Source organism: Pristis pectinata, chromosome 20 (assembly GCF_009764475.1).
Source record: "Pristis pectinata isolate sPriPec2 chromosome 20, sPriPec2.1.pri, whole genome shotgun sequence".
Classification (NCBI taxonomy): Eukaryota; Metazoa; Chordata; class Chondrichthyes; order Rhinopristiformes; family Pristidae; genus Pristis; species Pristis pectinata.
Genome location: NC_067424.1, coordinates 34,145,034 through 34,390,065, shown reverse-complemented (window position 1 = coordinate 34,390,065; position 245,032 = coordinate 34,145,034). Strand labels below are relative to the sequence as shown.

Here is a 245,032-nt window from a genome sequence, read left to right as displayed (position 1 = left end):
TAATTGCTCCTGAACAATTCTAGAGCTAGATGAATGTCCCAAAAATTGGAGTTTGAATTCAGGATAATGGACAGAAATTCAACCCACAGCAGAGGAGATGGAACAGAACCATGGGGACAGGAAGCAAGTGCCTATTCACAGTTCTGACCCTTCACAGTAAAGGTAGTGTGAGGAACCAGCCTGCCTTGTATCTTAACAGTGATGTAATGCTGATAAACATGAATGATCTATAAGACAGTGGACAACAAATTACATATGTTGTACTTCTGACAAAGGGCTTGTTAAGTACAGGATTATTTACATAAAACTGTAAGTTCAGGGGCCAATACATCCACCAGCAACTCCATAACACCAGCTGCAAACCCTTCAGTAATATGGTGATCTGTGTGAAGAGATGGCGTGGTCAAGGACCTTGGGACGGCAAGTCTGCTAATAAAATGGAATGGTTTATTTCACTTTTTATGTACAGATTGTATATGATGTTTTCTTTAATTCAAATCAATGCTTCAAATATGATTTAGTGCGGTACAGACAGTTTGAAATGTAAATCCCTTTGGTGTAAGTGACACTGCAGATGATAACCTGAATAGTTAACCTACATACATACATCTGCTCATACCTGTTTTAGCATCATAACCACCAAGTCATACCCACCGATGCATATCCACTGAGTCACAGGCATTCACTCACCCCCAACCATACACAACAACTATCAATTCATACCTACGTATTTCAAACTCACAGAACCATACATAAATCCACACCAGCAAATACTGCGTCATACAAATTCTCTCATGTATACTCTCAATGTCACCCTCTCCCACACAGCTATCCACATAGTAAACCACTCACTGACATGTACCATCAATTCACACTAACACATGATCACACTTGCATTCATTAATTTAATTCCATTCATCTGCTCACCTTTATTCCTAAAGAGATAAATATTAAATGGCGTGAACATTAAAAATTTAAATCTTTCAGATATCAGTGCAAGTGTATAATGTGCAGAGCAGAGAGTGGCATTTACAGCACATCCGATGTAATACTTTGAAGAAGTTCCAGAGTAAGTTCATTGCATACAACAACAAGGGAATAATTGAAAAAAAACTGAGGTTTCTTCAAGACCAATTGCTTTTAAGGGCATTAAAAAAGTAGCAGCCTTTACACATACTTGCTGATATATACAGAAACATTCAGTCAGACTTGGAAAGGTGGAGATGGTTGCGACCCAAAGTTATTCCAATGCAGGTAACTATGCACTATGACAATCACTTGATGCTGGTCTTGCAACGTGTCATGTCAAAGGGATTGTACCCTCCATTGCTTCTGTACAAATTGTGACTCCACATCATTTCTATGCAATCATCTTTTTTGTGGGATGGCGGTGATAGACAGCCATTGAGTGGATGTATTCGTGGATCTCGTGGATGCTTCTCACTCAATTTGAATATTTGCCTGAGGAAAAGGAAATGTTATTAGAAGGATGGAACAGTGAATGCAACCACTTATGTATTGTATCTATTGTGCGGATTTCTTGCTGTATATACCATTTGTATGCTGCTTCCCCATGAATAATCCTTATGCACACAAACTCATTTCCTGTGAATACTCCTTCACTACATACATTATTTCACCATCGTTAAACTTCTTCCCAAGGGCACTCCTCCTCCATGTATAGTTGTTCCCTTGCACTATTCCTTCCCTACACCTACCTTCCTCTGCTCATGTATTCTTCTGCACACCCAATCCTGAATATTCTCTGCCTGCACATTTGTTTTCAGAAGCACTGTTTCCTTAGAACAGTCAATCTCATGTACCCTCCATCCCATGTGCACTTCCCTTATTCCATAGTCCTTGTATGCATCCATTCTTTCTGCCATTTATGTACATTTTTCGTCCTATTATTATCATTTCCTTTAGAAAAATCTTTTCTTATGTTTACACCACAATGCATCCTTTTTATGTACATAAGATTATCTGTGTGCTTCTAATGTACACTTGGTCTCATGAACTCCTCATATACACTTCTCTCATGTACTCCCCTTTTCACAGACTTCTCACCCACCATCTTTGTCATGAACACTTCACTCACTGTATTCCCATTCATATCCTCCATGTGCTCCTCTTCTCACACATATCACAAGATCACAAGACAAAGGAGCAGAAGTAGGCTATTTGGCCCATCGAGTCTGCTCTGCCACTTCACCATGAGCTAAACTATTCTCCCATCTAGCCCCAATTCCTGGCCTTTTCCCCATATCCCTTGATACCCTGACTAATTAGATACCTATCAATCACCTCCTTAAACACCCCCAGTGATCGGGCCTCCAAAGCTGTATGTGGCAACGAATCCCATAAGTCCACGACCCTCTGGCTAAAGAAATTTCTCCTCATCTCTGTTCTAAATGGGGATTTAAGACTGTGCCCTCTTGTTCTGGACTCACCCACCAAGGGAAACAACTTCGCCACATCTACTCTGTCCAGTCCTTTCAACATTCAAAATGTTTCTATGAGGCTCTCTCTCTCTCTCTCTCTCTCTCTCTCTCTCTCTCTCTCTCTCTCTCTCTCTCTCTCTCTCTCTCTCTCTCTCTCTCTCTCTCTCTCTCTCTCTCTCTCTCTCTCTCTCTCTATATATATATATATATATGCACTCATTTCCTCTCCTCATTTATTTCCCTTTTCATGAACACAGACTCATGTATACTCCCTCCCATTTGTTCCTCATACATTCCTGTTCTCACAGCACTCCTTGTGTAGAGTCATGGGGCCGTACAGCACAGAACTGGCCCTTCAGCTCACCATGTCCAGGATGACCATTTTTTCCCATCTACACTAATCCTATTTGCCCGCGTTAGGACCGTATCCTTCTGTACCTTGCCTATTTAAGTGTCTAAATGCACCTGCCTTCTCATGTCTATTCTTCCCCTGTATTCCTAAAACCCCTTGTCATTTGCAATTGCATGAACATTCCCCACTATAGGCACGTCTTGTCATGTTTACTCTGATGTGCTATCATAGAAACAGCACAGACCCAGGTGCTGGAACCCACTGACCATCAGCCTCCCATTTTCAACCTACCGTAGGCAGGGTCGGGCGAGGAAGCCCCTTAAATATTGTAAATATGGCATTAGGGTAGCACCCCAGGGAGCCACACGGTGCAGCATTGGTGCTGTGTTTTTATATATAGGAAGGTAACACTAGTGATTGATCTGTACACGAATGTAAAGGTTTGCATTGTTTTATTGTTGTATATAGTTTGTTTTTTTATGATGAATAAAGTTTATTTTGGAATAAAAAACCTAACGTAACCCATTTTATTCTCCCCTAACATAAAATAGTGAAAAGGATGAATTATAAACTAGTAGGCAGACGCAAGAGACTGCAGGTCCTGGAATCTGAAGCAGGAAAAAAACAATCATTTGTGGAGCAGAGGAGGAGGAACAGCGGAACAGCCGTCGAGCAGCGGAGGAACTCTGCTGTTCAAGCAGCATCTGTGGGGAGAGGGAAGGAAATGTCAACATTTTGGATTGAAAACCCTGCATCAGGACTGAGAGTGGAGAAGGGATGTAGCTGTTATGAAGAGGACTGGCGAGAGACAGGAGCCAGTAGGTGGTTGGTGGATCGAGGAAAGATGGTGGGCAGGTGGAGCCAGGTGGGGGAGAGGGAGGGGTGGGGTTGGGAGACAGAGGCAGGTGGGTGATAGGTGGAAGCAGACAAGGAAAAAATAGAACCAGGTGCTGGGAGGTGGAGACAGAGGCTGCAGGATGATCAGTGGGGATACAAAGGCTACGTATGCAGGAATGTGATAAGTAAGGAGGGGAATAGGGAAAGATGAAATAGTAAATAAATTAGTATTTTTAGTTTAAAAAATGTAAAAGATAAACCACCTTCTAGAATAGTGTTTACTTTGAAAAATGAGGAACATGGACAGGCAATCTTCCACAGAAGTGTTACCACATTATGTACAATATTGCAAATTTCAACGTTAAGTTCCTTCCTGTTCCCTATTGGTATATAAAGTGGAGTCAATGCCCTTCTCCTGTATCCTCCTCTGCATGTATATTCCTGTTTATATTAACCTGCTCCCCATGTATTTGCAGCACATAAACAGACTCTTCAAGTGCTGGTGCTAATATTCCTCACAAATCTTTGCTCCTTCCGACTACAACCTTTCAGCATATTTCCATATTGCTTCTTCTCTCGTCTGCTTTACTTCCTTATGATCGGATTCACATTATTTGCCTCAGCCTTGTCCTGCAGTAGTGAGTTTCATATTCCAGCCACTTTCCAAGCTAATACATTTCTCTTTATTTCCTGGTGTATATATTAGTTGATTGGTGGCCCCTGAATTTGGATATCCCCATAAAAAACATTTTCCTTGGGTATCTGTCCTCTTCAACCCAATCATAGTTTTGAAGACCTTTTTCAGTTCTCCAGTAACTCATAAACAAAATACTAATGATGCTGGTAATCTGAAATAAAGCAGAAAATGCTGAAAATACTCAGTAGATCAGGTAGCATCTGTGGAGAGAGAAACAAAGTTAATATTTCAGGTCAATGAGCTTTCACCAGAACTGGGAACAAGCTGATACTCTATTTTTAGCCAGCATTAGTTCTGGCGTAAATCCTTGTAAACTTTCTTTATGGACTTTCTCCAATGCTACCATGTCCTCTCTGCAGTACGGAGACCAGAACTGTTCACAGAAGAGCGTCGTCTGACTATTTTACATCAGCTTATTATAGGTAAATACAGTGTTGAATTCCAGCCAACTAAAAATCAATCCTAGTGCTTTGTTGACATTTGATTACTTTTGGTGACCTGTGATTCAGCTTTTAATGATTTATTTGTTTGTCATATTGGGTTCCAATGCTCTTAACTGTCATTTTCTGAGGTGCAGGTGATGTGTTTAACTTACAAAATTGCATCACCTAGAATCCATTTATTTTAAAGGTCACTTGCTTCTTACTTCCCTCAAGTGCAATCTTTGACAGAAAGTTTGCTGCAGCCACCTTCTTGTGTATTCTATTCATTGTATACATTTCTTACCATGTAACTATTTACAACTCTATTCCTCTTCTCCATAAATACTGTTTCCTATGTACACAAATTTCCTGTGAATACTCCTTCACTCCATAACTGATTTCACCCATATTTACTCATTACTGTGTACATTGTTTCTCAGGTGTACTCCTGTGTGTATATTCATGCCCCTTGCATTGTGCTTCACATACAGTACATTTACCTTCCCATGTGCATGCTTGCAGTATGAGCTATCTGCAAATTTGGATGTTAAGTTGAATCAATGGTTTCAATATTAATTCTTGTGGAACACCATTTTCTACCTTCATCTAAGCTGAAAAGCCACTGTTTACCCTCTACTCTTTCTATGTATAGTCAATGAGCTTTCAGTCTGTTTTTTGCTCCATAATTTCCCTGACTTTTATCACAAATTCACATGTGGTACCTTGCCAAAGGCCCTTTGAAAAGATGGTTGCAGTGTGTTGTCCACCGCTGCATCAAAAAAATTCTGTTAGGGGACTGAGGCTTTCAAAGCATTCATGGCTTTTTTTTCCCCCCCTATATTAACACTTCTTCCAAATTCCAGAACCTTGCCCATCACAGATGTAAATCTGGTCCAGTTCTTGGGTCTATGTAAGAACAATGCGAATAGTTTAAGCTCATCTTCTAATGAACTTTGTGGCCTTATCATCATGTACCCACCTTCTCATTTGCATTCCTTTGATCCACTCGTACATCCCCCTAGTGTGTGCATTTCAGGGATGCATACAACACTATAATTAAATATACTCCTCCTGATGAATACTACTTCCAATGGCCTCTCCCTTTGACATTCACTCCTCTTCATTTACATACCTCTTCATGTACATCTCCTGAGACACACTCCTCCCCATGTACACTCTCCCTGGGATATACTCATCCAACGTACACACTCCCAGGTATACACTTTGCCTGTAGTACACACCTCATTTACACTACTCTTGATGCCCACTCCTCCTGTTATTCACTTCTGTTCATGTGCATGCCTCCACATTTACAGACTCCCCCATGTACACCCTCTGACGCACACTTCTCCTCATGTATTTTCCTGATCTATACTCTTTCTCATGCCTCCTCGTCTTGACGTACATTTCTGATGTACACGCTGTCACATCCACACTCCTCATCTTCAGTCTCATGTAGCCAGTCGCCTTTATCCATCGTAACCTGTCCCCCCTTCCACATATCCACACTCCCTCCTGTGCATATTCCCTCTCCATCCACTCCTCATGCTCTCCCACTCATAAACCCTGCTGCCTTTATTGACACCTCCTCTCATTCCAATCTTTTCAGAATCAATACTCCTCATGGACAGCAGTCTTCTGATATACACATCCTTCCTGTGCATACGTACACAAGCAGTCCTGATTATGTGTGACCCATGCTGTGTGCGCTCCTTGCCCTCTGCACTTCACTGTAATTCAGCTGAATTTCACCTGGGTGCAATGGTGAAAGTGAGGATCTTCCCTTAAGAGATTCGAGGGACAACCACAATTAGTGGAGACCAAGTCGCTTTTGATCCCCAATGTCCATCTGATCTTTGCAATTAACCTGGACATGCCCAGTGCCCTCATTAATTAAGGTGGAGTACCCACTCAATGCTTTCTTCACTTACCCATCCATTAGAATTGTTCACCCAGCTTTCAAGCTTGGTATCAATAAAATTTTTCATGGCAGTCCCAATTTCTTCAACGAGACTTGGCATCTGCTTCATAGTTTGCCTTCCCAATGAAGTCGAGATCTTCAGCAGATTTTGTTCAACTGCAAGTTCCTTCTCATTGGACCAGTTTTGGAAGATTTTGTTCACTGTGTTGGAAAATAGCTCACATGCCTTTAGAGTAAGAGGGAGAGAGGGAGGTCACTTAAAAAATGGCTCTGTACCTTTACTTTCCTTTCCCAGTTCTATTTCCCTGAATGCCACTCAACCAATAGCCATCTTTATCCAGCTCTAACCTCAGAATACTGTCACCTTGTTCAACCCCATTAACCTTCAGAGGTATTTGACCTTCCTCCTATTCTGACCTCTTGTGTGTCAAGTGGCAGCTCTGCCTTCAGCTGCTAAGGTCCTGAACTCTGAAATTCCTTCTGTCATCTCTGGCCCCTTTGCATTTGAGCAGAAGATTGTGGATTCAAGTCTCATTCAAGAGACTTTAGCATTAAAGTCCACACTGACATCCCAGGGCTGTGCTGAAAATAACAACCAAGGCCTTATAGCTAATCAACAACTTTTGAAGTGTAGTCATTGTAGTAATGTAGGAAATATGGAGGCCAATTTTCCCTCATAAAGACCCAAAAATAACAACATTATAATGCACAGATAATCTGTTTCAGTGATGTTTACTGTCTGTCATTGGGAATATGTTAGAAGCTATTATTAAGGACATTGTAGCAGGGTACTTCGAAAAATTCAAGATAATCAGGCAATGTCAGCATGAATTTGTGAAAGGAAAATCATGTTGGACCAATTTATTAAAGTTGTTTGAAGAAATAACATGTGCTATAGATGAAGGTAGATGCAGTATACTCAGATTTCCAGAAGGCATTTAAATAAGATGCAGAAAATGGAAGTTCATGGTGTAGGTGAATACTTTGTTGGGTCTAGAGGATTGGCTGGCAAACAGGAAATAAAGGGTAGAAATTGATGGATCTTTTTCTGGTAGGCTTGATGTAATTAGTGATGTGCCAGAAAGATCAATGCTTGAATTTTTACAATATAGATAAATGACTTGGTGAAGGCACGGTATGGTTGCTAAATTTGCTGATAATGCAAAGGTAGGTAAGAAAGTAAGTTGTGAGGGGACATATGAGGGCTACAAATGGATATATAGATATTAAATGAATGGGTAAAGATCTGGAAATTGGAGTGCAATGTGGAAAAGTATGGAATTGTCCATTTTGGTAGGAAAAATGAAAAAGAAACATATTATCTAAATAGTGAGAGATTGTAGAGCTCTGTGATGTAGAGGGATCTGAGTGTCCATTTGTAAAGGTTAGTGTGCAGGTTCAGCAAGTAATTAGGAAAGCCAGTAGAATGTTATTGCTTACTATGAGGGAATTGAATTCAAAAGAAGACAGGTTATGCTTTATTTAAAAGGGGCATTAGTGTGACCACATCTGGAGTTATACTGTGCATATTATATGGAAGGATTTGTCAGAAGCAATTCCAAAGAAAGTTTACTAGATTCAAACTGGAAAGGACAGGTTGTCTTATGAGGAAAGGTTAGAAAGAATCAACTTGTTTCATTGGTGTTTAGAAGCTTGAAAGGGGTTTTGATGGAAGCATGCAAGATCCTATGAAATCTTGACAGGGTGGATGTGCATAGGATATTTCCTCCTGTGGGGAAATCTAGAACCAGATATTGTGTTTAAAAATAAAGAGTCACTCACAAAAACTGAGAAGAGACAATACTTTTTTTTAGGTTTGCAAGTCTTTAGAACTTTGTTCCTTAAATGGCAGTCTTTGAATATTTTTAAGGCAGAAGGAGATCGATACTAGAGAGGGAAGGGGGTGAAAGATTACTGAGGGTAGATAAAGAATGCAGGGATTAGCCACGATTGTATGAATGGCAGAGCTGGCTTGAGGGGCCAAGTAACCCAATCCTGCTCCTAATTCGTACATTTAATATGTTAGTGTGGTTAAGTGATTAATATTGGCTAAGACTTGGGGAGAACTCATTCAGATAGCCTTCTTTGACTAACAGTGTGAAATCCTTAACCACCTGTGAGGGCAGACTAAAACCAACACCACTGACGGGCCAGCAGTGCATTGGAATGAGATATAAACAGACTGACCAGACTGACACTTGCCAACCAGAGAACTGGCTGGTATCTTGCTCACTCCATACCCTCCACATGCTCAGAAAGTCTTCAAAGGCATGGAAAGACATTTTACACTCCACCTTAACTCAACTGTAGTATTTCTGACATGGATTACATTGTGATTTCCCTGTCATATAATCACCCAAAATATTTTTGCTTGGAGAAAGTATTAACATGGCTGATGGATAAGTTCATCGGCCTACCTGGTCCGTTGCATGGCTTGCTGCCAGTGTCTGAAATTCATTTGTGAAGGAGTTCAAATGCTCCTTGTCTATCAGATCTCCAATCTCCCGTAGTCTATGAGCTACGGATTTGATTGCTTGATGTTCTAGAACACAGAAGAATCATCAGATGAAAATCAAAATAACTGCAAAGGCTTTAAATCTAAAATAAAATTGAAAGTGCTAGAAATACTCAGCAGGTCAGGCAGCATCTGTGGAGAGAGAAGCAGAGTTGACACGGAGTAAGGCATTTGGCAAGGTCCCGCATGATAGTCTGGTGAAGAAGGTTAAGGAACATGGGATCCAAGGTGAGATGGCTAATTGGCTTGGTGATAGGAGGTAGAGGGTAGTGGTAGGAGGACATTTCTCTGGTTGGAAGTCTATGATTAGAACAGGGATCAATGCTGAGAGCTTTGCTCTTTGTGATATATATTAACTTGGATGTAAATGTAGGAGGTATGGTTAGTAAGTTTACGGATGACAGGAAAGTAGGTGGTGTTGCCGCAGCAAGGAATGTTGTCTAAAGCTACAGCGGTTTATAGGTCAGATGGAAAGTTGGGTGGGAATTGGCAGATGGAATTTAATACCAACAATTGCAAGGTAATGCACTTTGGGAAGTCAAATAGGTGTAGGACACACAGTAAATGGTAGGGCACTAAGGAATGGTGATGAACAGAGAGACTAAGGGGTCCACAGTTCCCTGAAAGTAGCAACACAGGTTGATTGGGTGGTGAAGAATGCATATAGTACGCTTGCTTTCATAAGTCAGGGCATAGAATCTAAGATTTGAGACATTATGTTCCAACTTTATAAAACACTGGTTAGGCTTTACTTGGAATATTGTGTGCAGTTCTGGCCAGCACACTGCAGGAAGGATGTGATTGCATTGGTGAGGGTACAGAGGAGGTTCACCAGGATGTTGCTTTGATTGGAGGACTTTAGTTAGCAGGAGAGATTGGATAGGATGGGTTTGTTCTCCCCGGAGCAAAGAAGGCTGAGGGATGATCTGATAGGGGTATATATGATTAGGAGAGGCATATTTGGGGTAAATTGTCAAAATCTTTTTCCCATGGTAGGGGTATCAAAAGAGGAAGGCAAAGGATTAAGATGAGAGGAGGATCTGAAGGGGATCTGAAGGGTAAGTTTTTTACCCAGAGAGTGGTTCATATCTAGAGTGTGCTGCCAGTGGATGTGATGGAATCAGATACAATTACTGTGTTTAAGAAGTATTTAGACAAACACTTAATAGGCAAGGCATAGAGGGATACGGTTTTAATGCAGGCAGTGGGATTTGTGGAATTGGGCAAAATGGTTGGCATTGACATGGTAGGCCAAAGGGTCCATTTCTATGCTATATGACTCACATCTACTGTGATGAAGTGCTTTGAGAGGTTGGTCATGGCTAGAATTAACTCCTGCCTGAGCAAGGACCTGGACCTGCTGCAGTTTGCCCACCACCACAACAGGTCTATAGTGGATGAAGTCTCACTGGCTCTTCACTCAGCTTTGGGACACCTAGACAACAGCAATACATGCATCAGGCTGCTGTTCATCGACTACAGCTCAGTGTTCAACACCATCATCTCCTCAGTATTAATCAACAAGCTTCAAAATCTGAGCCTCTGTTCTTCCCTCTGCAACTGGATCCTTGACTTCCTTATTGGGAGACCACAGTCAGTGTGGATCGGTAATAACATCTCCTCCTCACTGACAATCAACACAGGCGCCCCTCAAGGATGTGTGTTTAGTCCACTGCCCTACTCTCTCTACACTCATGACTATGTGGATAGGCACAGTTCAAATGCCATCTATAAATTCGCCGACGACACCACTGTTGTTGGCAGAATCTCAGATGTCGACAAGGAGGCGTACAGGAGTGAGACAGATTGGCTGGTCATGCAGTGTCGCAACAACAATCTCGCACTCAACATCAGCAAGACCAAGGAATTGATTGTGGACTTCAGGAAGGGGAAGTCGGGAGAACACACACCAGTCCTCACTGACGGGTCAGCGGTGGAAAGGGTGAGCAGCTTCAAGTTCCTGGGCATCAACATCTCAGAAGATCTATCCTAGGCCCAACACATTGATGCAATCACAAAGAAGGCACACCAGCAGCTCTACTTCATTAGGAGTTTGAGGAGATTTGGTGTGTCACCAAAGACTCTTGCAAATTTCTACAGATGTACGGTGGAGAGCATTCTGACTGGTTGCATCACCGCCTGGTATGGAGGCTCCAATGCGCAGGATCGAAAGAGGCGGCAGAGGGTTGTAGACTCAGCCAGCTCCATCACGGGCACAACCCTCATGAGCTCTACCTCGTTATTCCTCTTTTGCATTATTTCATTTGTTTTTTTTGTAACTTATAGTAATTTTTATGTCTTGCACTGTACCATCGCTGCTGCAAAACAACAAATTTCAGGACATATGTCAGTGATAATAAACCTGATTCTGACTCGCTAACTGTATCTCAGGTTGATGAGTTGGGCCATTTCACAGACATTACCTTTCTTTTCTTCATTCTTCTTCCTTCTCTGTAACTTCAATGTTTGGTTTCTAACATTTCCAGGCTAATGAAAACTCATCCTCCTGAAATGTAAACACCGTCTCCTGCTGCTTGACACAGATGCTTCTTGACCTACTGAGTATTTCCAGCACTTGCTGTGTTTTTGCCCGATTCTTCATACTGTGTATATGCCCAGTTATCTATGCATTTGTACAGTGAAACTCTGTTAATCCAGCATGCTCAGGACGTTGGTGGCGTGGGACCAGCAGATTTTCCAGACTACTGGATGTTATTCCTATTACAGTGTTCTTTTAATTCACTTTTTTTGATATAAGATGTTACATAGTTGAATAATAAATTTTACAATGAACACAGTAAGTTTTAAGGGAGCTGAGGGAACGAGGCCCCAGTACGCTTCAAGGGAGTGTGGGAAACAGAACCTGGTGAGTTTCAAGAGAGCATGGGAACCGAGGCCTCCGCAGGTTAAATAGAGCACGGCAGTCGGCCAGTTGGCGAACCGTCGGGATTTCAGAATAGGGAGTGGATCATTGGAGTTTTACTGTATGAGTTGTAATGGTCTCTACTTTTGCATTACTATTGATGCTCTCTTTCCTTTTTATATTTTTAAGTTTTCATATATATCCCTGTCCTCCATCAAGAGGTCCTTGCCTTCGACTAAATTTATGATCATCAAACTTACAGCTGCTTACGCAGATATACAAATATGCAGAAACGGGAAACTGGTAAAATTATGGGATAAAGTATTGGGCACAATTATAAGGTACAGTATGGAGTATAACTACAGGTGCAGTTTTGGTACAACCATAAGGTAGAATATTGGGCAGAATGATGGGTACGATATTGAGCATGGTTGATGATTGGGCATCACTATGAAATGGAACTACTGGGTAGAGAGTACTGGCGAAACTTTTGGGTACAGTATTGGGCATAGCTATGGAGTGGAATATTGGACATAACTAATGGATAGAGTATTGGGCACCAGTATTGAGTAGTGTATTGGGCATAACAGTGAGTTAGAATAAGATTTCTTTATTAGTCACGTGTACATCGAAACACACAGTGAAATGCATCTTTTGCATAGAGTGTTCTGGGGGCAGCCCGCAAGTGTCGCCACGCTTCCAGCGCCAACATAGCACGCCCACAACTTCCTAACCCGTACATCTTTGGAATGTGGGAGGAAACCGGAGCACCCGGAGGAAACCCACACAGTCACGGGGAGAACATACAAACTCTTTACAGACAGCGGCCGGAATTGAATATTAGGCATAACAACAGGGCAGAGTATTGGGTATGTCAAAGACAACCATTGGGCATACCTACAGGGTAGAATATAGGGCATAAAATGGAGTAGAGTATTGGGTGCAAATATGGGATAGAGTATTGAGCATTAATTTGGGTATGGGCGAGAGAGTAAACTACAGGGTAGATGAGGAGCATAACTATAGGCTAGAGCATTGGGCATAAATACAGGGCAGAACATTGGGCATAATTGTAGAGTAGAGTATTAGGCATTTCTAAAGAGTAGAGAATTAGGCAGTTCCACACCATAATTTACCTTCATCACATTCCGATCCAGTCTGAAGGCATCGAAAGCCAACTGTAGGAACATCATCATCATCTTCTTTTATTCCCAGCAGAATATTCACCAGGTATTCAGTCTGTTCATTAAATGACTTAGTCGCTGCCATTAGGAGAAGGAGATTTCTGGTATGTTATTGTAACCGACACTTCTTCTTTGTAATGTGGCTTTACACACGTAGTCACTCTATAATCTCATGAGTGCTCCCAGCCACTCCCAGTTCCTGGGGGACAATGTTCAATACTTTCACTTTCGGGGTAAACTGGCATCCAGGAACTGTTGTAACATGCATTAAAATGCTGGAGTGGTTTAACTTTTAGCACACCAGTTGTCAGAATGACTGTGCGTGTTTTATTATCATTGTGGAACTTTGGAATGTAAATGACTGTACATATATTGTTCTGAATAGGAAAATGTTATTAGTTATTTAGAAATATTTCACAACCTCAGAATGCCCCCGGGTACTTTACAGCCAATGAATATGTTTTTTATATTTAAAAAATATACTTTATTCATAATAAAAAAATATATACATAGGAAGAAACAGTGCAAAAAAACTTCTACATTCGTGTTCATTACATTCAGTAGTGTAAGAAAAAAAACACAAACAAAAATAGCAGCATTGCCACTCACTTGGCTTCCTGAGGTGATACGCCTTTCGTTGTTCAAGGGGCTTCCCCACCCATCTCTGCCCCTCCACGTGTGGTAGCAGAAGGAGCCCAGACTGTGGTCCTTCCCCACAGAGCCTTAGCATTGGCTGCACTGAGTTTCAGTGCGGCCCTCAGCACGTAGTCCTGCAGCCGGGACTGTGCCAGTCAGCAGCATTCCCCTACGGACATCTCGCTGTGCTGGAAGACCTAGAAGTTTTGGGCAGACCAAAGGGCGTCTTTCACCACGTTGATGACATTCCAGCAGCAGTTGATGACAGTCTTGGTGTGTGTCCCTGGGAACAGCCCATAGATCAGAGAGTCCTCTGTTACGCAGCTGCTGGGGATGAACCAGGACATGGACTCTTGCATCCATCTCTACAGCCTCATTGCAAATCCACAGTCTCCAAAGAGGTGGGTGACTATCTCTTCCCCACCGCAGCTGTTCTGAGGGCAGCGTGTGTTGGGAATGATATGTCATATGTGCAGGAAGGATCTGACTGAGGGCCCCTTTCACTGCCAGCCAAGCAAGGTCTCGGTGCTTGTTGGTGAGATCTGGCGATGAGGTGTTCTGCCAGATGGTTTCAACAGTCTGCTCAGGGAACCACCCCACCATATCCATAGTATGGTGTCCCACAGTATCTGCAGGATGCTCGGTGCTGACCACTGCCTGATGGACTTGTGGTCAAATGTGTTTGCTTGGAAGAACTCTTCCACACAGGACAGGTAGTGCGGCAACATCCAGCTGACTGGGACGTTGTGCGGTAATGGGGCCAGGCCTATCTTCCGCAACACTAGGGACAGGTAGAACCTTAGTACGTAGTGACACTTGGTGCCCATTTACTTTGGATCCACACACCGCCCGATAGAGCCACATGTGAAGGTGGTCATCAGGATGAGGGCAACGTTGGATACCCTTATGCCCCCATTCTCTGGGGACTTGTGTAACGTGACCCGTCGGACTAGCTCTATCTCAGACCCCCAGATAAACTGGAAGATGTCCCGGGTGCTTACCAAGGCAGAGGAGTGGGGAACAGGCCATACCTGTGCCAAGTACAGCAGCCCTGAGAGCACATTGCACCCAATGACCAAGTTCTTCCCAGTTATTGACAGAGAATGCCATTTCCACAGAACCAATTTTTGTTTGACCTTCCCAATCTGCTCCAGCCAATTCTTGTTACACGCCTAAATGCCTCTGAACCAGATCCCCAGCACATTCAGGTCGTCGGACCTGACGGTGAAGGGGACGTTGGATCAGTTGGGCCAGTTACCAAAGAGCATGGCCTCGCTTTTCCTGCAGTTGACTCTGGTCCCCGATGCCAACTCGAACTGGCTGCAGATGCTGATCAATCTGCAAAGTGACGATGGATCTGAGCAGAAGATGGCGACTTCGTCCATGTAGAGGGAGGTTTTGATGTGTGTGCCTCCATTGCCTGGCAACGTCAACCTCTTTTATGCTCTCGTCCTTCCTGATGGATTCGGCAAAGAGATCTATGCAGCCCACAAGCAAGAAGGGGGAGAGTGGACAACCCTGCCTGACTCCAGACTTGATGAGGAAACTATCCGTCTCCCACCCATTGAATTGGACTGCACTGTGGAGATCTGGGTAGAGCAATTGGATCCAATCTCTGACTCCCTCCCCAAAACCCATTTTGGAGAGCACGTCCGACATGTACGTGTGGGATGTCCTGTTGAAGGCCTTCTCCTGGTCCAAGCTGACCAGGCTGACCTGGCAAGAAGATCTCTGACGCAAGGCTGTCAGAACATTTCCTGCCTGGTACAGCACAGGTTTGGTTTGGATGGATCACCTGTCCCAGAACAGACTTGACCTGGTTGGCAATGGCCTTGGACAGGATCTTATAGTCCACATTCAACAGTGAAATGGGTCTCCAATTCCTGATGTCCTCCCTCTCCCCTTTCTGCTTGTTGATGAGGGTAATGATGCCCTTCCTCATGGAGTCTGACATGCTGCCAGCCAGAAGCACAGCGTTATACACTTCCAGCAGGTCCAGGCCCATCCAGTCCCACAGAGCCAAGTACAACTCTGCCGGTAAGCCGTCACTTCCAGGAGTTCATTCGTGCCAAGGGAACAGATGGAGTCAGTCGGCTCCTCCAGGGTCAGTGGCTGATCCAGACTCTCCCGCTTGCTGTTGTCTAACACTTCTGTGATAGAGGACAGGAAGTTCTGGGAGACTGTGCTGTCTGTGGTCTTTCTGTCATACAGACTGGCATAAAAGGATCTGCTGATCCTCACTATGTCTGTCTGTGAGGATGTTACTGAGCCATCATCTTCCTTAAGGCTGTGGATCACAGAGCTCCCCCATGAACCTTTCGGAAGAAGAAGCACGAGCACATCTCATCCTGCTCCACAAAGCGGATCCTGGATCAGAAGATGATCTTGGAAGATTCAGAGGGAAAGGATGCAGCTTGCCAGCTCTTCATCTCCCGGAGTTCCTCTCTCACATCCAACCCCCTCGACTGCAGAAGAAGTTGCTGCAGGTCTGTCTGGAGTTGGCACAATTCCCTCGGACTCTGTCTTGCTTTCTGAACACCTTTGAGGATGAAGAATCTCTTCATGTTCTCCTTGGTTGTCTCCCACTGGTGAATCGGAGAGTCAAAGTGGGGCTTCACGGTTCTCGAACCTGTGTAATCCCTCGTTAGTTCTTCAATGTTCTCTGGGGTCAGCAACTTGACGTTCAACTTCCACGTCCCCCTGCCTGCCTTCTAGTCGTCCTGTAGGTGACAGGAGGCTCAAAGGAGGCAGTGGTCAGAGAAGAACACCGGCGTGACGTCAGTGGATCTGACTGTGACTGCCTTCAACATGAAGAGGAAGTCTTTCCAGGACTGCACTGAGCTGCCTGGTCTGGTCCAAGAGTTTTGCAGAGGTGCTGAAGGCATTGCACAACTTTACATCTTTAACTGTTTCCCTCAGGAGCCTGGAGCTGCTGTCCAGTCTCCTGTCAGCACTGCCGGATTGTTCAGCCGCGTCGATGATACAGTTGAAGTCACCGGCCAGAATGACTGTTAGGGATGTCGCCAGCGGTGGTGGGAGCTGCTGGAGGACAGCTCACCACTCGCTCAGCACGGGCGAGGTGTACACATTGATCAGCCGGAGCTGAGTGTTACGGTACTTTACGTCTGCCGCAAGGAGCCGCCCACCCACCACCTCTTTGACTTCAGTGATTGGGAAGTTGACCCCCCCCCTGCCCCACTGCTGCTGGATGCAGGACTATCATTGCCCCCTGACCACGTAGACGATCCCTGGGACCACCAGCGCGATCACCTCCGATAGATGTGGCAGTCCACACTCCTGTAGAATAGTCACATCTGCCTTGACCTTGGCAAGGTATTGCGAGGCGTTAACACATTGCACGGTGCTCTTCACACTGTGCATGTCTAGAGATGCCAGTTTTAGCTCCATGGTTATTTGAGTTCAGGGATCACAAATACTGTCCATTGTCAATCAGCCTGAGCCCTCATGCCCACAGCCTTGGTGGACGGTCTCATTGTTTTTGGGCATAGATCAGGAGAGGTTGCAGGCATCTGTCTGTGGCATTGCCCTTCTCTTCCCATTACCTTCACTCTCAGAAGCCTGTTGTCTCTTGGGTGGCGTCTTCTGAGACTTCTTTTCACCACCTGCCATTCCCCTTCCTGTCCCCCCGCCTGCCCCTCTTCCATTGACTCTTCCTCTTGAGGAGGGGCCTGGGGGCTTGCTGCTGGGCTTCTCCTCAGTCCTGGCCTCAGTTTCTGCTTGGGGCCTCTGCACTGGTAGGGGGCACACCAACATTCCTCTGGGGGTTGTTGGTGCCAGCTCCCCCTCTCATTGCCTGTGCACAGGTACAGGCACGTCTTGGGCAGGCCTCGTAGAGACGTCCTGCCTCCCCACATGGTGCAACTTTTGCTTTCCTTGGTCTGGTGGCCTTCCTGCCTGCAGTTCTTGCTGATGACTGCACTGCATTGGGCCACCACACATCTAGGTTTGTTGCAGTTACGACACAGTCTGGGTTGTCCTGCACATACCATGTACCCACGGTTCCCTCTAATGGCGAACATTGAGGGAGGGTGGATGGTGGCTCCATTCACGTCCACCCTTAGCTTGACCTTCACCTGGCACTTGCTGGTCCAGATCCCAAACAGGTCCTTGATGTCGACGCAGTTTCCTGCTCCCTCGATGTAACGAACCAGGAAGGTGAGGACATCCACAACAGGCACGTGTGGGTTAAACATGTGCACCGTTATCTCACGCTCCTTCTGGGTGGGGAGGGTGAAGAGTGCCTGCATCTTCAACAGTGACAGCGGAGCTTCGTTCCCCTTCTCCCGAGAGTCCTGTAGCATCTTCTACCGTCCCACCGGGCACTTGAAGGTAACGTCAAAGTACCCTTTACCAGGGAAGTCCGGAGGCAGTAGATGTCCTTCACCTCAAACTTGCAGCACTCCAGCAGGACCTTCTTGGTGAAGAGGTCCCTGGTGAAGGGGTTCCCCTCACTGAGGTCATTCACTGCCACCCTGACAGTGTTGCAAATCCCTGTCCTCCTCCCAAGACACTCATCGCTGCAGCCATCCTGATGGAGCTGGTTGGTTATGTGCTGGAGAGAGGTGTTAGATTTGTTTCCCAACCAGCATTAGGATCCACCCCTACGTCAGCAGGTTAAGCTATCATCAGGCAGCCACCTGATCACGAAGAGTCACCGTTGTCTTCCTCCTTCATCTTCAATGTTTGAGTTCGCCCACGAATACATCTCATTGATCAGCCTCCGCGATTACCATCCTGGGAGAGCGGTGGGCAGTGACCACCAACTCTCTCCTGCCAAGTACGTATACTTGACAGCCAATGAAGAACTAGTGAAACGTGATCACCATTGTAATGCAGGCAACACTCTACTCAGTTTCTACTCTCCAAACTTACACAAGTAGCGACCTGTTTTAGTGATGTTGACTGAGTGATAGATATTTGCCAGGCACCTAGGATATTGCCCCTGCTCTTAAAATGTGCCGTAGGATCTTTTATGTCAACAGGAGAAAGCAAAGTCAAGGTCAAGTTTATTGCACAGGTTTGTGTCTGCACAGCTGCAATGAAAAGCTTATTTGCAGCAGGATCACAGGCATACAGCATCGGAGGCACAATGTTTACAAGATAAACATAAATTATACAAGAAAGGGCACAACTGGAACAAGAGAAACCAAAGTCTAAAAGTGCTCATAGTGTTGCGGTACTGAGGGAGTGATTCGGGTTGTGGAGGTTGGTTCAAGAACCAAATGGTTGAAAGTAGCTGTTCTTGAACTTGGTGGTGTAGGACTTCAGGCTTCTGTACCTCCTGCCCGATGGTAGCTGCGAGAAGATGGCATGGCCTGGGTGGTGGGTATCTTTGATGATAGATGCTGCCTTCTTGGGGCAGTGCCTCATGTCCATACTTCCAAAGGCAGGGAGTGATGTGTCATGGATGTATTGGGCTGAGTTCACTACTCTCTGCAGCTTGTTGCATCCATGTGCATTCAAATCGCCATACCAGACCATAATGCAACCAGTCAGGAGATTTCCAACAGTACATCTGTAGAACTTTGTTAGTGTTCGGTGACATGCTGAACATCCTTAACCTTCTAAGAAAGTAAAGATGCTGGCACACCTTCCTTGTGATTGCATCTGTGTGCTGGGCCCAGGAGAGGTCATCTGATGTGTTACCGCCCAGGAATTTAAAGTTGCTGACCCTCTCCACCACTGATCCACCAATGTAGGCTGGCACATACTCGCCCTCCTGCCCCTTCCTGAAGCCAACAATCAGTTTTTTAGTTTTGCTGACATTCAGCAAGAGGTTGTTGTTGCAGCACCACTCAACCTGGTGTCCTTTCTCGCCCCTGTACGCGGACTCACCACCACCTGTTATTCGTCCAACAACAGTGGTGTCGTCAGCATTTGCTTTAACGTATTTGTGTATAATTATGACACAGAACACCTTAATTCTGGATTAAAGTATCAGCTTATTCCTTTGAGCTCAGGTCTCAAGTGTGTGACTATAGTAGAAATCAAGGTATAATATGGGAAGCTCGAGTTAAAGTCAAGGATTAGCCATAACATTGCATGATGGAGCAGGCCTTTGGGGCTGAATGGTCTACTCGTGCTCCTTTTTATTATGTTGTTAAGTAATCTAGCAGTCCATGATTGGCTGGGGCCCTCACCCAGGACTGTTCTAGTTCCTCTAGTTCCTCAAACTAATTTCCTCCTCATGCATCCATTAAAGGAGATGTTCGACTTTCACTGGGGTGGATTCTAAAGCCTTTGGTATCACAAGGATGATATGGGGCCTTGTTTCACTTTAATTGGTCCCTTTGATTAACAGTTCCTGGACTTGCTGCAGGCTCTCTTCGGGCTGAATAGAATCTTGTCCAAAACTGTTTTTCCGATAAAATGCACACATACTGAGTAAAGGGTGAAGCTGCTAGATATCTGGCTCACCTCAACTCAATCCAGATTGGATATATTCCTGAGTTTCCAATATGTCATCTCCCATTGCCCAATCAAGAAGGATTTTCTTCACACCTCCCATACTTTTATACATAATAAACTAATGTGCTCAAAGTGAGAACAAAGATGTCGAGTCCTTGGTAGCATGTTCACCTTTGTTATCAGAAATTTGTGGGTTTGATGTCAGTCTAGACAATCAATCTCATGATGTTTATAATGCAGCCTGGAGGGAGAGCTGTTTCAAGGATAAGTTGGAAGATCTTCTAGTCCTGCCTTGTATTCATCACTCGACCAACATTAATAAACACAAACTATCACAGAGCTCTTTGTGGGATCTTACTGGGTACAAATTGTCAGCCATGTTTCGTATACTACAGCAGAATCTTTCAAAAGGACTTCACATTTTGTGAAGCATTTTGTGTCATCCGGACCCATGAAAGGCGCTACAGTAAAACTCTGATAATCCGCCATCCAACAACTTGGAAATCCTGATTGTTTGGCATCCGCCTCACTGGGATCCTGGTTCACTTCACTCTCTTCCACTCACTGGGGTCCCTGTTCCTAGGCTCCCTTTGCTCGCTGGGGTCACGGGTCCCACTCTCACTTTCGACTCACGGATCCCCAGTTCCCACACTCCCTTCCACTTATTGGGGCCCAGATTCCCGCTTCTTTTCCACTCGCTAGGTCCTAAGTTTCCATGTTCTCTATAATGTCATCTGGTTCTGTTTCTCATTCTCCCTTGCAATTCACTAGGTACTGTTTCTTTCTATCTGGTTCACTGGACAATTTATTATTCAACTATGTAACACCTGAAAAGAAGTGAATTAAAAGTCTGCCAGAGTATCAACAAAGAAAAACATCCAATAGTCTGGAAAATCTGCTAATCTGGCACCACCAAAACCATGTAGATACCACGGCCAAGAAAGCTCATCAACGCCTCTACTTCCTCAGGAGGCTAAAGAAATTTGGCATGTCCCCTTTGACACTTGCCAACTTTTATCGATGCACCATAGAAAACATCCTATCTGGATGCATCACTGCTTGGTATGGCAACTGCTCTGCCCCGGACTGCAAGAAACTGCAGAGAGTTGTGGACACAGCCCAGCCCACCACAGAAATCAGCCTCCCCTCCATGGACTCTGTTTGTACCTCTCGCTGCCTTGGTGAAGCAGCTAGCATAATCAAAGACCCCACCCACCTGGGTCATTCTCTCTTCTCCCCTCTCCCATCAGGCAGAAGATACAGGAGCCTGAGGGAACGTACCACCAGGCTCAAGGACAGCTTCTATCCCACTGTTATAAGACTGTTGAATGGTTCCCTTATATGATGAGATGGACTCTTGACCTCACAATCTACCTTGTTATGACCTTGCACCTTATTGTCTACCTGCACTGAACTTCCCTGTAGCTGTGACACTTTACTCCATATTCTGTTATTGTTTTTACTCTGTACTACCTCAAATGCACTGTGTAATGAATTGATCTGTATGAACGGTATGCAAGACAAGTTTTTCACTGTACCTTGGTACAAGTGACAATAATAAACCGATACCAATAATTAAAATCCCAAGTGTGCTGGATTAACAGAGTTTTATTGTAATTTGCTATCTAGTAATCTGTTTCAAAGTCTCAAATAATGGGTCCTGTATAACACCTCACCGTATTAATTGTCTGTAGCTAGGTAAGTCTTTTTCCAAAATGACAAAATTTCTCCAGAACCTAGTTAAACCACCATCTCCACACCTCCTGCTGGCTGTTATTGTTTGCTTTCTCTCACTGAACCTAATTTGGAACCAACACCATTTTTACATGGATCCTGTGGGTTTTTACTCCCTGATTTGTCAGGCATGTTGGACATTGTCAAGTGCCCAAAAAAAATCCATGTAGACTACATCTACTGCACTGCCCTCATCAACACTCCTGTCCTTGTTACTTCCTCTAAAATTTCAATCAAGTTAATCAGGCCTCTCACTGCCCTGCTTAACAATCTAAACTGGGTGATTGAGGTTCCCCAAGGTTTCTGTGCACCTTCATATTTCGCCTCTTGTGCATCCTTGATTTCCTTGTCTTCAACAGCCAAGGCCCAAAGCTCTGGAGTTCCTCCCCGATTCTCTCCACCTGGCTATCTTCTTTTAAGTCACTCCTTAAAATTACATCTTTGATCAAGCTTTTGGTTACCTCCAAGTAACTCCATGTGACCCACCTGAACTTTAAGGTATCTTTTCATGGGTTAAAAGTGTCATATAAATGCAGATTCTTGTTATTCTCATTGTTATTATTGATGAAACATGCTATCCCTCTACAGCCTATGGAAATCTTTTATGCTTCTCTTCTTATCCTTGATTTTGGGCAGTTTACTGTCTTAGAATACAAGGTGAGGGGCTTGAAATTCACCCGACCACATTAAACCAGCTAAAACCCACAGGCAAAAAAAACCACAGTCAGTGCAGCCCTTCAGCCCACCAAGACCACACTGACTATTGCACCCATCTACACTAACACTATTAAGTCCATGGCCTCTGTGCTTCGGCAAATCAAGTGTTTGTCAAGCTGCTTCTTAAATTAGAAAGAAAATGTAATAAAAACAAAAAATGCTGGAGAAATTTTGCAGGTCAGGGAGCAGAGAGAGAAAAGGGTTACTGTTTTAGATTGATGGCCTTCTACTCACTTTATCGGAAAATTTCCAGTGCTGATGAAGGGCCATTAATCTGAAATGTTAACTCTGTTTCTCTCTCCTCAGACACTGTTGAATATCCCCCAAATTTCCTGTTTTTATTTTATGATATTGTATTCTATTAATATAGTTATGGTGAGGAAAATCAAAACAAAATTGCACGTGCTGGGAATCTAAAATAAAAATAGAAAATGCTAGAAATATTCATTAGATCAGGATGCATCAATGGGAAGAGAAACGGAGTTAATGCTTCAGGTTGAAGACCCTTTGTCAGAACCGGTTTACTCTTTTAACAACTTTATAAAACTTGTCTTTTATCCAACCGTCTCATTAACGAATCTTCTGTTTTGCACAGGTTCCGTCTGTCAGTATGACTACTTCGTTAAAACCAAAGTGGTTTCGACATGAATTTTATCTCAGTAATTTGTTACCAAGGAGAAAGAAATCCTTTCAATATAACTCCTGATAAGAGTTTTTGTTTTATTTCCTTTGGTAAATGAAAGCTTCTCCTGATAGATATTGGCAGCTAAATTACCCGACTGGAAGGTTCCAGATAGGAGATGCAACAGTTTTGGTAAGTCCTAAATCACTAAGATCAGAGCTTAATGGCCAAAGTGTTTGCACGGCAATAGACTGAACATAATAACATAACCACACTGAGCAGAAGATAGGGTGGATGTGGGGACAGGATTCGGCCACAGTGACACAAGCAGGGAGATGAAGACATTAATATTGGCAATTTATTATTCTTCTGAATTATCTTTAAGGTGAAACCATCACCTTATTTGTTCTCTCAGCTGGATACCAAAGGTCCCAGAGCACTAGTAAAAGCTGCGCAGGTAAGTTTATTCCTCAGCCGGGAATGAAGATTATCTGGTCACAACCTCAGTTATTTTTTATGCAGCTCGCTGTGGACAAATGAGCAGCTGTGTTTCTGATGTTAAAAATATCAGGTGCAATTTTTGCCCGTGAGGTGCTTTGAGATGTTGTGCAAGTTCTTTCTTGTTAATGGTTAGTCAGAGATGAAGAATGTGGTCATGCTGTTTAGCTATGTCAGGATAAAGTTATGTTTCAGCTGTCGTTTGAATCAGCAGGAGAGTTGCTCCAAATAGACTGATCCTGAGGTCAAATGACCTGTTTTTTTCCTTTTTCTTTCTACCTGAGCAGGGTGTCAGGTGAGTTACAGGAAAATGACTCCAATGCAAATCTGAACACCTGATTAAAGTGGTTCAACCTTTATCCTGATTACGTGTCTCCTCTCTTTAACTAATCAACAAACCAGTTTCAAGGTGAACTGTGTTCTCACACTGGACGGTATGCCGTCCTTTGTAATCTAAATGCACCACAAGGTGAAGTGCTCAGGCATACTAAAACCAGTCTTTCTACAGACAAGGGAAAGAGGTCTGTCCTCTTACAGTGACGCAGGTAAGCAGTGAGGACATAATTCCTTATTTCAAATGTTTCTTCAGTATTCATTTATAGGATTTGAGCATTGCTGGCAAAAGATGCTGATGAAGCAGTTGTTGGGGAGGAAGTTCAAGGGTTTAGACCCAGTTACATCGAAGGATGAGTGATAAACTTCCAAAGCAAATGGTGAATGGCTTACAGGGGAACAGGTAAGTGATGGTTGCCCCTGTGCTTGAAGCCTTCCTTTTTGTAACTTACAGATAATGACACAGATAGAGACCATTCAGCCCATCGGCTTCATGCCAGCTCTCAGCAGATATAGAGGTTGTGGTTTTGGGAGCTATTGTCAGAGTAGTCTAGGTGAGTAACTGCAATGCAATATGTAGTAATGTGTACCAGGGAGAAGGGAGTGAATGTTTATGGTGGTGGATGGGGTGATAATACTTTGTATTAGATGGTGCTTTTGATGTTGTTGGAGCCTCATGCATCCAGGCAAGTGGAGGGTATATTCACTCATGACTTGTGCCTTGTTTGAGATGGAACGGTTTGGGGTGTCAGGAGGTCAGCAACTTGCTGCAGGATACCCAGCCTTTTGGCTTGGACTTGCGGTCACGGTATTTTTGTGATTGGGACAGACCTGGACTGCTTCATTGACTGAGGGATTGCAAATGGAACAGAACATTGTATGATCATTGGCAAATGTCTGTATTTTATGATGGAAGGAAGAAAAATGAGAAAGCTGGTGGGTAGCTAAACCCAGGGCATTGCAAAGAGGATCTGCTAAAGTGATATCCAAGTCTGAGGTGATTGATCATCACCAAGCACAATGACCTATTTTGGGCCAGGTATGACTCCAGCAAGTAGAATTCTCTTCCCTGTGATTTTCATTGTCCTCAGATTTATCAGAGTGCTTGGATGCAACACTCAGTTGAATGTTGTCTTGATGTCAAGGTCGGTCACTCTTACCTCAAATTTAAAATTTAGCTCCTCTGCCAATGTTTGGACAAGGTACTGATGAGTCTTAGAACTAAATGTCAATGGTTGAACCAAAAATGAATATTGGCAACCTGTTTTTTGTTAAGTAAGTGCCAACAGTTACTTCCAGCAATTTCTTTGCTAATGACTGAGATGGGACTGACGCAGCAGTAATTAGCTGGATTGGATTTGTCCTGCTATTTGTGGGCAGGGCTTACCTGGCAGTCCTCTAAATTGTCAGGGAGATGCCCGTGTCATGACTGTACAGCTTGGCAACAGATACAACTAGTTTTTGAGTGCAAGACTTCAGTGTTGCAGCCTGGATGTTGTCTGGTCCCACAGGCTCTGCTGTATCCAGTGCTCCCATCCATTTCTTTATAACTTGACGAGTGAATCAATTCGATTGGAGACTGGCTTCTGTGATGGTGGGAACATCAGAAGGACACTGAGGTGAATCATCCACACAGAACTTCTTGCCTGAACAGAGCTGCAAATACCTCATTCAACAACTTTGGTGTTGAGAGTGGGGATGTTTTACCTGCCACCTCCTGCTAGCTTTAAATTGTCCACCAGCATTTACCACCATCTGTGGCTGGACTGCAGAGCTTTGATCTGATCCATTAGCTTTGGAATCACTATCTCTGCTGATCTTGCTGTTTAGCACATGGTATTGCTGTGTTGCAGCTTCAGCAGGTTGGCATGGTAGAGGTATGGTTGATGCTGCTCCTGGCGCACCCTTCTGAGGAACCCACTACACCAAGGTGGAACTTGGTGGTAACTGTAAAAGTGTGGCAGAATGTGAGTTTTCAGGTTTGGGTTGAATGCAGTTCTGCTGCTTCTGAAAGCCCATGGTGCTTCATGGATGTCCAATTTTGAGCCACCAACGCTGATCTAAGTTTGTTTAGTTCAGCCTGCTGATGGTGCCACAAAACACCTTGGAAGGTACCCTTGGTGTAATTATAGGACCTTGTTTCTACTAGGACTGTGGGGTGGTCACTCCTATTAATGCTGGTGTGCTCATAGATCACAGTTGGAAGCTTTGTTCTTCAAGTGGTGCTCGTGAGTCAATCTTGGTGATCGGCATTGAAATTGCCTATTCAAAGTATATTCTGTGCCCACTTTACTCCTCCAGCAGTTGTTTAGCTTGAGGGAATACTGATTCATCAGCTGAGGGAGGATAGTAGGTGGTAATCAGATGGGGATTTCCTTACCCATGTTTGACCTGTTTCCATGAGGGTCTGGAGACATGCACCCAGGACTACTCCCTCCCACCTGCATACCACTGTGTTGCCACTTTGGGCGGGTTTGTTCTGTCAGAGGGACTGAACATATTCAGGGGTTGTGGCGCAGGAGTTTGGCACATTGTAAGGTAAGATTCTGTGAGTTTGACTATTGCTTAACTTGTCTGTTGGATTGCTCTCCTAATTAAGACACCAGTCCTCAAATATCTGTGAGGATATCTTGGCTGCGTTTGAATCCAGTGCTGGATAGTCTGTCGGTTTTATTTTTCTTTTGTTTTAACATAGCAGTTTTGATGCAACTTGAATGGCTTGCTACTCTACTTCAAAGGGCAACTGCATGTTAAAGGCATTGTTGGTCGCATATCACAGAGATGCCAGACGAGTTAAGAACAGCGGATTTCCTTACCTGTCGAAGATTTTTTTTATAATGTCAATTCACTTTTTCAAAAATAAAATCAGGTTATTTAATTAGCTGCATTTAAATTTCACAGCTGTCATGGTGGGATTTGAACTCCATGTCCCAGGATCAAAAAGGGAATCAGACAGGCACTTGGGAGAATATAACTTTCAGAGCAATGGGAAAAGAGAAGGGGAAATGGACATCTCTACCCATAGCTAACATGGACTTGGTGGGCTGAATAGCCTCCTTCTTTGCCTTAACAATTCTATGATTAAATGAATTTTATTGTAAAGTTACCAATATGACTTCTATTTGATACTCCACTATTCTTCGGTGACAGTGCCTTCAACCTTTTCCAACCGAAGCTCTGAAACTGCCCCTCCAACATTTAGGTTGCCTGCCTTACTGCAATGGGTGATTTGTTCATGTTTGATTGCTTACCAACGTGTTAAATCCGAATGGATTCACTGGTGTCAATTTCCTATTAACTGCTAGTTCGATCCTCAAAGGCAGAGCCCTGCAAGGCATCAAGTCCTTGCACATAAATGCCTTCAAATTTGGTGAGCTAGAGACCAAGCAAACTCTGCCCATCAAACAGCTGCAAAAATACTCAACAAACCATAAGATATAGGCCATTTGGCCCATTTAGTCTGCTCTGCCATTCGATCATGGCTGTTTTTTTATCAACCCCATTCTCCTGCCTTCCTCCTGTAAACCTTTGACAGCTAGGATTTTCAGGTGGATTCCCCCGACTGAGTGCTGGAGGACTGTAGCAATGTTGCACTTTTCTGCTGCATTGCATGAAGAATCCAGTATTGAAATACAATCTGAAAGAGACTGGCAAATAACAGCTGTGAGTTTGGGACTTCAGGTATGCAGATATCCCAAAGAATTGCCGGGTAGAAATGCTGGAAGTTCAACGTGGAGCTGTCACATTTCCTCACTACATCTGAGCCAATTCTTTTGTGCTTCAGTGAAGAATTCTTATTTGATTATACTTCCCAGTGTGTTAAAGCAGCCTTATAAATGCAAATTTTTATTGCTGATAAACTGCTATAAATCTGGTTAATTAAAAGTAGAATTTTTACAGAGATTCAGGTAATAGAGCTGCTGTCTCACAGAGACATGGGTTCAGTCCTGACCTTGGGTCCTCTCTACATGGGGTTTGCACATTCTCCTTGTGACCGCGTGGGTTTCCCCAGGGTGCTCAGGTTTCCTCCCACGTCCTAAAGACGGGTGAGTTGGTAGGTTAATTGGCCTTAGTAAATTGCCCTTAGTGTGTGGGTGAGTGGTCGAATCTGGGGGGAGTTGATGAGAGATGATGGAAGATTAAATAAAAGTTAAAGATCTACATTAATGGCCAAGAGATCCGTCCTATTTAAATGGAAGGATCCCATACCTCCCACCACACTTCAATGGTTTTCTCAAACTTTCTCAGACATGTTTTCTCAAACATGTTTAAACTTAGAAAAAATTAGGAGTGGTACTGTTGATCCTTCACTTAAATTTGAGGAAATTTGGAGTCCATTTATTCCATATGATGCAAGCAGACCTTTTTTGAATTCCTTTCAATAACCTATTTGAATATAGAGGAGCAGAGCTAACGACATAATAATGCTTTATTAACCGAAGAAATAACAGTCCAGCTTTTTTTTTTGAAATTTTTGGTTTGCTTTTATTATTTTTTTAAATTTTGGAGTTCTCTTTTCATATAATCAAATTTCTTATCAAATTCTTTTGTTTCATGTTCACTTAGTAAGAGATTGGGAGGTTCAGATTATATATTTTGTATATGTCGGTTGTTACTATTGTAATCCCGATCTCTTCACACCGTGTGTATAATCTCTATTGTTATGTGTATTAATTTGAAATTTAATAAAAAGATTGAAAAAGAAGGAAAAGTTAAAGATCAGTGATTGATGGTCAATGCTGGAACAGTTAGCTGTAGGGCCTTTTCTTGTGCTGTATCTCTCTATAACTCCCTGACTAAAATGTGATGAAACCAAAATAGATAACAGGTATTAAAAAAAAGGACAAACATTTGGGGGAAAAAAGGGGAATCTGAAAAGGAATAAGTATGGAAAGAGGAATGAAATTCGTGTAGAGGTCTTCCAAAGGGCAGATAAGCCAAATGCATGTAAAGTTTCATGAATGAATGTTTGAATGAATTAATGAATGAACATGCTTTTTTTTTTACAGAGTGCATCTCCAAAACTAAAGCAATGGAGCCACTGCCTGAAGCTCGTGTCACCAGCCACCGTGGTTGCTCAGATAATGTTCTGAATGTGAACTTGAGCATACTCAAGCCCAGAAGAGTGGTCGAGGTCTACATCAAACGCAGCTTAAGTCTAAGAGAAGGTGATGCCATCAGCAAGAAGATGAAGTGGAGATCTCTTCCAGAAAATGTCTCACCAAGAAGCATGAACTGCAAGGAGGGTCCTGGCCTGAGTGACCCAGGAAAACTTTGCAGAGGTCAAGACAAGCAACAAAATGAGACAGAGAGTCAAAAGCATGGAGATAAGGTGATGCCTTCAAGCAACAACTCTTTGAACGTTGAGTCAGGTGTGGAGAAGGGAGCCAGCAAGGGCAGGAGCAAGGATGGGAAAAAAGGGAAAAAGTCTCAAACGTTCTTTGGAAAAGTTTTCAGTTTCCTATGGAAAATGAAAGGTGATGAGAAGAAAGGTGATGGACATAAAAGATTGAAAGATTCTCCCCTGGCCGAACACCCTCCAGAACACAATGGACAACAGTACCTTGCCAACAACCAGGAGCCATCAGGAGAGCTGCCCATTATTCACAAGAAAAGAAATAGCCTTAGGAGAGTTTTCTCTTTAAAGAGAAATAATTCTGAATCTAAAGACATTGGATTGGGTGGTCCAGGAGCCAGTAAGAGTAAGGATGTCCGTCCCAGTCAGCTGGATCTCAAAGGCGGATGCAGGCCAAGACAAAATAAAACAGGTAGGACTTCGCAGCATGACAGTTGAGAAAATATTCTGCAACAAAGCAACATGTTGTTACAGAAGCATGGGCAGGAATTCACATTTTTGAAGGGTTTCACCAGATCTCCTTGATGTTATGGGGTGAGCGTGTGCCCCTGTGTCCATTTTCAAATGGTTTCATTAGATTATCAGAAAAAAACTGCAGATGCTGAAAATCTGAAATAAAGAGAGAGAATGCTGGAAATACAGAATGGGCCAGGCAGCATTTGTGGAGAGCGAAATGGGTTTAATGTTTCAGTGACTTTTCATCAGAAAAGCTCTGATAAAGGCTCATCGACCTGTCAGAAAAGCTCTGATAAAGGCTCATCGACCTGAAACGTTAACCCCATTTCTCTCTTCATAGATGTCGCTTGACATGCTGGGTATTTCCAGCACTTTCTGTTCTTGTTTTCCCAGCTCCTTGCGCACACACACCCATTTCATTATTAGCGCCTTTATTTTTACTCAAATGACACATCAAGCCCTTTTGAAAGTAAACCCGCCCAGAAAAAATCTGCAGTAGCAAATTCCACAGGTTCACCATCCTCCAAATGAAAAAGAGTCCTCCTCATCACAGCACCTTGTCTCATAATCTGAGACAGAGACACTGCATTTCAGATGCCTCAACCAGTAAGGAAACTTACTCCCACATTCAGTCTATCTAGTCCTGTAAAAATTTTGTAACTTTCAATGAAATTCCCCATCATTCTTCTAAAATATAGTGAACATAGGCCTAGTTGACCAAATCTCCCCTTGTATGTCAGTCCTCATACTCACTATAACCCACCCTCTTCCAAACTTGTGGAAATCCATTTACTAAGAACCTACCCTGACCTTGCCTTATCAGAGATATTGCCTTTGTCCTATTCATCTCAACGGGTTTTCTCTCTTTTCCCGGTTCTGATGAAGGGTCTTTAACCTCAAGCATTAACTCTGTTTATCTTTCTACGGATGCTGCCTGACCTGTTGAGTGTTTCCAGCATTTTATGTTCTTTCATTTCAAATTTCCAGCATTGCAGTTTTTCTCGATTATCATTTACAATTGTGTCCCTTTCTTCTTGAATTTCCCAACATGGGAAACGCCTTCTCTCAACCTCCTTATATTAAATAATATATTAAATAACATATCCAAGTCATCCTTAAATTTTGTATATCAAGAGATCATAAGCCTACTTTTATGAGAGCTCTCGTCAAAATGTAACCATCTATGCCATGTTGTTTTGCTGTAGTTCTTACTTTTTCTTTATTGTTGAAATTACTGATACTTTGAACTCAGCTTTGTAGTGGTTCTTGTTCACTCCCACCCTTGTGGTAGCCCGTGCTGAATTTTTACATAGAACATAGAACATTACAGCACAGTACAGGCCCTTCGGCCCACAATGTTGTGCCGACATTTTATCCTGCTCTAATATCTATCTAACCCTTTCCTCCCATATAGCCCTCCATTTCTCTATCATTCATGTGTCTATCTAAGAGCCTCTTAAATGTCCCTAATGTATCTGACCCCATAACCTCTGCCGGCAGTGTGTTCCACGCACCCACCACTCTCTGTGTAAAAAAACTTATCTCTGACATCCCCCTTATACCTTCCTCCAATCACCTTAAAATTATGCCCCCTCGTGTTAGCCATTTTCGCCCTGGGAAAAGAGTCTCTGACTGTCCATTAGGGTTTTTCTACCCTAGTGTGTGGTGATTGCCATATAGGATAGGAAAGACTGGCTGTTACAAACCTGAGCCTGTGCTCAATACCCTCTTAAGATCAGGGATATCACTCATTTTCATAAGTCAACCAAACATTTGGCAGTGGGTGAATCACACTATTTCATAACCTGCATTCATCACCACATAAACCAAGGCTATGGCAATGCAACTATCTGCAATTCAGAACGGATCCACATCAAGCATCACCAATTCAACATTTGTCACTGTGGATGAACATTTTTATTAACGCTAAGTCAATCCCCAAATCTCCTCTAAAAATCCAGTTATGTAGTTGTTCACACCACAACTACATCAGTTATTGTATAACGTGAAAGTTGAATTTCTTTAAATTTCTCCCAATTAATTGTCACCTGTTCTTGTCATAGGGTCATAGAGCAATACAGCAAGGATACAGGCCCTTCGGCCCAACCAGTCCATGCCGACCACGGTGCCCACCCGGCTAGTCCCAGTATCCTGCATTCTGTCCATATCCCTCCAAGTCCTGCCCTTCCATGTACCTGTCCAAGTGCTTCTTAAATGATACTGTTGTACCACTTCTTCTGGCAGCTCGTTCCATATACTCACCACCCTCTGCGTGAAAAAGTTGCCCCTCAGGTCCCTTTTAATCTTTCCTCTCTCACCCTAAATCTACGCCCCCTAGTCTTGGACTCCCCTACCCTGGAAAAAGACTGTTACCATCCACTTAACTATGCCTCTCATAATTTTAAATATTTCTATAAGGTCATCCCTAATTCTCCTACGTCCCAAGGAATAAAGACCTAGCCTGGCCAACTTCTCCCTATAATTTAGGCCCTCTAATGCTGGCAACATCCTCGTAAATCTTTTCTGCACTCTTTCCAGTTTAACCACGTCTTTCCAATAAGAGGGTGACCAAAACTGTACACAATAATCCAAGCGTAGCCTCACCGACAACTTAATCAACTACAACAAAATGTCCAAACTCCCATACTCAATGCCCTAACTGATGAAGGCCAGCATGCTAAACGCCTCTTACACCACCCTGTTTTCCTGTGATGCCTGTATGCACTTGTACTCCAAGGTCCCTCTGTTCCATTACACTCCCTAGTGCCCTACCATTGATAGTATAAGTGCTACACTGGTTTGACTTTCCAAAGTGCATCACCTCACACTACCCTCTATTGAAATCAATTTGCCACTCCTCGGCCCACTTCCCAAACTGATCAAGATCCCCCTGTAGCCTACGATAACCTTCTTCCCACTCTTAATTTCGTGTAATCCACAAATTTACTAATCATGCCTTGTGCGTTTGTATCCAAATCATTTATATAAATAACGAATAGCAAGGGTCCCAACATGGACCCCTGTGGCACACCATTAGTCACCTGCCTCCATTCCGAGAAACAACCTTCAACCACCACCCTCTGCTTCCTACCTCCGAGCCAATTTTGTGTCTAGCTAACTAGCTCTCCCTGGATTCCATGGGACCTAATTTTCCAGACCAGCCTACCATGCAGGACCTTGTTGAAGGCCTTGCTAAATTCTAAATAAATAACACCCGCTGCCCTATACTCATCTACCTTTTTGGTTGCTTATTCAAAAAAAATTCTAAATGATTCATCAAGCACGACTTCCCATGCACAAAGCCATGCTGGCCTCCTCCTAATCAGACTCTATCCAAATGCTGGTAGATCCTGTCCCTCAGAATTCCCTCCAGTAACTTCCCCATTACAGATGTCAGGCCGACTGGTCTGTAGTTCCCCTGCTTGTCCTTGCTACCCTTTTTAAACAACGGAACAACATTAACTACCTTCCAGTCTTCGGGAACTTCACCAGTGGCTAACGATGAAGCAAATATCTCCGCAAGGGTCTCCGCAATTTCCTCTCTAGCCTCCCACAAAGTCCGTGGGTGCACTCGGTCAGGCCCTGGGGATTTATCCATCTTAATGCGCTGTAAGCCTGCAAATACCTCCTCCCTGGTAATATGAATGTCCTCCAAAACATCTCCACTTGTTTCCCTCATCTCCTGAGCAAAATTGTGTGATGTTCTTGGGCTTATTGTGAAGGAAGTCAACCTGTTAGTCAATTGTGGTTCAAAGGTGGGTTTTAATCAGCAACAGAACAGCATCTACACAGCTGTCCAGATGCACACACCACAGTGGGACTGCAGCAGCGGTTATCACTCTCTTATGTCTTTCCTCCAGATATAAAAAAAATCTATTTTACTAAACCAGTTGCTTTCAATTACTGGATTGACAGTAAAACCCCTTCTTTGTTATAGTGGTCTACCAGCTCAGTCTATGGTCTCATGACATTTCACCCAGTTAGTTTAACCATTTGGGCAACTTGTAAGGACTTATAGATAAAGTAATTGATGTGCTGCTTTCCAGTGAAAATAACACATCCCTCTTTTTCACTCAGGAGGCACAACAAATGTTCTCATACTAATGGCATTCAATGCAAAGTAACCACAGGTTTCAGTACTAAGCACTCCTGTAGATCCACATTCCAAAGATGTACAGGTTAGGAAGTTGAGGGTGTGCTATGTTGGCGCCAGAAGCGTGGCAACACTTGCGGGCTGCCCCCAGAACACTCTACGCAAAAAATGCATTTCACTGTGTTATCTTAACCTGCATCTCCAAGTAATTTCAGTCACAAGGAACAAACCTATGTAAAGTTAATGAAACGAATGTGTGACCTTTGTGTGTTCCAGAACGAGACTCTTACTATCTGTATGAGCAGGTGTCCGAGGAAGCTGAGCGGATTGTGCGGACTTTGGAGTCCAGTGAGGGACGTGAAGATAAACTAAAAAGCAGAAGAAGAGCAGAAGTATTAGAAACACAGTGCATGGTGAAGTCAGGTGAGTGTGTGACACCATGGCAATCATCAACACATGCCCAATACGCTAATGGCTATATTAAACAATTGACCTTCAGAACTGATTGATAATTTTTACTTGAGTGGAACCTCGGGGAAAGCCTTTCTCTGCATGGTATATTACAACCAGCTACTTTATAAACAAGTTACAGTTCAGTTGCACATAGCAACGTAAGTCACCAAACTTAAATGCAAATGATATTTGAACAGCGTGATGGGCTCTGAACTTAAATAACCGCTTTTGTCACCAAACTTAACTGTAGTAATGTTTGAGCAGTGTGATTGGTACCAAGCACTCTTTGTTCAACACTGTAAACTCCTCTAAAGTCACCACTGCAATATTGGAGCTCCTCCAATTCTGGCCTCTTGTTCAGCCTTGATTTCAATTGTTCCGTCATTAATGGCTCTGCCTTCAGTTGCTATGGCAAGCTCTGGAGTTCCTCCATCCTTAACCGTCTGCCTCTCCAGCTCGCTTTTGTCCTTTTAAAAACTCCTTTGAAACTTATCCCTTTGACCAAGCTCTTTGTCATTTGTCCAAGGCTCAGTATCAAATGTTGTTTGATCATTCTCCTCTGAATCACCTTTGTGTGCATGCTATTTTGTTGGCGCTATATAAGCAAAAGTCCTTGTGGCATAGTTTCTATTATATTAGTGACTTCAAGCTTAGTTGTCTTCTTGTTTGTGGGTCCACTGTCCTCCTGGTAGAGGATCTTGTTTCTAAAAAAATTATTCACCTAAAACCCTGTTTTAAATTACCTTCTGCCCTTGGAAATCCTCTGAAAGGTGAAGGGATCTTCTTTCTCTATTAGTACAATGCCTTGAATTCTTCAGTGGCAGTAGGTATTTGTCAATAACACAGGAGGATCTCTTGGTTTCAGGTGGTGATGCAGGATGAACCTCTGGGCAATACATGGGTGATGAAAGTGGGTGCACCAGACTTAGAGGAAACTTTTGGTGATTTTCATGAGAAGGTCCTGATATGAATCTCCAACATGCCCCGTGTAACATTTAGCTGAGGTGAAATCTTTTGGGCTAAAATTATATGTTGCTTTTATTCCAATTGCCTCCCTTCCCTGAAGGGACTCCTTGGTGCCAGGGGCAAGGCTTCATGGCTTTTGCCCATTCTTGGTAATTCAACCAAGGCAGCCTTCACTTTCAGCACCCACAGTGTAATCAGGTGAATCCCTTCTCTTCCCCCATTTGTAACTGTACACGTACACTTCTGGTGGGCTGGTCCAACCCAGTGTCCACTGAGGCAAATGGCACTTCCCTGACAGCTCCCCCACTGAGATGGACTAAGGGAAACAACTGGCCATTAAGCCAGAGCACTCACTGATGCGTGGCTCAACTGTTTGTGAGGCATTAGATGAGGAAAGGGGTGCAAGTCTTCTATAGATACTACAAAAGTTAGCAGCCATCCAATCTCCAGTCCCTAGCCACGTGGAAGTAATTTGACCAGTCCCTCCCTCTTGCACAAAGCTGTTCCTGTTTATCAGCATTCATGAGTCTCTTGCAACCACAGACTGCAGCCCTGATAACAATCTGTTTATTATTCATCGTCATGTATAATAGCTGCTGGTTATGTATAGATGTTTGTTCTCTAATACCACATTTACTGCCATGTCCCACACCCAAGATTTGAACATAAAGTAGTGGGGAGTGTTGCAATGCCAGAGACGCTCACTTGCAAATAATTTGTTGAACTTAGCACTGACTGCCCTTCCAGACATAGATAAAGGTAGAAGTATAATTAGCATTTCTCAAAGGAGATTAAGGAAGTGCCCAATGCTTATCGTAAAAAGATAAGAACCACACTTGGAGTATTGTGTGCAATTCTGGTGGCCCCTTTACAGGAAGGATGTGGAAACTTTGGAAAGGGCACAGAAAAGGATTACGAGGATGCTGCTTGGATTAGAGGGTATGAGCTTTAAGGAGTAGTTGGAGGAACCTAGGTTGTTTTCTCTGGTGCGCCAGAGGCTGAGGGGAAACCTGATAGAAGTTAATAAAATTCTAAAGGGCATAGATAAGGTAGACAGTTAATATTTTTCCCAGGGTAGAAATGTCAAATACCAGAGGACATACATTTATGGTGAGGGGGGGGGGAAGATTAAGGGAGATATGTGGAGATATGTGGAGCTAGTTTTTTACACAGAAAGTAGTAGGTGCCTGGAACAGGCTGCCAGGGGTAATGGTGCAAACAGATCTGATGGTGGAATTTAAGAGGCTTTTAGATAGATGCATGAATATGCAGGGAATGGAGGGATATGGATCACATACAGGCAGAAGAGATTTAGTTTAATTTGGCATCATGTTCAGCACAGACATCGTGGGCCGAAGAGCCTGTTCCTGTGCTGTACTGTTCTACGTTCTAAGAATTATAAGCAGGCCATCCTGCCTTTTGATTCTGCTCTGCCATTCATCAGGATTATGACTGATCCACTGCCTGTCTGTTTTGAATGAACACAGTGACTGAGCTTCCACAGCTCCATGGGCTAGAGAATTCCAAAAGTCCACCACCCTCTGAGTGAAGAAACTTCTCCTCATCTCAGCAGCCTACCTCATGTTCTCAAATTGTGCCCCCTCATCCTAGAATCCTCAGTCAGGGGAAATGTCCTCCTTGCATCCAGCGCATGGAGCCCTGTAGTAATGTTGTATGTTTCAACAAGATCATCTTTCATTCTTCTCATCTCTAGAGAATATTGATCTAGTCTTCTCAATCTTTCCTCATATGGCAAACCCACCATCCCTGGAACCAGTCTAATGAACCTTTGCTGCACTCCCTCTACAACAAGTACATCATTCTTTATACAAGGAGATAAAACTGTACACAAAACTCCTGGTGCCATCTCACTAATGCCCTGTAAAGCTGCTGAAATCAAAACCTTCTCATAATGAAGGTCTCATAATATTCCACGTACCCTCCTAATTGCCTGGTGAGCCTGCAAGATGGCCGTCAGTGACTTGTGTACAAGGTCCCTTTGAACTCCAATACTACCCAGTCCCTTACCATTTAACAAATACTCTGCTTTTCCATTTCTTGATGGCTTTGCATTTCTCTCCCTTATATTCCTTAGGCCATATCCTTGGCCACTCACTCAGCTTGTCCTCTTGAAACCTCTTTACATCCTTCTCCATACTTACAACCTCACCTAGTTTATTCCTGTCAGCAAACAGAATGTGAATAGCTGGGGCCCAAGCACCAATCCCTGCAGTACCCCACTAGTCACAACCTGTCAGCCTGACAAGATTGATAGTTCAAATTATTCCATCATTAGCACATTGCTATCATGCAAACATACTACACATTTCCCAAATTACAATAGTTACTTCATTGATTGTGAATGGTGTCACATTATTTCAAGTTCTAAGGCCTGTCACTCAGTATATACAAGAAAAAGATTTTTAGATATTAAGGGAATCAAGGGACGTGAGGTTAGTGCGGGAAAGTAGTGCTGAGTTAGATGGTCACCTATGATCTTATTGAATGGCAGAGCGGACAGGAGGTCTCCAATATCTTATTTCTTATGTTTTTAAGTTCCTTATCCTACTTTTGTCCAGTGCTGGTTATGTTTATCAGATTGTAACCCTTATTGGTACAGCAAATTGTGAAACCAATACAATAGGCTAACATTCCAACAATCCCCACCTGACCCTTCAGAGCCTTGATAGAAAAAGAATGAGAGACCCTGAGATTGGGAGCTTTTGTACTTGTCATTAGATGCTCTGGGACACAAACTGAATGCAGCACAGGAGAGGATCAAAGAGATCTGGGTTTCTGAACTGGCCCTGATCTCTCGATGACAGATTCCTCCTGAATGGTACTAACAATACTCCACATTGTTTTCTCAACAGCAGATGACAGCATATGGAAAATCATTGAAATACTCCAAAATATTGGCGATCATGTTGACTCAGAGGTAAGAAGTGTGAAATATTTTTTGTTCACTTTCTAGAGAAGGGCATAGGCGGTAATGCTAAGGTTTGTGGCCCTTTGTTTCCTTCTGGAGAGTGGTAGTGAGCCTTCTAGAAGAAACAACACAATCATTTGATGAAGTTGCTATTACTACACAGTTGGAGAAGCCATCGAGTTTTGGTGTGTTATTTGTAGGAGAGGGTGTTCCCAAACACCAACTGCCCTTGAATTTCTCGGTGGCAGATTTCATGGTAATGAAATCTGTATTTAGAGTTGGTATTTCAGGTAATTAAATTCAGCCATCCATTAGTACAGTAAAACTCCGTTAATCCAGCACGCTTGAGACTTTGCTAGTACAGGACTGGAAGATTTTCTGGGCTATTGTATGTTATTGAAATTAATACTCCAGCACACTTTTAATTCACTTTTTCAAGATGTTACCCATTATAGTCGTATAATAAAATCTCCAGTGAACCCATAAGTTTCAAGGGAGTGCGGGAAACAAAGCCATAGAACATAAAACAGTACAGCACAGGAACAGGACCTTCAACCCATGATGTCTGTGCCGACCACTTAAGATAATCCCATCTTCCTGCACATGGTCTATATCCTGCCATTCTTTGCCTGTCTAAATGCCTTTTAAATTTTGCTTTCGTACCTGCTTCCATCATCTCCCCTGGCAACACATTCCAGGAATCTACTACTCTCTGTTGTAAAAAAAATTTGCACCGCACATCTCCTTTAAACTTTCCCCCTCTCACTTTAATGCTATGCTCTCTAGTATTTGACATTTCTACCCTGGGAAAAAGACTCTTATCTACCCTATCTCTGCCTCTCATAATTTTACATACTTCTGTCAGGTCGCCCCTCAGCTTCCAACACTCCAGAGAAAACAATCCAAGTTTGTCCAGTCTCTTCTTATAGCTAATACTCTCTAATCCAGGCAACATCCTTGTGAACCTCTTCTGCACCCTTTCCTGAGCTTCCACATCCTTCCTGTAATGTGGCACACAATACTCCAAATGCGGTCTAACCAAAGTTTTATACAGCTGCAACATGACCTCCCAACTTTTATACTCAGTGCCCCAACTGATAATGGCAAGTATATTGTACGCCTTCCTTACCACCTTATCTACTTGTGTTGCCACTTTCAGGGAGCTATGGACCCTAAGATCCCTCTGTACATCACTGCTCCTAAGGGTCCAGCCATTGATTGTACTTTTTCCTCTTACATTTGACCTCCCAAAGTCCAACGCCCCACACTTGTCCAGATAAACCCCATCTGCCATTTCTCCACCCACATTTCCAACTGATCTGTATCCTGCTGTATCCTTTGACAACTTTCCTCACTATCCATGACTCCACCAATTTTTTTTTAGTTATCTGCAAATTTACTAATCAGCCCACCTACATTTTCATCCAAATCATTTATATATATATCACAAACAACAGAGGTCCTGCATTGATCTCTGTGGAACAGCACTGGCTACAGACCTCCTGTCAGATTAACACCCCTCCACCTCTACTTGCTGTCTTCTACGGCCATCCAATTTTGAATCCAATCTACCAAGTCTCTGTGGATCCCATGTGCCATATTCTTCTGGATCAACTTAAGATGAGGGACCTTGACAGCTTCAAGGGAACTCAATAATCGGGGCCCTGGTGAATTTAAAGGGACGCTGGATCCCAGGACCCCAGTGAGTTTAAAGGGAGCGCAGCCTGGGCATGTGAAAAGGAATGCAGAATTGTGGCCCCAGTGTGTTAAAGGGAGTGCAGGATTCAGTACCTGGTAAGCCAGATGCCAAACCATCTGGATTTCCAAACAATGAGGCAGCAGGTTATTGGCATTTTATGTGTTAACCTGATACACCTGAATACTGGAGGATTCCCAGGCTGAAAGGAGACTTCTTTTTGGTAAAAAAATCAATTGCTTTGAAATTGGTTTTTTTACATAGTGATGTGTTTATAAAGGCAGTTTGCATTATACACGTGGATGTAGGAACATGGGGAGGAAAAAATAAACATGTAACAAAGAAACACTGGCACGAATTTTATATTTTGTAAGGTCCTTGGCAAAGTAAGGTTTCATTACTTTTCATAAGGTGTCAAGACAGAGGGTGGTGGTTGAAGGGACTTATTCGGGCTGGAGGCCTGTGAGTAGTGGTGTTCCACAGGGATCCGTACTAAGACCTCTGCTGTTTGTGATGTACATAAATGACCTGGATGATTATGTTGATGGGTGGATTATTAAGTTTGCAGACGATACCAAGATTGCTGGAGTTGTGAATAGTGTAGAAGACTGGCGACGGATACAGTGTGATATAGATCAGTTGCAGATGTGGGCAGAGAAATGGCAGATGGAGTTTAACCCGGATAAATGTGAGGTGTTGCACCTTGGTAGGACTAATGTCAAGAGGCAGTACACTCTTAAGGGCAAGACCCTTAACAGTGTTGAAGAGCAGAGACACCTTGGGGTGCAAGTCCATGGCTCATTGAAAGTGGCTACACAGGTTGATAGGGTGGTTAAGAAGGCTTATGGAATGCTTGTTTTTACTAATCGAGGTATTGAGTATAGGAGTCAAGAAGTTATGATGCATCTCTATAGAATTCTGGTTAGGCCACATTTAGAGTATTGCATGCAATTCTGGTCACCTCACTATAGGAAGGATGATGAAGCTTTGAGAGGGTGCAGAGGAGGTTTACTAGGATACTGCTTGGATTAGAGGGCATGAGCTGTCAGGAGAGGCTGGACAAACTTGGGATCTTTTCTCTGGAGTGGCAGAGGCTGAGCGGTGATCTGTTGGAAGTGTATAAAATTATGAGGGGCATAGAAAGGGTGGACAAGCAATATCTTTTCCCATTACTAAGTGATACAATACCAGAGGGCATGCATTTAAGGTGAGAGGGGGTAGGTTCAGAAGAGACGTGAGGGGTGCCTTTTTTACTGAGAGAGTGGTGGATGCCTGGAATGTGTTGCCTGATAGGGTGTTGGAGGCAAATTCATTGGGGGCTTTTAAGAGGGGCTTGGATGGACACACGAATGAGAGGAAAATGGAGGGATATGGGCAGTCTGTAGGTAGGAGGGAATAGCTATGTCAGCACAACATTGTGGGCCGAAGGGCCTGTTCTGTGCTGTACTGTTCTATATTCTATGGAAGGAAATGTGTGTAGTGAAAGAATTTGTCCAACAGGCTAAGCATCTTCTATTTGCATGCAATCTTTTTTGTAAATATATAATTCAGCAGTGATGAAGCTTTCACTAATATTGAAATCTACAAATTCTACTTTAGTTATTGCTTGAAATGCACCATCCTGAAATTCAGTCTTATTCATTTCCTGGGATGTATCTATTGCCGATGAGATCAGATTTATAGTGCATTCTCAATTGTCCCTGAGGAGAAGGTACTGAGCTGCTTTCATGAGCAAATGCAGCTACTGTTGTGAAGGTATTCCCTGAGTGTTGTTAAGTAGGCGACTCCACAATTTTGTCTTGATAGCAATGAAGGAAAGATAATATACTTACAAGACAGTATTTATGTGACCTTGGTTGGTGAACTTTTAAGAGGTGGCATTCCCTTGTGCCTGCTGTCCTTGGCCTTTATGGTAGTTGAGGTCACAGGTTTTCCAGATGAGCTTGCAAGAACCCTCGATGAATTGCTCAGTGCACCTTCTAAATGTTACGCACTGCAGCCACGGTGTGCCGCTGGTGGAGGCAAGAAATATTGCAGGTGGTGGAGGGGAAGCCAGAGAAGTGCCATAGTTTGTCCTGGATGGTGTCAAGGTTCTTGAGTGTTGCTGGAGCCACACACAGTTAGACCTGTGGAGAGAAATCTATTGCATTCTTAAGTTGCACCACGTAGATGGTAAATGATGAGCTATATGCGAACTAGAAATTTCATTGCACCCTGGTGTTTATAATGATAAACTAATCTAAACTAATCTAATCAAAAGGTCTTGGGGAGTTAGAACGTGGCTCCTTTGCTGCAGATTACCTTGCTTTGACCTGCTCTTGTGTTAGAGCATTTATACCGTTCAATTTTTACACTCCTGGACAATAGTGACTCCCTCTCCCCACCCCTGCCCCCCAGGATTTGGCCAGTGATAAGATAAGATATCTTCATTTGTCACATGTACACACAGTGAAGTACATCTTTTGTGTAGAGTGTTCTGGGGGCAGCCCGCAAGTGTCGCCATGCTTCCGGCGCCAACAGAGCATGCCCACAACTTACTAACCCGTACGTCTTTGGAATGTGGGAGGAAACCGGAGCACCCGGAGGAAACCCATGCAGACACGGTGAGAACGTACAAACTCCTTACAGACAGTGGCCAGAATTGAACCCGGGTCGCTGGCACTGTAATAGTGTTACGCTAACCGCTACACTACCATGCCTAGAAGACAATAACTGGAATGCCATCGAACGTCAAAAGTAGGTGTCAGCCTCTCTTGTTGGGATGACAATTGCTTGACACTCGTGTGGCACAAATGTGAATGGCCAGTGACCAATCAGAGCCTGAACCTTGTGAAGACCTTGCTGCACTTGGACATGATCTGCTTTAGAATCTGTGAGCTTGCAAATAGCACTAAACACTGTCCAACATTCAGCAACATCTCCACTTCAAACTTATGTAGGGATAATTAACAAGGAAATAGCTGAAGGAGGCTGGGCTTGGGGAATTCCTGCAACAATGTCTCGGGGCTGAGAAGCTCGCCTCTTAACAACCAAAACCATGCTCATTTGTGCAAGATGTGAAGCTAATCTGTGTAGCACATTCCCCCTAATTCCCATCAGCTTAAAGCAAAACACTTCAAATGCTGGGAAGTCTGAAATAAAAACAGAAAGTAGTGGAAATACTCAGCAAATTAGTCAGCATCTGTGGAGAGGGAAGAAGATTTAACATTCTTTCATCAGAACTGAGAGTTTAGAAATAAACAAGTTTTCATTGGGGAAAGGTCAGAGTGAATGGAAGAGAAATCCAGTGATGGAGAGGAGAGATTGAATGATGTGTTTTAATGCCATTAACTCAAGTTTTATTAAAACTTTTTGATGCAAAACACAGTCAAATGCTGACGAAGTCACTCTCACCTTACCGTTAAAAACAACACCTACATCCAAGTGTAAAACAAGTTTGTAATAAAGCTTGGACCAAAGTAGACCTGGAGGAAGCCAAACTGGGCATTGGTGAGTAGGTTGTTGGTCAGTAGGTGCTGGCCACGAGTTCACTTCCCACCATAGCATCTGGGGTATTTAAGTTCTGGAATTTAAAAAAAAAATTGCTGGTCGTTTTTCTGGTCACTATCAAACTACTATATTGTTGTAAAAGTCCATGCTGTTCATTAAAACTAGATTCCTTTTAAATTTGTAACAGACTAAACGGGAGACAAATAATATGGACTAATAAACTTATAGACTTTTAACTTTTAGTTGGTTTATTAACATTTAATTATTTGACCATCAAAGTTGACACCAAGTAAATGGAAAATTGAATTAATTGAATATATGGAACAAGATTTAATTGAGATAGCAGAACAAGTGATAGATTGTAGCGGCAACGCTTAGGGGTTCGCAGAGATCAACGAACTCCAGAAACCACATTTGCAATAAGTGATTGCATCTTGAGGATCTTTATCTCGGATTTGCTGAGCTGATTTCTGACTAAAAATACAGTGGCATGCAAGTTTGGGCACCCCTGGTCAAAATTTCTGTCACTGTGAATAGCTAAACGATTAAAAGATGACCTGATTTCCAAAAGGCATAAAGTTAAAGATGACACATTTCTTTAATATTTTAAGCAAGATTACTTTTTTATTTCCATCTTTTACAGTTTCAAAATAACAAAAAAGGAAAAGGGCCCGAAGCAAAAGTTTGGGCACCCTGCATGGTCAGTACTTAGTAACACCCCTTTGGCAAGTATCACAGCTTGTAAATGCTTTCTGCAGCCAGCTGAGTCTTTCAATTCTTGTTTGGGGGATTTTCGCCCATTCTTCCTTGCAAAAGCCTTTGAGTTCTGTGAGATTCTTGGGCCGTCTTGCATGCACTGCTCTTTTGAGGTCTGTCTACAGAATTTTGATGATGTTTAGGTCAGGGGACTGTGAGGGCCATGGCAAAACCTTCAGCTTGTGCCTCTTGAGGTAGTCCATTGTGGATTTTGAGGTGTGTTTAGGATCGTTATCCTGTTGTAGAAGCCATCCTCTTTTCATCTTCAGCTTTTTTACAGACAGTGTGATGTTTGCTTCCAGAATTTGCTGGTATTTAATTGAATTCATTCTTTCCTCTACCAATGAAATGTTCCCTGTGCCACTGGCTGCAACACAAGCCCAAATCATGATCAATCCAGCCCCGGGCTTAACAGTTGGAGAGGTGTTCTTTTCATGAAATTCTGCACCCTTTTTTCTCCAAACATATCTTTGCTCATTGCAGCCAAAAAGTTCTATTTTAACTTCATCAGTCCACAGGACTTGTTTCCAAAATGCAAACAAGTCCTTTGCAAACTTTGATGTTCTTTGATGTTCCTTTGCAAACTTCTGACACTGAAGTTTGTGGTGAGAATGCAGGAAAGTCTGGTGATGGATGAGTCTAGGACTTTGTCTGAGGGACTGCACTCACAGTTGAGATGCTGTGCCCTGATCATCTGTGAAGCCCATTTATACGTAAAGTTAGAAAATGCTGGAAACACTCAGCAGGTTAAGCAGCATCAGAGGAAAGAGAAACAGAGTTAATGTTTCAGGTCAAAGACCCTTCATCAGAACGTGCCAGCTCCTGATTTCTCTCTGCAACAACACAGGCTCATTTAAACCTGCCTTGGCCCACAGTTCCACTTTATCCTATGTGGTGCTGCAATTGTTTATGTCTTCCCTTCCTTTGAAACTTCGCAAAGTTCAACAGCTCTTGAATTCTAACACTCCCAAGCATCCTCCTCCCACTTCTCTTTCCTCTGACCTCATCTCTCTCCCCAGTTCCACCTTCTGCCATGTTTCCACTTTCCCTTCTGTTCTTCCTCTCTCTGACCCCAAATGATCAGTCTTCAGTAGATGCCTTAGCCTCAACCCCTATGTTCCCTTACAGGTGCTGCCTGACCTGCTGAATGATCCAGCTTATGAACAAGCAAGACCAAGAGGGCAGATGTTTGAAATAGTACTCCAGGTCTCATTGCTTTTTATTCGTCCACTGATGTCCATGAGTAGGATATGTTAATATGGTTATGATGTAGTAACTTATTAGCCAAAAGCTTTCTGTCATGTCGGCATTGGTTTTGTTGTGTGAATCAATCGCAGTGGGGATTATTGATGAAGGTCAACTTGGCAGCAATTCACTAAGCCTCTGAGTGCTGAGTTAAATCTTACTTGTACTTTGCAGCTTCAAGGAAATTCCCAACTTTGCACTTTCTTCACAAACATTAGCTACGATGCCTTCAAGGAACTGGCAGACCAATATGTCCAAAAAGAGGTGAAGAACAAGGGACCACAGGAGAACCCTGAGTTTGTCAAGCTGGCATTTACACTTGATTTTACTGCAAAGGTTGCAGGGATCTGTGACCACCAGATCAAGCGGATCACGGGCTTTGGGAGCCAGTACCTCCAGGATACATGTTGGCAGATGCTCAGTTTCATTGAACAGGTGGGTAGAAAGTTGAGTTTACCCTTCACGTGAGCCTGCTCCTTTATACATGGACACAGGCCTGTTTCTGTGCTGTATGGTTCTGTGACCTCTACTCCCTAAGCACTCTTGTATGGGTCAAGTCTCTTCTTAAGTGCATCAACGCTTCAACATTCCGTCTAAAATCAAATCCTCCAGAATTCTAGATTTGGTAGTCCATTTACTAGTAGTCACCAGTGATAGTGACCATCTTATCCTTTGACCCATTGTTCTGGACACACCCAAGTGTGGAAACAGTTGCTCAGCACCTGCCCTCTTGAGCTCCTTCATCATTTTAAAAACCTCTTCCAGGGTTCTTGAGTCTCTTCAGCCTTGGTCTTTTCTATTTCCCCTGTTAGTTGCATCCTTATAAATCTTTCCGTTACTCCCTCCAATCCTGCAAACTTTTCTTTGTAGTGCGGAGATCAAGGTTCCATCTATGTTCAACAGTACCTTCCTGCTTTTGTATTCTATTTCTCTAGGTGTGAACCCTAGTAGTTTACTTGCACTGCTGGCTACTTTTAGTGATTTCTATATGCTTGTTCCCAGATCTCCAGATTGCTTTGCTACTGTTAAGGTAGCAGTTCGCTGTCTTGCAATTACAATTGTCCCCTGGAACATACCAAAATGTTGTTTAACTGCCAACTGTCAATAAATGATATTCTAATTGTATTAGGTGAAATGCGAAATTTATTCAGTTTCTGTCTCATGTTCTGCTCATTGTTTAAAAACATGGAATAAAGAGCAAGCCTCCTTGTAATGACAGACACTGTTGCCACACATCAGAGAGATACCCCACTGAGCACATCTGCTAGCCACCGGAGTACTGTTCTTTGGCAGTATATCTATTTTTCATTAGACCCACCAATGTTTCCCAGTACAGATCTTCATGGAATACCCATTATTGTACAGCAACAGCCTTCCCTTTCCCATCTTACTGACATCCTGCCCAAGTCATAATTCTGTTTTATCACCAGCTTGTGAACAGGCAAGACCAAGAGGGCAGATGTTTGAAATAATACTCCTAGTCTCATTGCTGTTTATTAGCCCATTGATATCCATGAGTAGGATGTGTTAATATGGATATGATGTTACAACTTATTAGCCAAAAGCTTTTAGTAATGTAGGGATTGGTTTTGTTGCTTTCTTGATTCCTAGAATGAGTGGATCGTTGGTAAAGCCAGGGTCTGGTGTCCATTGTGTTTGACCCAATAACCTGGTGCCGAGCTTCCATCCTGAACCAGCAGTGCCATTTGGTGCCATTAAATGGTTTGCTCGATCACTTCAGTGGGCAGGTTGGATTTAGTGGCATTGGTAGGGGCTGGAGTCATGTTAAAACACACCTGGTAAAAGATAGGAATAAATTAGTTGAGATTTTGAAATAATCTGGTAGTTTTTACAGACACCAGCTCTTTAGAACCAACTTTATGAAGCCTAATTTGGACCACAGAATTGAAAGTTTAACTCATTTTTTCTGGAGTAAAACCTAACTGAACAGTTTTACCCATTTTGTTCATTATTCTCTAACTTTTCAGGAAGAAACAGCAAACAGTGCAGAACAACCTCCAAGTCCAGACTGAAGATGAAGAATGACTGGACAATTTAATGGACAATTAGTGGACAACTTTACTTCCTGGAGGAGGCTACACTTCCCGAATCTCTAGAGTGATGCAGGCTGAACAGAACATGAGAACAAACTCACCTGGCCATAATAACCTTACCTGATAGACAATGTGACCACTGCCATGGCTCAAGACTCTGCTGCTTGGTTGCTGCGAGAATGATCTTTGGATTGTTTTGTTCTGATTTTACAATGAGTCATTTGTTAGGCACTTCCCCACCCAACATGGAGCCTTCTTAGGGTTGGGAGACAGTTCTATAATGCTATCTCTAACCCACACCAACCTACCTTTAAACATTATCATATTGGTGTTTATGGCAAATTGTCCACCTTCTCAAGGTAGTGGTTGAACATTCCCATTTTGCAGAGAGTTCCCTGTAATCAGCCATCCATCAGGTAACTTGGCAGAGTGAGACAACTGAAGAGCTTGCAGTCAGTGCAGCTGTTAGAGTTGGGGAGAGCAAGGGAATGGGGACTGTGACCAGCTTGTACTTTAACACTATGGCAAGATTTGGATATGGAAACTGACCCTTGTACAGGTCGACCAGGCAAGTGATTATACTTCCTTAAAAAAAATAGGATCACATCTGTCATCAGTTGATTTCCACAAAAAACTTTCACTTCCATCAAAAGTGTTTATAATTGTGTGTGTATTGTCTGAATTTGTTTAATGTATTTTCTGTGGCTTTTATATTGTATTATTGTACAATATCAGAGGTGTTATGAGTATTGGTGTGATTTTGAGTCTTTCCGTGCAGTGACGTGTAAGGTAGGCTAGTGATAAATGTGATTGGTCTAAAATGAAGAGACGGCCCTTTTATGGGGTTGAGATTCACTGAATGTGGGTGAGAACAGAAGGTGGAATATGTGTCGGACAACGGGGAGGGGTGCGGGAGGCATGGGTTGAAGAGCTGGAATTGAAACCATGACTGGAAGGGCTTGACACTTTGGAAGGCCTCTGTGGAAAAAGTACCTGGGTTAAAACTGCAGGAGACTATTTGTATTGAGCATCAATGTTAGGACGTTTTATTGGACCCATTCATGCCCCTTTTTAATGGGGGCAAATTGCACACAAAAGCCACAGGATGATTTTCAATTCAATAGCGACCATTGGAAGGTGTCCTGTTTACCCCTGAAGTTCCCTTTAGCACAGTTGATGTTGGCTTGGCATCATTTGCAAAGCTAATGATGTCTTGGGTTGCCTGACGTATGTTTCCTGCTCTACTGGCAGAAACTGAAGCTTCTGGAGGGAACCTATGACTTTCATTGTTAAATATTAAAGTAAACCATCATGCGAGGATTGGGAATTAAAGGGTCTAGTCTATCACCTTGCTGTCCTGCACATAACATCTCCCAGCCTCACTTTCCAATGGCCAACAGTTGTTCAGACAAAAGTGGGAATTAGTGCTGCGAAAGTGCCGATTCCAGTTTCTAGGTATCTTCCATCAAAAGAGATTTATGAATGGAAACAGTGCATCTAATTCTGCTAATTACTGGCCATGTCTTTTAATCTCACTGCCAATGGAACGGTCTCTAGAACACTAAGTCTGGAAACAGAAATAATGTTGAAATTCTACTCTGGATTTATGGTAACCTGCTGGTCAAGTGAAATGGAACTGTAAGTTTTGAACAGAATAAATGGAGAAGTAGAAATTAAAATTTCTGAGTAGACAAGAGACTGCAGATACTGGAATCTGGAGCAAAAGGCAAACTGCTGAAGGAACTCAGTGAGTCAAGCAGCATCTGTGGAGGCAAAGGAATGATTGACGTTTCGGGTTGAGACCCTGCATCAGGACTGGTTCTTCCCCACACATGGTGATGTATTCTTCTGTGGGATACATGGTTGCTGGGAGTTCCAGTATTTATTACCTGTCCCTTGTTGGTCTTAAGAAGGTGGTGGGGAGCTGGCTTCTCGAACTGCCAGAGTCCTTGTGGTGAAGATTGGTGTGTGACCTGGAGGTGGTGATATTGCCAGGTACCTGTTGTCCTTGTCCTCCAGACTGTTGAACTCATGGTTTAGTGATTAGAAACCTCAATGACACTGCAATGCTTCTTTTAGATGGCACAATCTGCAGTCAAGGAATGTTCAGCTAGTGAATGGGGCATCAACAAAGCACTGGTCTAGAGTCCAAGGCAGTCCATTAGCTGCACTGCACCAACAGCAACAGTGTAGATCACCACTACCCTTATCTTTAAAGCTAGAGAAAGTTGCTGGATGGATCACAGGAGCTGGTGACTATGCTATCAGTGCTGCATTAAGTATCTGCCAAGTTGAGGGCTTCATTAATTGTCTACGTGTAGATATCATATTTCCACCTGCAGGATATGAGTACAGGAGACACTGAGGGTAAAACTTCATCTGGAACAATTTAGGCCAGGACTCAGTACTGCAGAAGAAACTTGTACCCAAACTCATGTTGACAGATAGAAACTTACCCAGCTATAGGCAAGAACAGTAAGTTTGTTTTTGTCCTACAATAGGTTCATTGCAATGAACTGAAAATCCTTCATCCACTATTTCTAATCAATAACAATGTTAGCTAACAATTTTAGAAAGTTGTTTGATATGTTTCATAGCAGCTCACACCATTTTGCAAGAATGGTTTTCATTCCAAGCACCTAACAGGATATTTAACAAAACAAACATATCTATGCAGCAAATGCTCACATCAAGGGAAAGTGCATTTTCTTTAACCATATGGGGCAGTTCTGTGACCCAGTCCTTGGCACACTAGGAGCTCTCCAGTACATCAGTCAGACAGAGAGCAAGACGTTCAATCAATCTCCATTACTTGGCCGTTTGTACAACTTCCATTGCAAGGCAACTGATGCAACATCCATGCTCTGGAAGTCCACAAAATCGGTCATATATAGACAGCAGTAAGATTCTGTGGTCTACTGTGGAAAGAGGGGTGGGTGGTTGTGTTACCAGAGTACCCGACCGGTGTGAGGGTTAAAATTAACCCATCTTTTCTTCCAGTGACAGCCTGCAGATCACTCCTCCCTCTCACAGGGAAGACCAATGTGTCCAGTGTGAGTCTATGAATCAGTTTCAACCCTCACACTAATGGGGGGTTCAATTGAATTGTGTTTGTGTTTTAAACAAATCCCACAGACTCCACCACAGCTGAATCTCCAGCCACCTGCAGGAAACTGATGACGCCTCCTTCCAGTAAAGGTGCAGGGCTGAACCAATCTGTTTTCCTGTGTGCGGTCCTGCCTAAATGATAATCAGATATACAGGAAATGCATTAACAGAACGGCCACCAGTGCTTCAAGCAATTTTGATGAAGAAACAAGTGCTGCATTGAGAAATTTGTTTGTGGTTTTCTGCAGGCACACAGCTGCAGCTTGCAGAACACATGAATGACGTCAATCATTGCCCGAGGCCACAAACTGTCATTTGCTTTGAATGATCACTGATTGTTAATTGCAGACAGGAGACCAGATCTGAACATCAGGAACAGGCTCTGCACCTGTCCTCGGTAAAGGGCTCATTGGTTAGCCACAGGAATGTTGGGGATTCATATGGAGAAAATTGAGGCATCAAAAAGCCATGGCTTGCAGAGGTGAATGTGGCTAAGGTCCACTGCAGTTAGTGAGACAGTCGCACAGGAACATCTCACCAAGGTACTGTATTCTTTCAACATCAAGAGTGGTCCATCACCTCCCCGTTATTACCACCCTGCTTGGGTTCAGAGCCCATGGAGCAGGGTCCGCATTTCCTTTGCCACGGAAGAGGAATCATTGGGCCCATCATGTCTATGCTTCTCACAGAGCAATCCCATTCTTCCTACCTCACCACTAATTCTCCCTGTAATGTATTCTCTGCATATTCCCATCATTTCTAACATCCACACTGCATTAGGGGCAACTTACAATGGCCAATTAACCCACGTCTTTTAGTCTTGGAGTCATGGAGGTGTATAGCACGGAAACAGGCCCTTCAGCGCAACTGGTCCATACTGACCAAGATTCCCATCTAAGCTAGTCCTATTTGCCTGTGTTTGGCCCAAATCCCTCTAAACCTTTCCTATCCATGTACCTGTCCAAGTACCTTTTAAATGGTGTTAATGTACCTGCCTCAACTATTTCCTCTGGCTGCTCATTCCAGATATAGGCCACTCTCTGGGTGAAAAAGTTGCCCCTCAGCTTCCTAATAACTTTCTCCCCTTAAACCTGTGCCCTCTAGTTCTTGATTCCCCAACTCTGGGAAAAAGACTGTGTGCATTCACCCTATCTATGCCCCTCATGATTTTAATTTTATTGAGATAAAGGAAGCCCATGCAGTCACATGGAGATGTGCCAACTCCACACAGACAGCACCGATGGTCAGTATTGAACTTGGGTCTCTGGAGTTGTGAGGTGGCACTCTATTAGCTGCACCACTTTGTGGGTGCTCAAAAGGCTATGAGCTGAGCCCTGACACTTACAGACGGGGCCTCTGGTCAATGCCTTACACCTCACTCACTGCCTGGGCTATCTACTCTGCCTGCTCCTGCTCCTTCTCACCTGCTCCCTCCTCATTCTCCAGCTGGAGATCCTCAGGCAGAGGACGAGTCATCGGCCAGGTCGTGGAATATATAGCTGAGGATCTTGATGGCAGTTTCCAATGGGCTTGGTGGTCCTGAGGTTGTCATTAGAGTCAGAGAGTTATACAGCATGGAAACAGGCCCTTCAGTCCAACTCGTCCATGCTGACCAAGCTGTCTACTTGAGCTAGTCCCATTTCCTCACGTTTGGCCCATGTCCCTCTAAACCTTTCCTATCCATGTACTTGTCTAAACGTCATTTAAATATGGTAATTATACCTGCTTCTACCACTTCCTCTGGCAGCTCATTCCAAATACACACCACCAAAAGTTGCCCCTCAGTTCCCTTTTATATCTTTTCTCACTCACCTTAAATCTACTCCCTACCCTGGGGAAAAGACTGTGAGCCTTCATCATATCTATGCCCCTCCTGATTTTATAAAACTCTATAAGGTCACCCCTTGGCCTCCTACGCTACAGGGGGAAAAAGTCCCAGCCTATCCAGTGCAAGCCCTTTTCTGCACCCTTTCCAACTTAATGACATCTTTCCTATACCCAGGCCAGCAGAACTGCACACAGTCACTGCAGGGTCCAGGATGTGTCGAAATAATTCAACAATTATGTAAGACTTAAGTGCAAGTCTGAAGTCTTTCCACCTTCTACCAGCCACAAGTCGGGAGTGTGATGGAACACTCCCCACTTACCTGGGCGAGTGCAGCTCCCGCAACACCCAACAAAAGCAGCCATTTAATTGGAACCACATTAATTACCATAAATGTTCATTAGAACATAGACAGGAACAGGCTCTTCGGCCCACAATGTTGTGCTGAACCAGTTACATTAGTAATAAAATGCCCAACTAAACTAATCCCTTCTGCCGACACAGTGTCCGTATCCTACCACTTCCCTCGCATTCATGTGCCTATCTAAGAGCCTCTTGAACACCCCTATCGTATCTGCCTCCACCACCACCCCAGGTAGCACATTCCAGGCACCCACCACTCTCTGTGTAAAAAAAGCTTGCCCTGCATATCTCCTTTGAACTTTCCCGCTCTCACTTGAAATGCATGCTCTCTGGTATTCAACCCTGGGGAAAAAGTACTGGCTGTCTACTCTACCTATGTCTCTCATAATCTTATAAACCACTATCAGATCTCCCTTCAGCCTCCGCCATTCCAGAGAAAACAACCCAAGTTTATCCACCTCTCCTTATAGCACATGCCCTCTAATCCAGGCAGCATCTTGGTAAACCTCTTCTGCACCCTCTCCAAAGCCTCCACATCCTTCCTATAATGGGGCGATCAGAACTGAATGCAGTACTCCAGGTGCCACCTAACCAAAGTTTTATAAAGCTGCAACATAACTTCCTGAGTCATGAACTCAGTGCCTCAACTAATGAAGACAAGCATGCCATATGCCTTCTTTACCACCCTCTCAACCTGTGTAGCCACTTTCAGGGAGCTATGAACTTGACCCCAAGATCCTTCTGCTCATCAACACTGTTAAGGGTCTTGCTGTTAATAGTGTACTGTCTTTTTACATCTGATCTCCCAAGGTGCAACACTTCACATTTGGCCAGGTTGAACTCCATCTGCCATTTCTCCACCCATATCTGTGACTGATTTATATCCTGCTCTATCTTTTGCCGGTCTTCTACGCCATCCACACACCACCAATCTAAGTATCATCCGCAAATTTACTAACCCACCCATGTGCATTTTCATCCAGGTAATTTCTATACATCAGAAACAGCAGAGGTACCAGTACAGATCCCTGAGGAACACCACTAGTCACAGACCTCCAGCTAGAATGAGTCCCATCGACCATTGCCCTCTGTCTTCTACGGAAAGCCAGTTCTGAATCCAAACGGCCGATTCACCTTGGATCCCATGCATCTTAACCTTCTGGATGAGCCTCCCATGAGGGACCTTGTCAAATGCCTTACTAGAATCCATGTAGACAACATCCAGACTGTACCCTCATCACCTCGTCAAAAAACTCTATCAAGTTAGTAAGGCACGACTCGCCCTGCACAAAGTCATGCTGACTGTCCCTAATTAGGCCATGATTTCCAAATGCTCATAAATCCTATCCCCAAGAACCCTTTCCAGTAACTTCCCTACCACTGACGTGAGACTCAACGGTCTATAGTTAGCAGGATTATCCCTGTTTCCCTTCTTGAATAATGGAAAATTACTATCTACTCACCAGCCCTCCAGGACCTCACCTGTGGTTAGAGAGGACATGAAGATATTGGTCAAGGCCCCAGCAATCTCATCTCTTGCCTCTCTCAATAGACTGGGGTATATCCCATCAGGCCCTGGGGACTTATCCACCTTAATGCTCTTTAAGAGACCTGACACTACCTTCTCCTTTATCTTGAAATGCCCTAGTATATTAACATGCTCTACACTGATCTCTCTATCCTCCGCATCCTTCTCCTTGGTAAGTACTGATGCAAAGTACTCATTAAGGACCTCATCCACATCCTCTGCTTCCAAACACATGTTCCCTCCTTTATCCTTGAGTTGTCCTACCCACTCCTTAGTTATCCTCTTGCTCTTGACATATGTATAGAATGCCTTGGGATTCTCTTTAATCCTACTTGCCAAGGACCCCTCCTGGCTTTCCTAATTCCCTTCTAAAGTTCCTTTCTGGCTTCTTTATAATTCTCAAGTGCTCTGTTTGATCCTAACTTCCTAAGCTTTACATATTTTTCCTTTCTCTTCTTGACTAAATTCACCACCTCTCTCGACATCCAAGATTCTCTTACCTCGCCATCCTTGTCCTTCCTTCTTACTGAAACGTACATGTCCTGTACTCTGTGCAGTTGGTCTTTAAACACCCTCCACATGTGGACTTGCCCAAAAACAGCCGTCCCCAGTTAATTCTCCCTAGTTCCTGCCTTATGCTCCCATTATTTGCCCTGCTCCAATTTAATACTCTCCCGCAAGGTCCACAATTATCCCTATCTATAGCTATCTTAAAACTTAAGGAGTCGTGGTCACTCTTCCCTAACTGTTCTCCCACTGAAAGGTCGGTCACCTGGCCAGGCTTGTCACCCAACACCAGGTCTATTACGGCCCATCCTCTCATTGGACTATCTACATATTGATTTAAGAAACCCTCCTGGATGCACCTAACAAATTCTGCCCCCATCTAAACCTCTTACACTAAGGAAGTCCCAGTTTATATTAGAGAGGTTGAAGTCCCCCACAACAACAACCCTATTAGTTTTACACCTTTCCTGAATCTGCCTGCGTGTCTGATCCTCAATGTCCCGGTGGTTATTGGGGGGGTCTGTAGTATAATCCTGTCAGAGTGATTGCACCTTTCTTATTTTTGAGTTCTACTCCACATTCCCTCCAGAGTGGCTCTGGTGTGTACCGTCTATAAAATGCACTGCAGGTACTACACCACCAGCACCTCCACACCCTCTACCAGCAAGGGCACGAGGGCATCAGGTGCTTGGGAATACTGCCGCCTGCTGGTTTCCCTCCAAGTTGCATGCCATCTTGACCTGGAAATATATCACAGGTCCCTTCATTGTCATTGGTTTCAAACCCAGAGCTCACTGCTCAACAGCACTGTGGAATTACCTTCACTAGAAGGACTGCAATGGTTCAAGGTGACCACTCAACAGCAATGCCAAAACCTTGAAGAACAAATAAACAAAAAAGAGCTGGGCGCAGACTGGAGGAACAACACCTCATATTCTGCCTGGGTGGTGTACGACCCAATGGTATGAACGTTAAGTTTTCCAGTTTTACGTAACCCTTCCCTCCGGTGGGTTGTTTCCCCTCCTTCCCCCCCCCAATCCTCCTCCGTTCTTCTCATTTTTGCTCCCTTTCCCTTAACTCCGCCTCCCCCCGTCCCTTATCACCATCTTTGTCCCCTTACCCCCACCCCCGGTTCAATCCACCCATCACCCGTTACACACACACGGTTCACCAAGAGACTCCCTCCCCTCCCCACCCCATCTGGTTCTGGTTCCACCCTGCCATTCACCTCTCCCCTAATGGTTCCCTTTCTCACCTCCTTTACTTCTGAGAGTCCAGCACCGGTAGCCCTTCGTGTTCCTGCTTATCTCTCTCCAGCAGCTGTCTCCAACCTTCACCCTCCCCTCACCTGACCTTGCTCCAACTGCCTCTCCATATATTTTCCCCTCTCACTCTCTGTCTGCCTCCATCTATCATTCACCTGCCACTGTCTCCCAACTCCACCCCCTCCCTTCCCCTACCTGGGCACAACCTGCCTGTCATCTTACACCCCTCCTCAGTCCACCAATCACTTCAGACCACTCCCCTTCTCTTCTTTATGTTGGCCATCTCACCTCTCCACTCTCAGTCCTGATGCAGGGTTTCAACCCAAAACGTCAACAATTCCTTTCCGCCCACAGATGCTGCTCGACCCACTGAGTTCCTCCAGTGGATTACTTATTGCTCCATATAAACAAAACAAAACTGGGTTTAAACCAACAAGAAAACATGATGATGTCATCAACAGCTTATCTACACAGCAACCCTGACCTCACCTTATCAGTGGTATCCCCTTTGTCCTATCCATTCCTCCCAAACCCACATAAAACTAACTTGGCTTCTCTCCTTCCCAGTTCTGACAAAGGGTCTCCAACCTAAAACATCAACTCTGTCACTCTATCTGCAGATGCTGCCTGACCTGCTAAGTGCTTCCAGCATTTTTTGGTTTTCTTTCAGATTTCTAGCATCTGCAGCTTTTTGATTTTTCTCACAGGTCCTTGTTGGGTGAGGTAATCTTTCTCTCTGTTGCTGGTCTAAACTCAACAAGTTCTGTGATTCTCCTCCTGCTTTAATCTCCTCACTGCCTCTGTCATCCTCTTTCTTTAAATTCTCAACCAGCTCCCTGAGTCCTTCACGAGTTTAGATTATTCACCAGCACACATTGTCTCACTGGTTGAAATTAGCAACCAGCTCCCTTATGCTCTTGAAGTGTTCCAGTTAGCAGGGCAACAATTTAGACCAGGTAGAGAATGAGAGAACTATTTGAGAGTTTGATCCACTGAGCAAATGAGAGAGAAGGCCAGGTATTAAAACAGGTTAGAAGTTTAAAGGGGTAAATAATTGGATGGTAAATATTTAATTCTGTTCTCGTGCAGGGACAGCTGTGTGCTGACTCACAACAGTGGTCACAGAGTCATCGACAGATACAGCACAGAAACAGGCCCTTTGGCCCACTAAGTTACACTGACCATTAACCACCCATTTACACTAACCCTACATTAACACCATTTTTAATTCTCTCCACTTCCTCATAAACTCCTGTCAGATTCCACCATTCACCAACACCTACAGTGGCCAATTAACCTACCAATTGGGATGTGGCAGGAAACCGGAGCATCCGGATCAAACCCATGCGGTCACAGAAAGAACATGCAAACTCCACACGTACAGCAGCAGAGGCCAGGATTGAACCCAGGTCTCTGGTGCAGTGAGGTAGCAATTTTACTCGCTGTGTCACTGTGCTGCCCCAAAAATATACGGTTTAGAAGACTGTATCTAAAATTGAAAACCTCAACAAAATTATCATCTTGATAAAAACTACACAAAAGTAGTTGAACAACGTTCAAAGATGGATGAGCAAGAACAAACTTGATAGGGAACACGATAGAGAAATGGGGGGGAGCTATGTGGGAGGGAAGGGTTAGATCGATCTTAGAGCAGGATAAAATATCGGCACAACATTGTGGGCCGAAGGGCCTGTACTGCGCTGTAGTGTTCTATGTTCCGAGCTGAGTATGTACACCAGCAAGAGGACAGGAGAGCTGGTCAACAGATCAAACCAGCGAGAGATTAAGAGAGCTAGTTGATAGTTTAAACCAGTAAGAGAATGGAAGAACTACAAGTTAATTTAAACCAGTGAAGAAATTAGATATTTGGTTGATAACTTAAAACGGTGAGGGGATGAGGGAGCTAGTTGCTAATTTAAACCAATGAGACAATAAGGGAGCTGATGGATAACCTAAACCAGAAAGAGAATGAGGGAGTTGGTTGATAATTTAAACCAGTAAGGGAATTAGCAAACTGGGTGATTATTTCCCCCATGTATTATTCTGTAACCTGTTCTTTCTCACTTTATGACAATCTCCCCCCCCCCAAATTTTCCAGCCATCCACTTACATTGGGGGCAACTTACAACGGCCAATTAACCTACCAACCTGCATGTCTTTGGGATGTGGGAGGCAATCAGAGCACCCAGGGGAAATCCATACAGTCAGAAAGAACATGCAAACTCCACACAGACAGCACTAGTTGTCAGGATTGTATCTGGGTCACTGGAGAGGTGAAGCAGTGGCTCTACCAGCTGCCCTTACTTAATTTAAACCAGTAAGGGAATGAAACAACCGGTTGATAATTTACACCCGTGTGGCAATTAGTGAGCTGGTTTATAAATTCAAATTAGTGAGGGAATGAGAGAGTTAGTTAACAGTCTAAAGTAGAAAGGCAATGAGAGGGCTTATGCCTAATTGAAACCAGTAAGAGAATGAGAGAGCCAGTCGATAATTTATACTAATTTAAGAATGAGGGAGTTGGGTAGAACTGTCCCACAGTCTGAGTCATTGCCAGGATGAAATCTGTTTAAGGTCAATTCCAGTGAAAAAGAAATATTTAAAGTTAAAGAATAGCTTCGCAAAGGAACTGAAAGCAGAAAAGACCTCCTATGAAGACAGAGGTGTATAGGTGCATGAAATGTGTTACAGTTAAGGATTAAAGCTGCAGCAGTATAGTGAGACATGCCTGCCACAGAGGGGCAGCAAAACATTTGGAAATGCCTGGTACAGAGGGTAATGATTTGTGCCTTTAAATGTGTGCACAAGTCTTTATTCAGCTCAAGCAGATACAACATGGGAGAATCTCTCTGAACTCAAAGTACATTTGTAAGAAAAATGGAGGGTCATGGGCTGTGTAGGAGGGAAGGGTTAGATTGATCATAGAGTAGGTTATATAGGTCGGCACAACATCGTGGGCCGAAGGGCCTGTACTGTGCTTATACTGTTCTATGTTCGAAATTGAGTTTTTATACTCATTATCTACAAAGATAGCAGCAGGTGATTAAATGCAAATTTAATAGTTACAATTGCATCATGCACTTCAATATTTTGGGTGTGTACAAATGGCTCCTGAGAATTACATCCTTACAAGGGGAGCACACCTTAACTGACAGGAGAAACTCTGAACATTCAAACGCCTTTGTTGAAGCAAGATAGTTCACCTTCATATTCTAAAAGCTTTTTAGGACAAAATGCACGATCATGGCCATATTTGTTAAGTAGAAAAAGAGTCAGTCTAGTACCTACACTGATCTCATTCTGGGTTGGAGACACACCCCATATATCTGTTGTGTTCCCCTATCTGTGTTACAATGGTGCAAAGCTCAGGAGGTTTCACTTATAATGGCTGGTTCCAGTGCTCTGAGTTTTATCCAGTGTATTGATTGCCTTTGTACAAATACCTGATAAGAGATTATCTCGTCAATTTCCAAAATTTACCTATTGAGGGCCACACCCTGTGAGCTGATAGCCTGGGCTTTTCTAGTCAGTGGTGTTTGGTTAAGCAGCTGTCCTCGTGATTTCAAAACCAATGACTGCTTGTAGGTTACATTCAGAAGCCCTGTGTAAGGGGTCAGCAATACACACAGATTCACCTGAAACAAGGAACAAAAAGACATCTGGACCTGACTGCCACAAGTGCCATAAGGAGCATCGATACACATGGATAGGTCAGGAAATTTGGGAGGGACTGGAGGAACTAATGTAGGTTGAGAGATTTAGGGGTGGTCTGGTGTTACTCAAGAGGCACTGATAAAGGTCTGGATTGGACAGCATGTCTAATGAGGATAGGTTGAGTGAGCTGGGGCTTTTCTCTTTGGAGAGAAGGAGGATGAGAGGAGACTTGATAAAGGTGTACAAGATGATAAGAGGGGCATAGATTGAATGGGCAGTCAGAGACTTTTTCCCAGGGTGACAATGGCTAACACGAGAGGGCATAATTTTAAGGTGATTGGAGCAAGATATAAGGGGGATGTCAGGGGTAAGTTTTTTACACAGAGAGTGGTGGGTGTGTGGAACACACTGCCCGCAGAGGTTGTGGGGGCAGATACATTACGGACATCTAAGAAACTCTTAGATAGACACTTGAATGATAGAGAAATGGAGGGCTATGTGGGAGGGAAGGGTTAGAAAGATCTTAGAGCGGGTTAAAATGTCGGCACAACATCATGGGCCTAAGGGCCTGTACTGTGCTGTAGTGTTCTATGTTCTAGATGCTGGAGTGAGTCTGGACATCTGGGATGGTCAGGAATTACTCGAGAGCCACCAGGAGTCTGGAAGCAGTGGTGGGCTGGAGGTCCTGCAGAGCATCTATAGATAAAGCGTCTGAAAGCATTGAGGTGGGTCTGGAGGTCCTGTAAAGATTGTAGTGGATGACTCGTTCTCCTGCCTCTGGTCTGTTCCCTCTCACCGTGCTCTCCTCCCTCTGGTCTGTTCCCACTCGCCGTGCTCTCCTCCCTCTGGTCTGTTCCCTCTCGCCGTGCTCTCCTCCCTCTGGTCTGTTCCCTCTCGCCGTGCTCTCCTCCCTCTGGTCTGTTCCCTCTCGCCGTGCTCTCCTCCCTCTGGTCTGTTCCCTCTCGCCGTGCTCTCCTCCCTCTGGTCTGTTCCCTCTCGCCGTGCTCTCCTCCCTCTGGTCTGTTCCCTCTCGCCGTGCTCTCCTCCCTCTGGTCTGTTCCCTCTCGCCGTGCTCTCCTCCCTCTGGTCTGTTCCCTCTCGCCGTGCTCTCCTCCCTCTGGTCTGTTCCCTCTCGCCGTGCTCTCCTCCCTCTGGTCTGTTCCCTCTCGCCGTGCTCTCCTCCCTCTGGTCTGTTCCCTCTCGCCGTGCTCTCCTCCCTCTGGACTGTTATTGTCACAGTGCTCTCCTTTCCCCCCTGTTCCCCTCTTACTCTCCCTGCCAGATCATCAGCTTTAAACTTGTTCTCTTCAGTGTGGACTTGGTGATAAATTCTCTGTCACTGGTGCTTCACAATTTAGTCATATAACTTCAGAAAATCCTTCTGGTGATGTGAGCCCACCTCTTCCAGCCATCACATTGTGGTGTTTTGCCTTCTGAACCGTCTGCTCCTTCCTGCTGGCAGGTTATGGTACTGCAGATATGAAGCACCTTGCAATTCTGTGTGTGACTGTAGCAGTGAATATAGCCAAGCTATTTGCTTACAGGAAATCAGGGACATATAGATGGCTGGGAATGGAGCAGTGCAGAGGTTCAGAGGTTATAGAGAAAGGAAAGAGCAATCCATGGTGGGACTTGAGCAGAAGGATGAAAATATTTAAATTCTATCATTACAAGTCATAAAGACCAACTATTTTCCTTTGGATCTTTCAAATTTCAAATTTGATGGGACATTTCAGTGATGTATGACTGTTGTTACAGTCTAATTAAATCTGTGCTTTGCTCACAATTAATTTTTTGATCACACAGTTCCACTTACAGGTTCCAATGATGTGGAAAGCAGGCAATGTGTTTTTGGACCAAGTGGTATTGAAATGATCAACAGTGAGGGACGTGAAATAGGACCTGCACTGAAAGATGCAGAACTTCACCCATAGCAAAATCCATTTATTTTTCTTGATTGATTCCAGGGTTTTGTCCTTTGTCTTCACTTTTCCATCTGGATGTTCATTTTAAATGTTGAAGTACTTTTGAAAATGTCATGTAGGAAACACAGGAGCCCAATTATGCAAGGTAAGGTCCATAAACAGCAATTCAACAGAAAACCAGCTACTGTTTCCCTTGAGCTATGCAATCTTATATATCCAGCTGAGAGGACAAAGAGGGCCCCTGTTTAAGGTTACATCTGAAAGAAGCCATCTCTGACCACATAGCACTCACTCTGTAATGCACGACAGTGTGAACCTAGATTTTGTGTCAGTGCAAGTGCAGTAGCACTGAGCAACAGCATTCAGTCATACATTGACGCTGGAATCTCAGTGAAACACTCTGAAATTTCTGTACTATTTTCCTTTTCCTATGAACAAAAGTCAACTTTATGTTAAGAGATCTTGTTACTCTGAATTTTTTTCCCAGGGCGAAAATGGCAACACAGAAAGATATAAGGGGGATGTCAGAGGTAAATTTTTTTACACAGAGAGTGGTGGGTGCGTGGAACGCACTGCCGGCAGAGGTGGTTGGGGCAGATACATTAGGGACACTTAAGAGACTCCTAGATAGCCATATGAATGATAGAGAAATGGAAGGCTATGTGGGACAGATCTTAGAGCAGAATAAAATGTCGGCACAACATCATGAGCCAAAGGGCCTGTACTGTGCTGTAATGTTCTATGTTCTATGAATTTAGAATGCATTTGGTGTGGGCTGTTTTGAACTACAAAAAGGTGAAGAACTCATCTGTGCATAGATTATAAGATCATAACACCATAAGATATAGGAGCAGAATTAGGCCATTCAGCCCAACGAGTCTGCTCTGCCATTCAATCATAGCTGATTTTTTTTCAACCCTATTGTCCCGCCTTCTCCCCATAACCGTTAACTCCATTACCAATCAAGAACCTATCCATTTCTGCCTTAAATACACCCAATGACTTGCCCTCCACAGCCCTCTGTGGCAATGGATTTCACAGATACACCACCCCCTGGCTTGCCTCCTCACATCTCAGTTCTAAAGGGACGTCCCATTATTCTGAGAGGCTGTGCCTTCGGATCCTAGACTCTCCTACTAATGGACGCATCCTCTCCATGTCCACTCTGTCCAGGCCTTTCGGTATCCGTTAGATTTCAATGAGATCCCTCCCCCCCCCCCCCCACCCCCATCCATCTGAACTCCATTGAGTACAGGCCCAGAGCCATCAAACGCTCCTCAGATGTTAAGCCTTTCATTCCAGGGATCATTCTTGTGAACCTCCTCTGGACCCTCTCCAGGGCCAGCACATCCTTCCTTACATATGGGGACCAAAATTGCTCACAATATTCCAAGTGTAGTCTGACCAATGCCTTATAAAGCCTCAGCAGTACGTCCTTGCTTTTATATTCCAGTCCTCTCGAAATGAATGCTAACATTGCATTTTCCTTCTTTACTATTGACTCAACCTGCAAATTAACCTTGAGGGAATCCTGAATTAGGACTCCCAAGTCCCTTTGCACCTCTGATTTCTGAATTTTCTCCTTATTTAGAAAATAGTCTATACTTTATTCTTCCTACCAAAGTGCATAACCTCACACTTCCCAGTGATCGAAGAGCCATTATTTGAGAAGCATTTGTAAGGTCACCAAAACTGGGGTTGAATATACAGGAATGCTTCGGAAAGATGGGTAGGATGAAGAAGTGGAGTTGGAGGGAAGGTTGATGAAAAGACAAAGAAGGATAATATTGGGACACTAATGGGAAAGGTTCTTGGACAGAGGCTCATGAAGCAGTATCAATTTGAGCAGAAATGAGGAAGAAGGAGTGGCAAGAAGCACAGGTCGAGGTGTCTGCAGGTATCTGAGTGCCCAAAAAACAAGTGTGAAAAGTCAGGCTAGTAAGAGTGATTTGCCAGGATGCCGAGACAAAGCTCTTAATATCTGGACAATTCCAATATTTTCAGGAAAACAATGCAAAGGGATAAACAAGTAGTTTTAAAGTTGTCAACCTGTAACTGGTGGGGTGCCCCAGGTGTTCAGCTCTCAATATTAAAGACATGATACGACTGACTATATTGTATCCAAGTTTGCTGACTGTACAAGTATGGGAAAATAAGATGGCAAATGGAGAAAAGTGAAGGGAGATGTGAGGTTATCCACTTTAATAGAAGAAGTGAAACAGAATATGGTTTAAATGAGACCACTGAATGCACAACTCTCAGATATTTGGGTGTACAAGAATCAGAAATTTGAAAGTACAGCAATATTAAAATGTATATGGAACAGTGGACTTTATTACAGAGGAGGTGGAGAAAAGAGTAAGGAAGACATGATACAATTGTCCAGATCTTTGGTGAAACCACACCTGGACATTACATTTTGATCTCCTTACTTAAAGAAGGACACACTTGCCTTTGTGTGAAAGTTCGCTGCAGGGGGTTGATTTATGAGGGAAGGTTTAGCAGGATGTACCTTTAAGGAATGAGAGCTGACCTCATTGAAACACATAAGATTATGGGGGGGGGGGCTTTATTGGGTAGATGTTGAGAAGATGTCTCCCCTTGTGTGTGTGTGTGTGTGTGTGTGTGTGTGTGTGTGTGTGTGTGTGTGTGTGTGTGTGTGTGTGTGTGTAGGGGTGGGGGGTGGGGGCGGGGTTAGAGGTAGGGTTGAGACTGCGATGAAGAGGAATTCCTTTTCCCGGAGGGTTGTGAATTCTTGGAATTCTCTACCCCAGGATTATGGATCCTATCATCAAATAGATTCAGTTACAGTAAAGGCCAACATTCCCAATTACTTGCTGTAACCGGAGACACAAAACATTCTGCAGATGCTGGAATCTGGAGCAACACACAAAAAGTGCTGGAGGACCTCAGCAGGTCAGGCAGCATCCATGGAGGGGAATAAACTGTCGACGTTTCGGGCTGAGACCCTTCATCAGGACTGGAAAGAAAGAGGGCAGAAGCCAGAATAAGAAGGTGGGGGGAGGGGGTGGAGCACACGCAGGCAGGGGACGGGTGAGTTCAGGTGAGAGGTGAGTCCAGGTGAGAGGGGGAAGGTAGGTGGGTGGGGGAGGGGGAGAAGATGTAATAAGCTGAGAGGTGATGGGTAGAAGAGGCAAATGGCTGAAGAAGAAGGAATCCGGTCGGAGAGGGTAGTGGACCATGGAATACTGCCACATTGAGGCCAGATGTAGGTTGCAGGAACAACACCTCATATTCCGCCTTGGGAGTCTCCAACCTGATGGCCTCAACATTGATTTCTTTAACTTCCGGTAACCCCACCCCTTTTTCCGCCCCCCCACCCCCCCAACTCCTTCGTCCTCCCTTATTCCTGCGGCTCCCTTCCCCCACCTTGATGACCTGCCCATCTCCTCTCCTCCCCTCCCCCATCCTTTATTCCCTGGTCCACTGCCCTCTCCGACTGGACTCCTTCCTCTTCAGCCCTTTGCCTCTTCTACCTGTCAGCTCTCAGCTTATTACATCTTCTCCCCCTCCCCAACCCACCTGCCTTCCCCCCTCTCACCTGGACTCACCCGTCCCCTGCCTGTGTGTGCTCCTCCCCCTCCCCCCACCTTCTTATTCTGGCTTCTGCCCTCTTCCTTTCCAGTCCTGATGAAGGGTCTCAGCCTGAAACGTCAACTGTTTACTTCCCTCCATAGATGCTGCCTGACCTGCTGAGTTCCTTCAGCAGTTTTTGTGTATTACTTGCTGTAACCGCATGCTAATGTTTTGGAGTTTCATATAACTTTCTGTATTAACTCTCCATTTAAATAATAGTTTTTCTGCTTTTCCTGAAAAAGTGGTTAACCTCACATTCCCCACATCATACACCACCTGTCAAATGTTTGTAACCTTGTGTAATCCATCCATATCCACTGGAGACTCTTTGCATCCTTGTCACCGCTTGCTTTCATTATCTTCGTATGTTCATCAAATCTGACAACAATGCACATGGTCCCTTCATCTAAACCGTGAACATAGTTTATAAATAGTTGAGGCCCAGCATTGATCCTTGTGGAAATGTACTAGTTACAGCTTGCCAACCTGAAAATGACCCATGTATCCTAACTCTGTTTTCTGTTAGTTAGCCAATCCTCTACCCATGACAATAAACTCTTCTCACCCACCAATGCCATGAGTTCTTAGCACCAATCCACCAATCTGTTGCCCATGTGAACCCCCAAGGCCCAAACTTAAACTGCAATCACTTCATGATCGTTTTTCTATGTGAGCAAGCGAACTACTAGCCTGAAATTTCCTGAATTCAAAACAATTCCATTTTTAATCAATTTAGTTGTTAAATGGTCATCCACACGCTTCCCATTTTTTTTTAAACATTACTTGCTTATGTGTCGCACCTGATCTCTCCTCCCTCGGGCTAGTTAGTGCACAAAGATATAATCCATCCGAAGAACAGCTTTTATACTTCAAGTCTGACTAATTTTTAGTAATGATGATTCATTTTCTATCCCTTTTTATATTGTCCCTGATAAACATTGATGCAATTCAATATTTCTGCCAGCTTACTATTGACTATTTTGATTCAGAATGTACTCTGGGGGGATTTCAGTGCCCAAACCACACTGGCTTGGTAGCGTCATCACTGACCAACGTTGGCTGAGTTCTGCAAGATATAGTTGTCAGACAGCAAGTGACCTCACCCTCACTAAAATATCATATTGTCCGTGACAGCACTGGACAGGATGACCATGGCAGACACCCTGTGGACACGATGCTCAGTTTTCACATTGGAGACAATTTCATTCGTGTGATGGGTGTTGTCCCTGTGCTAAATGAACAGATTCAAAGGGGTTAAGCAGGCACATGGGATGCCACCACCTGCAGGTTCCTCTCCAAGCTGCTCAACGTCCAGATTTGGAAATATATTGCTGCTTTCTCATCATCACTGGGTCTGAATCCTGGTGAAGATACCCCCCCCCCCCAACATATTTGTGGGGGTATCTTCACCAGAAGGACTGAAACTGTTCACCACTGCCATCTCAAGGACTGTTAGAGTTATAGCAAATGCTGGCCTTGCCAACAATGCCCTGATCCCAAAAAAATCAATGACTAAAGAAAATCTTTTCAGTTCCAAAAGCAAAAATGCTGCAGAAAGAACTGATTTGGGCATTCATCACCATTCCTACATCACCAGTAGGCCCATAACCTGGGAGCATCTTCATTACATGGACTCCAGCAGTTCAAGAAGGCAACTCACCACCATTACCATCTCCTTGACGATGAGGAATGGACAGTAGATGCTGGTCTTACCATCAATGTCCACGCCCTCAAATAAACAAACGATTTCTGACTAATGTACAACTAAAACCTGACTTAGATATTTATTGATGCTCAGAAAGAACAACAATGAAGAGTTAGTCTGTAAGTGTCTGGTTTTGTTTCAGATGCATAAAATAGTTGTGCTTGAGTCTGCTTATTTGACTTTGCATTATTAATGGCCTGTTCACATCACAATGCAGCAAGTAATTCTGAATGTCACTTTAAATGTCAACAAATGACCTGACGAAATTGCAGATTATCCTTTTGATAAGCGATTAACAGAGCGTGAGAGCATGATTGAAGTGTTATTGCATTCTTCAAAAAGATTGGACTTTTGTTTACTGCACCATTAATCTCACAGTTGCCAAGATTAGGTTTGTTCACATAGAACAATGTAAAGACTATTTTCATCTTTAATTGCCGACCAAGATGTCTATCTGAGCTAATCCCATTTAGCCCATATCCTTCTAATCCTTTTCTATCCATGTACCTGTCCAAATGTTTTTTTTTAACATTGTAACTGTGCCCACCTTTAGACCTTCCTCTGGCAGCTCATTCCATACACCCACCACCGTCTGTATGAAAAAGTTTCCCCTCGGGTCCCTTTTAAACCTTTCCCCTCTCACCTTAAATCTACGTCCTCTAGTTTTAGACTCCCCTACCCTGGGAGAAAGACTGTGACCATCCACTTTATCTACACCCCTCATGATTTTATATACCTGTATATGGTCACCCCTCAGCCTCCTACACGCCAGGGAAAAAGTCCCAACGTACCCAGTCTCTCCTTATAACTCAAGCCCTCCAGTACCAGTAACATCCTCGTGAATCTTTTCTGCACTCTTTCCAGCTTAATGACATCCTTCCCATAGCCAGGTGACCAGAACTGCACACAATATTTCTTGTACAGTTGTAAAATGACGTCCCAACTCCTGTACTGACCAATTAAGGCAAGCACCTCAAACGCCACCTTCACCAGCCTGTCTACCTGTGACTCCAGTTTCAGCCAATTGTGTACTTGTACCCCTAGGTCTCTCTGTTCCAGAACATTCTCAGGACCCAATCATTCATTGAGTAAGTTCTGGCCACATTTATTTCTCATTCCTAATTGTCCTTGAGGAGATCGTTATGAGCCTCCTCCTTGCAGTTCTTCTGATGAAGGTACACCCACTGTGCTGTTGGGCAGCAAGTTCCAGGATTTGGACCCAGCAAAGATGAAAGACTAGCAACACATTTCCAAATCATGGTGAGTAATTTGGAGTGAAGCCTGTGGGTAGTGCGATAGAGGTTGCAGGTTTGAGAGGTTTTGTAGGAGAAGCCTGGGAGAAGAACTGCAGTGCATTTTGTGAATGGTATACATTGCAGCCGCTGTGCATCAGTCGTGGAGGGAATGCATGTTTGGGTGGGTTTCCCCTGGGTGTTCCAGTATTTCACATCTGTCTTCCTTCTGTCTCATCGAAAGAAAATCTACACTTCCTGCAGGAGTAACATGCAGGCTGCCCTTCCATGAGACAGCAGTAGGTATTTTAAGAGATGATGCACTTCTTCCCTTATTAACCTTGGGCTTGTGTGTGCTCCTAATGCATGGACTCGAGATACCATCCTGAATGCTCCTTCTCCACTTCGAGTGTTCGTGGGCCAAAGGTTCTCAGAAATCAGCAGGAATGTTGCACTTTCTTGAGGAGGTATTGGGCACATCCTTGAATCCTTGAGAACTATCCCGTTTGTTACCACTCACTAAAGTTAAAACCTAAGGAAAATCTCAGGTGTGTGTGTGTGTGTGTGTGTGTGTGTGTGTGTGTGTGTGTGTGTGTGTGTGTGTGTGTGTGTGTGTGTGTTTTTGAGAGGGACGTCTGCAATTATAAATATATATAAAATATTATGACAGCGATTGCACAAAAAATGCATCACTAAAATCATAAATTTATGGCACAGAACATAGCCATTTGTCTCGGTGCATGCTGCTGGACAGCAACCCTGTTGGTGTGCATAGTATATCACTTCACTCACCCTCTCTGCACCCTTCCCTTCATTGACCTTTTCCTCAGTGCTCGCCTGCTGAAGACATCCGTCCGTCGCAGTACTCTCCTTCACTCACTCATCCCTCTCGCGTCCCTCCCTCATCACTCCTCCATCCCGCTCAGCAACCTCCCCTTCCTTTCCATTCCCACCCCACCCTGGTCTCTGCCCTCCTCTCCCCCTCAGTCCCGCTCGTCTTCACCCACCCTCCCTTACCAGCTGCTTGCACGCTCCCAGAGTGAGGATGAAGGAGAGGGACCCAAGGAGGGGTTAGTGAAGGGGCAGCCGAGAAGAGGGGGAGGCAATTAGGGGAGAGGGTACTGAAGGGGGCAGGGGATAAGGGTGGGGGTAAGGGAGGGGGCAGAGGAGGAGGGTGTAGACAGGGGCGTGGTGTTTCTTTCCATACATGTACATGAGAGTTGTCAGAGTGAGCACACGTGTGCATGTGCATCTGCATGTGTGCATGCTCCAAGTCTCTGCAGCAGAGCCTGCTCTCTAATCTATCAAGACTGTGTGGCAGCTGGTGTGCAGAAGCTGTCTCACATTGAAGAAAGCAGTGGCAGGCACCTTCCACTCCTCAGGGCTGGAGTGGAAGCAAGTCATCCTATATCCAGAAGGGCTGCTTAAGGACTGAATATGCAAATGCAAAAAAGTAGAGTATATTTACAATGGCATGAATTTTGCGATTTAATTTTGTTTCAGTTGAAGGTGTGCATCAGTGTTTGGCAAAATTATGTAGTTTTGGTAAGTAATACAGCACAGAAACTGGCCCTTTGGCCCAACTCATCCATCAGGAGGCTAAAGAAATTTGGTTTGTCCCCTTTGACTCTCACCAACTTTTACCGATGCACCATAGAAAGCATCCTATCTGGATGCATCATGGCTTGGTACAGCAACTGCTCTGCCCAGGACCACAAGAAGCTGCAGAGAGCTGTGGACACAGCCCAGTGCATCACGGACACCAGTCTCCCCTCCTCGGACCCTGTCTTTACCTCTCGTTGTCTTGGTGAAGCAGCCGGCATAATCAAAGACCCCACCCACCCGGGTCATTCTCTCTTCTCTCCTCTTCCACCGGGTAGGAGATACAGGAGCCTGAGGGCACGTACCACAAGACTTAAGGACAGCTTCTACCCCACTGTGATAAGACTATTGAACGGTTCCCTTATACAATGAGATGGTCTATGACCTCACGATCTACCTTGTTGTGATCTCGCACCTTATTGCACTGCACTTTCTCTGTAGCTGTGACACTTTACTCTGTACTGTTATTGTTTTCACCTGTACTACATCAATGAACTCCGTACTAACTCAATGTAACTGCACTGTGTAATGAATTGACCTGTACGATCGGTTTGTAAGACAAGCTTTTCACTGTACCTCGGTACAAGTGACAATAATAAACCTAAACCAATACCAAAACCATGCTGACCCAGATGCCCATCTAAGCCAGTCCTATGTGCCCACGTTTGGCCCATATCCTGACTGGTATTAATAAATTATTAGTAAATTCTTCAACACAAGAATTACATCAACTTTCTATCTGTATCAAGCACAATTAAGTCAAAATTAATAAAAATAACAATTGCAGTCTAGATCAGGCTCGACAAACTATTCTCCTTCATGTAATTGTAAACACCTTTTGTCTCACACCCGTTTCCTCTTGCCCTTTTACTTTACCAGCCTCTCTCCCTACTGTCATCACACCACTGGCCAGCGCATCCCAGAGACAAACGGAATTGGTCAGTGACCTCCTTGGGAACGTTGAATGCCACGTGCACCATCCTGAAAGCAAACTGTATGGTTCCACGAATTCTGCATGATTGACGTCTATTGCCGGCTTGAAGTTTTGTCTGTGGAGAAAAGTAAATCGATTTTCTAGATAGGCTGTCAGAGATTTTTATATCATTTTGTGATTGGAAAATCAAGCCCTGAATATATATGACCACGGTCCCAGTTTGGAAGCTGCTAAGTCCTCAACCTTTGCTCAGTCAACAAAGTTATCATTACTTATTCAGTTAGACACCATAAATCCAGTCAAACACGGTGTGCGTCAGTGCAAGGCTTGGGATCTTCTTTTGTGTGGTTGACTTGAAACATCAAATTGAGTTTAAGGTTAGTTAACAAGTCTAGCAAACTAGAGGAGAGGAAATAAATTTCTATAATGTTTCATGAAAGTTATATGGAGGCAAGAGTGCTGCAAGTGGCCCCTGGTCAATCAAGGCTTCCACAGTTACATTTTGCAGAAATCCTCTTTTCGGTATTTGTGCATTGTATGGGGCAGTGACACTGGCCAGTGAGGATCCAGACTGGAGCCTTAATACTTGATGCAGCAAGCCAGAGCTAATTTCGTTTTCATTCTTGGCAGAGTATATCCATCTTGTTTCAATTTCTGTATAGTACTAGTGGGCAGGGTCTATTTGTCATTTCTCAGTCTCTGTAACAGTACTTGTGGGTGGGCTCTATGTACATCGTTTCAATCTCTGTACAGTACTTGTGGGTAGGATCTGTCTGATCTGTTACAGTCTCTGTACAGTATTTGTGGATGGGTGTATCTGACCAGTTACAATCTCTGTACAGTATTTGTGGATGGATGTATCTGACCAGTTACAATCTCTGTACAGTATTTGTGGATGGGTGTATCTGACCAGTTACAATCTCTGTACAGTATTTGTGGATGGATGTATCTGACCAGTTACAATCTCTGTACAGTATTTGTGGATGGGTGTATTTGACCAGTTACAACCTCTGTACAGTATTTGTGGATGGATGTATCTGACCAGTTACAATCTCTGTACAGTATTTGTGGATAGGTGTATCTGATCAGTTACAATCTCTGTACAGTATTTGTGCACAGGGTTCATCTCTTCTGTTTTGATCTTACATGAACACAACAAAATGTGCTCGGGAGCAGGCCACCTGGCCCCTGTCATTGAATACAATCATGAGTGATCTGCCTTAGGCTTCAATTCTTCTGCTGTATCCCTTATTCAGAGCCCTCAACTCCTCAATCTTTCGAAAGTTTATCTCCGTCTTCTTCAAATACCTCCGCTGATCTAGCCCTCACAATTCTCTGGGATAGAGAGTTCCAGAGATTCACCACCCTCTGTGAGAAGAAATCCCTACACACCTCAGTTTTCAGTGACTAGCCCCTTATCTTGTAACTATGTCCCCTCTCCCATCAGTGTAAATGTCTTACATTTACCTTCTCATGCCCCCCCCCCCCCTTGGATATTATAAGATCACCCCTCATGCTTCTAAGCTCCAAGGATACTGATATAATTCTTTTAGACACTTGTGAAAGGACAACCCTCTCATCCCATGAATTAGTCAAGTGAATCTCTTATCAACTGCCTCCAGTGCTAATATATCTTTTCTCAAATAAAGGGACCACAGTGCACAGTATTCCAGGTGTGGCCTCACCAACGTCCTGCATAATTGTAACAATACTCCCCTATTTCTAACTCCAACCCCCGCTATAAAGGCCAACATGCCATCTGTCCTTCTAACCACTTGCTTCATCTGCCTGCTAACATCTTGCAAGTTATACACAAGAACACCTAGATTCATCTGTACTTCACTCATTTGCAATCCCCTCCCCCACTTGTTTTTGTCTCCCACCCCTTTTGTTTACCCTTATTCCTGTGGCCCCCCTCACCCCTTCTCTTTCCCCTCCCCCGCCCTCATGACCTGCCCATCTATTCCCCACCTCCTTCCCTTTATTCCATGGTCTACAGCCCTCTCCTACTGGATTCCTCCTTCTTCAGCCCTTCGCCTATTCCACCTGTCACCTCTCAGCTTCTCACATCACTCCCTTTCATCCCCACCCACCTACCTTCCCCCTCTCTCCTCTCACCTGCCAGCCTGTGCTCCTCCCCGTCTCCCAACCTTCTTATTCTGGCTTCTGCCCTCTTCCTTTCCAGTCCTGATGAAGGGTCTTGACCTGAAAAGTCGACTGTTTATTTCCCTCCATGGATGCTGCCTGACCTGCTGAGTTCCTCCAGCATTTTGTGTGTTTCTCCAGATTCCAGCATCTGCAGAATCTCTTGTGTCTGCAATTTTTCTCTATTGGGATAATCCTGTACCCTTTGATTCCTCTTGCTAAAGTGCATGACCTCACATTATCCCACATTAAATTCCATTTACCAATTTTCTTCCAACTCTATCTATAACTTGTTGCAGAATTCAAATATCCTCATTGCAACAGGCCTTTCCGTCTATTTCTGTATCATCGGCAAACTTAGATATCCTACACTACTCCCTCTCTTCCAGGTCATTAATGTAAATAGTAGATCACAAGAATGATCCTAGGAATGAAAGGCTTAACCTATGAGGAGCATTTGATGTCTCTGGGCCTGTACTCGATGGAGTTCAGAAGGATAAGGAGGGATCTCATTGAAACCTACCAGATACTTGAAGGCCTGGATAGAGTGGACGTGGAGAGGATTATTCCGTCAGTAGAAGAGTCTAGAATCAGAGGGCACAGCCTCAAAATAAAGGGACGTCCCATTAAAACTGAGATGGGAAAATCCTTCAGCCAGAGGGTGGTGAAACTGTAGAATTCGTGCCACAGAGGGCAGTGGAGGCCAAGTCACTGGGTGTATTGAAGGCAGAGATTGATAGGTTCTTGATTGGTAAAGGGGGTTAAGGGTTACGGGGAGAAGACGGGGAATGGGATTGGAAAAAAAAATAAGCCGTGATTAAATGGTGGAGCAGACTTGATGGGCCGAATGGCCTAATTCTGCTCCTATATCTTATGGTCTACATAAATTAGGGCCAAAAGCTTTGAGGCTAGCTACAGTCTTCCTGCCTGAAAAAGTCCCTTTTATTCCAACTCTCTGTCTTCCACCTGATAAACAGTCTTCAATTCAGAATAACACACTTCCCCCAATACTATGAGCTCTTATTTTGTGCACCAGCCTTTTACGTGGACCTATATCAAATGCCTTCTGTAAATCCAAATACACTACATCTACAAGATCCCCTCTGTCAATGCTGCTTGTTCCATCTTGAAGAACACTAGCAAATTTTTCAAACATGACTTATTTTTCATAAAACCATGTTGAGTTGGTTTGAGTACATTAAGCTTCTCTAAATTACTGTTTATTCCTTCATTATAGATCCCAGCATCTTGCTAACAGCAGACATTCAACTAACAGACCAATAGTTACCTGCTTTTTGTCTCCTTCCCATCTTGAACAAGGGATCCACATTTGAGATTTTCTAAGTCGCTGGTACCTTCCTGGAACTCAATAATGAGGTTTGACAAAGTTTTAACCAATGACTCCACTGTCTCTGCAGTCAATCCTTTTAAAACCCTTGGGTGAGGGCCATCAGTCTGCTTTTGATCCCACGAGCTTTTCCAAAGTCTTGTCCTTCGTGATAGTAAGTGTTACAAGTTCTTCCCTGCTATTTGAAACTAGCATTTGAAAATATTTGTGGTGACTTTCACCACATAGATTGATGCAAATTATTTGTTTATCTTATCTACCATTCCTTGTTACCTGTTCTTAATTCCCCCATTTCACCCTTTACCTAGCTACTCTTTGTTTTAATATTATTTGTCATTTTTTCCTCTTAATGAATTTTCTCCCTCCTTGCTAACTTTTTAGTCTTTCACTGCCAGTTCCTGAAAATTTCCCAGTCCTCTTGTCTACCACGGGTCCTTGCCACTTTGTAAGCTCTAGTTTTTGATTTAATATTTTTCTTGAATTCCTTTGTTAACCATGGATCTTTCACATGGAATCTCTCCTTCTGCTGAATATTATGAACTTGCTGCCTATCCACTGATCTATCACTTAACCTATTTACCAAATCCACTCTAGACAACTCTACCTTTATTGGGCTTCCCCTTTTCCTATCTTCAGTCCTGACCCGAGACATTGACCGCCTGCTTTTCTCCATGGATGCTGCCTGGCCTGCTGTGTTCCTCCAGCATCATCATGTTTTTCAACACTACCTTTGTATTGCTCTTATTTAAGTTGAAGACACAGGTTTTGGACCCGCGCTGTTCACCCTCAAACTGTATCTGGAATTCTACCAACTTCTGATCATTATTTCCTAGGGAACCCTCAACTACAAGATCTCTTATTAATCCTTGCTCATTACACATGACCATATCTAAACTAGCCTGTTCATTGGCAGATTCTGTAACATATTGCTTGCAGAAATGGTCTCAGACGCACTCCACAAATTCCTTTTTGATGGTACCTTTGCCAGTTTGGGTAGTTCAATCAAAATGCAGATTAAAATCTCCCATGATAATGCAGTTCCCTTTATATTTCCCCATTTATGCTTTGCCTATTGAGAAGCAACACGTTGGGAGTCTGTAGTCTACTTCCAACTGTGTCATCTTTCCCCTGCTATTCATTATTTCCACCCAAACTGACTGCACATCACTATTCACTGCATCTGTATCACTACTCATCCCTGCAGTCACACCTTCCTACCTCTTCGCCTTTCCCATTTTGCCTATTCTTTTGGAATATTGAATATCTTGGAATATTGAGTTCCTGGCCCTGGTCACCTTGCAACCATGTCTCTAATAGCTGTTAGATTAAACTCATTTTTTAATTATTTGTGCTGGCAACTCACCTAGCTCGTTACGAATGCTATGTGCATCCCAGCAGCAGCCTTTCCACACACATTCCATGCCTTTACTTCCCGTAGGCTTTGCCGAGCTGGGGAGTCAGCCAACATCTATTGGCGGGGAGATGGAGAGAGGGCAGTTGCGCTGAACTCCTTGGCATTTCACAAAATGGACTGGAGACTTGCAGTGAAGGCAAGTTCTAAGAGTGGGAGGCCCGGGACCTGAGGGTTGGGATGAGTAGAAAATGAGCCAGAGGTCTGAGACAAGGAACACACTTCATGTTAAAAGAGCAGAAGGGAATGTTTCTTGAGCACACATTCAGCTTCATTTGAACAATGTAGGAAACCGTGCAGGAGGGTTGGACTGAGGGTGGGATGGAAAATTAAGGTGACAGGTGGCTGGGTGCTCTGAGTCACATCTACAGTTTGAATGAAGTCTTTCCCCAAAGCAGTCACCAACCTGTTGTTCATCTTCCCAATGCAGAGGTGGCCATATTATAAATGTGATACAAATGTATAATACATTTATTTTTGTAAGTATATTAAATTGAACGATGTAGAAGTTATCTAAAGGTTTACCTGGAAATATTTGTTAGTAGGCGAATAAAAAAGCAAAAAAAAAACTGCAGAGCTGGTCATTAAAATAAAGCATAAAAGTCTGGAAATATTCAACATCTGTGGCAAGAGAAACCTACTGTTAGAAGGTGTACCTAATCTCACTTCAATCCCTCTTAACTGGAAAGGTTTTACTGCAATGTTTTATTCTCCGCTCTTTTTTAACCAGCTAGGACTCTTTATTGTTACAGGATGAACGAGTCTGGAATCGATGTGGCTGCTGCCACCAAGAACCTCCTCACTTTGTATAGTGACATGAACACAGAAGAGAAAGTTGGCTTTTACAACTCTTGGGCAGAGGACTATGAAAAGGTAGTGTCTGTACACTTTCACTTGACTGGGGGCTAAGAACCACTCCATCCAACTGGTAACATGGTCACTGTTTCCATGGCATCTCTATGCATCTTTTACGCCTCATTTACATTTTTGTACAAACGTTAATGATAAACAAAATGCTCTGCTTTTGCGGTCTTTACCCTAGTTTTTCCAATTGACTTGTAATGTTACCAATGTTCATTTCTCTACCCGCTCCGTGCAGTCATATAGAATCATAAAGTTGTTGCCAAGCAGAAGGGGGCCATTCAGCCTATTGAATTTGTACTAGCACTCCAGAAAAGCATTCCACATCTTTAAGTGTGGCTATGTATTAGAAAAGTCTCCAGTGTTGATTCGGTGAATGGCAGTAGGCAGACTATTCATAGATAGAACATAGAACAGTACAGCACAGGAACAGGCCCTTCAGCCCATGATGTAGTGCCGAACTAATTAAACTTGTAAGTAAATGCCTAGCTAAACTAATCCCTTCTGCCTACACAAGGTCAATATTCCTCCATTCTCTGCATGTTCATGGGCCTATCTAAGAGCCTCTTAAACACCTCCATCATATTTGCCTCCACTACCAAACCTGCAGTCCATTCCAGGCACCCACCACTCTGTGTAAAAAAAACTTGCCCCACACATCTCCTTTGAACTTACCGCCCTCACCTTAAACGCACATCCTCTGGACATTTTGATCCTTGGAAAATGCTACCAGCTGTCTACTCTATCTGTGCCTCTCATAATCTGAAACTTCTATCAGGTCTCCCCTCAGCCTCTGCCACTCCAGAGGAAACAACCCGTTTGTCCAACCTCTCCTCAGAGTATATGCCCTCTAATCCAGGCAGCACCCTGGTAAACCTCTTCTGCAGCCTCTCCAAAGCCTCTACATCCTTCCTATAATGGGGCGACCAGAATTGTATGTAATACTCCAGATGCGGCCTAACCAGAGTTTTATAAAGCTGCAACATAACTTCTTGGCTCTTGAACTCAATGCCTCGACTAATAAAGGCAAGCATGCCACACGCTGCCTTTACCACCCTATCAACCTGTGCAGCCACCTTCGGGGAGAAATTCATTTGCATCTGCAATATTACCATGGCTTCCAGGCTCCCCGATCCATACTCCAGTTTACACCTTTCCCCCAACACCCAAAGCTGCAACGTACACATTGCACAGGGTAAAACGCTTCGATCATCAGACCACATGAACAAAATCTCTTTTTGTCTACAGTATATGAGTGTGATGGAGTACAACGCCCCCAAGTTCAGTGTGGAGACCATAGCTTCTGTGTATTCAGAAGATCGAAGCAGTGCACTGGTTCTCGATGTGCCCTGTGGAACAGGGATGGTGGCTGAAGGAGTAAGAGATGATGAAACTCTAATTAAATGTGACAGAAATAATGAAATGAAACAGTGCAATCTGTGCCCATGACTGTGTGCTAGTGAAGTGGTCCCAGAATTAATCTGTTTCTCAGTGTAGGTGTGGGTAGAGATAATTAAATTGACAATACTCTCTCACCAAAGAGATTTTTTCGTAAATTTGAAGGAGCAAAATTTTTAAAATATCTGCATTTTCAGAATGTATCATCCATTTCCCAGGGAAGTTAGAGGTCAGCGAGGTGATGAGGAACTGGATGGGAAATCAGAAACTCTGAAACTAACACAGAGAATATCAGAAATACTCAGCCGGTCAGACAGCAACTGTGGAGAAAGATACAGAATTAATGTTTTAGATCTTTCATCAGAACTGTGGGAAGTTGGAAATCAAACTTGTTTTAAGTTGCAGTGAAGGGGAGGGATGGAGAGAGCAAAGAACGTGATACGGTGGGGGTCAAGAGAGACTGAATGGTACAAGGAGTGGTGGTTCCTGCTGGGAGAGGGTGGGGGAGGCTCGTTAATCACAATGTCCAGTTGCAATGTTTCTTTCAACTGCCAACTAACCAAATCACAGCTGATCTACCTGAGGGAGATGTAAATGGGAGAATGAAAACAGGAGAGAGAAAGAGAGCAAGCAAACAATGACGGAATTGTGTCATACGCTGGAGAAGGAAAACCTTGCCGATGCTGGAACTCCGAAATAAAAACAGAACCTGCTGCAAACATTCATCAGTGCAGGCAGCATCTGTGGGAAGAGACAGGAGTAGGGAGGCCAAACTGGGTGGGGATAGCAAGCTTCTTTAGCTCAATTACTCTAATAAACCATTTAAATTTTAACAACAATTCAACAATTTCTATAGTAACCTTCTCTGGCACCAGAATCAGATTTAATGAGTTCACTTTCCCAACTTGCTATGGTGGGATATGAACTCACAGTATCAGGTGAATTCAATATCACAGCCATAGGTCGACCCACTGCACGGAGGTCATCTGCAAGGCTGGGCCCCAGACACAGGGAGAACTCTCCTGAAGTGTGTTGTAGAGGTTGCTGTTGGGTTATGAAAACCCGAGGCCATTTTTAGGTACTGAGGGAGGTTGATGGATCTTGTGAGTACCTGACGGAAAGAGAGAAGCCAATGACATGCGAGAGATAGCAATGCTACACCTCTTCTCAAAGCTGCTTTCAGTTGTAAAATCTGAAAGTCAAGACAGCATGGTCTGATGACAGGTCATTGATCTGAAACATTGACTGTTTTTCTTTTCACAGATGCTGTCTGGCCTTCTGAGAATTTCCAGCATTTTCAGTTTTTATATCAGATTCCAAGTAATGCTTCAGTACTCCTAGTTGGTTGCAATGGTGCAAGTGCATAAACATGACCAAAATCTGGAACTCAGAGACATGAGACATTTTTAACACTTTATATGGAGCTTATTCAAATACCACAGGGAGAAGTGTACTGGATAATCAGAGGGTTAGTGGACAACATAAAATATGGAGAAATCTGGTTTCTTTAGTTGCAGAAACTGGGCTTTAAGAACTTCCATGGAATGGATGGCAGTGAAAAAATGCTGAAGATATCTGAATCCAAAGGGCTGTACCAAAAGCTGACACATTGCCTGGTAACTGGAGAGAAACAACTGCCCATACAAGAAGGTAAATAGCTGATATTTATCGCTGATAGTCGGTGACCAGTGGTGACCTTGATTAGATGTAAATCCAGGAAATGTGCATGTTTATTCTGTAGAACAATCTTGCAGAGATCCTCTAATGATCAAGGAATGAGATCTTCAATCTAACTTATCAGGCTTCAGGGAAAACATTAGGACAGATAAGTCACTAGGGCCAGACGGGATATATCCAAGGTTATTACGGGAAGCGAGGGAAGAGATTGCTGCGCCTTTGGGGACGACCTTTGCGTCCTCACTGGCCATGGGAGTAGTGCCATATGATTGGAGGGTGGCAAATGTTCCTTTGTTTAAGAAAGGGAGTAGGGATAACCCTGGGAATTACAGACCAGTGAGTCTTACTTCAGTGCTGGGAAAGTTACTGGAGAAGATTCTTAGAGACAGGATTTATGGGCATTTGGAGAAGCATAGGCTGATTAGGGACAGTCAGCATGACTTTGTGAGGGGCAGGTCGTGCCTCACCAGCCTGACTGAATTCTTTGAGGATGTGACAAAGCACATTGATGAAGGTAGAGCAGTGGATGTGGTGTACATGGATTTTAGTAAGGCGTTTGATAAGGTTCCTCATTGAAGGCTCATTCAGAAAGTCAGAAGATATGGGATCCAGTGAAACTTGGCTGTGTGGATTCAGAATTGGCTCGCTCATAGAAGACAGAGGGTGGTGGTAGATGGAGCACATTCTGCCTGGAGGTCAGTGACCAGTGGTGTTCTGCAGGGATCTGTTCTGGGACCCCTGCTCATTGTGATTTTTATAAACGACTTGGATGAGGATGTGGAAGGGTGGGTTAGTAAGTTTGCTGATGATACAAAGGTTGGTGGTGTTGTGGATAGCGTAGAAGGCTGCTGTAGATTACAACAGGATATTGATAGAATGCAGACTTGGGCTGAGAAATGGCAGATGGAGTTCAACCCGGAAAAGTGTGAAGTGATACACTCTGTGAGATTGAATTTGAAGGCATAATACAAGGTTAATGGCAGGACTCTTAGCAGTGTGGAGGAACAAAGGGATCTTGGGATCCATGTCCATAGATCCCTCAAAGTTGCTGCGCAGGTCATTAGGGTTGTTAAGAAGGCATATGGTGTGTTGGCCTTCATTAGTTGGGATACTGAATTCAAGAGCTGCAAGGTAATGTTGCAGCTCTATAGAACTCTGGTTAGACCACACTTGGAGTATTGTGTTCAGTTCTAGTTGCATCATTATAGGAAGGATGTGGAAGCTTTAGAGAGGATGCAGAGGAGATTTACCAGGATGCTGCCTGGATTGGAGAGCATGTCTTATGAGGAAAGGTTGAGCGAGCTAGGGCTTTTCTCTTTGGAGAGAAGGAGGATGAGCAGTGACATGTTAGAGGTGTACAAGATGATAAGAGGCATAGATCGAGTGGACAGTCAGAGACTTTTTCCCAGGGCGACAATGGCTAACACGAGAGGGCATAATTTTAAGGTGATTGGAGGAAGATATAAGGGGGATGTCAGGGGTATGTTTTTTTTACACAGAGAGTGGTGGGTGCGTGGAACGCACTGCCAGCAGAGGTTGTGGGGGCAGATACATTAGGGACATTTAAGAGACCCTTAGATAGCCACATGAATGATAGAGAAATGGAGGGCTATGTGGGAGGGAGGGGTTATATAGATATTAGAGCAGGATAAAATGTTTGCACAACATTGTGGGCCAAAGGGCCTGTATTGTGCTGTAATGTTCTATGTTCTATATTCTATATTCCTACCAACTCCTCCCAGACTTTACCACTTACCACTTACAGTGGTCAATCATCCTGCATGTCTTTGGGATGTGAGAAGAAGCCAGAGCACCAAGAGGAAAACCCACATGGTCACAGGGAGAACATTCAAGCTCCATACAGACAGCACCCGAGGTCAGGATTGAGCCTGGGTCCCTGGAACTGTGGCTTGGCAGTGCTACAAACTCTGCCACTGTGCTGCCCAATTCATGCTAATGCTGTTTTGTGAGACTTCAATTGCAAGATTCACAGAACAAATTTTCATTTCCCATGTCTAATGCTGTGCTGAAACAGGTATTGATGATCACAGTGTAATGTTCTTTCCTGAGGTGCAGTGAGTTCTCACTGTTGACAGCATGTAGACCAGAGGATACTATCTTTGAAGCCACCATTTAAAGGGATATAGCGTAAAACAAGCAACACTTCTCCCAGTACTGGAGACTGTCGACAATGAATGAATGATGCTGCACCAACTGGAGAGGAGTGGGAGAGGGCCTCCAAGGGGTATGAGGGGCCTGGAGAGGCAGGTGAGCGACAGCGCCTGTAGGAGGCAGGGTCTTTGTGCAATGGAAACACAGTCATCCTCCAGAGTCACAGGCAGAAAGTTGCCAGGGAGGCCTCTGTTTGGAAAGGAGTGCAGTCTTAGAATGCCTACACCCTGTGGGGAAGCATGCAAAACAGGCAAGTACCACTGCCCACCCTGCCTGCTCCTGGGGGCTGAAGCAAAAGTAGGTGAAACCTTATCTCTTCAGCTGTTGAGCTTGGGTGACTTTAACAGCAAACAGATGAGACAGGGACCAGCGGCAAGAGGTCTGAGGGTAGGAATCTGAAAGTGAACATAACACCCATCTTCACAGGCAAAGCTGTTTCCCAATCTTCCCAAACTTTTGTATTTAAAGGTTCACCTTTGTGGTTGAATCTGAAGTTTTACAAGGTCAGAGTTCAGTGAGTACAAAGAACACGGCTTGAATGCTGATGCTTTATTAGGTAGAAGAGTTCTGGGAAAACGGGGCTGATGAAACCTGGTTGAACTATGAGTAAACCAGAACAGTCATTGATCCCAGCAGGAAGGTTACAAATCTCACGGCAGGCAAACATTGCATGATGACCCCCCCCCCCCCCGCCCCCCTACTGACGGCATCTGAGGGTGTTTACAGTGGAAAAAGAGTGCCAGAGAGGATACAGGTTGTGCTCAAGACTGAGGAGACAAACATTTTGACAAGTGCTAAAGCAACCCCAAAGTACCTGCTGTCAGAGCAGGGTCACCTCACACTGAATTTTCTGCAGATATCCAATGTCAGAGGCAGGTCGCTCAACAATGAGTTGTATTGCAGGTTCTCACAGCTCAAGAACAGCTACTTCCCTTCAACCATTCGGTTCTTGAACCAACCGGCAAAACCCTAATCACTACAGTTTAGCAACACTATGACCACATTGCACTAAAATGGACCTTTTTTTTGTTCTAATTGTGTTTTCTTGAAAAAAAATTGTGTACAATTCATATTTATGTTTTTCTTGTGGATGCTGCTTATCTGATGCCATGTGCCTGTGATGCTGCTGCAAGTAAGATTTTCATTGCACCTATGTGTTCGTGTACCAGTGCAGATGACAATAAACTTGACTTTGACTTTCAAATCATGCAGAGCTGTACCGCAGGGAACCACTGTTACAGCAGGGAGCCATCACACTGAGCTGTACTGGTGTATTCGATTGAAGTGAATTTTGAAGAGCATGTGCATTTCTTTCAGAGTTTTGCGAATGATTCTCTGTCCTGTTTGCATCTGTTTTGTTACATGTCTGTTGTTGTCGGATTGTCCTTCTGCAGGTACCTACGACTTAGTGATGATTGTTGGTGGACTGGCCCGGCAACATCTCCCATGGGATATCCTTCCAGAAATGCTGAGAGTCACCAAAACAGGTCAGCAGAAAGGTCCCACAAATAAAGAGGTATGACTAGAGCAACTGCTAGAAGGAGCAGACACCAAAATAGAAACCATAGGGTGACAAAGCCAGGAAACATTTAAACGTTAAAGCTAAACTGCAGGGTAATGATGTTACAGCAGAGTCACCCCACACTGACCCATACTGTAGGGACCCGGTGTTGCAGCAGATTCACCCCACACTGACCCATACTGTAGGGATCCAGTGTTACAGCAGAGTCACCCCACACTGACCCATACTCCAGTGACCAAGGGTTAAAGCAGCATCACTCAGCACTGAGCTGCATAGCAAGAACCTACTGTGGAATTATTTTAGTCAGCCAGACTGTATGGCCACACAGTACATCTTTTCCCCTGGAAAGCCTGATACCATTGTTTGTTTTAACTGGAACTGCTGATCTTTCTTTCAGGTGGGCTTATCTGTTTCACACTGAGGGCTGAGGAGAGCGACCACAGAAGTAAACTGCTCGCTTCAGTCCAAGAGTTGCTGAAGAAGGGGCTGTGGGAGGAAGTTGTGGAGCGATATGTCGAGAAGTGGCAGAAGGACATGCTGCCCACAGGGTTGGCCGAAGAATACACTGATGGCACCGTGGCTGTCTACAGGAAGAAGTAACCCTGTGACTTATGACAGGATTACACAAGAGAGAGGGCACTGACAAAAATACGCCCATTCAGCCCAGCTGTTCCCTGCCAGCATTTATCTTCTACTTCTATCTCCTCCACAATCTCCTCATCTAAATCCATCACTGTTCCCCTTGTCCCTCACAAACTAGGCCCTTCACTGTGTCATTCAATTCCACCTCTCTCTGGGGTAGTAAATTCTACATTCCACTACCCTCCTAAGAAAGAAATTTCTTCTCAATCAATTTCCCATTGAATTTCTTGGTTACTGTATTACATGGAATGCCTTCTGTTGTGCTCTTGCTTACAAGTAGAATCAATTTCTCTGCACCCTCTCTCTGAATTTCAAAGACCTCTATTAGGTCACCCCTCAGCCTCCTTTTCCTGAGAGGAAAGACAGCCTGTTCTGTTCATCCCCATCAACCTATCCCTTGAGACCTTTAATACTGAATCCAGAATGCAGTCAGTGACTGAGCCACAGATGTCAGAGATAGAGAATCTAAGGATTCACCAGATTGTCTAACTGACCTATCCCTAATTTTAAGATTGTGACCACTAATTCCTGTTTCCTCGGCCGTAGGAAACATTCTCTTTGCACCTACCCTGTTGAGGCCCCTGAGAACTTTGTGTATTTCATTCAGGCCATGCCTCATTCTTCCAAACTTTAGAGAACAGGGGCCTAGGCTGCTCGATCTCTCCTTGTACAACACGCCCACCCTCCCAGGAACCAGTCTAGTTAACCTTCACTGAACTCCCTCTATAGGAAGTATAGCCTTTTTTTTTAAGATGAGGTTCCAAAATTGTGCACAGCACACCAAGTTTGCTCTCACCAAGATCCCATATAATGTGGCAAGACATCTCTACTCTTGTGCTCAAGTCCTCCTGCTGAAAAGGCCAACAGATCACCTGCCTTCCTAATTACCAGCTGCAACTGAGTGTTAGCTTTCAATGACTTGCAGACAATGACTCCCTCGTCCTTTTGAACATCAACATTTCTCAATCTCTTCCTATTTAAAAAATACTCAACATTTCTGTTTATTTTCCCCACCAAAATAGATAACCTCATATCTTTCTACATTGTGTTCCATCTGCCATATTGTTGCCCATTCATGCAGCTTCTCTTCATCCCCTTGAAGTCTTTATGCACCCTCATCACTACTCACATCCCCAGTTAGTTTCAAGCCATCAGCAAACTTGGAAATGTTACACAGAGAATTACAGCACGGAAACAGGCCCTTCAACCCAACTCGACTATGCCCACCAATGTGTCTTCCTGAGCTAGGTCCTTTTTGCAATGTCATGGATATTGATTATAAACAGTTGGTGCTCAAGATCTAATTCTGACAGCACCTCCACTAGTCACAGCCTGGCAACAAGAGAAGAACCAGTCAATCAATCGATGTTAGTACATTACCCCAACGTTCCAGCCTTGTTCACTAACCTCCTGTGTGGAACCTTGTTAAGAGCCTTCTGAGAATCTGAATCCAACATGTGACCTGGCTTCCCCTCATCTACTCAGACATAACCTCCAAGAACCCCAATGGATGAGTCAAACATGATTTCTCTTTCATAAGTCCATGTTGATTTTGATTATTATTTTCTAAGTGCCTTCACAACACATTCTTAATTCTGGGTTCCACCATTTTCCCTACTACCAATGTCAGGCCATCAGGTTAGTAGTTCCTTATTTTCTCTGTCTCTCCTTTCTAAATAGCAGAGTCACGTTTGCTTCCTCCCAATCTATAGGAAACATTTCAGAATCAATAGAAATTTTCAAGGTGATAACCAAAGCACTCACTATCTCTGTAGCCACACCCTTCAAAATGTTGGGATGTAGATCATCAGGTCCTTGGGATTTATTAGTTTTCAGACTCATTAAACTCTCTGGTAGCATTTCTTTACTAATGCTTATTTTGTTTTTAATTTCCTCATCTTCATCTGATAGTCCAGTACTTCTGTGAGTTTTATTTATATTTTTATCTGTGGAGGCAGACACAAAAGTATTTGTTTAATTTCTCTACCATTTCCCTTTCTCCTGATACAAATTCTCCCTTCTTTGTAAAGACCCACATTTGCCCTTGTTGTTTCTTTTCCTTTCAACGCATTCTAAGCACGGTAGCGTAGCGGTTAGCGCGACGCTATTACAGCGCCAGCGATCGGGGTTCGATTCCCGTCGCTGTCTGTAAGGAATTTGTACATTCTCCCATGTCTGTGTGGGTTTCCTCCGGGTGCTCCGGTTTCCTCCCACATTGCAAAGACGTACGGGTAGGTTAATTTGGGTGTAAAATGGGCAGCGCGGACTCATTGGGCCGAAAGGGCCTGTTACCACGCTGTAAATAAAATTTAAAAAAAAAATTTTTTTAATTTAATAGAAGCTTAGTTTCTGTTATTATGTTTCTCAATTGTTTACTCTCATAATCTATTTTTCCTTTCCTCACCAATTGCATGGTTATACTTTGGTGAATTCTGACATGTTCTTAATCCTCAGACTTCTTGCTTTTCCGGGCAACTTTAGTTCCTGTGATAGCACCTCCATGATAGAGGACAGGAAGTTCTGGGAGGCTGTGCTGTCTGTGGTCTTACTGTCATACAGACTGGCATAGAAGGATCTGTAGATCCTCACTATGTCTGCCTGTGAAAATGTTACTGAATCATCCTCTTTCTTAAGGCTGTGGATCACAGAGCTTCCCCTGTGAACCTTTTGGAAGAAGTGTGAGCACGTCTCATCCTGCTCCAGGCATTTTCCTTCAATTTAGTACTATCTATAATTTCTCTGGTACTCCATGGTTGGATCACTTTTCCTGTTGTGTTTGAGTGCCTTAAAAGGAAGGTGTATTTGTTGCAAATCATGTACTATTTCTTTAGTTGCTAGCCATTTAATGTAGTTTCCCAATCTTTTCCAACCAACCTACCCCTTATACCTTCATAGTTTGCCTTGTTTAGGTTGAACATCACTTTCAAACCTAATAAAAAATTACAGTCATTCTTTCCTTGGGGCCTTGTCACAGTGAACCTCTTTAACAGTTTGTCTTTATTTCTGGAGATGGAGAAGATACAACCCTGGACTGGTGTAAGGAATTCATCTTAGTTCACGTGCTGAAGGATATAACACGGCTCTTGTGTTTCATGTAGGCCATTCTGTAGGCTCTGGGGTGTCCTATTTAACTCCTTTCTCACTGCACAATACTCAATCTAAGTGAGTCCATTTTCATGTCATTTCCTCAACGTGCTGATCTAGAAATCCATCTTGTATACGTTCCAGGAATTTACTTCCTGCACTGTTGGTGCTAACTTGATTTGTCCAGTCTATATGTAGAATAAAGTACCCATTGTTTACTGTCTTGCCGGTTCTACCCAGCTCTAATTTCCTGTTTTATTACATGCCCTACATCACAACCATTGTTCAGAGACCAACTCCCACCATGTCTTCTGTCCCCTACTGTTTCTTAGCTCCATCCAAACCCATTTTAATTCTGTATCACAAACTGCCCGGTCAGGATCATTCACTATTCACCATTTGTGCAGCCACTTTGTTAAGAACCTTAGAATGCACGTTATCTGGTCTTAGGGATTTGTTGTGTTTTGGTCCCTTTAATTTCTTCAGTATTTCCTCTCTTGTAATGACTAGGAAACTGCAGGAGGGTAGAAATTCCACTGTCAGTTCCATGAGGAGTTTGGTGTTACAGCAAAGTTAGCAGACTGCCAACAATCGGCCATGTGGAACTTCAGGGCTTCCCTGCTCATGCACTTGTCTGGGGTCCAAACGTCTTGACAGCTATGGAGTTAAATTGTTGCCACTTCCCAGGACAATTTGAGCCACAAGGTTCCCACCTTTTGATGACATTACACACCACTGGTATGCACATAGACTTCTCACACTTTAATGACATCACATGCTAGAAGCATTCACTCGAGATGAACAGGTCAGTTAAACTATCGAAAGCTTCCATTTCCTGAGATATATGGCTGGCAGTGCAGTTCCAAACTCCTGCAGAATTTTACCAAGATTCCTTCTGTAACTTAATGCAGTTTGTCTTTACTTCTGGAGATGCAGCACAAACCACCCTGGACTGAGGTAAAGAGTTCACCTTTGTGCATGTGCTGGTGGATATAACACAGCTCTTGTGTTATAGGCCATTCTGGAGGCTGGCAGTGGAGTGTCCAACCCCTTGCAGTTTCCTAGTTATTACAAGAGAGAAAATATTGAAGGGGCCAGGAAATCCCTCAGCCCAGATAAGGTGTATTCTAAGGTCCACAGGTTTACTCTGGGTATCAAAAATACATAACCACCAAGTTTGTCCATACCAAGCAAGGTTATTTAATTCTAACACCAGTTTTTTCCTCCTGAAACAGCAACACCTGATAACCCGATCAGTCTCATATTGCTCCTTGTGGGGCCTTGCTGTGTGCCAGTTGTGTCCCATATTGCAACCATGACTATAATTCAAAAGCACTTAACTGCGCACAAAGTTCTTTTGGATGTTCAAGATCATCATTCTTTAGTGATAATGTTGTATTGTGAGGTAGGCACCTAGCCATTAGAGATTCTGCAGAACGTAACCTTGATCTTTATTCCGTTTAATAAGTTTTTATTGCCTCTATCATTATCTTGGAACTTAGCTCTTAATTCTTTTTATTGTAACGTACTCTGCCAGCCCATTAAAAATGTACAAATCAGCTCAGCTGAAATTATCAAAGCACCTAGTTTGAATGTTCTGCACGAGAATGTCTCAGCACAATTGATAACAATGCTGGGATAAATGACCTGCCCAGGAACATAAAAACACCTCCCAAATCAATGTCATTTCTTAGATGAATTTTGCATTCATATATCATACTGGTTCCAGACAACCAATGCCTTACTTAGCTCCTGCTTAGAATGCTAATGATCCCTCCTAGCAGCACTTATTCTTGTGAACTGCAGTCACTCTTGTAATGCAGTGTGACAGCTCATTTGTTCACAGAACCATCCCACAAAGCAAGAAATGAGGTCCACTGGATCTTTAACATGCCCTTGTTGTCATTCTATGGATCAACAACATAATAAAAGGCATTTCATAGTTGATAGCAGATACTTCAATGTTAACATTAAAACAACAGATCAAATTCAGACTGATAGATGGCACTGCCTTAGTGCTTTGAAGTGTTTTTGAACTTATGGTCTTTGGAGTTGGAGGGGAAGCACAAGAACTGCACCTTTACTGACATTGCTACAAGACTCACAGACTCATGTCCAGGACCAACTTTGGTTTGAAACAACAATCAGTAATGACAGCTCTTATAAATTATTATTAGAAATCCAGGAAAAAAATCCAGTGTAGGATACCACTAGTGTTAAAGAGAACAGGAGAAGATGATATGAATGGTGAATAAAGAAAGGATGCATTTATAGGGCACCACTTCGAACAAAAAGCAGAGGGGTGGAAGTAGGCCTGTTCATTCATTCAGTAAGATCATGGCTTATTTGATCCTGGGCTCATCCACATTCCTACTGTTCCCAGTAAACCTCAAATCCCTTAAAGGCTAAAAATCTAGTTGAACATTCCACGTTCCAAGCCTACACTGGTAACGCCCCCCCCAACTCTTTCTCTGCTACATTGACGACTGCATTGGGGCTGCTTCCTGCACCCGTGCTGAGCTCATGAATTTCATCAACTTTGACTCCAACTTCCACCCTGCCCTCAGATTCACTTGGTCCATCTCCGACACCTCTCTCCCCTTTCTGGATCAGTCTCCATCTCCAGAGACAGATTAACCACAGACATCTCCTACAAACCCACTGACTCCCACAGTTACCTTGACTACATCTCTTCCCACCCAGTCACTTGCAAGGACGTCATCCCCTTCTCCCAGTTCCCCCGCCTCCGCCGCATCTGTTCCCATGATGAGGCTTTCCTTTCTAGGACATCAGAGGTATCCTCCTTTTTCAGTAACTGTGGTTTCCCTTCCATCACCATCAATGCTGCCCTTGCTTGTATCTCCTCCAATTCCCACAGTCTACCCTCATCCCCTCCCCCCGCCAACATAACATGGACAGGGTTCCCCTTGTCCTCACCTACCACTCCACAACCCTCCATATCCAGCACATCATTCTCCACAACTTCCGCCACCTCCAACAGGATCCCACCACCAGGCACATCTTCCCCTCACCCCCTCCCTCCACTTTCTGAAGGGACGGCTCTCTCCGTGACTCCCTTGTCCACTCGTCCCTCCCCACCAATAACCCCCCTGGCACTTATGCCTGCAACTGCACCAAGTGCTGCACCTGTCACTACACCTCCTCCCTCACCATCATTCAGGGTCCCAGACAATCCTTTCAGTGAGTCTGAGGGTGTCATTTATTGCATCTGGTGCGGCCTCCTCTACATTGGTGAGACCCGGCACAGATTGGGCGACCGCTTCGTCGAACACCTTCACTCTGTCCACTGCAACGGCCAGGACCTCCCGGTGACCACCCACTTCAATTCCACACCCCACTCCCACACTGACATGTCGGTCCATGGCCTCCTCTACTGCCACGTTGAGGCCAAGCGCAGGTTGGAGGAACAACACCTCATATTCCGCCTTGGGAGTCCCCAACCTGACTGCCTCAACATCAATTTCTCCAACTTCTGGTAACCCCACCCCTTCTTTTACTTCCCCCACCCCCCCCAACTCCTTTGTCTTCCCTTATTCCTGTGGCTCCCTTCCCCCACCTTGATGACCTGCCCATCTCCTCCCCTCCCCTCCCCCATCCTTTATTCCATAGTCCACTACCCTCTCCGACCGGATTCCTTCTTCTTCAGCCCTTTGCCTCTTCTACCTGTCACCTCTCAGCTTATTATATCTTCTCCCCCTCCCCCACCCACCTACCTTCCCCCTCTCACCTGAACTCACCTCTCCCTTGCCTGTGTGTGCTCCTCCCCCTCCCCCCACCTTCTTATTCTGACTTCTGCCCTCTTCCTCTCCAGTCCTGATGAAGGGTCTCGGCCCGAAACGGCGACTGTTTATTTCCCTTCACGGATGCTGCCTGACCTGCTGAGTTCCTCCAGCACTTTCTGTGTACTGCTCCAGATTCCAGCATCTGCGGAGTTTCTTGTGTCTCTGTGAAGACTAAAAATCTACCACTCAGCCTTAATATTTTCACTGATTCAATATTCACAGGTCTCTAAGGCAGAGAATTCCAAAGATTCACAACCCTCCGGGAGAATGGATCCCTCCTCATCTCGGTCTCAATGGGTGACTTTATTTTGAAACTGTGCCCTGGCTCCTCAAGCCTGCCCCGCCATTCAATGTAATCTGTCCCACGTCTCAATTCCTCCTCTCTGCCAATTCTACGTTGCTCTCAATTCATTCAAATGTCTATCTACCTCCACTATAAATACCCTCAGTGATCCAGCCTCCACAACCCTCCAGGGTAGAGTATTCCAGAGGCTCACCACCCTCTGAGATGAGATTCCCACCCACCTCAGTTTTAAATGACTGGCCCCTTGTAACTATATCCCTTTGTTCGAGACTCTCCTACTAATGGAAACATCTCAACTTCTACCTTGTCATGGCCCCTTAAAGTCAATTATACTTCAATAAGATTACCCCTCATTCTTCTAAATGCTAAAAGAATACTTTTTAAGCCATTCGTGACAGGACAAGTCTCCCATCTCAGGAACTAACCTAGTGAATCTCTTCTGGACTTCTTAAATAAGGAGGTCAAAACTGTACACAGTACTCCAGGTGTGTCTCACCAACACTGAGTACAATTGCTCTACTTCATTTGGAGTTTAATGAGAGTTGGTATACCACCAAAGACTCATGCAAATTTCTACAGATGTACGGTGGAGGACATTCTGACTGGCTGCATCACCGCCCGGTATGGAGGCTCCAATGTGCAGGATTGAAAGAGGCTGCAGAGGGTTGTAGACTCAGCCAGCTCCATCATGGGCCCGACCCTCCCCATCATCGAGGACATCTTCAAGAGGCGGTGTCTCAAGAAGGTGGCATGCATCATTAAGGACCCTCACCATCCGGGACACGCCCTCTTCATGTTACTACCATCGGGGAGGAGGTACAGGAGCCTGAAGACCCACACTCACTCTGCCACCAGATTTCTGGATGGTCCATGAACACCACCTTTTGCACTATTTATTTATTTTTGTAACTTACAGTAATTTTTATGACTTGCACTGTACTGCTGCCGCAAAACTACAAATTATACTGGCCACTTCTGCATGCTAACCTTTTGTGTTTCATGCGCAAGAACATGTAGATCTCTCTGTATTTCACTCATTTGCAATCTCTCTCTATTTGGTTAATAGTCTGCATATTGATTCCTCCTACCCAGGTGCATAACTCCACACTTTCTCGCATTAACATTTAAGGTCCTTTTGCCCATCCACTCAACCTACTTCCTGTGGCAGAATTCAAAAATCCTCACTGCAACATGCCCTTCCTTCTCTCTACAACAGTGTAAATAAAAAAAACCCACCCCAGACGTCACTGCTAACTGTATCAGTATTCACTTAATGGGGTCAGAGATCTTGTTATACCTTCCAGCTCACAAGAACAAAATTTACTGAAGTAAACACACAATCACAACAGGCACGGATAAAAACACAGGCTCCGTCAATCGCACTGAGGGCCAATGTCCAATGATCAGTGACTGGACTTTAATGCATAGGAGCCCCAACTGTTGCTTCAGTTATTGCATCTTGCATTGTGGATAGGGGTAGGTCAGAGATATTAGGGTAAGGGAAGTGAGGGGTGGGGGAAGGAGAGGTGAAGCGTGGAAGGTGGGAGGAGAGGGGAAGAGAGATAGGAAAGGGCAAAGAGGGGAAGGGGTGTGGATAGGGAAAGGGGAGAGAGGGTAGGAGGGATAGGGAGGGGAAGGGAGGGGGAGGGAAGGTGGAATGATGCATCCCTGCTTCCTCCAAGGAACAAAGCCCAGATTTGACTCTAATTGAAAGCCGGGGCTCGATTTGATTAATTGCATCTCTCTCTATCCCCCCAACTTCCTTGCTGTGTTGCTTGCCTCCCTTCCCCCTACACTCCGCACCCCTCCTTTCACCTCACCTACCTAACCCACCCCTTCCTCCATTACACCTTCCCCCCCACCACCACCATATCCCCTCCCTTTCCCATTCTGACCTACCCCATCTCTCAACCTTTCCCTCTCATCCTTCACCCACCCCCCCCAACAAACCTGCTCTCTGCCCTCCCCTCTCCCTCCAATCTCACCACTCTCCTCCTCCCCCCAGCAGACATTTAAAAACTGTACAGATTGCTTTAAGTAATTAAAACATATTTTACAATTTTTAACAAATTAAAACACGCAGGAGATAATTAAAAACACCAAAAGAAAATAAATTAAAATTAAATACCTTTCTTCCGCCGCTCCTCCCCCTAGTCTCCAAGCTCCTGTGAATGCTGACTCTGATCCTATGCCAGACCAGCTTTGCATTGGGTCAGGGGTGCATTCCCTAGTGCTGAGGACAGACTGGTTATGCCATTGGACCACACCTGGAACCCAGCGACGGTGTGGAGTGATAGATGATGTGACAGCACTCGTTAGTCAGTTAGGAAGCACAGGGGTTATTTCCCAGGAGCTGGTGAGAACAACGGGCTTGTCAGAATTGCCAGCAGGGCACAGAATGAACTGGCCCTGTACCCCACACCCGCACTATTTCCAGCTCGTTCACACTGCAGCAGAACCACTTCACAAACTTACTGCTGCATCACTGAACAATAAGCACCTGAGAATGAAAATTGTGAAAAGTAAACAGAAATGTTTGCTGACCAACACCACTACAGCAGTCCAAGACAAACACATTTAGTTACAGATTAGGTAACAAACTCATTAATAAATAAATGAATTAGACACACAGTAATGCTTAGAAATTGAAAGACACCCGTTTTGGAATAAGTAGGCAGAGTGGATTGGTTGTTGGTCAGGAGAGGACTGGCAGTCAGGAATAGGGATTGGTAATTCAATGAGGGGGTGGTGGTAGTGGGCAACTGGTAATCAAGGAAGGTTTAAATAGGATGGGGAGGGGTGGGGATCATTGGTCAGAAGAACACAGGACCAACAGCTGGGCCAGAGCAAGGATTTTTTAATATTTCTAAAACTGGCTTTATTCATAATAAAAGAACACAAAGGAAGAAACAGAGCAAAACTTTTACATTCATGGTCAGTTCATGCAGTAGTGTGAACTTTTTTTAAAAAAGGAAAAAAAGAAAAAAACCATAGCACCGTTGCCACTTATGTGGCCCCTGGGGTGATATGCCCTTTCATTATTCCAGGGGCTTCCCCAACCAACTCAGCCCCTCCGTGTGTGGTCGAGGAAGGGCCCTAGACTGTAGCCCTTCCCCACGGCAGCCCTGAGAGCATATTGTACCTGATGACCAAGCTCTTCCCACTCATTGACAGAGAATGCCATTTCCACAGACCCAATTTTTGTTTGACCTTCCCAATCTGCTCCAGCCAATTCTTGTTACACGCCTCAGAACCAGATCCCCAGCACCTTCAGGTCGTCGGACCTGACGGTGAAGGGGACGTTGGATCAGTCGGTCCAGTTACCAAAGAGCATGGCCTCACTCTTCCTGCAGTTGACTCTGGTCCCCGATGCCAACTCGAACTGGTCGCAGATGCTGATCAATTTGCAAAGTGACGATGGATCTGAGCAGAAGATGGCAACTTCGTCCATGTAGAGGGAGGTTTTGACTTGTGTGCCTCCTGCCTGGCAATGTCACCCCTTTTATGCTCTCGTCCTTCTGATGGATTCGGCAAAGAGATCTATGCAGCCCACAAACAAGACAGGGGAGAGTGGACAACCCTGCCTGACTCCAGACTTGATGGGGAAACTATCCGTCTCCCACCCATTGAATTAGACTGCACTGTGGAGATCTGGGTAGAGCAATTGGATCCAATCTCTGACTCCCTCCCCAAAGCCCATTTTGGAGAGCACGTCCGGCATGTACGTGTGGGATATCCTGTTGAAAGCCTTCTCCTAGTCCAAGCTGACCAGGCAGGCATCCACCTCTCAGTCCTGCACGTAGGCGATGGTATCCCTGAGCAGCGCAAGGCTGTCAGAAATTTTCCTGCCTGGTACAGCACAGGTTTGGTCCAGGTGGATCACCTGTCCCAGAGCAGACTTGACCTGGTTGGCAATGGCCTCAAATAGGATCTTATAGTCCATATTCAACAGTGAAATGGGTCTCCAACTCCTGATGTCCTCCCTCTCCATCTTCTGCTTGTTGATGAGGGTAATGATGCCCTTCCTCATGGAGTCTGACATGCTGCCAGCCAGAAGCACAGCGTTATACACTTCCAGCAGGTCTGGGCTCATCCAGTCCCACAGAGCCGAGTACAACTCTGCCGGTAAGCCGTCACTTCCAGGAGTTTATTCGTGCCAAGGGAACAGATGGAGTCAGTCGGCTCCTCCAGGGACAATGGCTGATCTTGACTCTCCCACTTGCTGTCATCTAGCACCTCCATGATAGACGAGGGTAAGTTCTGGGAGGCTGTGCTCTCTGTGGTCTTTCTGTCATACAGACCAGCACAGAAGGATCTGCAGGTCCTCAGGAGCAAGCACAGTAGTGTAATGGTTAGCGTAACGCTACTACAGCACCAGCGACCTGGGTTCAATTCCAGCTGCTGTCTGTAAGGAGTTTGTATGTTCTCCCCATGTCTGTGTGCATTTCTTCTGGGTGCTCCGGTTTCCTCCCACATTCCAAAGACGTACAGGTTAGGAAGTTGTGGGCATGCTAATGTTGGCGCCGGAAGCGTGGCGACACTTGCGGGCTGCCCCCAGAACATCCTATGCAAAAGATGCATTTCAATCTGTGTTTCGATGTACATGTGACTAATAAAGAAATCGTACCTTTTCAGTATGTCTGTCTGTGAGGATGTTACTGAGCCATCCTCTTCCTTAAGGCTGTGGATCACAGAGCTCCCCATGAACCTTTCGGAAGAAGTGTGAGCACATTTCATCCTGCTCCACAAATTGGACCCTGGATTGGAAGATGATCTTGGAGGATTCCGAGGGAAAGAGCCCAGCTTGCCGGGTCTTCTCCTGTCAGAGTTCCTCTTTCACATCCACCCCCCTCAACTGCAGAAGGAGAAGTTGCTGCAGGTCTGTCTGGAGTTGGCACAGTTCCCTTGAACTCTGTCTTGCTTTCTGAACACCTTTGAGGATGAAGAACCTCTTCATGTTCTCCTTGGTTGCCTCCCACTGGTGAATTGGAGAGTCAAAGTGGGGCTTCACGGTTCTCCAGCCTGTGTAATCCCTCGTTAGTTCTTCAATGTTCTCTTGGGTCAGCAACTTGACGTTCAACTTCCACGTCCCCCTGCCTGCCTTCTGGTCATCCTGTAGGTGACAGGAGGCTCAAAGGAGGCAATGGTCAGAGAAGAACACCGGCGTGACGTCGGTGGATCTGACCATGAGTGCCTTCGATATGAAGAGGAGGTCTATCCCGGACCTTACTGAGCTGCCTGGTCTGGTCCAAGAGTTTTGCAGAGGTGCTGAAAGCGTCGCACAACTTTACATCTTTAACTGTTTTCCTCAGGAGCCTGGAGCTGCTGTCCAGTCTCCTGTCAGCACTGCCGGATTGTCCAGCCACATTGATGATGCAGTTGAATTCACCGGCCAGAATGACTGGTAGGGATGTTGCCAGCAGCGGTGGGAGCTGCTGGAGGACAGCTCACCACTCGCTCAGCGTGAGCAAGGTGCACAAATTGATTAGCTGGAGCAGAGTGTTACGGTACTTTACGTCTGCCACAAGGAGCCGCCCACCCCACCGCCTCTTTGACTTCAGTGATTGAGAAGTTGCCCCCCCCTGCAGCAGAATCCCCAGGCCGCATGCGGGACTATCATTGCCCCCTGACCATGTAGACAATCCCTGGGACCACCAGCGCGATCACCTCCGATAGATGTGGCAGTCCACACTCCTGTAGAATAGTCACATCTGCCTTGACCTTGACAAGGTATTGTAAGGCAATACCTAGCAGCAGGCCTAATAGTACAGCTACAGATTAAAAAATATAACATTGCGGCAATCACCGAGTCATCGCTTAATGATGGATGTGATTGGGAGCTGAATGTCCAAGGCTACACAGTGTATAGGAAAGATAGGCGGGTAGGCAGAGGGGGTGGTGTGGCCCTGATGGTTAGCAATGATATAAAATCAATTGAAAGAAGGGACATAGGGTCAGAAGAAGTAGAATCCTTATGGGTTGATTTAAGAAATGGCAAGGGTAAAAGGAGCCTAACAGCAGTTAGATGTAGGCCCCCTAACAGCAGCCGGGATGTGGACTACAAGTTACAGTTGGAAGTAGAAAAAGCGTGTCAGAGAGACAATGTCAAGATAATTATGGGGGATTTTAATATGAAGGTGGATTGGGAAAGCCAGGAAGGCAGTGGATCTCAGGAGAGAGAGTCTGTGGAATGTCTACGGGATGGCTTTTTGGAGCAGCTTGTTAATGAGCCCACCAGGAGATCGGCTGTTTTGGATTGGGTGCTGTGTAATGAACCTGAGATGATTAGGGATCTAAAGGTAAAGGAACCATTAGGAAGTAGTGATCATAATATGATTGAGTTCAGTTTCAAATTTGAAAAGGAGAAGCTGATATCAGGTATATCAATATTTCAGTGGAGCAAAGGAAATTACAGTGGCATGAGAGAGGAACTGCCTCAAATTGATTGGAAATGTAAGCTAGTTGGAGGGACGGCAGAGCAGAAATGGATGGAATTTCACAAGAAATAAAGAAAGTGCAGGACAGATATATTCCAAGAAAAAAGGTTATGAATGGAAAAAAGGCACAAATGTGGCTAACAAGAGAGGTGAAGGCTAAAATAAAAGCAAAAGGGAGGGCATATAAGAAAGCAAAAATTAATGGGAAAACAGAAGGCTGGGAAACTTAAAAACTTACAGAAAAAAACTAAGAAGGTCATTAGGAAGGAAAAGATGAATTATGAAAGGAAGTTGGCAGACAATATACAAAAGGATACTAAGAGTTTTTTAAAAATATATGAAGAGTAAAAGAGAGACACGGGTAGATATAGGACCAATTGAAAACGGTGCGGGAGAGATTATAATGGATAACAAAGAGATGGCAGAGGAACTAAATGAGTATTTTACATCTGTCTTCACTATGGAAGACATCAGCAATATACCGGATAGTCAGGGGTCTCAGGGGATAGAACTGAGTTCAGACAAAATTACTAGAGAGAAGGTGCTCGGGAAGCTAAGTGAACTAAGGACAGATAAGTCTCCCGGACCGGATGAAGTGCACCCTCGGGTTCTGAAGGAGGTGGCTTTAGAGATTGCGGAGGCATCGGTGATAATTTTCCAGGCGTCAATAGACTCTGGCATGCTTCTGGAGGACTGGAAGGTTGCAAATGTAGATCCACTGTATAAGAAGGGTGGGAGCCAGCATAAGGGAAATTACAGACCTATTAGTCTGACATCAGTGGTTGGAAAGTTATTGGAATCGATCCTCAAGGACGAGGTTATGGAATACCTAGAGATGCAATGACAAGATAGGTCTAAGCCAGCATGGTTTCATGAAGGGAAGATCCTGCCTGACCAACCTACTGGAGTTTTTTGAGGAGATCTCAAGTAGGATGGATAAGGGAGAGGCTGTGGATGTTGTGTATTTGGATTTTCGAAAGGCCTTCGACAAGGTGCAGCGCAGGAGGCTGCTAAATAAGATGAGAGCCCATGGAATTACAGGTAGGATATTAGAATGGGTGGAGCATTGGCTGATAGGCAGAAAGAAAGGGTGGGAATAAAGGGATCCTGTTCTGGATGGCTGCCGGTTACCAGTGGTGTTCCACAAGGGTCGGTGTTGGGGCCGCTTCTTTTTACACTGTGTATCGATGATGTAGACTATGGAGTAAATGGTTTTGTGGCTAAGTTTGCAGATGACACCAAGATAGGTGGAGGAGTAGGGAGTATTGAAGAAACAGGAAGGTTGCAGAGAGACTTAGACAGTTTGGGAGCATGGGCAAAGAAATGGCAGATGAGATTCAATGTTGAGAAATGTGCCGTTGTACACTTTGGAAGAAGAAATAAACGGACAGATTATTGTCTAGATGGGGAGAAAATTCAAAGTACAGAAGTGCAAAGGGACTTGGAGGTCCTTGTGCAGGTTACCCTAAAGGTTAACCACCAGGTTGGATTGGCGGTAAGAAAAGAGAATGCTATGTTGGCATTCATTTCGAGAGGTATAATGTATAACCTCTCAAAACGAATGCCATCAACACATCCTAATGTGTTGATGAGACTCTATGGGGCACTGGTGAGACCTCATTTGGAGTACTGTGTGCAGTTTTGGGCCCCTTATCTTAGGAAAGATGTACTGATGTTGGAGAGGGTTCAGAGAAGATTTACGAGGATGAGTCCCGGAATGAAAGGTCTGACATACGATGGTACTCATTGGAGTACAGAAGAATGAGAGGGCACCTCATAGAAACATTTCAAATGTTGAAAGGACTGGACAGAGTAGATGTGGCTAAGTTGTCTCCCTTGGTGGGTGAGTCCAGGACAAGACGGCACAGTCTTGGAATTAGAGGGTATCCATTTAGAATAGAAATGAGAAGAAATTTCTTTAGCCAGAGGGTCATGGATTTATGGAATTCATTGCCATGTACAGCTGTGGAGGCCTGATCATTGGGGGTGTTTAAGGAGAAGATTTATAGGTATCTAATTAGTCAGCTTGTCAAGGGATATGGGGAAAAGGCCGGGAATTGGGGCTAGATGGGAATAGTTTAGCTCATGGTGAGGTAGCGGAGCAGACTCGATGGGCCAAATGGCCTACTTCTGCTCCTTTGTCTTGTCTTGTGAAGGCGTTAACACATCGCATGGTGCTCTTCACACTGTGCACGTTTACAGATGCCAGTTTTATCTTCATGGTTATTGAAGTTCAATGTTCACATATACAATCCATTGCCAATCAGCCTGAGCCCTCATACCCACAGCCTTGGTGAACTGCCTCACTGTGTTTGGGCTCAGGTACTGGGAATGGTCTCCCCCAGGATGTGGGGTCCCCTGTGGTGATGCTGGTGGTGTCGGTGGGAGGAGATCAGTCTATGTTCCTGTTCTGATCTCTGGCTCTGATTGTTCTGCACCCTCCATCTCTTGGTGCTGGGGTGTGTCGGGCACTGTGCTGGTCCCGGTCTCCCAGAGCTGGGGGGGAATCGGCAAGTTGAATTCTTGCCTCGCCCGTCTTTGTCTGTAGGCTCCCCTCCTCTCTGTCCCCTCCATTTAGACTCTTTCTCTGCCTGTGTCGCTGTTTTCCATATTTACTTCATCCTCTGCTGAGAAGTGGTTGCTAGCGTCCATCCATTGCATTGCCTTTTTTTCCCCCGTTACTTTTACTCAGTAGCCTGAGGTCTCTTGGGTGGTGTCTCCTGAGACTTCTTCCTTTTCACAACCTGCCACTCCTCTTCTTGTCCCTCTGCCCTCCCCTCTTCCATTGAACTCCTTGGGGAGAGGTCTGGGGGCTTTTTGCTGGTGTTTGGGAGCTCGAGGTGGTTGGCCTTTCCTCAGTCCTGGCCTCAAGTCTCTGCTGGGGCCTCTGCACTGGTGGGGGGGGGTGCATCAGCATTCTTCTGGGGGTTGTTGGTGCCAGCTCCCCCCCTCATTGCCTGTGCATAGGTACAGGCACGTCTTGGGCAGGCCTTGTAGAGACGTCCTGCCTCCCCACACAGGTTGTAACTTTTGCTTTCCCTGTAGTCCTTGGTCTGGTGGCCTTCCTGCCTGCAAGTTCTTGCCGATGACTGCACTGCATTGGGCCGCCATATGTCCAGGTTTGTTGCAGTTACGACACAGTCTGGGTTGTCCTCGGGTAGATGGATGTACCCGCGGTTCCCTCTAATGGTGAACACTGAGGGAGGGTGGATGATGGCTCCATTAACGCCCACCCTTAGCTTGACCTTCACCTGGCACTTGCTGGTCCAGATCCCAAACAGGTCCTTGACATCAACACAACTTCCTGCTCCCTCGACGTAACAAGCCAGGAAGGTGAGGACATCCACAACGGGCATGTGTGGGTTAAACACGTGCACCGTTATCTCACGCTCCTTCTGGGTGGGGAGGGTGAAGAGTGCCTGCATCTTCAACAGTGACAGTGGAACTTCGTTCCCCTTCTCCCGAAAGCCCTGTAGCATCTTCTACCGTCCCACCGGGGACTTGAAGGTAACGTCAAAGTACCCGTTACCTGGGAAGTCCGGAGGCAGTAGATGTCCTTCACCTCGAACTTGCAGCACTCCAGCAGGACCTTCTTGATGAAGAAGTCCCTGGTGAAGGGGTTCCCCTCGCTGAGGTCATTCACTGCCACCCTGACAGTGATGCAAATCCCTGTCCTCCTCCCAAGACACTCATTGCTGCAGCCATCCTGATGGAGCTGGTTGGTTATAGCAGGTTATGTGTTGGAGAGAGGTGTTAGATTTGTTTCCCAACCAGCATTAGGATCGACCCCTCTCATCAGCCAGCCACTTAATGGCGAAGAGTCCCTGTTACCCTCCTTCTTCTTCAAAGTTCATGCTCGCAGAGATCACCCATGAATCCGCCACGTAGATCAGCCTCCGTGTTTCCCGTCCCAGGAGATCGGTGGCAGTGATCACTGACTCTCCCCTGCCAGAGGAAGGATGGGGTGTTCCCAGAGGTAGGGAGAGGGAGCTGAGGGAAATCCAGGTGAGTATGGCATTAAAGGCACACACTGAAGTGGGACCCAGTCCTAGTGTCCCCTTTAAGTAAAAAGGAACGTGGCCTCACAAGCACTGCGGACGGCACAGATAATGGACAGCGCGGACCACGCTTATGGGAATGGTAATTTCTGAAGGAATGTCCGGACATGCGTTACAAGTCACTGGATGCACCTGCACACTCCTCGGCTCCTCCCTGTATCAGGAGGAGCCAGAAGGAAACTCGCGGACTTTGATCCAGTCGCATTAAGATTCCAATTTTCCTTTAGGTTTTCATTATTAGAATTGAAATGGTAAGCCTCCAAAAGTATTGGTATTGGTTTATTATTGTCACTTATACCAAGGTACAGTGAAAAACTTGTCTCACAAACCGATCTTACGGGTCAATTCATTACACAGTGCAGTTACATCAAGTTAGTATGGAGTGCATTGATGTAGTACAGGTAAAAAAACTAACAGTACAGAGTAAAGTGTCACAGCTACAGAGAAAGTGCAGTGCAATAAGGTGCAAGGTCACAACAAGGTAGATCATGAGGTCATAGTCCATCTCATTGTATAAGGGAACTGTTCAATAGTCTTACCACAGTGGGATAGAAGCTGTCCTTAAGTCTGGTGGTACGTGCCCTCAGGCTCCTGTATCTTCTACCCGATGGAAGAGTAGAGAAGAGAGAACGTCCCAGGTGGTGGTGGGGTGGGGGGGGAGGTCTTTGATTATGCTGGCTGCTTCACCAAGACAATGAGAGGTAAAGACAGAGTCCAAGGAGGGGAGGCTATGTCCACAACTCTCTGCAGCTTCTTGCGGTCTTGGGCAGAGCAGTTGCCATACCAAGCCGTGATACATCCTGATAGGATGCTTTCTATGGTGCATCGTTTTGCATCCCTTGATCCAGTTTCTGGGCATAAGTACATGCGCGACAAATCAGATGAATCGTTACCAAAAGAACGATTTAACCAAAAAATCAGACAAAGTCAAAAAACAAACAAATTATCATTAAAGGGAATAGTTTACTACTGACATAAAAAAAATCAGAATTAGGATAAGTCGACCAAGGAATCATTCAATAAATAGTGAAATGGCAAGAATGTTAAATAACTTCCCTCAACACTTACAGAGCTAATTGACATTGTAGGCATGGCAGGCTATCCAAATAAACTGACATAGCGATGGGCTACACACCGAGCTAGGAATAACAACACATAGTCGGTGGGTTGAACTCAAGACTGGTTTATTCGAATCTTGCCGTGCTGGCTTTTAAGCAGTTAAGTTTCCGCGCTCGACGTACGGCGATGACGTCAGAGGTGCGCCAACCGAACCTCTTCCCGCGCGCTGGCTTTCTCCCCTCGCTGTCGAAGAAGAAGGCCCAGCACTATTTTGTGGCTGGCCTGTCTGCTGATGTGCGCGCTGACTTCGGAGCCGGTTCGCTTGCGTCAAAGGTGGGTCGCCGCACTGAAAACATTTAAGATGGAAGAGGGAGTGGTAGGTGATAAATTCATTAAAACTAGAGATAATAAAATTGTTAGATTAAGTGAACACATGATAATAGGGTAATTAAGTGAAGGGATAGCAGAGATACCATTACATATGGGGAAAAAATGAACTATAATAATGCCAAAGGACTGGCAGACAGCTGATGTGATTCTTACATATAAATAGGGAAATAGCACGATCCTTAGGAACCACACACCCATCAGCTGAGCATCAATTCATAACAGAATCCTTAATCACTAACTTTTCTAGAAATAGTTACCAGGATTCCAAAAGGAAAGGTCATGCAGGACCAATGTGACGGAATTCTTTGAGGAATAAGCAGAAAAAGATCAAGAAGAGTATTGCAGTGGGTGTAACATGCATGGATTTATGAAAAGCTTTTGGTAAGGTACTGAGAGGCTGAGTGAGAATATGTAGTCAGGACACACACCCATACAAACATTCTCTCTCTCTAGCAGTTCCTTGAGATCAATGTTGACTTGTTTCCACTCACATTTTATGGCTTCTGAAATGGATGATGGGGCCAATGTGGGAACTGGAGACACTTTCACAGTCGGGGAGAGAGTTGCCTGACAGGGCAGGTGGTCAGGCAGACCAGGAGTTTTGTGCCAGGTCTGAAGTCTTGATCTAACATACTCTTTTACTCAATCAACTAAAGACTGTGCTGGTGCATTGAATGTGGATGTTTTCTTTGGGTTCAAGGCCCACTCTGGAGCTAAATTTAAGTGTTATATGGAAGAAGTGATGCACATGTCACCTGCCTGATGAAACACTAATCTGAAGCTGCACTTGCTTTACTTGGTAGATGTAACGATCCCATGGCACTCCAAATGTCCTTAGCCATTGTGTGTCCTTCCCTCTACATCAGCTACAAGAGTTTATCAGGTCATTATCACATTGTTTTAAGTGAGAGCCTGCTCTGTATGAAACGTCTGCAGTATTCATGCAACTGCATACAGCAAGGATGATACTTCCAAAGTCAAAGTCGAGTTCACTGTCATATGCACAAGTATGTGTATGCACAGGTGCAATGAAAAAACCTACTTGCAGCAGTATCACAGGCACATTGCATCATGTAAGCAGTATTCACAAGAAAAAACATAAATTAAACATTATACACAATTTTTACAAGAAAGAACACAATTAGAACAAAAAAAAACAAAGTTCACTTTATTGCAAAGTGGTCATGGTGTTAGTAAACTGTACTGATTAGGGTTGTGCCGGTTGGTTCAAGAACCGAATGGCTGAAGGGAAGTAACTGTTCTTGAACCTGGAGGTGTGGGACTTCAGGTTTCTGTACCTTCTGCCCAATGGTAGCTGAGAGAAGATGGCATAGACCGGATGGTGGGCATCTTTGATGATGGCATAGACCGGATGGTGGGCACCTTTGATGATGGGTGTTGCCTTCTTGAGATAGCACTTTATGCAGATACTACCAATGATGGGGAGGGATGTGCCCATGGTGTACCAATTGTACGCAGTTGGCTCAAAAGTGCTTTGGAGTGCAAAGGAAAAGGTACTGAGTGTAATTCATTCTTTCTGAAGCTGAATAGCATTGATGCCATGATTACAAGGGATAGGAGGATATAGTTTGGTGAAGAGTTGTGTAAGGAGCATAAAACCAGCAAGAACTTGTTAAACAATGCCCTGTTTCTGTGGTGTTATATTTTGCAATATATTTATCAGAAAAGGCCCACAGTTTCTGGTCTGGGTAATGATGGAATGGGAGCATTTGCTGTAATTAATATCAGTGGGTGGAGGTCTGCAAGTAACATAAATCATCAGCTTCTGGAGTGATGAAGATGGCAAACGGGAAATGGAATTAGATGATGCTGGCTGGAGAAATAATCTCAGAAATCTATCATGTGAAACGCAAGTATCAGTGGATGATTACAAAGAAGTGCATTCACATGGGTTAGGCAATAAGGAAATACCCCCAATCTTTTGTTGTGGTTCTTGAACAGCTTCCTTAAATATTTACATGGAATAAGCAGCTGTGAATTAGACACTGCCACCTTAATAATTACAATTAGCAAGGGTTAGTTACTTTCTCAAGTCAAGAGTTTAGAAAATAACACAAGCTATGAATCAATGCTAATACAATGGTGTTATTGTGAACAGATCCAAAAGGAAGTGAGGTGACCAATCCTTCAGGTGCAGTACAAAGGTTCACTTGGAGCAGTGCAGTTGGTATTCATCGTGTGTAATGAGCTGTGTCTCTCTCTCTGTCTCTTTCCTTCAAGCTCGTTCCAGTTCTTTATCAATTTTACCTGTTACAAAGTCCTTTTTCCTTCATCAAATTAAACTTTTCATCAAATTCCTTTTTGGGATTTATTTGATCCTTTTCTCTTTCTTAAAATTTGTCAGAGGTAGAAACTGCCTTTTAACTTTGGGGAGTTCATTTTAAATTTAATTTTAAACACCTTTTGCTTTTACGACCTCTCACTTTGCTCCTGCTTGGAAATGTCCATCTCCGGCCAGCCTGTGGCTCAGTTCAGTGTGTGGGACTATGTGGTGTTTATTGTCATGCTGCTCGTGTCTGTGTTCATCGGAGTCTATCATGCAGTTAAGGCCAGAGCCCAGCAGTCCAACAGCCAGTTCTTGCTGGGAGGCAGGCAGATGAGGGCAGTGCCCGTTGCCATGTCACTTACTGCCAGCTTCATGTCGGCAGTTACGGTGATTGGGACACCGGCAGAGGTTTATCGCTATGGGGCCATCTTCTTGATCTTCTGCATCAGCTACTCAATAGTCGCCATCGTCAGCGCTGAAATCTTCCTGCCCATCTTTTACAGACTCAACATCACCAGCACCTATGAGGTAGGTCCTCCAAAAAATTCAGGCTCTTGAAACTCCTATCCAAACCTTTGTTACCTCTAACTTCGATTATTTCAGTGCTCTCCTAGTTATTATACCTCCTGGAACTGTCTTTAATCTTGAACTCATCCAAGACTTTGTTGCCTGTATCCTAAATCACACAAAGCCTGCTTTGTTTATGCGTCACTGCTATTCTTGCTGAGTTGCTCTGTTTCAAAATTCACACCCTTGATTTCAGATTCCTCTCTGGTCTCACCACTCCCTGGTTCTGCAAATTTCTGCAAAAACTTTTCTCCTCCACTCCAACATTTTTAAAGTTGTTTTTTATATCACACCTGTCAGTATCTTAGCACATGCCATATGAAAGTCTTTTCCCATATAGTCATTGTTATAACTTATTATGACACAGAGGTCCTTTGGCCCTTCCTATCAATGCTAGCCTCCAAAACAGCAATCTCATCTGTTCCATTGTCTTTTACTTATTCTCTCTCAGATGCCGATCAACTCTCCTCTGATTCGTTTCCCATTTACCTAAGCTAACGGGTACATTACAGAGCCAATTAGACCGAGCAGCACATCTTTGGGTCGTGGCAGGAGACTGGAGCACCAGGGAAACCCATGCAGTCACAGGGAGAACATGCAAACTCAATGTAGACAGCACCCAATGTCAGGATCAAACCCAGGGCCCTGGAGTTCTGAAACAGAAGCACTGACTGTGGCACTGTCGTGCCACTTCTGCTGTTACTGTTGCAACGTAGAAGACAAAGCAACCAAGTTGCAAATGCATGCAAGATCAAATCATTAAAGAAGTCATGACGGGCATAGATAGGGTGGACAAGCAATATCTTTTTCCCATTATTGAGCCATCCAATACCAGAGGGCATGCATTTAAGGTGAGAGGGGGTAGGTTCAGAACTGACGTCAGGGGCACTTTTTTTTACTCAGAGTGGCGGATGCCTGGAATGAGTTGCCTGATAGGGTGGTGGAGGCAAATTCTTTGGGGGCTTTTTAGAGGGGCTTGGATGGGCACATGAATGAGAGTAATATGGAGGAATTTGGGATTTCTGCAGGTAGAAGGGATTAGCTATGTCAGCACAACATTGTGGGCCAAAGGGCATGTTCTGTGCTGTACTGTTCTAAGTTGATAGTGAAGATGTAGGAAAAGCAATTTCTGGTTTTTTTTGGATGAATAAACCAAGATAATGTGACTAGCAAGGTCAGTGATGAATCCCCATTCCTCCTGCCTTTGAGGTTGTGGTGCTGGGACTTGAGTTAAAGATGGTCCCACATTGTTGTTAGGTAAGGATTCTGACCCAGTGATGATTACGAAATAGTGATACTATACAAGACTATGTGTGTCTTTTTGAAATTATATAGGGCCTTGTTGACACTGCACCTGGACTATTGTATACAGTTTTGCTCTCCTCACCAAAAAACGATTTACATGCTACGGAGAGAGTGCAGCAAAGATTTACCAGACTGGTTCCTGAGGTGGCGAAGAATGATTGAGTAGACTAATCTAGAACTTAGAAGACTGAGGGGTTAACTAAAATTAGTATTTTTAAACCTGGATACTTAAGCAGTATTTATGTAATTAAAACTCACTTATACTTCAAGCAACATAACGTAAAACCTTTTACAGTGAGCCCTGTTTTTGGTACATGACAACTTTGTTAAACCAATTGATTCCAGTCGGGAAGGAGTCAATGTAGGTTCTAATTGGATGTAAGTAGTTGAAAAGTACAAAGTTCTTAGATTGCTCGACAAGATAGGCATGGGAGGATGATTCCCCTGGCTGATGTCCAGAAATTGGAGTCATTATCTCAAAATGAGGGGGAAGCTGAAATGACAAGAAATTCCTTTACTTGGAGGATGGTGAATCCATGGAATTCCTATGCTGACAGGCTGTGGAGTCTCCGTCATTCAAAACAGAAATTGATGGGTTTCTGGGTATTAAGGAAACCAAGGGATATGGGGAAAGGGGGCGGTGTACATGTACCTGTCTACATTAGTGGTGCTGAGGTCAAGAGGGTTGAGAGCTTCAAGTTCCTGGGAGTGAACATCACCAACAGCCTGTCCAGGTCAAATCACGTAGATGCCACAGCCTAGAAAGCTCACCAGTGCCTCTACTTCCTCAGGAGGCTAAAGAAATTTGGTTTGTCCCCTTTGACTCTCACCAACTTTTACTGATGCACCATAGAAAGCATCCTATCTAGATGTATCACGGCTTGGTACAGCAACTGCTCTGCCCAGGACCGCAAGAAACTGCAGAGAGTTGTGGACACAGCCCAGCGCATCACAGACACCAGCCTCCCCTCCTTGGACTCTGTCTTTACCTCTCGCTGTCTTGGTGAAGCAGCCAGCATAATCAAAGACCCCACCCACCCGGGACATTCTCTCTTCTCTCCTCTTCCATCGGGTAGAAGATACAGGAGCCAGAGGGCACGTACCACCAGACTTAAGGACAGCTTCTACCCCACTGTGATAAGACTATTGAACAGTTCCCTTATACAATGAGATGGACTATGACCTCACGATCTACCTTGTTGTGACCTTGCACCTTATTGCACTGCACTTTCTCTGTAGCTGTGACACTTTACTCTGTACTGTTACTATTTTTACCTGTACTACATCAATGCACTCTGTACTAACTCAATGTAACTGCACTGTGTAATGAATTGACCTGTACGATTGGTTTGTAAGACAAGTTTTTCACTGTACCTCGGTACGTGACAATAATAAACCAATACCAATAGGGAAGGAAAACAGTGCTGAGGTGGAAGATGTTGTTCAATGGCAGAGAAAACTCAAGGTGTTGAATGTCAAACTCCTGCTCATATTTCTTGTGTTCTTATACGTTTCCAAGTCAGAATGGTTCTGAGATGAAGGGGAATTTGCAAGTGCTGGAGAGGCTACACCCCTGATACCAATGTGCTTCTAATGGGTAGAAGTTGTGTGTTTTTCCACTAAGAAGCCCGGGTCTAAATGTTGTTCTAGTCTTGCTGAATGTCCATCATTATCTCTAGTGCAGTGAATAGACGTAAGCACCACGTGATCATCCCCTTGTTCTGATTTTATGGTACAAGGAAGATTATTGATAAGGAACTGAACAAAGTCTGAGGACAAAGACCATTTCCGACAAGTGTCAGTCTAATCATCACCCTTTGGCATCAATGCCATTACCTTCACTGAATTCCTCACCATCTGCATCCTGAAGGTCCCTACTAACCAGCAATTTAACTGGACCACGTACATATGAACTGTGGCTACAAAAGTGGGTCGGAGGATGGTTGAGGAGTGACTTACCTCCTGAGATCCTAAAGCCATTCTACCATCTACTAGTCTACCAGTGATGGAATATTTTCCACTTGTCCTGGACCATAACACTCACAAAATTTGTCATCACTTAGGACAAAACATCCTATCCAACACCCTAAATATTCCCTCTCTCCATCACTAGTACATTGTAGCAGCAGGGCTATCATCTAGATGCAGTTTAGCAACTCACCACCAGTCTCCTTCAACACACCTCCTAAACCCCAGACTGAGGATACAGACTTGAAAAATTCCTGCAAAAATGTTCTGGAGCTGAACTCATTTGTCTCCAGCAACACACTATCTTCCCCTATGACTCCAAACCCTGAAGAGATTCTCCTCTGCTTCCCAGTGATGACTATTTTACCACAGTTTCATGGTGCCACAATCAAGTGAATGCTGTCCTTATATCAAACACAGTCACTCTAAACCAACATGCCTTTTTTCCAAGGTTTTTTTTTTTGCAGTCTGGAGCTGAATATCCCCAATTTAACCCAACCCAAGTATCAGTGAGTAGATTATTAGTGAATGGTTGAATGCTGCAATAACATTGTCTCAATACCCTGCAGAGTTCTAGACTATGGGCGCATGGGTTTAGGATGAGAGGGGAAAGATTTAAAAGGGACCTGAGGGACAACTTTTTCATGCAGAGGGTGTGAGTATATGGAACGAGCTGCCAGAGGAAGTGGGTGACGCAGGTACAATAGTATCATTTAAGAAGCACTTGGATAGGTACATGGAGGGGGCAGGGCTTGGATACGGCCAAATGCAGGAAATTGGGACTAGCTGGGTGGGCACCATGGTTGGCATGAACTGGTTGGGCCGAAGGGCCTGTATCCGTGCTGTATTGCTCTATGACTCTATGACTATTGGTGAGTCACTGCGATGATAGCATTGTCTCAAATACCCTGCAGAGTTCCAAATCTCCGTAACTTATGAAGTGGCTTCTGATTTCACTCCTAAATAACCAGGCTCTGTTTCTCGGTTCTTTCCTCTGGTTCTGGCATCTCCAGCAAGAGAAAGTTGAAAGAGTCTGGCAGGAGGGTTGCTCCAGCTGTTAGCACCCCCACTCATTCTAGCAATGAAGAAATTCTCCTATCCTCACATGATGGCAATTGTAGTGAGCAATTTCATCAGTGACTGAATCCCTGGATCCAGAGATTCAGTCACTAATGTGGTGGGGTCAGTGATGATGGTTCTGTGAAGGAGAACGTGAGGTGTGAACGTTTTTTTCACCTGGGCTCCCTCAGCTGAATATTGGCGACCAAGGTTGTGTGAAGATCTGTCTGCACTGGGGACAATGGCTCCAAATGAAACGAGTCTCTCTGAGAGTCTTTGAGACACATTGTGTACATATCCTTGTGCAAGTCCCTTGGTCACAAGTGCTCCACAAGCAGGCACATCGCATGAAGCAGCAGAACCTCGGCCCCAGCCCACCCTTCCTCCCCTATCTGGTTTCATTCTTCACCCTTCTCCACCTATATCCCCTCACCTGGCTCCATCTGTCAATCACCCCTCCTCACCTTTATCTACCTATCACTTGCAGCTCTTGCCTCATCCCTCCCACTCATCTCTTTACACTGGCCATCTCCCCTCTATCTTTCAGTCCAGATGAAGGTCTTTCGACCCAAAACATAGACTGTCCATTTCCTTCCATAGACGGGGAGTTCCTCCGTCTTTTGCTCTGGATCCTTACCTCCAGGATCCATCTCCTGGTTAGCGGTTAAGTCTGGCAGTGAGAACTCCCTCAGGATGAAGGTGTCACGTGTCACATTGAAATTCTTCTGATGATTGACAACCACTTTTCTTTTAAGATGGAGGGTAGTGGAAACCACTTAGGTTGCTGAAAGGGTACTGGTGTATTAACGAGAGCCCTTACGGGCACGGTGCAGACAACGGCTGCCTTGCTCACGTGGGACGCCAGCCCAGTGCCCGAGATGTAATCAGGGGGTGAAGTCGATGAATTCACCCCTCTGGGAATGTAGTGCTGGGGCAACCTCTGATGCTGGGGTGAGCAGCAAATTGAGAAGCAAGGCAGAAAGACCTTCTGCCGGATCGCAGAAAGATCCTGTAATGAGGAAGTTGAGAGTCAACATGACCACGTCCACCACAGAGGGAGCAGATCAGGCACAAGAGCGTGGCCAAAGGTCTTCATGCAGAATGGCACCAACCTCAGTGATGACAAGCCTGCCAATAGATCAAAATGTCACTGAAGACTCTGTGGGAGTAGGTTCTTTGCACATGAGAAGTCTTTGCCTCTTACCAAAAAGTTCCTCACCCAGCCTGCATGGCTGGTCATTGCCATGCCAACACCTCAACTACAGAGCACTGCCAGTGCAGCCATCACTGAGTCACTCATTGAATGAATATCTCAGCAGATGAATGCTGGAGGAAATATCCCCTGTAGTTTAAGAATGCCCTGTGTACTGTGTAAACAGCCCATGCACAGTTCTGAAGCTTCAGCCTGATCTCCTGATGTCAGCAAAATGTCTCTTTAGATTGATATAAATTGCTGCCAAGTAATGCAATGTACTCTGAGTGGTACAGTTTAATGACACTCATTGTCTGTAACCTAGAGCTCCAGGTTATTCCAAGAAGAAAGTGCATTGCACAATAGTGAAATAATTACGTGCTCATCTGATACCAGAGACACGTCAGATTGCTAACATAAATAGTGCAGCAAAGTGCCAAGCTCGATTTCCCAATACTGAATTTCACCTGAAAATGATCACCAATGAAATATGCCCCGGATTAATTGCTTTTTTGTGCACTTTCCACATGCTTATGGACAGGAATCACATCTATATGTTAATCGGAACATAGAGTTATAGAGCAATACAGCACGGATACAGGCCCTTCGGCCCAACCAGTTCATGCCGACCACGGTGCCCACCCAGCTAGTCCCAATTTCCTGCATTCGGCCCGTATCCAAGCCCTCCCCCTCCATGTACCTATCCAAGTGCTTCTTAAATGATACTATTGTACCTGCCTCACCCACTTCCTCTGGCAGCTCATTCCATATACTCACACCCTCTGCATGAAAAAGTTGTCCCTCAGGTCCCTTTTAAATCTTTCCCCTCTCATCCTAAACCTATGCGCCCTTGTCTTGGACTCTCCTGCCCTGGGGAAAAGTCTGTTACCGTCCACTTTATCTATGCCCCTCATAATTTTAAACACTTCTATAAGGTCGCCCCTAATATAGGAAAAAGAAACAGGAGTAGGCTATTCAACCCCTCGTACGTGGTCCAGTATTTAATAAGGTCACGGTGTCACATTCCTGCACTAACCACATACCCTCTATTTCCCTTATATGTTTCAATTGTACATATAAACTAATAAAGAAATCTTATCTTATTTCAATGTACATGTGACTAATAAATCTTATTTTATCCAAACATCTATTCATCCCTACCTTGAATATATTCAGCAACCGAGTCTCCACAGCCCTAGAGAATTTCCAAGATTAAGTACACTCTGGTTGAAGAAATTTCCTCTTGCAGTCCTGAATGATTGACCTCTTATCTTGAGACTGTGATCCCTGATTCTAGCTACTGTCGCCAGGGAAATGTTTTCTCTGAATCCATCCTGTCAATCTCAATCACAATGATTTTCTTTCAATGAGATCACTGGCTTTTATTAGTTAGGACATTGAATACAAGAGTAGGAGATCGTGCTCAAACTTCATAAAACATTGGTCAAACCTCACCTGGACTACTGTGTGCAGTTCCAGTCACCACACTATAGGAACGGTGTGATAGCGCTGGAGAGGGTACAGAGGACATTCACCAGGATGATGCCTGGGATGGAGCGTTTCAGTTATGAGGAGAGACTGGAGATGCTGGGTCTGTTTTCCCTGGAGCAGAGGAAGTTAAGAGGGGACACGATTGAGGTGTATAAAATTGAGATATAGATAGGATCGACTGCAGGAAATCTTTCCCCATATCAGAGGTAGATAAAACCAGCGGACGTAGATTTAGGGAAAGAGGTAAGAGGTTTAGAAGGGATCTGAGGGGGACCTTTCTCACCCAGGGAGTGGTGAGTACCTGGAACACACTGCCGGGGAGAGTGATGGAAGCAGAGTCCCTGACAGCATTTATGAAATGTCCAGACAAGCACTTGAATCACTGGGCATGCAAGGCTTGGACCAAGTGCTGGGATTAATATGGATGGATGCACACTGGTCAGCATGGATGCCGTGGGCCGAATGGCCTGTTTCTGTGCTGCATGAACTTCTGCCTCTTTTCCCACTGAACTCCAAAGAACGTTGGCCCATTCTGCTTCATCTCCCCTCAGAGGACAGACTAACCATCCCAGGAATCTGGTGAGACTCTGATGCACTCCCTCTATCGCAAGTATATCCTCCCCTAGGTAGGGAGACCAGACACATACACAATCTTCAGTTCTGATGAAGGGTCTCAGACCTGAAATATTAGCTCTGTCCACAGATGCTTCCTGATCTGCTAAGTGTTTTCACCATTTTCTGTTTTTATTTCAGATTTCCAGCATCTGCAGTTTTTTTTTAAGGATTTACACAATATTCAGGGTGAGGTCTTGATGGGGCCATAGATAATTGCAGCACCATGTCTCCACTCATGCACTCAAACCCCCTTGCAATAAAGGCTGACATACAATCTGCCTTCCTGATTGCTTGCTGCAACTGCATGTCAATTGTTAGTGATTTGTGTACAAGGACATCCTGATCCCTCTGAACACCAATACCTTTCGATCTCTTCAAGTCGAGCACCATGCTGACTTGGAAGTACTTCTCTGTTGCTTCCTCACTGCTGTATCCAATTCATGGAACAATCTACCCAATAGCACTATAGGAGTAGCTACTCCAGAAGCTAGCTCACTCACCACTTGTTCAAGGGTGGCACAATGGTGCAGCAGCTAGCACTGCCATCTCACACCTCCAGAGACACGGGTTCGATCCTGACCTTGGATGCTGTCTGTGTGGAGCTTGCATACTCTCCCTGTGACTGCGCGAGTTTCCCCTGGCTGTTCCAGCTCCTTCCATATGCCACGTGGTTAAAAGCCTCCCTTCACAGAAGGTCAGTCATTCCAAAGTTGATGTCATGTGACGTGTCACGTCAAAGTTGATGATGCAGCTTTACGAAACTCTGGTTAGACCACACTTGCAGTACTGTGTCCAGTTCTGGTCGCCTCATTATAGGAAGGATGTGGAGGCGTTGGAAAGGGTGCAGAGGAGATTTACCAGGATGCTGCCTGGATTAGAGAGTATGGATTATGAGGAGAGACTAAAGGAGCTAGGGCTGTTCTCATTGGAGAGGAGGAGGATGAGGGGAGACATGATAGAGGTATACAAGATATTGAGAGGAATAGATAGAGTGGACAGCCAGCGCCTCTTTCCCAGGGCGCCAATGTTCAAAACAAGAGGACATGGCTTTAAGGTATTGGGTGGGAAGTTCAAGGGTGATGTCAGAGGGACGGTTTTCACCCAGAGAGTGGTTGGTGCATGGAATGCGCTGCCTGGGGTGGTGGTGGAGGCTGATACATTGGACAACTTCAAGAGATTGTTAGATAAGCATATGGAGGAATTTAACAGAGGGATATGTGGGAGGAAGGGGTTAGATAGTCATTGGTGCGGTTTGAAGAGCGGCACAACATGGTGGGCTGAAGGGCCTGTATTTTGCCGTATTTTTCTATGGTTCTATGGTGACGGGAGAAAAAAATGAGGACAGGTGGCCACAAGCTTTGTCAAAGAGATAAATGTAAAGCAGGAAGCAGAGCTGTTAGTGGTGAAGCAATTAAAATCAAGAGGCCAGAATTGGAGGAGCATTTTCCTCTCCAAGTTCTGTCTGAAGCAGATTTTAGAGATGGAGAAGGTAAGGTCATGGCTCTATTGTAGAATGTCTCATGTAACCACTTACCCACACTGCACCTGCCCTTTAACCTGCTTGATATGCCCTTTGGCCCATCATGTCTGTGCCGACCATCAAGTATGTATCGATACTGATCCCATTTACCAGCACTTGGTCTGTAGCCTGCTGAGCATGATTAGCGTCACATAAACACTGCCATCGCACAATGAGCCAACCGTGCAAACTGGCCAACAGCAAGACATTGGCCTGACATTCAAGGAGTGCAGGTTAATCACATGTTGCAATGCACAAGCCTGCGTGGGTTTCCTCTGGGTGCTCTGGTTTCCTCCCACATTTCAAAGACGTATGGGTTAGGAAGTTGTGGGCAATGCTATGTTGGTGCCGGAAGCGTGGCGACACTTGCGGGCTGCCCCCAGAACACTCTACGCAAAAGGTGTATTTATTTCACTGTGTATACATGTGACTAATAAAGAGATCTATTTTTGTGTCAATCAAATGTGGCTCACTAAATGCTTTTTTTATCCCCAGTATTTAGGGATGAGATACAACAAGACAGCTCGGTACATTGGGACCTTTCTCTACATCATTCTAACAGTGAGTACCATGTCTGACCCTCCCATTATAGTCTAGTCCATATACTTCCAAGGCACGACATTTCTAATTATTTTTTGTTTACTTTTTGGGATCAAGGCAATGTTGTGAAAACCAGCATTATATCCTTTGAGAAGGTGGTGGTGAGCTGTCTCCTTGAACAGCTGCAGACTTCCTAGTGAAGTGGCGTTGGAGTGCGGAGCAAATCCAAGTTTCAACCAGCGAGCAAAAAGGACCTTGGATATTTTTCCAAGCCAGGATGGTGCGCAATTTGGAAGAGGACCTGTAGGCAGTGGTGTTTCCAAGCACCAGCTATTCTTGTCCTTTTTGATGGCAGAGGGAGTAGGCGTAGGAGGTACTGTTGAAAACTGGAGTGTATTTTGCAGATGGAGCACACTGCAGACACTGTGCATCATTAGCGGAGGAGACAGACAAAGGCTGGTTGATGGAGAACCATTCAAGTGGACTGTTTTGTTCTGGATAGTGTGGAGCTTCTTGACAATTGTTGGTACTGAACTTACCCGGGCAAGTGGAGGGTATTCCACCACACTTCTGACTTGCGTCTTGTACATGGTGCAAAGGCCTTGGGGTGTCAGGAGGTGAGTCACTCAGCACAGGATACCCGGCTTCTGACCTGCTCTTGTAGTCATGGAATGTATGTGGCTAGTTCTGTTGAGAACATAAGAGCGTAGGAAATAGGAGCAGGAGGAGGCCATCTGGCCCATCGAGCCTGCTCCACCATTCAATAAGATCATGGCTGATCTGGCCGTGGACTCAGATCCACCTACCTGCCTTTTGCTCAGAACCCTTAATTCCCCTATTATGCAGAAAATCTATCTGTGTCTTAAATATACTTAATGAGGTAGCCTCTACTGCTTCCCTGGGCAGAGAATTCCACAGATGCACTACTCTCTGGGAAAGGCAGTCCTAAATCTATTCGCCTGGATCTTAAGGCTAGTCTAGTTCTAGCCTCACCTACCAGTGGAAACCATCTTCCTGCCTCTATCTTATCTATCCCTTTCATAATTTGATATGTTTCTATAAGATCCCCTCTCATTGAGGCTCTGGTCAGGAGGTTGATAGTGAGCGACTCGCCCACTAAATATCAGGGGTAGGTAGTTAGACTTTCTCTTGATAAGATGATCTTTGCCTACCACATTAGGAGCATGAATGATACTTGCCACTTCACAGCCCATGCTGAGTGTTGTCTAGATTTTATTTCATACAGGGATAGGCTGCTCCATATGCTGAGATGTGAATAGCATTGAACATTGTGCAACATCCCCACTTCTTTTCATGGAAGGAAGATCATTGATGAAGCAGCAGAAAGTGGTTGAGCCTTGGACACTACCCTGAGGCAGACACTGCAGTGAGGTCCTGAGGCTGGGAATGATTTGACCAACAACCACAACCATCTTCCTTTCTGCATGGTTATGACTCCAACCATTGGGGTGTTTTTCCCTCAATACTCAATGATTTTAGTTTCACCAGGGCACTGGATTTGTCCTGCTTTTTGTGAACAGGATGTACCTGGGCAACTTACCACATGGTTGGTAAATGCCAGTATTGTAAGTGTACTGGAAACACTTGGATAGAGGCATGGCTAGTTCTGCACCATAGGTCTCCAGTAATACAGCTAGGATGTTGTCTGATCTCACAGCCTTTGCTGTGTCCGGAACCCTCTGCAATTTCCTGATAACACGTTGGGTGAATTGAGTTGGCTTAAGTCCTCCTTTTGTGATGGTGGAGATCTCAGGAAGAAGCCAAGGCTGATCATGTATTTACCACTACTGACTGAACATGGTTGTGAATGCTTCAGCACTCACATGGTGGGCCCCATCTGGTTAAGGACAGTGACGTCCTTGGAACCTCCTCCTTCTGCCCATTAGCTGCTTCATTGTCAACTATCTTTCATGACTGGATGTGGTGGACTGCAGAGCTTTGATTTAATCTGTTGGTTGTGAGGTTGCTTTGTTCATCCTGTTTTTGCCTTTTAGCATGCATGTAGCCCTGATTTGCAATTTCACCAGGCTGACACCTCAGCTTTAGGTATGTCTGCTGCTCCACACTCTGAAACAGGGTTGAAACAGGAAGGAACTTAAGGAAGGGCTGAGGAGAGCGAGAAGGGGACATGAAAAGGCTTTGGCAAGTAGGGTTAAGGAGAATCCCAAGGCTTTTTTCTCGTACGTAAAAAGCAGAAGAATGGCTAGGGTAAAGGTAGGTCCGATTAAAGACAAAGGTGGGAGGATGTGCCTGGAAGCTGTGGAAGTGGGTGAGGTTCTCAATGAATACTTCTCTTCAGTATTCACCAAGGAGAGGGGTCTTGATGATGCTGAGAACAGTGTAGGTGAGGGTAGTGTTCTAGAGTATGTAGATATTAAGAGAGAGGATGTGTTGAAGCTGTTAGAAAATATTAGGACAGATAAGTCCCCGGGGCCTGACGGAATATTCCCCAGGCTGCTTCGTGAGGCGAGGGAGGAGATTGCTGAACTGTTGGTTAGGATCTTTGAGTCCTCGTTGTCAGTGGGGATGGTACCGGAGGATTGGAGGGTGGCGAATGTTGTCCCCTTATTCAAAAAAGGTAGTAGGGATAGTCCAGGGAATTACAGGCTGGTGAGCCTTACATCTGTGGTGGGTAAGCTGTTGGAAAGGATTCTGAGAGATAGGATCTATGAGCATTTAGAGAATCATGGACTGATTAGGGACAGCCAGCATGGCTTTGTGAAGGGAAGATCTTGCCTCACAAGCCTGATAGGGTTCTTTGAGGAGGTGACCAGGAAGATTGATGAGGGTAGTGTAGTTGATGTGTTCTACATGGATCTTAGTAAGGCGTTTGACAAGGTTCCGCATGGTAGGCTTCTTCAGAAGGTCAGAGGCCAAGGGATCCAGGGAAGCTTGGCCGTGTGGATTCAAAATTGGCTTGCCTGTAGAAAGCAGAGGGTTGTGGTGGAGGGAGTGCATTCAGATTGGAGGGCTGTGACTAGTGGTGTCCCACAAGGATCGGTTCTGGGACCTCTACTTTTTGTGATATTTATTAATGACTTGGATGAGGGGGTGGAAGGGTGGGTTAGCAAGTTTGCAGATGACACAAAGATTGGTGGTGTTGTCGAAGCTTGCAGAGGGATATTGATAGGATGCAGAGCTGGGCTGACAAGTGGCAGATGGAGTTCAATCCGGAGAAGTGTGAGGTAGTACACTTTGGAAGGACAAATTCCAAGGCGGAGTACAAGGTAAATGGCAGGATTCTGGGCAGTGTAGAGGAGCAGAGGGATCTGGGGGTTCATATCCACAGATCACTGAAAGTTGCCTCGCAGGTGGATAGGGTAGTTAAGAAAGCTTATGGGATGTTAGCTTTCATAAGTCGGGGGATCGAGTTTAAGAGCCGTGAAGTGATGATGCAGCTTTACAAAACTCTGGTTAGGCCACACTTAGAGTACTGTGTCCAGTTCTGGTCGCCTCATTATAGGAAGGATGTGGAGGCATTGGAAAAGGTGCAGAGGAGATTTACCAGGATGCTGCCTGGATTAGAGAGTATTGATTATGAGGAGAGACTAAAGGAGCTAGGGCTGTTTTCATTGGAGAGGAGGAGGAGGAGGGGAGACATGATAGAGGTATACAAGATATTGAGAGGAATAGATAGAGTGGACAGCCAGCGCCTCTTTCCCAGGGCACCAATGCTCAATACAAGAGGACATGGCTTTAAGGTATTGGGTGGGAAGTTCAAGGGAGATGTCAGAGGGAGGTTTTTCACCCAGAGAGTGGTTGGTGCATGGAATGCGCTGCCTGGGGTGGTGGTGGAGGCTGATACATTGGACAACTTCAAGAGATTGTTAGATAAGCATATGGAGGAACTTAAGTTAGAGGGATATGTGGGAGGAGAGGGTTAGATAGTTTTAGGTGTGGTTTAAAGGGCAGCATAACATGGCGAGCCGAAGGGCCTGTATTGTGCTGTATTGTTCTATGGATCACCCGACTTGATAGTAATGGCAGAATACGTCAGGAGGTGAGGTTGTGGTGAAACACATTTCTGCTTCGTGAGGTGCTCAGTTGTGAGCTGCCAGGTTTGTTATCCTACTAAGCACGATTCCAGTGCCACACAACACAATGGAGGGTGTCCTTGGTGTGGAGATGAGACTTCCTCCCCACAAGGACTGTAGAGTGGTCAATCTACCAATGCCATTGTGGTCAGATGCATCTGTCACAGGTAGATTTGTGCGGACAAGATCAAGTATGTTCACATTACCTGCCACAGATCTAGCCTGGAGTCTATGTCCTTCTGGACACGGCCAGCAATGGTGCTACCTAGCCTGTCTTGGTGATGATATTGAAGCTCATCAGCTCGACTACATTGTGTGCCCTTGATAACTTCAGTGCTTCTTCCAAGTGACAAGCTCATCAACTGAGGGAGGATGGTAGGTGGTATTTAGGAGGAAGTTTCCTTGCCCATGTTTGACCTGATGCCATGAGGCATCTGGAAACTGTTATGAACTCCCAGGGCTAATGTCTCCCACCTGTATACCATTGCATCACTATCTTAAATGGCTCTGTCCTGCCACTGGGTCAGGGTGTGTCCAGGAATTGTGATATCTGTCAGGTAATGGTTCTGTATGTATGACTATATCTGGCTGCTGCTTGTTTAATCTGTGGACAGCTCTCCCAAATTAGGCACCACTGCCCAGGTGTTTGTAGGATGGCTTTGCAAGGTCATCTCCACAGCTTTACTGTGTCTGAATTCCATGCCAGGTGGAGTGCCCAGTTTTATTCTTCCTCTGATTGGGATGGAGGAGGGAATGTTCCAGAGCTGCCTCTCACACTTGATAGCCCATGGTCATTCAAAAGAACCAGGCACTTGGGTAAGGTAACAAGAGAAAGAGGCAAACAGAGTGGTTGCCTTCCAAAGAGCAAGTGGGGGGAAAACTGGAGGATTGTGACCAACTCCTCATGTTTCATTCAGAGCTCCTACCTTCACATTGAACCCATGTCACAATCTACAGAGGCCTTGTGAACTCAATAAAGTGGATGAAGCCACTGATTTAATATCAAATACAATTACTGGAGAAAATATTGATTAATGATACCAGATGTCTTGTTTCAGGTGCTGTACACTGGCATTGTCATTTATGCCCCAGCATTAGCATTGAATCAGAGTAAGTACAGATTTATGGTTAAAATATGTAAGCGTTCCAAACACATCTATTAACCAAGTAATCAAGCCACACCATACTCTGCTTTCAATTGCTCCCACCTTTCGAGTTAATGCCCTGTAAGGGGCTGAGGAAAAAAGGCAATATTCCTCCAACCCAAACAAACAAGAGAATATTCCCCTACCTTCAGACAGTATAGGTAGGTGGTGCAAGCAGTTAGAACATTATCATTCGTCTCTGGCAGCAGCTCCTCAGTGTCACTGCTGCCGTGAACATCAACAGCCTCCAGACTGTTGTATCTTGTAGTCTTCCTGTGAGGAAAGTGGGAATTGGAAAAGAGACAAGAAATTTATAGTAACATCAAATGAGGGAAAATATGTTCTCAGAAACTTAATGAGGGATACTGACTCCCACCACTCACAGCGCCACAGATAGTAGAGCCACTGCCTCACAGCTCCAGTGACCTGGTTCAATTCTACCCTCTGCAGCTGCATGTTTTCCTGGGACTGCATGGGTTTCCGAAGATGTCCGGGCTGGTAGGTTAGTTGACCGTGTGGTTAGTTGACCAGGTAGAAACTGTGGGGAGTTGCTGGGAATATGGGGAGAATAAAACGGGATTGGTGTAAATGGTCAGTGCGGATTCCCTGTGACTCTATGGCTCCATTCCCACAGCGTGCACTCCCTCCCCTCTCTGCCATCGCTCCCGTGTCAGCGGACTGCTCCTCTCGCCAGGTCCTACAGCCACAAGGTCCAAGCCGGCCACATGCAGCCCTCGGCGGTCGGCGGGCGGTCACATGACCGAGCCCTCACTTGAGATGACGACATCACTCTTCATTGTCTTTACGAGCGATTGCCATGGAAACGATTAGAGATGTTTCTCTTTCGGAGAGGGGCGTGGCCTCACACCACCCGTCATCCAATAAAGGACAGAGCTGAGAGACGTCACGGGGATTCCCTGTCACTGAGCTGGGAGGAAGCGGGAAAAATTGAACTTAAAATAAATCAGGGCCAACCTCTATTTCACTGTTTATCCCAAGTTCCTACGTCTTTTGGGTTGGTACCCAATTATGTGGGCAATATTAATCAGGGTCACTAACCGGGGGTCCGAGGCTGGTACTTTGGTCAGCTGGAAGCCCCCAGTTTCAGGGTGGGGTCGCCGGATTCCAGCTGCCAGCAGTGCGGGGAGTGAACGGCGAGCGGGCAACCGGACAGCGCCTGGCTGGTAACTATCTGATGGGAAGGCAGGACAAGCAGCGTCAGTTACCCCAAATAATCGGGTGTGTACTGTGTGCTGAAGTAGGACTCACGTTATTCGGGTTGTTTCGGAGCCAGGTACACAACATGTGTGCACTGCTGGAGAACTCTTCCCCTCCTTCATCACAGATTCAATAGCACCACTCACGATTAACTACTTCTGTTACGATGTCAATACATTCATCTTATAACACCTGGAACGCTCAACCTCACACTACACTGACTGCACTCATGACAGATCGTAATCCAAAACCTATCTACAGTAAAGTTAGCTAAACCTCCTAGTTAGCCATTCACATTCTTCTGCGTTTTTATGTGGGGCAACTGTAGGTATACTCTATCATCTTGTTACTTGTTGACACATGGGCTATCAGTTTATTAGCTGTACATTCCTCATCTCCCAAATCCTACTCCTGTAACTGGAACTAAAATGTTATCTTCTGTGGTTCTTTATCATATTTCATTTGGTTATGCTCCTATGAAGTGGTTTTGCTATGTTAAATATGTTGTATAAATGCAAATTGTTGTCTTACTATTCTCAACCTTTACTAGAAAGGAATCTTTCCCCTCTCCAATATGGATGTTAATTATCTATATTGGAGCAGGTAAAAGTTCCTTTCCAGTAAAGGAATCAACATTCCTTCTTTATTCCCCCTTGGCCATGATGAGATTTTTTTCCCACCTTGTTTAATTTTTATCTCCAGTGTATTTCAACACTGTTAAATTCCAGTGTCAATGTGCTTATTCTTTTGAATAATTAACATGTGCATGACCTTGCAGAGTTCTGTCTTCATTCCTCAAATCTTGCTGTACGGTTATTTCAGCAGTCCTTGCTTCCCTTGTTATCGATGCCAGTTCAATCAAACGATGAGATCTGCAAGCACCCATTTTAAGACAGTTCTGCCCACAATGCTGTCCGTCCTACATTAACTAATGATGTAAACACTATATTTATATCCTCACGAAAGAAAAACGTTGTGGACACTGGAACCAGAAATAAAAACAGAAATGACAGGACAAGCAGCACTGGAGAAGGAAGGAACAGTTAATAATTTGGGTTGATGGCTTTTCATCAGAATTTGTGTCTCAGCTCTGGGTCTATATTGTTCTCCTCCCCTAATGTTCAGCCTGCCTCTCTTTTGACATGTCCATGTGTTCCTTTATCTTTCATTCTGCTCCTCATGCCTGGATATCTCTCCAGCTTTCTTTCTCTTTGCCTGTGGGTCTCCATCCATCTCTGCAAATTTCTCAGATTCCCTCATTTTGCTTCCCTGATTCTTCTGCTATCTTCACCGGCTTTGGTTCTCTCATTGTCTCCAACTTACTGTTTGCCCCTGGGATTATGGTCATTTTAACCTGTTAGTATAATTAATTTTACAAAGTGAAAAGATCACTGTAGAAAAATAGATTCATTCCTTGCACTAAGTTGGAATAACTTTTATTTTTATCAGTAACTGGATTTGATCTCTGGGGAGTTCTCGTCGCAACAGGGCTTGTCTGCACCTTTTACTGTACTTTGGTAAGTTTAAATCCTGTTAGGTTTAAGCATGTTTGGTGCAAGTGTGTTCTTTGCATGGTGGTGCAGGTGGGCAACCATTGTATTGCTGATACGTGTTGACACACCTCGCTATTTTTGTGCAAGTATCATTGGTCCTTAGGAACAAAAAAATAGGGATATGTGTGTTCTGACACTAATGTGTTAATAATGATGGATCAGTGCAGGCACGCTGGTGTAAATTTAAAGGTATACATGCACGTTGTATTAGTAGAGGCGTGTGTTTGTATAAAGGGTGGGTACATTGGTAGTGCCATGTTGGTGAGGATGTACCAGAGGTGGATTTGTGGAGAAACGTTGGTACAGAAGTGATTGTGTAAATGCATCTATGTTTACTCTGGCTGAAATCCAATCGTGGAGGTATAATGAAGGAGGTCTGATTAGAGGGATGTCAGTAGATGTGTATTGGTGTGGATATGTTTTGGAGATATATTGGGGTGTGTGATGTGCATACTTGGTGGAGTTTTGTGTTGGGGGAATGTTGATAGATGTTTGTTTTGGGGTGTGTTATTGAGAGCGAGTTGTTAGATGTGTGTTGGATATATTAGTGTGGTGTGTGTTGGTAGGGGTGGGTTGTTAAGTGTTGGCAGGGTTAAGTGTCAGGAGTGTACTGGTGGGACATGTACTCGTTTGGGTGTACATTGTGGATGCGTTGGAGAGAATCTGTTGGTTGGGGTGGGTTAATAGGAGTTAGGTAATGGGGTTGATTTAAATGGCATGGAGCCCAGTGACAGTCATCTGCTGGATGGGAAAGAGGGGTCTTAGCAGGTATGAACTTTTTAAAGCCTCAGTCCTATGGACATAGTGAGCTGGGTTCTTGTCAATTTGTGTGCAGGGAATTGAATAATTGCACTGTTCTTGTATATTATGAAATTGAAACCAATTACTGGTTGAACATACTTCTAACGGAGTTGTAATCTTCTCTCAGGATTTGGGGTCAGTGGCTGTGAAGGTTGTCCAGGGCTGGGGGGGGGGGGGGGGGTATCAGATCCATTTGGAATCCTGGGTGGTAGGTGGGTGATTGTTGGAGAGTTAGATACTCAAATTATGTAAAGAGGACCTGCCTTATTCAAAAGCCGCTGTGTCAGCCGCTCATAGGTGTCATCCAGATGTGCGTGGCATGTCACTGGATATTACTGCATATATTTGAGTCTATACATTACACATCAGGCACATGAAAGATTGCAGAACAAATATCCCAAGCTCTGCAATCTTTGTGGTGACTTCCCAATTTACTTTATAGAAATTGGATCACATAGCACACAAAAATGTAGCACCGTATGATCCCGTACTTCTCGCTGCTTTGGTAAAGCAGCCAGCATAAACAAAGACCCCACCCACCCTGGACGTTCTTCCACTTCCCCCCCCCCCAACAAATTGGGCAGAAAATACAAAAGCCTGAATGCACATCCCACCAGGCTCAAGGACAGCTTCTATCCAGCTGTTATGAGACTATTGAATTGTTCCCTGGTACGATAATCTACCTCATTATGACCTTGCACCTTATTGTCTGCCTGCACTACACTTTCTCCATAACTGTAATACTTCATTCTGTTATTGTTTTACCCTGTACTACCTGAATGCACTGTTGTAATGAATTGATCTGTATGAACGGTATGCAAGACAAGTTTTTCACTGTATCTCAGTACAAGTGACAATAATAGACTAATTTACCAATCTCTGGGAATCTGTGTCCCAGTTACATTATATAAAATTTCCTTTGTCTTCTTTCCCCAATCATTAAAGTATTTCAATTTCCCATTAACTTCTGTCAGTAACTATTCATTACTTATTATTTTACATTACATAGACAACATTGGCATTGTTTTTTTGACAATCCCTTAACTGTGTTTTGCCTTGTTTTCCATTTTCATAATTAATGATGCAACCCAAGTCATTGAAGCCAAGTTGATAAAGTCTAAATTTTAACAGATGATTCCCCAGATGTGTGTGGCAGCCTTCTGCTGTATTGACCTTGGCAGTCAACCCCATGTTAGCATCATCTGGATGTGTCAGGGACCCCATCTCACATGCCAGTCTCCCGCTGCAGTTGATGGCGGTCAACTGAGCTGGTATGAATTCTGTTGGCCTCTCCAGACCCTCTTATGGAACCACCTGAGCACTTTGCTTCTTCCCAAGCTGTTCCGAACAATCGGCCTCTAGAAGTCCCAATTGGCCAGCAGCTGTCTCCCACATGACTGTGGTGAAACATGCCATCTTTCATGTAGTTCAACTTGTGCCCTGGGAACCAATCTACTGTACAGAATATCCTCAGGAATATGACTGTCATCCATCCAATGAATATGGCCAGTCCACCTCAAACACTGTTGGCTTACTAATGAATATACAGTGACAGACTTGGCAAACTCCAGAACATCTACAGAGGAGACCTTGTCCCAGAAGGAGATGCCTCGGATGTATCTGAGGCGGTGAGGGTGAAAACCGTTAAGCCTTTTCGTATTTCTCATATTCTCTAACCTCTTATGGTATCAAAGGAAGCCATTTGGCCCATTGAGCCCATGCCAGCTCTCAGAGCAGCACCAGAAGTCAGGATCAAACTTGAGTTCCTGGAGCTGTGAAGCAGCAGCACCACCACCTGCCGCACCCCTCTGCCGCCCAGTCCTGCATGTGTTGTTCAGGCAATAAACTCACTAGGCTCAGTAAACTCACTAATTGTATCACATTATTACCACCAAAACACTGAAAAATGGTTGCATTTGATTATAAATCAGCAACTTACAAAGATGTGTGCATGCCAACACACACACACAGACATTACTTAGGATGAATGCTGTGGGCATTTCTGAGTCTCATTGTGGTTTTTTTTCTCTCTTTTAGCAATTTTTCTCTTTTTCTCTCTTTAAAGCTGTTTGTTGCCTTGCATCTGCTAGAAAGACTGACAAAAGCAACAGTTTTACAGAACAGCTTAAAGAGAAAGTTAATTTAACCAAGGGTCCATTGGGTTTTTCAATGCCTAAACCAGTAAAATGCCCTAATCAGCCAATGCTCTTCCAACTTCCACCTTTAGGGGGAGCATTAGTCCCCGATCCCAACACAATCTGATCCTTCTGCAAGGGATCTGCTAACTCCGTACAATTAGCTTCTTGGCCAAGTACATACAAACGTTCAAACCAGGGTAGGAGTAGGCCACTCAGCCCTTCTAGCCTGCTTTGCCATTCAATAAGACCATGGCTGATCTGATTGTAACCTAAACTCTCCATCCCTATCTACCTGTAACTTAAAGATATTCAAAGGTTTTGCATCCACCACCCTTTGAGGAAGGGAGTTTCAGAGAGAAAAAAATTCTCCCCATCCCAGTGTTGAATGGGAAATCTCTTGAGGACCCTTGGTTTTAGATTCTCCCACAAGAGGAAGCATTCTGTCCACATTTACTCTGTCAATGCACCTCTGGATTTTGCACATTTCAATCAAGCTTCCTCTCACTCTCTTCTAATCTCTAGCAGTTACCAACCCAGCGTGTCCAACCTTTCCTCATAAGCCAACCAACCCATTCCAGGTATTAGTCTCTTGAACCATTTCCAACATATTAACAACCTTCCTTTAATAAGACCAATACTGTTCACAGTACTCCAGATGGAGCCTCACAAGTGCCTATGTAACCAAAGTACATAAGTTCAATCACCAGACTGTGGTGCAGATAAAATCATCCTCTGCTGCGTCAGCCTGGATAACTCCGGTGCCTATTATGATAAGGACCCAGCCCTCCAGCTTGGTTGGTCTCTGGCACCAAAAGGGCCCATTACCTGTCTGTGAGGACAACTTTTCTGGCTGACGTTATCCAAGAATACAAAAGGGAAATTTAATACTTAACTACGTGACTAACAGACTTAATTGGTGTTACTAAGTGTGCAATGTGTATTTTGGATTGTCTGCATTATTAAGAAGGCTGAGAAATGTCTTAGTCAGCCAGGAATGTTGGCATCAATGCAATGCATGTAGGTGTACGTGCCCAGTGAGCTTTGAGCTGTGTTTGATATGTGTGTGTGCATTATGCAGTGGTAAATATATCTTAACGTCTCAATTGCATTTGCTTAAAGGCTGCATTTGTGAGTTATAGTTACACAGGTCATGGTGCTTACAGAGCGAGTGAAGTCAGGAATTCCTTCCTGCACTGCTCCCAAGTTTGGTGGGGGGGGGGGGGGGGTGGTGTGGATGGTATGGGGAAGGCAAAACTTACTTCTAATAGTGACTTCTCCTGTTACCTCTTCATTCGGATTTGGGAACCCTTCTAAGTCTGGTATCTTTTCCCTGTCCTCCAGTGCGGAGATCATGAGTTCAAGCTCTGAGGCATCCAAAAGGATGTGAGGGTCCATGTCAGTGAAGCAGAAGACGTGCTTCCTCTCATAAAGTTCACCTACGGGTGCCCTAGTTCAGTGCCCTGATTTACCGACTGAGCACGTCTGTCGATAAGCACTTGAATGGGTTGGCAGGTGCATGGATTAAAAGCAAAAAGCACCAGCAACTGTGCACTAAGCAGAGAAATGTAATCAACATTTTAACTGGGATCACATTTGAAGAGTGTGAACCTGCTGCCCTGTGTGAATCAGTGCAGGTTAATCAAACAGTGCGGGTTAGTCACAGTCACTGAGAGATACAACAGGGACACGGGGCCTTTGGCCCACCGAGTCTGCAGCACAGGAATGCAGTAAAGTAGGAGCAGAAATATGCCACTCGGCCCTTCGAGCCTCCCCCACCATTCAGTATGATAATGGCCGATCCAACCTAGGCCTCAACTCCTTCTCTGTGCCAGATCCCTGTAGACCTCAATCCCCCGAATTACCTCTCTCTACTTTAAATACTTCTAATAAATTAATCCCCACCACTCACTGGGGCAGAGAATTCCAGAAGTTACTGACCATAAGCACCCTTTAACACTGATCCTACCCTAACCCATTTTATTATCCCCACTTTCACATCAACTCCTCCTGCCCCAGATTCTATGACACAAATTAAAGTGGTCAGTTAACCTACCAGCCCATTTGTCATAGATGTGGGGAAGGAAACCCAGGGGAAACCCATGCAGTCACAGGGAGAACATGCAAACTCCACACAGATAGCACCCAAGGTTGGGATTGAACCCGGGGTCACTGGAGCTGTGAGGCATCACCAGCAGCCACACCCCACAGGTGATGAAATAAATAACCCACCTCTGTCATTTGCACAGAACCTACATCTAAACAATGTAATGTAACAAGTTTTAATTTCTTCCTTTGCAATCATACTGAGGAATCTGCATTGCAAAAATTCACCTGTGGCTAAATCACACCATCCACAATTTTGCTTGGTTTGGATGTAAAGTTACAAGAATGGGAAAGCTTTGCCAGTAATAATCCATGACTATTAAAGGAACACAAACACAATGATATGTAAGTTGTTCTCTATAGAAACACAAGCCATCTGTGCACATTACATTCTCTATAAGATGAAATAAAGTTGACCAACATGTACTTTTTGCTCAAGTTCCAGATTCAGCAGGTGCCTTGCTGACTATATCTTGTGTTTATAGGGAGGCCTGAAAGCTGTGGTATGGACTGATGTATTCCAGATGCTGATAATGATCTCTGGCTTCTTGGCTGTGATAATCCGAGGTTCGGTTGTCCAAGGAGGATTTGAACGCATCTGGAATATCTCCTATCATGGAGGGAGACTCAACTTCTGGGAGTAAGACTCCACTAATGATCTTTGGGTGTTGGGGGAATAAAATAGTGGGAAAGGAGAGATGTTTGGAACAGGAATTAAATTGAGAGAGACGGTTTCTGTAATCTTGATCCACCCGAGTGTGAAAGAGTTAGGGATAAACAATGCCACGCCTGCACTCCACATATATACGTGGGACTGAGCTACAGACACACAATTCCCAAAGGAACGGGAATACAATTCCCTGAACCGGAAAAACAAGGGACAGGGACAGCACATTCACTGAGATTAACACAGGCGTTTCATTGATTTGGGGACAGTCAATTCACGGAGTGAGGGACAGGGTGTTGACTGAGCCACTGGTTGCACCCATCAATCACCTCCTTAAGAGGTGCAGGCACAGCCTCAATCAGCATGAGTTTTTTTCACCCACAAAATCAGGCCTCAGGGATATGGGTTAGTTCTGGCTGGTTGTTTGAATGATAATAAACAGATCAGGGCTCAAACTTTGCAATCTGCACTGAGTCAGACAGGTGTGAGTTAATTGTGCACAATGTTCCACACACCCATTTTCTAGTGCTATCCAATTTAGATCCTGCATAATTCCTACCAGCCACATACCAGACTTGCCCAAATATTGGTGGTTCAGCTTGCTCGGAAAGGACCAGCTGAGACAAAACATCAGGAATACATTTAAAATATTAAACAGCTTAGAAAAAATATTACCCTAGAATTCTGATCAAACCAAACCCTGACAATAGTGTAAGAGTTGATTGGGGAAATGTTGGGTACGTCAGGGAGTTCCTCTTGAAACAGAGTGATAAATAAATTCAAAGGAGTCTCAGTACCTGATATACAATGTACGGCTGCTGCACCTACCATCTCTTACCCTAATACGAAGTATCTCCAAGGCTGGGAAGTCTAAATTGTGACCTGGGGTAAAATTCGGTTAAATAACTTCAAGGCATTTTGTGCAAGAGAGCTTACTCTCCTCCTGCCATTGAAGAGAGTGGGCATTGTGGAGATGTTCACAGAGATCAGAATGGAGTTGGGGAGGATTGAGAATCCAGATGTGGGAGATGGATTGAAGAGCTGCTTGAGATCTGAGGTAGGAGAAGTTGGAAAGCAGATCAAGACCTTGGGACGGGATGGGGCTGGTGTTGGTGGTGAGGGTGTTGGTGGTGATAGCATTGGAAACGGGTACATTCGAGAGTGGATTGAGCCCTGCAGGTGAGACAGTTGGAAAGAGTATTGAGACCTGGGGATGGGTTGGAGAGAGGATTGAGACCCTGGTGGGAGGGGTTGATCGAGACCCTGGAGGGGAGGTTGATTGAGACCTGGGGATGGGTCAGGGAGAAAATTGAGGCCCTGGATGAAGGATTGATAAGAGTCCTGTGGTGGAATGTGTAGGGAGGGGATTGAGACCTGGGTCGGGTGGGGACAGTGGTTGAGGACTTTAGCATTTGGGAGATAGGGTTCATGGTAAGCAATCCCTTAAGAGAATTGAAGTGGTGGCAATGATTTCAGTCTGAAGGCTCCTGAGGGATGGCTCAGTGGTGCAGCTAGTAGAGCCGCTGACTTACAGCTCCAACGACCTGGATTCAATCCCACTCTCCAGTGCTGTCTGTGTGGAGTTCACACCTTTATCCTGTAACCATGTTGGTTTTCTCCGGGTGTCCTGGTTTCCTCCCACATCCCAAAGATGTGCAGGTTGGTATGTTCATCCGCCGTTGTAAGTTGCCCCTCGTGTAGGTGAGTGGTAGAATCTAGGGGCAGTTAATGGGAATGTGGGAAAAATAACAAATGGGATTTGTATAGGATTAGTATAAGTGGGTATTTGATGGTCAGAGGAGACTCAGTTGACTCTATGATCCCAACCTGAACTTGCCTCTATTGGACCAGGTTCGAGCATCCCTGGTCTAAAACAAATCCAAATAATAGCTCCTCACCACTGTGCCTTTGTCTCTTCATAGCTTTGACCCAGATCCCTTAAGACGCCACACATTCTGGACAATTGTGGTTGGTGGGAGTTTTATGTGGACGGCAATCTATGGTATCAATCAATCTCAGGTCCAGCGGTACATTGCCTGCAAAAGCATGTGTGAGGCCAAACTGTAAGTAGCATCTCAGCACCTGCCTGGATCCATTGAATTCAGCCGAAATATCGGATATATTGCATGTCACCAGGCAGAATCCCCAACCATTCCCGCCCCCTATCCACAATACTGTGCTGGAGGTGTGCAAAACACCAACCCCTTAACTGAATGCTTCTGTGTGACTTCCATAGGAAGTTAAGGGATAGGTCAGGATTTACTATTGTGGTTGATCCACACACTTGTAAATCAGGACTCATTCTTGTGATAAATCACACAACACACATTAAGATTATTCTGGGATTTTTTTTACTGATGCAAGTGATCAGGCAAGGGAGCCTTTCATCAGTTCTCCATCCATGCTGTGTTTGAGTCTTTGTTTCTCTCATTACACAACCTGTTTAGAAATGTTTGTCTGTACGTAGCCCTTTGTTGTGTGCATGGCATGAGGTGGGTAATAGAGGGATAGGTGAAAGGCTAAATTCTCTCTGAGAAATGGCGGTTTGAGCTCTGAAGTTGGTGTCTTCAGCACTGAATATGAATTGCACAAGGTGTTCTCCCCGGGGTCCCTCAATAAGCCTTATTGTTATATATTGTGATCGAATGAGCAACATATCCCCAGCGTTTGCGAGATATTCATCTTCTATCCATTTGAAGCTGCCATTTCTCAGGCAGACTGTTTGAATTCTTACAGATCTCTCTACCTAAACATGGTTGGCCTCTGGCTGACAGCCGTGTGTGCGGTGCTGAGTGGACTGACCATGTACTCCATTTACCACCAGTGCGACCCATTGACAGCAAAGCAAGTCAGAGCACCAGACCAGGTAAGTCTGCAGAAATGGGGTCGAGCCAGTTTATCTTCACTGCTCTGTGAGAAATTGGACGTGTTTACACCAGTTACCGAATGAAAGAAGGAGCAAGGGAAGAAACAAAGTTGATTTGCAATCACCCTCCATAGAAATATAGATGGTAAATTGGAAACTAATTTCTAATGTCCAAAACACCCACCTTCCTTATGCAAATCAAGGTCCTAATGCACATTTCAGGACCTGGTCCAAATCCATCCTTCACTGGGCAGAACTCATTCTGTTCAGTTGACCTGAATCGCAGAGTCATACAGCACGGAAACAGGCCCTTTGGCCCAACACATCCATGCTAACCAGGATGTTTACCTAAGCTAATCCCATTTGCTTGCCTTCAGTCCATCTCCCTCTAAACCTTTCCATGTGCCTGTCCAAGAACCTTTTAAATATTGTAACTGTACCTGCCTCTACCACTTATTCTAGCAGTTCATTCCATATACCCACCACCGTCTGTGTGGAAAAACTTGCCCCTCTGATCCCCAACTTGCTCCTGAGATCCCATCTGCAAAGCTTAACCTAGTTCTTTTCCTCCTGTGGAACTTGGAGGAATAATAGTTTGACCAAACTCTGTGCATAATGTCGGCAAAAGCTTGCCTACCAGTCTATCCTACTTCACCTCCAACTTTTCCCAATCTAGAACATACATGTGAGCCAGAATACTTTCAGAGCCAGCAAAATTCCAAGAATATGCAAACTGGGATAGACAATATTTCCTATGATATTTAGTATCACCAAGGACAGGCAGAGTCCTCTGAAGATGTGCTTTACTGCACTGTCTCTGATAATGATATGTTCTCGTGTTTTAGTTGCTCCCGTATCTGGTGATGGATTTTCTAGGAGACTATCCTGGTGTACCAGGACTTTTTGTTGCAGCTGCATACAGTGGGACACTGAGGTAAGTCAGTCTCCATCAATGGTCTTCAGTTTCAATGTTCTGATTCCTCCGGTATCGACACACTGATTCCTGCCCATTGATCTGTCTCTGGTGTTCTGCCCTGTATCCTGGCACTGATTCTTTTCCATTGATCACTCCAGTACAGTCTCCTCCAGCATCAATGCACTGGCTGCTGTCACAGTGGAGGATATCCTCAAACCTAATTTCAACTTGTCAGAGAAGAAACTGACTTGGATCACAAGGGGACTCAGTAAGTGAGATATTAAGGCTGTTAATAACGTACAGAATTGATTTGATCCACTTTCTTGTCAATTTTCTTAACCAAGGACATCTCATTTCTTCACTTATCTCCCTCCACTTTCGAAACATGTGCTCTTAAACTCATCTACTTGTCATTTCCCAATGACCACAATTGCACTTTCTGCTTTTGATGTGATCTACGTGATGTACTTAAAGTTCTTAAAGCCCTCTTTTTTATTTTTGCACCACCTCCACATAAACATCTTATTGGAGATGTACCAGTGGGAAGCTAAGCATTAGCTGAGTGAGATTTATTGGTGAACATGTTAATCGTAATCCATCACTGGTGAATCAGTTTGGAATGTAAAGTCTGGGGCTGTTCTGTCACGATGGATATAGAAGGCTGTATTATGTGCCAGAAGCAGTCATAATAATGAGAAATGAACAAATAAAAGAAAGATTTGCATTTATATAGACCCTCAGAACATCCTAAACAGCTTTACTGCCAATGAAACAAAGAAGCCAATGAAGGGAAGCAGAGTAGCACAGTTAGTAGACCCGCTGTCTCACAGTGCCAGAGACCTGGGTTCAGTCCTGACCTTGGGTGCTCCCTGGTGGAGTTTGCACATTGTCCCTGTGACTGTAGGGGTTTCCTCCGGGTGCTCCAGTTTCCTCCCACATCCCAAAGCCATGCTGGTTTGTAGGTTAATTGGCCAATGTAAATTATCCCTGGCATGTAGGTGAGTGATAGAATTCAGAGAGATTGATGGGAATGCGCAGAAAACAAAAGTTGGGATTGGTGTCAGATCGGCGTAGATCGGTGTAAATCAGTGCTCGATGGTCAGTGTGGTTTTGTTGGGCTGAAGGTCCCGTTTCCGCTCTGTGTGACTCTATAAATCTAATCACTGTTGTAATGTAGGAAACGCCACAGACAGTTTGTGCACAGCAAGCTCCCACAAACAGCAGTGTGAAAATAACCAGCTAATCTGTTTAACGGTGAAGTTAAGAGAAACATGTTGTCTGGGATACTGGCAATAATATTCCTGCTTTTCCTCACAGCAGTGCCATCACATTTTGTCCAGTTTCCCAAAAGAGCAAATTGGACCACTGTTTTACTTCTCATTCAACATATAGCACTGCTGACAGAGCAGCATTCCCTCCCTGCTGCACTGGAGTGGGCTGTACTCAAGGAAAGCTGCTGCCCCACAGCTCCAGCAACCTGGGTTCAGCGAATGGGTTGCAGGGAAATCAGGAGAGGGGGAACGGGGTTGCTCAGTTGGGAGCTGGCATGGACTCGATGGCTGAATAGCCTCCATCTGTGCTGTTATAAGTATGAAAATGTTGATATTTCCCTCATTATTAGCAGAATCAGATTTATTATCACTGCCTTATGACGTGAAATTTGTTGTTTTGCGGCAGCAGTACACTGCAAAGACATAACATTACTATATAGTACAAGGTAAATAAATAGTGAAAAAAAATAATGAGGTAGTGTTTATGGATTCATGCACTGTTCAGTAGTGAGGAGGAGATGTTACCACTGCTCCATGCTGACTGTGGTCTCCTGATGAGGAATTCAAGAGTCATTTTGTAGGGTTAGCTGATTATGTGTTGCTTACATGTGAAAATGGTTCTTCTTTCCTGAGGCTGGGAAGAGGTCACCTGAAGTTGTTTCTTGCTGCCCATAACATGATGCACAAAACATTTCTCCCAGTGTGTTTATGACCATATCATTCCAGGCTGGTGTCTGTGATTTTGAGATTGTCTCATCCTGTTATCTCACTGCTGTTTATGAGAACCTATTAAAACTGCACATCAATGCTCCTTAGGGGGTCCTGCCACTTACTGTATACTTTCTTCTTGCATTTGACCCCACAATGCACAACACCTCAGATAAACTCCACCTGCCATTTCTCTGTCCACACTTCCAATTGCTCTATATCCCGCAATAACCTTCCTCACACTCTATAACTCCACCAATTTTTGTGTCATCTGCAAACTTACAACTTAACTGTAGTATTCCAACATGACAGCAGTGAGTCTACTTCAAATAACTTAATCAGCCATGGAAGACATAAGGATGTCCTAAATGTACATTCATTCTTTCTTTTCCAACTCACTTATTCACCACTCTTGATTAATTGTGATCCTGCAAGAACTCAAGACTCAAAAATGGTGTTAATTAATATTGATTACTTATTTAGTTTGTGCTTGGATCACCTTAAAGCATTCATTTATTTGACTCTTTCTGGAAAGGCTGCATATGGTGGCAATGGTAATCCCAGACAGAGTGGAGGTGATTGGCTATTTGTCAATCAAGCCCAGTGACACATTGATCTTTAGCGCAAAATTTATGCATGACTATCCTCCATTAACTGCACTTTTCTGCAAAACTTTTACTTTTAGTGGGAGATGCTGCTTTAAATTTTGTAATAAGCTCCATTTACTTTGCTGTCTTAGATTTTTTTTCCCTGAGTAAAATTACTTAGTTTGTTGTGAGCCCAGCCATACAGTCTGCCGACTTCCAACCTTCCAACTTATTGGTCAATACAGTGTAGTCTGTAGGCCCTCTATTCTGGAAAACTTAATGAATGTGCAAATGCATAACTTAAATGATTAGTAGTACAAAATTAAGTGGCTGGTCATCATCCAATGGGATAGATTTCCTCCCAATGTGGCATAGAAAATTAGAGAGCCAAGCAGGGCTGTCAACATATCCTCATGCTCACTCCTTCCATTCCGTCTGACCTGGTAGGGAAGGCAACACTCAATCCTCTGTTCTTAGGGGCCGTGTGCACAGTGGTGATAATAAATGCGGAGACAAGCCAGCACACCCAGTCATACCTTCTCTGAGGAGATGGGACCCAGTCACGGACAACTTGCTTCCCCTGAACGGGTGAGTGGAGCAGTACAACTGTCTATCACAGGGGTGCTGTACGGTCCTTCAGTCTGCCTGTAGAGTTGCCACTCTCTCCTTGCTGTGCTACACCAAGTGTGCTGCAACTCTCCTGGTCTTCTCTGGAAGCAGCAAAGGCATGTCCTTTATCTTAGCCATCCTGCATTGAGCTTGCCCCACAAAGTAAATGAGACGATGGGACAAGGCTCGGGGGCTGAAATCCCACTGACAGTGCAGCCTTCCAGTTCAAAATCCCTGTCCTTTACATTTGATTTTTGGATCCTAACAGTGGATTTTGTGCCATTATTTTTCTAAGAACATTGGTAAATTAGTCATTGGTTTATTATTGTCACATGTACTGAGGTCAGGTGAAAAACTTTGTTTTGCATGCCATCCATACAGATCATTTCATTATATCAGTGCATTGAGGTAGTACGAGGGAAAACAATAACAGAATGCAGAATAAAGTGTTGTAGTTACAGAGAAAGTGCAATGCAGGCAGACAATTAGGTGCAAGGCCATAACAAGATAGATTGTGAGGTCAAAAGTCTGCTTTATCATACTAGGGCACTGTTCAATAGTCTTATAACAACAGGATAGAAGCTGTCCCTGAGCCTGGTGGTATGTGCTTTCAGGCTTTTGTATCTTCTGCGTGATGGAAGGTGGGAGAAGAGCAAATGAGTGGTCTTAAGGCTGGATCTACTAGGGTAATACATTTCTATACCAGTTGTTTGTATACTTCTGTAGGTCTTATGTTTGGAGTCATCTGCATTGGAATGGCTGCATTATCCTCCTTAATGGGAAGTGTGCTCCAGGTAGGACTCACCTACATTACAGAGGTCTTTACGCTTTTCTGCTGATGAATTTTGGTGTTCACAATCATGAGCATTGTTAGTCCTGGTGAATGGTCCACCCTTTCATTTCAGGCAAGAAGTGTCAGTGTCAGGCTGAGGACTCACAATCACTCCACCCTCTAACAATACATCTTTGTAACCTACTGCATCAATTTGCTCTTTTATTGCTCACTCCACCCATTCCTATGCCTCTGGTTATTTGCTTTGACTGTGATCCATTAAAATCATACAGCACAGAAACAGGCCCATCAACCCAATGAGATCATCTATTTACACTAATCCCACATTAATCCCATCTTTTCCCTCCCCACATTCCCATCAACTCCCCCCAGTTCTACCTCTCCCCTTTACACTAGGAATAACTTGTAGTGGCCAATTAACCTACCAACCCTTTGGGATGTGGGAGGAAATCAGACAACCTGGAGGAAACCCACAAGGTCACAGGGAGAACGTGCAAATTCCACACAGACAGCACCAGCGGTCAGGATTGAACCCAGGTCACTGGAGCTGTGAGGCAGCAGTTCTACTAGCTGTGTCACTAGTAAAGGAATTAAGAAACCAACAGTACAATGAAACTTTAAATGTGGGAGTTAGGAAGCTTTCATCTCATCTGTCCTGGATCCTCATGGGATAGGAACTTTCCCCAGATGATCAGTGTTTCTGAGCTTGAGGTACAGCTGGGTGGGAAGGGTGAGGGCATCCTGCTTTGTACATTCCAGAGATGTTTATCCTACAGCCACAGAGAATTCAGGATAATAAATGAATGGCCATATGAAAAGGCAGGAAGCTTCAGGATGGGATAACAACCTCAAGTTGATAGACAGTATTGGGTTGACAGTACATTGAAAGAATACATTCCACAGCAGGACAGCGTGGGTAAGAGGGCTACACAGGGAGCAATGAAGGGGATTCCATAATCAGGAAAACAGAGAGGCATTTCATTAACCATAAATGCTAGTCCCACAAGGTCTATAACCTTCCTTGTACTTAAAAGGATGTGGCAGAAAGGGTGCAGTGGGAGAAACATATGAAGGCAGAAGTTGTGATTCTTGTTTGAACCAACAAAATGGGTACAGCAGGAGTTGAGACCCTCTGGTCAGAAATTCAGGAGTTGAGGAGGAAGTTTAAAAAAAATTGGACCTTAATGGTAGTAATCTACAGATTATTCCCAGTGCCATACATCAACCAGAGTAGAGATGGGAAGGTAAAGGGAGATTAATGTACAGCGAGGGACAGGCCAGAATGGAGGGCTTGTGATTCTAGAGGCACTGTTACCAGTTCAGGAGCAGGAATTTCATGCTGAAGATGTACAAGTTGCAACTCAATGTCCTCGTCAACTGGTTTGCTGGGTTGGGTAGGAACCCACTAAACTCAATGAGCAGGGAGATGGCCACAGAACGTAGCAGTAGAACAGAGGAATACGGTGCAGGGTGGGAAGGTAGGAAGTAGTCCTGTATTACCTGGGAACAAACTAAGGGAGAATACAAGAAAGGCAACAAAAGGTTTGGAAAGCACGTTCGTAGATGATCAGAATGTGAGTAGCCCACAGATGCTCCCACAGTTACCTTGACTACACCTCTTCCCACCCTGTCACTTGCAAGGATGCTCTCCCCTTCTCCCAGTCCCTCCACCGCACCTGTTCCCATGATAAGGCTTTCCATTCCAGGACATCAGACATGTCCTCTCTTTTTTCCTCAGTAAACGGGGCTTCCCTCACACCACCATCAATGCAGCCCCCACCCACATCTCCTCCATTTCCCGTATGTCTGCCCTCACCCCATCTCCCCCAACGTAACGGGGACAGGGTTTCCATTGTCCTGCCACCCCATGAGCCTCCACATCCAACACATCATTCTGCCACCTCCAACGGGATCCCACCACCAGGCACATCTTCCCCTCTCCCCCTGCACTCTCTGCTTTCCACAGGGATCGCTCTCTCCATGACTCCCTTGTCAGTTCGTCCCTCCCCGCTGATGACCCTCCTGGCAAATGTGCAAAGTGCTACACCTGTCCCTACACCTCCTCCCTCACCACCACATTCAGGGCCCTAGACAGTCCTTCCAGGTGAGGCACTGCTTCACCTGTGAATCCATGGGTGTCATTTATTGCATCTGGCGCTCCCAGTGTGGCCTCCTCTACATCAGTGAGACCTAATGCGGATTAAGTGACCACTTCGTCGAGCACCTTTGCTCCGTCCACCACAACAGCCAGGATCTCCCGGTGGCCACCCACTTCAATTCCACATCCCATTCCCACACTGACACATCTATCCATGGCCTCCTCTACTGCCACGTTGAGGCCACACACAGGTTGGAGGAACAACACCTCGTATTCTACTTTGGTAGTCTCCAACCTGACGGCCTCAACATCAATTTCTTGAACTTCCAATAACCCCACCCCTCCTTTTTTTCCTCCCCCCCTTTGTTTTTCCCTCATTCCTGTGGCCCCCTCACCCTTCTCGTTCCCCTCCCCCCACCCTCATGACCTGTCCATCTATTCCCCACCTCCTTCCCTTTATTCCACAGTCCACTGCCCTCTCCTACCGGATTCCTCCTCCTACAGTCCTTTGCCTCTTCCACCTATCACCTCTCAGCTCCTTACGTCACTCCCTTTCACCCCCTCCCCCACCCTCCCCCACCCACCTACCTTCCCCCTCGTACCTGGACTCACCTATCCCCTGCCAGCTTGTGCTCCTCCTCCTCCCCTGACCACCTTATTCTGGCTTCTGCCCTCTTCCCTTCCAGTCCTGGATGAAGGGTCTCAACTCGAAACACCGGCAGTTTATTTCCCTCCATAGATGCTGCCTGACCTGCTGAGTTCCTCCAGCATTTTGTGTGTGTTGCTCCAGATTCCAGCATCTGCAGAATCTCTTGTGTCTGTGGATACAAGTAGCCACTTGGAAATATTATGTAGAGACAGTAAATAAAACGTGGCTCAAATGAAAGCAAGACCGGGTACTTAATATTCCTGAAAAGATGGGGAAGGGGAAATGATTAAGCTGAATCTTATGATGGTGGAGAGAGAGGATGCCTGTAGAGGGTTAAGGATGGAATCCAACTGGTTGAGTTAAGAAGCAGGAAGGGCATGGCCGTGCCACTGGGAATATTCTAGGAGACATCAAATAATGAGAAGGAGATGGAGAAGCAAATCTGCAAGAAAATTACAGAAATGTGCAAGGACTGGAGAGTGTAACGTTGGGAGAGTGGAAGGAAGGGAATTTCTAAAATGCTTCAAAGAGAATTTCCTTGATCATGTTTTGGTGCACTGAACAAAGAATTGTTGTTAGCCCTGGTTCCAGGGAGTGAAGTGGACTCAGTGTCAGTGGGAGGACACTTGGGGGGGGGGGGGGGGGGGGGGGGGGGGGGGGGGAATGATCATTGTATCATAAGGTTTAGGTTAGTAATGGAGAATAACAAGGAGCAAGCTAAAATATAACTTCTTCATTGGAAGAGGACTAACTTCAATGGGATGGGAGGGGACCTGGCCAAGCTAAAGTGGAGCCAAAGGCTGGCGGCTGAAACTATCTGACAATGGGATAACCTTAAAGACGTGTTTCAGATCCAGATTGGGTATATCAACACGTAGCTAATAGATGACATAATGCACGGAACCTCGGCATTTTATCACATCTGCCTGGAGCCTGTGGCTAATTCCAATCTACTTCTCGATTTGTGAAGGGAATAGCCAAAGAGATATTTTAAAAAATCCATTCTCTGACCCACAAGGAAATCAAGAATATCAAAGAAAGCTTCCCAGTTCAGAAATTTCAATCTGACAAATATCCTGGATTATTTCATCACAATTCAGGAGAGTGAAATTTGGTTAACCATCATATGGAAATTTTCTTAAAGTTCACTGACTCCTGACTGCTCCTGCACTTGTTATTCACAATAAAGCTAAATGTGAGTAATTATGACATTTCCCGACCTTACTTGTCCACAGACTGATCCCCATGTTAAGAAGGAGCCAAAAGAAAAATCTGCTCTCGGTATCTGTTCACTGGTATCACCGAGAGCCTTTGAAGTATGTCCCACGTGAAATACAAATGTAATAGCTCTGCACCTCTTCCTGTTTTCCAGGCTGCCCTCACTATTTTTGGGATTATTGGAGGTCCGCTGCTTGGATTCTTTCTGTTAGGCATGCTGTTCCCTTGGGCCAATTCAGTTGTAAGTACCTCAGAGAAACCTGGGTTCCAAGGTGCCTCTTCTTTCCAATATCAACTTGCTTTAAATCTTCTACATGAATCACTTGAACTTAGAATGACTTGTGGCATTCTGGCTAAATGATCTGGCCAATGGTCTGGCTATTGGAGCCTCAAAAGACTTGAAAGAATGCTGCATTTACTGGGGATCACACACTTCCATCCAGGCTCAATGGCTTTGCTGGTCATACCTGCTGGCCTTCAATATTACGGGGAGGAGGATGGCAGGAGGCAGGGGCAGATAGGGAATTTTCTGGGAGAACTTTCCCACATTAACTTGATAGAGGAGTGATGGCTCCAGTTCCCCAAGGGCCTCGTGAAGATCTGATGGATCCTGAGCCACACAGGAGGGCCTGAACATTTTGTTCATAACAATCAATATAATAGCTCGCAGAATTTTTATGCCTCCAGTTCTTTCCAGGCTGTGGATATAACAGTTGTTAGCTCAAATGAGATACAGAAGCTCTTTATTCAAGGATAGCAGAGTTTCCCCTCCTGCTTGGGTGCTGAGCGGCAGGCAGGGCCAGCAAGCAGGAAGGATTTCCAAAGATGTATAGAGCAAGTGGTGGTACATGTATCACACTGAGGGTCTGGAGAAGAACCTGATATCGTCATGAACTTGAAGGGAGATCATTCCCTCGATGTGCATCTTGTCTGTGACCATGACCAGAAAGTGATGGTGGTCAATGCCAAATTCCCAGCAATCTCCTCAGGACACAACTGTTCTGTGCCCAATAGTTGCAAGTCAGACAAAAGTGCCAAGAGCTATCCCCTGAGTACCTGGTTCCTCACACTCTCCTGGCACTTGTACAGAAGAGGAGAAGGTGGACAATAACCTGCAATTTAATCCAACGTCTAACCAACATCCTGAGCTTCTACTGCCTGCCCCAGTACAACTTTGCAGCAGTGTGCCTCAACAAAAAAAAACCATTGGTCTGCTGAACACCAATATTTAATGGACATTTCCCAATGCTGGGCATTCCTAGAACCCTGTGTCACTAAATAAGGGAGAGCAGAAGTGTGACCCCCAGTGTTTATCCCTCAACCAACATCATTAAACAGGTTGTTTGGGCAATATTACATTGTTTTTTCCTGGGAGCTTGCTGGTCACAAGTTATCTACCAAGTTACCCACATTCCAGTAAGTAATACTTGCTAACATTCTAAAATGTTTCATTGGCTACAAAGCCACTTTGAAACATCATAGAGTTGTGAAAAGCATGAATACTCATCCCTTGTATCTTTTTATATTGATCTGATACAATTTTCCCCTGGATGGAGTGAGAAAGCCTCCAACTCTAGCAAGCCCACAATATTTCCAAAGCTCAATTCACTATAGTTTGCACTGTGGATTTTGTGTGGGTTGAGGTTGAATTGGGATTTATTCTGGGGACGTTGGCAATAAGCCAAAAAAATCAGAAGCTCAGTTCTAAAGAGCAGCAAATGGGACCAGGCTGCTAGGTTTGGTGCTTTGTTACAGGGATAGGCTAGGGCCAGTGGCCTGAGCTTGGCCACTATTCAGGACAGATGACTAGCCTAACCTTTGTCCCTCAGGCAGGATCTTTGGCCCCCTCTTATTTCTCATTCACTCACTGCCCATCACATCTGAAAACAATTTCCACACATTCAGGTTTCCATTCTGTTCATTTTTACTATATACGAGATCTCTGGTAGGACCACCATTAATTGCCCATTCCTGAGAATCTGTGGTGAGCCCCTCCTTGAATCACCCCATCACAGGAGGCTTTACCTCAGCACTATTCCCTCCACCTTTTCTCAATTGTCAGACTGCTACTTAGATATCTGGGTTTGGATAAGTAGTAGGAAGATCTTGGTCCCCATCACAGTCTCTGTTCTCTCCCCATGGACTCCGTCCCTCTCCCTGATATCTGACTGAAAATGAATCCGATCACTTCCAGCCTTGGTGTTATATTTGGCCCCAAGATGAGCTTCTGACTACATATCTGTGCCATCACTGCGCCCTCCTATATACAACTCAGTAACATTTCCTTACTCTTTTATACTGGCCGTCTCTTCTCTTTAAATGCTGATGCAGGATTTCACCCCAAAACATTAATAATTCCTGTCCCCCCCAACAGATGCTGCTCGACCCACTGGCTTCCTCCAGCAGATTGTTTGTTGCTCCAGATTCCAGCACCTTCAGCCTCTTGTGTCTCCATTTCCGTCTCGTATCATTTACCATTGCCACCTCTTCATTGCCTCTGGACTTGGTTACTCCAAAGCACTCTTGGCTCCTGTCCTCTTTATAAATCTGCTTAACATAGGAGCTTGTGGCCTTTGTTCTAGCATGCCCTAAGACCTGATCATCCATCAGTCCTATGCTTACTGACCTTCACAGGTAGCCTACCCTCGATGAAAATCTTGATATTAAAATTCTCTGCCTTGTTCAAAGTCCCTCCCATAGTTTTACTCTTCTCTACCACCTCCTCCAGCCTCATAAACCGTAATGATCTTAGTCCTCCTCTAACTCTGGTCTCTTAACCATTCCGAGTTGGGAACACATCATCGGTCCTTCATTGTTGCTGGGTCTAAATCCTGGAACTCCTTGCCCAACACCAACAGTACTGTGGGAGTATCTTCATCAGGAGTAGTACAGTGGTTCAAGAAAGTGTCTCACACCAACTTCTCAAGGGCAATCAGGGATGGGCAATAAATGCTTGGCTTGCCCGTGACTCCCACATCCTGAGAATGAAGAAAAAAAAGTTAATTCCTCTCTTCTTGATGACTTCAGATGTCAAGGTTGTAAGTTCCAGAATTCCCTCCTCCTACTTCCATTTCTTCTTTTTAAGAGATGAGATATCTTTATTAGTCACATGTACATCAAAACACAGTGAAATACATCTTTTTTGCGTAGAGTGTTCTGGGGACAGCCCACAAGTGTCGCCACACTTCCAGCGCCAACACGACATGCCCACAACTTCCTAACCCGTACGTCTTTGGAATGTGGGAGGAAACCGGAGCACCCGAAGGAAACCCGTGCAGACACGGGGAGAACGTACAAACTCCTTACAGACAGCGGCTAGAACTGAACCTGGGTTGCTGGCACTGTAAGAGTGTTACGCTAACTGCCACACTACAGTGCCTGTCCCTTAAAATCCATCTCTTGACTAATCCGATGATGATCTGTCCTAAAATCTCCTTGTGTGGCTCAGCTCTAAATGTTCATTGACGTTGCTCCTGGGAAAAGCTTCAGCATGCTTAAAGGAGCTATCCAAATGGAAATCGTTATTGTTGCATTTTATTGCAGGGTGCAATATCTGGCCTCGTTGTCAGCTTCGTACTGACACTGTGGGTTGGAATCGGTGGGCAGATCTATCCCCCGCTACCTGAGAAAACGGTGCCTTTGCCCCTCAGCATCGAGGGATGCCTGTTCAACGTTACTACGCCCACAGAGCCTGTCACTGAAAGCACCTGGAGGACAACGAGCCACGTTACGGAGCCGGACTTCAGGTAATATCAAACTTGAATCGATCGAGGCAAGAACTTAGGTCTTCAGATTTTGACTTTCCTGTTGAAATGGTATTCTATTTTCCATCTTCTTTTCCCTTTGGTTAAGTATTCCAACCCTTCTCATGGACAGAAGTCAGCCTATTAACTGCATTTACTCTGAAACTAACAGGTAGAAGGGTTTTGGATATAGGAATCACCCCAGTTTCCTATTTCCCTGTGCTTTTCAAGCCTGATGCTGGGGACAATTGGGCACGTGCCTTTCCTCTCACCAACCCAGCTTCCGCTGGAGTGGGTACTCAGTACTGGTACTGAAGTAACTTGTTCCAGTGTGAGTGCCAACTCCAACTGCCTTTCACCCCCGGCGGTAGATCTCCCAAAATGGGTAAGGTTGATTTCAGATCTGCTGGTTTTAGATGCCAGACCTTGGATCAATACCTGTGCCTACTGCTTCACATCCCAGCACATGGTTTCAGATCCTGGACCATGGATAGGCACCGGTACCTGCAGGTTCAACATCCTACACTGGGCATTACTGGAGTTGGATTTGAACCAAAGTTCAGTAATTTGGAAGAAGATTGTGTACAAATTACTCTCCGTAATCCCATTTATTACATTTATTGTTTACTCACATTTCCTACACAGTCTTTGCCAACTAAGTTCTTTGCCATAGTTGAATCCAACTCACTTCTTTGATTTCAGGCCAGAAATTGCAAACACATGGTATTCACTCTCCTACCTCTACCTGAGCCCATTAGCAACCATGATCGCCTTGATTCTTGGGCTCATCATCAGCTTGCTGACAGGTTGGTGCATTCGATACAAGCAACCCTTTAATTTAAAGCAGCACGACAAAATTTTAATCTCCGTTTGAGTGCATTTAAAAAAAACAACAAACTAGCCGGGAGCCTCGTGCTGACAAAGAAATCTGTATTTGCACCAGATCGCTATCCTGAATATGAATGAGCTTGGAGCTCCCTACTACTTGAAGTAAGTGCCCATTCCAGACAGAATGATCTTGGAATGTGGCACATTGCATCAATGGCAAGGATGGATCTCTGTATTGTGTGTCAGATACCCATTAGCACAGGAGTGGGCTGGGAACTCGAAACAGACCCCAATTCTTATGGAAACAGGCTTGGGGTTGCATCGTCACTCCGAGATGATTCATTTTGGAATTTTACACATTGCACCAGATTTTTAAGGAAATGTGCTGGAGATTCACTTTGCATGAATTTCCCATCACCATCCTGACAGGAATGAGTTTAAGTCCCACATTTGGCATCGCGTTTCCTTCCCTATGGGAATAACATTGATATTCCATATTTTCTAAGTCCTAGGGAAGGAAAGGGGGTTGGGGGGGGGGGAAGCAGGTTTAGAGAGAATTTGACACAAGTTTACAAGATCAGGACTGGTTTAGACTGGGTAAGTAGAAAGAAACTATTCCCATGAGTGAATGGTTCAAAGAATAGGGACACAGATTTAAAACAATCAGTAAAATTCATAAGAGATTACGTGGGAAAGCTTTTCTTTTTACACGGTAAGTGGTAATGATCTGGAACTCACTGCCTGTAGGAGAAAAACAGACTCAGCCAAGGCCTACAACTGGGAATAGGAAGGGAACTTGCAATCTGTTACACAGACGAGCAGGTGAATGGGATCAACTAATTGGTCTATAAAGAGCTGGCAAGGAGAGATGGGCCAACAGTGCTGTAAAGCTTCGATTATTTTGATTCCAGTTGAGCCATTCTTTCAAGAAATCATTGATGAAACCAACCAGAGAAAGAGTTGTCACTCAGTACAGAAGAATGCATGTTTATTTTAATTTGTGCATATTGAAGCTGATTGAGTTTTGTAAGATCATTTTGGTAAAGGTAGTTTTCTCTCAATATTGCCTCAATAAGGCACCAATTTCATTTTAAAAAAATCAGCATTTTCCTTCCCTGTACCACTTGTTGTCACACTGACATAGTAAAAGTGAACCACAATTATTTGTATGAAGTTCTTTCCATTAAGATAATGCCCCTTTAAAGGCTTAAAAAAAAAGCCTTGGTTCAGATAACTTTCCAAAGCTGTGCTTTTCTGTGACAAAATAGCTCATCCATTTTATCATGGAGAGGAACTGTTTATTGCCCTGATCAGCACAGCTCCGTTCTCTATTCACCGTGAGCTTTAGGGACAGATGCTGTTTCTCACAGTAGACTGATGCACTCTGAATCTTGTAACTGATTCTCACAGGAAGAGGCAAGAACGAGGTGGATAAGAAGCTGCTGATCACAAAGAAGGATCTGGTGTGCTGCTTCTGGTTGGCCAACCCGGGTGATCACCCTGAGGTACTCAAAGGACATGGGGTTAAATTGTGCTTTCCATTTTCTTGGGGAGTTAAAGGCTATACTGGATGTTCTCCAGTGTCCAAAGACCCTGGTTTCACCGAGTCTCTAAATGCCTGGAGTTGACTTTTACCTCAATGTATAGTAGTTTAACCTAGGGAAGGAAGGGGTGGAGTGGCTGGGAGGTTGTAACACAAACTCTTTATTATGGGAACTGGACACTATAAGCTAACTCACATTGCCACAGATTGAAGTTGACAGTGGCCAAGTACGAGGAACTTAAATGCCAGCTTAGGCCAATTCTGCTGCATTCATGCTCCCACAATCAACATTCAGTTAAATGTTTATCCGAACTTAGATCATAACATTAAAGGGGCAAGAATAGGCTATTCAGCCCCTCCAGTCTGCTGTACAATTCGACCTTCTGCCTCAACACCATTTTCCTGCTCTAACCCCACTTCCCTCAATTCCTCCAATATCCAGGGATCTACTGAATGCAGGGTACAGAATTCCAAAGATGCAAATTTCTCCTCGGTGCAGACCTGATGACCTATCCTTATCTCGAGACTATGACCTTTGGTTCTAGATTCCTCAGCAAAAAGAAACATTCTCCCCATACCTATCTTGTTGAACCTCAAAGAATTTCATACGTTTCAATAAGGCCACCTTCTTCTAACTAGCTGACTCAATCTCCTCGTATGACAGACTCACCATGCACTCTGGTGCATCTTTGCTGCACTCCCTCTGTGGTAAATATATTCTTTTTCAGGGAAGGAGATAAAGATTGTACACAATACTCTGGGTATAAACCTGGCACAGCCTTGTATTTGTGGTAATACGTCTTCACTCTTCTACTCAAGTATTCTTCCAATAAAACCCAACATACCAATTGTCTTCCTAATTGCCTGCTGCATTTGTATGATGGCTTTCAGTGACGTGTACAAAGCCACCCAGGTCCCTTTGAACATTTCCCTGTCTATCACCATTTAAAATAAGTGAGAATCAAATAAACTGCAGATGCTGGAAATCTAATATAAAAACAAAAAATGCTGGAAACGCTCAGCAGGTCGGGTCACATCTGTGGGAAGAGAAACAGAGTTAATGTTTCAGGTCAAAGACCCTTCAGCAGAACTGGGAACAGAATCTTGTTAAACTATGGGGGGGTGGGGGGTTGTGGAAGGAGGGGGAATGGCTCTGATGGGGTAAAACCAGGGGGATAAGCTGTAAAAAGTGTCTGTTAATGATAGAATGGAAAAAGTTAGAGAATGAGAACATAGACAAGAGAACAGATTTTAAAAAATGGACACACTTTCCTCAGGGTCCCTTTACAACAGGATTATTAATCAAATTTCTTTCACTGCACAATACTAGATCTGAGGTTGCCTGTACCGTAGTTGGGTCCTCAACATACTGATCTAGAAACATCTCATATTGGCCCCAGAAATTCATTCTCTAATTGTCCATACTAATTTGATAAGCACAATCTAACTGAAGATTAGTCTTTTCAATGATCACTGTAATACACTAGTTGCATGCACCTTTAATTTCTTCATTTATACAGTGGGTACTATCACAACCAGTATTCAGGGGCCCCATAAACAGTTCCCACCAATGATGTCTAGCCCCTTTTCTCAGCTCCACTCAAACAAAATCTAATTCTATCCCGCAATCTCCTGAGCCAAGATCCTGCTTAACAACTGTACTGATGTAATGCTTGTTAACTATGCTACCCCAGCTCCTTTTTGCCAGGCTTCCATAAATGTCAAATACCCCGGAGTATTTAGTGCCCCACTTTGGTCACCCTACAGCCATGCTTCTGTAATGTTAGATTGTGACCATTTACAATAGTTGTGTCATTAATTCATTCGCCTCAATGCAGATGCAGCATGCACTGAGAATGTAAGGCCTTGAACTTTCACCTTTTGTCACAGTGCCAGAGGGAACCCAAGGTGTCTGACAGCCACTTCCGCTGTTCTCTGCCTCTCCGAGCAGCCCCCCCCCCCATTCTCCCTGCCTCTCCGAGCCCCCCCCCCCCATTCTCCCTGCCTCTGCCTGCCCCTCTCTCTCTCCCACACATCATTTTCCTTTCCCAGACGAGCATGTGTTTCATCATTATCTGCTCTCAAGGCCGTGGCCAGTACCCTTGTACTTTCTGAAAACATTCCCACACTCCAAGCTAACACCATTTTGTTTTGCAACCACCATTTAGTGTTACACAGTTTTGCACATACCAAAGAGGAATCAAATATGACTTGTGGCAAATTTAACCCTTTCCTTACAGTTAATGGTAGGGCTCTGGAAGTGCTGTAGAACGGAGAGACCAAGGGGTGCAAGTACATAGTTCCTTGAAAGTGTCAACACAGGTAACCAAGATGGTGAAGGTGGCTTCGGGCACACTTGTCTTTATTGGTCAGGATACTGAGCACAGGAGTTGAGATGTCATGATACAGCTGTACAAGTCATTGGTAAGGCCACAGATGAAGTGGTCACCCTGCTATAGGAAGGATGTCACTAAACTTGAAAAGCGGTAAAAGAACTCATGCGGATGTTGTCGGGACTGGAGGGTTTGAGTTATAAGGAAAGGCTGGGTAGGCTGGGACTTTTCTCCCTGGAGTGCAGGAGAGTGACGGGTGAACTTAAAGAGGTTTATGAAAGTATGAGGGGCATAAGATAAGGTTAAATGATTGCTGTCTCTTCTCCAGGATAGGGGAAAGGTTTGGAGGGCATAGGTTTAAGGTGGGAGGGGGAAGATTTAAATGGGACCAGACAAGCAACTTTGGGTGGTTGGGTATATGGAACAAGTTGCCAGAGGAAGTAGTAAGAGGCAGGTACAACTATGACATTTGGACAGGGACCTGGATAAGAAAAGTTTAGTGGGATATGGGCCAAATGCAGGCAAATGGGACAAGCTCAGTTAGGCAACTTGGTCGGCAAAGTTATCCACATTGTTAACAAGAATAGAATATTATTTAAACGACAAGCTAAAATATTCTTCAAACTGTGAGGAATTAGTAGTTCTTGATTTTTGGAGTTATCTCAGTGTGTTGGTTCATGAAACACAGCTAATGTGCAGATGCAGCAACACAGACGATGCTGGAGGAAATGCAGAGAGCAGTTATGAAGATAGTTTTTTGTTGGTCTTTAGTGCAGAGCTTGTAGAATTCAGGAAAAGGATAATTGTTGCAATTATACTGGGCTTTGAGAGCTAGAGCACTTCATGCAGATTTGGCCCTTGCACATAAGGTAGGATGGAGTTACTGTAGTTTCACTGGATTCATTCCTGAGATTATCCTCTGATGAGAGATTGATGAATAAGAAGCGATCTCATTCAATTATATAAGACTCTGATGAACTGTCTTTGACTGGAAATGTTAATTCTCACTCAGTTGCTGTCTAACATCCAATATATTTAGTCTTCCTTTGAGATTTTAGAAAGCATTGGCAGGGTAGATAGTGAGAAGCTATTTTCTCTGGCTAAAGAATGTAAAGCTGTTGACATAGTCCTGGGATACAAAGTCAGCCATGTGGAACTGAGATGAGGAGAAATTTCTTTAATCGGAAGCTTGTGAATTGTTTGAAGTATTCAGCCCAGTGGGCTCTGAATCCTCAGATCTTGACAATATTCATGGCTAAGATCCATAGACTTTTCGAAACTAAATCCTAAAATATGGGGATTGAGCATGAAAGTAGACCCAAGAGATAATAAGATCATGGCTGATCCTGACTGGTGGTGTATGCTCTTGAAGCTGTCTGATCTTAGGACATAGAACAGCACAGGAAGAGGCCTTTCAGCCCACGATGTTGTGCTGAACTAATTGGTTTAATAATGCCTAATTAAACTAATCCCTTCTGCCTGCAAATGGTCCATATCCCTTTATACCCTGCATATTCTGCTGCTCATCCAAGAGCCTTTTAAACACCTCTATCGTATCTGCCTCCACCACCACCCTTGTCAGCACTCTCCAGGAACCCACCACCCTGCGGTATTTTTTTTAAAAGCTTTCCCCACATAACTTTCCCCCTCTCTCCTTAATGCATGCCCTCTAGTATTAGACATTTCGACCCTGGGGAAAAAGATACCGGCTGTCTACTTCATCTCTGACCCTCATAATCTTATAAACTTCTATCAGATCTCCCCTCAGCCTCTGCCGCTCCAGAGAAAACAACCCAAGTTTGTCCAACCTCTCCTCATAGCACATGCCATCTAATCATCCAAGGCAGAATCCTGGTAAACCTCTCCAGCACCCTCTCCAAAGCTTCCAGATCCTTCCTGTAATGGGACAACCAAAATTAAATGCAATACTCCAAATGCAGCCTAACCAGAGGTTTATAAATCTCCAACGTAACTTCCTGACTCTTGAACTCAGTGCCTCGATTAATAAAGGCAAGCATGCCACACACCACCTTTACCACCCTATCAACCTGTGCAGCCACTTTCAGGGAGCTATGGACTTGGACCCCAAGATCCCTCTGTACATCAACACTGTCAAGGGTCCTGCCATTAACTGTGTCCTGTCGCTTTACATTTGAAAACGTCTTCCTTCATGTTCTTCGAGCATGATGATGGTTTGCTGGTGCAGCACTGCCACCTGCAGGCGGCTTGTGATACTGCAGAACTTCCCATGTTTTGAACTGCCATTGAAAATTTTCCTAGGAGTTCTCAAATGGCTGCCATAACTTCAGGGGATGATGCGTGGGAGTCCCAGAGGTAGCACATGAACTGGGTTTTTGTTTGAAGTGATTGTTGAGAGAGGAACCTCAAAATTCCCAGCGATGCATATGTGGGAGGGTGGATTTCCAAATGCATGAATAAATGGAAATGGTGCTTCTAATTATCTAGCCTACCTGTGTTGGTTTGTCATCTTGCTGATTCAGCCTGTTCTCTTTCCATGCCCCCAGGATAAGGACATCAAGGTGATGACAGACGAGGTAGAAGATAAGGGCCAGGAAAATCCCACCTTCAGTCATCAAGAGGTCAACTGTCCAGAGAAACAGGATCCCAGCCTATCCACAACATATTTATAGGCAACATATGTACCACCTTCAGCACAGTAATATTGTATTAAGTAGTTTCCAAGTGCTGGGGATTTTATTCACTCTCACAAGTGTGTTGAGTGATATGTCTATCAGATTGGTTCATAGGGGTGTCCATTGGAAGTTCTGTCTCCCTCCTGACACACCCCCAGTTTCTGAAATGCAATGTGGAGTTTTCCACTGCATTTGTCTGAAATCCCAGCAGGAGCAGCTCTGAAGAATTTTGTGGCATTTAACTTTAACCACTCACATGCCTGAGAGTGAGAAATCAACAAAGACATTTTGCACACAAACACTAGAGGAGAATTAACTTTAGCTGTCAGCTTTAAGCACATTCACAGCAACAGGTGTTATTTGCACTCAATTCCACACTTCCATTTTCATCCACTTCAATGCATCATGTGAAGGTGAATTCAACCAATGGCTGCGCACATTCATGCATTAGTGCTGGCACTCAAAGATGAATTACTCCCCTAGTATTGTCTAACATACCCCCAGATCTTAACCCCTGGTTAATATGGTTTGACCAGAGGCACATATCTTAGTCTTTAAGTTTTTCGCTCATGCACTGAGATGCCAAATTAAAAACATTATTAAAGGAATAAATAGTTAATTATATACTCTATTAGATTCTATTATATTGGAGCCCTTCACAAAATAACAGTGCATGGGCACATTCAGCACAAACCAGGCACAAAGCTGTTCATAGTTGAGCAAGTTTCCAGAGGTATGTTTTGCACAATTTAGTTTGCACATCACCACAACTTAAAATCCATCATGAAGAGCACAATCAGGCAATATTTTAAAGTGTAATTTTTTTTTAATTTAAAGAAAAAATTTTGGTAAATTTGAGTGGAAATATTTCAGTTTGGTTAATATGTTAGAAAGGGTTTATTATATAAATAAACATATTAATCAATCTGTGCAAGTCACCTGACTTTGGATTACTGTAAATGATTTCTAAAATCTACACAGAACAGATTCCACCCACACCCAAGATCCCAGATCCGAGACCCCATCCAGAATCTACGCCAGACCAAACAACACTCCTACCAACCCTGACTCTACTCCATACCCAAACCTGATCAGTGTGTGATGGAGACCTGCTTTTCCCCGTATCCTTTACCCTGTTGTTGACGCTCATTATTGGCTGATTTTGTTTTCTTCTCTCTGCCAACTTGGAGAGGATGTTGTGACCATATCAGATCTCACAACAGCTCTCCTCTCAGTATAAAATTGGTATTTCCATGGAATTGGTCAAGTGCTTTCTCCTATTTCAGCAAAGCATCAAACATAATTAAGGAAACGAAGGGCACATAACCACCCAAACCTTCTGCTTTCTTAATATTTTACTGAAAAGGTTACAAAAAAAAAATTCACAGGCAGAACTGCCAATGAGCATTAAGATCAAATTCCCAATGACTCTTACCTAAGTATCTATTTATTGGTGCATTAACCACATCTGGATTCCCAATTAGCCACATGTGGCACATAACATGTATATAGCACAAAATGGATGAAATGAATAATTTAATATGGACATTACATGAGTTGCCATTTTATGATTCTCCTTGATAAGTCACAACTATATTTTCCCACAATCACACTCAGTGTAAAATTAAATCTTGGAACAGTTTGTTCACTTGTTAAATGGTGATTCAGGGCAGTGCAGCCCAATCCAACCTAGTCTCATTGATGGCTTTAAACTCCCTGACTGACTGGAGGTAAAGTCAGTCATAGATTTACAACTCAACATCCTTTGAAGCAAAAAAAACTTTAAAACAACCATGTCACTAAACAGCAGTTACTCACCGATTGTCAAAGGTTTGAGTGGGGCAGAGAGCAAAACCCAGTGACGTCTTTGTGCCCAGCAGAAGGATTGAACATTGAAGCAGAAAGCCACCTGGAGGAGCAGTAAATCTGAAGTCAGGTCACTACTAAGGCCATCTTCAAGAGGCGGTGCCTCAAGAAGGCGGCATCCATCGCCAAGGACCCTCACCATCCGGGACATGCCCTCTTCTTGTTACTACCATTGGGGAGGAGGTACAGGAGCCTGAAGACCTACACTCAGTGATTCAGAAACAGCTTCTCCCCTCCACCATCAGATTTCTGAATGGTCCATGAACATTAACTCATTATTCCTTTTTTGTTGCACTATAAATTTATTTTTGCAATTTATAGTAATTTTATGTCTTTGCACTGTACTGCTGCCACAAAACAACACATTTCATGACATATAAGACAGTGATAATAAACCTTATTCTGAAGGCCTCTGCTCCCAGCTAGTTGCAAACAGATTATAAAGTGCATTCCTGTAGTTTATAATGTTAACTTTGTGTAAAAATAAATCATAAAGATTTACTTTTTTTTTAATATAGTAATCTTTATCCACAGTAAGGGTTGAAAAGCATCACTGAGCTAAGTAAATAACTTAAAGGGGCCCCACCTGAGTTAGGTTCACAGTCCAGGCTCATCCTGAGAATCCAAATTATTCCCAACCAAAGTTCCTGCCCTGGAGGTGCTTCTCATCTATGACAATAGCAACAGACAGGGAGTACAAGGACTGACCGAGTTCAAAGATCTACTAATCAGAGGATGAGGTTAGCTCAGTGAGAGTGATCGTGGGACGTCACTTACACCGGTTTTCCTGAGAAATGCCAGTGTTTTCCAACAAAACTGAAATGTGATGGAGCTGGGGTTTCCCCATTTTATTTCTCTGAAATAATCCCTTCAGAAGCAGCTCTGAAGAATTTCGTGGCATTTAACTTTAACCACTCTGATGCCTGGGAGTCAAAAGTCGACAAAGATATTTTGTGCATCAATATTGGAGGAGAATTAACTTTGTTGTCAACTTTGAGCACATGAGACAACAGGAGTCATTATGTGCACTCAACTCCACACTTTTACTTTCACCCACTTCAATGCATCATGCAAAGTTGAATTCAACCAATGGCTGTACCATTTGCACATTGTCAGGAACACCAGACTCCTGCGTCACCCTGCACGACTGTGGAGCTCCCAAACTGCCTGAGAGGTCCTTGGGTTCTGTTAATCCAACTACGGTTCAACATGGGGTGTTCCTCCCTGTCAGGTTTTCGAACTTAAGCAGGGAAAACGCTCTTCACCACAGCCTTTTGAGCTCACCGTTAGCATGCTCTTAAGTAGGTAGTGTTTTAGTTGGGAGTCATACACCAAGGGATTAATTACATAGCAATATTCACTACATAATCCAATAGCAGTTACTAAGAATTGTTGCCAGTGAGAAAATGGTGTAAGGGAAGGACAGAAAGCATCCTTCATCTTGAAAGCTTCAGCTAATGGCATCTTAGCAGAACTCTAAACACAGCCGTCTCCACCTCTGGTTTCCAAGTCAGGCTCTGGGAAGGTAAGATGCTAGTTATGGTACATCCTGAGGTACACCCTGCCTCCTGGGGTACACCACGGGGTAGGTACACCCTGCTTCCTGGGGTACACAATGGGGTAAGTACACCCTGCTTCCTGGGGTACACAATGGGATGGGTCCACCCTGCTTCCAGAGGTACACTATGTGGTACACCATAGGGTACACTGTGCTTTCTTGGGTACACCAAAGGGTACATTATGGGGTACAACATACTACTGCCATACACCATGGGGTACCTCATGCTAGCTGGGCTGTGGATAAGAGATGGGGAAAGCCCAGTGACCACATGAGTCAGTCAAGTCAATCACAATGTGCCAGTACAATTGTCAGGAGTTGTCTGAGCTGGATATACCCAGGCCAAGATGTAAAGGGGGTCATGGCCCACATTGTTTAATCAAAGAAGAGCCATTTAGGGTACCTGTCTGTCTGGGATCAGTGCATTAATGGGTGAGGTAGTTGGAATAGTGAAGGACAAAAAGCATTTACAAATCCCTCAAAACTGGGTATTTGACCCAGTGTGGAAGGGAGACAAAGGAATGGCCACTGTAGTCCCTGAGGTAGAACTAATGCTAATTGCCTTGGCTTAACACCTTGATCGGCTCAAGAAGATTAAGACCAAGAAGATGACCAAGAAGATGACTATTGCTGCCCAAAGCCAATACTGAGACATCTCCCTGCTCACCCTTTGGGTACTGATTCAACATGACCAATTATTACATCTATTATGGGTCATGTGTCTGTTTTGTGGGGTTATATTATGATAATTACAGTAATTCCTTTATGAACCCATGAACTGTGTTCTATTCCTTAACCCTTCTTGTGATCTCTGATCCCAGGACAAAGTTAAAATCCTACAGGAATGGCAGCGATGAGATTCACAGGAAAAGGAAGAGGAGCTCATATAGTCTTAGGAAACAATAAAAACTGCAGATGCTGGAAATCCAAAACAAAAACTGAAAATGCTAGAAACACTCAGCAGGTCAGGCAGCGTCTAGAGTGAGAAACAGTTAACGTTTCTGGTCTCGCTGCTGAGGGGTCGCCACCCAACCTGAAATGTTAACGGTTTCTCCTTCCACAGAGCCTGTATTTTCCCGTATTTTCTGATTTTGTCTCATACAGTCTTGTAAACCGACTGGTGGAAAGAGAAAGTGTTGTGGATGTCACCAGTGTAAACATTGCTTCAAGTCACCTCCTGAGTTCAGAGGTGGGGTTTTGCTGAAAAGCTCTCAAGAGAGGGGAATCCACGTTAGGTTAATGAGTTCCTGGGGGGAGTGGTCAGTTTAGATACAGCCCGGAAACAGGCCCTTCGGCCCAGCGTTAAAACTTGCTCAGAGTTGGGAGACAGTGTGCATGAATCAAAAGGGTGAAACCAGAGGCATCTCACAAGGAAAAATGGGTAAATTGTTTGGAGGATAAGTTTGATAAAGCTGAGGTAATAGATGCAACATTTACAGCCTGTAGTGTGATGTGGTAGGAGTTTCAAATGTGTGCCTAATAAAGCAGTGAAATCTCAAGGTAGAGAAAGGCCGAGACAAACTGGACTGTAGAAATTTGTGTGCCCTGGGTCCAAGTGAAAAGAACAAGGAATGTCAGGGGTAGGTGACTGCAAAAAGAATGTGGCTAGGCTGGGAATCTTGGATTCCTTACATACTCGGTTACATTGCGAGGAGAGAGCTGCAGGAAAGATTAGAACTGACCTTGGAACAGACTGAACAGCTCATCAAGTTACAGCGAGCTGGCCCTTAGGAGAAATTATCTGGTTCCAGACCATCACCTCTCCCAAGGCAGACCAGGCTCCTGCCTGCCAGAAATCTGAACAGCCTCAAATGCAAAGTCAACAGTGAGTGACGGTAAACATCCACCTCCAGAGTGGGAGCAGGAGACCCAACTCTTGCTGGGACAATGTGAATGGGATTTCCTTGTGCAGAGGCAGTAACACATCTAAGCCAATAGCAGTGTCTCACCCAAGGCAATAGCAACAGACGGTGAGGGGTCAAGATGTGGCGGTCCTTAACACCCCGGTACCACCATCACCAGCACCCCACCACCTCACAACAAACCTGGTTCAGGCTTTTAAAGATGAACAGGGAACAGTAGCAGGGGACACTGACCCCCTCTTGCCTGTGTGGTCCTCAGATCTAAAGCAAGCCAGGGAGTCCAACAGTAGACATTGAAACAGCTTTGGACAAGGTACTGCGAATGTGGAGTACTGAATTTCATTGAGTGGAAATCAGCACGGTAGTGTAGTGGTTAGCGTAACGATTTACAGCGCCAGCGACCAGGGTTCAATTCCCGCCGCTGTCTGTAAGGAGTTTGTACGTTCTCCCCGTGTCTGCGTGGGTTTCCTCCGGGTGCTCTGGTTTCCTCCCACATTCCAAAGACATACAGGTTAGGAAGTTGTGGGCATGCTATGTTGGCGCCGGAAGCGTGGCAACATTTGCGGGCTGCCCCCCCCCCCCCAGAACACCCTACGCAAAAAGATGCATTTCACTGTGTGTTTCGATGTACATGTGACTAATAAAGATCTCATCATCAAAGAGGAGGGCACTGACAAAATATCAGTAGGTGGAGATGGCAGAGGTAGTGAATAGGATGAAAACTGATGGGCAGAATGTACTGAGAAGACAGGCTATGTCTGGATAATTTGCCAGGGTTAAATGGTTTACATCCCAGATTGCTGAAGGATATGGGGGTGGGAAGAACTGAAAGACTTGGCATCATCTTCAAAAGTTCTCGACATACAGGAAAGGTACCAAAGGGATGGAAGGTGGCAAATGTGACATCCTATGTTGAAGAAAGGGAGCAAGGACGTTACTTGCAATTACAAGCTGGTCAGGTTAATAAGGTTCTTCAATCAATAATCAGGGGAAAACAGTGACAGGCACTTGAAGCAGTTCGGAGTTATTCACAGTGAATCAGCATGGATTTGTAAAAGATGTTTGATCAACTGAGTTGAACTTTTTGATCAATAACTATGAAAAGAATGTAATGGGTGTTGCGTATATGGATCTTAGGAAAGTTTTCGTCAAGCACTTTCTTAAGTGTCAACAGAGGTGTACAAGGTTAATTTAGTTTTAGATGAAGTAGACAAAGAAAAGTTGTTCCGATTAGCTGGTGGTACAAGGATTGCGGGATGCAGATTTAAGATCTCAGATAAGAGAAATAGGGTTGTTGTGAGGAAGAACTTTTTACACAGCGACTGGCAATGATCTGGGATAGGTGGTACAATGGCTTCCCCCCACCTCCCCACCCCCCACTTGCAGCATTACAAACTTCTCGTCTCCTGCAGCACAAAGCAAGATGCTGGAGGAGCTCAGCGGGTCAGGCAGCATCTGTGGAGGGAAATGGACAGTTGATGTGTTGAATCCAGACCCTTCATCTGGACTGAAACATGGAGAGAGGGGAGAGAGACAGTATAAAAAGGTGGAGGGGAAGGGGTGGTGCAAGAGCTGGCGGTAGGTGGATCCAGGTGAGGAGGGTGACAGGCAGATGGAGGAGGGGAGGGTGGGAATAGCGACAGAAACTGGGAGGTGTTTTGTCTTCTTCCCAGTTCTGATGAAGGATCTCTGACCTGAAACATTAGCTCTGTTTCTCTTCCCACAGATGCAGCCTGACTGGCTGAGTATTTCCAGCATCTTCTGCTATTGTTCTGGCTGTACACAAGGATGCTGGAATTGGAGCCAAGTATTTCAAGATAAAGTTGAATAGGCCCTTGAGGGAAATTAAAACATACAAGACTGCAGGGTAGACCAGTGAAGTGGGATGGACTGGATTGTTCTCCAGAGAACGGGCATGAATTTGATGGGCTGAATAGACTTGTGTGCTGAAATGACTCCATGACTCTAGGTTCTGCAGGAGATTTGCTTCCAGCTGTCCATGACTGGCACATTCTAACATCCAGGGATGGGTATTGAGGGATACACTAAAGTCTGGTCCTTTTCCTAAACTGCAAACTTCTATTATTCAATAAAATATTGTTACATCAGATCATCAGGACAGATGAAGGGTATCAACATGAAACATTGACTGCTTATTTCCCTCCATAGATGCTGCCTGACTTGCTGAGTTCCTCCAGCATTTTGTGTGTGTTTCTCCTATTTGCCTGCATTTGGCCCATATCCCTCTAAACCTTTCCTATCCAAGTAGTTGTCCAAGAACCTGTTAAATGTTGTTAATTACAATACTGACCACCCTCTGGGTGGAAATGTTGCCTGTCAGGTTCCTATTAAATCTCTCCCCTCTCACCTTAAACCTATGCCCTCTAGTTCTTGATCCCCCAACCCTGGGGAAAGGACCGTGTGCACTCACTCTATCTATGCTCCTCATGATTTTAGTTAATGGGAACATGGGGAGAATAAAAATGGAATCAGCGTAAATGGGTGCTTGTTGGTTGGCACAGACTTGGTGGGCCGAAGGGCCTGTTTCTGTGCTGTAAGTCTCTCTGACATGTAAATGTATTTGCAACTTTTCCAGGTTGAGAGTTTAGAGGAGATTTGACTTCAGTAACACTCGTCACAACCCAGCAAAAGCCTGAATCGTATGAAGACATTTTTAAATCTACAGGTATTTGGATGGATGGTGTCAGAAGGGACTACAGTGTGAATCTGTGAGTGTCAGGATAACCTCAGCTCAGTGAATGCTACAAACTTCAATTGTTCCAAGATAGTAACCTTTGGATTTGCCTCACATAGCTGTTCACTACCTAGTTGGAAGCTGGATGGGTTTGGTCACCGCTTCTGAAGGTTATGGATTACCACTGGTGGCTCCCCCAAGTAATAATAAATAGGTTCAACGTTGAACTGGTTTCACTTTCTAATATTAGGCAAATATATATCCAAAGCCCCAAAGTCCCTCTGCTTTGAGAACTTGTTTTGAACACATCCAAGTAACGTTCCTGCCGGCTGTTCCTGTTTCTTCCGACGGAGCATCCTTGACTCATGCAGAACAAGTAGTGAATTGCAAGAAGACTTACAGTAAAGTTGTGTTGTGTTACCTGCTCAATTTATTTGTTCCACCCACCTGGGAATTTCAGCACTTATAATCTTTCATAATTATTGAGATACCACATTAACCTGCTGGGTGGCGTGGAAACGTCGAAGAGAAACACTGGTGTTTACCCATTTAAATAGAGCAAGTTTGGGTCATCCACACACGTGCTGCCGAACACAGAAGTCCCAACCTTGCTCATTATTAGTGGAGCCACATTTTTTGACACATTTTGCCTTGGAGTCCCCGTAGTCTTGCCTCCCGATTACATCCAGCAGAGGATTCGTGGCCCATGGATTTCATTGAGATTGTAGGGTTGTGGGGAAGAAATATAAAGGTTAGATCCTTCTTCAAATTATTTGTGTTTAATATTTTAACTAATTGAAAATGCCTTTAAATGTTTTAGATGACCTTATTTCTATTGCTTCTACTCTTTAAAATCCTTTAATATTTAATTTTTAGTGATTTTTTAATGTTTCTGATTGACCAAAAGACTTTTAGCACAAATTGTTTCGACAGTCAGTAAAGCTTGAGTGAAGGCAAAGTTCCTCCAGCTGCCAAAGCTGACAGCACAGTTTTGGGGTCAAGGCTTCTCCATTACATTGTTTGAGGTCCTCAGAGTCTTGTCATTGGACTCAATGACACTTCTGAGGAAATAAACCTCCTGCATTGGACTAGTTTGGGTCTTCCACATTTGACTACATGATAACGACGCAAGGACAAAACAAAGAGAAGTAGAAATAGGCCATTTGCCCCCTTGTGCTTGCTTCCCCATTCGAGAACACTGTGACTGAATTTTCACTTCAGCTCACTTTCCTGCACTAACCCCTTGATTCCCTTAATATCAAAAAATGTATCCATCACTACCTTGAATACACTCGGAGACTGAGGCGCCACAACCCTCTTGGGTAGAGAATTCCAAAGATCGGCTCTAAAGTGGTTGATGAAACTTCTTGTCTCAGTGTCGATTGGCTGACCCCTTATTTTGAAACTCTGATCCTTGGTTCTAGACTCCCAAGGCAGGAGAAACATCATCCCTGCACCTACCAGACAAGCTCCAGAAGAATTCAGTGCAATTACTTCTCATTCTTTTAATATTTCAGGCCGATGGTATCTAGATTTTAAGGGGATCAGAGGGTATGGAGTTAGTGAGTGCAGAAAAGAGGCACAGAGGTAAAATCCAACCATGACATCTTGGAATGGCGGAACAGGAAATGAGGGGACTAATGGCTTCCTCCTGCTTCTAGCTCCTTCGTCCTCATTATGTATCCAAACAAATTTTGGGTCTCGTCCAATGTAGTCAGTCTTCCTGATTCAACAAGCCCTCCTATCCAGGAGTCAATCTGATGAACCTGTGTATCTATGGACTCAAAGCCACTTAAACAGGGAAATGCCAGTGAATCTGGAATCACAGCATTTATCCACAAAGTCCAGATTTTTCCCCACACAAACTTTCCTGGATCAGGCCACAACGTAGGATGGGCCAACATTAACCCTTGGCCAGCATCCACTCAGTGCCAGCGATACAAGCCAAACGTAAATGCCAGGAAAGGTAACTTATTGCTTGTCACAGTGAAAACAATCATAGCCCTTGCAGAGTGAGGTTAGAATAACTTTGTTTAGGTTGGTATAGGTGACCACAGATCGTTGCAAGATAGCCACCAAGTGTTTATTATTCAAACAAAACAAAGTGTTGCAGTTAAATTTATATATTTGATATCAATGGTTTAAAGTATGAGTATTTTCCCAGTGGGTTGTTATTGGCTGATAATGTGTTTCTATACTGAGGGGTTTACTGTTCTGTGCATTAGTTCCATTAGGTTGCAATGTGACTGTCCCCTAAGTAACAGTAAAGGGTTCAACGTTGAACTGGTTTCCCTTTCTAATACTGGGCAAATAAATATCCAAAGCCCCAAAGTCCTTCTGCTTTAGGAACTTGTTTTTAAAGACATCCAAGCGACGTACCTGCCAGGTGCTCCTGTTTCCTCCCACATCCCAAGGACATGACGGGAGATTAATTGCCCCTTAGTGCAGGTAAATGGCAAAAGAAACAAGGAGAGCCAAGGGCCATTCGACAGAGAGTAGGTTACAGGAATTAAGAGGAGGGGGAATGGGACCGATGGGAATGCTCTGCTGGGAGCTGGCATGGACTTGATGGGCCCTAATAGCCTCCTTTTATGTCATGGAGTCATAGAGCATGGAAGCAGGCCCTTCAGCCCACCGTCTATGCTGACCATTGTTCACCCATTTACACTACTTCTACGTTAATCCCATTTTATTCTCCCCGCGTTCCCATCGAAGTCCTCCAGCTTCTACCACTCCCCTGCACACTGGGGGCTGAAGGGGACGTGATGGGGTTGGGTGGACCAGCAGTCAGGTTGCCTAAGGACACGGACAGTGGGGGGGGGGGGGGGCGGGGGTGAAAAAAGAGGTGGGAGCCATGATGGAGGTCGCCACTTGGCAGTGGACGTTTGGGAGCCGATAGCCTCCTCGATCTCCACATCACGGGCCAGGGACGGGTGAATCCACTTTATCGGGCAGCCTCCAGTTGAGGCCTGCCTCGACGCGAGTGGTCCACTCCATACAAAGACCCCAAATGCACAGCTGGACTTTAGCCGAGTCTCGTCAAAAGATGTGATGTATGGTGTTTGACGTCCCTGCACTTCCTCGCAAGAAAATAGGAGCAGGAGTGGACCCCTCGGCCCCTCAAGCCTGCTCCACCATTCAATATGATCATGGTTGATCTGCCCCAGGCCTCACCTCCTCCTCTGTGCCAGATCCCCATCGCCCTCAATCCCCTGACTCTTCAAAAATGTATCTACCTCCACTTTGGACTCTGACCTCATGATCTACCTTGTTGTGACCTTGCACCTTATTGCACAGCACTTTCTCTGTAGCTGTGACACTTTACTCTGTACTGTTATTGTCTTTACCTGTACTACATCAATGCACTTTGTACTAACTCAGTGTAACTGCACTATGTAATGAATTGACCTGTACGATCGGTATGCAAGGCAGGTTTTTCACTGTACCTTGCTACAAGTGACCATAATAAACCAATACCATACTTTCAGTGATCATCCCCTACAACCTGGGGCAAAGAATTTCAGAGATTCACTAACCTCTGGGTGAAGAAATTTCTAATTTTAAGCTTGAAGCTACATCGTGACCATCTCGATCACTGAGGGCCTTGGTGGAGCACCATTCCTATCCCCCAACCCCTTACCACTTAACTCACCTCCAAACCCCTTCACCCTGGCCCAATCTTGCTCACTGATACCCACCCACCCCATCCCCCTTCCCAACCACTAACCTCACTCACTCGCCACGCAAATACGTTTGGACAGGCTGTAACAAATCTCCTGCGCTGTGTCATCAGCACATCATAACTTTTGGTTAGATGCTACACAAACCCCTTTATGCTGCTTAAATGAATTTCTGGGTCAACACCTTTCTCTTTATTGTTTTAGTCACGGCAGGGCAGGGCACAGAACTCCGTTACACACACTTCTCCAGAAATAGCTGTGCCGGTCAAGTGCCAGATTCATGTGACAGTCACGGTTGCCCTTGGTGACAGTGCAGTTTGCCAAAAGCACGTGGACTGTGGCAGGGTGAGAGTGTCAGGCAGTGTCTGGGAGGTTTACCGAAAGATCCCGTTCGGAAGAGATAGGAGTTAAGAGCTCCAGCTGTTGTATGTTCAGAACAACAGGGTCTCAAATGAAGACGTTTTCTTTGAGGCAGGGGCATTTGTCAAGAAGGGAGTTAGGTCCTGTGCTGTCAGAGAGTAAATGTCCAACAAGGGCACAACTGGAGCCCAGCAACTAAGCTTAGCTAAGTGTCATAGTACACTGCAGATGCTGGAAATCTGAAATAAAGCAGAGAATGCTCAGCACTACAACGTGTTACCATGGCTACCAGGGATTCACCAGAGTTAACCCACAATATTTGGAATGCGCAAGAAGCAAAAACTAGTTCAGACAGTTTCACTCCTGGAAGCCGTGTCTAAAATGAATGCTCTGTTTTACTTCGACGCCCCTTGATCTGATGCGTAATTAGTTTGAGCCAGTTGTAAAATACAGCCAACAATTGCAAATCCCTGCCCATGATGCTGAGCATTGAAAGTAAGTGAGCAAACATTTGTGTTGACAGTAGGATTATAAAGACTGTGCAGGACCTGGAGGTGGGGGTTCCTGAAAGAGTCACTGCAGCCTGCACCAGTGTGGGAGGGCACATCTGCCACGGAGACCACGGACAGAACTGCCATCCTGAGCCCAGACAGGCTACTGAGGACTGGCAGGTTGTCAGGGGAGTGGATGTGGGTGAGAGATGGGGTAACATCTGCCCGGCTGGCAGTCAGGGGCTCAAGAATGCCACCCAATGCTGGAAAAAGGAGTTGCTTGTTGAACTCAATGACGAGTGAATGGCCCAGTGCACTGATGGGATGGGACAGGACGGCTACTTTGCTGGACGTGTTTATGATAGACCCAACACAGTTCAGGAAAGTGGGTTCCACCAGTTATCCACCTCTGCCTTCAGCAAGACAAGCAAAACCCACTGACCAGGCGGTCCACAGGGCAAGCAACTGAACAGGGCAAACTGGTGGCATTGTATACGGTGGCACAGTGGTGTAACCAGGGCAGTAGGGCCAGAAACCCAGGCCCAATCCCGACCCGCGGCGCTGTCTACGCGGAGTTTGCATGTTCTCTCTGTCACCGCGTGGCTTCCAAAAGGCATGCAGGTTGATTGGCTGCTGTAAGTTGCCACCAGTTTGTAGGTGAGTGGCAGAATCTGGGAAGGTCTGCTGGGAGCGTGGGGAGAATAAAATGGGATTAGTTTAGAGGGGTGTTTGATGGCTAGCATGGGCTCAGTGGGCTGAAGGGCCTGTTGGCTCTATGATTGGCAAAAGTGATAACAAAAACTCCAGGTAAATGCAGTGGTCCTTTACTCATTACCCCAGTTAACTATCAAGTCATCCATCACATCTCGTAATATTCCCTTCACCCAAGAACTTAATCAGTCCTCTTTTAAAGGATTGAAAATCCACATGTACAGCTCAGAAGTCCTCTGTGTAAAAAAATGCAAGAACAACTCGATTTGGGAAAAGATTAAAAGGACTGAGTGAAAGGTTTTGTTAAAAAAGATTCTAAGAATACCAGAGAGAGGGAGATCTGTGGAGCAGTTCCCAAGAGTCGTCAGGGAGTCCCAGGCAGGCTGGTTTGAGAAAGGGAAGCCTGTAAAGAGATGGGATTCATTAGGCTGAATACAGAGAAGCTGCTCAGAACAAAGATGTATAAACACAAGGCGCCACTAATAAAGGAAATGAGGGGCATTTCCTTTACAGGGGAAAAGATGAGCCTAAAGTCACTGCTAAATGAAACGTTACTGTATGTAAGAGCAGCTGCTGCCTGCACAGTGCGGGCTGGAATGGAGGCTTATGGTGAAGGAAGCAGTAAGTAGGAGAGGGGATGCTCGTGTTATGTATAAACACCACACAGAAGAAGTGAACATAGTGACTTATTCTAATGCTGTAAATAGTAGATAAATTGCGGGTATTTTGAGTTTAATCAGTCTCAAAATGGCAAGACTTTGAATATGTTCATGGCATGTATTACAACTTTGAAGGAACGGGATTAAAAAACTATGGGAAACTGATAGAACAAATGGAGAGAGATAATTTCAAGGATTACAGGGTGGAGTCCAGAAATTAGAAATCAGGAATGAAGCTCAGAATCGCAAGGGTATTTGATGTTTGGGATTATCATTCACAAACAAGTGATGTTAGGTCAATTGTTGATCTGAGATCTCTAAATGATAGATTTTAATTAACCATGGTATGAGGGGAAATGGGACAATGATGGTACACAAGCTAAGGCACAGAACAGCTTAATTTCAATCACTGACAGAACATCAATCATCAACATCATCCTTGGCAGAGGAGGAGGAGGAGGAGGATGTTCCATCGTGCATCCCATAGTCAAAGGCCGTGTTTAGTGGTTGGCAGTCCTCCCTACATTTCTCTCAGAGTTGCTGGACAGTGAGGAGCATGTCCAGTTTGTCTCTGGATGGATGGAATCCACATTGAGGAGACCCCTGCGATGACATTCCCTGTGCTGAAGAGCAAAGAAACCTCTCTGTAGTTACCACCATTGGACTTTTCACCTTGTTCACAATTAAGAAAGCTCTGTGATCCTCTGGAATACACTCTTCTTCCCCGATGTGGGCCATGAGACTGTGGATTTGTGAGTGAAGGTCTTCACCTCTGAGTTTAAGGATTTCAGCAGGGATACTGTCAGCTCCAAGGGCTTTGTTATCTTTGAGATGGGATCTGGCCTCATGACTTCTTGTCGGTCTGGGTGTTGGTAAGGCTGGGTAATAATTCAACCCAGAATGACTAACATTCCAGAACAAAAGTCACCAGAACCTCAGTCGTTGAGCTGCAATACACAGACAACACTTGTATCTGTACCCTCAGTCTGAAAATTCCCTGCGGACAACTTGTGAGCATAATTTAATTAGGATTCCTACAGTTGTAGTAAAAGGAAGGATCTATATTCTGAAATCCCAAAGGCTTATCCCCACAACGCCCACCCAGACTTGGCCTCACTCCTGGACACTGGGACATGGTGTATGGGGACTCCATGGCCTCAGTCCCCATGACCCAGTAGCCGGCCCATGGTACACTGACCTTAGAGCACACCTTTTACAGCTGTAGGACCAAGGTACTCAGAGTGGAATGATATAGCCAGCCCTACTCTGCTCTCCAACAGGATTTCTGTCTGTCTCTCTTGCCTTGTTCACCCTCTGTGGTGTCTCATTCTCTTCGTCTTTGACAACATTTTGACCAAAACCTGTCTCCACAGCAACGCCTCCTTCCTTAGCGCATGTCTCGGCTCCAACTCATCCCATGTGGATTCCGACGGAAGTTCTGCCCTTCACAATTCCGACCACCCAGGATCACAGGTTTGTGTAAACTGTTCAACTTCTCTCTAGGCACTACTCTCTTCGCATCCTCGGATCCACTCTCGATGTCACACGCTGGAACGTGCATCATCTCGACCTCCCTCTGCAACAATACCGACTCTATCTCAAAGCCACCATGGTCCGCAGTTCCACTTTATTCTTTGCTCTGTCCTTTCAGATGTCAAAAATCATAAGCTCCAACAACTCTTGCCTTCCAATATCCCTCTGGATCTTTCTCCCCCTTCACTTTCCTCAGACCCCATCTCTCCCCCAATCCCACCCAGGTACAATAACAAACATTCAAAACATTTAAAAAAAACACTTGGACAGGTACATGGATAGGAGAGGTTCAGAGGGAGAAACAAAGGACTGCAGATCCTGGAATCTAGATGAAAAACACTCTGATGCTGGAGGAATCCTAGAGAAGGGTCCTAACCCGAAATGTTGACCGTCTGCTTTTCTCCACAGGCCTGCTGAGTTCCTCCAGCATCATTGTGTTTTTCAAGGTTCAGAGGGACATGGGCAAATGGTACTGGCTTTGATTGGCATCTTGGTCAGCATGGACAAGTTGGGCTGAAGGGCCTGTTCCCATGCTGTATTAATGACTCTAACACCCCCTACCATGCTTTCATCACCCCTTCTGATCTTTCCCTCTCTGACCCCTCTCAGTGGAGGCTTCACCTTCACCCCCTCCTACGCCCCCAGTTCTGACACAGCGTCTTCACCTGAAACGATCTCTCTGTTTCTCTTCCCACAGATGCAGCCTGACCTGCGGAGCGTTTCCAGCATTTTCTGTTCTTATTTTAGAGCTCCAGCAGCTGTAGTGTCTGATTTCCTTTTAGGTTTGAGGGTTGCATGGTGAGTAGACAGAAGATGAAGTGTTGCTCGTTGACCCCTACTTCCTTGGAAAAGTGCAATGGGTCAGAGTGGGAGTGGGAGAGAGAATTAAAGTGACAGGCGACTGTAAACTCAGGGCTGCCCTTTTGGACTTGCATTTCAAGAGCACTGCAATGCTACTGAGACAGCTTTGAATATTGTTTGGACTATTGTAATGGACTGACGAGATGAGTAAATAGATAACTATGAGGTGAGCAGTTTGGCCAATTCCCTGCCATTACTTACTAAAAATATCAGGAATACTTTCATAAGATTATATCTTACTTCTCACAGTGTCAAATCACTGCCCTGATGAAGTATTGGAAAACTAATGTTAGCCTGCTCTGTCCTTTCCCATCTGGTAAATATTTGTTTTTTTATATTGCATTTCTTTCTCTCCGAGTAACCTTGTTTTCGCAGAAAGTACAAATGAACTGAAACCTAGTGTTTACATTGTGAAGGTGATTTAACCAACAGCGAAAAGTTTCAACCCAGGTACGCCACTCCCTATAGTCGTAGTGGTGAAACTCTAATCCCAGGGCCCACCCTCCTGATTACGTCGAACCAGTTCTGGTCTGGCTGCTCCCTCCTGCTCTCTCTCTCATACAGCCTCAGGGGAATGAGAACAATGAAAAACCCCGGAAATGACAGCAAGGCAGGACTCATTATTTTCCACTAGTGAGAGTGGGTGCCACTTAATCTCTAGGTGCATCAACATTCAGCAACTTTAACACTTCACAGAATCATAAAGCTAGACAACAGAGGATTGTGTGAAATTTTACTCAGTTTGCAATTAAGGTAGGTCCTGTGTGCAATTTGTTTTCACTTCCAACCATGGCCAGTATGTTGACCGATGTAATCACAATAAGCAGTTCATTGCAGTGGCTACAAAGGGCAGAGTCTTTTGGAGTTAGGCTTTTATATTTAGAAGCTCAGTGACTTGGGAAGTTCGGTGATGCTGCCTGTGAATCTTTTTCTGGCTCATTCAATACAGTTACTAGATTTGGAAGGAGCAGGAGGGGGTTGGGAAATGGTTCAGAGGGTGTGCTAAACAGGCTTATTGAAAGCTTTAAAAGCCAGTTCATGAAGCAATAATGCCTGTAGTTTCTAATGTTCCCATCCACACTGCTGGAATAATATTGGGCCTTACACTCTCACACTGCAGGTTCGTAGTGGTTCTTTTCGGTATTCAATGTCACCACTCAGTTAAAAATTAACGGGCAAAGCAGATCACAGGAACTTTGGACTGCAGATAGACCTATCATTAAAGGGAAAGGTGATACTTTTATGAAAATAATTGTGTGTGTGAATGTAGGTCCAGTGGTTTGAAGTCTGGAAATTTAAACATTCCCTTAAGACTTTGGAGGAACTTTTCTCTTTGAAACCTTCGGAGCATGTGAACGGCACAGCGGGTAGAGCCGCTGCCTCACAGCGCCAGAGACCCGGGTTCATTCCTGACCTCTGGTGCTGTCTGTGTGGAGTTTGCATGTTCTCCCTTCAGTGCACGGGTTTCTCACAGGTGCTCTGCTTTCCTTCCATGTCCCAAACATGTACAGATTGGTAGGTTCATTGGCCACTGTAAATTGTAGGTGAGTGGTAGAATCTTGGGGGGGGGGGGTTAGTTGCTGGGAAGGTGGGGAGAATAAAAAATGTGATTAATGTAGGGTAAGTATAAATGGGTGGTTGATGGAAGCACAGACTTTCTATGTGTCTTGTAAACACATTCAATTTCATCCAGTAAACTATAGATCAATTTACAACCGTGTCATGAGAGCACTTAAATATTTAATCACTGAAACACTTTTGTTGGAGAATTTAAGCTCATTACTTGGTATAATCCTTTGGCAGTTTGCTCATACCCAACCAGACTGATGATGGTCACACAACAGCTCACATGCTGGCCCTAGTGCCGACTTTTTGGTTTCTTGTATGTGTATTACAAGTGGTGTTTTTGGTAACAGGTTGGACTTGCTCATAGGCACACACCCAGAGCAAGTCACAACGTGATTAAAGTTAGAAAAATGTGAGTTACTGTGATTGCATCAAACTGTATCGTAGAACTCACAAAATATTTTAAGCTAATTGATCATCTATTCATATAAAACAGTGGATTAACTTTACACATTGTAGAAAGGTCACTGTGTATTTTCTGCAGGCTACACTGCAGATTTTTTTAGCTTCAGGATCTGTTAATGGCTTCAATGCTAAACCTTTTGGTAATCCTTTGATTTTTCTGCTTCTTTCTGTGCATGGTGTTACTTGCAGTCCATTGGATGCAGAACAGGAAAGTCTACTTTGCACTTGAGAAAAGAAATTTTAATCAAATTTGCTGCTTTAGCTAATTGTTCTATCAAAGAGAGCAAGTGATGGACAGGGCTCCTTGATTGCTTTGTTGCTGGTTAGAACTGATTCTTAAAAGAACTATTTTGTAAATAAATGCAAATCCTAATGTTGGAAAATAGCTGCTGCAGTTTCTTAGAAGCATACTAATTAACCCTTTCTTACTAGAACATAGAACAGTACAGCACAGTAACAGGCCTTGCGGCCCATGATCTTTGTGCCGACCATGATGCCAAATGAATCTAATCCCATCTGCCTACACATGATCCACGTCCCTTCATGTTCATGTTTCTGTCTAAATGCCTCTTAAATGCCACTATTGTGTCTGCTTCCACTACCACTCCTGGCAGCACATTCAAGGCACCTACACCTCTCTGTGTAAAAAATAACTTCCCCCTCTCACCTTAAAGCCACGTCCCCTAGTATTTGACATTTCTACCCTGGGAAGGAGCTGCAACATGACTTCCTGACCCTCATACTCAATGCCCCAACCGATGAAGGCAAGCATGGCACATGCCTTCTCCACCTGTGGTGCTACCTTCAAGGAGCTGTGGACTTGGTCCCCAAGATCCTTCTGTACATCAGTGCTCTTAAGGGTCCTGCCATTTGCTGTGTACACCCCCCCTTATATTTGACCTCCCAAAGGGCAGCACCTCACGCTTGTCTGGATTAAATTCCATCTGCTATTTCTCTGCCCATATCTGTAACTGATTTATATCCTGCTGTATCCTTTGACAACCAAAACTCCACCAATTTTTGTTTTGTCTGCAAACTTACTAATCAGCCAATCTATCTTTTCATGGTCACAGACCTCCAGTCAGAATAACATCCCTCCACCTCTACCCTCTGTGTTCTATGGCCAAGCCAATTCTGAATCCAATCTTCCTAGTCACCATGGATCCCATGCATCTTATTCTGGATCAGTCTACCACGCGGGACCTTGTCAAATGCCTCACTAAAATCCACGTAGACAACATCCACTGCCCTACCCTCGTCGATAAGTTTCATCGCCTGCTCAAAAAACTCAGTCAAGTTTGTAAGACGTGACATGCCCCACACAAGCTATGCTGACTATCCCTAATAAGGCCATGTTTTTCCAAATGTGAGTAAACCCTATCCCTAAGAATCCTCTCCAAGAGCTTCCCTAGCACTGATGTGAGGCTCACCACCCTATAATTTCCTGGATTATTCCTTCTTAAATAAAGGAACAGCATTGGCTACCCCCCAGTCCTCCAGTTATTGCAAAATCCTGGATCTAAAATGGCTGGTTCCCTTATTTGTTCCTCTACATACTAATCCTGAATACACTGCACGAATACCTCCTCCAGACTATTACCGCTGATCTGGTTTGCCATTCTATATCTAGATCAAGGTTCCTCCTTGACTATTCCATCTCCGCTGTTAAAGGTCTATCTTCTCCGCTGCCTTTCCTTCATCCTTTGTTTCTGGGGCTCCCTCTCTGCCTAATATCTTTTCTAAAAGTTAATGATTCTGGAATATTTAATTCCCAACCTTGGTGCCTGCAACTATGTCTCAGTAACGGCTGCTTTCTGTGAAGGGTATTTCGAATGAAGGGTCTCGACCCGAAACATCAACTGTTTTCCCTCCACAGATGCTGCCTGACCCAGAGTTCTTGCAGCAGTTTGTTTCTTACTCCCAGTAATGGCTACTAGATCATACACCTTTATATTTGTTCTTGCCATTGATTCATCCACCACTCATCATGCACTCAGATGAGGAGCCTTCAGTTTAGTCTTTGTACCACTTCTCGCTGCTGTAACTCTAATTGTATATTTGTACTCTGTCCCATCCCAACGTACTCCGGTCACTATCACCCACTTTGCTCCCCTTCTGCATCACTCCATTATTCAGTTAACAACATAACTTGGAGCAGAAATAACCACATTTAATTGCCAGCTGAATGTTGCCAGTATTATTACTGAAGGAGTAGATGATTTACCCAAATAGATAAGATTTCTTTATTAGTCATATGTACATCGAAACAACACAGTGAAACTTATCCTTTGCGTAGAGTGTTTCTGGGGCAGCCCGCAAGTGTCGCCACGCTTCCGGCGCCACATAGGCGTGCCACAACTTCCTAACCCCCATGCCTTTGGAATGTGGGAGGAAACCGGAGCACCCGGAGGAAACCCACGCAGAGACGGGGAGAATGTACAAACCCACGCAGACATGGGAGAACGTAACAAACTCCTTACAGACAGCAGTGGGATCTGAACCCAGGTCGCTGGTGCTGTAATAGCATCGCGCTAACCGCTACACTATCATGCCTGCCTAGTAGATGGGGGTTGGGGGCAGTATGTGGGGTAGCTGGCAAGAATGCACAGACCACTTCTCCTGGGTCCACCTTAAAACTGTGAGTCTCTGTTGCCAACAACTCGACTCTCTCCTCTCTCCTCCCCACAATCTCCTGAAACATACAGATGATCTGGTATCAGATTCGGGTTTGAACAGGTGAACAGCCTCTTGAGGCCAAGATTAGCGCAACCCCACTAATCCGGCCACATCTGATGATGCAAATGACCAACTTTGCCACGTCCTCCTGCTCATCAGCTTTGGCCTGTTGGATGTAATTGCAACTGGCTTCCAACCAAAGCACAGGTACCATTAGCTGGAATTATAAACCCCAATTATTACTGCAACCCAAATATCCTTATGCCTCGGGATTTTCAAGATGGTTTTTACAATTATCTCTGCATGGTAGTGGATAAACCGTCTGTTAGGGTTAATTGTTACCATTTTAAATCCAGTTTGCAGTGTAAGATACCAGTCATAGAAACAAACACAGGTACAGAACAAATGCTGGTGATAATGTAACAGACAGGAAATGACAACTGTCGCATGCACTGCACTAGGAAACTGAAGAAAGGCGCACTTATATAGTTAAAAAAAAATCAGTTAATCATCCCAACATCAGTTCCATGGCAACAGTTGTTTAGCAACTTGGTTTAGGCCATCAAAGTAGTTAAGGTGTTAATTATTAATTCGGGGATATGCAAAGTTAAGCATGGCATGCTGCTTGCAAGAGAACACCTCAGACATCTATTAAATATTCTGTCACTTCTAAAGATTGACAAAATCATATTAGCTCATCAATAATGAACACAGCAATTCAATACCAATTCCTTCAATATTCAGTTCAATAATATGAGAAAGAAGCAGGATGGATAGGATTCTAACTATGTTAATATACAGAGATTGTGGTACTTAGAGTCAGAGAGATGTGTTCAAGTTGCACTCCAGAGGCTCCAGCACATATAACCTCAACTGACAGTGCTGTGCAGTGGAATGGCTATACCACACTATCAAGGGTAGATTCATAAATAAGGCATAAAAGGAGGGTATTTGACCCATTATAGCTGCATTGACCAATGAAAGAGCTAATTAATAATCCCAGTCCTCTAGTCTTTCCCCACAAACCAGTAACATTTCCTTTTCAGCTACTTAACCCCATTAAAGGTTGTTATTGAATCTGTTCAGTTTCAGGCAATGCATTCAACAATTCTATGAAAAAGCATTTTATTGTTGTGTGTTTCTGTTATTTTACTAATTTCCTTAAACCTCAATCCTCTAGTTACCAATCCTTCTAACACTAGAACCAGCTTCAGCAACATTTATCCTACAAAACTCCTCCACATTTTGAACGTACCCGGATCCTTTCTTCCAAGGAGAAAAATCCCCCATTCCCAGTCCCACTAGGTAACTAAAATCTTTCACCCCTGTTCCAACAAATCTCATATGAACTCCTTCTGAAGCTTTACATCCTTCCTAAAATCTTGTGCCTTCCGTATTTCTCTGCATTGAGGATTGTCTGCCCTGTGTCCAGCAGAGTGAACAAAGTTTCTTGTGGGGTCCCTGTAGGTTCTGGCCAAGGGCCTGAATACCTGTATTTAGGGGAGTTATTGGGTTAAAGGCCTCAAAGGGAAGAGAGGCAAGTTCCAAATCGAGGTTGCAGTGATGTAGTGGGGGTGGCCAGAGGTCAAGAGAGGCCTGGAGGGGTTCGGGGGAGGATCACGGTTATGGGTTGCCCTGGCGAGAGGGGGAGAGGGCGTTGTACAGCGCAGAAGCAGGTCCTTCTGCCGAAACTCGTCCATGCTGACCAAGATTCCCATCTAAGCTCGTTCCATTTGCCCGCGTTTGGCCCAGATCCCTCTAAATCTTTTCAATCAATGTACCTGTCCAAGTGTATACTAAGTGTTGTCATTGTACCTGCCTCTACCACTTCCTCTTCCATATACCCACAACCCTCTGCGAGAAGAAGTTGCCTTTCATGTCTTCATGATCTTATACACCCCAATAAGTTCACCCCTCAGTCTCCTATGAATAAAGTCCTAGCCCATCCAACCTCTCCCTATAACTCAGGGCATCAAGTCCTGGCAACGTTTTCGTAAATGGGGTGGGTTCGGGTGAAGATTTGTTCAGGTCTCAGGGTGATGGAAATAGGTAAGAGTTTGGGCTGGGGATTGGCTGGTGGGACGGATAGTCCGGCAGGGTGGAGGTTGGCATCCTTGGATGTGTAGTAGGGTTGGGGTCCTCAGGGGATGTGGAGGGGAGTGGGGAAAGCAACAGGTTGGTGGGGGTTTTACAGGTGGCAGGTTGATGCGGGAGACTTGGGTAGAAGACAGTGATTAGGAGGGGAAGAGGTCAGGCAGCAGGTTGGTTGTCAGGGCAAAAGGATGCAACCTGGATTGGTGCAAAGCCACAAAGCCTCTGTGACTGCTGGGTTCATCACCTAAAGAGGACTCACCCAAGGGGGCTCCCAGCACAGGACACTACCCACTCCAACACATCAATAACACTGAAGACCTTGCATGCATTGGAGGGCTTCCTTCTGCATGAGTCACTCGTGCTGCCCACGGATCCAAAATCCATGTGGACTTTGTGGGAATATACTGGGAGTGCACGGTTTTCCTTTGTGAATGACTTATCATTGGAATTGAGTTGTTCAGTGCACATAAATGCTGTGTGTGATCTGGTGTCAGGCAACAATCCTTCTCCTTGTTCAATACTTTCAACTGAGGGGGAAGGTGGGTTTGGCAACTCAGGATTGCTATAACACTAGGGGAAGGGCACCGGATGAAATTGATAAGTGGAAACGTAATGAGCTAGGATTTTCTATCATGGCAATAATTCAACTGTATGGAAGAAAGTTACCTGAAGGTTGAAAGAAGAATATCCTGTGACACAGATGCCACGTTGTTGCACGTTAATTATGCAGTAATTGTACAAGCCAAATGCCACTCTTGAGTTCCCTCAGCAGCTTGGGTTTCCCCTGTCTTTGTACCAAGCAGATGGGAAGGGAGCTCTCTGGTATGATATTAACTATGACCAATTAGCAGTGCAATTTGCTTTGTCCACTTTGCTGACAGCAATACCCTTCAGTGAATATCATCCCCAGAATCTGCTACAGATTCTCACAAACCACATAATTTTGTTTTTGTGCTTTATTTGTTTGTTCCCCTGGCAATTGTTTTTTCCCCCCGGCAATCATTACCCCCCCCCCCCCCCCGAGGATTTCCCTTTGCCTTTTATAAAGGGTGTCAGTGCTTAGTGCTGCTACCTCATAGGTCCAGAGACCAGGTTCGATCCTGACGTCAGGTGCTGTCCATGACTCCAGGATGCTCTGGTTTCCTCCCACATCCCAATGAGGTGCTGGTAGCTTAATTGGCTACTACAAACTACCCCTTGGAGTAGGATAGTGGCAAAAAGAATCAAAGAGCAGCTGATGGATATGTGCGCGAATAGGTTATAGGGGTACAAAGAAATAAGGAGACTGGGAATGGACTGATGGGATTGCTCCCCTGGAGCAGGTATGGACACAATGGGCTGAACAGCCTCCTTCTGTGTGTGAGAAGTGCAAGATCTGATTGTCGATGAAAATAAAAGGAACTGAATTCTCCACCAAGTAGTGAGATCACCGTGAAGGTCTCCCCATTCTCAAGTCACTGACAGCTCTCTGGAACTTACTGTGTCCAAGTGGCACTTTGCAAAGCGCCACTGGCACACGTTCCATCCACGTTGCTTTGCCAAAAGGATCATTTGCCAGCACATCACAGAATCAGAGAGTGGTTACACAGCACAGAAAGAGGCCATTCACCCCATCATGCCCACACCTGCTCTCTGACCAGAGCGACTCTCTAGTTCCATTCCCCCTGCCCTCTCACTGCTCCTATCCTCATAACCTTGCACATTTTTCTTCACCATACCTTTATCCAATTCCCTCTTCAAGGCCCCAGTGGGATCTGCCTCCACCACCTGGGCAGGCAGTACATCCCAGAATCCCACCAAAAAACGCATTACTGAGCTCTCACGTTACTTTTAATCCTTTTCCCCTTTATACCTTTAAACTTTCACCCTTGATCCCTTCACCAGAACCTGCCACTGTCCACACTCTCCACTTCATACACCTCCATCAGATCTGCCCTCAAGAATTTTCTTTAAACAGTTTCAGCTTCTTTTAATCTATCCCTGTAACTGGAGTCCTTCATCCCAGGGACCGTTCTCGTAAATCTTTCCTGGACCCCCCTATAATGCCTTTACCTCCTTTCCATAATGTGGCGACCAGAACTGAACGCAGCATTTACTCCAGCTGAGGCGGGACCGGTGCTCTGTCAAGGTTCAGCGGACCCTCCCTACCGTCCCACTCTACGGACAAGGCTCCGAACTGTTCGTGGCTTATTAACCGTTACCTCCCCGCGATGTCAGCTAATGCACAAATAGGAATCGCATCAATGAATCGCACCCTTTTCACACCTTATTTTAAAGGTTAGGAACAAAGCACCAAAAGTAACGAGTGTTGACAAGTCAGTTTAACAGACCGTTTCTGACCCCAAGGTTGAACCTACGAGAAAGTTAGGAGATCCATCCCTGTCAACTCAGTAGTCAGGTTGCCCCAACCCTCGGGGGAGAAACTAACCCCCACTGACCAAGTCGACCGGGAGGTGAAACTGTCCTCCTCCACCAACCATTCGGCGGGAGCTGAGAGATTTCTATCCGAAGTTACATCTAAACTTGCTTCTAAACATCTAAAATAGCTAGCCCAAAAGAATGAAGCGATTTTGGAAAGTAAAATGGAGGAGCCCAAACAAAGTATACTAAAGACATAAAAAAACTAGAAAGTCCTTTCTTACTTGGCCTTGGCGTTTGCAAACATTATCCGGTGTCTCACTAACCCGAAAGATAAGCAAGGAGATTTTTGTTTGAACGGAAATGCATTCAAAGGGCAATTGAAAATAACTAAGACAAAAACAGCTTGACACCTGCTTTGAAATACCTCAGTGTCTCCTCCCGAACAGTGATACCATGCAGCGGGGATCTCGCCCCAACATCAGCCACTGGAACAGTGCCTGGAGTTAACCCGTGAACTCAGTCACTGCTACGGGACAATAGCCATTGGTGGAGGCAGAGAGACCGAGCCCCGGGTCTACAATTCGGAAGTCTCCATTCCCAGGCTACTTTCTGTAGGATATTGGCCATCCTCTGGAGTTTAGGGAAGATTTTTTTCTCTCTGTCCTGCCCGGCCCCGGCAAGAATAAGGTCAGGTGAGCCCTTCAAAAGTTTAGGCGGATGAAGCAATTGAACGGAACAGGAGCCGTGGTGTGGGGAAGCTGGATTTGCTGAATGTTTAGGAAGTGCGGCGCCGCAGTTTGTGCGGTTGCGTTCACAGGTCAGGACTCGCTGCAAAATCAAAGCCCCCCCCCCCAAAAAAGCTGCCGGACGCATTTATCCACCGCCATAGAAAGTTACCAAGCTGGGAAAGTCTCCCCTCCCGGCCGCTGTGTTGGGGTGGGAAGCAGACACTGTTCTGGGCCGGTGACCCGGCAAAACTCCACCAGCCACTGAAGGACTGTAGTGCGGTTCTGATTAACTGCGGCGGCACCTCCAGGTCTTGGCCGGGTGTCCGGCTGACATGTTTGATGAACTCACGGAACTTAACACTTCGTTGGAAAGCGAGAACCGCACCGCTTTTATTGCAAAAGGAACTTTACCCAGACCCGGTTTGCTGGGGAGAGAGGTGGGAGCCGAGCTAACGGTGCCCGGGTATTACTCACCAGAAGGTAGCAGTTTGGGATGTTAGTCCAGAGTTGCAGAGCCGTTCGCGCAGTTCACTGACCTTTTTACATCAACAGGAACGGCTGGTAGCACTCAGCAGGTTAGGCAGCGTGTGTGGAGGAGGAAACAATGAACGTTTCCGCTCGGAGACCCTTTATCAGAACTGGGAAAGAGAGGTAAAAGGAGTAATTTAAAGTTTCAGAGAGGAGTGGACAGGACAATGAAATATCTGTGATGAGGTGAGACCATGTCAAATGGGTTAATGGAGAAGTTAGAGGGTGATTATGCTTCGTTGTCTGGGTAGTGTGTTGCCAGGAGCAAGGCTTTCTTTATATTTTAAGGTTTATTATTGTGACAAATGAGGACATCAAGAAATTAATTATTTTGGGCAGTTTTGGTATCCAGCAAGCAATAATGATGTGGCGTTGCAGGTAGACAGTGGTGAAGCAGCTGTTTGGCACACTGACCTTTATTCAGGGCATTGAGTATAAGGGTTGGGATGTTATGTTGCAGTTGTACAACGTGTTGGTGACGCCGCACCTGGAGTATTGTGTACAGTTTGTGTTAGCCTGTTATAGGAAAGATGTCATTAAGCTGGAAAGGGTGCAAAGAAGATTTACGAGGAATTGAGGGCCTGAGTTAAAGGGAGACATTAGGCAGGTTAGGACTTTATTCCTTGGAGTGTAGGGGACTGAGGGGTGACCTTACAGAGGTGTATAAAATCCTGAGGGGTACAGAAGGGGTGAATGTAATCAATCTTCTGTGTTACAGTCTTGAGTTGTAGTTCCCTATGGAAGCCAATAGTTTTTATTCATTGAACACAGAATTGGGGCAGAAGGGCAGAAAAAAAAAACCAAATCTCACTAACATGGTATTGAGCAAGTTTGGGAGCCATTTGATTACTCCATTACCAAGTTATTTTTAGAGCAGTCACACTGGGTTTGAAGTTGGGTAGTTGTCAACTAAAGATGTTCGGTGAAGTGGGGAAAATAGATGCTGCTTTGTATTGAAAATATTGCAAATGAAAAGAATTAAATTAAGAAAATAACAATCATGCAATTAAATAAACCATTAAAGCTGCCAGGTTAATTTACAGCTGAGTGAATAATTTAAGTTAATAACTTCAAGATTTGAAAAAGCATTGAATAATAGCATTGCAAAACTGGGAAGACAAGGATATGTAAAAAAAAAGGTAAAGTTCAATTAGGGTAACAAACTGAAGATAAGTATCTGAAAAGAGAACAGAGAAGAATTTTAAAGTTTCTTAGAACATGGCTGGGCCATATTGCCTGCAATCCCTGTGCTTTGTGGGAGTTTCCATACCCCTCCTGTAGGATTCTCTGGGTGGTTGAGCTCAAGGTTAGGATTTCTGAATGTGGGGCAGCTGTAATCACTGTAAAGCTGTGAGTTTCCTGGATCATCTGTTCAATGAGGTGATCAACTCATAACCAGAGGAATCTTCAGACAGTGAGTGGGTGATCATCTAGAAGGACAGGAAGAGAAAGGAAGTCATGAGCATTAGAGTGGTGGGGGTGGATACACTCTGAAGGTGTGCAGTCATGGGTTGTGGGGAGGTAGACAACAGAGAAAGTAGAAATGCAGTTGTCAGTGGTGATCCCATAGTTAGGGGGCTAGACAGGCATTTCTACAATAAGTCCTGCATGGTGCATTGTCTCCCTGCTACCAGGGTAAGGAACATCACAGAGAGAGTGCAGGACATTTTGTAAGGGAGTTTAGAGTGAATCAGTGGTCCTGACTCATGTCAGAACCAATGAAATAGAAAGGCAACTACTAAGGTCCTACTCTGATTTTTGGGAGCCAGGGAGAAGTTTAAAGAGTAGGACCATGAAGGTAACAATCTCTGGATTACTCTTAGTGCCAAGTGCAACTGAAAGTAGAAAGCAGAAGATATGGCAAATTAATGTGTGGCTAAAGAAATGGTATTGCAAAGAGAGCTTCAGATTCTCAGTGATGGAAGTAGTGCTGGAACAAAAAAAAGAGGCAAGTTGTATGTCAACAGGACTGGGACCAAGTCCTAGCAAGTAGCTGCACTAGAATAGTTGGTGAAGGTTTAAACTGAATTGGGAATGCACAAAATGTAGTGAATAAGGTTGGTGAGCTTTTAGTGCAAGTAGATACGTGGAAGTATGACGTAGTGACAATAACTGAAGTGTCACTGAGGGGACAAGGACAAATCCACTTGACCTACGTGGTTGGGATTCAAAAGAAAGTGGTCACTACTTGGGTTATTCTATAGGCCATCAAATAGTGAAAAGTGAAAGAGAAGAATGTTTGTAGGAAAATTGCAAGAACTTAGAATGGTGATACTGGAGGGACATTGATCACCTCAAATAATGATTAGGATAATGTTAGAATAAAGGAAAAAGATAAGGAGGAAGTCCTCACATGTGTTCAGGAGAACGTCCTTGATCATTTGGTTTCCAGCCCCAGTGATGAAGTCGTTACCAGATCTGGTTTCTGGGGGAAAAAGGTGGGCCAAGGGGACAAGTGTCAGTGGAAGAACATTTGAGGAACAGTAATCATTGTATCATAAGCTTTAGACTGGTAATGGAGAAGAGCAATGAGCAACCAAATTTTGAACATGTTAATTGGAGAGGACTTACTTCAATGGAAGGAGAGGGGATCTGGCCAGGATAATGTGGACTTGGAGATCAGCAGTAGAACTGTAATGGAATAGAACACCTTTAAAGATTTGCAGCATCTACAGGCTGGGTCATTCCCATAAGGAGGAAAGGTATCAGGAACAAAATGACAACAGAAGGAGAGAATATGCAGAAACAAAAATTGTGAATGTAAGATGCATGGCAGGTGCTTGAAAACCAGACTAAATGTAGAAAAGTAAAATAGGAGGTGAAAAAGAAAGTAAGATGGCCAAATAGGGAACGTGAGAATGGAATGGTGGTTAACATAAAAAGGAGTCTAAAAGTCTTCTAAAGGCATGTGAATATTTTGGGTAGGAAGCTGTAGGATGGGGCTGATTAGGGGCCAAGAAGGGTAATGTATAAATTAAGAAATAGGACAAGGCTAGAATACGTAATGAATAATTTCTATCAGTCTTTACCAAGGTAGGAAATATTGCCGCTATTGCAAGAGCAGTGAGGTAGTGAAGATAATGGTTGAGGAGAAAATTGTTAAGGAGGAGATACTAGAAAGGATGATTCATCAAACAGTAAATGGTCGAGATGTGGTGCATCCTGTTGAAGGAAGTGGAAATGAAGAATGCAGAAGATCTTGGTATAATCTATCATGTGGTATTTTGTTACATGTACTTTGATTGTCCATGTACACATTATAAACCACTTTATACTTATACAATTTCTCTGTTACTTCACCAAAGAGTGTCATTAGTTCACCAACAGTGATTTTTTTTCCCCTTCAATAAACCTGTACTGACTTTCATTTATCCCCCATACTTTCTCAAACAACAATCCTTCCCTGGATTGCTATTTCTGAAAGTTTAACCATTACTAATGTTGGGTAATGGTTGAATTGTAGTTGACATCTTTTATGAACATCATTGCAATTCCCTCAATCTCAGCCAGCACTTCCACATCAAAAAAATGTTGGGTGGCTTGTGATGAGGGCTTCTGTAGTTTCCACCCTGTTCATTCAGAAACCAGACTGCATCCTATTGACAGCACGAGTTTCTTTTGCTCTTAAACAACATTTAACTACCTCCTCCATCAATCTCTACCCTAACCAATGATGCCAGGATCCAGCATCCTCTACTTTAAAGCAGTCACCAGAACTTCGGCCCTTTGCCTCCATAGGAGGATCTTCTCTTTAGTCCTTCATTGCCCCCCCACCCCCCATAATTTTTGGTATTTAACTGCTTATCAAAAAAATGGATGTTTCCTTTTACAATCATGTGTAAGTAATTATCAATTCTTTGTATTTTACAGGAATAAATTAAGAAAACTACAAATTACCAACCACCGTGCACAGAAGCAGCAAAAAGATGCAGTCCAAACACTGGTCTCTTGCATTTTACCTTCTGTTCATCCTGTGCAATGTCCTCTTGGTCATTGATGTTAATGCAATGATGAGAAATGTTTCTACCACTACTGATTCTAATGGCAACATCAGCACTTCACATGAAAGTCTTAAAGCTACTACTAATAATAGTTCCATGGTAAGAGGGTCCAATGAGTCGGAGCCAATATTCGTCCCTCAATCCAATCAGAACACAACAAGTAACAGCACGACCACCTTGGCCTCTGGGACTACAGTTGCCATGTCAACGTCTGGGCCTGATAGTTCTCGGGCATCTGTGACACCGACAGTTCCTGTTCAAACAACAGCACTGTCCAATGTTTCAAGCCACAGCACAACCAAGTCATCAGCAACTCCAACACTTAATTCAACAGCTACAGACAGCCAAGTTACTACAATAGCAACATCTGTACCGAAGCCCACACAGACGGAAGCCACTGTAACGAGCAGAAAGTCGAGCAACACCGCTGTCACACAGCCTACCACTGACTCATTGTACTCAATCATAACCACTGCAACTTCAGGTAAGGTCTCATTTCTGACGGAAGCACAATGAAATCAAATTTTCAAAAGGACAAATTGTCACATTTCAGGAGACACAAGAGACTGTAGATGCTGGTGTCAGGTACTGATGCAGGGTTTCAACCCGAAACATCGGCAATTACTTTCCTCCCACAGATGCTGCTCGACCCGCTGAGTTCTTCCAGCAGATTGTTTGTTGCATCATACTTCAGGACTTTTGATAATTTTTGTAAAACCATGAATCCATTTAAGATAAACAGACCTAAGGGCATTTCGAACAAAACACATGGAAGAAGGTAACTTAATCATTTTAAATATCATCTCCAATCCCTCTTCTGGTGTTCTGCATAAATAAAAGCATTTGAAACTGGTGCTATATCTGCTAGCTATTGATGTTACGACTAAGATTAGTAATTGAGTATGTAACTCACTCAAAATGTAACTTAATCCTGCCTTCTGTTCTTTTATCCCAACAGATGGTGGGGATCAAGACTTTAGAAGTACCATTTCAGAGAACACAGTCATGTATTTATGTTTGTTTGTGTGGTTATAAATCCATGCCCCAGGTATTATTCACAGTGAACAATCCCCAAGTCAAAGTTTCTCCAATTCCATTCTCTTGCACATCTCTGATTTCCTTTGTCCCACCACTGGTGACTGAGTAGCCTGTTATCAAATACCTTGGTTAGACTTACTGCTTAGGTTACATCCTAAGAATAGTTTTGTTCTGGCTGAGATACTATAAGGAGATGGGAGAGAGAAGGAGGGATCCTGGTTAGGCAGGTCTGGCTTTGACTTGAATGTTGGAGACAGATCCAGCATTAATTCCAAGGTGTTGTGAAGGATGTAATGCTGATCCAGACCAGTTTCTGGAGAGTGGGCAGTGAATCAAATTGATCCCTGGGTTTTGGTCTAAGCAGCTGAATCCAGGTGTGTGATCCAGATGTCATATCTGGAAGTATTCAGGTCTTTACTGCATCTATACATCTCTCTCACTCTCACACACTCTCGTTCTCTCTCACTCATTTGCTCAGTTATGACCCTGCAGAACTCCGGCCTTTGAGTAGGTTGAAACATGAAGCCAAATGCTAATTTCCCTGTCAACTGTGTTTTTTTAAAATTGAGAATTGTTTTTTTTTCATGAGTGAATTATGATAAGGACCATGTCAGGAAAATTTGACTCGGCATTTCCTGTCATTTGCTAGTCTTGTGATCTGAATTACATTTTCACACCAGGAACACGAGGAACAAGGAAAGACGTGATTCATATGAACTCCCCATGCAGCATAAATTCTGGAGTCTTGCAGGAAACGGATTGTTCTGGGGGCAACTGACACTTAGCACAATGGAACAGCAACTAAAATGGTCACTGGTCACTCGCTGGTTAACAGGGTCTCACCTCTGAGGCATCTGCAAAATTATTAAAATCCTTAACAAAATTCTGGACAACCTGCATTATGAATAGTCTCCTAACATCACCCCAATTTTCAAGTGAGCTCTGACATTCTCTTCCCCACCCCCTCCCATCAGTGTGCACCCTTCTATCGACCTTCGACTCCCCTCAGCCAAATCTCCCAGACATTCAACAATTTTGCTAATGCAATGCACACACACATTTGCACACCCACACCTGTGGGCCAATATCTCTGATCTCTCTTCATGTCACATCCATCCCTCCAACACAGGAATTATTTTGGTGTCACAGATCCCACTCACACTCTTTATCTCCCAACTGGAATAGTGCTAATGCTCTCAATTCCTCTAAGAATAAAGGCTGCTACTTCTCTGATCCACTTGGGACCTCCACCCAAGACCATTAGCCCTTTGCCCTCCCAGGGTGTCAAGTCTCAGCCAGCCTCTTATGAGTAGGGCTCTGGTCCTCAGTGGCAATTAAATGTTGATGCGGTGAAACAACGAGTAAAACCAGTGATGATTTTTGTGTCTACGTTGGAATTTCTTGGCCTTTTAGTCTAAAGGTTTGTTTTAGTCATGAATGCTGAACTTTGCTGTTGGCTCGGTATCAATTCCTTTGTAAGGGCTGATTTTTAATAGCATTAGATTCTTTCATCAGCGAACTTGCTGCTGGGTCACAGCCCAGAGAAGGATCATGTAACAACAGAACATCAGGTTTACTTTCATTGGGGCAAGTCAAATAAATCAGTTGTTATCATGGTGGACCTTTGGATCACACGGAATTCTTAGGGTGCCTTCTGTAGCAGGTGGCTATCGGTAAGATCGGAGGTGGAGAGAGTGAGTTGCCTCATTTTTTACTTCAGTGTAGTTACAGTAATTGGAAACAGTTAATCACCTTTAATTAATGTATTAATTTCTTTGCCTGTTAACTGATAGGCCTTTATTTAATAGTGTGGGTGTTTCTTTGACCTGGTGCTCTGGAGATTGAATATCAGAGTCCTGCCTGTTATTCTCAGAGTTAGACAGCACAGAAACAGGCCCTTTGGCCCAACAGGTCCATGCTGACCAAGGTGCCAACCTGAGCTACTCCCATTTGCCTGTGTTTGGCCCATATCCCTCTGAACCTTCCCTATCCATGAACCTGTCTAAATGTCTTTTAAACATTGTAATTGTACCCACCTTTACCACTTTCTCTGACAGCTCATTCCACATACCCACCACCCTCTGTGTAGAAAGACTTACTCCTCAGGTCCCCTTTAAATCTTTCTCATTTCATCTTGAACCTATGCCCTCTAGTTTTAGATTCCACAACCTTAGGGAAAAGACTGTGACCAATCACCTTACCTATGCCCCACATGATTTTATAAACCTCCTATAAGGTCACCCCTCAGCCTCCTTCACTCCAGGGAAAACAGTCTCAGCCTACCCAGTCTCTCCTTCAGTCTTGGCAACATCCTCATGAATTTTTTCTGCACCCTCTCTAGCTTAATCGCATCCTTTCTACAGCATGGCAGCCAGAACTGCACACAGTATTCCAGCTGCAGTCTCACCAATGTCCTGTACAGCTGTAGTATGATGTTCCAACTCATGGACTCAGTGCCCCGACCAATGAAGGCAAGCATGCCATACATTTTCTTCACCTTTTCTACCTGTGTGGCCAAATTAGACAAAGTGGTGAGATTCCTGTCACAGGAGACACTGAGATTCCTGCATCTGTACATTTCACCTGTCTACTCTTGCAACTCTTCAAGTTGACTACCTGTTGCAGGATGCACTGTGAAGAGGGTCTGGATGGAAGGGCTGATGCAGCAGAACCCCAACTGCTCCATGTGAAAAAGAGTCACAAGAGACTGCAGATGCTGGGATCTGAAGCAAAAAACAAACCGCTAGATGAACCAGCGGGTCGGGTAGCATCTGTGGAGGCAAAGTGATAGTCGACGTTTCGGGTCAAGACCCTGCATCAGGACAGAGTGTAAAGGGGAGATGGCCAGTATAAAGAGGTGTGGGGAAGGGGTGAGGCTGGAGCTGGCAAGCGATAGGTGGATCCAGGTGAAGAGGGGTTGATGGGCAGATGGAGCCAGGTGGGGGAGGGAAGGGTGGAGATAGTGACAGAGGGTGGGTGGTGATAAGTGGAGACAAAGGGCTACAGAATCTAATCAGAGTCACATAAAATTTATTGTTTTGTAGGACCAATACAGTGCAAGACATAAAGACATAAAAATTACTTTAAGTTACTAAAATAAATAGTGCAAAAGAGGAATAACAAGATAGTGTTCATGGACCATTCAGAAATCTGATGGCGGAAGGGAAGAAGCTGTTCCTGAAACATTGAGTTTCCTGAAACAGTGATGACTGGAACCAGATAAGGGACTGTGAATACTTTGCCGAAGCGATATGTGATTTGATGCATGTTGTAGTGGTAATGGAAAAAAAATTGGTTAATTTGCATGAAGTGTAATTTTATCTTTTTTTCCAGGCTCAGTTTTGCCTCTGAAAAAGGAAGAAGTAATTCTGACTATCTGCTTGAGCACCGTTCTTGCCGTGGTCATTTTAACTATTGTGATGTATAATGTAAACAAGTGCAAACGAAGGAGGGCACAGTATTCACACCATCCTCTCTATGCCAACTCACATGAGGATCCAGGTGTGTACATTAACCGATGTCTAATCTATGTAAATTAAGATTTCTTTATTAATCACATATACGTCGAAACACAGTGAAATGCATCTTTTGCGTAGAATGTTTTGGGGATAGCCCGCAAGTGTCGCCATGCATCCGGAACATTCAACTCCTTACAGAGAGCGGCCGGAATTGAACCCGGGTCGTTGGTGCTGTAACAGCATTATGCTAACCGCTACACTACCGTGCCTGAATTAGAAGTAGATATGTTCAGTTTTGTTTATAGTACTAGACAATCCGAGCTAAGAAAATGCTGGAAACACCCAGCAGATTGAACAGCACTTATGGAAAGAGAAACAGGTCACATTTCAGACCCCAGAACTCTTTGTCAGAACCTGCCTTACCTGCTGAGTGTGTCAGGCATTTTCTGTTGTTACTTCAGATTTCCAGCATCTGATTTTTAGTTTTGAAAATGAAATGCTTTTGGTCAGGCTTTACATAAAATCAAGCTTATTATTTGTTCCAATTCTGGTCTTTACCCAAAATCTGCTGTCATGTTCCAATAAAGCAATAGTTACTGTAAGCTCACCAAAACATGGCATCTTTTACTCTACATGTTTGGTCACCATCCACCAGGATTCTCCACCAGGAGCTGGTCATTGATCTTTAGTACTGCACTGCAAACAATCAGGAGGATTGGTTGTCAGGACATAACTTTAAAAAACATTGTATTTTATCTTTGAAAACTTTTGATAAATAAAAATATTGGAAAATGGTTCAAAAAGAAAACAGTGAGTGGCAGAGTCAAGACCCATTAAATCATGTAACAAAGAGGGAATTTTAAATTGAAAATCAAAAAACAACTGCAGAAATCTAAAATAAAACTGAAATTTTAATCTGCCTTCCACAAAACAGGTGGGTTTATTGAGAGTGGAAGATGAAAAATGTATAAATCTGAAACGGGAACCTAACCTATCTGGACCCACTACTTCTATTTTAATGAACATGTGTCAAAGGGAAGATGGCCAACCTGTTCCTGGGAGGCAGTTAGGCCATATCTACCATTATTTGCAACAGGATATACTGGGCTAACATTTCAAAATACAGTAAAACTCCAATTATTTGGCAAGCTCAGACTTTAGTGCTGGACAATTGGATGTTCTTGGATGTTACACAGTATTATAATTAATTTTCCATGAACCAGGTAAGTTCAAAGGGAGCGAGGGAACCAGCGCCCCAGTGAGTGGGAAAGGAGTATGGAGTCGTGGTCCTGGTGAGCCAGAGGGAGTGCTTACCTGGTGAGCCAGATGCCAAACCATTGATATTTTCGAGTAGTTGAAGAGCAGATAAGTGGAGTTTTACTGTATAATTTATCCAAAGTACATCATCATTTCATGGAACTGTTATAGCTTTAGACCAAACTTCACTCAAGTAATTATAGCATCTTTACTACAGTAATAAAATATAGAACAGTTGTTACGTACTGAAAGATTGTAAATCTGTTATAGAAGGTGCTTTGTTCATTACTTGAGGTAATAGTTCTGTAAAAATATGCAATCTTTCATGAAATCCTCTCAGGGTAAACCTTCACAACTAGATTTGCTCTGTTGCAAGATTTGTCACTTTCAACTGGGTCAGTTCACTCACTCACTGGTGAACTGCCAGCAACCCAACCATTCCAGAGACGGGAGTTATTTCAAGGTCATGGTTCATTTAAATTGAACGAGGGAACCATGCGCGACACACAAGTGCATTGATGTAGCTGATTGGATCTAGGCCAACACTGGGGGATCCAGAGGCTGCTACACCACAAAGAGGGGAAGTAGGAAAGGGTAGGAAAAAGGATTGGGGAGCACAACTGTGAAGAGGGTAGAGCTTAGAGGTCCAGATTCCTTGCTGCTCTCAGACCTACAAAATTAATTAGTAGTTTTCTAGGACTTAAGCAGTGTAAACTGGAATTTATCAATGACTGGTAATGTGCATGTGCAGTCCAGTTTTAGTCTTGGAAAAAAACCAATGACCTTTGTACCCTTAGGGATCCAGATTACACATTTAGAGAGGCCAGCTGCCTGAAGCAGCCAGTTGCCTAGGCTACGCAGTCACCAAACCTCCAGGAATTAAAGATTAATCTCCAAGCAAGGCTGTAAGCTAGTCTGGGGAAAAATTGCATTTTAAAAAATAAATACCATTTTCATTTTTTGACTGGTTTTATTTTGTAATTATATGAAAAAAAAATCAGGTGAATAAAGAACTTTGGACTGTATGGTTGGAGATCACATGATGAAAGTGGCAGTATCTGATCTTTAGCATCAGTAGCCACCCTATTTTGAGAAAGTTACAGTGCTTTTAACATTAATTTCAGAAAGCTAAATTTGACACTGGTATTTCTTGCATGTAACACAGGTTCTGATGCGGTAATATCTATTTTTTTTTCTCATACAGGTTTTCCAAACGACACCTTAGTAATTTCAGGAGGTCTTTACGATGAATCGCGTGTGTATAATCCCAACATGACTGTTCTTGAAGAAGATGATGATCTTCATGTTGATTATCCTGCATTTACCTCCAAGTATAGCCAATTCAAACTGGAATTTTTACCAGAGGAAAGGGAGGTGTCAGGTCAAGGACCTTCATTCGCCACATTCCAACCAGAAACATAATATTACAAACTTGTATGTTAACTCTGCTGTTTATCCTATATTTCGCCAGTTTCAACAACAATGGAATAAATGAACAAAAGGTAGCTTTTCATATTTTGTGCCTATGTTGTTTTAATAGAACTTTCAAATTATCCATCCAGCTGTGTGCAAGTCCCAGAATATTTACTTATGTCAGGTGACAATGAAAATAAATGTGAAAATCCTTTTAAGACAACAAATGTGATGGAAATGAAGGTGATTGCAAAACATATTCAGTTGGCAAAATGGAAATTCTCCAGAACTTAAAAAAAAGGCTGAAGATTGGGAACAGTTTTTGTCCTCGTGCTATGCTATTTAGTTAAATAAATCTTTGAGGAAATGATTTGCCTCTTGTTTGCTGAAGTGTTCTGTGTGCACTGTCTAGCAAATATATTCGTGATATTGCAAAAGCACACACTGAAGAAAGTGTCAATGCTTGTACAACATGCCTGTATTGTAAATAATATAAAGTCTTATAGTCAGAAGTATTTGTGTTTGATGTACATGTATGTAACGTTATGTTATAATCCTTGTAGTTCAGTTGCCTTGGGAATGATCTTCCAATTCTTGACTTCCCTGGATTTTAAAGGGTGAGATGACAAAGTCTTCCACCTTTCATTGCAAATTTCATGATGAGCATAATCACGTGTAGACGTTCCTTAATCATTCCAAAGTATCAAAACATTCATTTCCTGGAAATTCAATCAATATATCCCAAATCTATTTGTATTTTCAATAGTCTTTATTGGATATGTTGAATTGCCTGAAAACAAGTCTAATCAGTGAAATTCTTTCAGCTGTGTGCTTGTGCATTTATATTTGTCCTAAAGCTGTCTTACGGTTACCAGTCAGAATGAGAAATTGTCACTTGGTTGCTTGAAACATCTGTTTGTGACTGGATGTTTCCTGTGCTAGCTAGAGCGCTCTGGTGCTTTTGGGCATAGAGGAGGGGCTTAACTTAGGGGCAGACACCATTTGCACAGAGGACATGGTAATAATTGCCTTTGAAAAATAAATTGTCTTAAAATAAGGATTAATTTATTCTCCAACTCTAAGCCGATCCATCCCGTTATGAGTCCAAGTTAACTGTATTTGTGGCGTGCTTAAGTACAGACTTAATGTCTTGAAGACAATGATATTAATTATGACAGGTTCCATGGGTGCCAGGTAATGAAGTTATTATAAAGGAAATCAATGCTACTAAAATAAATTTGTAATTATATATTTCCACACAATGTTTAAATGTGTCTGAGATCGGAAATCCTATTACAATCAATTTTAGAGTTAAATAGTTTTATTTTTGTAAGTAATTTTATACCCGAACATGTTAGTAGGTTTCTCCTAAATACTTGTTAAAGGTAAAAAAAATCACTCAATCTAACACCTTTTCATATCAGTAACTTTCTACAATTTATCTTTAGCAGCTGATGTGTTTGTCCCAATGTACCAAAATATCACCTAACTCTGCAATAAAAGAGCGAATAAACTATTTCAAGTATCTCCCTGTGTTGCATGTATTTATTTTGTTATATTTAACAAAGGCATGTCACTGTTTAAATTAAAATATATTGGTGGCAGATTTCAACTGCAAAGTATCCATTGTTGGTGCCAAATTGCTTCCAGCTTGGAATATCATGCATCTTTTTAATGCTAATCAATTCCTTTGCCATTATGGGAAGAGTATTAGTGCCTACTTGACAGCCGAGTAGCCAGAATGTGAGGTCAATCAATGTGAAATACTGATTTGACACTAGTGATGCTGAACTGAAGCCCAATATTGCCCAATCTGGTTGATCAAATGTCCAGCAGGAAGGATCCCCACTCTTGCTATTTGAAGGGATCATTAAATACTTGCAAGCTTGATTTTTCATTGATTTTCATTGAAAGGTGCTTCATCTCAAGTCATACTTGGTGCATCCTCCACCAGAGGCTCCAAATTCTGCAGAACACCCTTTGAAAATTGCTGCTGGACTTCTCTATCCTCCTTGATGTGGAATTCAGTCTACCCACAAGACTCTTCTTGTCAGATGCCCAATTTAAGTTCCCATTTGAGTCTTCTCAAAACTAAAATCTGCTAAAGAGTTGCAAATGGATTTAACACAGTGCAATCAGCAAAGATCTCTGCTTCTAACTTAATAATGGAAAGAAGATTAGGGCTAGACTTTGTCTTGAGGAATTTTTGCAATGATGATCTGGGGATGGTATGGTTGACCTCTAGCTATTTTCTTTTATGTTGGCATGATTCCAGTCAGTATAGTGTTTTCCCCATGATACCTATTGACTTCACTGTTAGTAGGGCTCTTTGATACTACCCCTAATCAAATATTGCCTTAACATTAAAGACTCATTTTCACCACACTTCTGGAATTCAGCTCTTTCGTCTGTATTTAACCAAGGTTGTGATGAGAGCTTGAGCTGAGTGGTCTGATTTATCTGGGCTTCAGTGAGCAAGTGTTTGGAAAGTAAGTGCAGCTTGATAGTATCATCAACAATACCTCATGTAACTTTACTGACATAAACTGATTTGGTGATAATACTCAAATTGGATGGAAAATACCTGGGCAATTTTCTACATTGTTGGATCTATGATAATGTTGTAACTATGCTGGGTAGAGATGCAATTAATTCTGGTAAGGAGGATTGCGTTGGACTTCAAGAGGACTTAGAAAAGCTAAGGAATGGGGAGGCAGAAGGCAGATGAAATTTAATGCTGAGAATTACAAAGTGACACACCTCAGTAAAAATGAGGAGAGGCAATATAAGGGTAGAATTCTAAAGAGAGTATTGGAAGCGACAGATCTGGCTGCACATGTGCTGAAATCAAAGGTAGAAGGGCAGTTTGAGAAAGTAGTTAAAAAGTCATGGGATCCTATCTGTGAAGTGTAAAAACAAGTAAGCTATATTGAAGTGCTGTAAAACATTGCTTTGGTTGCAATGGGAGTATTGTGGTCAATTTATGACAATGCACATGTGAAAGTGTTATAGAAGGTGCTGAAAAGAGTTACTAGAATGGCCCTTACTAGAATGGTTACCAGATGAGGGATTTGGATATTCACATGAATAAACCAGAGAAGCCTTGTCTTAGAGCCAGGAAGGTTGAAAATTGATTTGATAGAAATATTCAAAATCAGTAAGGTTTTAGATAGACTGAAAGAGCAGAAACTAATTCCAGTGGTGGAAGGGTTGCAAAACAGAGGACATAGGTTTAAGTGGATTGGTAAAAGAATCAAAGATAATATAAGAAAAAAAAACATTTTCATGCAAGTACTTATGATCTAGAGTTTGCCGACTTAAGGTATGGTTTTGTAGAATGAGTCATGCCTTTCAAAAGCAATTTGTTAAATATTTAAAGAAGCAAAAATAATGCATGACTGTGGGTAAAGAGCCAGACAATGGGATTGCTCCTACAAGAAGCCAGTATTGACTTAGTTTGTTGAATGACCTTCTCTGCTGTACTAATTTTGTTTCCCTAGAAATTTAATAATAATTTTTTTTCAGCGTGACACAGTAGGAAATTAATGTTGTCCAGAGTGGAACATATTACTGTTTCTTTGTCTGCATTGCACCAGTTTGGAAATTCACTCAGAAGCTTTGACAAATATATGTAGGTGATTATGTACTTTCCCTGTGCAATAGTTATCTGGAACATTACTGGGAGAAATTGTATCACATTCCACATTACAGCAGTTTTTGTTCAGTTACTGGAGAATCCAGTTTTCACAGTGCTGTTGCTGTGCAGTGTGATTTAAAATGAACTCACGTATTTCACTATAACTTTTGCAGATGGACTGCTGAATCTGAAAACTGTTCTTGATGAACCAGTGACTTGGGTGAGGTCCATTGTCATTTCCATACTTAAAACTTCCTTACCTTGGGAGCTTCAGTGATGGTCTTCTTGAGAGTGCTGCATGAGCTTGAGCTGCAGACCAGCAGGGATAGCGCAGAAATGACTGGGACCCTGATAGAGGAAGATCAGAAGGGCTCAAATCTGCAGATTTTATTTTCATACAGTACAGAGGGAGTCACACTCCTATCTCAATTTCTCTGGGGAGCAATATCTCTGAAGGCTGTCTTCAGTATCAGAGATCAGGAACTGAAATATATGACTTTCTTTCTAGAACACCAGCCATGCACCTGTTACAGGACTGCTCTGTCTGTGATATTAATATCTACCTGAATGTCCTCATTTCCAGTAGTGGTTGTGGCTGATGTATGCTATAACTCAGATTTCTGTTCAACATAGCATTAGAGGGCCAAGCTTGCTGTCTAGCCAAGAAAATGAGATTTTTTTCTTACTTCTTCTTTAGCAGAGAACATGTGGATGAGTGGGTGAAAGTACTTGTCAGCATCATGGCATTTAACAATGCTTGTGTGATGATAAACTGCAGTCTTATATGCTTCCCTTTGGGCCTCAAAGCTCTTCAATGTATTGCAAAGGATATTTCTTGAATGCTCAAGTTATAGCTGAATCACCTCATGGTAATGCCTGGCATCCAGAAAACCACCCATCAACCATTACCCTTTGTTTCCTGCCAATGAGACAAATTTGGATTCATTTTGCACATCTATCTCAGTTAACAACTGTAGACATCATTACATGCTTGTTCCAAACAAAGACAAAAATGCTTAATTCCAGAGATGAGATTAGAGTGAATATTCTTGATATGAAGTCAGTATCTGAACAGCCTTCATGGAACCCTGGTAAAATTGTTGTCAATTAAATTACAGAAAAGCTAGCTAGTGTTGGTTTATACTAAGCACAATGAAAGATGCTTGTGATTCTTGGAGATCAATTGTCTTAGCCTTTTGACATTGTTGCAGAACTTCATTTGGACAGTTTCCTAGGCTCAGTCTTTCAGCTGCTTTCTTGGTAGCTTACTCTTAACCTCGGATTTTGGGTCCTACTAAAGTCTGAAGTAGAGGAGCGAACACCAATGGTCACTAACATGTCATTGCACCAGGGTTTCTTGTCATGTATATTTCTTCAATTACATTTTCAATTGACTTTTGAAAGGTCCTTTGGAATGCAAAGCCATTACTCACGGGTGGTGTGTTCATAACAACCCTCTATGAATTACTTACTTCTTTTGCCAATTAATTCAAATTCATGGTTATTGACATATTCTCAAGGAAATAATTTGTTTTTTTTACTTGCCTTATTAAAAACACTTTCTATTTTTCCTGCTCTGAGGAGAATAATGACAGTTTTTTCAAAATGTTCATAAAAGCAATACCTCAGCCCTGGTATCATCCTGATAAACCCAAAGTTCTGCACAGTGCAAATAGGCTGATGCCTAATTACTAATTCTTATGGATTTAGCATGACCTCTCTGTTTTTGTATTCAATCATTCTATCTACCTTAACTTCTTTATCAGCTTGCATTCCCAGGTCCCTTGGCTCTTGTCCCTGCTCAAAATAGTATCACAGATAGTTAAAGCCCTACTTAAGTTGTAGGATAAACTTTAAAAAATTGCAGCTGAGTTCTGGACAAGGCAGAAAAAATTGCAGCAGAGTTTACTTTTAATAATTGAGGCAATTTATAAAAGTTAGTAGGCCTATTTATTTCCAGGGAGCAACAGCTTAAAATATACAAGTATCTTTTATAAATTTTAAGCACTTAAATCATACCATTAAATCACATATGTGGAGTGTAACTATTGTTTTATTTTCAATGTATATTCCTTATTGCACTGCAGATTAGTGCTGCAATCCAGGAAGGTGATTACTTTGGTTCCCAAGGACTGCTGCAGAAACAGATAAGTCTGGAGTATGGGAATGGGTGGACAAACTGCAATCCCCGGAGGGGCTGAGAATGAGGCCAAAGACTCTGGAAGTAGCCAAGATGGAGATCAGAGACCTTTATACGGGAGCAGGTCAGATGATCTAGCCCATAGTGGTAAAATTATTATTGCCAAATCTGCAATTTCTACAATATCAAACCTTAGATATAACCTTACATATAGTACTATTTCGCAACTTTGTTTCACCTAATGCATTGCTTCACACTTACCCACATTAAAATGTACCTGCCATAGATCTGTACTTTCACAAGCTGATCTCCTTCTCTAGTCTTCAACCATATTTTTATATTGTGTTGCCAAGCTTTGAATGATACACAAATGTCAAAACTGTAGTCCTTTAACTGAATTCAGAGTTACTTAAATATAACAAGAAAATATACAAAGGGATCTCAGTCTTATTTCTCACCAATCAAAAAATCATCCATGCACCACTACTGTTTTCTAACCCTCAGCCAATGACATGACCAAGTTACCACTGCCCCAATGAAACCATCTGCATCTATTTTCTGAATAAATTTGTTATATGGTATGAAGTTTACACTGATTATCAACAGTGCTACCACCAACTAACCTTCTCTGTTACTTTTTTGAATAACGTTTTTATTGTTGAGTGGAAAGAGAGAGACTGAACTCCGGTAGACATCTTTGGAATCATAATGACATATGTATATTTTACAAGTAAAATAATAGAAAAAAGTTTGAATTTTTAATATTTATTAACATCAGTAATATCTTGGTACAGCATAAACAATCAAATATTTCAAGAAAAAGAACAAAAGTATGTTTAGTTTAACATATTTTGTTGTTACTGTCTTTGCTGTATAGGTTAACAACTTTTTCAAATAGAGTATCATCTCAGTCAGTAAAATTTACATTTGAATCTAAATTGAATTGGAATTTAACTGAACTATGCTCTAAAGCAGAAATCCTCTATTAACATAGAATAGTGAGGTACATGACCAACTTATCCAATTACAAACTGTAGTAATTAGTCAACCCTCAATTGCATCAACGACCTAGATTTACTACTGTGGCTTGGGACACACCTTTAGCAAGACTGGACTTCTACCAGCAACAAAGATATATCATTTATCTAAGCTATACTCCAGATTTGCATAATTTTGCTAGCCTCATCAGCAGTTACTGCAGAGTCTGGTTGCAAAGCTAATGGAAAATAGCTGCCCTCTTAAGGCCTACCACAGCTTAACGTTGCAGATAGCCACAGCCTCACTTCCATGTTTTACAACGTTTTACAAAAATGAACTTGTTCAATTTATCATTTAGTGATAAATTTCACTGATATTTGGGCCATTTTATTAATCCTAATGCCATTCTTGGCAACAAAAGCATTTGTCTTTCCCAATGTGAAAATAGTTGGAAAATACCCCAGAAATCTAATTACCGAGAAAGGAACTAGGATGTGTCCATTCATCCCTCATCATCTGCAGTAGTATGACCCAAAAGTCAGTTGAAGATCTTGACTCTAAATAATGGTCCTGTTCTATATTATTGATTTCTGAATAAATTTAAGAACTTGGACATCATTTAAAAAATGAAGTTAAACTATGAAGATGAAGCATTTTTTAAATTGTTTTGAGCCATGTTATGCTGCATTGTGGAAAAGTGCTGTAATTTCTCCCAGGAGCATATGATGCTGAGAAACTCAGTAGATAATCATTTTTATGAAGATTTGCACTACATGTAAAATTAGAACATCCTCCTCTTTAAATACATTAAAGGATTTGAAATAACATATCATTATTTTTTTTCTCTGGGAAGTCCAAAGAAATTATAAGAAAAAGAAAAGAAACTAATATCTAAATAAATTCAATATATTTTCTCTGCTGTTTTCATTCTTTTTTTTCTGTTTGCCTTGGCAACAGCTTCCCACCCTGCTTCTCGCATCTTCTTAACAGCAGCCATTTTGAGAACATTGCCACACATTTTGGGCTTTGCTGGGCTGCTCAACTGGAAATAAAATATAATTAGGGAAAAACCGATCAAAATATTTATATTAGCACAAAGATAATGAAAAAAGCAACTTATAGCAACAAACTATAATGCTATTCATTAATGACAGTAAATCATATCAAGTGCTCATCTAAGTTTTAAATGCAATGAGTATGTCTTCCTCTATTACCTTTGGGTAGTGGGTTCTAGTCCCTTACTATCATTGCGGTGAAAATATTTTTCCTCAATTCCCTTTAAATTTTCTTACAAGTTTCTTAATTCTATGCTTTCTAAGTCTTTGTTTCTCTCCTGAGCTAAAAGGTCTTTCCTATCCACTCTATTTAAACCACTCATAATTTTATAAACCTCAATTAAATCTCTTCTCAGTCTCCTATATTCTGAGGAGTATAAGCCCCACTTTAGCCAATCTTTTCTCATAACTAAACCTATCTAGTTCTCTCTTATATCCTATTGTAACCACGGCCAGTACTTTAGCTCTGGCTTAAATAGTGTTTTCTACCATTTTGTCAAGACCTCCCTGTGCTTAAATTAGCCATGCACCATAACTATCTTATTTGCCTGTCCTGCTCCCTTCAGGGATCTGTGAAAATGTACTTCAAGATTCTTCTGTTCCTCTACCCTTCTCATTATTCTAACATCTATTCCGTATGCCTTGTTTGCCTATCCACACTTCTTCAGATGAAACTTTATTTGTCACTTTTCTGCAATCCATTCTGCAATCTGACCAATCCATTGAAATCTTTCTGCATTCAATAGGTTTCTTCCTCATTATCAGTCACAAATAGTTTTTATATCATCTTTAATATGGTATAGGAAACCAAGCACTAAGATGTGTGGAACGACATTGCGAACAGCCTTCTGGTCACTAAAGTGCCAGTTAATCATTATCCTTTGCTTCCAGCCACTCCACTAATTTTGGATTTTGTTCCACATTTCCTTGGATCCAATGGGCTTTTACTATTAGCGTTAATCTGCCACATAAGAGCATGTCAAAATCCTTGCTAAATTCTTTGTACAGCTGAACATTTATAACTATTCCCATAACATCACTGTGCCAAAATGCTAGAATTGTCTACATCATAGGATATCACCATAAAGACTGCTGGAGTTCAAGAAAGCTCACTGCCACTTTGTCATGGTACGTATATATAGATAAGAATGTATCATGAACAATTAAAGAAGTATGGTTATGAAAATGGAATGGTCTGGGAATCTTTTGGCCACTGGAAAACTACATTAAATCAGCAACATGTGGTGGGTTAATAAATGTTTTATTTAAGGATTCATTAATGCAAAATTCAGTAAGAACATATTCCCTAAAACCCTTGATTCTCCTGTGAGTTAACTACTTCAGTTCTGAAAACATTTACTGACCCAGAATCCAAAGATCTCTGGAGTACAGAATTGCAAACATTCACAGCCATCTGTGTGAAAAAACACTCTCCATCTTGGCTATAATTGGCCAAACACATCCTGATAATATGCCCTAGTTCTAGACTCTCTCACTAAAGGAAATATCGTCACAGCATCTACCCCATCAAGCTCTCTCACAATCACACGTGTGTTATGAGAAAGGTTCTTTTGGATCTTAAAGACAGAGGTAGCTAGACACAGTCTTTGTACTTTAAAAGGAGGATTTTATTTACAAAGACCGACACGGGAACAGAATATGAAGGAACAAATGCACACTCGCACACTTGCACTCAGGCGATCGTGAAACGTGGGATGTTGCAACAGGGGTGGACTGCACACGCACACACACACACAATGAACTAGTACAAATGATCAGGGAACGAACAAATACGTTGTCTGAACCCCCTGAATCTGGGCAAACAATGGATCTATGCTACTGGGAATCTACTTAGGACGCTCCTAGACCCCCATCGAAGTGCACCCTCTCACCTGTGGTCTCGACCCTGGCAGCAATCAAAAAAGAAGAACTGCCCATGTGTACCACCTTTTATAGGGCTGTAGCTGGGTGGAACCCACTCAGGTAATTCAAACAAGCCAATGATTCAGGGTCAAGAACAAAGGTGGGTTACAAGCCAATCCTTAGGTATGCTCTTGATGGGTGGGGCGGAGCCGGACCCTTGATTGACAGTGGTGTAGCTTCCGACCTGATAGGCAATGCTATCATCCGACCATGGGGGTCAGTAGTGTTGTCACTGTCATCTGACCCCTGGCCTTTCATACTACAACGTGTCAATGAAATCATCTCTCATTTTGTAAACTCTAGTGAGTATAGGCCAATTCTACTCTATTTTTCCTCCTAAGATTACCCCTTCATCCAGGAATCATTCTAGTGAAACTTTACTGCACTGCCTCCAGGGCAGGTGTATCTTTTCTCAAATAAGGAAACAAAAACTGTATACTGTGCTCTCACTAGAGCCCTGCAGAGTTGCAATAAGACTTCATTATCCTTATACTAAGTACCCTAGCAATATAAAACATTGCATTTGTCTTCCTAATTACTTCTGCACCTGTATGTTAACCTCCTGTGAGTCATGTATGAAAGCAACCAGATCCCTCTGTTGTCTCTCTTCTTTTACATCACATTGTTTTTTCTATTCTTTCTACTAAAGGGATACCTCACATTTCCCCATATACTAATCTTTTGGCCAGTGACTTAACCTAGCTATTTTACTTTGCAGACTCTGTGTTCTTCTCACAGATTTATCATTCTAGCAATTATTATGACATCAGCATATCTGGATACATTACACCTGGTACTTCATCTACGTTGTTGATATAAATTAAGTAGCTGAGGTTCAGCATTGATCCCACAGGCACCTCATTAGTTATAGCTTGCCAACTTGAAAATGACTTATGATTCTCAATACTAAGTGAAAGTCTGCAGATGCTGGAGATCTGAAATTAAAACAGGAAGTGAAAAACTGCAATGCTGGAAACACTCAGCTGACAGAGTCCTTTATTTCACCTCATCTATTTCTCACACTTCTGCTCTTAATTCCTCTCCTCCTGGTTAGAGTAAGGACAGAGTTCTCCTGAACCTCAATCTTCACTGTACCAGCTTCTGCATTCAATGGACCATACTTTGCAGTTTCTGCCACCTTCAGCAAGATTCCACTACCAGATACATTTCCTTTCCTTCCCTTTCAGCATTCTGAAGGGACTGTTCCTTTCATGATTCCATAGTCTGGTTTTTGGATTACACTAGCCACTCTCCTTCTCATGGCACTTTCCTATTGAACCATAGGAGATGAAACACCTATCCTTTTACCTCTTCACTTCCCACCATCCAAGGCACTGAAGTAATTCTTCCATGTGAAGCAGCGATTCACTTGCATATCTAGTGTACTGCATTTGGTATTTAGAAATAGGGTCTCCTCTACATCAGAGAAACCAAAATTGGATGACTGATTTGCAGAGCACTTGTGTTGAGACCGCAAGGTTGACCACGAGCCTTCCAGTTGCCTGCAACTTTAATTCTCCATTCCCCTTTGATTCTGACCTGTCAGGTTGTAGCCTCTTACATTATTGTTATGATACCCAATGGAAGCTTGACGAACATCACCTCATCTTCCATCTGGACATATTGCAGCCTTCTGAAATCAACACCTAATTTTACAACTTCAACTGATTACAAAAGTCAGTGGGACCAGTAGTACCTGGGAGATCATGAAGGGAAAGCAAGAGGGAGCAAGGTAAAGCCTACAAAAGTCAGCAGGATCAGCAATACTGATGAGATGAGTGATGAGCGAGAGCTATAACAAGTGAGGTAGGTATAGTGGGAGCAGCTATATTGGAGCAGCCATTTTGAGAATGGCTGTTTCTGAGGTTGGAATGCAGAGGCTTTGACAAGCAAGGCTTTGACAAGAAGGCTGAGTGGCATTTGAAACTGTATTCAATGGCCTCGATTTCAATGCACTACCTTGTGATTGAAAAGTGACGTGCAAAATCCCTGAAAGCCCCAGAGTAAAATAGTGAATTTCAAGAAGCCACTAAATTTTAAGGAATGGAAACTGTTGCTACAGGGCAGCAATATGCAGATTGATAGTATTCCAGTGGTGGGAATTATGAATAGGGCAGTGCCACAATAGGCCTCACTATACAACAGAAGATCCCAGGAGCAGTACAGTTTAATAGCCCAAACTGTCACCTGTAACTGTATACATTGCTTTTAATGATTTTTCACAAATACAATGTTTTGTGAAAAAAGGGAAATGAAAGTATAACACATGATCCATTATTTACCTGTAACTGAAATCTTATCATTAAATTCCAAAAGCAACCCAGATTATTTAGAAAAAATACACATAAGAAATTGGGAGTAGGATTAAGCCACCTGGCCCCTCAAGCCTGCCCCACCATTCCTCATGGCCATGGCTGATTGACTCAAGACCTCAACTATACCTCTGTGCCAGATCCCCACAGCCCTCAATACCTCAATCTTTCAAAAAATTATCTCCCTCCAATTTAAATAATGCATTTCCAACAAGCTAGCCTCCACAACTCTCTGGGACAGAGAATTTCAGAGATTCAGACCCTCCGTGAGAATAATTTCTATGAACCTCGGTTTTAAATGACTCTCTCAGAATAAGGAGTGATCTTAATGAAACATATAAGATCCTAAAATTATTCTCCCACTAGTGAAAACAACTCGGCATCTATCCTGTCATGTCCCCATAGGATTTTATGTTTTAATAAGATTATTCTTCATTCTTCTGAACTCCAAGGATACATGAAAGCTCTTGAATCTCAGAAGGCAAATATTTCTCACTCCCCTTGGTCAGGAAACTGGATACAACTCCTCCTTATCCACTCTCAAAAAACACCATATTTTGCACTCTCAGCTTTGTCAGGGAATCCCCCACATTCACATACAGCTCCTTAACAGAGTGAAAGATCTGCTCAGGACCAGGCTGGAACTTGGGCCCGACACCAGATGGGATCCTGGCCCAATAGCACTGGGATGTGATATCAATTTGTTTGAATAGCACAGGAAAGTTGGGCTCGGCCCCTAGTGAGACCTGGGCCCGTTTCAGGTGGAACTTGAGGACCCAGGCCTGTCATCAACAGGCCCCATGAACTGGATGGGCAGCAGGAAGAATTGAATTCTTACCCTGAATTTTCAACTAGTTTCCACAGCACTCCTCCTGATCATCAGAGTAAACAGCGTGGTGATGTCAAGAATCACTCCTTTTAAGTGTTCCCACACTTGTTCCCCACAGCTTCTGTTGGATTTTGTAGTAAAACTGGCATCCTGTTTCAATGTTATTTGGGATGGTCAACCTTTCTTTCAGATACAGTAAATCTGTACAACGCATGACTGTTGGCAACCTTAAATGTGACATCCAATATATGACCATGTTACAGCTAGATGCTGGTATTAAGAACCAGCCACAAGAAACACTGACATTTTTGAAGAGATTACTTTACTGTCCCTCACGGCCACCAAAACTTATATGCTGTTTGACATTTTAATTTTCCCTGTGATGTTTGAAGGAGAGGTTCAGAAGATAAAATGAAGTAATGGAAAGTTATGAAAATTATAGAGAGTCAGACGAGAAAACAGTTGGGCTGTGAAGAAGCTGGTGGAGAATAAATATAAAAGGGGCAGTTATAGAGTCATATAGCATGGAAACAGGCCATTCAGCCCACCACATCCACACCAACTAGTGGGCACCCATCTGTATTAATCCCACCTTCCAGCACTTGGTCTGTAGCCCTCAATGCCTAGGCATTTCAAGTGCTCATCTAGACACCTCTTAAATTCTGTTAACAACTCTACTTCCACCACCCTCTCTAGCAGTGCATTCCAGGTACTCACCGCTCTCTGGGTGAAAAAGGTCCCCCTCAGATCCCTTCTAAACCTCTTACTCTAAATTTATGCTCTCTAGTTTTAATCACCTTTGATATAGAACATAGAGAACATAGAACAGCACAAAGTTGTGCCGACATTGCTAATCCCTCCTACCTACAGAATGCCCATATCCCTCCATTTTCCTCTCATTCATGTGCCCATCCAAGCCCCTCTTAAAAGCCCCCAGTGAATTTGCCTCCACCATCCTACCAGGCAACGCATTCCGGGTATCCACCACTCTCTGTGTAAAAAACGTACCCCTCACATCTGTTCTGAACCTACCCGTTCTCACCTTAAATGCATGCCCTCTGGTATTGGATGGCTCAATAATGGGAAAAAGATGTTGCTTGTAATTTTATACATTTCCAACAGATCACCCCTCAGCCTCTGCTGCTCGAGAAAAGAGCCCAAGTTTGTCCAGCCTCTCCTGATAGCACATGCCCTCTAATCATCCTGGTAAACCTCCTCCGCACCCTCTCTAAAGCCTCGACATCCTTCCTATAGTGAGGTGACCAGAATTGCATGCAATACTCTAAATGTGGCCTCACCAGAGTTCTATAGAGATGCATCATAACTTCTTGAGTCCTATACTCAATACCTTGATTAATAAATGCAAGCATTCCATAAGCCTTCTTAACCACCCTATCTACCTGTGTAGCCACTTTCACCCCAAGGTCTCTCTGCTCTTCAATGGTATTAAGGGTCTTGCCCTTAAGAGTGTACTATCTCTTGACCTTAGTCCTACCAAGGTGCAACACCTCACATTTATCCGGGTTAAACTCCATCTGCCATTTCTCTGTCCACATCTACAACTGATCTATATCACGCTGTATCCATCACGAGTCTTCTACACTATTCACAACTCCAGCAATCTTGGTATCGTCTGCAAACTTACTAACCCATCCATCAACATACTCATCCAGGTCATTTATGTACATCACAAACAGCAGAGGTCTTAGTACGGATCCCTGCGGAACACCACTACTCATAGGTCTCCAGCCCAGATAAGTCCCTTCAACCACCACCCTCTGTCTTCTACGGACAAGCCAGTTCTGTATCCACACAGCCAGTTCTCCACTGACCCCATGCATCCTAACTTTCTTGATTAACCGATTATGTGGGACCTTGTCAAATGCCTTACTGAGGTCTATATAGATGACATCCATAGCTCTACCTTCATTAATCTCTCTTGTCACCTTGTCAAAAAACTCAACCAGGTGAAAGGTTTCCTACAGTCTACCCCTCATAATTTTATATACTTCAGTCATGTCCCCTCTTAACCTTCTCTTCTCCAGGGAAAACAGACCCAAGCTCTCCAGTCTCTCCTCATAACTAAAGCACTCTACCCCAGGCAACAACAACCCTTGTGAACATGAAGGAATATGTTTTTACTCTCTCCTCCCTAAAGAAGCCCTTGCAATTACAGCCTTTCTTATACTTTCCAGGAGGAGGCTTTTGCATCAATCAATTGTCATGATGTATGACAATGGCTGATAGAATAAATCCACCACATTTTAGAAAGATCGGAGGAGGGATATGCACCTGAGTGGATTAGTGGTGAACATTTAACACAAATGAGATTATGAAATTTCACCCGATAATTGTGTAAATTAAGTTAATTAAAGCTCATGTTGTCTGTCATACATGCCATGATCCTCCCAACATGCCTCATTAGGGCAATATTAAGAACTCCTCCTATTACTTCAACTCACCAGGGATTTTCCCAGTTTACAGCGGCCAAGCACTCCACATTAGGGAGATATGGAACTGTAAATTTGGTTTGTAGGACGAATGGGATGTATTAGGTAACCACAACTGTAATTTTTTTTTTACCTGCAGAAATAATCTGAAATGCACATATACTCAAGATTCTGCATTCAGCCTACTCAGATGTTGTTGATAGGATGTAGAATTCTATAACTGTTACCAAAGAAGAGAAATGAGTATTGATATATTTGACCAATTGTCTAACTTAAAACTGGAAGAATTTGTCAGCAAATCTGGACATGATATTAATCTGCATGAAGCTAAAGTCTGGACTAAAATAATTAAACTACTGAACTTGAAGACATCACTTCATAGGAAGTACCTTTTCTCAAAACAATTATATGTGGCAGTATGTCCTCAAGTATTCATATGTATAGTTTTAATTATGACATACCTGTTGTTGGGGTTTTCCAAAGAGACAAGCAGCTTCTGAATTTCCTTTATACAATTCTCTGAACATTTCAGATTCTGGAATCATACTCTATTTTATTTTTTTAAAAGAAAGAAAATGTGGGTTAAAAACTCAAGCTTACACAACAGCAAGAACAACTTCATATATTGCCTTTAACATTTTATGAACTAAGATGCTTCATTGGTACAACCAAAATTTCAATTTAAATTATTAGATAATATTAAAAAGAGAAAATACCTTACATTTATATACTGCTTCAGAGCCATCAAAGTACCTTAAAGCCAATGAATTACAATGAGGTGGTCTAGACATTCATCTATTCCATATTGCTTGTCATGCTATTGAAGTTTTAAAAGATTATCAAAACTGCAGCTGACATAGGCCATGAAAGAAATCTAACTCAAAATTGTAGGAAAACTCTGAAGGCGATTAACTTATTCTAGACATCCACAACCTAAGATATGCAGCTTGAAATGCTCCTGCAACATTCAAGCCTATTCACCTCCTCTTAATGTCTGCAAACACTCTATGTTATTCAAACATTCAATCCTCTCCTACCTATAATGCATTCACATCTCTTAACAGTAAGCAGTCCTTCAACCACCCATTGGGTTCTATCATATATTGACATTTATCACGAGGCAAATTGGCATGCAGGGCACAATAACGGTTAAGTCTCAAAAGTGTGTAAATCAATAAATTTTATGCCACTTTGAAAAAAACAATTTATCAAATATCATGTGCATACCTCAGAAAATATAGTTTCTTGAACTTTCATGTGTTGTATGAAAGTGTGGCTCAGCAGAGGAAGAGACAGGCTCCTTGTCTAACTCTAACTATTGTGATGCTTTTAGCCTGTGCTTTCAAGGTTTTGGAAACCTTGTGGGCTATATCAAAGAACGTTCCATCTGAATTCATGCAGGACAGGTTTGGTGTTCAGATGCAAGATACAATGTCAAGTTCTGGATGAGGATGGAAACATCTAGTGAAAAGTTGAAGCAGGTTGAGTAAAGTTCTGACTTCCATGACTACTTTTGTCTTCCCTGGGTGGTGCCACATTATTGTTCACACTTGACTAGAGACCAGTTTGGTGAAAAACAGTGGTACATTATAAGGTTCCTGTAATCTTGTTAAGTCAGCAGAGAAGCTTTCATCCAAAATCTTCATGGCTCCAGTCATGCCCAGTCAGAATTCTTCAAGGGATGTGATTGCACCTCAGTAGAGATTACTATGGTCTCCAGAGCAAACAATCCTGCATTTCCATGCAATAAAAATCCACCAGTGATTGAGTTAGATACCTGTATTCTCTGAGCTGTTAAAGAAATCTGACAATACCTGAAGTATTGATAAATGCTTCTCATTGGCTGCACCAGGGCTCAGAGTCTCTGTCTAGCTGACAAGAGCTCAAAAGAAATATGTCACAGACATGGATTCTCCACAGATGTCCATGCCATTAATGTTTGTTCATGCACATTTGTAAATTGTGACACCCAAGTGAAATCCAAATTAACGGTATAAGTGAACTCACCAAAATGTGAGTATTTGCATTGATACATGGCTGTACTTGTTCTGTGATGGTGTATCTTCATAAGGAATGAGGCCTTTGAAGAAATTGTTCTCATGAACGTATAACAGCACATATTGTATGTATGAAGGCAAAAGGGGTGCGTTTTAGTTACGGCAAAGTCACAATCTGAACACTCACCATTCTTTATTTACTGCTGAAAAAATTAGGCCTCCCTACATTTTCATATATAACTGAGAGGGACATAGATGAACCATTTATCACCAGGCCATTCTCCTCTGCATCATGTGGGCTCTTGTTGTGTGTAAATTGACTGCCATGTTTCCCTAGACTATAAGCTATACTTCTAAAGTATTTCATCCACAGCACTTATAACATGTAGATAGGGTGGTGAAGAACACATATGGGATGCTCACCTTCTTCAAAAGTGGCATAGAATATAAGAGTAGAGATGTAATGTTACAACTTTATAAAATATTGGTTAGACCAAACCTGGAATATTGTGTGCAGTTCTGATCACTACACTATAGAAGGGATGTGATTGCGCTGGCAAGGGCACAGAGGAAACTCACCAGGATGTTGCCTGGATTGGTGTATCAGTTATAAAGAGAAATTGAATAGGCTGTGTTTGTCTTCCCTGGAGAGGAGGAGGCTGAGAGGTAACCTGATAGAGGTATATCAAATTTTGAGAGGGATATATGGTAAGAATCTTTTTCCATAGCAGGTGTGCCTAAAACAAGAGGGCAAAGGTGTACAGTGAGAGGTAGGAATTTAGAGGGAACTTAAGTGTGATTTTTCTCACAAAGAAAGTAGTTGAAATCTGCAGTGTTCCCAGAGGGGGTGGAGGCAGATACTGTCATAATATTTAAAAAGCATCTAGAGAAGCTCTTGAATCGCCAAGACATAAAAGGTTACAGACTTAATGCAGGTTAATGGGATTAGTATAGATAGGTACAATGGGCAGCATGGAAATGGTGGGTTGAAGGGCCCGTTTCTGTGCTGTATGACTCCATGACATGGTAAGGATTCTCCACATACAATTCTCTTAAAACGTCTGAAAGGAGGTTTAATCTCTGTAGAAGTGCATCTTGCTCTAGATTGTCAAATTATCATTTCAGCCAGGATGTAAGCAAAGCATCTACAGGAGTTTCCAATGACAACTTGCGAACAAACTATTCAATAAATCTGATTGGTAGCATGAAAGTCCTGCACTATATTCTGAAGATACAGTGCCCACCAGTTATTATTCATGCTTATCATGGGCAGCAACTGATTGCAGGCAAATGACACTAACTATTTGTTACTACCACAGAAGTTTCAGGACTGTTGGTTATAACTCATTAGTAGGCTAACAATTTATGGCAGTAATAGCAATTATCATTGTCATATGGAGTATGTCATCAGAGACAAGGGATAGAGATAGAACTTTCATCATGCTTGTGTTTACATTCCTACCAGTCATCAGGTTGCTTAGCTTTTGTATTAACCTAGATCATTTCATTGCATCAAAATTTTCAATCCAATAAACACATCAGATAATGGTATCAGATTTAACAGTATTATATAGTTCCAGCTTTTGCTTTGGAATGCACTCAAGATTTACCATTCACTTCCTACAGCAGACAAATTGCATTAGTTTTATTCAGCAGCTGTAGGTGCTGGTGGCAGCATATTTTATAGTACACACCATTTATCCTACATAACTTTTAATCTGCCAAATATATTGGTAGGTCACATATAATCATACAACTACTGTTTAAAGGATACTTCATGTTTGATCTTTTAATATGTCCTAATAAAGCAAAGTAAATTGAACATAGGATTGAAAGTCATGACTGTTTTATGTGTTAGAAAAATTACTGTACATAAACTGATCAATGTAATTATTTGTATGACAAAAAGCTTTTACCAATAGATCACTCTGTTCAGAGCTATCTGAATGTGTATCCAAGTCTAAAACCACTTTTCTCTTTTTCTGCAGTGTTTCATCAGAAGGTGGCTTCATTGTGCCCTTCAGAATCTGATTTTGAATGAAGGGAGGAGTTTTTATTGTGTATGTCTGAAAAGATTCAAAGTACAGCAAGTTACATTTTGCCATAGTGTATTCAAAATGTAATGTGCACAATTCTTTATTTAAAGAATATTCATCATTCTAAAAGAATGTTTAAGAATAGTTCACAACAAATGGTTTAGGATGCTGACTTTAAAATAAACTACATAAATTTATAAAAGTATAGTAATTATATATTCATGAAAACCAATTTACCATGCCAGATGCTTTTATAAGTATATATGTCGAAGTTAGGCCACATGTACAGAAGTCTAAGCATAACACTGAGGTTGAGGTAGCATGATTAAATTAGAAAGAAGTCAATTTTGCTTAATTAAAAGACCTTGACAGTCTTGTTTCAATGCTTTAACATTCAAAATTCTGACATTAATGGTATAATTTTCCATGTTGACATTGCTTTAGAAACCTCACCAACAAGTTTGAATGGGTGAATGGTGTACAACTTTCAATTCCTTAAAATTAACAAATGGAAATCTGTGAAAAGTACATTCATGTCTTCTTAATTTGTTTGGGCAGCATGTGAAACCTCTGATGGCTGCACATCCTTGGAAAATTAACTCACTAAAAGGCTTCAACCAATTTTTTGGCTTTTACCTGCTGTTACCCATCAGCCTCTTTAACTGTCTCCAATAATCTCTGGTAATCTTGGATAGTTTCCACTGTTCCTCTCAATTGGTGGAGCCAAAGGCTTCTCTGACGTCCAGAAAAGACATGTTTAGTAGATGATGTTGTTCACTTGTACTTATTGGGCCGTGAAGGTCATGCCCATTGTGTCTCTAGATGGATAGAATCCACCCAGCAAGCCAGGGAGCACTGGGCCTGAGGAGGTGGAGGAAGATCCTGGTGATGACTTCCTCTGAGAAGACTCAGTTGGAGTGCATTCCATGTATTCACCATTCTCTGGGTGAAAAAGATCCCCCTCAGAACCCTTTTAAATCTCTTACCACCTACCCTAAATCTATGCCCTCTAGTTTTATTCATTTCTGATAAGGAGAAAAGTTTCCTGCAGTTTACCTTATCCATAGCACTCATTATTTTATATACCTCAATCATGTCCCCTCTTAAACAGCTACACTCCAAGGAAAACAGACCTAGCCTCTTCAGACTCTCCTCATAACTAATATGCTCTATCCCAGGCAATGTACTGGTGAATCTCCTCTGTACTCTCTCCAGCACTATCACATCCTTCCTATAGTGTAGTGACTGGAACTGCATGCATACCCCAGGTGAGGTTTAGGTAAAGGTGGAGCATAACCTCCCTACTCTTGTATTCAATGCCTTACTAATGAAGGTCAGTATCCCATATGTCTTCTTAACCATGTTACCTATCTGTGCTGCCATCTTCAAGGATCTTTGGACTTGCACATCAAAGTCTCTCTGTTCCTCAATACTCCCTAGGAGCTTACCATTCATGGTGTCTGTCCTAGCCTCATTAGTACTCCCAAAATGCATCACCTCAAATTTATCAGGATTAAAGTCCATCTGCCATTTCTCAGCCCATTTCACCAGCACATCGATATCACCCTGCAGATTAACTTATTGATCATACCAGCTCGATCCTCATCCAAATCATTCACATATATTACAGACAGCAAGGGTTCCAGCACCGACCTCTGTACAACACTACTCACAGGCATCCCATCACATACTGTATAACCCTCTACTATCACCCTCTGTCTCCAATAACCAAGCCATTTTTGGATCCAGTTTGCCAACTTACCCTGGATCCCATTGACCCTAACCTTTTGGATCAGTCTCCAATGTGGGACTTTGTTGAAGGCCTTATGGAAGCCTACATAAGTCACATCTACAACACTGTCCTCATCAATACACTTTGTTACCTCCTCAAAACATTCAATCAGATTGGTCAGACAAGATCTGTCCTTGACAAAGCCATGCTGGCTATCTCTGTTTAGTCTCTGCCTTTCCAAGTATCTTTAATCCTGTCCCTCAGAAATTTTCCAACAACTTCCTTACTGCTGATGTTAGGCTCACAGTCTGTAATTTCCAGGCTTTTCCCTGCATTTGCCGTTCTCTATTCATCTGGTACCTCACTTGTGGCCAGCAAAGATGTAAAAATCACAGCCAGAGCCCCAGCAATGTCTTCCCCTGCCTTCCATAGCAGCTTGGGCTCATCCAGCCCTGGGGCTGTATCCACCTTTAAGCCTGCTAAGGCATCGAGTACCCCCCTTCCCTTTATTTATGGTAACTTGCATAAGAATTTCACTTTTCACTTCACTGAGTTCTCCTGCTACAAAGTCCAGTTCCTTTGTAAATACTTAGGAAAAGTATTCATTTAAGACCTCACCTATACTTTCTGGCTCTACACACAGATTGTTCCTGTCACCTCTAATGGGCCACACTCTTACCCTGGTTATTCTTTTATTCTTAATATACTTATAAAATGCCTTCAAATTTACTTTAATCCTATCTGTCAGTGATATTTCATGATCCCTTTTTACTTTCCCAATTTCATTTTTAAGTGTCTCACTACACTTTTTTATACCTGGACAGCACCACCGCCACACCCCCCCCCCCCCCCCACCCCGTCTTTAGTTTTCTATACCTACGATATAATTCTTTTTCTCTCTTAATCTAATCCTTAATATTTCTTGACATCCAGGGCTCCCTGTACTTGTTACCCTAGGCTTTCACCCTTACAGGAACATAAAGGTCTTAAACTCTTGTTACTTCTCCTTTGAAAACTTTGCACTGTGCAAATGTAGACTTACCTGTAAGTAGATGCTCCCAGTCTACCTTTGCCAGGTGTCTTATTTTAATGAAATTGGCCTCTCCCATTTTTATTCCTTTATTCCTGGTCTATCTTTTTCCATAACCACTTTGAAATATACAGAGTTATGATCATTAGCTCCAAAATGCTCCCCCACTGACACTCTCTCCACTTGACCGGCTACATTCCCCAAAACAAGGTCCTTCCCTTATTGGTTTATCTACATACTATGTCAAAAATCTCTGCTGGACACACATCAAAAATTCCACCCCCTCTGGCCTTTTAAGCTAAGGCAATCCCGCTTAATATTTGGGAAATTGAAATCTCCTATTACTATAACCCTATTTTTATCACCTCTCGCTGATATTTGCTTACATATCCATTCCTCTACCTCCTATTGACTGTCAGGTGGTTTGTAACATACCTCCAATAAAGTGATGACACCCTTTTTGTTCCTAATCTTCATGCATTTGGCCTCACTTGAGCAGCACTCTAGAATAGCATCCCTCAATACTGAAGCAATGCATTCCTTGACTATCACTGCAATGCCGCCACCTCTTTTAGATTCTCCTCAGTCTTGCATGAAAATTCTGTACCGTGGGATACTGAGTTTCCAGTCCTGCCTGTCTTTCGACCATGTCTCAGCGATGGCAACAACCTTGTAGTTTAAGCTTTGAGTTCATCAACCTTACTAATTAGACCCCTTGCATTAAAATAGATGCAATTTAGCTTTGTATTCCCTTCATGTGCATTTACCTCCTGAACTGCCTACTGGACTTACCAAGTTTTTCTCCTTTAGGTGACTGTACTGCCTGATCTGAACATATATTCTGAATCCTGTTCTCCTGCCAGCTTAGCTTAAACCTTCCCCAATAGTACTAGCAAGGCTCCCTGCTAGGATGTTGGTTCCATTCCAATTTAGGTGCAACCCGTCCCTCTTGTACAGGTCTCACTTTCCCAAGAAAAGGTTCCAATGATCCAGAGACCTAAAGTCTACCTCCTTCCCTTCAGACACACATTCATCTGATCTATCCTTCTATTCCTATACCCACTAGCTTATGGTACCAGAAGTACTCCAGAGGTTACCACCTTTGAGAACCTGTTCTTTAAACAACCATCTAGCTCCCTAAACTCATGTTGCAGGACCTCATCCCTTCTCCTATGTTGTTGGTACCAATACATACCATGACTGCTGGCTCTACACCCTCCTCCTTCAGAGTGTCCTGCAGTTGGCTGAGACATCTTTGACCCACACACCAGGGAGACAACGAACCATCCTGGAGTCTTGTTTGCGCCCACAAAAATGGCCATCTGTCCCTCCAATGAGTTCCTTATCACTATCACTCTCCCAGTCTTATTCCTCCCATTCTATGCCTTAAAGTACTCTGTTGCTTCTACAAACTGGACTGTTGCTGAAATTTTCCTCTGGGACACCATCTCCCCAAACAGTATGCAACATGGTATACCTGTTGGAGTAGGGAATGACCACAGAGGATTCCTGCACTGCCTCCCTGTCTGCATATTCTTTCAGAGGGATAATAGTTTGGAGAATATCTTACTCAAATACTGTGTCAAGTTCCTTCCTCAATTCACTCCTGCTTCTTTTCCTTCTCCATTATAAGGAAATGTCATTTTCAGATTCCATGGCTAGTTTGAGGGACCACTCATCATGACTTGGGGAAATAAACTGGGGTAATTATAAGGTACATCTAGTGTTATCCAAAAGTCAAAGCAAAAGAAAAAAAGTCCTTTTTCTCCAAGTTTCAGTAATTCACTATCAATGTTTTAATAATTTTCATTCAAGAGTCCTAATTTCCTCCCTTCAATTTCAAATGATGCTAACAAATGAAGTTCCATAAATCTATCCTAAATATTCTATGTGTAGTGCCACAAGCCTAAATTTGAATTTAATGAACTCTTTGGAGATATTTGCAGATTGCAAGGACAACCAAACCTCAACTGCAAACTTCAACACATTTTGAAAGCCATCACGCACGCGCACACGGGCACACGCACACGCACACACACACGCGCACACACACACACACACGCACACACACACAAAAACCCATTAAAAAGATTCATCAAATGTAAACCTCTGCTTGCTAAAACTGACAAATCCTGGTGTTTTACAAACTAATCTTATAACATTTACTAGACCTTTGAGAATAATTAAAAGAAAGAATAAGAAAAAATATTGTGTATCCCTTGTTGCCCCGATCTAAGGCTAGGAATTACATGAGTTGTAAATTTACTACATTGGTTTGGAGTTACATTTGGGCCAGATCAGGTAAGAATGATATAACTCCTTCTCTGAAGGACATGAGTGAACTGGGTGGTACTTTTATGATCATCATTAATGACACTAGCTTTTTAATTTCAGATTTAGTTATTATTTGAATTTAAATTCCCCAACTGCTATGCTGGGATACAAACTCACATTTTCTAATTAATTTGATGAGTCTCTGAATATTAATCCACAATAAACTATGTCCCATAAACAGTATTGTGTTTCAATAGGGTACTAGTTCCATTTGGATGAATTTGAATAGTAAAATATGTTCTCAGACTATAACTAGTTTCAATATTTCAAAATGTTTGCCATTAAATTTTATTAAGGACATCTAAAGTAATCATCTTAGGTCAATCATAAATAATAGATTAGCTACATAAAACAGAGCTCACGTGATAATTTGGGAAAACTCTAGATTTTTCTGCAGGAGTCCAAGTACGTTGGATAATTGAAGAACTTCCTGACTGTTTAGACAGTTCTGCTGATTTTGAGGCAGCAGATAAGTTGATTTTTCTGACAGGAGTTTTGGATACTTCACAATTTGATGCATTGTCACTATGGTTTGTCAAAATGGAGTTTGATACGACTTTCTAAAATAGAAAACATTTTCAAAAAGTTGACCCATGATTATAGAGAGAATAATGTAGATCATGGAATGGACTGAGATCAAGGAATCACAAAAGGATGGAGCAGATAAGAAGATCATTTGGCTAATTATGCCTGAGCCAGTTCTTTGGAAGTCCTATCTACTATTCATAGCCTACTCATGTTTTCCTTTTTAAATATTTATCTTTCAATTATTTTTGAAATTTATCATTGAATGTGCTTTCATCACATTCAAACAGTGTATTTGAGATCATAATATCTTGTATCATTTCATACCTTCATGTCATCTCTATTTTTCAAGTTACCTTAAATCTTCATTCTTTGATTGCCACCCTTTCACCTTTGGAACCATTTGTTCATACTTACTTTACCAAATATTTGGAAGTGTATTGAAAATAATCTAGTTCTTGGTGTTTTTTGTTAGATTGCTGTTGAAAGTTCTGTTGTGAAATATAATAGGTTTAGCAGCATTAACCAACTGAATTTCCTTACTTCAGGAAGGGGAAGTCAGGAGAACACACACCAGTCTTCATTGAGGGGTCAGCAGTGGAAAGGGTGAGTAGCTTCGAGCTCCTGGGTGTCAACATCTCAGAGAATATATCCTGGGCCTAACACATTGACTCAATCACGAAGAAGGCACTCCAGCAGTTCTACTTTGTTATGAGTTTGAGGAGATTTGGTATGTTACCAAAGACTCTTGCAAATTTCTACAGATGTACGGTGGAGAGCATTCGGACTGGTTGCATCACCACCTGATGTGGAGGCTCTAATGTGCAGGATTGAAAGAGGCTGCAGAGGGTTGTAGACTCAGCCAGCTCCATCCTCCCTGCCATCGATGACATCTTCAAGAGGTGGTGCCTCAAGAAGGTGGCATCCATCATTACCCTCACCACCCAGGACATGCCCTCTTCACGTTACTACCATCGGGGAGGAGGTACAGGAGCCTGAAGACCCACACTCAACGTTTCAGGAACAGCTTCTTCCCCTCTGCCATCAGATTTCTGAACGGTCCATGAACCCATGAACACTACCTTATTATTATTCTTTTGCACTATTTATTTATTTTTGTAACTTATAGTAATTTTTATGTCTTTATGTCTTGCACTGTACTGCTGCCGCAAAACAACAAATTTCACGACATAAGTCAGTGATAATAAACCTGATTCTGATTCTAATTTATCCTGAAATAACATGAAGAGCAGGGGAATTTTTGGCAAAATTTTCAAGATACATATCAATGCATTAAAGAGAAATACTATTTATAGGTGGGAGGTAGATGCATTAGATCTATTCTGCTATTTATATATAAAGACAATCTGGGTTATTTTATTGAAAACTGGAAATGCTGGAAATTATCAGCATTTATTGCTGGTACTGAAAATGCTGGAAACTGAAAATGCTGGAAATTATCAGTATTTGTGGAGAGAAAGAAAGAGTCAACATTTCAGACTGATGACCTTTCATAAGAACTGAGAAATCTTTGAAAAGTAGAAGTGGTGCGTGATAGGAGATGATGATAGCTTGTTAATCACAGATGATCTACCCAGAGGAGATATAAATAGGAGAAGAAAGCAAACAGGGGAGGAGAGAGAAAAACAGTGAAAATGTCCCTCAAAAATAAACAGAAAGTATAATTGGTAGTTACAGGTGGCATTTGAGTTTTACCATAATTGCAAAATGAATTGTATAATTTTCGAAGTTACATTTAGTTACTGGTATAATCAAAGTTCCTCTCACCTTTTGTTTTACTATTGAAAATCAATGCCGCACCTCTACTTTTCCCATTTTTAGTATGATCAGTCATTCATCTATTCATTTCAATGGACCTGGCTTCAATGGCAAGGTCATCAATTATTGTCCATCTGAACTGACCTTGAGCTAAGTTCTTGAACTGCTGCAATACTTGTGAAAGAAGGGAATTCCAGGATTTTTAAAAAAGTGATAAGTAATAAGAAAGAACAGGAAGCTTGTACATACATTTTGGAGGGGAACCTGCTGCAGATGTTGTTCCCATGCATCTTTTGCTTTGTCCCTCTTGGTGGTAGAGATTGAGAGATGCTGTCGAGGTAATTGCAACACACACTGTCAATACTGAATACTACAGCCCCAGTGGTGGAGGGAATAAATGTTCATGGTTCATGGATGGGGTATTTTGTCCTGGATGGTGACAAGCTGCTTCAGTGATGTTGGAACTGTATTCATCCAGCCATTTATCAAGCTTTTGAATCACTTTCTGCAAAATACCTTGCCTCTCATTTGCTCTTATAGCCACAATATTGTTATGGTGGTCTGGTTGATTTTTTTTGGTCAATGGTGACCCTCAGCATGGAGTTTGTTTCAGTGGGGGTGCACATGGTGATAGTAATGATATTGAATATAAAGGTAGGCAGTTGAACTTCCTCTTTGCCTGACAGTTTTATGGCTTGAATGTTACTTAGATCATGCCAACAAGTTGTCTAGATATTGATGCATGCAGGCTGAGGATTACATATTGTCCAATTTCACTTGCAACTACTCAGCTTGTTTTATTTGCTGAGTAGTTGCAAGTGAAATTAGACAATGTGTAATCCTCAGCATATAACTCAGTTTCTAGCCTTATGATGGAAGGAAGGCAATGATGAGCAACTGAAGATGGTTGGGCTTAGGCATTACATTGAAGAACTTCTGCCATTATTTCTAGGGCTAAGATGATTACCAGGAACAACCATCTTCCTTTGTAGGAGTAACTTCAACCATTGGAGTGTTTTCCCCTTGTAACTCATTGACCTGAATTTTACCAGGTCTCCCTTTTGCCACACTTTGGTCAAATACAATCTTGTTATCAAAAGCAGTCACCCTCGCCTCACCACTGGAATTCAGCTCTTTACCCCATGTCTGGAAGCAGTCACTCTCGCCTCACCACTGGAATTCAGCTCTTTACCACATGTCTGGACCAGGAGTGTATTAAGGTCTTGAGCCGAGTGATCCTGGCGAAACTTAAAGTGAGCTTCAATGAGTTGGTTATTGGAGTAGATGCCATTTGATAGCATCACTTTACATTACTTTGTTGAGTGCAGACTGATTAGGTGATAATTACTCTGGTGGCAGACCAAATGATGCAAAAGGGAAATCTGAGAATTCACCCAACTAGGCAGAGAGTGGAAACTCAGCATAATGAGTATCCATCCATTTTGGTTGGGTATACAAGCAAGGTCTAGGTGTATTCAAGAAAAATAAATCTGACTCTGGAGAAGATCTTCAACCCAACACCATCCTTAATGTGGGGGCCTATCAGGGTATTCCAACAGATAATTTCATTTTCAGTGCAAGCATTAGCCTTAGTTGGCAGTGACATCTTAAGTCCTGTTCCTGCCAGCTGTGGCTTCCCTTGTGCTGCTCTAGTGGAGGGTAGAGTCATCAGCAGACATCCTAGTTCTCAGGTTGGGAAAGATACCTCCTGAGTCTGGGCCAGACAAAACCTGGCTCAAATGCAGTGATGCCAGTTGAAATGAATGGGAGGCATCAGTTCCCAGGAAAAGATAAGTTTTTTATTATTTAAGTTAGTTTCAATGATTTTAATTTATTTCAAGTATGTGACCATGATTTTTTAAAAACTTTTCTTAATGTAATAATAAATCTTAAGAATATTTTAATTTTTTAACAATTATTTTTATATGTCCTAAGTATCACTGGATAATTGTGAAAATCAAAGATGCTCACAAAGTCAATAGCTCTAATCACACTGCCATTTTTGACAGCCCTGGGTAAATGGTTCTCCAAGGTGAGCCTGCAGCTTGTGCTGAGACAGCCCTATGTTGCACTGGGTCACAGCACAGTACTGGGAACCAGGCTCCTAAATTATTAGAGACTAGAACAAACACCGCTGCACATCTGGCAGGTGGTCAATGATTTGGAGCAATGGAAGATCTGCCCCACTGTTTTTTTAATTTCCATGGAATACTGGTAGCATTTTCCTCTATATTTAAAAGTTCAAATGCAGAATTAACCACAATTATTGAAGTACTCAGAAGATAGTAGGAAATTCATGTTTGTGATTCAGTCCAATTTTTCCAAAATCTGCTGTGCTCCCAGCAATCACTGTTTAATGAATTTGTCTTCCTACATGTTAGATTCAAGTTATGTGCTCCTTAGTTGTTCATACACCAAAGTTTGATCTAAATTACTCTCCATTTTGTAACATGAAAAAAATCAGTATCATTCTTATTGAACAAACACCTAGTTTTCAGAAAAAAAACAATTGGTTAATTTGTGAATATCTAACTCTTAGAACATCATTGATATATGTGACAATCAAAAATTAAATGAGTGGCTTTCTTATCTATGAATGATATGACATAATTTTTACTTATTCGAAATATGTTCTTAGCTTTTACCTTAGAGGGGAGTCAGGATTCATTTTTTATAATACAATGCAATCTTAAAATGAAAGCTTCTACAATATATGATAAAAACAATTCTTGCCTTCTTTAATTCATCTTTTAAAGATTTGATTGTGTCCTTCAATATCTTAACTTGATTTGCAAAAGTTTCCTAGAAAGTGTAAAATAGTTGGTATCAGACAAAAATGTAATATGTATTTTGTTATGAATATATGTACTTTACACTTTGAACTGGACAAATAATTTTTAACAGACAGGATTTGAAAAAAAAACTTCTCTGTTAGAATAACTAATATATGCAGTTATGATTATATTGTGAAAACTCATCAACCGCAAAACAATGCAAATTGTTTTATGATAATTAATAAATGCAAATGTTAAAATTATTTATATTACCATTTTTGATCCAACAAATGAACTTACAGCTTAAGCATTAATATTTCAAATTCCCTAATAAATAAAGAACAGAATGAGATGAATCAGATGAATCAGAAAGACACAGTCCACGGACAGGAAAAGGAAGGGGACCAAAAGCTGGAATCTTCTACATATGTAAAGCTGTAGAAGATACAATGAGGTGGGAAAAGAAAGGTAAAGGCAATGCTATCATCCATACATTGAATATAGAAAGTACAAAAGCAATCAACAAAAAAGTAAAAGTCAAAAGTATGAGAAAAGATTAATGACTAACATAAAATGAAACTGAACTCAATTTTTAATATAAATATCAAAATAATAAAAGAATAGTTGAAGGAAGGATGGGATGATTGGAGATAAAAAAAATTGACTGAAAGTAGGCTAGGACACCCAAGAGGTATTAAATGAGAGAAAGATGAAGTCAAGGGAACATTAATGGAGGCAGCAGTGACATTGCAATGGGCAGAAATAGTAGTGGATATAATTCAAAGTTTGGCAGTCGTCCAAGTAGAAAGTTATCTGGTCTGGAAAGAATGCACCCTCTTTTGAGTGAAATAAAGGTGAAAACTGCAGCAGTTTCTCCATAAATTTCCAAACTTCCTTGGATTTGAAGGAATATTGACAGAAGTGAAGGAGTGCAAGTATTCAAATACTATTAAAAAATCATTTAGGGATAAACCTTGCAAATAAAAGCCAGTCAAGCCTAATGTCAATGGTAGAGACGTTTCAGGGTCAATAATCTGTGACAAAATTTAATAACAATTGGAAAATTATGGATTAATAAATGAAAGATAGTATAGATTTGTTAAAAATAAATCTTTTTGACTAATTTAATCATGTTAGCTGACAAAGTGATGGGGAAGGTTGATCCCTCAGGATAAAGATAGTGCAAATTATCTCTAAAGGGAATTTGGTGAAATACTGCACCAGATTTTACCAAATTTGAAGTGCATGAGTTTTAAGGAAAAGTAGCACAGTAAAAATTAATGGCTAATGGGAAGAAAGCACAGTAATGATGAAGAGCTGCTTCTCAGACTAAAGGTGTACAGGAATATTTGCTGGTTATTGGTTTTAGGATCTCTGTTCTTTTCAAAACATATTCATCATCTGGACTTGGATATGCATGGCATTAATTGAAAGTATCTTAATTAAACAAAACTCAGTAATGTAGTAAATAATGGGGAGCAACAGTCTTCCTGAAAATGTAAACAGACTGTAAAATGGGCAGATGAAAATTAATTCAATAAGTGAGAATTGTTCAATTTTGATGGGAAAAAAAGTAAAAAATATGAATGAAATGATCCAATTTTATAAGGGGTGTGAACAGAGACCTTGGGGTATATTAACACAAATCTTTGAATGTGCAGGAAAAGTTGAGAATGCTATTAAAAAAAGTTTTGGGATGCTTGGTTTTATAGAGTGGAGTATAAAAGCAATTATCCCAATTTTAATTTTGAGTGTCATGCTTTGGCATGAGTGTCCTGGCCTTGTAAAATATACAGAAGAGTTAAAGGGATGATATCAGGGGTGGAGGACTTCAGTTGTACGGAGAGAGTAGGAATTTGGGATTAATTTTACAAAAGAAGTTTTATAATACATCTAATAGAGATGTTTGAAATCACGAGAGGGTTTGACAGCATAAACAGGCAATCATTTCTACTGGACATAGATTTTGCAGTGCACTCCTGAAGCTGATTCCAGATTAATGTGTCATACTTCATAACACTGCTTTAAAGAGGGACTAATCACCTGAATACTCATTTCTCCCTTCAAGAAAGTATGCTGGCCATCACTGTCGGGGCCATAGTCTGATCATGATGACCGGCAGTACTAAAGGAGACATTAAGTAGGGATTCTTCATATCTTATTCGCTTTCAATCTCATTCCCTTCTCACCCTATACACTCTGCAATGTAGAATTTTATTTTAGATTTCCAGCATCTGGAGCTTTTTTGAGTTCATTATAGAGTTGAGACATATCCTCCAAGCAAATGTGTGTCCAAAGTTGCAGTTAAAACAGCACTACCCATTGCAATTAAGGTCACTGCAGTTCTGAACTTCTTGGCATCTTGTTTCTTTTAGGCTGTCTCAGAGGTTATCATCAACATCAGTCAATCAAAGCACAAACACATTAAACAGTATTCTAATATTTCATTATAAATAAAAACATTATCAGCACGTTTCACACTGATGACCAAACTGCAACTTGGTGTTTTGAGGTTTTCCTTGATAATCAATTTACTTGCATCACATTTGCCAGGTGAGCTCATTCACACAATGAGAATTTCCTCCTAAATTGTGAAGACTTTCAATGAGCAAAGATGGATCAGTGCAATCTGTCATAGAACATAGAGCAGTGCAGCACAGGAACAGGCCCTTTGGGCTGCAATGTCTGTGCTGACCATGATGCCAACTTAAACTGCACATCTGCCTGTACATGGTCAATATCCCTTAATTCCCTGCTTTTCACGTGCCCCATAAACATTGTTGTTGTATCTGCTTCTACCGCTTCCCCTGGCAGCACATGCCAGGCACCTACCACTCTCTGTGCAGAAAAAAACCTGCCATGTACCTCTCCTTTAAACTTTCTCCCTCTCATGTTAAAGCTATGCCCTCTAGTATTTGATATTTGCACCTTAGGTCACCCCTCAGCCCTCAATGCTCCAGAGAAAACAATCCAAGTTTGTCCAACCTCTCCTTATAGGTCATACTCTTTAATCCAGGCAACAGCCTGGTTAACCTCTCCGGCACCCTCTCCAAAGCCTCCACATCCTACCTGTAATGCAGTGAACAGAACTGCACACAGTACTCCAAATGTGGCCTTACCAAAGATTTATATAGCTGCAACATGACTTCCTGACTTTTATACTCATCACACTGATCAACAAAGGCAAGTATGCTGTACGCCTTCTTTACCACCCTATCTACTTGTGTTGCCACTTTCAGGGAGCAATGGACTTGCACCCCAAGATCCCTCTGTACATCAATGCTCATAAGGATAAAGACATTAACTGCATACTTTCTTACTTCTTACATTTGACCTCCTAAAGTGCAACACCTCACACTTGTCTGGATTAAACTCCATCGGCTATTTCTCTGTCCACATTTTCAACTGGTCAAAATACTGCAAAATCCTTGGACAACCTTCCTTGCTATCCACAACTCCACCAAACTTACTAATCAGTCCATCTATATTTTTGTCCAAATCATTTATATATATCACATACAAGAGGTCCCACTACTGGTCCTTGTGAAACGCCACTGGCCACAGACCTCCAGTCATAATAACACTCCTCCACCACCACCCTCTGTCTTCTATGGCTGAGCTAATTTTGAATCCAATCTATCAAGTTTCCATGGATCCCATGTGCCTCAATTGTCTGGATTAGCCTATCATAAGAGACTTTGTTGAAAGCTTTACTAAAGACCATGTATACAACATCCACTGCTCCACCCTCATCGATCATCTTCATCACCTCAAGTTTGAAAGACATACCTCCCCTGCACAAAGCTATGCTGACTATCCCTAATAAGGCTTTGCTCTTCCAGATGTGAGTAGATCCTATGCCTAGGAAACTTCTCTAATAATTTCCCTACCACTGATGTAAGGTTTACTAGCCTATAATTTCCTGGTTTGTCTCTGCTGCTCTTAAACAGAGGAACAACATTGGCTATTTTCCAGTTCTCTGCGACACCGCTTGTGGCTAAAGAGGAGACAAAGATCTCTGTCAAGGCCCCAGAAATCTCTTGCCTCTCTCAATAGCCTGAGATAGAACCCATCAGGTTCCAGGGGACTTATCCATCTTAATGCTCTTCAAAAGACCTAACAGCTTCTCCTTCTTGATATCAACATGCCCTAGAACATTAGCATAGTCCCTCCCTGATCTCCATGCCCTTGATGAATACCGATGTGAAGTACTTGTTTAGTGACTCGCCCATTTCTTCTTGCTCCAGGCATAATTTCCTTCTGTCCTTGAGAAGGTCCTACTCTCCCTCAAGTTCCCCTCTTGTTTTTAAGAATGTATAAAATGCCTTGAGATTCTCTTTAATCCTACTCATCAAGGGCATTTCATGGCCCCTTTTAGCCCTCCTGATTCCCTGTTTATGTTCGTCATGCTTTGTATTGTATCAATCATCCATACTTGAAGCAAGTTAAGTATTAGGACAAGTGATATCCACTAACTTGGAATTTAATTCTGAGAAACACATGCTCTACTGTAGACCTGCAGCAAAATAAGATCTATGGGTCAACCACAGTCCTCAATGAATATACTATTAGTTTCCTAAAACAAGAAGTCAGGTGTCTGGAAAGACCTGGTGATGTTTTGCTATACCAGCATAAAAGATGGCTGAGTATGGGAAACTTCAGTCTGCAACAGGAACACAAAATGGAAGTCATTATTGAAGGAGAGCGATTCTATGATAAGGGGGAGAACAGGGAAAACAGTAAAGCAGTAGAGGCATAACATTGCTGTAACCAGAATTCTTCAATAGCAGCCCAAAGAACAGAAGTCGTTTTACCTTACAATTAACAGCAGCAGACCAAAAACAAAATTTATATTTGTATCAATTAACATTTCCCAAACTGACTTTATAATTCAAGTCACCACCCGGATTAATTTGCATAATGACAAGCATTAACTTCTCGTACATTAGAGAAATTGGGCACCATTATATTAAAACTATTTCTTGAAATATATGGGCAGTAACCTGATGTGAATTTCTTCATACATCTGAAAATGGATTTATCAGAAACAAATACGCATTTTTAATATGTTTAGCTTGTTGTCATGAGTTCTTAGCATGACTTGCTTTTGTTCTTGTATATGTGTCCTAAGATGGCTAATAAGGATTTGATGTGGGAATTACATCAACTACAAATGAGGTGGGAGGTAGCTAACAGGGTGGGCATTTTGCGTGGTGGTAAACTTTTCCATTTGTTCCCAATGTATGGTTTCAGTTCTCAGTACCATCCTGAATGCTCCTTCTCCACTTTGTGCAGTCTTTGAACAGAGGTTCCTAAGGAGTCAGTGGGTGTGCACTTCTAGCTTTTAGTATATCCATGAATCTTTTCCTCTGTCTGCCTGGCAGTCTCCCTCCATGACAGAACTCTAAGTAGTGTCTGTTTTGAGAGTCTAGTGTTGGGTATGCAAATAATGTGGCCAACCCAACACAACCAACTGAGTGTAACTTAGGGCCTCAATACAGGGGATGTTGGCCTAGGCAAGGATGCTGATGTTGATTTGCTTGACCTTCCAGTGAATTTGCATGAGAAACCCAATTTTAAATAGAAAACAAAAGAGACCACAGATGCTGGAATTTGGAACCAAAAAACAGAATGCTGGAGGAACTCAGCAGATCAGGCAGCATCCGTGGAGTAAAAAAGTACGGGTTAAGGTGTAAGTTGACGTACTCTTCTTGCCTCCATAGATGCTGCTTAACCCTCCAATTTTAAATAACTTATAATGCCTTCTAAAGACTTACAGAGCCATTGGTTACTTTAATTGGTATACAGTAGACAGCTTCTTTATAAATTAAATAATTTATAATATGCTTTTTAGAGCACATCCAAATAAAAAAATCAATTAATTTTGTCTACTTGAATGCCTGAAATGAATACAATTATAAATCAGCATGGTGATTAATTTGGATACATGGCTAGTTTCATGTACAGGTTCAATTATCGGTGCATTGTTTTTTTAAAAACACTGCAAAGGACTGGAATTTCAATTTATGTTTATTCTGTTTATGTGAGAGGAAGGCACTATATGCTTGGAGTTCCTCGTTAGAATAAGTAGCCTTGCTTGAAGTTCCTGTGTCCTGTAACTGTTATTTAAGTACATTGTAGAACAAAACAGAACTCCAGCAGAGTCAAGGTTCAGCTTAGCTAAGGTGTGTTTGAAACTCTGTTGTGTTTTGTGCTGATTTGGTTCATTTTATGCAAATTGTGCTAGAAAAACAGTAGAACTGAACAGAACCTCAAACCAACTCATACAGTCTCTATTTATAAGATACTGGGCCAGATATTTTATTCCCATACCAGCATTAGTATCTGGATTTAACTATTTTTTTTCTGCAGAAGTACTGGTTGCAGTGCTAGGACAGGCCTAACCTAGCAGGGGCACCCTGTAACCTGGCACCTGTGCTGCTGGCTGCCCCTAATTGAGTCCAACAGGGCAGTCCTCTCAGGCTGAGAATCCTACCTACTGAACCTACATCAGGTTAAACCTGTCACAAGTCTAGTGGCCACATTTAAATGGCTGCCAGAAAAATGGTAAGTTCAGTTTTTTTTAGTGGTAGGTTTAACAGCTTTTTTCAAGCCAGCAATGAATGATCATTCAGAGAAGTGGGCTTCTCTGTATTTTAACTGCAATTTCTTTCAATATTTTAAAAATTATTTACATTTTTGATGAGACCCAGGTGTTAGTGTCAGAGGCATTCACAAGCTTTCCTTAACACTGACAGCCTTGACAGCCAATGAGCCTGTTGTGGGGTTTCAGCAGGTGTCAAAGTCATTCTTTGAATGCAGCAGGCTGGCTAAATTGAGACATCACACCACACTGCATCCAACCTACCGCTTACTGGGAGTTAACTTTTTAAAAATACTTGCTTATTACAAAAAATCCAAATAAATTTGAAAAAAAATCAGCAGAGTGAGAATCGCAAATCCTATGCTCAGAGAAAATACGTATGCATATGGTTGAAATCAGCAAAAGACCACTATTCTGTCAGAGTGAAAAGTAAGGTTACAATGCAGACAAACCTTTTCACTATTCACTTCTTTAAGTTGTTGTTTTACATCTGAGAGTTCACTTTTGAGAGATGTTAGCTCTTCTTCCTGGACAAAGTAATATCAAACTATGAGTAATTTCAAGTCCAATTCAGAAATGTAAGCAAACATCTAGACTAACATTTCCTGGAGCATTAATGGATAATGCAGAAATCCAGTCTCCCCTCTTAGATGGACAAAAAAATAACCTCATTGCGAAGCGGTAGAGCAGTAAACCGGAGATGAGTTTGAGCATCACTCCACATCACATTGCTATATGCAAATTGGCTGATGCATTTCTTACATAACCACAGTCATATAATTAAGTACTTAATTAACTCTAAATTGCATTGGGTCACCCCAACATTGTAGGAGGGGTGATATAATCTCTGACATAAAATGTATCCAATTATTTCCAAACATGGAGAAAAATATCCAATCAGTATATTAGTATTGGTTTATTGGTATTGGTTTATTATTGTCACTTGCACTGAGGTACAGTGAAAAACTTGCCTTGCATACCGATCGTACAGGTCAATTCATTACACAGTGCAGTTACATTAGGTTAGTACAGAGTGCATTGAGGTAGTACAGGTAAAAACAGTAACAGTACAGAGTAAAGTGTCACAGCTACAGAGGAAGTGCAGTGCAATAAGGTGCAAGGTCACGAGGTAGATCGTGAGGTCATAGTCCATCTCATTGTGTAAGGGATTAGTCTTATCACAGTGGGGTAAAAGCTGTCCTTAAGTCTGTTGGTACGTGCCCTCAGGCTCCTGTATCTTTTACTTGATGGAAGAGAAGAAAGAATGACCTGGGTGGGTGGGGTCTTTGACTATGCTGGCTGCTTCACCAAGACAGCGAGAGTAAAAGTTGGTGAGAGTCAAAGGGGACAACTGAATTTCTCTAGCCTCCTGAGAAAGTAGAGGTGCTGGTGAGCTTTCTTGGCCGTGGCATCTACGTGATTTGACCAGGACAGGCTGTTGGTGATGTTCACTCTGCTTTGTCATAATTAATATACTTTCTAATGAACACAAATTTCTAGTCCTCATTTTCTTCTATTCCACAACTGTCTGGTGAGATGACAAAAAGTCAAGCAGCACTCTACCTGTCTTAACCTGAATTTTCCAGTTGTATCCCAGGGTAAGGTTAGCAAAGCCTTGATTTCAGGAGATTGGAATCTAGAGGGAAATTTTAACTAAATATAATGCACAGGTTAATGAAAAACCTGTCTCCAATGTGTATACTTCTGGTTTAATGGAGGTGGTTTGGATGCAGCTGAGTAATACAATTTTGAGAGATGCCCATTATTATAGTAGTAAGGGTAGTTTCCTCAAAAATGACTGTGATTTGATTTTAGTTTTCCAGCACAGTTTTCCGGTCATGGTGCACTCAACAGTGAAGCAGAGATGATCTCGAGCTCCACTTCATGATCATAATTAAAGAGCAGGTGTCCTGACAGGAACAGAGGTTCATTGTTTCCAGCTGTTCTCTCAGCTCCTCTGGTCAACAGCATCTTACAGCTCTTGTGGTGACAGATGTATTGTTATTGTAAACATCATACAGAGGACATTAGGAAGGGTTGTTTTATGGCTGCTTTAGATTGAAGAAAGAATACAATTGTCAAACTATGCCAGGGATGTGCAGGTTAACAGTTCTCAGTTAAACATCCTCAGTTTGGGATGTTCTCAGTTAACAGAATGTACAGACAGACGAGGTTTCCTTGATGAATCTGAAGAGCAGTGCTTCCAGAGATTCAATTGAATTGTGTGTTAATTGTATTTGAGTATGACAACTACTAATACTGGAAATCGGTGTCTACATGTAGAATTCATAGAAACATGGCATGGCAAGTAAGTGTCTATATTCACCTCTACTGTTGTTCCATTAAAAATGGTGTGATGTTCTGTTGGTTCTTAGGCTTCATGAAGTAGCTGCTCCCTTCTGGACCTGCTTTGCAAGTTGTAAGAAAAGTCACTTCTCTCAATTTCTTGGACATTGACTCTTTCAAGTAAAGATTTTTCCAGGGTCCGATAATCTTCCACACATTAATGCACATGGTAAGTAATGGATCGTTTGCTAGATCTGGGAGATACCTCAGTTTCCACAATGATACAATAGTGAAAATAGGTAGACATTTATATTCTTTCTAACTGTCCATGGGTACAGCATGCCATCTGGCAATCTAAAAACCACCAGATTAATCAGTAGTATGCAAAAACTTTCATCCTCCACTCTGAAATGGTATGCAAACACCTTTGAATTGAGAGGCAGTTTGCTGAGATCTGCTCTGGTGGCTGACCCTTTGAGAAGTCTGAGACTCATGAGATCCTGAGTAAGGCCAGCTATACTTTCATCTGCTCTATCAGGAGATGGCAACATTTAGGTAATGAATAATTGGGGAGAGAGTGATAATATGTGAAACATTGATATTAGTAGCTTTCCTACTTCCCATTTTAGCCATCATACAAATATGCAATTTAGGAGCATAAATAGGCTATTTAATCTCTCTAGCTTGCTCCATCATTCAATAAGATCATGGCTGAGCAGCTTGTAACCTTCCATGTTGCATTCTCACCTACCCATGGTAATCTTTCACACCCTTGTTTATCAAGACTCTATCTACCTCTCCCTTAAAAATATTCAAAGGCTGCTTGCATTGTCCTTTGAAGAAGAGTTTTGATGAAAATATTTTGCTTCATCTATCTTATTTTTATAAAGTGATCTCTATTTTAAACTCTCTCATATGATGAAAGATCCCCGCCACACCCACTCTAGCAAGACCCTTAAGATCTTATGTTTCTTCTGAAAAAGAGATTTTTCATAGTGTTTAACAGTGTATTCCAGTTAAAAGCAAGGACAGTAAGGGAGGGGAGAGCCAGCCTTGGATAACTAAGGAAATAAAGGAAGGCATCAAACTATAAGCTCGTGCATACAAAGTCGCCAAGAGTAGTGAGAAACTGGAAGATTGGGAAAACTTTGAAAGGCAACAAAGGACCACTAAGCAAGCAATAAGGGGAGATAGATTATGAAAGTAAACTGGCACAAAATATAAAAACAGATTGTAAAAGTTTTTACAATTATATAAAGCAGAAAAGGGTGGCTAAAATGAACATAGGTCCCTTGGAAGATGAGAAGGGGGAATTAATATTGGGTAATGTGGAAACGGCCGAGGCCTTGAACAACTATCTTGTGTTGGTCATAACAGTGGAGGACACGTTTAACATGCCAAAGAGAGATGTTATAGATGCGATGGGAGGTGAGGAGCTCGATACAATCGCTATCACTAAAGAGGTAGTGATGAGCAAACCAGTGGGCCTAAAGGTAAGCAAGTCCCCTGGTCCTGACGGAATACATCCCAGGGAACTGAAAGAAATGGCAGGAGTTATAGTAGAGGCATTTGTAATAATTTACCAAAATTCTCTGGACTCTGAGCAGGTCCTGGCAGATTGGAAGACAGCAAATGTCACGCCACTGTTTAAAAAAAGGATGTAGGCAAAAGGCAGGTAATTATAGGCCAGTTAGCTTAACGTCTGTAGTTGGGAAAATGCTTGAAGCTATCATAAAGGAAGAAATAGCGAGACATCTGGATAGAAGCGATTCCATCAGGCAGACACAGCATGGATTCAAGAAGGGCAGGTCCTGTTTGACAAACTTACCAGAGTTCTTTGAGGATATAACGAGTGCAGTGGATAGAGAGGTACAGGTGGATGTTGTATACTTGGATTTCCAGAAGGCATTTGATAAGGTGCCACATAGAAGACATCCATAAAATAAAGATGCATGGAGTTGGGGGTAATGTACCAGCATGGATAGAGGACTGGTTAACCAGTAGAAGGTAGAGAGTTGGGATAAATGGGTGTTTCTCTGGTTGGCAATCAGTTGTGAGTGGAGCGCTGCAGGGTCGATGCTGGGCCCGTAACTGTTCACGATATACATTAACAATTTGGAAGAGGGACCGAGTGTAGTGTATCTAAGTTTGTTGATGACACTAAATTGAGTGGAAAAGCAAATTGTGCAGAGGATGTGAAGAGTCTGTGGAGACATAGATATAGGTTAGGTGAGTGGGCAAGGGTCTGGCAGATGAAGTACAATGTTGGTAAATGCAAGATCATCCACTTTGGAAGGGAAAAAGATCAGATTATTACTTAAATGGTGGAAGATTGTGGCATGCTGTTTTGTAGAGGGACTTGGGAGTGCTTGTGCATGAATCGCAAAAGGTTGGAATGTTGGCCTTCATTTTAGAGGGATTAAATTTAAGAGCAGGGAGGTTATGCTGCAACTGTACAGGGTACTGGTGAGGCCGCACCTGGAGTACTGCGTCCAGTTGTGGTCTCCTTACTTGAGAAAAGATATACTGGTTTTGGAGGCAGTGCAGAGGAGGTTCACCAGGTTGATTCTGGAGATGATGGGGTTAGCCTATGAAGACAGATTGAATCACCTGGGACTATACTCGCTGGAATTCAGAAGAATGAGAGGGGATCTTATAGAAACATATAAAATTACGAAAGGGATAGATAAGATAGAGGGAAGAAGTTTGTTTCCACTGGTAGGTGAGACTAGAACTAGGGGACATAGCCTCAAGATTCGGGGGAATAGATTTAGGACGGAGATGAGGAGAAACTGCTTTTTCCAGAGAGTAGTGAATCTGTGGAATTATTTGCCCAGGGAAGCAGTAGGGGCTACCTTATCAAATATATTTAAGACACAGTGAGATAGATTTTTGCATAGTAGGGGAATTAAGGGTTATGGGGAAAAGGCAGATAGATGGAGCTGAGTTCACGGCCAGATCAGCCATGATCTTACTGAATGGCAGAGCAGGCTCAATGGACCAGATGGCCTATTCCTGCTCCTATTTCTTATGTTCTTATATCTTCATCAAGTGTCCTCTTCTAAACTTCAACGGATACAGGCTGAACCTGTCCAATTGTTCCTTATAAGACAACTCACCTATTCCTTGGATTGGTCCAGTTAACCCTCTCTGAAGAGCTTCCAACACATTAACATCCTTCCTTAAATAGGGAGAGCAACGCTACACAGAAAAGATCATTAGATGTGGTCTTATCTAAGGAAGGTTTGGAATGGTATTAATAACTTCAAGTCATGTATTGAGAGCACACAGAAGCCCTGTGTAATTGACAGAAGGAGCACACAAGCCTCCTGTCTGCCTGCCCCAGCAGGGATCTCCAATCCATCTCTTGAAGAGTCTGTGATTGCCACATTGGCCTCATCAGTCATTTCAGAACTCACAAAACTACAGTGGAAACAAGTCATCCTTAAGTCTAAGAGATTGCCCAAGAAGAAGGATATGACTGAAGCACAACTTCTTTACTTTTATATTCCCCTTGCAATAAACAACGTTCTGTTAAATTTCCTAATTGCTAGCTATCAACCACTTTCAAATCATGTGCTTGGACACAAGATTCTTCTGCACCTCAGAGTTCTGCAATTTCTCACCATTTAGATTTTACCTGCCATAATGTACAACTTCACATTTTTCCACATTACACACCTTTTACTAGATAATTGTCCACACATTTAGCCTATATATATATCCCTTTTTAGCCTCTTTATGCTCTCTTCACTACTTACCTTCCTATATATCTTTGTATCATCAGTAAATTTAGCAACCATACCTTCAGTGCCTTCGTCCAAGTTATTTGCTTAGATTGTAAAAAGGTGAAGCCCACAGACCAATTCCAGTGGCATACCAGTTGTATATCATGTCATGCAGAAAGAGTCATTGTGTCTCCTCCCTGTTTCCTGTAGCCAGCCAATCTTTTATCCATATCACATGTTACACCTACACCATGAGATTTTATATTCCATAATAAGGTTTCATGCAATACCTTATCAAATGCCTTCTGGAAATCAAAGTATAGTATGCTCACCAGTTCTCCTTTATCCACAACACATTACTTAAGAATAGAAACGTAGAAAATAGGAGCAGATGTCGTCTGTTTCCAGCAGTTAACAATCATGGCTGATCATCCACTTAAGTGCCCTGTTCCTGCCTTCACCTCATATCCCTTGACCTTCCAGAAATACATATAATGCCTTGGAATATATGTTTAGCTTCCAGTGGCTTCTTATGCAGAGAATTCCACAGATTCAGCCTCTGAGTAAAGACATTTTTCCTGATCTTGGTTCTAAATAGCAAACCTTATGTCCCAAGGTTCTGGTCTCCTGGTTCTGGACTCTCCAGCCTCCCTGTATGTAGTCTGCCCACTCCTGTTAGAATTTTATAGGTTTCTACAAGATCCATTCTCCTTCTACACTCTAGTGAACTAACCAACTGAATCTCTCCTCATGCATTAGTACTGTTATCCCAGGAATCAGTCTAGTAAACCTTTGCCCTCCCTCACATGAATATTCTTCCTCCGAGACCAAAACTGTACTCAAAATTCATCAAGGCCCTGTACAACTTCAGCAAGACATCCTTGCTCCTGCACTCAAATCCTCCTGCAATGAATGCCCTCTTCCAAATTGCTTTCATAACTGCTTACTGCACCTGAATTGCTTCAAAGAATTGTAATACACTAATCAAACATACCCTTACAGGAAACCATGCTGACATTTCTTGATTACCTTGAATATTTCGAAGTGTCCTGCTATAATGTCTTTAATAATAATTTCTAACATTTCCCCTATGACAGGTTTTAAGCTAACTTGCCTGTTGGTACCCACTTTCTCTCTCCCTTTTTGTATATTCGGTATTTTCTAATCAAATGGAACCTTATTGAAAACTAGGGAATTTTGAAGAACTGAGAGCAACACATCAACTATTTCACTAACCACTTCTTTTAGGATTAGGATCCTGGTACATGTCAGCCTGTAGCTCCAACAAATTGCTCAGTACCACTTCCATGATGAGTGAATTTTACAGAATACCTCCCTCCCATTTGCAGATTACAGCCACTTCTGGGATGTTACATGTATCTTCTACAGTGAAGACAAAATACTTTTTTATCTGCTTTATCTTTATTTTCCATTATTAATTCCCCAGACTCACTTTCTTTGTGACCATCACTCACATTGTTAACTCTTTAATAATTATAGAAACTTCCTGTCAGTTTTACATTTTTGATTAGCTTTGTGTCATTCTCCAGTGTTTTGGTCATTGATTTTTAATCACTCTTTGCTGTTATTTTTATATTTAATTCAATCTGCTGATATGCTACCTATCCTTGCACAAACTTAAAGTTTGATTTTATCTTCAGCTATTTTAGTTAACCATCATTGCTAGGTTCTCCCTTTGCATTTTTCTTTCTTGTTAGAATCCATCTGTTCTGTGTATTCTAAAAGATCCTCTTAAATGTCTGCCACTGCATCTTTATTGACCAATCTCTTAACCTAATTTGCCAGTTCAATTTTGCTTCCTCTGTTTTCATGCTCTTTCCTCTCGGTGTCCTCATTTAAGGATATACTTGCGGCCCATCCTTCTCTTCCTCAAACTGTCCATCTCCTATGCCACTGACACAACATTTGTACACCTGTGTAGGGGGGCAGCATGATGCAGACCAGCATGCTGCAGATCAGCAACATCTTAAAACAAACTGCTGATATGAGACCTACAATTAAAGCTAAGCAGTAGTAACTGATCTCTCTTCACGGTAGACATTCTTGGAAAAGTAGCAAAGATAAAGGTGTCCTGCATCCTTTTCAGTTTGAGCTTGACACCCCTATCCTTGCTATTATTGTGGAGAATTTGCATGGCGCATCTTCCAGTTCATTATAAATTTGCTGCTGCTCTTCTGTGTTTCTACTCGTCACTGATGATTTCCCAGTTAACGTGGATCCTATTTGTGTCTAGTGGAGTACAATGTTGAAATGAGTATGTCTCAACATAAACTCTTCACAGTTGTCACTGTAATCAATATCTGTTGGCACTCATTTATGACTGGTTTCTTCAGATGAAAACCTGACTGGTTGAGCTGACTGGTTGCACTTGAGCTGGTGCCTGCTGATTGTCCTTTGATAGTTCACCTTCAGAAGGAATAATCATCTTCTTTGAAGAAATTTCATGAAATTCAACAGAATACAGGTCTACGTGTGAAGGTCCTGAAAGAAAAAAATAAACAATATAAATCATTACTGGCAATAAAACAATGTTTCCCCTTAGTATAATTACACTTACCTATTTTTCATGCTGAAATCGAGACAACACAATTGAATCTTGTATGACATGGTTCAGGAGTATCTAATTTCTTTTATCAAGTAGCTACAAGATGTCTCTCCATCTCTGTCAGAAATGCCAAGATTCTATGGATCTCTATTCTCTCTTTCTCAGCAGCTGTCAGATATGACATTCATTATGGGGCATCTCCAGTCCTTTCCCTTTCCTGAGTTTTGTACTTCTGCAGTGGGTGAAAGAACAGGTTAATAAGTGACATATGATCATCTCCTCACCTGAGAACTCCAGTGCTTTTCAGGGAGTAATTTTTAGAACTGGATGAGCAACAATGTAGATGGTTAAGTGGATCTGTGATAAAGTGCATTGTGTGAAGACACTGAATAATCATGAAAATTAAGTGCATTTGAAGAGTCATGCCATAGTTTGCTTGAGAAGTTAGACTGTGGGGGATAGTGCACTCTGCAGATTATGGTGATTCTGCATAAACTTACCTGGTTAGGTTACCGAAGTGCTTCTAAAATTGGATCTTCATTGACAACTTCGGCAACTTTTATCCTTCTTGTTGACAGCAGTAGGTTTGTTTCTCTCTTCCAGCATGAGATAGGGAACATGAGATTCACTGGCTCTTCGTACCCCATCCTACATTAACTGATGCCTTGCTATAAGAACCTTTGATTATCCTGAGTCCACCTTTAATTTTTCTTTTCTGTCTCTGTTCAAATACTCAGGTCCTCCAAAGGCCAAAATAGTTGATGGGTTTGTTTCATATGGATGCACACCACACTGTTGTTATGAATTGACAAAGCAAAAATCAGAAGCAATATAACTAGGAAGTTTTGTTGCAATTGGAGATTCCAAGGTGCTGATACTACATCTGGTTTTTGCATCCATTATCTTTCCCTGTCCCTTTAAAACCTAACTCTGGTTAAATTCCAGTCTATAATTACAGTTTCAGGCTTCAAATATCTCCTGCTAAGAACCTAGCTACCAATTCTGAGGTCTTTTGGGTTGTGGTCTGAAAACTGCAATCAGAAGATCTTCTGACCCAAACATTGGGTACATTTGATCAAGAAAGACAAGATACATCTGTGCTGGGTATTGACAATCAAGCCTGGGGTCAATGGGGATTGGACACACGAAGGGAATGATATCGGGGGAAGGGGCAATGGAAATTTAATTACTGATGGAAGAAGGGTCATTGAGGGAATCAAGTGGATCAAATATGTGATTGAGTGATCTGAAGGAGTTAAAATTCATCTGTCATCTTCTGCTTCCCTCAAACACTGTAGATGAACATTTTGGAGAATGAGGTGGAATGACTGAGATCAACAATCCTGCTTCACCTGTGTCTGGTTTAAGTAAAGAACTCAGCACTTCCTGAAGGAAACACCAAATCACCTACAGTAACACAGAAAGGGACACGTTGTATTCAGTGTTTGTACTATTTCTTTTGGTCTGCCCTCAAGTGTTAAGTGTACCACCTGTGTAACTCTCCAGAAAAACTGACCCCTGAGCAGAAGATGTAATTAACCACCACTGAAATGATTTTCTTCACAACCTTACCAAAGTTTTTTTACACAAGTCGATATTTAGTTGTTTTTCCTTCCAGGATTTCAATTCTGCATCTTTTTCATCAACCATTTTATCATATTGGTGCTGTAGAAATTAGGAAAATAAGTTAAATGAGCTTATCTTCTAAGGTGCCTTTTTAAAAATCAATTGACATAATCGGCATTTAAAATAGCTGTTACGTTGTGCTGCTGATAACCAGGAGGTTATTTTGCATGGCATAACACTTTTCACCGTTATCTGATACTATTATGACACCAAAGGTATTTGACCCATTGAGCCCATGCTGACTGATCGAAGAGCAATTCCATCAGTCCGATTCCCCCTCCTTATTTTCTTATATCACTGTTCACTCTCACATGCCTATCAACTCCCCCGTCACTGAATTTTATCTAAAACTCATCAAATGCAATTGAGTTCTGTAAATTTAATCTGTCCTCCTTTCATGTGTTGCTTATGTCCATGGGGAGCACCAGGCATGCCGTGACATCAAATGACATGAAACACATGTCGTGACATTCCTTGCCCAACGTTTTTTACTCATTTAAGGCCTAAGAATGGCATACACCATTTACTTGAACAAGCCTTAACTGGAGTGTTGAGACTTGATTTGTCTTTATTTAAAGGCAACCAATTTTACTTGGTCAGCTGCCGTGGGTGTCTGGGGTATTGATCATCTTAATGGAAGGTCAACTTAAAGAATTTTCCTTGGTGTTCACCCTCACAAACCACTATATAGCACCTTAATCACATTGCCAACGTTGTTAAATCCCCTGCTCTCATGTGTGGTTGATACCCGCATCTAAACCCTGGCCAAGCATATGTCTGTTGGCCCCTTCTGGTACCCAACTGTATGTCTGACCCACCTGATTCGATCATACTCCATCCTTCAATGATCCTTCCCACAATGGTTTTCAAAATTCCAATACCCTTCCCTCCATGGCATTCCATCCCCTAATGCATGTAATCCCTGGTGACTCCCTTCCTGGTCCTCAGTACCCTGTATTCCCTTCCTTTTCCTTTACCACCGACACAATAGGTAAGCTAAGTGTCTTCCTCTGTTAAGAATAGTGGAGGAAGCAGTGGGAAGATATTGTGTACATGATTTATTCTCTCAAACATAATGCTTTGGACCTCATCTGTGATAGAATTTGGCTACTGGGCAATCTTGTTCAAAACAGGTGCAATGATTTAAATGTAAAATAATTTCTAGACCACACTGTTTTACACTTGATAGCATTCTATATGTTAGTCAGTTTACTTGAATGAAAGTGGACCTTACTATATCTATATAGTGAAATTTTAGTAGTTATATTGAGATTGTGCCTTTCGGTCCTTATTAGCCAGTCTCTCAGGATTAAGCTTTTGAGCTGGTCAGGAACCTTGTACTAACTCCATTAAAGGATGCAACACCAATGGTAAAGCCTCTAAGTTACACAGGGACATCCCTTCCCTGGAGGGAGACTGTCCATTAAAAACATTTCTTTTGGCTCAGATACTTGTCTATTGACAAATCTAACACGAATCAGGAAAGCAATTTGATACTGCATGGCGTCCTCTTCACCAATCCCAACTCATTCACATCAATGATGTGTAAGTAGTGACAAAGTTCCTGCCCCATACATGTTTCAAAAGGAAATGTCAGTTTGAAGTATGAAGATGCATATTGGGGTACCAGATTATTTCTTGTCATTTTTACTGGAAACCTGCTGGAAGTATGGCAGAAAATTATGAAAATTAAGCCTTATGGGCGAGTGAGAAACATTTTTTGGGTAAAAGTATCAGACCTGCAAATACTTCTGAATTAATAAAATCTTCAAAAGACAGTTAAATTGTATCTGCCTTTTATAGCATGTGGAAGAAATTTATATGGAATCTGAATTCCAATTCACTCAACCCTGTACAATCTACAGTAGAAAAAGTTAGCAAAGCCCCCACAACATAAAATGAACATCTGAAAATGCTTCTTACCTTGTGCTTTTCCATAAGTGTAACCATTTCAGTAATCTTGTTCTGGCACATAATCTCAGTTTCTTTCTGTGCCTTAAGTGTTGTTTCTGCTGTGAATTTCAATGATTTTGCCTAAAATATTAAAAGAAAATCAATGCTTTCGAAATACTTACAATGCATTTTACTAGGGTTGCCTATAGTCAAAAGGTTGTGAATTTGAGGCAGGACTTGAACTCACAATCAAGACTGTACTTACAGAGCATTGCATGCTTTGTTTGACAGAATTGAAACAAAGTGACATGTATTTGAAAAATAACACAGTATTCCATTGTCAGTATTTTGATTGTGTCATTACAATTTTGCAAAGACATTTTGAGAACATTAAAGCAAAGATGGCCTCCAGGTCAAAATAGGTTACTTTATGATAAAATAACTGGAATAAGGTGGGGATGGAAAAGTGTGAAGACAATGGTAGAGGAAGGAGATGGGCAAACAATAAGAGGAATGATGAGAGCAGGGAAGAGAAGGGAACATAGAACAGGATGCAAGTTGGATCAAAAATGCAAGATCAGGAGAACAAAGGGAAGTGGTTGAAAGGAGGGAACACGGATGGAAGAAGAGGGCAGAGACACGGAAAAGGGAAAAGAGATAGCAGAGGGAAGAGAGTGGGACAGAAGAAACAGAAGCAAGGGAAGGCCAATCGACCACCTAAGTCTGCATTACCATCAAACTTGGCCTCAGACCACTTTCCTGCACTCTCCCCATACTTCTTGGCTCCTTTGAAAGTTAAATGTCTGTTATTCTCTGCTTTGAATGTATTCAATGACTCTGTCTCTACAGCTTTCTCGGGAACAAAATTCCAAAGATTCACAATCTTCTAAGGGAAGAAATTCTTCCTCATCTCAATCTTAAATGGGTGACCCTTATTCTGAAACTACGCCATCCAGTCCTAGGTAACTCTACAAATGGATACATCTTCTCAGTATCAAAATGTTTTGATAAGGTAACTTCTCATTTTCTAAAAATTGAATGGGTATTGGCTCAACCTCTCTTCATAAGCTAACCACTTCATGGAGGATAGCTTGAAGTTCTCTATACTGTCTCCAATGCACATATATCATACCATAACTATGAGGACCAAACTGTATGCCCAATTCCGGGTGTGGTCTCACCAGCACACCGTAAAATTGTATCAAAAATGTCCAACTTTTATAATCCAAATCTTTGGCAATAAATCCAACATTCCATTAATGTTCCTAATCACTTGCTTAACTGAACATCAACCCCTTACGTTTCATGTACTATAAACTTTGTATTGTGGAGGTCTGTAGTCTCACTCCATTTAAATGATAATTTGTTCTTTCATTCTTCCTTCCAAAGTGGATAGCCTTATTCTTTACCAACTTCTTGCCTACCTTCTTAACATACAGATATCCCTTTGTTGGCTCTCTGATGTCCTCACAAATTGCTAACCTATCTATTTTTGTATCATCAGCAAATTTGGCTAGAATGCATTTGATCTATTCATCCAAGTCAGTAATGTAGATTGTAAATAAATGAAGCTCCAGCACTAATCCCTGTGGCACCCTGCTAGTTACTGAATGCCGATCCAAAAATTACTCATTTATCCTGACTCTGTTTTCTATTAGTTGGCCAATTCCATGAGATGGACTATGACCTTTGACCTCATGACCTCACGATCTACCTTGTTGTGACCTTGCACCTTATTGCACTGCACTTTCTCTGTAGCTGTGACACTTTACTTTGTACTGTTATTTTTTATTTTACCTGTACTACATCAATGGACTCTGTACTAACTTGATGTAACTGCAGTGTGTAATGAATTGACCTGTAAGATCGGTTTGTAAGACAAGTTTTTCACTGTACCTCTGTACAAGTGACAATAATAAACCAATACCAATACCTTATCTATCCCCCCAAATCTGCAAATTCTTACTTTGTGCAGTAATCTTTTATGAGGCACTATATCAAATGCCTTCTGGAAATCCAATTACACTACTTTTGTTTTCTTAATCCATCTTGTTAGTTATGTCTTCAGAGCATCCAGCAAATTTGTCAAGCATGATCTCCATATTATTAAAACATGTTGACCCTGCTTCAGTGTTTTGTGATTTTCTAAATGTTCTGCTGTTACCCCCTAGTAATGGACTCCACCATCTTTCCAATGACAGATGTTAGGCTAACGGCCTGGTAGTTTCCTGTCTCTTTTTTCTTAAATAGTGCTATTGTATTTGTGGTTTTCCAGTCCTCTGAGACATCTCCAGAATGCAGGGAATTTTGTAGGTTACAATCAACATTTCCATTATCCTTAGTTAGCCATGGGTGGTCCATCCCTTTCCTGCAGCATTTCTCACTGGAATATACCTTTTATGAAATGTCTCCTTATATGTCTACCACCGCTGATCTATTGTCTTACCATTTCATCTGTTTTCCCACTCCATTTTGACTAACTCTGTTCACTTCGCATTGTAACTGCCTTTATTTTAATTCAGGACACTCACTCAAGATCTAAGTTTCTCACTATCAAACTGAATTTTAAATTCTACCATGCTTTGATCACTTTCTCACACTTTACTATGAGATTTCTCATTACACAATATCAGATCTAAAATAGCCAACTCATTGGTTGGTTGCTCAATGTATTCTCTCAGAAAGCATCCTGAAAACACACAATGAACTCATCCTCAAAGCTATCCTTGCTTGTTTGATTTATCCAATCTTTTTAATAATTAAAATTGTCCATGCTTATTGTTGTACCTTTCTTACAAACCCCCATTTTTTTTTATTTGTATTGTTTGACATAAAGTACATCGCAATACAGATTCAGGAATTCAAATCTTAATCAAATTATCAAAAGGTGACACCACACAGCCTCTATAAAAATTATAATGTTTGTCAAACATATATTTTTGTGTATACCACTAATAGATCTGCAGATTTAAAATCCCTATATTGCATTACTTCACACTTAAACCAACAAACAGAAATAAGGTCAGCTTGGTTGCAAGTTTAGGCAGAAAGTGAACAGAGGGTGACTCTGAAAATCCAGTTGCCTAACACTTTAATTTGCCATCTAACTCTACTCTGATCTCTGCCTTTAACCTGTTTCAATGAAGCCCAACATAAGACTGAGGAACAGGATCTCATTTTGCAACTAGGCATGTTACAGTCCTCGGGGATCAATAGTGAATTCAACAATTTCATATAATAAGCCTTTGCAATTTATATCAGAACTGCCCGACCCCTGAGTACTTGTAGCATTTTCTGTTTTCACCTTAAAAATTCATCTGATATATGTAGCATTAGTATTAGGTAGTGAGGCTTCTTACCAATAGCTGAAGAACTATTTCCTAAATCACAGCATGGATTCTGTTCCTCTGGAGGCACAGTGGACGTGATCTTCACTGCACAACAACTCCAAGAAAGGTTAAGGGAGGACCCCAGTAACTATGCAAGGCCTTCTTCAATCTCACTAAAACTACTGACTCCATCAATCAGGAGGGGCTGTTAAACATCCTCCTCAAATTCAGCTGCCCACAGAAATTGGTCACCATCTTACGTTTGCTCGATGTCAGCATACAAGCCATGATACTAACCAATGAATCTACAACAAATCTGGTGTCAAACAAGGCCGTATCATTGCCCCAACACACACAAAATGCTGGAGGAACTCAGCAGGTCAGGCAGCTGAAGGGTCTTGACTTGAAATGTCGACTGTTTATTTCCCTCCATAGATGCTGCCTGATCTGCTGAGTTCCTCCAGCATTTTGTGTGTGCTTCTCCATATTCCATCATCTGTAGAATCTTTTGTTCTCTGTATCATTGCCCCAATATTTAACAAACTTCTCATTGGAGCTAATCTTCATAACAATGGGAAACTGTTCAACCAATGGCAACTACACTTCAGAAACAAGGTTATCTGAACATCAGTGGTCCTGCTACAAATTGCAGATGAAGCCTGTGTTTGCATACACTCAGTGGTTGAGCTCCAAGACATCAACTCATTTACTGAAGCATAGAAGAGGTCCTCTACCAACCTGCCCCGGGTGCATCACACTACCCTCCAAGATTAAAGTTTCACGACAAGGACCTGGAAAACGGGAATCACTACCCACACATTAGACAAAGGCAGACATGCATTGAAGTTCACCATCACCTTCGTTGGTCAACTGAAGATCAAGCCCTCAAGCCTGGCACAAAACTCATGGTCTACAGGTAGAAGAGATGTCTGCCCTACCATATACTTCTGAGACCTGTAACTACCTACACAAAAGAAACAAGGAACAAGAGTAGGCCACCTGGCCTTTCAAACCCCTGTGGTATGTAGAGTTATGGTTAATATGATATGAATACCTCTTCAGTAAACTTTACTTTTTCAAGCTTCAGTTCTTCAATTTCCTTTTGGAGGCCCTGAATGGTTTCTTCATTTTGCTTACTGAGATCTGTCAGTTCCAAATTCAATTGATTTCTCTTTTAAAAAAATAAATATATCAACACCATGTTCTGGTTAAATAAGTACTTAAAGTTATACACGTTCTACCAAAACTCATAGTTTAAGAAATATATAATAGTGAAAATATATTTATTTATTTCTACTAATTATTGATCTTTAAGATGCTTCTTTGAAAGCTATGTTAGTCCTAGACATAATTCCTTTGACTCTGATCTTTTGTGCATCCATTTTTAATTACACAATTGATGACAGGACTCAAGCTTGTTCCGGTCATACTTCCTGGAGTTCCTGAACTTTCCACCATTCTTTTTTTCCTTTAGAAACCTTTTAAAAAACATCTTCTGTTCATGTTACATGACCACTTCATTTTTACCATCTGTTTCCCAAAGGCTCATTCTGTGAAACTCTTGGGACTTTTTTTGTTCACATGAGTGTCACAAGTTAATGGATACTTTTAGTGCATGAGTGCATGGAACCAACCAATTTTCATATGGTTTTCTGAACCCAATTTCTGCTTTGCTTAAAACTCTGACTTCTAAATAAGTGTTGAGATGGTTCGAAGTTAAATTCAAACTTACTTTGTATCCTGAATTCTGTATTTCACATGGTGCAAAATCAGATGGCTTCTGAGGCAGATGGAAGTTTACTTTCTCCCACTCCATTGTAGGTTAGGAATGGCATATTTCACATTCACTGTACTTGCCCATGTTTCCAAATAATGGTGATCACACACTTTGACCAGAAATTCAGCCAGGTATTTCTGTTCTTTCCAACATGCATCAAATGAGTCCAAATGACCTCGCTAGTACTCTCAAAATGCATCACCTCGTATTTGTCTAGGTCAAACTTCATCTGTCATTTTTCAGCCCATTTCACCAACACATTAATATCTCTCTGCAGCTTAAAACTATCCTCCATACTATCAAGAACTCTGCCAATCTTTGTCATCTGCGAACTTGCTCATTATGCCTTGCACATCCACATCCAAGTCATTCATTTATATTACAAATAGCAAGGGTCCCAGTACCAATCCTTGTGGGATACCACAAGCCACAGGCATCCAAATACAAAAACAACCCTCTACTATCACCCTCTGTCTCTTATTGCCAAGTCAATTTTGGATCCAGTTTGCCAATTTGCTCTGGCTCTCATGGGCTCTAAACATTTGAACCAGTTTTCCACATGGGACCTTGTCAAAGGCCTTACTAAAGTCCATGTAAATCACATCTACTGCCCTGCCCTCAACAAAACAGTTTGTTACCTCTTCAAAAAATTCAATCAAATTGGTCAGGCAGGATATACCCTTGACAAAGCCATGCTGACTCTCTCTGATTAGATTAAAAATAATTTCTAAATTAAGCAAAAGTTGATTCACAGAATAAAATGAAACATTAGGGAAAAAATACCAAAAAGAAGCCATGATTAGTCCCTGGCTTTCTGAGGCATCATTAATCCTCTCCCTCAGAAGTTTTGAAGTATCTTCCCTTGCTGGTCTATCTACATACTACTTCAAAAAGCTCTCATGACACACCTTAAAAATTCTGCCTTCTTTGAACCTTTAATGCAAACCCAGTTAATATTTGGGAAATTGAAATCTCCCAGTATGATAACCCATTTTTTTACTGCATCTCTCTGACATCTGCCTACATATCTGTTCTTCCATCTCCTATTCAAATTGCCAGGGAAGTGAGTCCATTTTGTCCTTGGCCTGTCTCTCTTTGGCCACTCTAAGGATAACTAGTTTTATTAATGCTACTCTAGATGAAACTGGCACAGTGGTGCAGCAGTTAGCACTGCTTCCTCATGATCCCTCAACTGGGTTTGATCTTGACCTTGGATACTTGTCTGAATGGAGTTTGCGTGAGACCATGTGGGTTTCCCCTGGTGCTCTGGTTTCCTCCCACATGCCAAAGGTATGCTGGTTAGTAGATTAATTGACTACTGTGAATTACCCCAGTTTAGGTGAGTGGAAAGAGAATCGGGGATGGGGGGGGGGGAGGGATGATAAGGATGCAAAAGGAAAAATGGGTGGGTGCTTAATGATCAGCATGGACACAATAAGCCTAAAGGACTGTTTCTGTGCAGTGTGACTCTATGACCCGATTCCATAATGTTTCTTCATTAATTGCCTTTCCTTCAGGCACTCCTCCTATTTTTTGCTACCA

At 43.1% G+C, this 245,032-nt stretch overlaps 4 protein-coding genes and 1 long non-coding RNA gene across 17 annotated transcripts; 4 read left to right on the top strand and 1 right to left on the bottom strand.

Moving 5' to 3' along the window:
* Positions 1 to 24,291: 24,291 nt before the first annotated feature.
* On the top strand, positions 24,292 to 48,682 carry LOC127580942 (uncharacterized). 3 transcript variants are annotated; one of them, XM_052034928.1, is made up of 6 exons: positions 24,292 to 24,413; positions 29,211 to 29,969; positions 34,383 to 34,529; positions 38,402 to 38,463; positions 45,815 to 46,075; positions 47,629 to 48,682. In XM_052034928.1, the coding sequence occupies exons 1-6, from the start codon at positions 24,326 to 24,328 to the stop codon at positions 47,671 to 47,673; spliced, it is 1,362 nt and encodes a 453-aa protein (XP_051890888.1). In that variant the 5' UTR covers positions 24,292 to 24,325; the 3' UTR covers positions 47,674 to 48,682. The 3 variants fall into 3 exon arrangements, with proteins under 3 accessions (XP_051890888.1, XP_051890887.1, XP_051890889.1); XM_052034927.1 differs by having other exon boundaries at positions 38,399 to 38,463; XM_052034929.1 differs by lacking the exon at positions 24,292 to 24,413 and adding an exon at positions 24,499 to 24,604 and having other exon boundaries at positions 38,399 to 38,463.
* On the bottom strand, positions 46,112 to 93,746 carry LOC127580944 (uncharacterized). Its single transcript, XR_007957910.1, has 4 exons — positions 93,435 to 93,746; positions 75,796 to 76,011; positions 70,953 to 71,054; positions 46,112 to 47,436 (listed from the first exon to the last, which is right to left on the bottom strand). It is a non-coding gene; the product is annotated as an uncharacterized LOC127580944 (long non-coding RNA).
* LOC127580943 (methyltransferase-like protein 27) lies at positions 59,897 to 87,422 on the top strand. Of its 7 annotated transcripts, none has more exons than XM_052034934.1 (7): positions 59,926 to 60,000; positions 60,544 to 60,669; positions 76,596 to 76,716; positions 77,953 to 78,081; positions 79,614 to 79,752; positions 83,346 to 83,438; positions 83,871 to 87,422. In XM_052034934.1, the coding sequence occupies exons 3-7, from the start codon at positions 76,597 to 76,599 to the stop codon at positions 84,071 to 84,073; spliced, it is 684 nt and encodes a 227-aa protein (XP_051890894.1). In that variant the 5' UTR covers positions 59,926 to 60,000; positions 60,544 to 60,669; position 76,596; the 3' UTR covers positions 84,074 to 87,422. The 7 variants fall into 7 exon arrangements, with proteins under 7 accessions (XP_051890891.1, XP_051890896.1, XP_051890894.1 ...); XM_052034933.1 differs by having other exon boundaries at positions 59,971 to 60,000; positions 60,529 to 60,669; XM_052034931.1 differs by lacking the exon at positions 60,544 to 60,669 and having other exon boundaries at positions 59,897 to 60,000.
* Positions 93,747 to 105,445: 11,699 nt separating the features above from the next.
* slc5a8l (solute carrier family 5 member 8, like) lies at positions 105,446 to 153,216 on the top strand. The gene is made up of 15 exons (XM_052034765.1): positions 105,446 to 106,065; positions 115,749 to 115,814; positions 120,907 to 120,958; positions 123,661 to 123,728; positions 129,292 to 129,446; positions 131,396 to 131,536; positions 132,210 to 132,339; positions 133,185 to 133,273; positions 133,414 to 133,523; positions 137,157 to 137,224; positions 141,343 to 141,429; positions 144,732 to 144,934; positions 145,634 to 145,737; positions 147,170 to 147,264; positions 152,161 to 153,216. Exons 1-15 carry the CDS (start codon positions 105,712 to 105,714, stop codon positions 152,284 to 152,286), a joined length of 1,848 nt encoding a protein of 615 aa, XP_051890725.1. The 5' UTR covers positions 105,446 to 105,711; the 3' UTR covers positions 152,287 to 153,216.
* Positions 153,217 to 169,148: 15,932 nt separating this feature from the next.
* Positions 169,149 to 191,677, top strand: LOC127580836 (probable serine/threonine-protein kinase mkcC). Of its 5 annotated transcripts, XM_052034769.1 has the most exons (5): positions 169,149 to 169,318; positions 182,854 to 183,468; positions 187,356 to 187,523; positions 188,704 to 188,797; positions 189,942 to 191,677. In XM_052034769.1, exons 2-5 carry the CDS (start codon positions 182,910 to 182,912, stop codon positions 189,985 to 189,987), a joined length of 867 nt encoding a protein of 288 aa, XP_051890729.1. In that variant the 5' UTR covers positions 169,149 to 169,318; positions 182,854 to 182,909; the 3' UTR covers positions 189,988 to 191,677. The 5 variants fall into 5 exon arrangements, with proteins under 5 accessions (XP_051890729.1, XP_051890726.1, XP_051890731.1 ...); XM_052034766.1 differs by lacking the exon at positions 188,704 to 188,797; XM_052034771.1 differs by lacking the exons at positions 169,149 to 169,318; positions 188,704 to 188,797 and adding an exon at positions 178,173 to 178,419.
* Positions 191,678 to 245,032: the final 53,355 nt, after the last annotated feature.

Bases quoted from the DNA above. Each gene is read 5' to 3' on its own strand.
- LOC127580942 (XM_052034927.1), top strand. From the start codon at position 24,326: ATGCACCACAAGGTGAAGTGCTCAGGCATACTAAAACCAGTCTTTCTA. The intron at 29,970-34,382 runs GTAGGACTTCGC...TGTGTGTTCCAG, and splicing joins GCCAAGACAAAATAAAACAG to AACGAGACTCTTACTATCTG. The intron at 46,076-47,628 runs GTGGGTAGAAAG...CTAACTTTTCAG, and splicing joins TGCTCAGTTTCATTGAACAG to GAAGAAACAGCAAACAGTGC.
- LOC127580943 (XM_052034931.1), top strand. The intron at 76,717-77,952 runs GTAGTGTCTGTA...TTTTGTCTACAG, and splicing joins GGGCAGAGGACTATGAAAAG to TATATGAGTGTGATGGAGTA. The intron at 78,082-79,613 runs GTAAGAGATGAT...TGGTTTCTTTAG, and splicing joins CAGGGATGGTGGCTGAAGGA to TTGCAGAAACTGGGCTTTAA.
- slc5a8l (XM_052034765.1), top strand. From the start codon at position 105,712: ATGTCCATCTCCGGCCAGCCTGTGGCTCAGTTCAGTGTGTGGGACTAT. The intron at 133,274-133,413 runs GTAAGTCAGTCT...TGATCACTCCAG, and splicing joins GCATACAGTGGGACACTGAG to TACAGTCTCCTCCAGCATCA. The intron at 144,935-145,633 runs GTAATATCAAAC...CTTTGATTTCAG, and splicing joins GTTACGGAGCCGGACTTCAG to GCCAGAAATTGCAAACACAT.
- LOC127580836 (XM_052034766.1), top strand. From the start codon at position 182,910: ATGCAGTCCAAACACTGGTCTCTTGCATTTTACCTTCTGTTCATCCTG. The intron at 183,469-187,355 runs GTAAGGTCTCAT...CTTTTTTTCCAG, and splicing joins CATAACCACTGCAACTTCAG to GCTCAGTTTTGCCTCTGAAA. The intron at 187,524-189,941 runs GTGTGTACATTA...TTTCTCATACAG, and splicing joins CAACTCACATGAGGATCCAG to GTTTTCCAAACGACACCTTA.